The sequence below is a fragment of the Pan paniscus genome, chromosome 10, assembly GCF_029289425.2.
Source record: "Pan paniscus chromosome 10, NHGRI_mPanPan1-v2.0_pri, whole genome shotgun sequence".
Taxonomy (NCBI): domain Eukaryota; kingdom Metazoa; phylum Chordata; class Mammalia; order Primates; family Hominidae; genus Pan; species Pan paniscus.
Genome location: NC_073259.2, coordinates 35,226,657 through 35,468,716, shown reverse-complemented (window position 1 = coordinate 35,468,716; position 242,060 = coordinate 35,226,657). Strand labels below are relative to the sequence as shown.

At 37.5% G+C, this 242,060-nt stretch overlaps 1 protein-coding gene, 1 long non-coding RNA gene and 2 pseudogenes across 4 annotated transcripts; 2 read left to right on the top strand and 2 right to left on the bottom strand.

The window, feature by feature from the left end:
- Nucleotides 1-253: 253 nt before the first annotated feature.
- Nucleotides 254-48,771, bottom strand: LRIG3 (leucine rich repeats and immunoglobulin like domains 3). 3 transcript variants are annotated; one of them, XM_034935541.3, is made up of 19 exons: nt 48,088-48,771; nt 42,344-42,415; nt 42,059-42,133; nt 18,715-18,846; nt 18,047-18,190; nt 16,872-17,015; nt 16,382-16,525; nt 15,849-15,992; nt 14,871-14,951; nt 13,892-13,963; nt 11,603-11,674; nt 10,952-11,115; nt 8,660-8,980; nt 6,910-7,191; nt 5,493-5,945; nt 4,534-4,692; nt 2,516-2,659; nt 2,141-2,416; nt 254-915 (listed from the first exon to the last, which is right to left on the bottom strand). In XM_034935541.3, the coding sequence occupies exons 1-19, from the start codon at nt 48,321-48,323 to the stop codon at nt 671-673; spliced, it is 3,360 nt and encodes a 1,119-aa protein (XP_034791432.2). In that variant the 5' UTR covers nt 48,324-48,771; the 3' UTR covers nt 254-670. The 3 variants fall into 3 exon arrangements, with proteins under 3 accessions (XP_034791432.2, XP_063449103.1, XP_063449102.1); XM_063593033.1 differs by lacking the exon at nt 48,088-48,771 and adding an exon at nt 47,515-47,570; XM_063593032.1 differs by lacking the exon at nt 48,088-48,771 and adding an exon at nt 43,517-43,629.
- Nucleotides 47,669-191,544, top strand: LOC117975404 (uncharacterized). Its single transcript, XR_010108819.1, has 3 exons — nt 47,669-48,913; nt 49,487-49,560; nt 190,744-191,544. It is a non-coding gene; the product is annotated as an uncharacterized LOC117975404 (long non-coding RNA).
- On the top strand, nt 154,923-155,648 carry LOC100969454 (small ribosomal subunit protein eS6-like; annotated as a pseudogene).
- On the bottom strand, nt 187,715-188,922 carry LOC100969097 (12S rRNA N4-methylcytidine (m4C) methyltransferase-like; annotated as a pseudogene).
- Nucleotides 191,545-242,060: the final 50,516 nt, after the last annotated feature.

The window sequence follows — 242,060 nt, the reverse complement described above, 5'->3', positions numbered from 1 at the left end:
AGATTTAGAAATAAATTAATGTACCTTAAATCTCTGTAGCTCCTTCTCGTTTACAATTGTGCTTTCATATGCACAATCTGATTTCAATCTGTATTACAACAATCCTGGGAGGTAGAAAAAATGGTCATTTTTGTTCATACTTTAATGGGCTAAATATAATTCCCATCCGTTTGAGACATGATAATGTGAACTAATTAAGCCTAAATTGTGCTCAAAATAATAAAGATTGTTATTGTATAAATGGGGCTTGGCATCAAATTGACACATTTTATTAAATATAATGTGCAAAATATAATGAAGTAACTTCTATTTAAAAAATGGTACAAGGCAGGTATTATTTAAAATGCTTTAGTAACTCATTTTCCATAAAAAGAAATCTGGCATTATAAAAATACATAAAATAATCATGATTTATATCATTAATTTACGTAAGATACTTTTTTGCATAAAACAAAGTTAAAAAATAGTTTAAAAAGGTATTCTTATATGAGCATCATTCCCCGTATAAAAATTTTCATAACTTTTTGTAATTTTGGTTCATCTGTATAAATAAAGCATTTTTATCCTTTTAAAATTCATAACTCCATTTAAAAAACATAAGATTCTCTCTCTTTTAAATAAAAGTTCACTTGAGGTAGTATGTTAAGCTTTTCCTTTGGTCTCATTCAGTCTATGTGTCCAAGTCATAAGACTGAAAATTTGGAGTCCTGTAGTTTTCTAAAGTCTGTTTAAAGGTACAAATGTGATTTTCTTCCTGAAAATCTGTCCTTTCTTTCCCATCTTCCTCTGACCCAGAGTCCAAGTCTGGGGAAGAATGAGCTTTCAAATAAAAGGCTCTTGGCTGACAATCTGATGGCTGTCCAAAGCTTGAATAGGCATCTAGGTGAGGTCTCCTGAGAGCTTTTCCAAATGTACCTGAAAGAAAGAAACACCTTGAGCACATGGGTCCCTTTGCTAGCATGTGAATCAATAAAACCCATTGCAAATGAAGGAACATGAATATGAGTAAGTGTTTTCTACAAATCCACATTATGGCACTCACATACATGTACATCTGTGTTACAGCCAGATCACTTCTAGAATGGAGCAAAAGACATTTGCCTTCCCTCATATTTACATCCACTGAACAAATGCATCTATTCTTTATCATTTCTCATGACCCGTAGTAATGTTAATGGTCATGCAATAAAGTTCCCCAATATAAGTTTCCCCATATCCTAGCTGAGAGCCCAATTTTGGTGACGGGTGTGTTGGATGGTAACATCCAAGTTAACTGAGGCTAAATAAAGAAATTTTCTTTCAAAATAAACCTGCGTCCTGCCCTTTCTTCATTAATTGTAGCCAAATATTACTCAATTGAATCAAATTCTTGCCTCAGTTATACAAAGCATATTATTTTAATTTTTTCCAAAAAAGGAATATAAATAATTACACTGTGATAAAACATAACATTTCGTAGAAGTTGGGTAAAATATTTGAAAATTCTTTTTTAAATTTTATTGTCAACATGGCAAGTTGTGGCTGATTTTTCCATCTCTCTGTTCAGTGAAAAGATGACCTCAGCTCTTCCATCCTATTATCCCCATGCATCAGACGAAAAAATTCACTACCTAATCTCAGTGCCAGCCAGCATCTAACACCACCGACTTGGACCTTAAGGCTGGTTTTCTTGGCCAAAGGTAGTCCAGCTTGTCAGACTAGCAGTTGTTGCTAGGTAGGATGCTGTTTTCCACCCTTCGACTGCGGGTTCAGTTGGAAGCCACCAGACATACCAAACCACAATCATGCAGAGCACACAACTCCACCCCAAAGGCCGTGGGAGCCCAAAACCACTTTTTCCACATGGCTGACAAGCTGAGCTCCTAAGTCCTCCCCAAACCCTTGTCTTGGAGTAGATGCCACACACGGTGCTACCCAGAAAGCTCCTGAGGCTTAGTTATAGATTAAACACATCATCAAGTAAAATCCCACCTCTGACTTTGCTTTTGGAGGCATTTACACTAACTAGTCGGATGTCATGGCAGCCTCATTCAAGAAACCATTTTTTACCAGTTTGACATTCAAGGCTGTCATTGCTCTCTCACACACAACTTGGAGTATGGATCCTCAGACAAGGTACCTGATAACTTAATAAACTTACCCATGAAAGAATTACTTGAGGCAACCGATGCTGGCTCTGGATTTGCACTAAAATCTAAAGAGGACTTGTTTAGACACAGATTTTTCATTCCAGGTCCTTCATTTTGAGAGTAACTAGTGTTAAGTAGCTTCCTCACATGTGAAGGCCATGATATATTACTGAAGCTCCGTTCGCAGGATTCTTCTGAAGGATGAGAACATGGGTAGCACTCCTTTTTCTTTATGTAACTGGGCTCATAGTGGTCCATTAAAACTGTTCTTGGGTCAGGACTGCAACCTTTTTAATATGGGGGTAATAACAGAAGGAGATTACAGTTAGCACATCTAGAAGTCTCTCTAAGAAACAGAACTGTACTCAAGCAAGAAAACCACCTACCTGTATGATATGTTTCAAAAGGATCTGAGCCATACACATTTCCCTTCAAATACATAGGGCCTGTGGATCCCAAAAAGGGACAAAGGAACAGATCTGTGGCAGCTTCCACATCAGCTTCACTGCTGTTGTCAATATGGCAGGTCCCTTTGAAACAAAAATCTTAGTCAATGATCCAATTATTCAAGTGCCATTCAACATTCTCCCCAGTTTTGGCATCTTCCATATTTACAGATGAAAGTTTGACTAGAACATCATATAGACAAAAAAATTGCAAAAATTTACAGTAGGGTTTTAAGAAATTTATTAGAGGACTTAATTAGCCATTGTGCTAGGTGTGGTGGCCTTATTGCTCACTTGGTTTCTACGGGAAACTGATATGTGCAGATCCTGCAGCCAAAGCAGCCATGGTCTAAACCACATACCATCAGCACTGTCCCCTTCTTACAAAAGGTCCCAGATGACCAGAACCAGGATTGGCACTTGGCCAATGACCTCTTAATGCCCATCTCAAAGATAAGCTCAGCTAAACATATCATCTCATGAGTATCTGAACCAAACAACACAGAAATGATATGCCATTTACTGCTGGACACAGCAGGTGAAGAGTAAGTGATATCATCAGGGTTAGAGATGTCACGATGACGCATGTGTCTGGGAAGCAGAAACTGGGCAGTAAGAGGTGGTGGGTTGAGAGAAAAGCAAATATGCAGAACGTGACACAGTAATGCTGGTGGCCCAGAGCTACTCTGGGAGCAGCCTCATCTCCAGCCTCAGCATCTAGGCAGCCTGGCATTATTATGCCCCAGTTCTGTCCCTTTAGGTTTTCCTTAAGTGTCTTTTCAGTTAACCCCATTATGCTTTAATGAGCTTGGGTCTCCACTCTTTGCCTCTAAACGGGTCTAACCAGAATACTCACTTCTATGCTCAGATCCTGTAACTCTATGCTCTTTATTTCTGGCTTGCCAAGCACTTTTAGTTTATCCACCTCTGACGAAACTGTGAAACTGAAAACATATACTTCTCTCCCAACTACAATGTCTCGCACAGAGCGTATAATAAATACTTATGGGAAAAGTTGGTCACATATTTTAGAATAACATCGATGGCTTCCACTTGCTGAGCCCTTAATATGTGCCTAGCGCCATGTAGTTTTCCATCTTCATTTCATTTGCACAAGTACCTCACCAGAAAGTATTGTATGTGCCCCACAGTACATGCAGTAAGTAGTAGGTCTTGTACCAAACCTGTGCTCTTGTATTATGCTGTCTCCATTATTATTCTCAAAACTATGCAGCATTGAAAGCAAGGGTCAGAATTAGACTTCTCAAAGAGGCTGGGTGCGGTGGCTCACGCCTGTAATCCCAGCACTTTGGGAGGCTGAGGCAGGCAGATCACCTGAGGTCAGGAGTTCAAGACAAGCCTGGCCAACATGGCAAAACCCCGTCTCTACTAAAAATACAAAAACAAAAGAAAGCATTAGCCAGGCGTGGTGGCATGTGGCTGTAGTCCCAGTTACTTGGGAGGCTGAGGCAGGAGAATCGTTTGAACCCAGCAGGTGGAGGCTGCAGTGAGCTGAGACCACGCCACTACACTCCAGCCTGGGTGACAGAGCCAGACTTCGTCTCAAATAAATAAAAATAAATAAATAAAAAATAGACTTCTTAAAGAAAATAATGTAAACCATTAGACTTTTAAGCCCATTCATGTAACCAGTTAATATCATTTAAGGGCCAAAGAACATTTATAACGTAAAGGATACACAGATATCCTTTACACATGGAATAATTACATTTTTCTAAACCTACTAGTCTTTTTTTATTGTTAGAAACAAAGATTTATTTCTTTCCTAGTATTTAAGAGAAGGATATAGAACTATACAATTTCAACCTTGCTAGTGATCTTGGGCCAGGTCCTAAATGTCAGTGTTATCAATGTCTTGTGAAAATGAGTATCATATCTGAGCCTTCCACCATATGACTTCAAAACAATTACAGCCCACATTCATTTTAAACACTTACCACTACTGTCATGTTGTGGTAAGAAAAATCCAGCACCTGAAGATGTGACAAACTGGTGGTGGCTTCCACTTTCTGAAGACACGTACCCATCCTGCCTGTCAGCTAACGTTCCCTGAGATGACAAATAACTAGGAATATCTGCTGGCAAGTTGGTCTCATCTGTAATAAAACAGCAGCATTTTATTAACCAAGGATGATCGTTAATTGTCCCACAGGCATCCCGGGTGAATGGCATAGACTATTTTGGCTTCTGTATACATCAAATTAAGGGAGATCTACTCTGGCAAAACCATCTCGATTGTACAGTACTCTGGAACGGCAAATTAGGGCTTTGCTGCTCTGGGATGTATAAGCTGACTTTCTGTTTTATCACCCATTGGATGCACCTCCCAAATTTCAAAACAACAAATGTTTAAACAGATTTTTTAAAAGGCTGAAGGCCTAAGAATTTTCATGAGACAGTATCTAAGCTTTCGAATTATGCTTGATTATTGCCATATTCCCTGCTTAATATTACTAATCAATATCTGACTTTGCACATACTAATCAAGTCACAGCCGCTCTTCCACTAATAAAATCCAACCTAAGTACATGCACATACGCATACACAACAAGACATACAACCACTGCAGAGAGTAAACCTTATCATTAAAGGGCTGTTCCTGGTTCTCCATCACTATCTTATGAAGGAGTTAGAAATATTTTAGTCAGTGACTTGGATTTTATCTCACAGCCACAGGATACCCTGATGTCATTTTAACAAAAAGTATTAATCTTTAAACATCAGCTTTATTTGGGGCTGGAGTTTTTTAGTGAATCATATTTCTGCAGCTTGAAACAAATGAGTCACTCTTCTGAGATGAACTCAGACTCCAAGACACACGTTCTAGAAGTATTTGCAGAACCACAAAAACACATGACTCCCGTGACCTGTGTGTGCCAAGCTTCTGTTTACACACCTGTGTTGGTAATGCTGCAATCTTCATTCCTCCGCCTTGTGTGGTATATGATGACCACCCACACGAGTGACGTGCCCACCACACAGCAAACCACGGCTATGATCACAACACCCACAGTGGCCCATCCGTCATCGTCTAACGATGGGGCTGTCATCTGAGGGGAGTCGCAGGTCGGAGTGGGGATCACACTGAGGCGCACGTTTCCTCTCTCAGTGCCAAGGGTATTAGACATCTCACATGTGTATTTCCCAGCATCACTGACATCTGAGTCCACAATAATCAGAAGCTGATTGCCTGCTGCAAAAAAGTGCCTCTCGGTTACCACCAATGGGCTATCATCTTTGGTCCAGTTCAGTCTGGGGGGAGGGCTTCCTCCAGCAATGCACTGTAGGACGGCTGTTTCTCCCTTGGTTACAGTTCGGTCCAACAGTGGCCGCAAAAATGATGGTGTTTCTGAAATAACAAGTTATGCTTTTAATTTCCCAAATAAAATTTAGTTTCCATATCATAAAATGTAGCATTTAAACTTATTCAAATTGTAACCTAAAATTTTGTTCTCCCACAACTTACTGGACACACTTTTCTAAGAGCCTAAACATATACAACATTCAGTATTTCACTATTCTGCTGTCATTTACTCATAACACCAGTTAAGGATAATATCTACTATTTTAAAAATCTCAGCTTCCCTCACTTTTGCAAAAGTCGGGAAGCTGGTAGTAGGGGGGAGAGTGGGAAACAAAAGCTTTTTAAAAATAGAAAGTACAAAAATAATTTCAAGCACAAGGGTATGTTGATAAATAAAAAAAATCAGAATGCTTAAGTTTTTTAAGTGAAACTTTTTAGGGCTGGATGCCTGGGCCTATATTAAAACTCTGACAATAATTTACTTTTATTATTTAGTATCTTAATAGGTTACTTTAGCTCTTTCAAAGATACGTGAATAATAATTGTGTTTACATTTTTAAAAAGCATTTGTTTAGGTAAAAGATGAAAAAAAACCTCTGACTTCCGGAGAGGTATGGTAGGCTGAGAAAAGAGTAAGGCCTTCCCAATTTGTTCCTACATTTTTTTTTAATGTTCTTTATGGTGTTAAGACTACTGATATAGACAGCACAGTGGGGAAACTAGAGGAGGGTGATCCCCCATAAAAGGGAAAGCATCCCAACTTTTCCTCGGCCCCTCTCTTCAGGATGGAGGGGGCAGGGATTCACCTCAGTGGCCAGACTTGAGGATGTCATGCAATCCCTGACTTCAAAGTGTTCAAGAGGCCATTTGCATTAATACTTTCTAGGAAAAGGCAATGCCCCATACATCTTCATCTCTTACTCTCACAACTTCTGGTACTTAGGGACCTTGGATGAGCTAGTATCTTCAAGACTGATTTATACTACAGAATCTTAACAAATTCACCCACCTAGGACAGTCAGAGTTGCATTTGCTGAAATACTTCCTGCACTGTTCTGAGCTGTGCAGCTGTATACCCCAATGTCCTCTATCTTCACATCCACGATAAAGAACACGTCATCCTCGGGCATCACATGCATGCGTCTCTCCCGTGCAGCTGGGAAGTCTGTGCCCCCATCCTTCTGCCAGGCTATCTGGGGGGCTGGGTGCCCCACAGCAGCACACTCCAAGCGTGCCATGGCCCCAGCTCGGATGGTGAGGTCCATGGGGGTCTTGGTGAATGAGGGAAGCACTGAAATCAGATAAACAATATAGGCATTAGCACAGTGGAGTCTTACAGGTTCACTTGCATTCCTTTTTATTTTTTTGTTTGTTTGATACTTACAGATTGTCCCTGACATAGATTGGGCAGGGGTTAATTCCAATTTCAAGTCAAGGAAACTAAAGTTGAGATGGAAAGATTAAAAGGCTTGCTCAAGGTTACAGATACAGAAACAGTGAAGTCAGGATAAAACAGAGGTCATCTGATACTCAGAATGAAGGTCTTCCTGCTATTTTCTGCCACTTTTTAGTTTCCTCAACAATGAACTGTGAGATCTTGGGTGTATCAATTAATCTCTTTGTACCCTGACCACTCACTTCATCTATTTTTTTTTAAAGTCTCTCCTGGTAGCTCTAACATTCTGTGACTTTTAAGATACATGTTTTGCCCTACAATTTAAACTCAAAACTGTTCTATGTGCCAGGCCACAGCCATCATTTGCTGAGTGAATGCATTAATGAATCATATTCAAAATCTTCTACCATGGCAGATACAGATAGTTAAATGATAAAGTGGCAAGGATCCTACTGTAAAACTGTATACCTACCACATAAAGCAAACAAGAATAGACTTCTGTTAACAGTGGCTAACAGTGCATTTACTGAGCACTACCTTGTAGCCATTTTGCTACATCCTTTACACATATTATTTCACTAAATGAGCATAATGCCTCTAGGGGGCAGGTCCTATTATCCCTAATTGAAAGATGTGGAACTGGAGGCGGAGACGTGAAGCAACCTGCTGAAAATCACGGAGGAGTGGCAGGATTCACACACAGATCTCTGAATTAAAGGCAGTGTGCATCCAGCATGATGCTTTGCAGCCTTCCAGATCAGTATATTACACTGTAAACTCTCAAAGAGGAAAACATTGCTGGGCACGGTGGCTCACACCTGTAATCCCAGCCAGCACTTTGTGAGGCCAAGGTGGGCAGATCACAAGGTCAGGCGTTCGAGACCAGCCTGACCAATATAGTGAAACCCCGTCTCTATTAAAAATACAAAAAATTGGCCAGGCATGGTGGTGCACGCCTGTAATCCCAGCTACTCAGGAGGCTGAGGCAGGAGAATTGCTTGAATCTGGGAGGTGGAGGTTGCAGTGAGCCAAGATTGCAACCAGGATGTCATCCAGCCTGGGTGACAGTGCAAGATTCTGTCTCAAAAAAAAAAAAAGAAAAAGAAAAAAAAAGAGCAAAAACATGTCTGGTTCATCTCTGTGTTACTCACCACACTGAGTACGGTGTCGTCTTCAACATAATTGCAGGTTTAGATACAAATAACCAAGAATCTTAATTTTGTGGAATGAAAGGTAGGGAAAGGAAGAGTCAGGTGGGGAACTGTGAGAAGAAAAGACAGGGTTAAGATTAAGAGAGAAAAACAGGTGCCTTCTATTTCTAAAAGGTATCTTTAAATGCTAAAGGAAAAGTCAGATCACATACTATTTACTGTAAGCTTGGCTTTGACAGAGTAGGATGAACCAAAGTGATTGGAGATGACACACTGATATTTCCCCTCACTGGCAAATTCCACCTCGCGCAGCCGAAGGATGGTGGTATACTCCATCACCTCGCCACCTTGGGCCCGGAGGTGTGCATAATTTTCCATTTCGGCATCATGCAGTAGTTCATTGTCTTTTTTCCAAGCAAAAGTCATTGGGGAATCACTGCTGCTGGCAGCTGAGCAGATGAAACTCAAATTGGAACCTTTTATTGCCGACTGTGTTTCTGGCTGAACTGTGATCTGGGGTTTGGGAAAATCATCTGTTAAAAATGGAGAGGAGGAGACAAAACAATGTTAAGGCTCAAGAGTCCAAATACTACTCAAATTTGAACACCAAGAAATGCAAAAACAGTGGCTTAGGTTTTACCCTTTGTGTATGTTTTCCAGATGGACTAGCCGTCCCCGTGTTGAAATGATATACTGGGAGAGTATTTATAAAGTAACTCATTCATCTCGAATACAGATGCAGATCTATTTATCAATCACTATTACCTGAGAAAAGACTGTTATTTTGGAGCTATCAGAAAACCCACACTTTATTCCTGATCCGTTATGCTTTCTATAAGTAGAAGAAGAAAGCAGTTTAAAAACTTCCAGGCTCAGGGATCATTTTTGAATGCTACTACTATCAGAAACTGCAATTGTTCCCATGTTCTCCCCAGATAATGAGCAGCAAAATTAGGAAATCAAACATCAATCATGATTAATCAACAAAGACAGCCATTAACACTCCATTTACCAAAACAGAACCACTATTAAAAAACAGTAATTTAGGTAGAGGCAAAAAAAAAAAAAAAAAAAGCTGATAGCAAAAGAAAAAGCATCTGTAAAACAAACTGTAAGACACTGGCTTCGGCCTGGAGCTTCGAGCGGCCAATCATGCTGCTGTGCTACCCTGTCAAAGCTACATTATAATTAAAGCTAAGCAACTCTTTCATTCTAACAGTTATTTTTAGTTCTCTGTTACTTTTTGGAAAAGTTACCTTTTTGAACTTCAGTTTCTCAGCCATGATCTAAACCCAGAAGGAAACATCTGAGATCCACCAAAGCGTACCATTTGGGTGCTACTACTATTTGAAAAAACAACTTTTTATGTGTATTGAATGGGTTATGGGGGATGCTTTGATAACTCCAGTGCTGCTATTTTTCAATGTCTGCATATTGTAATCGAGGTGTTTTCTGTACTATTCTGAAATTCTCATCTAATAAATCGATGTTCAGATTCACAAGGAAGTGAAAAAAACTGGATACTATACATGTGTTTCAACGTAATAGGGGGATCAGATCTTGGGACTAAAAAACTATGAAATAAGGACCATGGGAAAGGAGCAGTTCAGGCCCTTACAGATGAATGCCAAAAGCTTATTCAGTTCCAAAAGCTACATCAGAGGTTTTATTTCCAGAAACTACTGGCACTGCTTAATGCTGCAACCTAAAAATATATATCGTGGACAAAGCAGTTTTAAGTAAATTTTTAAATGCCAATGCAAAAGAAGGTTCTTAATATTTTAACACCCATGCTTAAATAAAAGCAAATTCTGATTTATTGGTTTATAAAACATATTTATTTTTACAGAGGTCTCCATGGCAGCTAATAGTAAATAGCAGCATCATGTAATAGACAGAAAGTTGCACCAGAGATGAAAACTTTTCTTTTAAATCCAGATCTGCTACTAACTAGCTATGTAAAGTTCAGGTAACTAGATTTCTAATGCTGAGATTCTTGGATGCTAAAACAATGGACCTTAAAATTATTTATAATAAATTCACATTTCCTATTACTTGTAAATGTTTTACCTACCAATAGTTAATTTTTTAGCACCCCATAAATCATTAATAATTTTCTCTTTCATGTAAACCTCCCAACAAGCCTCAGAGTTGGGAAGAGAAGAAAGGAGAGTCCCCATTTCATGGATGCAGAGACTAACATTTAGGGAATTTAAGTTAAGTAGAAGGGCTGGGATTATCCTTCCATTCTCCCAAGATCCAATTTCATTCTCATTCCACCACACCATCCTGATGCCAAAACAAAGATGAAGCAATTTTAGAAAACTCTCTTTCCCATCTGTGAAATTAAAATAATCAGCAAACTATAGACCGATTTTCCTCTACCTCAGCAGAAATAAAAGCTTTATAAAGAGATCACAAATCTATTCAAAACCATTATTTGGATAAATGGGAGGGGGAAAAAAGAAGAATAAATAAAAGGCAAGGGCAATACTTATACTCACCACACACAAAGCCATCTGGGCTAACAGCAAAAATGCTTCTTCCTTTTAGCAGCTGAGGATGGGCACAACTGGCATTTACAAAGCTCTGAAAGTTGTTTTCCGCCACCCACTGTGGGAGCCATTTTAGTTGGCAATCGCACAAAAGGCTTGATGTATTTAAATGCCTGAGGAGAGTAATTACATTCAATTTGTTCTGTATGAAATGCAGATTTCTACAAGTAAACCAAACCCAAGTAAATATTAACAAAGCAATGAATTTGGAAACTGAATACACACATCCCATGGAATAAGTATCCTACAGTCCATTTTAAAATACAAGAAATGTATTTAGCATGATTTTCTGTTGTTCTTACTGTCCTACTGAGACAGAAGTGTTGATTTATCAAAAGTTCCTTACAACTGAAAAAATTACTACTATATTGGGTGACTGTACTATATTTGGTCCCACAAAGTTGCGAATTTAAAATAGAAAGAAAAACTCATTTCAACAAAAAGAACAAATAAACTCCTTTTCTGTTGCCTAGTATAAAAATTAAGTAATGTTAAGAATGTGCCAGGCACTTTTTATAGATACATAATCCAGGATGCCACACCATATGACAGTTTTCCCCTCTATACTTTCAGACTCCTAGAAGGAAAAGAAAAGCTTACAATTGTTGCAGTTTCTTCATTTGTGAAAATGCATTGCCTTGTAAAGACATGATTGCGTTGTCACTCAGGTCTCTGAAAAATCACCAAATCAAATGCATCAGAGCAAACTACCATCATTTCATGCTTTTGGACAAAGTTTGGGCCCACACTGCCCACCCCATTTGCCAAATAAATACTCCCTCTATGTGTTAAATACATGACTGGGGCAACCCCAGGAGAATCCACTGCAAAGCTTGTGCTGAAGACCCAGGGCATTTGTGTCACAGATAGGTTTTGTTTTAGAGAAAAAGATTCATTTCTGTCATCACTTAAAGATTATTTGACTCATTAGGGCCCATGTTGTTCTATTATTTCATTCTATTACTCTTTATTCAAATTAGCAACTATTGGAAACTTCTAAATATACAAATAAAATTTCTCATAATTACGCTTTTATAAAACATTTACACAGTATTTTTGAAGATATGCACTCAGTTAAGTGATTTACAAGTGTTACTGCATTTATTCCTACAACAACCCAAAATATGACGGTATTACTACTTAGCTCAGCACGAAAGGGGAAGGTAAGGGTTGAAACAATTATTTTCAATTCCAAAACCTGTGCTTTTAACCATTAACCTAATTCTGTCACCCACAGCTCACTAACATAAACGCAGTAAGATGTTCAGACAAGATATACTTGTTAAAACGAATACTTCAGGCAGGAAATTCATAAAATGAGCACATATTCTGGGTTAATTCTCTTTATACAGAGACTTACAGGCACTCTGCATTAAAGTATTCACCACAATGATTACCACTCTGTTTTTCTTTACAGGGGTCACTGTATACAAAGGGAATATTGAGTGAGACAAGTGGGAAGAGAAGACAAAGCAAGAAGGGACCAGACATGGCTAGACGAAGAGGCTGGGGCAATCAAGGAAGATTTAAGAAAACTGAAGCAGAGATTAATACTCCACTGATCCACTAATTCCACGTTCCCAGAAACGGAATGGGCCAAATGACAAACCCTTTTGGCTAGTTTTCTTTTCAAAATAATCGGTTTCAATAAATACTGCAATGTTGGTCTGCCCTTCCAAAACTCAGCTTTGCAGAATCATTCTACTATAATTTGAACTGCCGCACTCACTGTCAGGGTGGCTCACGATCCAAGTCTCCCTCAGACGAACTGGTGCAGTCAGAAGGTGACAACACAGTGGTTTACAGATAACAGCTAAATCTTCACTCTCAATACACAGCACACATAGGAGAACCCAATATGTATTTTAAATTGTAACTTCTTCTGTCCTGGTTAATACATATTAAAACTTCTGGATACAAGCATTCCTTAACAGTCAGAGTCGATATTATACATTACTTTGTACTTTTACTGTACAAGCGTAAAACATACAACCATGGTTATAAGCAGCTGGTTGGTTCCCTTAGTTAAAACATGCAAGTTTTGATTCCTATCAATGTTAGCTAGCTTTCCTCTCTTAGTGGCTGAAAATTCCTGAGCCCCTAAATGACATTTCAGAAATGTGTGCCAGGAGTTACTAGGAGCTACTGGGAGTAGCGGCAGAGATTGCACAGGCAAGAGCTAGTGTGATGCAGGGACACTGTGAAAGTCGGGGCAGCTCTGGGTTGCGTCCTGCTTCTGACAGCTACTAACTGGTGGGTCAAGACGAAACGAAAGAAAACAACAAAAAAGAGAACAATGGTAAGGGGGGGTTGTATGTTTCATAATTAAACAACAATAAGAGACCAACAATTCTCAAAGTAGTGCTAAAACTCTCCTATGTCACTCTTAAGGATTGTGGAACATTGTCTTTCTTCTTTAAAAGCCAAGTCATCTCCTTTAACTGTCCAGTGGAATCAATAAACTCTTAGAACCTCCGCTTAACAACAAAGATAATAATAGCTATTGAGTTGTATTCTAAGAATTAAATCAGAATATATGTGAATATGTGGTACAATGCCTGATATGTAGTGGATGAACTACACCTAGTAGTTTTTTTTTTTTAATTAAGTAATCACTGTTTGAGAAAAACAATTAAAAACCCATTAAGGAGATATAGCTTTTGTCCTTAAATACAAAGGAAAGCATATACCTGTATACTTCTATATAGGTAGGTAGGTAAGTAGGTAGACAGAGAAAGAAACAGAAAGATAGGCAGATGTTTAAATATATTTTATGGAACCGGAAGGATGCCAACAAAATTACATTCCAGTTTGTTTTATCTTTCATGACACATAAGTAAAAACCATCTTAGAGATTCTCTTTAGGGTAACTAAATTCTAGCTACTCACAGATGCTCCAATGCATCCAAACCAGTGAAGGCTTTTTTAGTAATAGATCGGATCCGATTTCCTTGGAGTATCCTGGGGAAAAAAATTACATTGGAACACTTAATTTAAAAAGCCATTTTGGGGTGGAACTCTCATAAACAGAACTGCTTTTTAAATTATGTGTGAGCAATTCCATTTTCTTCAATTAAACAATATATCCTGTAAAAATGTGTCCATGCCATCTATTTCAATAATGTAGTTGAACATGGTTTTTGAAGCATTCAACAAAGAGCCCAACAAAAATAGGTATTCAGTAAGTCACTCTGCTGATTAAGTTAAATCACTGTTTTTCAGAGTCCTTTTAGGAATAGGTAGAGACTTTATTTCAAGTAAACTGTCTCAGAACACTAACAAAGCAGATAATAGTGAACGTTTTCTCCTTCCTCTCCTTCTCTGTGGATACCTTCCATCCATAGGAGTTTGGTACTATAGGGAGCTGAATTTGAATACTGCTGGCTTAACACATGTAATTTGACCATCTGCAAGACCATTTTATGGCTAATTATAAGATGTTTTCATCCTGTTTTGCTTGTAACCTACCACAGCATTATCAGTGGCTACTAGATTACTTCATTAAAAAAATTCCTACGAGGACAGTACAACATTGAGGATTTCAAGATGTGGAAGTGCCTGCACTAACTTTTACGCAATGATAATTCCAAAAGTCTAAGCCCTCAACATAGATGAAAATTATTATGAGGATATTAAAGTAAATTACACATACTAAAATGTTGAATAAAACATTTTCACCTAAGGAAGAAAAAGTTAATAATATACATCTTGTGCAACAGCAGGCATTTGGGGAGAGGATCAAGGGTGGTAACCAGATTAAGCACTGATTTCTCATCTCTTCATGATGTCAACTTGTATAGCTGACTTCAGTGAAGACAAAATTTTTAAATCAAAGAGTGAGCTAAATTATGAGGCAATTCATACTCACAGTCGCCTCAGTTTGTCAAGCCCAGAGAAAGCACCATTCATGTCTTCAATAGTCCAGGAAATTTCATTGTTCTTCAGATCCCTAATTTTAAAAGAAGCATTCCCTTTAGAGTGATAAGCTCAGAAAGCCTAGTATCACCACCCAGGTGGCATATCATTTGTAAAAAATTTCTCATAATTCCCCACATTATCTCCACCTCTCTCAAAATAATAGAGAACTCTTTTTCTCCAACTTACTTCTTACACCCTGCCTGACTCCCTCAACAACATTTTAAGTTTTTCCCTAAAATCAGAAAAAGCTGACACTGGCCCTATTAATTCCTCTATCAAAATGACTACATTCTGAATGATCCGAACAGTCTGAAAAATACATTAAACTTTAAAACCACTCTTCCAACCACACATGCAGAAGTTCGCCAAAGCATACAGTATGTCTTTCAATTATGTAATGCTTCAAATAGCGAACAGAGCAAAAGTTTCTGACAGAGCAAAAATCAAAAGCCCATTGCACAACCTTAAATTACCATTTGAGAAATTTTTCAAAGGTCAATTAATTCAACTCCTTTTTCTTTCTCTTAGAAGAGAGATCAGGTTGAGGATATAACTGGCATGATAAACAGTATCTTCCTTGCCCTTTGTAGACCTTTTTGCTCTAAGTAATTTTTAATCTGTATTTTACAAAGAAAACTTAGTGGACTTAAAATTGTTTCCCTCTTAAGCAGTTACCAATTTCCTGGAGATCCTGAGAAGGTTCACTGTAATCACCAAAACAAACTGATCACTGTCCTTTTTAATCCCTTTACGAAACACATATGGATGAAATGGATCCATTTTAATCAAACTGATCTGGGAAAGATTAAGATACTACTTCTGAGGCTGTATGCATTTCCTTGACAACAAAGGAAATCTGCTAGGAGAAAAGTGCGCACATTTAGGAACCAATTACGTTCGTGTACTGACAGCAAAACGTGTAACTTACAAAGTCTTTAAACTGGAAAGCCCCCGGAAGGCACAATCAGCAATGTAGCTGACTCTGTTATTCCCAATGTGCAGTGTATTTAGTAAGCTTAGGCCAAGGAAGCTTGAATCATCTAACCTTGATAAGTGATTGAAAGTTAGGTCCCTGTAAAGAAAAAAGAGAAAAGCAATAGCTTTTATTTTTCAATTCAACACAATGATTTGTTTTCCAAAAGACAGGTACTATATGAGCTACACTAATCCTTATTTTTAAATTCTGCCTTAATAATACCCAAGTAAATATTTCTAATATCAGTAATTAAAAAAATACGTTCTCTTTACTTGAAAATAACCATCATTGCTTTTGCCAACGTGCCACAGAACTGCAACAGTAGAACTGGCTTCAACTTATCACAACAAAAATAAGACTAGGTTGCATGTGAAAAAAGCTGTCACCTTGGAAACTTTGCTATGAAAATTTCACAGATCAGTGGTAAGAAGCTCATGCCCTGGCATGATCCCTGCTCTCAAACCTGAGAATAAAAGGCAACTCACAGCTCACTGAGCTTCTGGCAGAACTCCCAGGCATCAGGGCTGATCCTGTTGATGGCATTTTGGCTGAGATGAAGTTCCTGCAGCATCAGCAAGCCGTAAAGCCAGCCTTTGGTAATCTCTGTTAGGTTGTTATGGTCCAGCTGCCTACATTTACAGTAAGAATCAAAAGCAGGATCAAAACTTCATTATCTAGTCTCTTCAAAGGGGACATATGATTACAACCTATTACAGATTCCTATTGTTATTAGATGTTTAGCTTTTGTTATATGACGACGTCAGCAAAAAAATACTATATAGTTTATACTATACTAAATTTAGGTACTTATAAATTATCGATCACATTACCTGAATCAAAACTGAATACTGACTTATAAATAAGATTGTGGATGATGAAATTTTAACATAGGATTTCACATAAGACCTGCTGAATGTACACTGAGCATTCTATGATCATACTACCTCAGTAGGAACTGTGATAACCCACACTTACAAAATTTCCATGTTGCTCAGCCCCCAGAAAGCTCCATCCATAAGTTTCGTTACTCCATTTCTTTGCATTTTCAGAGACTTCAGAGCACCAAGCCCTTGGAATGTCAGTCCATCTACATTTTTAATCTTGTTTCGGTTCAATTCGCTGCATTGAGTATTACAAGAGTTAGCTTATATGACAATTAAATTCTGGAGGTAGTAATAAAATGTGTCATTACTACAATATAGTTCAACCAGTCAGTGTTCAATTACATACAGTGTTTTCAGTTTCTCAACATTTTTACTGCAAAGAATTTCAATTTGTTAAGCAGGCAGTGAATTTCCTACTGAAATGTGTCATGTGTTTTTGGAATAATAAAATACTGAAACTAGACTGCACTTTAATTTCTAAAGTCTTGTCCACTCAGTATAGACACAAACAAATTAAGATTTGTTTTTAAACAATCCAGAATGAGATTATTAAATGTTACACTAAAACATGAGGTCTATCAAGGAGCTGGGCCTCAAGTTTATCCTGTACAATCTGTTTACAAGTTGGTTACTATCTTTCACCCTTCTTTTTAGGTTTAATGCTTTCTCTTTAAGGCAGTAGTTCTCAGCCTTGGTTGCACACTGGACGCAACCTGGGAGTTTTAAAAATTTCTGAAGCCTGGATCTTACCCTTAGAGGTCCTAAATAATTGGTGTAAGGTGTGGCCTGGGCAGTGAGATTTTTAAAAGCTCCCCAAGTGTTTGTAATGTGCAGCCAAAGTTGCCCTATTGCAGGAGTCTGTTCACAGATCGCTCTACCATTATTAACAAGACAGATCTTTACAGCCACTTAAGCTATCAGAGCCTCCTGGCGTTGCCGGTATTATTCTCATAAACCACAGCCGTTGAGACCTCGGATTTTTTCAGTGCCACAATGGCACTTTTGTACCAGCGTTGTTCAACGATTACACTGTTCACTCTTTCAGTAACAATCTAACGTGTCTTGTCAAGCAGCAGCTGGCACGAGGTGACGAGATGATGTTTAAGGCTCTTTCCAATTTGGAGATTCTACAGCTCCAACTCTCAAAGGAAAGGCAGCTACATCCTTGTTCCTAAACTCCTTTTTGCCACATTGTAGATTTTAAGGAAAAGACACCAAGGGTTTGGAGGAGGTGAGAAACAGTATCTAAGAGGACATTTTACTTACAGATGTTGCAGTTGGGGCAGTTTAAACATCTTGGGTGGGATAGCTGAGATTCGGTTCCTGTTCAGCTTTAACACAAGGAGTGTGTTGGCCAAATTGTCAAAATACCCAGGTTCCATTGATGTGACTCGGTTGCTGTTGAGATACCTGTTGAAAGTTTAAAGATGAGCTTCTCCTTCTGATTTATTTGCAAGTTAAAGTGCAGGCCATCTCTGTATTAGAAGGAGTCTCCAGAGAACTTAACCATCAATGGAAACTTAAAATAATTACTTTTTAGGTCCTCAAGGACAGATGTTAAGATTCACACATATTGCTGGGAAAAGAGTGATTAAAATATGTGACGGATGCAAAATTTTTTTATAAATATCCACTTTTTATGACATTCATTTATTAATAAAACATAGCAATGGTCTGATTTTGATTTTTTTTTAAAAATGAGCACTTTTCACACCATCTAGGTTTTCTAATAAAAAACATGTAATTTTTTGTAATCTAAAAGTGTAAGAATAAACTGAAGATTGTGGTCATTCGAGCTTACAGCAAATTTCAAGTCAATAAATTATACTTTCAATCCATCAGTAGTAAAGTAGACAAAGTTTGTTATATCTTATTTTTTCATTGTAATATTTTCATTACAGGTGAAAGTTTTTGCTAAAGAAAACTTCACTTACAGATATTTGAGCTTTAGGGCTGGAAATGCAGTTTGGAGCTCTGAAATATTGTTGCTGCTAAGGTCCAAAGTTTCAAGGGACTGAAACTCTTTCAGATGTTCAGGTAGTATTTCAACAATCCTGTTTCCAGCCCTAGAATTAAAAGAAACCACAGTTAACAAGGTTAACGGTACAACAATCTGAAAGAAGAAAAATATTTTCTATTCCTGACTGGTTCTTCAGAAATATGGAACTGACTAATCTGAACAGTACTTTTAAAAGTTAAAGAGCAATACCATGGCCATTTTAAGTTATTCATTAAATTATAAATCATAATATTCAAATATGTGGAAAACATTCCTATATAAATATGGGGTTCTGTTTAGCAGCTGTGGCTGTCTAAATGCTATGCACTTAAAGACAGCGGTTTGATTTTTCTTTATCCTATTTTTCTTTTTTTAAAAAAATTTTTATTTATTGTTATTTTTTAGAGACAGGGTCTCACTCTGTCACCCAGGCTACAGCGCAGTGGCACACTCATAACTCACTGCAGCTCAAACTCCTGGGCTCAAGGAATATTCCCATCTCAGCTTCCAAGTAGCTAGGGCTACAGGTAAGTGCCACCTCATCTCGCTAATTTTTTTGTACAGTCAGGGGGTCTCACTATGTTGTCTAGGCTGGTCTCAACTCCTGGCCTCAAGCAATCCTCCAGCCTCGGCCTCCCAAAGTGCTAGGATTACAGGTGTGAGCCACCACACTTGGCTATTTTTCTTAACAGCTCTGCTCCCTTCTCCTTATTAAATGGTATACGAAATGCCTAACACCAAGGTGGCATACCAGGCACTCATGAGTTAATTCCCTATTCCTTCTTCTTGATTCCTAATCTATTTCCAATTCTTCTCTTGAAAAGTGCCCATATTACAGGTGCCAATGAATTTAAAATACTTGTCAGATTGGGGATCTCTCTAGAACCATGCTAGAGAGATCCCCTTTTCTTTAAGAAATAGCAAGTTTCAAGGCACTGCCATAGTCTTCAATACCAATGAATATGCTCCAGCCCTTTCAACAGTACAAAAGTATTACATAAGAAGAGCACTCCAGTTTGAATAATCCCTTGGCATAATTAGATCCAAACATGTTTTACATTAAAAGTCTTAAACATCAGACCATGACGTCCAGTATGGCAGCCACTAGCCACATGAGGCTCTTTAAATTTAAATTAATTCAAATTAAATGCTAAAATTTCACTACTTAGTCACAGTAGCCACATTTCAAGTGCTCAATAGCCATCCACTCCTGGTAGCTATCAAATGGTACAGCACACATACAGAATGCTTCTACCATTGTGTAAAGTTCTACTGGTGACTGTTATACTGAACAAATGGAAAGAAACAAACAGAAAAAAAAAAAAAAGAGGCCATTTCAAAGTTCTTCAAAAGTCATCAATCAATATAGTAACTCCCAAGGGAAAATGCAGCATTAAATGACAATTTTGTTAGAAAATAGCAATCAAACGGATGTGCAAGCCATCATAATTGTCATATTAGATCAGGCAGTTTGGTCTTTTTTAGACCATCTTTTGGCAGGAGAAAATAACGTCAAGGTAGAAAGGATACCTACAAATCACAGAAAGGTCTCCTCTTTACAACGCAAGAAACAATGAAACAATCTGAATGCTCTAAACAGAATTCTGTGTCTTATATAAGTCACACACTTTGTACACGGTCTGCAGTTAATCTTCAATTAAAAAGAAAACTTACAAAATATATCTTGTGTATTTTTTGCACCCAAAACTGGATTTCTACAGTGTTCTGAGCTCTTCTGCATTATTATAACTCATCAGTCTCTCACTATCACAGTAGGTTCCCAAGTGAGGTGTACCTCTTACATATTTTCACAAAATCTTGTGCTGCAAGCTGACGTCGAACTTACACCACTGGTCTTCTCTGCCATACTGAGATATTCTTAGAAGCAGAATTCTCTCTATATATCACCCTTAGAATGTGTATAAAATCTAATAATATTGAAGATCGATTAAGTGCCAAGCCCTATGCTAAACACTTTTCATATATTATGCCCTTTAATCATAATAAAATTTCTCTGGTACAGACATTACAAAACATCTTAAAATTAGGGCTTTTCACCTAACAAGTTCAAGCATTCCCAAGCCAGCTCAAAGAATAAGTCTGATTGTTCCTAAAGCAATCCCTTAAGGCTTCTTTCACAGAATACAGAGTATGAAAGATATTCTGGCATTTAATTTCTTATGCAGATATGTACCTCCCTTGAAAAGGCTGCTACTTCCCACCTTGCAAAAATGCTGAACTTCTGGTTTTAAACCGATCTGGGAATCTACCCTGGCTCATTGAGCCATCATCATGCCAACATTAAGAATGCCCCAGAACAGAGGCCCTCCCAATCTGTGCTTGCCCACTTTGCAGGTGAGAGGAGGCCCCAGGGCTTGCATGTATTTACCATCTACCAGAGTCAGATGGCCGACTTTCTGTCAGGTGCCACCTTCTTCACAAGAGAATAATAAGGGGACAAAACGGGCATACATTTTAAAATTAAAGAACAAATTAAGAAAGCTTCTCGAAATAGTGTTAAAACTCTTCTGAACAGTATTTTTAAGGACTGTGGGTGGATTGTCTTTTTCCAACTTTAAAATCCAAGTCATCAGAAAATCTAATGTCAGGTAACTAGCATAGATAATGTATATCTTAAGAGCTGAACTTTATGATAATAGTAAAGTTTTAAAAAAGAGACGATTCAGCAGTCCCATGTACAAGTCACAAATGAATATCAAGCCCTTCAGATTCCCATAAAGTCTTAGAGGCTTTTGTTTAGAGTCAAGTCAGCCATGACCTCTGATTTTGACCATTTCCCACATCTGGATTTGCCTGTGTATAAAGTCCTTGATCTAGCTGTGAGGTATAGGGTAATGCAAGTGAGACAATTAGTCAATTCCTAGGTCCCGGAGATGGATTCCATCCAGGAGACAAGCCACAAGGCCTTAGGGTCAGGGTGTGTGGGTTAAATAAAACCACACTGCTCTAGGGGACAAAAGTTTTCTCTTAAATGCATAATCCAAATGTTTGCATTAGTGGGATGTCCTCCTACAAACACTGGAGTCACTCTGAAGTGCCCGAGTGCCCCTCTCTCTATCCCCTCCCCTATCCCTAGCCCTACCTCCCTTCAAACTTTGCATCTGGTTTTGGTCCCCAGGCTGTCTGAGGCAAGTATAGCTACACTTGTATTTAACAACAACAAAAACAAAACACTCAGCTATGGATGTGTGCAATAAATAAAGCAAATTAGTTGGGGGTGGGGAGGCAGGGAGGCCCACAGCTGTCTATCACGTTGGTCAAATAAGGCTACCAGTTAGATAACAGACCATACAATCTTTGGTTTATATATTCGTTTGTTTATAAGGTAATTATGAACAAGGTATTAAAACTGCCAATTACTTGAGTGACGAATAAAATTTTCCTTGCAGTAAAATTATGCTCCAGCCAAAGCCAGCAATTTCCTGAACTGCACACCTCCTAAATTGCAGTGTGAAAGTGCTCAGTTATAGATGGAGCGTGCACAGTGCTGTCTTTGTCAGCACTGCTTCCTAGCACAAAAATCCCTTACAACTGTGAGAATAATAGTCCTTGTATCACAAAAATTTAAATCTGTCCTAATGGAACTGAATTAAATCCAAATACTCGTTTCTTATTAGCTCTCAGACTAACTGGCAAGTAACCACCTGATATACACCATAACAGTTTAACACAAAACAAACAAACAAAAAACTTGCTTTGTATAATAAAGAGGGCTAAAAATGGGAGACAACTACCTTAAAAAAGCTAGATTAAAAAATCTTTTTTATCATCTAAAATCCTAAAAAAAAAACATATTTTATGGAGTTGGTCAAAAATACCCACTTCTAGAAGACAGAGATTCAACTCAACCCCAGCTTTAATTTTTCTCCAAATACGAGTAAATGCCAAACTTGATCAACACTTTAAAAAGCACTGTAGTTAATTAATATTTTTGGCAGGAAATGTGCAACGCTTGAACAAAAACAAAACTCTGAATACCTTTTTCCATTACTTAATGTGGAAATACCATCTTTCCATTGTTCAAAAATCACAAAATAAACTGTAAATACTGGAAGGTGTTTCAGTCTCGTACAAATCCATCTTAGAGACTAGGAATATTTTGGTCTTCTATGTTTGTTGATAGTACAGGGAGTTCCACGGTTAACTAATTTCTGAAGTGAAGTATAATTAGTCCCCTGTGGACACATAGACCTGGGGACTTGGGTTGGTCAGGAACGCCAGATGGTTCCCTCAGGCTTCTAAGAGGCCACTGGAAAAACAGGAGAACCAGGTATTTTGGCCTCAGCTTTTCGGGTCCAATGATAATGGTTTCATTTTGTTGCCTATTTCACTTTTCAGCCAACTTTGCCAAATACCTTTAAAATGCAGAGGCAAACATGGCTTACCATTTTCATCTGATGATATTTACTCTGAGAGCACTGGAGTTCTACATGAGCAAGATGGACATGCCCCTTGACCTTACAGAGCTTAAAGTCTAGTGGGGAGGATAGCAGGCAACAGGGAGCTGTCCAGTGTGGTAAGTGCAGCGACAGGAAAGGAAGAGTGGGCAGTGGAAGTACTGTGGACAGACTTCTAGAATGTTGGAGGTCAGCAAAACTTCCCAAAGGAAGGGAAGAAATGGCCACACTGAGATCTGTGGGATGAGTTAGCTCAGCAAGGGACAGTAGAGGCTAGCGCTCTAAGCCGAGGCAAAGATTTGGGCAAGTGAGAGCAGAGCAAAGCTTCCCTTAGAGGAAATGAAGGAACACCTGATGGCTAAGTACAGAGTGCACAGGTGGAGACTGGAGAAAGAAGAGGCTCAAGAGTGAGGCCACTGGGAGATGACAGCAGTCAAGTTGGGCCCTGGAAACCACATCAGACATTTGACCTTAATCTCAAGATCAACTGTGGGGAGGGGGCCAGAGGATGTCAAATGGTGGGGTGACAATATCACATGTACATTTTAGAATGGCTACTCTGATGGCTGTGGGTGGAAAGACTAGGAGGAGGAGGGCATGACCAGGTGCAAGGGCACCAATCGGAGGCTCCTAACTTCATGCAGGACAGATGACAGAAGGATGACGGGCGACCTTGATGCCCACTTGGGGGGCGAAGCACCACACTTCCTCTGGTTTCCAGGGCACACACTGTGCTTTTCTCCTTCCCTGACATACAGGATCAGCTCTTCCAGCTCTGCAGCCTCTGGCCACAGGGACCCAGTTTAGCTCTACTGGAGTTCTCATTCACTATCCATTACCATTGCATTTGGTGCTTCTGATATGGGAGGTTTTCTAAGACACAGAGTGCAGACTAGGGTCCCCCTGTGCTCAGGTGTGAGATGCTACTGCCCAGAACAGCCCAATACTGGCATTTTAATGCATCTGTAATCACTAAGAAAATGGATAAGTGCATTATTCTCACATATAAGAACTGTGCTAGTTTGTTCAGATACTCTTAACACCTGCCTTGAATCTAAATCTGGACCAAATTAACAACAGTAAAACATAACTTATGAGGTTAGTGATATGACCACTTAGTGTGATGATTGGTTCTACTTCTTGATTCACTGTAATCTCCAGAAAGCATAAGTGTCTCAAAAGAACCTTCATGCTCTCTTAAGTGGATATAAATGGTGTTAGTTTAATTCCAGGGTCTGAAAGGAGAACCACAGAGTGGACTATTCTTTGTTAGTGAGGAACCAGAATATCAGGTTTTCTCACGCTGGAATTTCTAAACCAACAAAAGTGTAGCTTCCTGTTGAATAAGGTATATCTGTCAATAGTTTTAGCTGTCTCCTACCTAGTACACGGATAACAGGCAGCTTAAGACCTTGCAGCTGTGATGTGTAAGGACATGCAATCTAGGCAATTTAGAGAAGGTATCTGCATGCAGCATTTGCCTTTTAGAGGATGTGTGCACTGAAATTTAATGTGAAGCCATTTTTTATGTTTGCAATACCGTCTTTCCTTAGAATGCATCACTCTAACCACATCCCCTAAGTCCAATTCAGTGATTGCAACTAACAAATTGCTGAATCTGTGGTCATTCCATACAAACAACCATCGAGCAAGCAGATTAAATGTATTGACTGGTACAGCCAAGCCTGGCCCCAAGGAAATACTAATTTCTATATATAACTTGCAAACAACCAGCTTAGCACCATTTATAAAGGAATTACAAACTGTTAAAGAAAACACTACATTCTGCAAACACATTAAAGGTCACTTATATTTCCAACAATAACCCCCACTCCCTCTGAAAAGCTTCCTTGAAAACTATCTTGACTGGAATAACTAACACCCCATAATATCAGGCAACTTTTAACAGAAATTTGGCAAGCAAAGAACTCCTCTCATATAGATAAAAAATAAAGTGCTCATCTCTTTTCTAAAAAGATAATTAAGAGGTTTCATTAAAAGAACACATGTTTAGACTGGTCCATTGGTACTGCCGCATCAAAGAATAAAGCCAACTGAGGAAACTTGTGTAAGGAGACAGATTCTTGATGAAGAATTAAGGACACTAACCAGCAAATGAGTGTTGGTGTAAGAAGCAAAGAATCAGTTCTTTCAGCAAAAAGTCAGGTCAACATAAAATATAATTATCCTTTGGATCACAAACATAATAAAGATGGCCACGTATTAATATTTTAATATAGAGGTCCTGCAATAATCAGTGTCTTATTCATGGACCAGTCATAACACATGTTAAAAATGAAAAAAGAAATATGAGCCAAGCTCCACGGTGCATGCAAGTAATTCCAGCTATTTGGAAGGCTGAGGTGGGAGGATTACTTAAGGCCAGGAGTTCAAATCCAGCCTGAGCAACATTGCAAGACCCTGTCTCTTAACACAACAACAACAAAAAATCAATAAAAGAAAAATAAGTCAAAAGCCCCATTCACACCACATACAAAACAGCCCTTCTTTGATCTCCAAGTATAAATTCAATCTAGTCCTTCATGTAAATGGAAATTTGAAAAGCAAATCCTAGAAGACAACAGGATAAAGAAAACATCGAAAAAATATTTAATCTGAAGTAATTTATGTACAATAAAAATGGACTCTACTTTGATTTAGTAAACTTAAAAATTTTTACTGTTTCTTTTTTGGGGCAGAGGCCTTCCACAGTCATTTTCACATATCGGACCATTGATCTGGTTTGAGTCTCCCCTACTAGGCTTGTGATTTACTTGTGAGTGGAGAGAACCTCTGATTTATCTTTGGTTCCCCAGAATTCGGGATAAAATGAATGGGTACAAGACCCCAGAGTGAACAAACTGGAGTGCAGACACTCAAGAGCAGCTGTAGATTGCACCATAAGGATTTAACTTAGCTATTGTTCAAAATGCATATAAACGTCAGAAAACAAAATGTCCATTACTGCTGCCAGCCAGAAAGCGTAAACATAAAACTGTGATACTCTATATTAATCAACCTGCTGATAAGATCTGACACAGTAACTCAAACTACAGCTCCCCAGAGAGGAGATTTAGATTCTATTCCTGGTTCTGTGTCTTTATCTACTACATTTTTGTGAACCTTAATTTTCTCACCTGTAAACAGAGGGAAATGAAATGAAATGATCTCTTCCAGCTCTAATGAGTTGTGACTCTAGATCTGGATGAGAAACACTGCAAATGACCAGATTTGCTGCAGAGAAGTCATACAACTGCATCATGTAAATACTGTAGCCTCTTGTAGAACCTACCCTCCCTCTTGGGGGTTTCTTTCACCTCTCTCCTCCTGGGAGTCCCATTACCTGGCTGTCTAGTCTTCCTCTTTCTTGGCTTGCTCCTTCATTTTCCTGGGGTCTATCTTTTGTTAGCTTTGCAAGAAACCATGTGTAAAAGCTGTCACTTCATGTTTGAAAATATCTTTACAGGACAATTTGGGTGTGTATAGTTTAGGTTATTAATCCTTTTCTCCCTTTTTTTTTTTTTTTTCTTGAGACGGAGTCTGGCTCTGTTGCCACGGTGGAGTGCAGTGGCACGATCTCGGCTCACTGCAACCTCCGACTCCCTGGTTCAAGCAATTCTCCAGCCTCAGCCTTCCGAGTAGCTGGGATTACAGGCACACGCCACCACGCCCAGCTAATTTTTGTATTTTTAGTAGAGATGGAGTTTCACCATGTTGGCCAGGATGGTCTCGATCTCCTGACCTCATGATCCGCCTGCCTCAGCCTCCCAAAGTGCTGGGATTACAGGTGGGAGCCACCACGCCCAGCCTCTCTTAGGATTTTGAAGACACTGCTCATGGATAATGCCAGCTTGGGGAGCCAGAGGCCATTCTGACTCTCTGCACCAGTGTTCTGTAAACTTTAGCACACATCAGGATTGGTGGGCAGGGGCTTCTGGAAGACCAGATTGTTAAGCCCACACCTTCAGGGCTTCTTTTTCTCTGGGTGTGGGTGGGGACCAAGGAAGTAGCATTTCTACCAAGTTCCCAGGTGATGGTGATGTGCTAGGAGCACAGTCCTCATAGGACCATCTTTGCCTTGTTTTCATTGAGACGTAACTCAGTAGGTCCTTTCAATCTAGAAATGTATATTCCTCACTTCCAGGAAATTCAAAATTTTGTATCTTTCATAGTTTTCTCCTTTCCATTTCCACTGACGTCTCTTTGTGAAATTCCAATTAGATAAGTGTTAGCCTTTTTAGTTCATCTTCCTATTTTCTTATTTTTTTCCTTCCATGACTTCCATACCTTTGTTTTTTGGTTCTTTTTTCTGAGTTTTTCAACTTTCTCCCAACATTTTTATTATGTTTTTGAAGTGTCTGGTACTGTATTTTTAACTTTTCTGAATATTCCTTTTACTGTTTTTTCATCATGTTTTTCTGATTTTGTGGACACAGTACCCTTTCTTTTCTCTCCAAAGATATTAAATTTGTTTTGATGTTCCTTTCTCCTTCCATTTATCTCTGATTCTCATTTCTCATTTGTTTCAAACTCTGACTTCATTGTTAGAAACGTCTTCAAAAGTCTGATGATCACTGGCTACTCATTCATACTTAATAAAAAGCAGTACTAAAAGCCTCCTGAGGGCTGTGTGTGGTATGGGCTTGTTGAATGGTGAGTGCCAGCACAGGTGAAGGAGGGACCTATTTTAGGACAAAATGGCCACATGTCAGTTTCTGTGAATCTTCTCTCAAATTCTCCAATCTCCAGTCTGGTGAGTAGAGCTTGGATGCTACCATCTGGGAAGGCTAACAGGAAATAAACTGAGGGCTGGGGGTGTTGCCTTCAGTATTCATATTTGACTTAATTTTCCTGATTTCAGAAGATGTTGCCCCCCCTCAATCATTACCCCTGCACAGCTGGGCCTCTGTCCTGAATCCCAGGTACTTTCTATTTAAGGTCTCCCAAAATTAAATTTCCAGACCTCTGTGTCATGGGAAAGGTAGTTACTGGGCTGAGTTTTGGAGGGGAAACCTGGAGGTCTGATTACTTCTTTCCTCCTATACAAAAGTTTTAACCAATCCTGTTTTCAGTCCTACTCTGCACTCCCATCTTTATAGGTTCTAAATTCCTAAGCCACTTTGAGGTTCTCAAGCACCTTTTTTTTTTTTTGATCAACTTCACTTTTTCTCTCTTTTAAGTCAGTTACAATTTATCCATTTGCTTGCAAAATTTGTATGGCATCTTTCATTTGAACTGTATCTTCTCTTCATGTTCTCTATTTTCTCTTTGCTCCCGTTGGTATGCACTTTTTTATTCTTTTACTTTTATTTTAAAGGGATTTTAGGAAGGAGCAGAGTGAAATAAATGCACTCAGTCCATCATGCTTAATAGCACGCCTTCAATAGAAATTCAACGAATGAAACCAGTTTTTCTCTAAACACTAAAATAAAACCATTAAGTTACTATAGTCTGTTTTACTGAAAAAAAATTCAGCTTAGATTTGTGTATTTTTTAAAATTAGCCTACATAAAGAATTTTCACTTCAGATGATAGTACAAACCAGAAAACACTGCATCAGTTATCATATAGACAGTTGATTCCATATAAACACATTCAGTTAAACTAATTTCATTTTATTTTCTGATATCGTACACAGACCAACGGACCAGAATGCAGACACAGAATAGCTTTATTTCACCCGAGTATTTATCTTGTCCTTGTGAATAAGGCATAGAAAATGTGGTGACAATTATCACATAGGCAGGTGAGTTCACATCCTTTGTCTTTATTCACAGACTGGCATTAACCTTTAGGGAAGCAGCTGGTGGCAGCTACTGTGGCCCCGTGCTGTCGACATTTGTATGAACATAGAGATGTGAATGACCAAGTGCAAATGCCACAAAACTAAAAGTGTAATTCACATATTTGATGAATCGTGATCCAAAACCTCTCAATGTACTAAAATATGCTCAAAAAGCAAGATGAGAATTGAGCTGGGATAAGGCAGTGTTTTGGAATTTTAATCAGGCATTTTTACAAGGCCCACATAAAAGCAATTCTTATGAAAAGTGACAACAAGCTTACTAATAACAGCTGACTACAAACTCAGTATGAGCCAATAATACAACATGGTACTTAAAATGCTAATATAATCTGAAACTTCATTAATGTCTGGTATTCTGGTTGAGAGATGACCCCACCATATTCTGTATAAGTCAGACCACATCTCAGTTACCTTGTTCTGGCCATTGTGTTTATACTGCCATGCCAGACAGGTGTGTGATGGAGCGGACTTTAAGGCTTTAGACTTGCATTTTCCAGTATAACAGCCACTAGTTATGAGTGGCTATTTAAATTTACACTGAAAATTCAATTCCTGGGTCACACTAGCCACATTTTAAGTGTTCAATATTCATGTGTCTAGTGGCTACCACCGGGTACAGCACAGATACAGAACATTTCCATCACTGCAGAAAGTGCCATTGGACAGCACTTGTCTATACCCCATGTCATACAAGAAATGGGAATGAGAATTTAACCCAGGAGAAGGGAATGCTTTAAGAAAATCTCATATTTTAAGACTCACAAGAATTATGCAGAAAAGAGAACTGCTCTCTCTAGCACACAGAACGACAACAGGTAGAAGCTGCTGAAGGGTAGACCTCTGCTTAACGTATAACAAGACCTAGCAATTAGAATTAGTCACTATGGAAAGGCTGCTCCCCAAGAATGAGCTTTCGTTCTTAGAAGTGATTAAGGAGAGGGCGGTCAGACAACCACCCTTCCAGGGATTTCTCTGCAGAGAAAAATGTCTCTTCTGATTCCAAGTTACTAGAACTATGCAACAACGCACTAAACTATCAACAAATGGGTTATAACCAGTTATATAATATAATATAGCAAGCTGTTCCTAACTCCTTTCACTTTTTCTTTGAAATTTACATGGCAACTGTACGGAGGAAATTAAGACAGGAAAGGCCAGAGGAGAATAAGAGAAAGAGAGATTTATACAATTAATTGACTACTTCCCTGAGTCTGTAAACATCCATTCATCTTTGAAGAGTACTGTCCTCTATCCTAGGTCGATACTTTGTGTGGGATCACAAAGCGATGTGACTCAATTCAAAAGCATCTTATTCTTAAAAAAAAATGTAAAAAAAATGCTCATTTTGATTCTATTTCATAATTTCTTATTTTAAAAATGGTTAAAATTGCTCATGCACACTAAAAATGACAGTCGAAGAATGTCTACTATGTTTATCCTACACTGTATGGTACCTGCAGCATGAATGTTATCTTAATATTTCATTTTGCCTTCCACCTCACTCTAGAGACTGCTCTATCTGCTCAATAAAGCTATATGAGAGACACGGAGACGGCAGGCAGGTGATTTTAAGTATTAGAAAGGAGGTGTTTATATTTATAATTGCCTTTTCTTTTTTTTTCTTTTTTTATTTTTTCATTATTATAATACTTTAAGTTTTAGGGTACATGTGCACAATGTGCAGGTTAGTTACATATGTATACATGTGCCATGCTGGTGTGCTGCACCCATTAACTCGTCATTTAGCATTAGTTATATGTCCTAATGCTATCCCTCCTCCCTCCCCCCACCCCACAACAGTCCCCAGAGTGTTCAACATGTTCCCCTTCCTGTGTCCATGTGTTCTCATTGTTCAATTCCCATCTATGAGTGAGAACATGCGGTGTTTGGTTTTTTGTCCTTGTGATAGTTTACTGAGAATGATGATTTCCAATTTCATCCATGTCCCTACAAAGGACATGAACTCATCCTATTTTATGGCTGCATAGTATTCCATGGTGTATACGTGCCACATTTTCTTAATCTAGTCTATCATTGTTGGACATTTGGGTTGGTTCCAAGTCTTTGCTATTGTGAATAGTGCCACAATAAACATATGTGTGCATGTGTCTTTATAGCAGCATGATTTATAGTCCTTTGGGTATATACCCAGTAATGGGATGGCTGGGTCAAATGGTATTTCTAGTTCTAGATCCCTGAGGAATGGCCACACTGACTTCCACAAAGGTTGAACTAGTTTACAGTCCCACCAACAGTGTAAAAGTGTTCCTATTTCTCCACATCCTCTCCAGCACCTGTTGTTTCCTGACTTTTTAATGATTGCCATTCTAACTGGTGTGAGATGGTATCTCATTGTGGTTTTGATTTGCATTTCTCTGATGGCCAGTGATGATGAGCATTTTTTCTTGTCTTTTGGCTGCATAAATGTCTTCTTTTGAGAAGCGTCTGTTCATATCCTTTGCCCACTTTTTGATGGGGTTGTTTGTTTTTTTCTTGTAAATTTGTTTGAGTTCATTGTGGATTCTGGATATTAGCCCTTTGTCAGATGAGTAGGTTGCAAAAATTTTCTCCCATTTTGCAGGTTGTCTGTTCACTCTGATGGTAGTTTCTTTTGCTGTGCAGAAGCTCTTTAGTTTAATTCGATCCCATTTGTCAATTTTGGCTTTTGTTGACATTGCTTTTGGTGTTTTAGACATGAAGTCCTTGCCCATGCCTATGTCCTGAATGGTAATGCCTAGGTTTTCTTCTAGGGTTTTTATGGTTTTAGGTCTAACGTTTAAGTCTTTAATCCATCTTGAATTAATTTTTGTATAAGGTGTAAGGAAGGGATCCAGTTTCAGCTTTCTACATATGGCTAGCCAGTTTTCCCAGCACCATTTATTAAATAGGGAATCCTTTCCCCATTGCTTGTTTTTCTCAGGTTTGTCAAAGATCAGATAGTTGTAGACATGCGGCGTTATTTCTGAGGGCTCTGTTCTGTTCCATTGATCTATATCTCTGTTTTGGTACCAGTACCATGCTGTTTTGGTGACTGTAGCCTTGTAGTATAGTTTGAAGTCAGGTAGCATGATGCCTCCAGCTTTGTTCTTTTGGCTTAGGATTGACTTGGCGATGCGGGCTCTTTTTTGGTTCCATATGAACTTTAAAGTAGTTTTTTCCAATTCTGTGAAGAATTGCCTTTTCTTTCATGTTTTAAATTTAGTACTTAAGCAACTTTCAGCCAAAGAGAGAGGAGGTGGTACTGCTAGAGCTCTGTTTCATTGCTTTGGTCTCTATCAAATGAGGACCCTGAACCTCTGCCCTATAGAAGACAACTGAGAAACCAAAATAAGGCAGAGAAGGGGGAAAAATAACTAGGCCAGGACAGAGACACATGTTGAATCTTGCCATCCCAATCATGAAAAGAAACTGGCTGTAGCTTTATTGTCTTGTCTCTCTTGGTAGAACAAGTCTCCTTTTGGCACAGAGAAGTCTCTTGGTAGAAGCTGTACCTGATACTTTAAAGCACCAACTGAAATGGCTATTACTAGAATGAAGGTGAGAGAGGGCATGAGGGAATAGTGTGGGTTCAGGATAAATATCGGTAATACAAGAGTTTTTGTGTCAAGCTATACTGAAAAGTCAAGTCATGCAGGTGGGAATGAATTTTACGGGCTTCAAGAAACACCACAGAAAGGTTGCCCAAAATGGGTCATTGTCAAATCTAAAACTGTCATTACCTTGGAAAAACCAAGTCTTATTAAGGAAAACAATGGAGACACAGGAACAGAAAAGTTACCCATATATATTAATCTGGACTAAGCCATCCATTCATTCATCCAACACACATGTACTGAGCATCCACCATGGGCCAGGCACTATGCTACATACCAGGGTTGCAATGGGGAAAATAACAGACATGATCTCAGCTGCTGTAAAATTTCATTTTGGTGGGGGAAACTTTTAAAAGAATAACAAATAGATGAGTAAAAAATACAATTACTTATATGATGATGAAGTAGACATTATAATAAAGAAGATATAAAAATGTATAAGGGGAAACCTAAGAGTCTTGATTTAAACAGTGCAGGCAGGGTGAGTATTCTAGGCAGTGGGAAATACGTATGCAAAAGAACACAGGGCTGGAACAACCTGGCACATCTGGAGAACTGAGGAGTGACTCCAGAGACTGCTCAATGGGCCAACAGGATGCAAATCATGCAGAGCATTGTATGTCTTGAGAAGGATTTTTTTCTTCACCTAAGAGCAATGGGAACTGTTGAAGGGTTTAAGGAATCATGCAGCAATTACAAATTTATGTGTCAAATACAGCCATTCTAAATTGAGAATTCAAAAACCTAGCAACCTTGAATTCTGGGGGCCAGTTTATATTTAAATGTGAAGATAAACTTACAGTGTTTGTCACAAATACAGCTCTGTGTATGGTAAACTCTCTTTTATGTGTAAGTCATCTATAAAACATTTAAAATCCAATAAAAGATTACAACTTATCATATTAAGACGTTTATGTGTTTATTTTGTAAGACTTGAGCTTCATAAGTTTATTTCCATTAAACGTAATATCTGGTTTGTATGTACTGGTGAAGGTTGCAGTCCCCTGCTGTGGTTTTAACATGTGTCCTCTCCAAAACTCATGTTGAAATGTAATGTTCAATGTGGTCGTACCGATAGGCCCTTTAAGAAGTGATTGCGTCATGAGGGCTCTACCCTCGTGAATGGATTAGTCTATTGATGAATTAATGGTTTAATAGATTAATGAGCTATCATGGGAGTGAGACTGGTAGCTTTATAAGAGGAAGAGACACCTGAGCTATCGTGTTCAGGCCCCCTTGACACAAGATGCCCTACACCGGCTTAGGGATTCTGCAGAGTCCCCACCAGCAAAAAGGTTCCCCAAATGAGGCCCATCAACCTTGGACTTCTCAGCCTCCACAATAAGAAATAAATTCCTTTTCTTCATAAATTAAAGACTCTATAGGTATTCTGTATAGCTTTCTGCATAGGTTTCAGGTATTCTGTTATAAGCACAGAAAATGAACTAGGACAACCTGTAATAAAATGATGTCCTTTACATGTGAAGCAAACAGCCCATTCATCTGCATCAGGACAGCACACGTCCTAGATAAATTTGGCAGTAAAGATGTCAAATTCCATGGGTTTCTCTATACTCAGATCAGAGTATAAGGATGGGATATGGTTTCTGTCCACTTAATAAAAACAAAACTCTCCAATTTCCCCAGAAACTTAAGTTCTGACTGTGGCTAAAGCTGCTCCTCAACTTCCATAATTAATATGAAAAACTGATGACCACTTTTCAAATACTGAGTTATAAAAGTTCCCTTTTTTTAAAAAGGCAGCAACTATTTGCGCTCTACTGCACGTGACTAAGAGATACCCTCACTTGAAAACACATTTAATGCTTGCTTTCCCTCTTTGCAACTTCACCTCTGAATTCAGAGCATATTAAAATGTCAATATTACTTTAAAGTTATATGTTGAGTTTGATGAATTAAATAAACTCTGTGCCATGTACTCAAGCAACAGTCTCTCAAATGTTTCCCAAAGTTGTTTTTTTCATGGTCTGATTTTTGGAATGTAATGAGAAATGCACGCTTATGAATGAAATTCTCACTTAATATGGTGCTGGGTTCAGTATATAAATAGCAGAATATTGCAGATCTGATTTGTGATCACTATGGCCAACTCTACCCTATTCATCATTCATAAGCCAACGCTCCTATGACTCCCACCTCGTGGCCAGTTTCCCTTTGTGAGAAAAAGAGATGTGGCCCTAACACATGGTAGGGCTCACAACACTGAACAGCTCCAGGGGTCAATGGAAAAGAGGCATTTGGCAAGTCAAAATTATTATCAAAGCCACATTTATTTGTTTTTATCCACTTGATTTTGAAAATTAAATGACTTTAATGAATGAAAATGAAATGACCTTTAGTACTATCAAACACAAGGAGAAAAGTAGATTCTTTGCTTAACTGTAGTCATTTTATTCCCCTGCTTTAAAAAAAAAAAAAAAAGTCTTCAATGAAGACTCCCCAAACATGCAAACCACCTAAGCATGGAAGAAGCTTCCTGAGCTGATCCCTGCAAACTCACACAAGTTTCCTTCCTTCTCCACCTCACTTCCCCTCATGCTCCACACATCCTGAAACCTATGTGCTGGTACATGCCCAGGCATCTTCCACTGTCCCAGGCACACTCCACGTGTGCTATGTCTTTACCGTCTGTCTTCTCTCTTGTTCAGAGCACCTTGAAAGTGGAGGCCAAATCCTATTTTTCCTTGTTCCCTAGCACTTAGCACACAGTAGGCATTGTTGCTGGGCATTCTGAAGAGCTTGAAATTCACCTTATAGATACAAAAGCCCTCAGGCTACAAATATTGTTGTTATTTATAATTGAGTACCCACCAAAATTATTAGGAACCATGAAGAGAGTTTTCCTGAAAATTCACCCCCAATGCAAAATGGTTTTTCCTTCCCTCATCTCTTGCTGCCAGGATAATGTTTCTAAATCCTGCATTCCTCCTGTGACCCTCCCATTCAAGAATCCACTTTGGCCCACTGCCTCCAGTCTCTGCTCCTCTGCCAAGCCCACCACAATGCAAAAGCAGCAGCTGCCGGCGCTCACACTTTCAGAACTCTTTCATGTACATTATGCCATTTGATCCTTTACCGGAACCCCAGGAGAGAGATGGGCAGACATCTTAGACTGTTTTCACAGATAAACAAAGAAAAGTTAATTAAGTCTGTCTAAGGTCAGACAGGTTAGTAGTGTGAGACGAGACGAAAACCTGTGCATCTGTGAGTCCAATTTCCAGCTCAGGGCTCTCTTCTAACGCACAAGGGCCCGTGATTTCTCTCGTCTACTCGATTCTTAGTGAGCACCTTCTGTGTGTCTGAGACTGTAGTGGGCTGAGGGGATTGAGAGCTCGCTAAGATAAAAGTTGGACCCTGGAAGGAGATGTGTGACCATGTCATTAGAGACTACACATGCTGTGCTTGTGAAACCTTCAAAACTGGAAAAGAAAAATCGCCATCCTTGGGATTCTACAATAACTATAGTTAATGACATACAAATTGCCAATACTCCCTACCACCCAGTATTGATCTCTGTAGCACAGCAATGGGCATGACTGTCCTAATTTCCTACACCCCCAAAGCATCTCCAATACAGAAGGATGCATGATATGATGGAACCACATCTCGCAGCATTAGGTTCCAAGCCAGCAGATGGCGGAAAACCATGTATCATCAACACACCCTTGAAGATCTCTTATGACACCAGCAAGGTACTTTATGTAGACAGTCTTTCCCTCTCAATGAATCTAACATGGGCAGTTTTCCTTCAGTGTGGGAAGAGATCAATGTGGAAAGAGGAGGGTTTTGTCACTGTTGTGCATTTTAAATTTTTAGTTCAGGGCCTGTTAAAGTAGTTCAGAAATGTGAAGGGCACGGGGGCTGTGAAAAAGCTGTATGCCTGAACACCAAAGTCACCCTCAGTGGGCTGAGATATTCATGCTTAGAAAGGCATATGGGAAAGAGGGCTTTTATTTCCCACCTCATACATACTCCAGGGCATGCACTCACCAGCTAGGGTGGTCAGCTGAATCCTTGTGTTAAGTGACTTCTCTTGTTCTTTTTTTCCTTTTAATTATTGCTGCTATTGTCAGAATTATTATTATTTTCTCAAGCATGCATAGTTGAACACAAGTTATGTAAAACATAGGTATGCTGTTGCCACTGTAAATCTTTAGCCACTGGTTTAATCTAAGTGTACAGAAGGAGATCTGTCTGAATTACGCTAAGTGCAGCAGCATGTGGTTATTCCATGAATATTCTTTAATTCATACATTCATAGATAATGTAATTCATACATTAATTAAGCACTAACTTATGCCATATACCTGCATTAAGTGCTGAGGAAAAGAAGAGTTAGCTACAGAGGCCTCAAAATACAGCAGAGGAGAAAAATATAAACAAAATTATTTAATTACTGTGTAAGTTGGATATACAAGGTAAGATGGGCCTGAATGTGGCAGGGCAGGCTCAGCAGAGATGACTCAATGTCCCCAGAAACACACACAACTCCCTCCCTCACTTTCAGTCCCCGATTCAAGTATCTTCCTCCTGGCAAGCCTTTCTCTACATCCCCATTTAAAACTAAAACCCCTCTTTGGCCACATGCTTCCGACACTTCTTCCCTGCTGCTTCTCTCCAGCACTTAATCCCCTTCTGATCACATCTCTTATTTATTTTTTGTGTTTCTCCTTCCATGAGCAGGTCAGCTATAGAGGGCAGGGATTCCTGTCTGCTTTCTGAATCCTAATCTTAAACAGTACCCAGAACATAGTAGGATTTGGTAAATATGTGCCTTTCCTGACTACATTAAAGAACAATTGCCAGAGCTCTCTAATCCCTTCATTCTCCTTTCTTTCCCTTCATAGCATTGATCATGAAGTGATGTTATCTTTTCTTTGCTTCATTTATTTTTCTCTCCTCACTAGAATGGAAGCCTCAGGCGTCAGGGTAAGAGGGAGTTTGTATGCTTTTTCACTGGGTGTCCTAGCACTTAAAAGAGGGCTTGGTACATAGTAGATACTCAAAACATTGTAGTTGAATGAATCGTCATCCTTATCACAGCTCACATTCACTGAGCACTCAGTACATGCAAGACAGCTTTACCTGTATTCCCTGTATCTTCACAATAATTCTATGAGATAGACATCAGCATTACTCTCATTTTAGAGATGACTGACACAGTCAGTCAGTAACTTGCCCAAGGTTACAAACCTGGCAAAGGGTGGAGCCAGAAGTTAATTCCAGGCCACCTGACTTGAGCTTTACTTTTAATCACTGTTCTACTGACGTGACTTCACTGGAGAACAGGCCACCATGGCTTCTCAACCGTCATGTGGTTTAATTATCTGCCCCTCTAAACCATCCTCCTGCCACCTCCAGGTCATTTGCCACACTAAAGACAGTATGACATTTTCAAATAGCAGATCTGATCATGTCATTCCGCTTTACATCTCTTCAATGGCTTTCCATTGGTAGAGTACATGTTTTGGTGTCCTACCAGCAAAGGTAATCAATATATATAACCTCTCTGGAATGATGACAATGTCACCTCTGGGAAGATGACAGGCTATAAAGACAATGATGGACTAAGAAATGCTTTACTTTTGAGATAAGAAATAAAGAGAAAAGGCTTAGTTGATTATGATATGACCTTTATCAGTAATTCTAGAAATATTTATGCAATATCTGATAAGAATATTGCATATGTTAAAATGGATACTCCTGGGCCCCACCCAAATCTACTAATTTAGAATCTCTAGGGATAGTGTCTGATAATCTAACCAGTACCCTGGCAGGGCGCGGTGGCTCACGCCTTTAATCCCAGCACTCTGGGAGGCTGAGGCAGGCGGATCATGAGGTCAGGAGATCGAGACCATCCTGGCTAACACGGTGAAACCCCATCTCTACTAAAAATACAAAAATTAACTGGGTGTGGCGGCATGCGCCTGTAGTCCCAGCTGCTGGGGAGGCTGAGGCAAGAGAATGGCGTGAACCCGGGCAGCGGAGCTTGCAGTGAGCTGAGATTGAGCCACTGCACTCCAGCCTGGGTGACACTGCGAGACTCCGTCTCAAAAAAAACAAAAACAAAAACAAAAAAAAACAAGTACCCTAGGTGCCTCTCTGACAGTCACTGACCTAACATTCTTCAACTTTAGGACACCAGGCAAGCATCTGCATGCTGGGTAACACTATATAAACCATTAGCATCAAGACTAAGACCCAACTAGCTCCATTTAATAACCAACAAGGCTCTTTTGTTCAACTACAATGCTGTAGAACTCACAGATTCAAACTTCCCTAACCCAAGGCACAGATTTCAATCATGTCCAATGCTCGAGCAGGTCATTCCACACCACGCAAAGCCAGAGTTCATACATTCAGAAAAATCAACTCCCTCATGTAAGCCAGGTCAATAGAGTTTTACTGTAAGATATGTTCATTCCAAAGACTATTCCACTTCTTTTAAAATATGTCATCCTGCAATAGCTAGGATATTGTGAGAGAAAAATTTAAAAAACATACAAATCATGCCTTGCACCTAGCACATTGGTTGACTTCTGAGCTAGTTCTGTGTGGGACTCAAAGGAAAGCATGTCTATTCAGGCCTTGTGCATGCTAAAAGATTCCTAAAAAGGTTAGAGATGAGCTTTGTTAGTGGGAAGATTATCGCAGATTCCTATCATCCCAGATTCCCTGATATTATGAGAATAGGTCCCTAACTGAATTTGTCTCTGGACATGCGGTACCCTTTGATCTAATTATCAGCTCCTGGCTCCTATAGCTAAGAGAAGACAAAAGTCTCACCAGGACAGTCTTCTCTGCATGCAGCCCCTCCAGCAGGGAGGGGTCTTCATGGCACAGAGTAGAAAGAGTATGGAGCAGTAATATTAAATCCTATGGTTAAGACTTCAACTAATTACTCATTTTCTTTACACACAAGCTTTCAAACTATTTAACCTGTGCAAATAACTCATAAAAATGTTTTCCTCTGCAAAATGTAAAAGATACAAACAAAAAACAACCACAAAAAACTCTTAATATGAAAGTCAAATCATTCTAAAAACTACTTTGAAAGATATGAGATTTAATTGTGATGCTACAGCAAGTTTTCAATCTGTGTCACGTTATATATATATGTCACTTAACAGATTTTTTTAAATCTCAGAAAAGCATTTCAGAACTCATTTTTAGCTTTATTTTCAAGTGTTTCTATATAAAAGAAAATGTTTTACTCTACACAACACAAATTAAAAGTACTTGAGAAACAATGATTGTATATTACAATATCCAATCAAGCCTGCAGGAGGAAACAAAACATTCGTAGATGAAAACAACCAGAGAGGTAAATTTTTCAAGATATTTCATAGGTATAAAAAGAAGTTTTTACTCTCCACATTGAATTATCAGGCCCATGATATAAATTACTCTTCGCAGAGTCTATGTAATCTAGGTAACACATTGGATGTATCATTATGTGAGACGAACAAAGCAATCACTGGCCAGAGGTATTGTAACACATTAAGGAGAAAGAAAGTGAAATTATTCAGGGTGATTTCACACCCAGCACTTGCTAAAGTGAAACACAAAAACAATATGGAGAAGAGGACAAATTTTAAAGGAGCACAAGTTTCTAACTTTTGAGAGATCATTGTAGCTTTCTAATTATAACGTTAAAGTGTAAAACACTAGCGGCTGGGCGCAGTGGCTCACACCTGTAATCCCAACACTTTGGGAGGCCGAGGCGGGAGGATTACGAGGTCAGGAGATCGAGACCATCCTGGCTAACACGGTGAAACCCCCTCTCTACTAAAAATACAAAAAACTAGCCGGGCGTAGTGGCGGATGCCTGTAGTCCCAGCTACTTGGGAGGCTGAGGCAGGAGAATGGTGTGAACCCAGGAGGCGGAGCTTACAGTGAGCCGAGATCGTGCCACTGCACTCCAGCCTGGGCAACACAGCAAGACTCTGTCTCAAAAAAAAAAAAAAAGTATAAAACACTAGGTTACTTATAATTTTCTAACTTCCTCACAAGTTCTTAATGCTCTCAACGCTATACCATGCCAAAGAGTAGACTGCTTTCCCCATGCCGCCCAGATTACAAAACTGCACTGCAGATCCTCTCAGCCATGAAGTATGCCATGACCCTCAAGCTCTCTTAAACATACTGACAGAACCTGCCAATATGCAGTGCGAGGACAGCAAGAGCAAAGTGGAATTTAAAAAGGCCACCTTGGTCAAACAAGAATAGCTGCAGATGTTTACGATACCAAAACCAGCACTCCATTTAGATTCTAAAATTTTAAGCAATTGTAAAAGACAAAGAAAAAAGGTATTTATGCTAGCATAAAAATGTTTTTTAAATACAGTGTTTATTTGTCAAATACCGACTGCTTTTTCTTTCATTCCTTTCTGTTTCTGATCTTTGGAAAAACCACATCAGTATCAAATGTCACTTAGCTCTTATTCAAACAGAGGAAAGCAGACACAGCGGCTGCACCCGTGACTTAGCTGACCTGGGCCCTCAGTAAAAACAAACCTCTATAAATCACCAGATGTAAGCAATTGGGTAGTGATCACTCTATTAATTGAACAGCTTTCCTGAAATTTACTGTATAATTTCAACCCTCCCAACACCTCTCTCAGAAGCAACTAACAATGGTGGTTTTTTCCTTAAGTTGCTTAAAGAAAAACATTTTTTAACATCAGTAGCTTAAATATATTTTTAAATTATTTAAGATTAAGGTGGTAAGCTAATTAGATTTTAGAAATTAAACCACAGGCATTCTAAATGCTACCTTTAAATGCTGAAAGTCAAAATTATTCCAAAACCTACGTCAGTGCATGTATATACAACGTTACCTACACTAAAAATACAGAAAACTTGGTACAACCTTAATTGTATTTGAAAACTCATATTTGCAAAACAACCTGCAAAGTTATTTCTGTCTTCAGTCACATATTTACTTTTTTTGAGTTGATGTCTCTGAACTCTGATTTCCACTGCAGGTACCACACTTAAAAGAGGATACTCCAATGGCTTATTCTCAACTCCGGTTTCTCCTCACAAAGCAACTCTGATCATTCTCCACTAGGAACTACGTAATACATAACCCACAGATCCCCATGCCAACCATTGAGCGATACCAGAATTAAAGTCCTAGTCTACAGAATACGATAAAATACACATTTCTATGGTGTAAAGCTGGCCTCTTTGAATCTCGAAGACCAGTTCGGCAACAACAGCAAAGTGTAAAGTGTGTTGTTATAAGAATACATGAAATTTAGCGGTGAGAGAGTTAGAGGCTAGAAAACAAGTTAACCAATTTAAAGCGCGTATCTTTACTATGCCCTGAAAAAAAAATTCCATTTTTTCTTCTAAGATCTCTATGCTAGTCCCTATGGAACTCCCACTCAAGGTTCCTGCAAACATACATGAGGAATTCTGCTGATATTCACTTACAAGGAGAGAAGTGTAATATTTGCCGAGACTGGTCCCAGATTTGGAATGGTCTCCAATTCATTGTTGTTCAGTTTCCTACAAATGCCAAAAAAAAAAAAAGAAAAAGAAAAGCTGATTAGGTAATCTGTAATTCACAGAGGTGAAAACTTTACATATTATTTCAAGATACCTCCCAAGTTAAAAGTTTTGAATAACTTACTATAATCCAAGAATTCCTTACGGTTAAATAGTATAAGGGGTAATGCATTTTACTCAAACCTTAAAAACAAAATAACGAAGACTCACACTTCTCGAAGGCTTTGAAGGTGGCTCATGGAACTTGCCTTGATGAAAGGTAATCTGTTGTGACTTAAGTCCCTATAAGAAAACAACAATAAAATTATAAGTCATTTCTAAACATCACTAATAGTGCTAACTGGGCTTATGAAGTATCTCTATGAACACTAGTGGGAGCAGGAGAAATAATTGGTCTATTCTGTCCACAAACTAGATGGCAACCAAAATGCCAAACTCAAAAATACAAGCTCCAAGGACAAAATTAGTTTAGGGAGACTGGCAGATTCAAATACTTCAAATACTTAATACACAAATGTTTTAAGAGGTGCTTTTTGGCACATGGTGAACAGATCTTTTGTGAACTGGCAGGTCTGCTTCCGCCTCCCATCTCCCCACTCCTAACCTGATATGATGACGTCATGGTTTAAGAAAAGGAGCTAATTAGGCAGGTTGCTCAAACTAAAGCCTCTATAGAAATCTTTTTATTGTCATACATTTAAGCATCAATGTCCTTATTGCAGTCAAGGAAAACAGAAATTGCTTTGCATACATATTTGTTTCTCTGCGTTAAAGCACCAAATCATTTAAAGCATTATTTTGTGTGTGAGTGTTGAGAGGGTAGAAAACAATCTGAACCCTCTGCCTTCTTAAATTCCCCAAATATCAATATCTGATAATATAAAATTTAAACCACATCGCCATCTAACAAAGTTCAGCAGATTGCACAAAAACTTATGAACAGATTTCAATCATTAAAATAAATGTGCTTCTTAATAACTCAATTTCACTTAGTAACAATTTCCATAGAACATCATTACTATGAAAAACAATAACAAACTCATACATATACAATACTCTAGGCTAGAAAGTCATCTAAGATTCAAAATATGGAACAAATTCCAGCAAATATTCTTGGTTATATTCCCCATATGTGTTAACACATTGACTATGTGCCTTCAAAATAGCGTAATAAAAATGAAATGGTTCCAGAGTGATGAAAAACTGGGATAACAAATAGTATGGCTTGAAGCTTCCCACTGAAAGGGTTATCCAACCCATACTAATTTTTTTGGTGTTTAAAAGGGAGTTTTTTAAATAACCAAAGTTGATTGGAGAAAAGCATGAATTATTTGTTATATGCATAAGTACACCCCTCCTAAAAAATAAATAAAGAGAAATCACCTCCAGAGAAGCACAGTGTTACTCAGTGTTTAGTTAACAATTAGAAATCAGAGTTCCTTTCAGTCTTTGAGTTTCTGTTTTGAGAATAAACCTGGATTCTCTTTTTCACCTAAAAAAAAAAAAAATCTGCAAGGTTTTATTTGAAGTATGTTTGCCCAAAGACCTACCAGACAGTGACAGACATGAGTAGATTTGTTCTGGTAGAGTTATAACATGAAAAAAATCTGGCACAGTCTTTAAACTATAAAAATCCTGCAATTACAACCACTGCTGTGCATGCTCACCACGCTGGCTGGAGCCAGACACTTTCCCTCGCAGCCCAGCTCAAGTCCATCTGGAGTTCATCAAGGAAACCGTGAGCCCAACAACTCACGTTAGGATTCAAACAAAACCTGTGTGCTTTTAGCACCCCAGACAGTCACAGATTTCCCACATGGTTTAAAAAACAACCAAGGAAAAGAGTCTTTCACCTGGGAGGTAGCCTGAGTCAACAGAAAGTCTCATTTGGACCCACTTAACTAAAGAGCATTGAGCCAGCGTAAAACTGCATCCCCTATTGTTTCAGGTCTTAAAAAGAAAGGGGAAGCAATCTGGCATTAATATTTAACACAGGTGATTCTCTTTTTAATTAAAAATAAAAAAACACTAAAACTGAGCACTAACTTCATTTTAAGGATTATTTCACAGGGCAATCCTGTGAGAGAAATGAGACGGAGTGCTTAACTTTTTTTCAACTAGTAATGGGATAAGATTCCTCCTACAAAAGCCCTGTAAAAAATAAGAAACTCCCTTCAGAGACCAGTGCACATGCTGGGGACCCCTCATTTCTGATCCAGAAGCAGGAGCTTGAAACTTTGAATATTTCAGTTATTGCAACACATTTCCCTTCCTGAGTTTTGTGTACTATTAAAACTACATTATATGTAGGACGAAAAAAAACGCCCCTTAAATGACATTTACTGCTAAATACTTACAGCTATGAAACTTTTAGTGTACCTAAATTTAGATTTAATATAGTTTACATTTGAGAAATGATTACTTTCCAGTTAAGGGATGTCACATTTTCCTAAATCTTCCTTACATTGTTTTTATGGCTAGACCATTAAAAACAGATTCAAGTTGTACAACGTCGATGTTTTCTTAAACCCAGATCATAAAACATTCAATAAGAAAGGCAGATTCTTCATGTTTAGAGTTCCATTAATAACATCTTCCCCACAAAACTTTTACAAAAACTTTTTGTAGTGGGGGTTAATGAATGGGAAAGGTAGTAAGGTACGGAAGTGTTAACTATGTACCCAGAGCTCAGCCGGCCAACACTTGAAAGTCAAACTCTTTCTATATTGTTAGACAGACTTCTCTCTTCCTGAATATTAGCAAATGAATAAATATATATGAAAATAATCAATTTGCAACATTTGGTTCAAGCTATCATTTTCTTCCTTTTAGCATTTGGAAATCTGACTTCCAAGTCAAATTTTAAATGCAAATCCAGCACAGCTTCTTAATCAATCCCACTGGGGCCTGCAGAGCTGCTAATTCAGCACAAATCTGGAAAGCTGAAAAACAAAAAGCCAGGCTATAGCTGTTTTAAGACACTGATCCAAAGTGACTCATAAATCAGCCTGCTATATTCAAGTTTTAGTCTGGAAAATATAGAAAAACAGCTGTGAAAACCATAAGGACTATTACCCCCACCCCACCCCCAACTGTGGTCGGGACCATAAGATTTATAACAGGTCAACACTAAAGAAGTCACACCAGCAGAAACTACCTTTGGGACTTTCGCCTGGGTCCTGTTGAGAACTCAAACATTTCTACATAAGACAAATAATTCTGAAATGCCAGTGAGAATTTAATAATACTGGAAGTTCTCATTGGCAATTTAGCAACTTTTCCGTCTCTGGGCTAAATAACATTCTAACAAGCATTCCTCTTTAGGTTGAGAACTGTTTAAGCGCAAACTCTTGACATAAACTCTAGCTTGCCTTTAATGGCAGTTGTGAGCAAGGCTTGGCGTAGTTACTGGGTTGTTTTTTTTTAGACAAAGTCTCGCTCACATAGTTACTCTTTAAGAGCCACTTTCATTAAAGCATTAGAGGTTATTTTCTAAAAGGAGTACTGATACAGTATTATTATTTTACAGCTCAAACTATTCGACTTTTCACACATGGGACTCCTATAGTAATAAATCACAACCAAATAAAGTGGAAAAAATACATACACACGTAATTTTTCTTAAACTTGCAAATTCAACAAATGAAACAAAAGATAGACACTGAACTTTTTCTGAAAAGTGCTTTCATAAGCCAGTCCAAAGACAAACTCCTACTATTTTGATTACCCAAGGAAAGGGAAGGTAAGATATGGGGAACAAAAACATGCATTTTTCTATTTATATCTGAACTCGGAAATCATCTCCTTAAGACGATTTTTCTAATTACGAAAAACTTTAGTAGCTTTTTAGACCACCTATTCTAAAATACCAAATAACAGAGAAAGTAAAACTCAATTCCACGTGTTTTTCTGCTCCTTTCAAAAGTGGAAAGAGGAGACCTCTAGAGCTTTAGGTACAAACAAAAGAAATATTTACAATAAAGAATCCAGACCACATGGTTTGGTGACACCTACAAAGATGGTTAAAAGTCACAGAAGTACAGGAATGACAGAGCTGTCCAATGAGTGATCACAGCAGGGTTCCTGACAACAGACTGAGTGCTTATTTATACAAGTGGAACTTATTTTCACATACATTTAAGGAATGTGGGCTAGTATTGAGACAATTTACTGCTGGCGGAAATGTAATTAAAGACTGTGCTAACCAAATAAACTCTAATTTGTTTTTAGTGTGCCACCAAATTATCTGCAAAACAAAATCCTAATTAGGTCAGCTACTTTTAAGACAATGTTTAAATAGGTATCGAACCCCTTTTGGTTCAACTCAACTTCTGATCAAGGGCAACACAGATTTTTTTTCTAAACATCTAAATCCAGGAAAAAAGAAAAAAAGTACTGCACACTAGCATGATCACAATAGACAACTTGACATTGAAAAACTATCGAATACAAGTTAGATGCCGTGAATAATCTAAGCATATCTAAATACACTCCAGGAAGCACTGTATTCATTTTCTCTTTCTCATCCCTCTATTATTCCTAAGTGTTCACCTCCAGTCATTTACATGTTCAGTTCCATATGTTGTCAATAGAGCCATTCACTCATGAATAAGGCAGTATGACCTCCACAAGAGGCAATTGAACAGAATTAGCCACAACTAATTGAAAGTCTCCCTGCTTTCGGTTAAAGACCTTATCTCCTCTTCCAATTGCAATAAAAACTACTAAATAAAACGTCCCAAGATAAGAAATTAAATATCAATCCAATACTAATTCTACTTTATTAAACTAAGGCTTATTAAAAACACAAGGAATATACTTTCTGATGGCCAACAATTCTACATTCACAAAAGTTATTTAGATTAGCACAATAATTTTAAAATATTAATTCTTAAACACCTGACCAATCCTCCTACCACATTAGGGCATTGGAATAGTTCACTAGAATTGTTTTAAAAACTTAAAATTTTCATTGCAATTCTGCTAAGTCAAAATATAAGATTACGTATGAAGTGCACTTTTATTTTAAACAGAACAACTACTTAAAAAAATACGAATTTTGATTGTTTACTTTTTACAGCACTCCAATTTTAAAACTGGGACTGAGGAAGAAAAGAGATGACATTTGGAAAAGATCAGCATTTCCAACTAAATTACATTTTCTTCCTTGTTCTTCACGCAGTTGGCAGTGATTTCAGGTTTTCAGACTTCGCAGCTAAAAATCCAAAAACTTGCAAAAGGGCTCCCTGCGCTCTCCCCTAAACCGTCTGGGCGTTCTGAGGAGCTACAGAAATCACGCCCTTGATTCTGGATAATCGAGTTCCTCCCTTTCCATAGCTACCGACCAGTCTTTACAATCTGGTTGAGGAGTGGGAACTTACGGTCTGCTAATGTGAAAAAGCAAGCAGAGGGAGAACAACAAAAGTACGTCCACCATAACTTGGAGAATGACCGAATTCTGTTGAGGGGGCTTCCCAAATGAAAAGCCTGACTTCAGTTACTGGGTGGGAACAGGAAAAGGAGTCTGACGCAGCTAGAAACTAAAACTGAACCAGACTCATAACTCAGCGAGAACTGCAAACTCCTGACGTGTGCAGGTTGCCACTTATCTCCCCTGGGCCTGGCAGGAGCAAGCATTTGAACCCCTTGGCTAGCTTAGGGCGCAGGACTTCATCCCCGACCTCTGGCGTCGTCACTGGCCCCCACCCCTGGTCTACCTGCAGCCAGTTAGGACGCGCCAAGAGCCCACCTGCGCCGCCCGCAAAGCACGTGGGAGGGAAACTGAGGCCCGGACAGTTCTTTTTCCACGCCCACGGAGCGCCGATCGCGGCCTGGGCCAGAAGGAGCTATACGGCAAAAAGGGGACTGCACGCCGAACCCCATTCCTCGCCGGCTCCTGTTTTCTCGAATCTCCAGCGGCCCGGGCCCCCTCCCCCCGCGGGAAGAATACTTACAGCCGAGCGACCCAGGACGGGAGTGGCTCGGGAAGACGCGCTAGCCGCTTACGACTGCAGTCCAGCAGGTCCCCGAGGCAGCGGCAGGGAGTGGGGCATGGGCGCTCAGCGGCTACCCCAGAGGGCTGCCCGAGTTCCCCGCGACCGCCGCTGTCGGACCGGCCAGCGCGCCCCAGCACCGCGCACAGCAGCAGCCCCAACCCCGCGGCGCGCGCACGGAGGCTCGGCGCGCTCATCGCGGTCCAGCGGCCTAGGTCTCTACCCGAAGCTCCCAGCCGGCGCGCGCTCGGGGCCCGGCACAAACTTCCAGCCGAGGGTGCACGCCCGCCCTCCCGGTCGCGTGCGCGCTCCTCCCTCGCGCTGCCCGGTCAATTCCTTCTTTTACTCCCGGCGGCGAAGCCCTTTCATGCCCCCAAACAGCAGGAGGGAAACCGAAAAGAACTGCCAACTGCAACAGAGTTGCAGCTTGAGCAGCGTCGGCTCGCCGAAGCCCCTTCTTGTCTGCAAAAGAAACTTTTTCGCCTCCACCCCGCGGCGCGGCGCCAAGTCCCCGCGCGGCGGAGTAGCAAGGCGGGCGGGTAGAGGCCGACGCGCGCCCATTGGCCGACCCGGCTGCGGGCGTCCCCGTGGCCACGTGACAATAACACCGCTCCAGCCGGGGGCCTACGCGCGGGAGAAAGTGGAGCTGAGATTGTAGGAAATTCAGAGTTATATTTTCCAGCCTCTCCAGCCAGAAGTCTCCACTACGTCGTGGGAAACATATATCAAATGGAGTTGAAAGGCAAAAGGAAGTGAGCAAATACTGGGCTAGTTCTCGGAGTTGGAGGTATTTAGGAGAACTTCAGGGAAGTAAAGTTTAATTAGCAGTGTTTTCAGGAAACTTTTCGATTCCAAATTAAAGACACTGATAAATTATCCTACCATCCACAGATGAAAGAGTGGTTTCAATGAAAACAGCTCTTTTAACGTTAATGCTGGTGGGTTTTCCCCCATACATCGGCTTCAAAAGTAAAAACAATAATAAAACGTAAAACTCGTGGTTTTGGAAAGTGTATATTGAATTACAAATAGCCAGCCTTCGTGCACTGGATAAAGCTGGGCGGGGTGGGGGATGGGAGATGACCTTCTAATAGACCTCGATGGCAATCATAGATTCCTGGTAATAGTAATAATAAAAGTAGTCACAGTGACATTTCAAAGTAAAATGAAAACTAAGACCTTGGAGGAAAAAATTAGTATATGCACCTTGGTCCACTTGCGCTTTCAGTAATGACACATGTTGATTGAGAATGCTACCAGGGTAAAAGTACCTCCCGGCCTCCTCAGCTGGGGGAGTGGATGTTTGGGGCTGGATTCAGGCTACAGGACTTCCCAGTGAAGTTTGTTCCTTAACTTACAGGTGATCAGCGCCACAAGATGTTGAAACTAATGGAGACCGCAGAGATCATGTGCTAAGGGGCCTTCCTCCTCTGGGTAAGGAAATAGACCTAGAGAACGTAACTAATGTGTTTGTTGCAAAAAAAAAAAAAAATAAAAGCAAGACAGAAAACATGAACAAACCAAAAAACAAACCCTGGAAGCTTAAAGTAAGTTTTCACTTCTATACATTGTTTATTGCATGCTGTCTGCCCAAGCTTGTCTGTCCTTGGAGTTGCGTAAACTGCTCATGATTGAGGAGTGGAGATAGCTTGTGGAGTTGAGACTTTAACCCTGACTCTAAGGCCCATAGATTTTTCACTGTAGCAAATCACTCCCACTTACGGGGGAAGGAAAAGACTCACTTTGAAGTTAACACACCCTATTTTAGATATGGTATCCCATTTTCTTATTTCCAGCTACCATTAACAACAACCCTACTACCTTTTTGGATGATGTATAATTATAATTAGAAAATATCTATAATGATGGCACCTTGGTTTTGAATTTATGATTTTGTCTGCTTGGGAGTAGACAAAACACACTACAGTCATGGTAAGGATTTTCCAGCTCAGTATCCCCCATCTATTTTTATTTATTTTATTTTTTTATTTTTGAGATGGAGACACTCCAGTCTGTCACCCAGGCTGGAGTGGGGTGCAGTGACGCGATGTCGGCTCGCTGCAACCTCTACCCCCTGGGTTCAAGCAATTATCCTGCTTCAGCCTCCCAAGTAGCTGGGATTACAGGTGCTCACCACCACACCCGGCTAATTTTTTTGTATTTTTAGTGGAGACAGGGTTTCACCATGTTGGCCAAGCTGGTTTCTAACTCCTGAGCTCAGGCTATCCACCCGCTTTGGCCTCCCAAAGTGTTGGGATTACAGGCGTGAGCCACCACACCCGGCCCCCCATCTATTTCATACAAGGAAAGTTAGGTATAATTCATTGAAGTTTTTAAAAAGAAGAAAGATTCCATTGTACACATGCCATTATGCATAAGCAAGGTAACATCAGTATGGAGGCTTGCTCTTGAGACATGAGACATATGACAGGGATATAAATGTGCTACCATTTTGGGGAATTTTGGCTCATTTCCTTTTCTCATTCTTTATTCTCCTTGTATAATTTCATCTTCTTCCATGAATTCCATTTACATTTACATGCTGACATATACAACATCCATATTTCAGCCCAGGTCTTTTTCCTAATCTTGAAATCCATATGTGCAATTACCCACAGGTCATTAAAAATTGGATGTTCAAATATAACATGTCTAGAATTAAATTTCACCACCCTTGAAACTGACTTGTTTCCTCCTGAATTCACTGTCTTAAAGAGTGGATACTTCCCTCCATCCAGATGAATGCCCCAGAAACCTGAAAGTCACCTTAACATTACTTCATTCTCACCACCACCACCACCACCACAGTCAATCAATTAGCAAGTCGTGTTAAAGCTAGCTCCTAAATGTATCTTCTCTCTGTAGAAATTATGCAAATCCAGACCACCAGCAGCTCTTGCCACCTATCAGGCATTCCACTGCTTTCTCCTCAGGGCAGTTAAGTGATATCTCTGAAGGTCAAATCTGAGCCTGTGACTCAACTGACCAGTTCTTTTCTTGGGTTCCTAGTGTCTTGAGAATAAAGTTCAAATTCTTTAGAGTGACTTATACGGTTTTGTTTGTTTGTTTTGGCATTGAGCCTCTACTTATCTCTTTAATTCATTGTCTTTCATCATTTTTCTCCTACTCTAGGAGCTACTTGCAATTCTCTTCCCAGCTGTACTCTTGCCTTCAGCCCTCTTGCAAATGGTTCTTCTGTCCAAATCATTCTCTGCTCCTTCTTCTGCCTGGTTGATGGCATTCCTTCTTTGGCAAACACTTCCCTGAGTCAGGTTTAACCATCTATACCTCCAGTATACTTCCAGCACATCAGTATTGACTGGAATGTAATAGACCATTTTCACTCTAACCCCCAGGTAATACTACAGAATTTTCCGATAACCATGTATTCCTTATCGCCTTTAAGGGTTTTACCAGCTATTGTGAAGTTAAATTACCTAAGTTTTCAGTACCCCAGTTTCTCAGTCTGTAAATTGGGAATACAATAAAAAACGATCTTATCTGGCTGGCTTCCATTTATCAGTTACTGGATTAGCAGTCACTCTGTTCTCTCTGTACAACCTGACTGATGCCTATGACCAGCTGAAATCTAGAAACTACCAGCTTCTCCCTAGAACAGCCTTTGCATATTTGCTCCTACCTGTCAGGTGCTGATCCACAGTAGTTACAGACTTGTTTATATATATTATTAATGTTACACAATATTGTGTAAACCAAATACAAGTGCAACAAGAAAATACCTTTATTTCTATGATAATGAATTTGAAGGTTGGGAAAGATTCTTTAAAGGTAATCGATAAAACAATGCTATCCAATTAGATGAAGATAAGACAGTTGTAAATATGAGAGGAGGAGATTACAAATATCTAGGAGATTTTTTTGGAAAGGTTACTTTGCAAGTAAGATCTTGTTCCACTTTAATTGTATTTGGGAATTAATCAACAGAGGACGTTTTATGGGTGTGGCTTAAGCTTACTCAGAACTTAATGTGATCGTTGAGAGAGTAAAAGAGGATGACATGGAAAGAATACAGCGCACATTAAAAATCACTGTTCTACATTTCGATATGTGCTTAACCATGTGGTCAATACAAAGGGGAACTAGTCCTACATGAAAACTTAATTTTTTTATTTTTATTTTTTTGAGACAGGGTCTCACTCTGTCACCTAGGCTGAAATGCAGTGGCGGGATATTGGCTCACTGCAGCCTCAACTTCCTGGGCTCAGGCGATCCTCCCACTTCAGCCTCCTGAATAGCTGGGACCACAGGCGCATGCCACCATACCAGTCTAATTTTTGTATTTTTTATATATGTATATATAGATATATATATAGGGAGAGAGAGAGATGGCGTTTAACCATGTTGTCCAGTCTGGTCTCGAACTCCTGGGCTCAAGAAATCCATCTACCCGTTTCGGCATCCCAAAGTGCTGGAATTACAGGCATGAGCCACCTGCCTGGCTGAAACTTTACATCAATGTAATATTTTCACAGGCTTCTCAAACCTTTCATGAACCACAGGGCAGAGAGAACTTCCACTGGGTATCCATCTGGGCAGATGAGAACTAATATCTTTTGAGGTCCCTTACAGCTCTGTTCTGATTCCTTTACAGTATATAGAAAATAGGCATGAAGGCAGAGTGACAGCAAAGATAGTTGTAATCGAGGAAGAAGAGGTACATAAAATTCTGTTTAATCTCCCAAAATGTATCAGGGAATAACAGTGACCTAGAAACAGGATTAATGTATCACTGAATTCTCTGATACTCTTATGATGTCATTTTCTTGTATACACACACACACACACACACACACACAGAGGACACAGTGCTATCAAATGTTGAATCTCAGTTTTTGTGGATAATGGCTTACAAATAAGAATTTAGTATGAGAAAGTCAAATTCATTTTGACCAGAGGTCTTTTAACATTTGAAATAAAATGAGATAAGATGTCGGATTTCTCTACTCCTTCAGAGGTTTACACTGGTTAACCAGGTAGTTGGAAGTTAGCTTTCCATTGGAAATTGCTGAGATCACACCAGACAGTTTCTCGTTTCCACCTGTGTCCCAGTGAATGGCAAGTTTCATCCATTTTCAAAAGGGTCTCCTACCACCCATTTTGTGGTGAGCATAACCCAATCCCAGTGCTCTTTTTAGTTTTCCTGGTCTTTTTTCTTTCTCTGGCAAGTGTGAGACTTTCTTATCTTGAGTGCTGGCAAGGCCAGTGACTCACCGATAAAAAGTAATAGAGGTGCTAAACTGTCAGTTTTAACATCCAAGGACAAGAATGAAAGCTAAACACTCAGTACTTGCTTTATCATTACAATGAATGACACAGTTTGTGTAAGTGGGAGCTGTGAAAAGGGAAAAGAGATAAGGCAAAGGAGGAAGAAAAGCACAAAAATCCCCAGATAATGATGCCAAAAGCAAATGTTGCTGTACTTTGTAACTTAACCATATCTTTTCCCATTCATTAAGGCATTTTAGAAGAAATAGATAACCTTCCTTTCTCTCTCTCTCTCTCACACACACATACAAACACACAAAATGCACAGCTTCACTTAGAGAGCAGATTACTTTACACAACCCCTGCTATGAACATGTCTTAACTTTCAGAAAATATTTAGAAAAATAAAGATAGCCACCCATCTGTTTTTCTCAAGTTGGCCAACTGTGTGATATTATTTGAATTGAAAACAGTGTTATCTCAACTGCAAATTAATATATGCTATTTTGTATTTTACTCATTTCCCATGTCACCGTCTGGGAATAATGTGAGCTCTGAGGAAAACTCATACTGTAGACAACACTGGATATCCTGGAAATCATTTTGGAGCTGCTGGGAGTCTGGAGATGGGGTAGGGAATGGGAAAAGGGGGAGGGCGCCTTCAGCTTCCACCAGACCCTCCTTAAGGCAGAGTGTCCTTCGCAGCAGTAGAGGCTTTGAGTGGTCTCCAGTTTTCCCATTCCTTTGAGAACCTCAGAACACTTTCTCTTCTTTTTCCAATCCCTGCTTCTTCTTCTTCTCTTTTTTTTTCTGTAGCCAGCTGCAATCCTAAAACTCCACTGAGAATCTCAACTCATGTAAAATAGCCTACCCTGTCAGGAATACAGAAATCTAAATGCTTGAAAAACTGTCAGAGAAGAAGGGGGGTGGTCAGAAGGTGAAATGCTGTAACTTTGGATTTCCTCACACTTCTATGCTCCATTTTTTTCACCTGTAAAATCCAGTGAAAAATGATACCTTGCTGTACCGTAGTACAATATTTTGTAACTATAATGTCCCATATAGATTCTAGTTCCTATTACTTCCAAATTGCTGTTTTCATTATTCAGGGAGACAAAGTGAGTGCGCTATGGAAACATCCCACTGCTGAGATTAATTTCCAATGGAATGTTGGGATTAAGTAAACCTTCAACTATTAATATAAAATAGAATGAGGAAAATAATATTTAATTTTAAAATGAAAACAAAACTTAAACCGCTTTTAACCTTAATACAAGGCTCTAAATCTGTCTGTTATGACAGCATACTGTACATATTCTGAGATTTTTTTTTTAGTAGGAATTTTATTATGCCATCTCAAGAAGTTACTGCATAACTCAATTTGTTATGATTTATGCCATGAGTTCAGAAAGAATCATTAGGCATATTTACTAAAAAGACTTATATATCCCTCCTGGGAACTTTTTTGCAGAATGTTTTTCTCCCACTTCTTGGATGAACAGTTGGCCTATGCACTATTCTAAGAATTAATTTGCATTTCAGAACCATGAGAGCACTTATACATGAGTTATTTATTGCTTTTATTTATAGTTTCATCCTCTTACACATATTACATTTACCCAGGCTTGACTATCAAATTATTAAGGTGACTTTGTCATAAACATTGTCAGAATCAAGTTCCCTGCACTAAAAGCTCTGCTTCTGTCCCTAAATATAAGGATCGCTATCGAGTTACAATATGATTCCACATATGTATTTTCAAATAGACAGTGAGGGATAATTTTGGTGGAATGGGGTCAGTTTCAGCAAGATGCTGTGCACCTGTCACAGTACGGACAGTACGGATACTTTCTTGCTAACATCTTAAAATTTAGCCCAAAGCTTTCCACACTTCTGCTATGTGTATACATCCATGCAGAAAGATTTCTGCTGAAATACTGACGTGGAGCATGAAGATGCTCTGCAAGAACACCTCACTCGTCTGCTTGCCCCAGGCACAACTGTGACTACAGCAGGAAACCTCTTCTGCTCCCACGGCAGTTATTTCAGACTTGAAAAACTGTTTTTTCAGTCAGAACATTCATCTTTACAGCCCACATAAATAAACTTCTGCTCTCTTGTCATTTTAGTATGTTTGATCTATTTTTTTCCTGGGCAAAATCGAAGCTGTCACCAGCAATATTCCTTAGCTATCTCTTTGCAAATTAAATAATTACAATTCTTTTTTTTTTTTTTTTTTTTTTTGAGATGGAGTCTCGCTCTGTCACCCAGACTGGAGTGCGGTGGCATGATCTCTGCTCACTGCAACCTCCGCCTCCCAGGTTCAAGTGATTCTCCTGCCTCAACCTCCTGAGTAGCAGGGATTACAGACACGCACCACCATGGCCAGCTAATTTTTTGTATTTTTAGTAGAGACGGGGTTTCACCATGATGGCCAAGCTGGTTTTGAACTCCTGACCTCAAGTGATCTGCTCGCCTTGGCCTCCCAAAGTGCTAGGATTACAGGCATAAGACACGGCACCCGGCCTAATAGTTACAATTATTTTAAACACTTTTGCATGAACACTACTATTCTTCTATCTCACACTCTCATGTGTATCAGGGATGTCTTTCTGCTTATGTGCCTTATAGAAATGAATATGGAGACATTGAGGTATGAGGCCCTTTCAGCTATACAAATGATATTTGACATTTATCAAGCTCTTATTACTCTTACTATTCTCTAGATATTTGATATTATTAACTAATTTATTTTTTATAATCACCTTCTAAGTTATTATCCCCATATTACCAGATAAGGAAACAGAGGGATGGAGATGCTAAGGAATTTACCTGTGATGGAGTTGGGATACAAACTCAGTCAACCTGACCTCACAGTGTACCCCTTGACCACTATGCTACCTGCTTTCCACTAGAGTCAGAAGAAGCAAGGATTTTCACTGTCTTCCTTAGTGCTAAAAAGGAGTTTCCAGTAGATTGAAATCAATAAGGAAAGTATGGACCTTGCCTGGTTTTTTGAAGGTGGTCAGTTGCAATCACTCCCCCTCCTTTTTTTTCTCCTTTCCTCATTGATCCAAAAAAGATTCATTTTATGCAGATGTATGAATCAATCACTAGGGTCCGATTTGTGAAGGTTGATGTCCTGCCCAGATATCAGAGTAGTGCTCGGAATCTAACCATTAGAGATGAACTATGGGGTTCAGACATTACTGTCTTTCTGAAGTCCTCTTTGGCGATATCAATACACCCTCACCTCCAGGAGTGTTACATAAGGTATCATTGACATTTTAGGGTCAGTGTTCTATAAAACTAAGTTTGGCTCACAGGAGAACCTAGGTGGTTGGTAATCAGAAGAGGAAAAGGATGCAGAAAGGGAAACAGGCTTTTTTCTTTCTTCACAGTTTTGTCTAGGGCTGCACCTAATTAGGGGAACCATGAATGGGGTGCATGTGGTCCCACAAGTCCAGGGAAATGAAATATTAATGCTAGAGATTGTTTTTACTGTTGAGATACTTCACATGTGGTAACAGAATTTTTCTTTTTGTTTATGGGCAAATGCTAATTTTTATGCTTTTCTAACTTCTGAACAGTATAAGGAAAAAATTTTAAACAAAAGTGTCCCAAATTGGCTGAGTTTAAATTCTAGTTTCCCATTCAGCTTTTTATGTTTTGAGGCTGAGCTTCAAGTCCACTGCCAAAGGAACATCTCAGAGGCTTCCGTTCTTGAGGAGACTACCTGAGTCATCTCAGTGAGGCTTGAGTTAGAATCTTCCCTCAAATTCAGACACAACACAAATTCTAAAAGTCATTATATTCATTTAAGTTATATTCTTTGTCTTAATTTATACTTAAGCCATTCAGTAACATGATAAATACTTTCTGCTATGAGTAACACAATACACATCATGAAAATGAACCTACTAGAATTCTGATAAAATCTATATTTTCTGATAAGAGAAAGTACTAGAGACATATACTCCTTGTGTTAAAAGCTGTGAATTCATTTTTGAATTTTTATTATCATCCAATATTGAGAGCTCTAATTATGATTTTATCAGTCTATGCACAAAAGTAATTCATATAAAAGTGTATCGAATTTTTCAGATATATAAAAAATATGTTCTTAAAAGTAAAGCTTATTTGGACAGTTAGTCCTAGAACATTAAATTATTTAATGTAATGGTAATTTTTTTAAAGCCAAGGCATCTTAACAATAGGAATTTGGATAAAACATTTATTTCACCTAATGAAAATACAATATGAGGAAGTTAACGGAAACATGAATAATTAATTGCATTAAATGTCAGTAGGTCTGTTCCAAAAGGATTCTATAGCATTAACAGTTGATGGACATTTTCTTGAAGTTTGTGATTATTCATTTAAATTGATAAGCTTGTGAAGTAAACAAGAAAATATACTATGTTTTTACCATAACTTTAGATCTTTTTCTATAGTGTTCATGACAAATGTCTCAAGGTGAGGATAGTATTCTCCATCATGTTCATAATTATACTTGAGTTCTGGTGATCTAAGACAAGAATGGTAGAAACAAAATTATGCATAATTTGAACATACTGATAGCAGCCACAAAAGCTCTTTCTAAAAGTTTTGCCCTAGGCAAGTTTTTAAAAATCATCTTTTATAAAATCACTCAAATGTAGTATTCTTGCCTCCATTAAAAATAGCTTCAATATCCTAAGGCAATCCATATTTGGTAACTATAGTTACATCTTTAAGTTGCATTTTATATGTGACTAGATCTGAGATTAAGAGCTGTCAGCTTCTTATAACTCTGATATTTAAAAGAAAAAAGTTTAGGTCAGAGAATCTTTAAAATATCTTTCATCTTTTATCCTCCTTAATTATGAAACTTTATCCTGAATATGATTCCTCTGTCTGCAGTTTAGAAGGCACAACACACTAAGATAAAACTGAACAATTTATAGATGATAGTGGTTCTCCAAGGATGATCAGTGTAAAACTAGCATCAGACATGGAGGAGGATTATTAAACACAAAAACTATTCAAGCCAGGTATGGTGGCTCATGCCTGTAATCCCAGCACTTTGCATTGCCGAGGTGGGAGGATCACTTGAGGCTAGGAATTCGAGGTTACGATGAGCCATGATCATGGCACTGCACTCCAGCCTGGGTGACAGTGACCCTGTCTCTAAAATAATAATAATAATAATAATAATAAACCAGAAAGACTATTTGGCTCTTTCCCAACTTACTGAATTAGATATTCTACAGATGGGTTCTGGGGATCTGCAGTTTAACACACCCTCCAAAATTTGAGAATCTGCAAGTTGCTACTCTGGAATTGTGAGGAACAAGTTCTATTACCATGTAGCTCTTCTTATGCTTTCTTTCCATGGGTGATGAAATGCTAAGCGTGCATAAACTCTTCTCTTTTTCCATCTTATTCCATCAAAGAATATAGATGAATCTTAAGGAATACAGAGAAAGACACTCTGATTCTATCATGAGTAATCATCATAGCCTGGACAAGTTTGGAAATTTGGAGAAAGGCGGAGGGATATTTACTGGACAAGAATACCTTCTGTGATGTGAAGGAATAGATACTTATATGGTAAATAACCATGAAGAATCTGCTGCTGTACAAACTAATTTGTACAGTCAGCCAGCACAGAAATATCAGATATCCACATAGCAGCAGGCCACATCATTCACTTGTCTGTTTATGCAACTGACAAAAGGAGAATCATTTAAATGAAAGTTATGAAAAATCTAGAGATAAGGAAATTCCTGTGTATATTTTTATTGTAACACTTGTTAGGGGTGTGTGTGTGTGTGTATGTGTGTGTGTGTGTTGGTTGGTTTATTTCCAGTGATGTGAACTCCTTGCATCTTGAGTCTAGGGCCTGTCTTAATGATCTGAATACCCATCTCAGCTAGTAGTATCACTTTTTATCCACTCACCCAAATTCTTAGGGATCTTCCTCACTCCTCTCTTTCTCTCACAGTTTACAACGCACCTCCCACCTCAGCAAGCTCTGTCAGCTCTACTTTCAAAATACATACTGATTCTGACCAGTGTCAACACCTCCACTCCCACCACCCTATTTCAGCCATCATCGTCTTTCACCAGAATTAATGGGAAAGCCCCTTACCCCATCTCTGATACTAGTCTCAAATCCTGTAATCATTTCTTCACAAAGCAACCCATGTCTCCTGGTTAAGCATGGACCAGATTCCGCTGCTCTCCCACTCTGAATCTTCCCATGGTTTCTCTTACACTTGGAATAAAATCCAGAGGTTTGCCTGAGGTCTACCAGGCCCCACAGGATCCATTTGCTTTCTCAACCTTATCGCCCCCTGGAAATACCACACTTGCTCCCCTTCCTTTTATTTCTGGCACATACCAAGGCTATTATCATCTGAGGCCAGTTGCCCTTGCTGTTCATTCCACCTGGAACGCCAGAGCCTCATGCCTCATTGTCGCCTCCTTAAGGCCTCTTTTCAAATTTCGCTTTCCAACGAAACTTTCCTAACCACATCTTCAAAATAGCTTTCTTCCTCTCCCTGCCTCCAGGCAATCTCTAGTCCTTCTGGGACTTATTTTTCTTCTTTGTATTACCACTATCTGAAATTATATCTGTATTTTGTATTGTTTATGCCCTCCACCAGAATATAAGCCCCGCAGGGTAGGAACTTGGTCCTGTTTACCACTGAAACTCCATGCCCAGAGCAATGCCAGCAATGCTGTAGTAATCAACAAAACCTTACAGAATGTGTAATCCCCAGCGCTGACACATAACCAGAGCTTCACATATCTATGCTGAGGGTCTAAATGAATGAATATTAGAAGCTTTGTTTTTCTGGTTGCAAATATTCCCCTTCAGCAGAATGTACTCCATACAGGTGGCCATTCTAGCCTAGTCCTGAATTCTATTTCCTTGACCATATTTCCCCATGGGAAGGTTTATTTTCTCTTGTTTGAATGAAGGAAGTCAAGGAGCAGTCTATTTCTTATTAATTAAAAAAAGATTTGGGATTTATTTCATCCTGTAAAGTAATCAGAAATTAATTTTGCCCAACAGAAGGATACAGGGTGACATTCAAGTTATCATTGAAGCAAGTCAATATGAGCGATAAAACAACAGAGAGTTAATAATGGGCAATTCTCTACTTGTTTCTATCTTACTCTTCTCCAGTGAGGACCTAAATATTCTAAAACAATCCAGTTGTGTCTCCTTGTAATTTCAGATTCCTCATGAGATGACCAGGGGACACTGAATTAGGTTTTAGACACAAGCTGTCTTACTGTCACATTTCTAAACAGAAAGTCTTTCTTTATGGAACAAAAATAGTAGAATGTGTAGCTGGAAAGCTAAATGGAGACGCTAAGACCAAGCAGCACTTTGGTCTCATGGAACAGTGTCTTTCTATTAGTACCTTAAAAAGTATCTTCAAAATATCATCTGCTTTCATAGGAAGAGAAGTATACCCTCTGATAATATTATCCAAAATGTTTTGGAAACTGACATTAATGATGAATGCAAAATAAAATCATACAATAGCTTTATGTTACAGTTTCTTCCCCGTCTTAGAATCAGTCTGTGGAGAATTTCAATTTGTAGACAACTGATTCCCACATGTGAATTATAGTTAAATTACACCAGTGATGTCACTGATGTGGAATAAAGAGTGCTGTGAATTTTAGTGATCGCTATTTCACCACAGCTGTGAGCAATGTGTTCCATAAAGACTGGTATAATTCTCCCAGGAGTCATGTTAAAAACTTCACTCTTGCAACTCGTAAGCAACTAATGCTTAAAAATGTATGCAAGAGACACTTACCCACAAGGTCAGTATTTTATGTATTTCCTAGCTAACAAGTTTTAAAAAGTGCTTGTATTATTATCTCCATTAAACATTAGGCTAAAGTCCAGCATATGCTATGTAAATAAGCAAGTCTGCAAATTAAAGTAAGAGAGTGATCAAATACAATAAAGGTGATTTTCTGGTTTGAAATAAAAGCATAAGCACGCGATGTCTTTCAGCTTTAAATATTGAAGAAAAATAGCCTGGGTCAAAGGTAGAACAAGATTTTTCGTAAAGAGCTTTAGGATTGCCTACTTTTATTTTGGTTGGATTAAAGCAAATCGTTTGCATTACTGTAACCTGGGTCAGAGCTGGCCTGCGGGGATGGCTATGTGCCCAGCAGACCCACTCCACCAGGGAACTGCCATGGTGGCCCTATCCACAGGTGTCCCATGGAGCACAGTCCTCTCCTTGGGGGGTCTCAATGAGTCACCATTGAATTTTCATTGAAGAGAGAAAGTTTCCCAAAAGAAAAACAACAACCAGCAACTAAAAATAAGCAGTTGTATTTAATGTGGAGAAAGTGAAATTATTTCTTATATCCAGAATCCTTTACCTTTTTGCCCAAATCTGATGTGGTATGACTCTTAACAGATTACAGTCTTTGTCTAAGACATCTGTCTGGGTCCTTCTTGGCCACATTTTGCAAAAGGAGTATTTATTCCAGTCATTGAAAAAAATAGAGACTCAGGCCCGGCGGGGTGGCTTACGCCTGTAATCCCAGCACTTTGGGAGGCCGAGGTGGGCGGATCACGAGGTCAGGAGATCGAGACCATCCTGGCTAACATGGTGAAACCCCATCTCTACTAAAAATACAAAAAAATTTAGCCAGGCTTGGTGGCAGGCGCCTGTAATCCCAGCTACTTGGGAGGCTGGGGGAGGAGAATGGCGTGAGCCCGGGAGGCGGAGCTTTCAGTGAGCCGAGATCGCGCCACTGCACTCCAGCCTGGGTGACAGAGCAAGACTCCGTCTCAAAAAAAAAAAAAAAAAAAAAATAGAGACTCTTGGGGTGAGATTATGTGGGGGAAAAAAAGGGTTATTTGGGACAACAGTTGATAAAAAGATTATCAAGAGTGAACGTGGATAATGTCTTTGCTATGTGTCCCTACTATTATGAGCACTGAGAATGCAGAAATTATTTCTAAGTTATTTATCACCATACTCCCTGAACCTAGCTAAGTGTCCAGGGCCTAGAACATTGTACATGCTCAAGAGGTGTGTGTGTGTGTGTATGTGTGTGTGTTGAAATGAATAAAGGGAGAAGGGAAAAACTTAAAGAGGGAAAATGACCACGATACTGAGTATCAGGTCTAGAAAGTGATATATGGCCATTTTCAGAAGAACATGTAGATCCCTGAGCCTGAAGAACTAGGCTGTTGAACAAAGGACAAATCAGTGTGGATGTTAAGAACTAAGATGGTGAACTCTGCCAGGACATTGGGTGCCTTTCTAAAAAGTCCCAATAGTGTGGAAACAAAGCTGCCCGACAGCTTATGGAAACTGTTTATGACAGCCACAAATCCCCAATGGACATATTTGCTCCTGTGGCAAGTCCCACTCAGCAACACCTGACTCACTGGCCAGTGCTCCCTTTCCTTGCAACACTCCCTCCTCCTGCTCTTCCCACTCGAGTGTACATGAATCTTAAGAGCACGTGGATCTGTCTCTAGGCCTGGAAGACATAGAAAGGTTTCCAAAGACACTTCATTTACAATCAGGAAGTCTCTCAGACATCAAGCTATTTTGGCTTAATTAAGAAAAAAGATCCTTGACAGCTACAAGTGGAAAGTTCTTGGGATGGGATAGCCTTTAATAGCCCCAGACTTGGCAACCTTCTAAGAAGAAATCCTGCCAGTTCTTAATTTTAAAACTAAGGCTATATTTATGCAACACTTAAACAACTGGTTAATTCAGTGAAACTATCGCCCCAATTTAATTTGACGACATGTAAATGAACAGACCTTTGATTAACTAATTCACCTTCCAACTACTTGTCAAGATCTTCCAAACGTGGGCTGATTTCTATTTCACACAGCTGAGATTTATGATATCATTAAAGAGCTAAGATTCAGTGACTTTAAACTATGCTTGAATTATAACTTAAAACAATGTCTTACCTTAATAATGGTAGGGATATGAAGATTTGCTTTCAAACTTAGTGCAACATTTCTGGCTTTTAAGTTTTAGTGACATATTTATCAAGGGCAACTAGGTGCTGAGTGCTCAAAAGCACCTGTAATCATGCTTTTATCTTATGTTCAGAAAACTATAGCAGCCTTATTTTTTTTCTACATTTTGTGACACTAATCTCTTTCCTCTAATCTGTTTTATACTACTAAAGAAATCTCCTTAAATATTATTTCATAGTTTTCCTCCTCAGAAAACTTCAACATTTTGTATGTATACATATCTCATTATACCCAATATAATTGAACCTATAAAAATAATAAAAATATAAATAGGTATACACCAGAGTGATGCATATGGAAGTGTTTTAAAGATTCTTGTTTATAATCTGTGTTTTATTATTTTCTGCAATGCGTCTTACCTATGTAAAATAAGTTCATTTGCTTTTTTTTTGAAGATTCAGTAACTCAATTTTCTTGATTTAAAAAAATGAAAACGGTGGAAAGCATATATGAGTGTAGAAATAATCAAAATATAATAGTAATCACTATTAATGTAAATAGATGAAACTTTCTCGTTAAAAACAGATGTCAAATTGGATTTACAAACAAATAAAATACAAAAATCAAGCTGCATTATGTTTACAGGATATACACTTAAAACTTCTGGATAAAGATTTAAAGCCAAAAGACAGACAAACTCTGTTTACCACTCATTGATAAACAAAAGAAAGTTAATGTAGTCATTTTATTATCAGAAAAAGTAAACTTTAAGAGGCATTCCTAGAGATAAAGAATTCAACCACTGCTAAGATATAATAGTGCTATTCTTATATGCACCTAATAATATAGTCTCTGGGTATAGCCAGAGATTTTATACTACATCTCTCAGTAACTGATAAATCAAGCAGAAAAAAATCAACAATTCCACAGAAGATTTGAACAGTACAATTAACAAATTTGATCTGTGTAACATTCAGAGAACATCATACTCCACAACTGGGGTATAAATATTCTTTTCAAATACAGGAAAAACTTTATGAAAGTTGACCGCGTTCTAGGGCATAAAGATATACTCAACAAATATTAAGCCATTGATAACCATATAGCTCACATTTCTTAAATACCACCCAAGGAAGTAAAAAATCAATCTAGGCATAATTCTAGGCAAAGTTGACTACGTTCTAGGGCATAAAGATATACTCAACAAATATTAAGCCATTGATAACCATATAGCTCACATTTCTTAAATACCACCCAAGGAAGTAAAAAATCAATCTAGGCATAATTCTAGGAAGAAAAAAACAAATATCTGAAAACTTAAAAATACATTTTCAAATAACTGATAGGTTTAAAGAAATAAATCATAATTGAAATGTTAAGTATTTAAAACTAAATAATAACAAAAATATATTACAAAACCTGTGGGTTGAAAGTAAAGTAAATTTTGGAATGAATTTCATAGCCTTAAATATTTTAATTATATAAGAATGCTCAGAATTAATGAGCCAGACTGTTTATCCTAGAAAACCAAGGTTAATTTGGTAGCAAATTAATTAATTTAATTTACTGCATTAATAGATTAAAGGAGAAGTGCTTAATTATATTAATAAATACAGAAAAAAAGTTTGGTAAATTCAATATTTATTAATGATAGAAAGATCTTAGCAAGCTAGGAATAAAAGGGAATTTCCCGAATCTGAAAAAGGTCATATCCAGAAGTATATTATAAATGTCATACTTGGAGTGAAATATAATCCAGAACAAGACAAATATGCTCATTATCATAATTTCTAACCAGTTTAAAAGAGTTTTGTAAATGTATTTGATAACAAAATCTATATACAAAATTCAATTGTATATCCACATGCCTGTAACAATCAGGAAATGTAATTAATGTAATTAAACAATCAGGAAATGTAATTAAAATAAAACAAACCAAAAAACTTTTTTTAATAGCTCTTAAATCAACAATAACAATAATAACCACCATGAACAACAAAAAAACTATTAAAATACACTAATGGCCTTTATTGAGAAAATTATAACATTTTATTGTAAGATATTAAGTAATACCTAAATAAGTAGAGACATATACAGGTTGAGCATCTCTAATTGAAAGTCCAAAATCTGAAGTGCTTCAGAATCCTAAACACTTTGACCACTGACATAATGCCACAGGTGGAGAAATTTTACACCTGATGTCATGTGACAGGTCGCCGTCAAAATGTAGTCAAAACTTTGTTTCATGCACAAAATGATTCAAAATATTGTATAAAATTACTTCAATCTATGTGTATAAGGTGTATATAAAATGTACATAAATTTCGTGTTTAGACTTGGTTTTCATCCCAAGATGTCTCATTATATATATTCAAATACCTCAAAATTCAAAACAATCCAAATGCTTCTGGTTCCAAACATTCTGGATAAGAGATGCACAACCTATATACCATGTTCTCAGGCATTATAAGGAAGTGAATTCTCTCAACTTTGGTCTAAAAATTCAAATTAATTTCAACCTGGTTTTTCATGGAATTGGACAAACTAATTCTACCGTTTGTATCGATGAACAGAGATGATACATGTGCCACTTGACCAATCAGATATTGTGACAGTGGACAGTGTGTTGTCACAGTACAAAAAAAATAGAACATTAGGACCAAATAAAGAACCTAGACAGAGATTCTTTCCTATTTGGTATTTGGCTTTTGGAAGAAGAGACATTGCAAATCAGTGGGAAAAGAAAAAAACAATGTAATTAATGACGCTGGAAAAAATGATGACCCCTGAGGATGAAAAGTGAAATTGAAGCCCTATCTCATCTCACACTCAAAAATCAATCCCAGTTGGATTAAAGACCTAAATGTGAAATGCAATATTTAAGAAATGTACTTTAAAAAGACAATATACCTCAGTATATCCTGTTGTTGGGATATAGAAGCATCTCTTAACATATTTAAATGCATTTAAATTAAGTATTTCTGGGCTGGGTGCGGTGGCTCATGTCTGTAATCCCAGCACATTGGGAGGCTGAGATGAGTGGATCACTTGAGCTCAGGAGTTTGGGACCAGCCTGGGCAACATAGCGAAACCTTGTCTCTCTCAAAAATACAATTAGCCAGGTGTGGTGGCAGGCACCTGTCGTCTCAGCTACCTCGGAGGCCGAGGTGGAAGGATCACCTGAGCCCAGGAGGCAGAGGTTGCAGTGACCTGAGATAGCACCACTCCACTCCAGCCTGGGCAACAGAGCAAGGCTGTCTCTAATTAATTAATTAATTATTTCTGTTCAGAAAAACACTGTTTCAGGACACACACACACACACACACACACACACACAGAGAGAGAGAGAGAGAGAGAGAGTAAAAGATAAGCCAGGGACTGGGAAAGAATATTTCCAACACATGTCACTGAAAAATGTTTGCTAACTAGTATATACAAAGTCCTCCTATGGTTTAAAAAGGGGAGAAAACCTAACAAAAGTGAATAGAGAAACTGGCAAAAGGCATGAATAAACATTTCACAGAAGAGGAAATCGGAAAAGTCCATAAGCATATGAAAAGATGATAAACATCATTAGTAATGAAGTAAAATATAATTTAATATGTTTACATGTTAAATCACAATGAGGTATTTTATTATGCACCAAATTGGCAAAGATTTTCAAAGTCAGAAAATATCAAGTGTTTACATGGATATAGGACAGAGACTGGCTAACTTTCCGTAAAGGGCCAGATAGTAATTATTTTAGGATTTGCATAAATTTTCTCATAACTACTTGACTGTGCTGTTGTATTACAAAAGCAGCTGCACACAATAACTCACCAAATGAACATAATTTTCTTCCAATAAACCTTTATTTACATAAACAGGCAGCAAACTTGATTGGGTTCATGGCTGAGATTTGCTGATCTCTGATGTGGAGGAAAACAGAAATCACGTGGGAGTATAAATTGGTATAAACCTTGGAAATAATCTTTGAAACTAGTTTGTGTACAGTGTATCCTGGCATGTACTATATAGGAACTCCAGCATATGTACACCAAAGGAATGTACAAGAATGTTCATGGCAGTTTGCTTATAATAACAAAATAACAGAACAACTTGTTTTAGCCTATTCAGGCTGCTATAATAATATATCATAAATTGGGTAGCTTGTGAGCAACAGGAAATTTATTTCTCACAGTTCTGGAGGCTGGGAAGTCAAAGATCAAGGTGCCAGCAGATTCAACATCTGATAAGGGCCTGTTCCCAGACAGCACTTTCTCACTGTGTCCTCACTTGGCAAAGGGTGGGAGTCCCTCTTGGATCTTCTTTATAAGGGCACTATCCCATTTATGAGGGCTCTTCCCAGGTGACCTACTACGCTCTCAAAGGCCTCACCTCCTTGTGTCACTACATTGGTTATACACATTCAGATTATATGCTATAGCATGATACGGTTAGGCTTTGTGTTCCCGCCCAAATTTTATCTTGAATTATAATTCCCATAATCCACACTTGTCGAGGGAGAGACCAGGTGGAGGTAATTAAATCATAGGAGAACTTTCCCCCATGCTGTTCTTGTGATAGTGAGTGAGTTCTCACGAGACCTGATGGTTTTATAAGGAGCTCTTCCCCTTCACTCAGTACTTCTCCTTCCTGCTGCTGTGTGAAGAAGGTGCCTTGTTTCTCTCTAGCCTTCCACCGTGATTGTAAGTTTACTGAGGCCTCCCCACCCATGCAGAACTGAGAGTCAATTAAACTTCTTTCCTTTATAAGTTACCCAGTCTCAGGTATGTCTTTATTGGCAGTGTGAGAATGGACTAATACACAGCATAACTCACATTATATCATCAGTAACATGGATAAATGTATTTTGTAATGTTGATACAAAGAAATGCTATGTAACAGAGCTAGACGCAGTAATTCCTGGATGCATCTGAAAAACACAGTATTGTAAAAAAGGAGTGATCACCAAGGAATATGTACAGTATGAGCCCATTTGAATAAAGTACAAATAAACAGACAACACTAAAATACATATATGTGTGTGTGTGTGTGTGTATATATATATAATTTGAATCACATGCTATGTGACCACACTAAATTGAGAAGCAAGACAATAATTAGTACAAACTTTAGGAATGTGTTCACCTCTTGGGGGAAGGACAGACTGAGATCTGGGAAGGCCAAACAAGGGCTTCTAAAATACTGGGAATGTTCTCTTTCTCAGTGAAGTTAGTAGACCTTTAGTTGTTGGTTTCATTTTATTCCTTAAATGCTAAGTATGTATTTTATATACTCTTGCATATGTGATATTTTGTAACAATATATCAATTCAACTGCAGTCTGAAATCAAATTAAATTACGTTTCAGGAAGATCACTCTGGCAGAGGTATTTGGTACGAACTAGAAGAGGAGGAAAGTAGTGTCAGGAAGACTAGGTTAGGAGAATATTATAGTATTCCCTGCATAAGGAGTGGTAGTCATGTAATTTGAGAAAAAGGAGTGCCTTTAATAAATGTTTTGAGGTAAGGATGTAAAGATATTAGGTAGAGGTGATGGGAAGGATAGATAAGCCTAGGAAATTATTGTTGTTGTTGTTGTTGTTGTTAACAATTTGGACCTTTTTAAAAATAGTTTTTGAGTATTTAATGAAAATATTTAAGAAAATGAGGGGAAAAAGCTATTGGAGAACTTTAGAGTGATCTAACCAAGTAATTATCCCTCCAGAGGAGCCTAAATGAAATGTTTACTTGAATGAACACAAAACAGAAGAAACAAAACAAAGTCTTGTAGCAATTCCCGAGGAAAGTTGAAGAGCATTTATTTTGATATAAAATAATGAAAGAATGGGTCACATTAATAATATCTAATGAATAAAGACCAAATACCTGGTACCATGCAATTAGTAGCTACTTAGAACATGAAAAGGTAGAGAGAAATGTTATCAACTTACATGGTGGCTAAGCCCTGGGTTCAAATCCTAAGTGATCTTTGGCAATGTTTTGAGAGTTTCTAAGGCTCGGTTTCCAATCTATAGAACAGGTATAATAGTATCTATTTCAGACAGTTTTTTGTGAGACTTAGTGTTTTTAATGTGCTCACTAGATTGCATAGCATACAATCAAAATATGATAAGTGACAAGAAAAATACAATGATGTTACATAATTAGCAACAATTGTGCTATTAAAAAATAACTGTTAGGTTTCTTTTTCTAATATCATTTTGGTTTGTTTCTAAAGTTTTTATAAGTGGAACTATCAGCCACTTGGGTTTTCTGCTTTGTTTTGCTGGAATTGCTCTCTTCCTCTGTCACTTTAACGAAACATTGGCTAAAATGTTGACTTTGTTTTATCTCATGCCTTGATACATTTCCTTATCTTTCAATTACTTTTGAAAGGGTATATTCACTTAGTAAGGCTAGTTATAATTTCTCAGAAAATGTCTTTCACTCCTATGACAGGGGTGTATTTTTAGGAAAAATAAAAAGTAAGTGTACATCTTACTTCTAGCCACCTGCAAGAGAAAAATGAGTAGAAACGGGGTGTACATGCATTTAAATTTTGCTACTCCAGCTTCCCTTTCCTGTAGGAAACTCAGTTATCGTTTAAAAAAAACAAAAGAATAGATGAAAAGAAGGAAATGGAAAGCCTTTGGGGGAAGGAAGAATGTCACTGTTTGGAGTGAATAACTTAAATCGGCTACTGATACAGCTTAAGTTGAAGTTGTCGTTGCATTTCCTGTTTTATTTTTTATAGGGTACATTCAACCTTTAATGGTTCAAAACTTATTTTTTCCACCTAATAGTAAAAACTATAAAGTCATGTCTTAACTGTATGAATGGGGATTACTTTAGGATTTTTTAAAGAGGCATTGCCTTGGGAGAAAAACACATATAGTCTTCAAGGTGAAACTTAAAATATTACCTTTAAATTCTTAATTATATTTTATGGAGATAATATTTCAATCTTACTTGACTTTTGAATTAGATTGTTTAACACTTGGGGGTATACACAGCTGCTATAAGAAATTAACTTTAGAAATATTTTAAAAGAAAATTGGAAAAAGAAAATGAAAATTTGTCTTCTCTATGAAAACCTAAATCTCTGTAGTCATTTTCTCAAACTGATCCAGCAGTAATATGTTGATTGCCATATTTGTAATATTTTGTTTTTTATTTTTATATTTAATATATATTTTTTAAGACAAGGTTTCACTGTGTCGCTGAGGTTAGTGTATAGTGGCAAGATCATAGCTCACTGGAAGCTCCAATCCCTGGGCTCAAGCGATCCTCCCTCCTCAGCTTCCTCAGTTGCATGTGACCACACCCAGCTAGTAATATTTTAATAGTAAGTTATGAATCACCAAACTAATATCTATATAGTGCTTTAGTTATAGGTAGTTTTGCTATGTTTTATAAAAGAAGACAAGTTAGGTTTTCCTAAAGATATAGCCAGTCTTTTTCCTTTTTGGGGGGTTAGTGGGGGTGAGCTAATCACTTCTATTTATAATTTGCTTTCATTCACTTGCACTTCTTATATAGGTTTTCAGATGTCAACCTAAGTAAATACTGAAAAAAAGAAAAATCAAATACATACACATGGAAAATCAGAATCATTCTTATGAAGAAACTCATTCATTAGAAAAATTTGAAAATGGTTTCCTACCACTTCCTTCAAAACTAGGAGAAAATAAATGGTGACCAAAACCATAAGACTAGAAGCATGGATAAATTCAATTAGCAATTAAAATTTTTTTTCATTTTGGTAAAATCCAGTCAAAGTAAGTTATAGACTCTTAAACTAAATTATTTTAATACGCATTTTGCTTTTTGCCTGTTACGTAGACAGGAGCCAACCTCAATGTCAGTTTGGTGGGATATGAATCAGGTAGTTACAGTGCCCACAGCTCTTTCTATTGGTGGCATGAGATGTAGTGAGCTGTGGACTGAGTTGTAATCCTGTTTACTCAGGCTATTTACTATCTCCCAATGATAAAGGATGCAGTAATACCCAAGACTGGCAGAAAAACACAGGAGTGTGAGTAAATAAAACCAAAAATGAGATGTAGGCCCAGGCTTATTAACCCCACAGCAATAAAAAGATGACAACAGAGTCTAGACTTTACTCTCCAAGCCTGATAAATGATTATAATGGCCAGTACTTTTCAGTGTTTGCCATACCCTAGACCTGGAGTCTGCTACCCCTGGGCCATGGACAGGTAGCAGTCCGAGGCCTGTTGGCAGCTGGGCCACACAGCAGGAGGTGAGCGGTGGCTGATGGAGCATTACCACCTGATCTTTACCTTCTGTCGGATCAACCTTGGCATTAGATTCTCATAGGAGTTTGAACCCTATTGTGAACTGTGCATGCAAGAGATCTAGGTTGCATGCCCCTTAGGAAAATCTAACTCATGCCTGATGATCTGAGGTGGAACAGTTTCATCCCCAAACCACCTCCTTGCTTCCTGTCCTTGTAAAAATTGTCTTTCATCAAACCAGTCCCTGGTGCCAAAATGGTTGGGACCACTGCCCTAGACACTTGACTAAGAACTTCTTCCTGTTTTTTTTTAGATGGAGTCTCGCTCTGTAGCCCAGGCTGGAGTGCAGTGGTGCGATCTCTGCTCACTGCAACCTCCACCTCCCAGGTTCAAGCAGTTTTCCTGCCTCAACCTCCCAAGTAGCTGGGATTACAGATGTGTGCCACCACACCCAGCTAATTTTTGTATTTTTAGTAGAGACAGGGTTTCACAATATTGGCCAGACTGTTCTCGAACTCCTGACCTTGTGATCCACCTGCCTCAGCCTCCCAAAGTGCTGGGATTACAAGGGTGAACTACCGTGCCCAGCCAAGAACTTCATATAACTTATATTGTGTCTTGTTCCTCCTGATAATATTGTATAGTAATTACTCTTATTATTATCATTCCATCAATGGGGAAACTGAGGCCGAGTGAAGCTAAATAAATTTGCTTAAAGTTACAAGCTAAGTAAATGAAGGAGCTAGCTTTTGAACTTAGAAGCAATACTTTCTTTATTTTTCCATGTTATTGGGGTATTTGGTTACATGAGTAAGTTCTGTAGTGGTGATTTGTGAGATTTTGGTGCACCCATCACCCAAGCAGTATACACTGCACCATATTTGTAGTCTTTTATCCCTGTCCCCCTCCTACTCTTCCCCCCATGTCCCCAAAGTCCATTTTATCATTCTTATGCCTTTGTGTCCTCATAGCTTAGCTCTCACATGTCAGTGAGAACATATGATGTACGGTTTTCCATTCCTGGGTTACTTCACTTAGAATAATAGTCTCCAGTCTCATCCAGGTCACTGCAAATGCTGTTAATTCATTGCTTTTTATGGCTGAGTAGTATTCCATCATTCATATATATATATATATATATATATATACACACACACACACACACACACATTTTATTACATTAAGGTATGTCCCTTGTATGCCGATTTTGCTGAGAGTTTTAATCATAAAGGGAAACTGGATTTTGTTGAATGCTTTTTCTGCATCTATTGAGATGATCATGTGATTTTTGTTTTTAATTCTGTTTATGTGGTGTATCACATTTACTGAATCGCATATGTCAAACCATCCCTGCATCCTTGGTATGAAACCCATTGATCATGGTGGATTATCTTTCTGTTATGTTATTGGATTTGCTTAGCTAGTATTTTGTTAAGGATTTTAGCATCAATGTTCATCAAGGATTTCAGTTGGTAGGTTTTTTTCTTTATACTTTAAGTTCTAGGGTACATGTGCACAACATGCAGGTTTGTTACATATGTATACATGTGCCATGTTGGTGTGCTGCACCCATTAACTCGTCATTTACATTAGGTATTTCTCCTAATGCTATCCCTACCTCCTCCTCCTACCCCACAACAGGCACCGGTGTGTGATGTTCCCCACCCTGCGTCCAAGTGTTCCCATTGTTCAATTCCCACCTATGAGTGAGAACATGCGATGTTTGGTTTTCTGTCCTTGTGATAGTTTGCTCACAATGATGATTTCCAGCTTCATCCATGTCCCTACAAAGGACATGAACTCATCCTTTTTTATGGCTGCATAGTATTCTGTAGTGTATATGTGCCACATTTTCTTAATCCAGTCTATCATTGATGGACTTTTGGGTTGGTTCCATGACTTTGCTATTGTGAATAGTGCTGCAGTAAACATATGTGTGCATGTGTCTTTACAGCAGAATGATTTATAATCCTTTGGGTATATACCCAGTAATGGGATGGCTGGGTCAAATGGTATTTCTAGTTCTAGATCCTTGAGGAATCACCACACTGTCTTCCACAATGGTTGGACTACTTTACAGTCCCAACAACAGTGTAAAAGTGTTCCTATTTCTCCACATCCTCTCCAGTACCTGTTGTTTCCTGACTTTTTAATGATCGCCATTCTAACTGGCGTGAGATGGCATCTCATTGTGGTTTTGATTTGCATTTCTCTGATGGCCAGTGATGATGAGCATTTTTTCATGTGTCTGTTGGCTGCATAAATGTCTTCTTTTGAGAAGTGTCTGTTCATATCCTTTGCCCACTTTTACTGTGCAGGAGTTCTTTAGTTTAATTAGATCCCATTTGTCAATTTTGGCTTTTGTTGCCATTGCTTTTGGTGTTTTAGTCATGAAGTCCTTGCCCATGCCTATGTCCTGAATGGTATTGCCTAGGTTTTCTTCTAGGGTGTTTATGGTTTTAGGTCTAACGTTTAAGTCTTTAATCCATCTTGAATTAATTTTTGTGTAAGGTGTAAGGAACGGATCCAGTTTCAGCTTTCTACATATGGCTAGCCAGTTTTCCCAGCACCATTTATTAAATAGGGAATCCTTTCCCCATTTCTTGTTTTTGTCAGGTTTGTCAAAGATCAGATGGTTGTAGATGTGTGGTATTATTTCTGAGGGCTCTGTCCTGTTCTGTTAGTCTATATCTCTGTTTGGTACCAGTACCATGCTGTTTTGGTTACTGTAGCCTTGTAGTATAGTTTGAAGTCAGGTAGCGTGATGCCTCCAGCTTTGTTCTTTTGGCTTACTGTAGCCTTGTAGTATAGTTTGAAGTCAGGTAGCGTGATGCCTCCAGCTTTGTTCTTTTGGCTTAGGATTGTCTTGGCAATGCGGGCTCTTTTTTGGTTCCATATGAACTTGAAAGTATTTTTTTTTTTTTTTGGTTATGTCCTTTCCTGGTTTTGGTATTAGGGTGATGCTGGCTTCATAAAATGAATTATGGAGGGTTCTTTCTTTCTCTATCTCATGGAATAGTGTCAAAAGGGTTGGTACCAATTCTTCTTTGAATGTCTAGTAGAATTCTGCTGTGAATCCATCTGGTCCTCGACTTTTTTTTTGTTGGTAATTTTTAAATTGCCATTTCAATCTCGTTGCTTGTTATTGCTTTGTTCAGGGTATCTAATTCTTCCTGATTTAAGGTAGGAGCATTGTATTTTTCCAGGATTTTATCCATCTCTTCTAGGTTTTCTAGTTTATGTGCATAAAGTTGTTCATAGTAGCCTTGAATTATCTTTTGTATTTCAGTGGTGTCAGTTGTAATTCCATCTCTGTTTCACTTCTTAGTAAGGTTATTTGGATTTTCTCTCTTCTTTTCTTAGCTAATCTTGCTAATGATCTATCAATTTTATTTATCTTTTCAAAGAACCAGCTTTTTTTGTTGTTGTTGTTCTGAGACACAGTCTTGCTCTTGTTGCCCAGGGTGGAGTGCAATGACACAATCTTGGCTCACTGCAACCTCCACCTCCTGGGTTCAAGCAAATCTCCTGGCTCAGCCCCCCGAGTAGCTGGAATTACAGGCATGTGCCATCACACCTGGCTAATTTTGTATTTTTAGTAGAGACAGGGTTTCTCCATGTTGGTGAGTGTGGTCTTGAACTCCCGACTTCAAGTGATCCACCCACCTCGGCCTCCCAAAGTGCTGGGATTATAGGCGTGAGCCACCGCGCCCAGCAGAACCAGCTTTTTGTTTCATTTATCTTTTGTATTTTTGTTGTTGTTGTTGTTGTTTCAATTTCATTTAGTTCTGCTCTGATCTTGGTAATTTCTTTGCTTCTGCTGGGTTTGGGTTTGGTTTGTTCTTATTTCTGTATTTCCTTGAGGTGTGACCTTAGAGTGTCAGTTTGTGCTCTTTCAGTCTTTTTGATGTAGGCACTTAGGGCTATGAACTTTCAACTTAGCACCGCCTTTGCTATATCCCAGAGGTTTTGATAAGTTGTATAATTATTGTCATTCAGCTCAAATAATTTTTTTTTTTTTGGGGGACAGAGTCTCTCTCTGTCACCCAGGCTGGAGTACAGTGGCACGATCTCAGCTCACCGCAACCCCCATTTCCCGGGCATCCCAAGTAGCTGGAATTACAGGCATGTGCCACCACATCCAGCTAATTTTTGTATTTTTAGTAGAGACAGGCAGGGTTTCAACATGTTGGCCAGGCTGGTTTCGAACTCCTGGCCTCAGGTGATCTGCCCGCCTTGGCCTCCCAAAGTGCTGGGATTACAGGTGTGAGCCACTGTGCCCAGCCCAAGTAATTTTTTAATCTCCATCTTGATTTCGTTTTTGACCCAGTGCTCATTCAGGAGTAGGTTATTTAATTTCCATGTATTTGCATGGTTCTGAAGGTTCGGAGTTGATTTCCAGTTTTATTCCACTGTGGTCTGAGAGAGTACTTGATATAATATCAATTTTCTTAAATTTATTGAGGCTTGTTTTATGGCCTATCATGTGGTCTATCTTGAAGAAATTTCCATGTGGTGTTGAATAGAATGTGTATTCTGTGGTTGTTGGATGAAATGTTCTGTATACATCTGTTAAGTCTATTTGTTCCAAAGTATGGTTTAAATCCATGTTTTTTTGTTGGCTTTCTGTCTTGATGACCTGTCTAGTGCGGTCAGTGGAGTATTGAAGTCCCCCACTATTATTGTGTTGCTGTCTATCTCATTGCTTAGGTCTATTAGTAATTGTTTTATAAATTTGGGAGCTCCAATATTAGGTGCACATTTGTTTGGGATTGTGATATTTTCCTGTTGGACAAGGTCTTTTACCATTATATAATGTCCCTCTTCGTCTCTTCTCTTTTAACTGCTGTTGCTTTAAAATTTGTTTTGTCTAATATAAGAATAGATACCCCTGCTCATTTTTGGTGTCCATTTGTATGAAATGCCTTTTCCCCCACCTTTACTTTAAGGTTATGTGAGTCCTTATATGTTAGTTGAGTCTCCTGAAGGCAGTAGATTGTTGATCGGTGATTTCTTATCCATTCTGCGATTCCCTATTTTTTTAAGTGGAGCATTTAGTGTGAGGTACCATTGCATTCATCGTGTTCCTTGCTGCCTGTGTACTTTTGTCTTTTTGCTTTCGCTTTTTAACTTGTATTTTTGTTTTATAGGTCCTGTGTGATTTATGCTTTAAAGAGGTTCTGTTTTGATGTGTTTTCGGGATTTGTTTCAAGATTTTAGAGCTCCTTTTAGCCGTTCTTGTAGTGATGGCTTGGTAATGGCGAATTCTCTCAGTGTTCGTTTGTCTGAAAATGACTGTGTCTTTCCTTCATATATGATACTTAGTTTTGCTGGATACAAAATTCTTGGCTGATAATTGTTTTGTTGGAGGAGGCTGAAGATAGGGCCCCAATCCCTTCTAGCTTGTAGGGGTTTCTGCTGAGAAATCTGATGTTAATCTGATAAGTTAATCTGCTATTTATGTTATAGGTTACCTGGTGCTTCTGTCTCACAGCTCTTAAGATTCTTTCCTTCATCTTAACTTTGGATAACCTGAAGACAATATGTCTAAGCAAAGATCTTTTTGCAATGAGTTTTCCAGTTGTTCTTTGTGCTTCTGGTATTTGGATGTCTAGGTCTCTAGCAAAGCTAGGGAAGCTTTCCTCGATTATTCCCCCCAATATGTTTTCCAAGCTTTTAATGTTCTCTTCTTCCTCAGGAACACTGATTATTCTTAGGTTTGGTCTTTTAACATAACCACAGACTTCTTGGAGGCTTTGCTCATATTTTCTTGTTATTTTTTCTTTGTCTTTGTTGAACTGGGTTAATTTGAAGACCTTGTCTTCGAGCTCTGAATTTATTTCTTCTACTTGTTCAGTTCTATCACTGAGACTTTCCAGAGCATTTTTCATTTTTAAAAGTATGTCCAGAGTTTTCTGAATTTTTGGTTGTTTTTTCTTTAGGCTCTCTATTTCCTGGAATATTTCTCTCTTCACTTCTTGTATCATTTTTTGGATTTCCTTGCATTGGGCTTTGCCTTTCTCTAGTCCCTCCCTGGTTAGTTTAATAACTAACCTCCTGAATTCTTTTTCAGGTAAATCAGGGATTTCCTCTTGGTTTAGATTCATTGCTGGTAAACTAGTGTGATCTTTGTGGGGTGTTGAAGAGCCTTGTTTTGTCATATTACCAGGGGAGGTTTTCTGGTTCCTTCTCATTTGGATAGGCTCTGTCAGAGGGAAGGTCTAAGGCTAAAGGCTGTTGTTGGCAGATGCTTTTGTCCCACAGGGTATTCCCTTGATGTAATACTCTCCCCCTTTTCCTATGGATGTGGCTTCCTGTGAGCCAAACTGCAGTGATTATTGTCTCTCTTCTGGGTGTAGCCACCCAGCAAGTCTACCCAGCTCTGGGCTTGTACTGGGGGTTGTCTGCGCAGAGTCCTGTGATGAGAACTGTTTATTGGTCTCTCAGCCGTGGATCCTGGCGCCTGTTCCAGTGCAGGTGCTGGCGGGTGGGGGGGAGGTGCAATGGACTTGGTGAGGGCACTCAGCTTTAGTAGTTTAATGCTCTATTTTTGTGCTGGTTGGTCTCCTGCCAGGAGGTGGCACTTTCCAGAAGGCATCAGCTATAGTAGTGTGGAGAGGGACCAGCGGTGGATGGGGCCCTAGAACTCCCAAGATTACATGCCCTTTGTCTTCAGCTACCAGGGTGGATAGGGAAGGCCATTAGGTGGGGGAGGGGCTAGGCGTGTCTGAGCTCAGACTCTCCTTGGGCAGGTCTTGCTACGGGTGCTGTGGGGGATGAGGGTGAGATTCCCAGGTCACTGGAGTTGTGTACCTAGGAGGATTATGGCTGCCTCTGCTGAGTCATGCAGGTTGTCAGGGAAGTGGGGGAAAGCCGGCAGTCACAGGTCTCACCCAGCTCCTATGCAAGCCAAAGGGCTGGTCTCACTCCCACTGTGCCCCCCGCCCCAACAGCCCGGAGGAGTCTGTTTCCAGTTGGTGGGCAAGAAGGGCTTGAAAACTTGCCCCAGGCTACCCGCCTCCCAGCTGTGAAAGAAAAGGGCTTGGTTCTTCCCCTACCTGTGGAGTCTGCACACGGGATTTCTGCCCTCCCCATAGTTCTGGCCCAGAGGTTTCTCACCTGGTTCAAATTATTACAAAGTTCAGCTAGAGATTTTCTTCTCCCTGTGGAGTTTTACCCCCTGCTCCTCTGGTCACCCTCCCGATGGATCCCTGTGGTGCCAGGCAGGAATGACCTGCTAGGGGATGCAGTGAGCTCCCAGGAAATTGCTGCTGCTTCCTCTACTATATTTTGCTAAGCTTTGAGCTGATACTTTAAACCTTTTACTGTTGTTCTGGAGTGAAGGAAGATTTTAACTGACTCCTAGTGTAGGAGATTCTATGGAGAGACCAGAATTAAGTGTTCATGTGTGTTAGTTAAGATACTAACATTCTTGTTCAGTTTGATTTGAGGATCTAGTAGCAATACCAATGCCCTGTGGGTGTCCAATGGTATTATGAAAAATCTGATGAGAAATATTGCTTGTTATAATTTAGATAAGCAGTTGAAAAACATTTTTAAAAAGTTATATCTGTAAATTAGACATTTTGTTTTGATTAACTGTCATATCTCCAATTGTGTATGGAGTTTCAGCAAGAATATCAGAATAAAGGTATCCCAAAATAATTCATTTTAGGGAAGCTATAATATATGTGTGGAACATGCACTAGGTTAATTATTGCAGTCATTTACAATGACATAAGGTTTATGTAGCATCATGAAGAAAAATAATGAAAATATTGGGATATGCAGAGAATATATTGCATGTATACTATAATTATGACTATATTCTGAGAGGCACTTTAAAATATTTAGAAAGAAATACAGCAAAATGCTAACAAATTGTTGGATCATGTGGATGGGATTTTTTTCTTTCTCTAATTATGAGTTTTAAATAATGTATTTAAATTACTTTCATAATGGAAAAGAATGAATAGAACACCAAAACAGAAAAGCAAGAATGTATTTGGAAGAGGCATTTCAGGCTTGTAATCAACAGAGTTTCTTGGCCTGTGCGTGTGGCTGATGATCAAGAAGGAGGAGCTGAAGATGATTCCAAGTTTTTCTGAAAAGTTAAATGGATTCTCCAAGATGGAAGGTGCAGGTTTTCAATGAAGGTGATTCAGTTCAGTTTAGACATTGTTGAGTATTGCAGTTAACCCAAATAGTGAATATAGGAGGTAGGGGAAGGGATTTTTGAAGAAGAAAATCTGTTAAGTTTTTGCTGTCAGGTTTGTTATATGCTGAACATCAACCAGACAACTGGTAATTTTATACTGATGTTTGGAACAGAAGTAAGTAGTGATTATCAGTAGGAGAGCTACCTGCTGATACATAATGACTGCAACTCTGAGTGTTTGTAAAATCACCCAGGAAAAGATCTCAGGGAGGAAAGCAGAGCCAGGGAAAAAACCTTGTGACACTCAGTTGGGAGGAATGGACTTGAGTGGGTGAGATGGGGATGCAGAGTCCACTTCAGAGGCTAGTGCTTCATTTCTTCTGTGAGTTATTGAGGATATTGGGAATAAGAGTTAGACACTGAAAGTAAAAGCTACTTAGGCATATAACTGAGTTTGAGAGGTGATGAAGAAAGGAAACGTGGATGACTCTCAGGTAAGTACTATTTGAGGGTATGAATGATAATGTTACCAAACTTATTAATGGAATAAAGAGGGCAAGCAGGTTTAGGGAAAAATCATGGATTTAAATTTTGAGTCTTAAGAGAGTTCATGGTACATCCAGGAAGAAATAATCAGTCGGCATGTAGATCGGAGTGGAGCTTATGAGAGAGGTCAGGGCCAGCAATAAAGATCAATGTGGAGATGACGGTAAAACTGTGGCACTGGGTTGACATCCCAGAAAGAGTAGGTCAAACAGTATCAAATACTGCATATAAGGCCAGGACAAAGACTGAGAGGTAGCTGCTGATTTGGCTGTTGGGAGGGTCATTGGTACTCTGGTCAGAGTATAGGACAAAAAGTCTGAATGCAGTGGGTGGGGTAGTGAGTGGGAAGTGAGAGATTGGCAACAGCAAATACAGGCCACTCTCAAGAACATTGGTAGATATAAGGTGCAGAGCCCCTTAGACTGGGGAAGAGATGCAGGTTATGGTTTTATAATGTAGAAAAGGAGCTAGGGAAGAAAGAGTGGTTGAAAAGACCTCCTTGGGAGATAATGGATCAAGTAGGCCCTAAAGAAGGTGGAGGGGAGTGGCGATACCTGTTGCTCTAAGGAGACCACCCTGAAACACCTTGTAAACACATATTCAACCAAGAGTTCTCTTCCTCTCTCTATATACATGCAAACTTAAATTTATGTTATAACTAGTCTGGGATTGTTCCAGAAAAATAATTAACAATCTTTAAATAAATATGTTCCTGCTGTTCTTCACCCTTGAGCTAGCTATTAGAATTACCCAAGTAAGGAACAGCTCCATTATCAATCAGCTCCTGAAATTTGGATTGCCTGCCCTTTGATTTTGAAATCAAAGCCTATTTCTCCTCAATTCTTTGACAGTGGAGACTTGCCTTACTTTCATCAATAGGCGCCCGAAGCGAATATTCCTTGGAGCTTATCTATTAAGTCCTATCACCCCAAAATATCCTCCAAGTTTGTCAAAAATTCACCTAGCTTTTTTTCTTACTTTATAAGGTAGTAATAGAGAAAAAGTCAATTTCATTTACCTATACATTAAGCATATAGTGCATATTTTGCATATATTGCCCCAAACCTTCATTTTTAGAGTAAAGAAAAAACAAAGATCTTAAGGGGTGACTAAGTTGTCTAGGGTCGTAGAGCTGGACAACAGCACAGCAGGAACCAGAAATGAGGCTCACTGGCCTGAGTATCTTATATTGTATGGCATGTGATTGCCAATTTATATCAAACATGTGAATGCTTTTTCTTTCTTTCACTTCTTTTTCTTTAAATGTGTATACTGTGTTTGTCGTACTTGGCTTCAAACAATAGGTTCATCTTCTTATTACTGTGGACGATCTGTTTGAAAGTTTTGCTACCTTCAGGTGTGAAAGGATCTGGCTGCCAAATAAATGAAATACTGTTTCTACTTGCCTCAACTGTGATCTTATAAAGCAGCTATAATTGGTTTATTCCCTTTGTCAAAAGAATGAGTTTGTAGGACTTCTTAAGCTTTAACATTTGCACGGTTGCATATACCACGTCTGGAGTGATGTATAAGTAATAAAAAATAAAATGAAACAAACCTATCTTAGAACCTGTATATTATTGATTTCAGAAGTTGGTTGGTTCTAGTTTTATAGATTTAAATATAAAACATATGAAAAGATTCTTTTGAAATTGAGCCTTTAAGGTTTTCTTAGAAGAGGAGATTTTGTATGTGTCAATTGAATTAAACACGACGGGGGATTCCCAGGGTGGAAATTTGAGCTCTTTAGAGAGTGTTAGGTGGTTGGAATGAAGGGACAAATAACGCAGAGACTTGGAAAGTTTATGTCTTATCAAATCTTATTTACCCTCTTGAGGGTGGCAGCTTGTAAATCAAATTAAGATGTGTCACTGTTGGTAACTAAATTCCATGATAATTTTTCAATTATTTTCTGTGGCCATAATCCTACATATTTAGTTTGGGTTGATTCCATTTCATTTTGGAACTGGAAGTTCATTTGTATATCATGGACCTTTTTTGTTTCATTTGAATGATATGTATTTTTTGATGACAGAGTACAACTAAACAAAACAAACCTATAGCCATTGCCGACTCTGTTATATTTAAGGGTATTTCTTCAAAATCAAGACATAAATAAAGTGTATCAACAAATAAGAATGGGTTGATCTGACTTTAACAATTATGTGGGCAGGAGTAGGCTTAAATTATAGCTCAGCAGTTGGGGAAACCCTTCTTATTCTAAGAAGCTGAAGTCAGTGACTTGGAAATAACATCAGTGTGTTAAGAGTTCAGTGTGTGACACGTGTTACTTATTTGCTGTGGACATCACTATAGTGCATACACTTTGGCATTTTGAGGATTGAAAATTGTCATAGTGATTGTTTTTCATGTTTGTATTAGGTAATTTTCTTTTTCATTGATTTTAAAAGCCTACTATGCATCTTGTTCTAAATTTATAAAAAACAGAAAAAACTTAAATAGAAACACTGCCATATTAAACTTACCATGTAGAGGCAACTACTGTAAACATTTGGGTCTTCTTCCCTTCTGGATTTTAAATATATTAATAATAATAGTAATACCAATAATAATAAAAACAAAACAATAACATAATTATAATACCAGCTAACATTTATTGAGAACTATGAACCAGACACTTCTCTATGTGATTTATATACATTTCTTCATTTGATTCTAACAAAATATTATGGGGTAGGTAATATTACCATTCCAATATTACAGGGGACTAAGACACAGAGAGGTTAAATAACTTGGCCAAAGGTACACAGAGTAAAGTGTGGAGTGTTTGAATGTAAATTCAAGCAGTCTGAACTGTTACTTTCTGCTGCCACAAATGTATGCTCATTTATATTTGATTTAAATTATACGCTAGAAACAATGTAATATTCTGCATTTTTAAAAACTTATTTTCATAAAGATTTCTCATATTAATAATTCTTTATAAATGTAAAGTCATCTAATTTTTCATTATATAGCTGTACCCTATTATATATAATTATTCCCTTTAAGTCAGGCATTTAGATTGTTTATAGGTATTTAATATAAATAATGCTATGATGAACTATTTTTATATAAATCATAGCTTATCTGATAATTTTCTTTCTTTCTTTCTTTCTTTTGTTTTTGAGACAGAGTCTTCCTCTATTATCAGGCTGGAGTGCAGTGGCATGATCTTGGCTGACTGTAACCTCTGCCTCCTGGGTTCAAGCCATTCTCCTGGCTCAGCCTCCCGAGTAGCTGGGATTACAGGCGCCCACCACCACACCCAGCTAATTTCTGTATTTTTAGTAGAGATGGGGTTTCACCATGTTGGTCAGGATGGTCTCTATCTCCTAACCTCGTGATCCGCCTGCCTCGGCCTCCCAAAGTGCTGGGATTACAGGCGTGAGCCACCGCGCCTGGCATCTGATAATTTTCTTAGGATAGATGTCTAGAAGTAGAATTATTGCCTGCTATGAAGACATTTTAATGTCACACTTTTCTAAATTATTATGACTACAAGGCCATTTGGAAAAAAATACCCCACATCTACACATAAACTTCAAATCTTCCTTAAAATTTAATTAATGGGACTACTTACATTTTAGAAGCTTTTATGATGTGATGAGACAAGGCAGCAGGCTAAGCAATGGGGAAACCATTCTCTAAGTCAAGCCTGACCTTTGCTCATTAACAGGCCACTGCCTTATCTTTGTATGAAACTCCTGGAGTTAATCCATACACAGAGTACCCATTGGTTTTGAATATGCTGTGTTCTCAGAGCAGCTTTTTAGGGGAACACAGCAAGAACAGAAATTAGGCCAAAGATTGCAGAGCATGTGCAGATGCTTAAAAGGCACAGCACAAAATGTTGTTTTTAATCACAATTCTTACAGACTTCTTTGTAACAAAAATAAAAGAGCATAAAATAAAATTCTGTCCCAAAGGAGCAGTTAGCATGAATATAGGAATTCCAAGGTACATTATGAAATAAAGACAGAACGAGGCCTTGGGAAACATCTTTATTCTTGAAGCGGAAGTACCAGTGATTTGAATACTTCTTCAATCAGTACCAGTGATTTGAGTGTCCCTAAAGTGCTGCTGGTGGTGGTAGAACTCAGTTCCCCAAAATATTCTTGCTTCTATTAGTAACCCACCTGCTTTTCTCTATTTTCTTGTTTAGTTCTTCACTTCTGTCTTTCATCCTGGCCTTATCAATCCCACCCCCCAGAAACCATTTATTTGGCTTTATCTTAGTTTACATATGTATATTTATATGCACACACACACACGTGCATGTATGTGTGCATGCATATGCATGTAAATATTTTTTAAAATATGTACAGTCTTCATTAGCCAATAGTCCTGGCCCTTAAGTGAAAATATAAATCATTATGCAATGTCCCCTCTTTATTCTTTGTCTTCACTTGGTGTTTTCACGCTGTCCCCTGTTCCAGGCAGATTTTTCCACCTGGGACCAAATTTGTCATGGCTATTTTCTGAAAAATGATGGCTAACTAATCGAGTGAGCAAACTCATGCTAAATGAAAGGGCATGTTCCTGGCTCTAGTAAACTGAAAAATGAAAGCAAGAGGCTTAAATACAAAGTGATTACAATGAGAATACATAAATATCTAATAGCATTTAGGATTGTCTAGGAGATTAAGTTTCTGCAGTTATACCTTTCCTTAAATAACATACAAATGCCCCTTTCTCAGTGCTCCCTCAGGGAAGGTAAAACTATGTATAATGTTACCTATTATATAGGATCTATTGGTTCTTTATTCAGAGGCTTAGGTTTAAATTCTTGACTTTCAAGGAACACTATAGAAAAAACTCCCCCTTGGTGACTCTCTAAATACCAAACAACTGTGGCTCCCAAATTTGGCTGCACATCTGAGTCCCCTGGAGAGATTTATAAAAATGCAATGAGGCCTGGGAATTTATATTTTTTCAAAAGCTCCCCAATTGATTTTGCTGCTGAGCCAGGTTTGGGGACTGCTGTTAAAGTGGCTGCTTGGACATTAGCTAAGTCATTTTCTGTGCCTTCAGTGGATGTTCAGTAGGTGGCTAACAGTTATTGAGCATGTACATTGTGCCAATCACCATGACATTTTACAGCCAAGGAAATTTGTTTAGGTTTGTGAGTGGCAGAAACGGCGTTGAAGTGTCCAACCCTCATTTTTATGCTGCTTCTCAACAAAACATTGATTTAGTTACCAAAAAAGGTAAGGGACAGGCTGAAGTTAAAAACTCACTCATTAACTCTCACATCTTAGTCAATCAGTTTCTTCATCATAAAATGGAAGTAATATCTTTTTAAGATACTTTTTTTTTTTTTTTGAGACAGAGTCTCGCTGTATCGCTCAGGCTGGAGTGCAGTGGTGTGATCTCGGATCGCTGCAACCTCCACCTCCCGGGTTCAAGTGATTCTCCTGCCTCAGCCTCCCTAGTAGCTGGGACTACAGGTGCATGCCACAATACCTGGCTAATTTTTGTATGTTTAGTAGAGATGGGGTTTTGCCATGTTGGCCAGGCTGGTCTTGAATTCCTGGCCTCATGTGATCCACCTGCCTTGGCCTCCCAAAGTGCAGGAATTACTGGAGTGAGCCACCGCATCTAGCCAAGATACTTTTTACTTTATTTTGAAATAATTTTATACTTAGAGAAGAGTTACAAAGCTAGTACAGAGAGTTTCTATATACGCTTCACCCAGCTTCCTCTAATGTTAATTTCTCATGTAATTTATATCTACTATAAACATTTTACATAACCATAGTATATTTATCAAAATAAGAAATTAACATTTGGGCTTCCCCAGTTTTTATACTGTCTGAGTTCATTCAGGTTGCTATAAAAAATACCTTACACCTGTTAATTTATAGATAACAGAAACTTATTGCTCACAGTTCTGAAGGCTGGGCAGTCCAAGATCAATCCAAGATCAAAACACTGGCAGCTCTTTTGTAGAGTATCCTTCATTTTGAGTTTGTCTGATATATTCTCATTATTACATTGATTTTATGAATTTTGAGATATACCCCAGAAGTGATATGTTTGTGTTGCATTGTACTGGGGCCTTTGTAAGATTTTTGACAAAAAATACATGTATTCTCTCATTAGATATATTTAAGTAACAGATAGATGACTATTTGCAATGCTGAATGAATCTCTATGCTGTGTGGGGCTGGATCTTCAAGACCCCTTTCAACTCTAAAAGTCTAAAACTAATAATTGAGCATTACAAATAAAAAGTCACATATGAAAGATGAATATGAAATTTGAGTAGAGCTCAAAGACTAGAGAATTGATTTTCCAAATAGTGATCCCTACTTTAAAGAGTATTAGGGTTTTCCTACCTGGGGGCTGAACTCAGAATGTGTTCTCTGCTTTGTACTGGGGGCTTTTCCCAATGTGGAATTGGGAATGTGGAATCCCAATGTGGAATTGACCTTCAGTCAATTTCTCCTTATTATAGCCCCTGAAGTGGCATCTGTAAATGCATGTTTGCTATGGGTAATTGAAGCTACTAGGTTTCTCTTGTGGTTTTCCTCTGTGTTACTAAAGATTAAATTGATGTGTAGTTGAGTAGAAAGCCATCTAATTTGAAAGATAGCAATGACCTGACTCTAACTATGACTGTAGTTTGGATATGTTAAGTAACCTTTTTGTCTTAATTTTTCCAGCTGTGAAGCATAATTCCTACTGAAATATATTGACTTCTACAAGTATTGGAGTAAAAACATATCTCCAGAAATATAACACCTACCCCTGGCAAAGTCTGATGTAACATGGTTAACCTAGAAGAGTTAATGCTGTGTGTCAACATATGCCTTGTAAAGGTGCTACATTATATAATTGTAAAAATGAAAACACTAAACAAAAGAGCTTATTTGAAATCTACTAAAGTCCCTCTGGTGAAAAGGAGGCACGATTTTAACACTGCAAATGCTATGTTTGCATGTCAGCTGTATATCTTGGAAAGACCACAGTGCTATGGAAAATGGTCTCAGAAATTAGAATGCCTGATTTAGCCAAAAGGCTTCAGCCACCTGCCAGATATATGGCCCCCTAACAAATCATCTAATTGCACCACTTGGCTTCTTCATCTGTTACAGTAGACAATCAGACATGATTTCTAAGATTCCACCTCCTAAAATCTATAATTCTTTGATTTTTTTCAAGACCTCAGCCTACATGTCCGTAAAGTCATTGATTCTGCATTGCTAATACTGTTCATAAATACATATTTCTGATATTCCTTTGACCATTCAGAAAATGCTTGGCTACCCATTTTTTCCAGCCTGAAAAAGCAACTTAAAAAATGGTTAATCATTTGTTTGAAAAAATTGATACTTTTTTGTTATATATAAAATGACCTCTTCAATCTCAACAGAGAATATGGGATCTGGTCATGTTTGAAATAGAAAATGATGTCATAAGTAAATACGTATAAAATTTAATGATTAAACTATCTGCTCTAGATGTTCCAAGTTATTTTATTGGCATGAAAACTGTAAAGTGTTTGGAAAACAGTTTCATTGTGACAGGTATAATCAACACATTTTCTATAGTTGCAGACCTGTTCACAAACAATGTTAAAAGAAAAATAAAGTGACATAATGTCTGGGAAAGAATTCCCTAATAGAAACAGACCCAAGTCCATGGTTTGTGGTTTTGCAAGTATACAATTCCTTCTGGGAGGCCTTCTGGACAGATTTGTATCTATCCTAAAAGGAGTATCTATGTTGAACTGCACAAAGGTGATATCTCTTCTGTGTGGTCTGGTCCCTTCTGTTATCCTTGCTGATCTAAGAGAAAGAAGCATGTTACCCTATCAAACTCCAAACTACACTTTGTGAACATCTACTTCCTTCTGTAACCTTTGCCAGCTCTAGCTAACCCTTAAAGGTTCAGGACAAAATACCTTTTGAGGGTCTTTAATGACAGCTTCAGTCAATTTCTCATCATGCTGAAAGGCAAATGGAGCTTTGTGATAGGCCAGATGTGTCATGAATAAGCAAACATACCAATTCATGTTGAATTCTAGTGTGGGATCATTCCCATTTAAGAGTTATTTGTTTTTAAAAATAGTGGGGAATCAAACTCTTCAATTATGATTTTTTGTAATAGTTTTAATGGTTTACAATAGACCACCTTCAAATAAACATATCGGCTGCTTTGGTGATCAGTTTCAAAATCAGAATATTCAAATTTACATAGAAAATGGCAAAATCAAACACACTCTTCAACAATGCCTATAAAACTTGTCATTACACTATAAATATGAATATCACACTCAATCTCAGTTGTGTAGTAAATGTTTAACAGCTAGCTCTCTGGGGGAAAACCTCTGATATTTGTAGTGTTTGCCCATGTTCATGGTGTAAATAATCTCATTATGGCCAATTTCAAGCAACCCAAGTTATTGAATATGGAATTGGGAAGAAATGTGTACAGTCAGCTCTAGTACACCACTGATCATACCCATTAGATGAATGAAGAAAGATGAAAACCATTTGGCAGAGTCATAGACAGCAAAAGGCCTGTTTCCCAGGTTCAGTCCTGCAAGCCCAGCAATTTCAGACGTACTTGCCTACTTCACAACATTAAGAATATGTTTCTGGTCAGGTGCAGTGGTTCGAGTCTATAATCCCAGCTACTCAGGAGGCTGGGGTGGGAGGAAGGCTTGAGATCAGTAGTTCGAGACCAGCCTGGGCAATGTGGTGAGACTTTCTGAAAAAATTAATTAATTAAAAAAATAGTAATTTTCTGTACAAAAGTAGATTGAAACCAAATGTAATTTCTTTTTGATAAGACTTTTTACCACTATTTAAAAAATGAATTCTTAAGAATTGTGTAATTTTCATTCAAAATTACATGTGTAAGAGATTCCTCTACATGAAATTAGAGAGTACTCTTAGGCTGTTCAGCCATGCAAAGCAGACAAATAAGTGAATAGTGAGTATCCTGTTGCTCAGCCACTGAATAAAGACAGCCCTGGAGATCTTAGCTGTCGCAGCTTCCTGTAACTTCGAAGAAAAGAAATTTGAGAGCTAGGACTTTGCTCCCATGGGCTGTGCAATGCGATTTGGTTGCACCCTTTTGCCATGTCATAGAAAAGTCAAATCCTCTTCCTTACTTTTGGGTCCTAATTAAGCCTTATTTTAAAAGAACAGCTAAAATTACAATTCTGACATTTGACAGGAAAGACTCTGAAGATAAACTTGGCAAATGGTGACTTAAAGTTCTTAGCTAATGAAAGTATTTATTTGTTTTATGGTGTTTGCTGTAATCAGAACACATATAAGTTCACACCTCTTTTGAATGCTTATATTCATTAAATGTCTGCTTAAAATACCTCTTCCTCAGGCTAAGGACTTCCCTCTGCCCCATTTCTGGAGGGAATGATCATTTAAATGTTACCTTCATAAATCTTTTAAAAATAAATATTTTACATATTTAAGGTACACAACATGACATTATCAGATACATATATAGTAAAATGATTACTACGGTGAAACCAATTAACATATTCATCATGCCATCTAGCTACTCACCCACCCCACATCCCCCCACCCTCGCCCCCATGACAAGAGCAGCTATAATCTCCTGAACACTTTTTCTGTTTCTCTTCTTTCTCTCCCTTTCTTCTTTCCTGCTGCCCTCTCTCCCCACTCCCCCCAGCAATTTTCATGAAGAATGTGAAGAAATAAACCCGGAAATTGAAACACAAATACAGGAAATTCCAGGGTAAGCTTCATACGGGAGAGTTAATATGGTCATCAGGATGTTGCATTTTAGACTCTTCTGATGTATTGACTATACTAGTATAAGGTAACCAGATGTCCTACGTTAGGCAAGACGGTATCAGAGATTTCAGCTTGTTTTCTCTTGACAATATTTCTCCTCAAATGCTGCTACTAAAGCCACCCTGTTTACTGGCTTATTTTGATTATAGAAATGCTGAAAGCCTCCCTGACAATCCTACTTGTCTTCTGGGGTCCTGGGAAGTGGGCATTTGACTGCATGTTCTCACTTATAGGTGGGAGCTAAACAATGACTACACGTGGTATTAAGGTGGAAAGAATAGACAGTGGGGATTCCAGAAGGTGAAAGTGAGGGAAGGAGGCCAGGCTAAAAACTATCTAGTGGGTACTATGTTCATTATTTGGGTTCACTAGAAGCCCAACCCCCAATATCATCCAACATACCCATGTAACGAACCTGCACATGTACCCTCTGAATCTTAAGAAAAAAAGAGAAAGAGAGAGGACACACAGATTTCCATTAAATATTTCAACTTTTCTGTGTGGCTGAAATTTTTCATTCAAATTAAAAAATAATAGGAAGAAAAAGAAAGTGGGCATTTGATCTGAGATGAGCTACGATAGTACTCAAAAGGCAGCAGCAGAGAACTCAATCATTCACTAGCTGGACCAGTCATTGCCATCTAGCAGAGAACAAGTCCATAGCCAAGGGCCTACCTTTCTAGTGGCAGAGGTAAAGAAAGGTGCTTTGCTTGAGCATCATGAGGATTCTTTGCTTTACCAAACTTTAGTCAGGTTCCTGGACCTTGTCCTAGGCCCATCTGTGCACCTCCTTGTAAAATCCAGTTTTAGAAAGTCCCTGCTAAGTTTATTTAGTCGGGATCCCCCATCCTCTGTATCAGATCATTCTTTATTTTTATTTTATTTTATTTTATTTTATTTTATTTTATTTTTTTTTTTTTTGAGATGGAGTCACCCAGGCTGGAGTGCAGTGGTGTGATCTCGGCTCACTGTGACCTCCACCTTCTGGGGGTCAGGCGATTCTCCTGCCTCAGCCTCCCGAGTAGCTGGGACTACAAGCACGCACAATTATGCCCAGCTATTTTTTTTTTCTTTTTTTTGAGACGGAGTCTGGCTCTGTCGCCCAGGCTGGAGTGCAGTGGCACAATCTCGGCTCACTGCAAGCTCCGCCTCCTGGGTTCACGCCATTCTCCTGCCTCAGCCTCCCGAGTAGCTGGGAGTACAGGTGCCCCCCACTACGCCTAGCTAATTTTTTGTATTTTTAGTAGAGACGGGGTTTCACCGTGTTAGCCAGGATGGTCTTGATCTCCTGACCTTGTGATCCACCCGCCTCGGCCTCGCAAAGTGCTGGGATTATAGGCGTGAGCCGCCGCGCCTGGCCTTTTTTTTTTTTTTTTAGTAGTGACGGGGTTTCACCATATTGGGCAGTCTGGTCTCAAACTCCTGACCTCAAGTGATCCGCCTGCCTCGGCCTCCCAAAGTATTGGGATTACAGGCATGGGCCACTACACCTCGCCAATATCAGATCATTCTTGATATCTTATCAGGTTCTTCCTTCTCCACCACTCCCCAAGTGATGTCTGATCTCCCTGGTCTTCAGCAAGAATCCACTTAGGATGGTTTAGTAAGAAACTCCAATACCCACAATGTTTCCTTTATCCACTGACCCTCACCCTGCTCCTTGGCTATAAAGTCCCACTTGCCCATGCTGTATTTGGAATTTAATCTAGTTTTGTACTGAGGTCTCTTTTCACCTATTACAATAGTCCTGCAAAAATTTGGTTTTACTGTTTTAACTGCTGTCCAGCTATAGTTTTTCTTTGAACCAGCATTGATGCAAGCAGCACCTGGAGACAGGAGAAGAGGGAGGCTAGTAAGAAGGAAGTAATTATCTTAAGGAGGAGTGAAGTAGTAAAAGCAGAAGGCTACCTGGACACACTTGACATTTCCCCTGCCCTATTGTTCTCAGAAAATTCTGTCGCTAGCTTCATTTCCTGGTCTTACTTTCACCCCCACTTTAAATTATATATATATATGTACATATATATGTACATATATATATATGTACATATATATGTACATATATATATGTACATATATATGTACATATATATATATGTACATATATATGTACATATATATATATGTGTGTGTGTGTGTGTGTATTTTGTTGCTTTTTTTTGAGATGAAGTCTTTCTCTGTTGCCCAGGCTGGAGTGCAGTGGCACAATCTCGGCTCACTGCAACCTCCGCCTCCCGGGTTCAAGCAATTCTCCTGCCTCAGCCTCCCGGGTAGCTGGGATTACAGGTGCCTGCCATCACACCTGGCTAATTTTTGTATTTTTAGTAGAGACAGGGTTTCACCATGTTGGCCAGGCTGGTCTCGAACTCCTGACCTCAGGTGTTCCACCCGCCTGGGCCTCCCAAAGTGCTGAGATTACGGGTGTGAGCCACCACACCTGGCCTGTATTTTTTTATTTTTATTTTTATTTTTTGAGATGAAATGTCTTCTGTGGCCCAGGCTGGAGTGCAGTGGCACTCCAGTAACATCAGTAGGGATAGCATCAGGTTCAGGAGGCTGAGAAAGAGACTCAGACCCAGCAAACAGGACATGGGGTCTTATTGAAGGAAACTTACACATAGGGCTGGTGCAGTGGCAGTGAGCTGTACAGGAGAACTGCAACCACTTGCAAGAAGCATGCGGTTTATATGACATTTCACTTAGCATCCTCTCCCTAACAACCTCCACCTGGCAGCCTTCATTTAACCCAAAACAAAGGGCTTGATTCCTTGAGTGGCCCGTGTTCCAAGGGAACAGGCCAGAAACTCAGGTGTTCTTCATAGATAAGGAATGAATCTTGGTGTTGGCTACTCCTAGGTTCCACAGTTTGGAATTCTGAACGTATATACATTCAGGTGCATCTACCAAACAGGGTCATTCTCAGGATTTGATTAAGATTTTGCTATTGGGTACGTCTACTATACATGATCATAGCTTACTGCAGCCTCTAACTCCTGGGGTCAACAGATCTTCCTGCCTCAGCCTCCCTAGTAGCTGAGACAACAGGCAGGTGCCACCACAGTCAGCTGATTAAAATTTTTTGTTGTTGTTTGTTTTGTTTTAGAAGTAGAGTCTCACTATGTTGCCCAAACTGGTCTTGAACTCATGGCATCGAGCAATCCTCCTGCTTCAGTCACCTAAGTAGCTAGGATTACAGTCTCCAACCACTGTACCAGGCATCCACGCACCTCTATAAAAATTCATTTACTTTTGTTGCTCAAGATAATACTTATTTGTGAATCCAGTGGGCATTTATTCCTCTAATTTCCACAACCAGGGGAAAAGCCTATCAACTTGACTTGATTGATTCTCTGTTATCTGACAATGCTCATTTCCTGATTTTACACATCAGATGGATTTCTTAACCCAGAGCATTATCAACCTATCAGTGAAGATGCATCCCACATCTGTGCTGAGTCTCTATATTTGAAATCACATCTGAAATATATGTTGATTTTCTGCTAGTGATGAAATCCTACATTTAAATTTGTGCCACCCCATAGTTATATAAGTAAATAGAGTCTGGTCAGAGTATGTGGAGTATCCAAGCCTTCCATGAGCTGATCCACTCATGTTTCTAGTCTGACCTTCTGTCATTCATTACCTGCCACACCCAAACCTGAGCTCCTAGCATGCGCACGGTTGAATCATCAGGCACACTTTGCAGCTTCCTATTTGTCTGTCTCCGTACAGGTTTTTCCTTCTGGCTGGAATGGACTCCTCTCGACTTCCCTTTTTCTCACCTCTGCTTGAAATATGTGTACCTTTTCATAATGGTAAGACAAAGTATGGTTTTTATTTTAGAACTAGATAGAATTATGCTAAATATTATGTAGTAAAATAAATAGGTAGGAGGTGCCAGAAAATTTTTGCAAAAGAATAGTAATACAGCAGTGGCAGGAGGTAGCCTAGTAGATATTAATAGTACTATCAGATATTCATAAAAATAAATCAATTAAATATTTTTTAGGTTTAGAAAAGTAAATGTGGATAAACAGAGACATATTGTAATCATGGATATAAAAAAAATCATAAAAATTGTGAATTCTTCCAAAATTAATCTGTAGGTTAAATACTACTTATACCATAATTTCAAGATTTTTTAATACAAACTGACAAGCCGAACCTGGTATGAAGGGAAAATATTAAAGAATCAATATTTTTTAAAAAAGAAGTAAACAAAGGGGGTGCTTGCCTTACAGTATTCCAAAACATATAAAGAGTTACTAGTTATTACAACAGTTTGGGGCTAGACAAATAGGATTGGCGGGATGCAACAGAATCCCAGAAATGGACCATGTGTAAATCAAAATTTGGTATATGATAAATGTAGTCTTTCAAATTCATAGGAAAAATTATGGAACAACTCTTTATTTTGAAAAAAATTTCTTTCTACTTCCCACCATTAAAGAATACAAGTCAAGTGTATTAAAAACCTGCCAGAAGAAAATGTAGAATAGTATCTTTCATGCCTTAAGATGAGGAAGTCTTTTATTAAAACATCAATTTAAATGCCATGCCAAAATAGACCATAAGCAAAATTTTAAAAACAAGTGAAAGACTGGAAAAGTACATGTACCACATATAACAAAAGATTAGTATCTATATTGGGTGTGTTAGAAGCCCCTAAAATTCAGTAAGAAAATGACTAATCAATAGAACAGCAGGAAGGTATATAAATAGTCAATGTATAGAAAAGAAAGTACAGATAGATAAAAATGTATATTAAAATGTAGTTCATTAATAGTAAAAAAAAAACAATAAAAATTAGGTGCTATTTTTAAACCACCAGATCAGCAAGCTTAAATATTTGCTAATAGCATATTTTGACCAGGTTGTGGGCAGATAGGCACTCACACAGACCTGAGAGAGCAATATGACCTCATCTATTAACATTTAAAATGCACATAACCTTTGAGCCACCAGCTTGGCTTCACAGTAGACATCAGAGAAATTTGCTCAAAGAAGCATTTGCAAAGATAGTCACTGAATGGTTGTGTGAAAGAAAAGAAATTCATTTTGTTTCATCAGTAGGGGATTTTAGAAATGTAAAGGAACTGTGGAATCCTGTTTAGCTGTTTGAAAGAATGTGGTCGCTGTATGTGTAAGACATACAAATACAGTTACGATATATCATTGAGTGAGAAGAGTACATTTAAGTAAGAATAAATAATATGATATAATATTTGCTTAAACTGAATATATATTTTCTATGGTTTTATATTTATATGCAAATGTTTAAGGAAAAGTTTGGAAGGATCTACACCAAACTGGTAACAGTGGCTCTGTCTTGGACCAGAAGTTAGGTGGTACGAGGGAGTTCAGCTTCATTAAAATCAGTCTTCTCTTCCTTTTTCCCCCTTCCCTCCCCTCCCCTCCCCTCCCGTTCCCTCCCTTCCCTTCCCCTTTCCTTCTTTGTTTTCATGTATTACTTAATTAAAAACTATAATAGGCCTGGTGTGGTGGCTTACGCCTGTAATCCCAGCACTTGGGGAGGCCCAGGCGGGCAGATTAATTAAGCCAGGAGTTCGAGATCCCTTGGCCAACATGGTGAAAACCCGTCTCTACTGACAAAAAAACAAACAAACAAACAAACAAAAAAAACAAAGCTGGGCATGGTGGCGGGTGCCTGTAATCCTGAGGCATGAGAATCATTTCAACCTGGGAGGCAGAGGCTGCAGTGAGCCGAATCTCACCACTGCATTCCAGCCTAGATGAAAGAGTGAGACTATGTCTCAGAAAAAAAAAAAAAATGTTAAAATTTAATTATTATATATTTTGTTGTAACAAATTCTTTTTGGAGTAATAAATGTTATGGAAATAATCAGAAGTATATGCATTTCTATGTAAGAATGTTTATCACAGCATTATTGATTAAAACACAAAGTTGGAAACAATCTAAGCGTTTAACAGTATGGATACCACCTGGTATGCATCTTCATATTCTCTTCTCAAATATCAAATAGAGGCCAGGCACAGTGGCTCACATGCCTGTAATCCCTGTAAGCACTTTGGGAGGCCGAGGTGGGCGGATCACTTGAGGTCAGGAGGTCGAGACCAGCGTGGCCAACATGGTGTACCCTGTCTCTACTAAAAATACAAAAATTCGCTGGGTGTGGTGGCGCATGTCTGTAATTCCAACTACTTGAGAGGCTGAGGTACGAGAATCCCCTGAACCCGAGAGGCGGAGGTTGCAGTGATCCGAGATTGCTACACTGTACTCCAGCCTGGGCAATAGAGTGAGACTCTCTCTCTCTCTCTCTCTCTCTCTCACACACACACACACACACACACACACACAATCAAATAGTTTCCTATTCAAATAGAGCTCTGTTTTTTTCCCTTTCAAGGAAACACTTTACTATCTGATTAAGAAGTCCAAGTTAAGAAACTACTAAATGACAATGGGAAGTGTGCTTTGATTTCCCTAGAGTATTTGTATTTTAACAGATATTTGGAGTGAAGTTCTCTCCAAAGAAGGAATATCTAACGGTCAGGATTTTAGAAATGGAAAATGTATTAAGGCGAGCCAGACTTTAGGAAATGCTTCACATACTACTTTGTAATCAATGTTCTACTTTTCAGATATGGCTGAAGGTCTCAATTCCTAATAAATTCCATTGTCAAAGACTAAGAATCTATGCCATAAGGGACTAGCTGAAGGCACAGGGTACGTCTAGTCTAGAAATGAGATGTTTGGAGTAGACTGGGTAGCTGTCTTTAAATGTTGTAGGGCTGACATGTAGAAGGTGGATGTATCCTGTGTTTGCTCCATGTAGTCAATACTGGGGGATCAGTGAGTAAAAATTAGAGGAGGCATTTTATAACTTTTATAGGCGAAATTTCCCGAATAGTGCTGATAATACAATGGATTCCCTGGAAAAGCAGTGTTACTCCTATTTTTTGAAGTACTAGTAGATTTTGGATGAAGATTCACTAGGGATGAAGTAAACTGGATTCCTGAATTGTGTGAGTAGTGGGAGTGGACATCTCTATTGTTGTTTTCGAATATTTGCATTATGAAAACATGCAGTGAGCACTTACTATGTGCTTAGCACTGTGCTCAGTACTAAGAAAATACACAGATAAAGCAAAACAAGGGGTGAGTGGAAGACACCTCTTGTTGGACGTGGCCATTAAAGAAAAGAAGAGCTGGATGGAGACTGGCTTTTTTTTTTTTTTTTTTTTTTTTGAGACAGAGTCTCACTCTGTTGCCCAGGCTGCATGATCACGGCTTACTGCAGACTTAAACTCCTGGACTCAAGCCGTCCTCCCACTTCAGCCTCCACAGTAGCTAGGACCACAGGCACACACCACTATGCCCAGCTAAGTTTTTCATTTATTTTTTATTTTTTGTAAAGATGGTGTCTCCATATGTTGCCCAGGCTTCCTTTCAGGACCTTGGTGGAGAAGCCAAATCACTCAATGGCCTTGATTTTTATCAAGGGAATGGGCTCTGACTGTAAGACTCAGGATCCTCAGTGAAGGGAACTGAGCTACCCATTGACCTTGATTTCATTAAGGTAGTGGGATTTGACCATAAGACTCTATTGAGTTTGCTTCTTGGTCATGGGTTTGAGCAGGGATTATTTCCTGCTCTGTTCTCATTGTGTGTCCCTGATTCTCATGTTTCTGCAGCACTGCCTCTGGCACTAGGCTATGATGCATTTGTGATGCTTTATCTTTACATGTTTTACTTATTCTTGCTGCTCAGTCCAAGGGGACAAAACTGTCTCTTTTGGCAAAGCTGTGTTTTATGTTTTCCTTGATATTAGTAGTCATATGTATTGGCACGTCAACTTGGTAGAAGCCCCAGAGATTTACAAAGTCCTTTCAGGATCTATTTGAACTGGGACTTCTCTATAGCCCTGCCCTGGCAGGAGACGCCAGTAAAGAACCTTATACAGTTTATCTATTAGGGAATCTTCCTGTGAGATTGTGGTGGCTGCCATGCCCCATGTCCTCACAGGAAGATTTTAATTTGAGAAAAACTAACACTAACTTGAAAATTAGATATTTTGGGGAAGCTTGGACATGAGATATTGCCACATGGTTAAGGTCATGCCACGTATTTTCTGTTAAGATTATTGTTACATCTCTGAGGGGAATTTATGCTTTCAAAAGTGAGTTTTTCGAAATGGAAATGTGGAAAATCCATTTTTTCCCTTCTTTTACCTTACAGTTCTTTGTGGCCAAATGAGTGCTTTTGGGAGCATTTGGTGTAGCTCATATAAACACACACACAGGTATAGACATACATATATATTTATGTATGTATATAAATTTATGTACATAAATATCACCGCAGAAAGGCCTGCAAAGAACAATCATTTATATATGTACATAAATGAATTATATACATATGTATATGTCTATATGTCTATGTATATGTCTATAATTTATGTATATATACACAAATTATACATTATATACATATATGTGTATAATTGAATTATACATATATTGAATTCATATATGTGTATATTAGATTTACATATGTATAATTTATGTATACATATAAATTATATATAACATATACATACATGTATATGTATATAATTCATTTATATATGTATATAAATTATTATACTTTGTAGACCTTTTTTGGGGTATAAATATTTAGAGCTTTAGTCTTAGGGAATTCAAAGAGCTATGGACTTGTGGTCTTAGAAGATTATTCTCAGGCTTCTTACATGTCCTGGTTTTTTGTTCTGTTCTTAAGTTAATCAGGTGATTGCAATTATTCAGAGAGTATGTGTAGATAGTTGTTCATTTGGAATAATTGTTGTTGACTGGGCAAGTGGCCATATAGGGATTTCTCCATTGAGAATCTATGTGAACCCTGAAGGCCTTGAGTGTCTGAGCTATGTAGGTAAACGATTGGGATGGGTTTGAACTTTGTCTCTATGATGTATTCTGCCCCAGGCTCTCGGTTCTTGTCATAGTTGAGCACCCTGAATTTTCCAGATAATTGCTTCAATTTCTAACGTTTCTGTTAGTTGATTTTTTGTAAGAAGTGTTAGGTCCTCTCCCGTTTATTCATGGACCTGATTTAAAATGTCAAAAAAGATGCTGTTTAACTTCTGGAGTTGTAAATGCACCCATGAGAGAGATGAGTTACATTGTATTCACTGGAATAGTTAGCATATTAGCACACAAAATAACATCACACGTACATCAATTATATCTAATTTGTATCAGGCTCAAGTTATATATTATATCAGAGATGCTTAACTATGGTGAAATTTCAAATGATTTAAATTATTAAAAATGGGCCAATGATTGACAACACAATTGTGAGGGGCCAGTTTCTGTTCAGTGTAAATCGGAAGGCCTGAGATGAGAATAGCTTCCTTCTTGTTTCTTTCTTGGAAGCTTCATGATTGATTTGGTAAAAGTTACAACTTAGGCATGAAAAGATTTTCTTGTGTTTTGGTTTATCATAAACACCCATTACTCTCTCATTTTTACATCAACTGCAGCTTGTTTCTGTTTTGTCATTGTTTCCTCCTATAATTTCATCTCACTTTGCTTGGACTTTTATAATATATAGTACCTATTGCTGGATGCTATGTGGAAAGAACATGGACTTTGGTATTGGGGAGATAGAACTTCAAAACCTAGCCCTGCCACTTAATAGCTGACTTGTTGTGTGACCTTTGACAAGTCTCTTAACCTCATTTAAAAATAGCATGTGTAGGCCGGGCGCACGCCTGTAATCCCAGCACTTTGGGAGGCCGAGGCGGGCGGATCACGAGGTCAGGAGATCAAGACCATCCTGGCTAACACGGTGAAACCCCATCTCTACTAAAAATACAAAAAATTAGCCAGCTGTGGTGACGGGCACCTGTAGTCCCAGCTACTTGGGAGGCCGAGGCAGGAGAATGGCGTGAACCCGGGAGGCGGAGCTTGCAGTGAGCCTAGATCGCGCCACTGCACTCCAGCCTGGGCGACAGAGCGAGACTCCGTCTCAAAAAAACAAACAGACAAATAAAAAGCATGTGTATTGCAAGAAGTTTATGATAATTACAGAAAATTTTATACATGCACTAGTGCACGCACATGTGCATGTGTGAATGTACTTGTGCTTACAGTACAATAGTGCTCTGTAAAAGATACATTTATTCAGTGTAGTGTATTAAATTTTTTAATGTGTTCTTTTGTCTTCACCATTGCACTGTAATCTTCAAATGGGCATTAACCATGTATTATTTATTTTGCATTCTCTCCACAGTATTCAAGGTAATTTGTGCAAATTAGGTACTCTTTAAATGTTTGTTTAATTGAAGTTTTGAGTCCTTTTTTTTATAAGAACAGGTTTTTTTGTTGTTATTGTTGTTTGGTTGGTTTTTCTTTAGACCTGAAGTCTAAGGTTTACACATGCTGATGCATGTGAACAAATTTTCAAAAAGAAAATACTTTGATGTAATAATATTTTTTCCTTTTCTAAAGGAGGAAAAAATCAATTTTTAACCCCAACATCTCCAGCTTCCTTTTGTGTCTTTTGAGCCAGATCATGGACTAGAAATCAAATGGGTGACAAGAAAATAAAATGTACAGAGCTACCTTGGGGGAAAATTCAACCATCTTAGTACCAGAATGTTTTCAGTTTTTTGGCCTTCCTTCATCTGTAAGTGATTTTATTTCGGAGACCAGGAAGAAAGAAGTTAAAGGTCAAGGGAATCCAGCTCACTGGGGTAGTTTGTACCAATCAGAAGAACACAGAAAGCTGAGGAAAGCTGAAGGTCTTCCTGTCCTGGCTAAGTGCACCATAAGGAAATCGATTTGTCCTACAAAAAAGGGGATTTAGGATGGGAGTGCATGGAAGATCCCAAGGAGAAATAAATTAAGTTTGAAGTTTTAACAAGGAAAAAGAAATCTGAAATGTAAAGGCCAATAATAATCTGCATCTGCCCCAACATGGTGTTTGGAACTTTTCAACCATGATAAAGAATGATCTAAGCAAGGGTGTTTTTACACCATTCTTCTAATGTTCTTTATTTCTTACTGGTGTCAAGACCTCACTGATGTGAACGTTTACCCACCAGGGGTAATTTCTGAAAGTCTCAGCGGCTTCATTTGCCTTAGCTGCTGAGATTTTCTGATACCATATTAAGGCTACAGCGCTGTGCCATGTTCATGAGACCACCATGACAATGACAATGATTCCATATATATGTACAAATAGCAAAATCTCAGCAGTCCTGAGCTTTTCTAACGTATGTATATGTTGACATATAATACAATATGTCATCTATGTTATATATAAATGTGAAAGAAAATTGTTTTAAAAATAGTTTTTTAATTTTCCAGGGCAAATACTCCTCTTCCAAAATATAACTTCTGTAAGACAGAAATGAACAATAGGAGCCAAGAGTAATATATTTCATTCATTTATTATTCATTCAAAAACTATTTTTGAGTGCCGGCTATCTGACAGACACTGTACTAAGGAAGTAGCATTGAACAAGCAGTGCCTTTATAGATCAATAGTTTTGTAGAGGAAAGTGGAAAATAATAAGCATGATAATAATACTTAACAATATAACAACAGCAATAAGATTACACTGTAATCAGTAGTATGATAAAGGAGTCAGAGTTATGCCCAGCATACGTAAGGCTATCTAACAGGGCAAAGATGGAGGCTTTGACTAGAAAAATAAAGTTTTTTTTTTTTTCTTTGAAAGCTTTCAAACAGCAGAACATGATCAAATTTGCATTTCGTAAGATCACCTTGAAGGGAATAAATTGGTTAGGCATGAAGTCACATACAATGAAAATAGAACTGTCCCCAGAAGTTTGGTAGGGGTCTTCTAGAAGTTCAAATACTTCTAAGCAGAGTGAAAGCATATCAGGTAACTCTGGCAATACATTTCAGGAGGGAATATGCACGTGCAGGTCCGTATTTGGAAGTAAAGGACGCAGGATGGCCTTGTCAAGGCCTTACTAAACCAAGGTCCTGGAGGGACATGTGTTCGTTGCTAGGCAGGTAGGATGGAGGAGGCTGACCTCACTGGGTGCAAAGTAGTCGGGTGTTAGGAGTTCCCGAGTGCTCTCCTCCCTGCCACCAGTGTGCCTCTCCTGCACTCCATGTTTTGATTTGTGATCATTTTAGACCATGACTCAGCACATATGACTCTCTTCTCTCATAGGAGACTTTGCCTTCTGTTTGCTGCTTGGCCTCACAACTTCCCATTCTCTGAGCAGATGTACAAGCCATTTGCCAGTCATAGAAATTTCCCTTTCTAAAATCAATACAACTTTCAAAATGAAGCTGTGGGTTTATTAAGATAATTGCAAATGGTAACATATCTGAGAGAAAATCTTAATAGAAAGTTATTTAGAATACAAGTCAGAAAAAATCAATGTGTTTATTGAGGTAGACGTTAGTCTAGACATTAAATACCATTAACAAAATAGTCTCACCTGTTATTTCCACCTAAACTCTATTTTCAAATTTAGGCATGCCTTTTAAACTCTTCCTTATGTTGTCATTGAACCTGGTTAGATGCTGTTATGGTTAGGCTTTGTGTCCCCACTCGAATCTCATCTTGAATTGTAATCCCCAGGTACTGAGGGAGAGACCAGGTGGGAGATGATTGATAATGGGGGCGGTTTCCCCTATGCTGTTCTTGTGATAGAGAGTGAATTCTCATGAGATCTGATGGTTTTATAAATGGTAGTTTTTTCTGTGCTGACACATGCTCTCCCTTGCCTGCCGCCATGTAAGACGCACCTCTTCCCCTTCCGTGCCTCTTCATACTTCATGCATGACCAGAAAGCTGTTGCATGACATCATGCCTCATCCTCTGTATACAGATAGTGGACAAATAATATAAAGGGAGCAAAAAGCCACTTCTTTCCAGGAATATTCTAGTCCTTCAAATTGAAAGTGATGATCAAATGAAATGAGTTACTTCTAGTCTTTAAATGGAACAGAATTTAGACATTATGAAATTTAACTCTAGATGTTAAGGCAGACTTTGGATTCATCATGGAGAATATACCAAATGCTTAAAAGATTCTTACTTTGCTTATAGCTTTGGATGATCTTTGATACTGAGAATCACAAAGAATTATACTCTAAGTAATCACAGATGTACTGTGAGAGAATGGTTTCTTATACACACTGATACAGTTAGATTTGACTTTTAATTTTTCTTTTGGTACAATATATACCATAGTAACGTAATCAGATTCTAAACTCTAATTTAACTTGCTAAGTTTCCATATTTATTTTGTTGATAACTGGTGCATGATTTATGAACATGTGTGCTTTTCTATTATGTGTTCATATTTCACTTCCTTAGAGTTTTACTGTTATTTCCTACAGTAAAGGAGCTACTTTTAAAAAAAAACTAAATTATATTTCATATATTTAGGATAGTTTATTTCCTTTGATACTCATTTATAATTAATGAAGCAAAGTTTAAAATTTTTAATGGGATAACGTTTGAAATTAATAGTGTTTTGAAAACTAGAGATGTAAAAATCCTTGGCAAGAGTTTTTATCTCATATAGACTGAATGAATTATTAAAAGCGAACTTCTACCTAAATCTAAACCTTATTTTCTTCATTATATTGATTTTCTTGTTCCATGAAAACCTATCAAGTTTTCTAGAAAGTTTATGGTAATATTTTTGTGTTCTTTAGTCATAACTTATTTTCATGTAATACATGTAATATATAGGTTTTTGGGGATAATTTTCAGTAGTCTTTCTAGATTACAAAATGGATACCTATGGAAACATAAATGTATATAATTTTGAATATAAAACCATTTGTAGAATGTAATAGGAACACATTCAAAGCAAACCTGCATCACAATCTTTTGCAAAGTAGAGAATATTCATACCATGAATACTGACCATCTATTATATCTCTCTGGATTCTGCTACTTTATGATTTTCATAAACACGACTATTTTCCTTCATGTGAAGACTAAAGATAAAATGCCTCTCTCCATGATCAAACTTCTTCACACTGTTCTCCAGTAGCATCTTTTCCCACTTCAACATCTGGTAAAGCAGCCTAAAGACAAGAAAGTATTTCCTGCAGGGAATGCAATTTTTGGCCTTCTTGGTAAAGAGGACTTCAAATGAAACCAGACCTGGCTATGAGCTACCCATCCATCTTAATATTGCCTGGACTGAATTCACTTGGGGTAATCCTTACTTTCATTTGCAAAGGAATTGTAATCTGCTGTACTTTATTTGTGGTTTTTGAGAATAGCTTTTCTGTCTTCTATACTCTTCCTTAATATTACTTCCTCTGAGCCAGCCTGTCTAGCCTGGTTCTGAGTATAAATAGCTCCAAGTGTGGAGCACTAATGCCCTGCTATTGCTGGGTTATGTGAAACCCTTTTTTTGTGTTGAACACAAGAAGCCCATGATTATTCCTACCACAGATTCTCACATTCTTAATCAGTTCCACCTGGCCAATAAACAGTAAAGCCAGGACAGCTTCTCTTCTGTGTGGGTTTTCTACTTTATGGGTAATAAAACTGTCCTTGGTGTTATTTAGGAATCCCTTTGATGCCTACTAGTTTACTGTATTGATATTTCAGGGGTATTGGCAGTCGCCGGTGAGCCTTCATTACTGGCATCCCTGAACTGTGGCAATGAAGTAGTTTGGGTAAATAATGGCGGGGTGGGGAACACAGCTGGTAAAGCTTTTTTTTTTTTTTTTTTGTACTTACATGTATCAAGGAAAAATTTAGAAGTGGCCTTATGGAAACAAGCAAGGCTAAGAAATGGTTAGATTTCTTTCAAACCTACAGGAAGGAAGGAAGGAAAGAAAGAAAGAGAGAAAAAGGAGAGAGAAGATGCAATGTAATTTTTTGAACTTGTAAACACCTCACATTGTTTATTTGCAATGGTATTTTGTTAAAATCATTACTAGATACCAAGCTCCTAGTCTGCAAGTTAAAAAGATGAAGCTGGGCTAATTCTCAGCTTCTTTGTATTGAATTAGCTAGTAAAAATGCTCTCTGCAGATGTTAGGGAAGAGAGGGTATTAAGGGCATTCTTTGTCATCACTTTTCTAGTTCCAAGTTTGAGTTCCATTTTCAGTACATGGTTTCAGTAATGTGTAAATGTTTCTTGAAAGGTGGCTTATATTTTTATTTTTATTATTAATGTTTTTTTAAACCAACCGGTGTAGGATATTTGAAATGGGAAAGACTACATGGTAATAGAAAATGAACTCATGTTAGATCAAAAGAAACAAATAACCGATGCAGCCAAGAAAAGTAAATGCTTTGTGAACTTGAAGAGCTCTTGTTGGATGGCACTATTTATTTTGAACAAATTATTTTAACCACATTAACTGTTAAAATGGGGACTCCTTTGGGCTTTGAAACAGCTTTTGATATAGTGCCTTTCTTTGTATTAGTATTACTTATTCTTACCTTAATTAATTATTGCGGTCACTTCTTGAATGGAATAAATGCCATCAGCCTTGTCATTACTATCACCATCATATTTTTATCATAAACAATATTAACTGGCTACAGTGTAAAGAGTTTCGAGTGTGTTTTATAATATACAAGAGAGACCTCTCCTGTCAGTGCCTAGTGCCCAAATGTTGTTTATCAAATGTATGATTACTGTTGGCATCATTATGTATACTTTTAAAGATTCAAGTTTTTCTTTGAAAGTACTTTTCCCCCTGCTTTTAAAAAATATTTCTATAGGTTTTTAAAATGTTAATCAGGAGAGATAAAGCCATTTTGCAGATGGTGAAATAAACTACTTGAGATAGCACAGTACATTAATATGAGCAGAATGTGTATGTGGGTGTTCATGTGTGTGCATGTGTTTAAGCTCATCCATTCAACGAATATGGACCCAGCATCGATTATACATGTGCTCGGTGCTGTAATAGTTGCTGGAATACAAAAATGAATAATACAGAGTTATCATCCTTGAGAATCATATAGTGTCATGGGGTGATAGATTTTCAAAACAAGTAATTACAATAAAAATGATAGTACTGTAATAGAGGCCAACTGTGCCTGGAGGAATTGAGAAAGACTCTCTGAAGAGGTAACTTTTGAATGGAGCTTTGAGTGGTGAACTAGGGTTTGGCAAGAGTAGAGCAGAGAAGAATGTTGCAGTTTAATGGAGAAGTTGAAGAGATTTTGAGGATTAAGAGCACATGATCTGTCTGGAAATAACTGGAGTGCAGATAATAAAAACAAGAAATAAGTTATTGTATGCTATTGCATAGCAGCATGACTATAGTTAACAATATTGTATTGTATATTTTAAAATAGCTGTAAGAGACAATTTTGCATATTCTCATTGCAAAGAAATGATAAGTGTCTGAGGTGATGGATATGCTACATACCCTGATTGGATTATTATACAATGTATACATGTTTCAAAACATCACACTTTGCCCCATACATGTGTACAAATATTAAGTATCAATTAAAAATATTTTAAAAGAAAAAAAGTAAATATGGCAAAATGTTAAAAAAAATTTCCCAACCCTACCTCCAGCAAATTTTCTGCAGTTATTATTCTGGTATTTATTTTTGGTTGATTTTCTCCTAAGACTAGTTCAGAGAGCTATAGAGTCTAACTAATTTTTAGTTCAATCTCTCTCTTTTTTACATATGAACACTAAGTTTCATCTGTTAGCAACTTTTTGAAGCTAAACACGTTGTATACTAAAATATATTTAGTGTGTTTTTCCACTTCTTGTTTCAAGATGAGAATATTATCAGCGTTCTTTAGGAAATTTCCCATACCACTTCACGGCTCTCCTTTAGACCTTAAAATACCTAGTATTATCAGTCCCTCCCACCTCCAATATTTCTGTTTTAGAATTTCGCTTGTACTTTATTTATACTGGTAGTGTTCAAAGGAAGTTTTTTTATGACATTCTCATATGAAACTCCAGTATAGAAATCAGATTAAAATTTTTTTATACAAAGATGTATATTTAGTTCAAATTCATATAATATGCTTATTATAAATCTGTTAATAAGAACAATGAAATTACTTTGATTAGCACAAAAATGTAAAAGGTATATTAGAGAAGATAGTTGTAACCTTATATCAACTGTAGCATCAAATTGATTTCTGTATTATTTGGCTTCACAATATTGAGAAAATCCTGATTCACACATTAAAGTGGTTACAAATGGTAGCAGTGTTTTTTGTTTCCTCATTTGTTTTTATTTTATTTTTAATTTTTGTCTGTACATAGTAGGTATATATACTTATTGGATACATGTGATGTTTTGATACAGGCATACAATGTACAATAGTCTTATCAGGGTGAATGGGGTACCCATCACCTCAAGCATTTATCATTTCTTTGTGTTAGAAATATTCCAATTCTATTTTCTTTTTTTAATGTACAATAAATTATTGCTGACTATAGTCCACCCTGATGTGCTATCAAATACTAGATCATATTCATTCTAACTATATTTTTGCACCCATTAACCATCTCCACAGCCCACCCCAACCCTTTTTAAAACAACTTGCCTTGAAGTTTCAAGATACTCTCCATCTAAAATGATCCAGAAACTCAGAAAAGTTGCTGGAATTTTTTGTCCAAGATGATGCAGCAAAATCTAATATGTGAACCTATTTTCATTGTTAAATATTCAGCTGAGAGGTGGTTAATATATTTCTTTTCTTTCTTTTTTTTTTTTGTTTGTTTTTTTGAGACAGAGTCTCACTCCATCACCCAGGCTGGAGTGCAGTGGGAGGATCTTGGCTCAATGCAACCTCCACCTCCCAGCTCAATTGATTCTCTTCCCTCAGCTTCCTGAGTAGCTGGGACTGCAGGTGTGTGCTACCTTGCCCTGCCTTTTTTTGTATTTTTAGTAGAGATGGGGTTTCACCATGTTGGCCAGGCTGGTCTCGAACTCCTTCACCTCAGGTGATCCACCCGCCTCTGCCTTCCAAAGTGCTGGTATTGCAGGTGTGAGCCACCGTGCCCAGCCTGGTTAATGTATTTCTTAGCCAGCCTAAATTGTCATTGTTGCCTGGAAAAATACTCTTTCAAATGAATTTCTTGTAATGGGAGGTTTGATAATAAAATAATATATATGAACTAAAAACAATGTAATTTCTTCTTCTCTCTAATTTTTACTTACTAGTGTCTGTGGTAAAAGGGTTTATGCGGGAGCAAGTTGGTTTCACTTATCATCAGTCTGCCACAGCTTGTAGACAATTGAAAGTATGTTAGAATAGAGGAGTGAAAAATGCAGCAATTCTAAACCAGAATGGCAGGGTCTCCATGGAGGGCCTCATGACCACATACCTCGTTCTTCCAGAGTTATTATATCTGCTCATATGAATTCTCTGTGCATCCTTGCATTTATTAATAATGTATACTTAGTCTTTTAAAAAAGTACTTGAAATCATAAAGATTTTGATAGCTTGATACTATTTGATCACAATGAACATAGGGAATTTCTTACAATTATATAAAGTCAACATTTCTAGCTGGTTTTAAATAAGAAAATAACCTAGGCATTGATAAAATTGACTTTCAGTAAATCTGAAGTGTGAGGGGGAAATATTTTATCATGGTGTTTGTCTCTATGAGTTAATATTTATAATACTTTTTCTCATGTATTTTTCAATGGAGATAAAATTTATGCAAACACTAATAAATCAGTGTCATCCTAATTGAAACTTGGCAAGTGAGAGACACTCGGTTACCTGTCCTACGTTATGCACGCCCACCCTTTCGTACTTGGGGCAGGTGAACAGGAGAAATGTCAGGGTATCACTTGAAAAATGCATTTTTAAAAGTTAAATTAACAAAAATAAGACTTACGATTTAGGAAGTGATGGGGGGTACCACTGATGAATACTTTGCTGCACTGTATTTCAGCAATGCAGTCCAGCGTTGAAGGTCTCTTGTATTCCATAAAGAAGTATACTTTTCTGTAGAAAATTTAAATATTTTAACCTGCAATACATTACAGGGAAAATTATTTATGAAACCACAAAAACAAAAGGTATTTATTCTACCATGGAAATATACATTTAAAAAAATGTCCCTCTATAGTTATTTCAGTCCTTCAGTGTAGTATGGACATATTTTTGAGGGTATGTCTGGGCACACAAACTTTTAATGTAACTCAGTTAAAAGTAAATTTATTAAAGATGTAATTTGTGGGATTATGTATGCTATGAAACCTGGTCTGCTTTAATTATGACAATTTCTTTATCCATTGATGGGCACTTGGGTTGATTCCATATTTTGGCTATTGTGAATAGTGCTGCAATAAACATGAGAGTGCAGACATCTCTTTGATGTATTGATTTCCTTTCTGCTGGATATATACCCAGTAGTGAAATTGCCAGATCGTAAGGAACTTCTTTTAGTTTTTTGAGGAGCCTCAATACTGTTCTCCAGAGACTATACTAATTTGCATTCCCACCAATGGTGTATGAGGCTTCCCCTTTTCACAGTGATTTCTAAGGACTTTACCTTTACATATGGGACCAGAGTATGAACATTTTGAACACCATATGAGGTGATATGGAGATTCAAGGCTCCAGTCCCTGAGTAGCACTCAGTTGTCCCTCAAAGCCACCAACACCAGAAAGAACTATTCCTGGAAGTGACTCCCTTAGTCAGTAGCTGCTAAATGATCTTGGGCAAGCCATTTCTCCTTTTTCACATATGTGATTTTTAATGTCCTTTTAAGCTAAAAAGCATTACCTCCATTCTAAGGAGGTAATGCTTGCTATGTTTTTGAAAGCGCAGTACTTTCAGAGGATAATCATTATAGATGTGGTGATTCTCATCTTAAACAGTACAACAAAGTGTATATTTCTTGAGCCCTCATTTATAGATAATAATGGTGTAAATGGTGTTTATTAAACTAATGGGTAAATGGTGTTTATTAAACTATGATGACATTTGTTAAACTCCCCATGTTAAGGATGAGAGAGCCTGGGAACCAATGAATAAGAATTCCAAAAAAATCACATCACATTATGCCATTTTCTCCGAATTTTCTCTTTTTCACAGAATCCTATTTGTTAAAACCCTAGCTTCATGCTATTCTTTCTCAGTTGTCCACCATTTCAGATTCATTGTATTCATTAGGCATGACAGGCATATAGCTTAGGTCCTAGTCGCTTTTTAAAGGTCCTTTGGAAATATTTGAGCCCTGAAAACAAATGATATCTTCCAAAGTCCAAAAATAAAACCATAAAACCAGCATTGATAAAAGTTTAATGAAATGCCTACAAAATATAATATTAAGTCAACTTCATTAATTGTTAAAATTAGTATTCATAAAATTTTCATAATATTTGGAAATAAACTGTAATTTAGACTTCTCTTTTTGTAAGAATTTCTGAGTATGCAAAATGATTATCATAAAATTATAACCAATTGTAAATCCAGTGAGATGCTTAGCCAAAGAACTTCAAGAGCAAAGTTACAGGAAATCCTTTCATAATTTTCTACTAAAAAATTGAATTTATATGTAATTTGTGAAAACTTTAATACATTGTTTATTAGGTATAAAAATCAAATAACAGTCACTAACATTTATCAGATGTTCAATATGTGCCAAATATTATTCTAAGATCTTGTTCATTATGAATGTGCTATTGATTTTTTTCTCTCTCCCTCTACTCCATGTCTAATCAATCTCCAGCCAGACATTTCACTTGTATTTTTTCCTTAAATCCATCCAATTACTTTTCTCTCCATTGACACCTGCCCGTCCTCCAACTCAGAATCCCAGTATCTTTTGACTAAACTACTTGAAAAGTCCTCCTGCATCCCCTCCTGTCTCCAGTGGTAGAGTAAACCTATAAAAGGGAAATTCTGCTTTAAGCCTTTTCATGGCTCCAATTACTATTATGATAAAGTATGAAATCCTAAACATGACCTCAAGTCTCACCCTTTTGCAACCAGTCTGTTTTCACGGGCCCCTCTTTATGCTATACCCAGAGAAATTGAACATCCTCCATAGCCTCCTGCCTCAGGGACAGGACAGGAGGCCTGAGGTCTGCGCAGGGCGGCTGTGTCTGATACAGAGAGGCACTGACAGTAGAGTAAGACCCATATGAATCTGAGGCTACTGTCAAAAGGAGGGCATGAATTCCCACTGGGAGGGAAAGGAAGGAACACTTATTGAGGCATGGCAACACTTGCAGGGCCTGGCTAGGTGTTGGACATGCACCGTCTCATTGAATACTCCTAACAGCCTGTGAGGTTGATCTTATGATTATGTGCACAGATGAGATGTGCAGGGCAGCACAGCTAGTGAAAATTAGACTTGGAATTTGAAACTTGACTCTCAAGCCAGTGTTTTTCCACTCACCATGCTGTTCTGCCTTGTTGTTTCATCACTGTTATAACCCCAGCCTACCACAGAGCCTCAAGACAAGGAGTATCTACCCAATAAATGTTGGGTGAATTTGGAATGTCAGAGTAAGTCACCTTTAGTCTAGGGGCTTTTCCTTTGAAGAAAAACACTGCTTTCATCCTGGGAGTTGAAACAGGTTTTGCAGAGGCTTTGCGACCTTATCCATCTATCTATGTATATATCTATCTATCTATCTATCTATCTATCTATCTATCTATCTATCTATCTATCGGTAACTATATTCTAGAGGTTTGAGACCATACTAGTAGGATACTGTTATGGATACAACACACACACACACACACATACACACATATGAGATATTAGAAATATATCATATTACATATATATCTGATACATGTATCATATATATCATCTTATATATGTATCTCAGATATATATCTGATATATATGTGATATCTGATATAAAATCATATACATCATATATGAAACATATGATAATGATATATATAATATAGATGTATATATTATATATGTATATGTATATATACATATATTATATATATTATGTATATATGTGTATATATTGTGTATATATATACTATATAGATGTATATTATATATAGATGTATCCATAACAGTATCCTACTAGAATGTATATATATAACATATCCTACTAATATATACACACATACACAGACACACACACACACACACACACACACACACACATATATATTTCCAGCATGTCTGTTATGAAGTGTTTACTCAGAAGTAAAATTTAGCAGTTTTTCAAATATGATGACATAGTATTGCAGTGGCTTTTAAAAAGTACCTGGGTACATTGTTTGGTTTAGTTTTTATTAGCATGTATATATAAATATTTTAAAATGTTCTCTCGAGCGGGCAGGTAAGCACTTGGAGGCTTGCCTGGCAGCAGCTTACCAGCAGCCAATGGATTTCTCATGCCAAAAGCTCCTTCTTTCAGCAAAGGAACAGATGAGCGTCCATATGATAGCCACATGTGTGAGAGGCGGATGTCAGCCTCCATCAAAGTTCCTCAGAAGCTCACCCATCATTGTAGCTTTCTTTGTTGCTTTCTGTATATGTGGTTTAAAAAATCTTTTTAAAGATGTAACAAAGACTTATGACACTTTTAGATCAGTTCTTTGACTACAATAGAAACCAGTGATGGCTTCAAACGGTCATCCCCAGCATTGTTTCCTGATTGTTAAAGTTAACAACTAGGAATATTTATTTGTATAAGTGAGTATTTTCTCCCCATAGAAAGTCTTCAATACAGACCTTTGATTATATTTTATTCCCAATAAATTATAATTTAGAACATAAAATATTTTAGATGAGACATGGGACAGGAGGAAGGGTGTGGCTACCCGGGAGGTGAGTATAGGCACTTACCTGGTCTAAAGAGAAGCCTTCGGGGATCTGCACTTTGATTCTGGTTCCTGGACTTTACCTATCCCACCTAAGTCAGGTTCTGCTAGAACCCCTAGCTCACTAGAGATGGTTGCTGCTAAAAACCGTACTACCCTGAGATGTGTGAGAATAGTCGAATGGAAACTGTGATGTTCTCTAAGTGAACGCAGTTTGTTGGAGGTAACACGGAGCAGGGAATGGGATTCCCAGGAATACAGACCTGGATGGAGACATCTTATTCTGCTGTTTTCTAGCATGTGACCTTGACCAAGTTTTCTGACCTCTTAGATCTTAGCTTTTTTTAAAAAAATCTGTCAGTGGAGATCATAATATTAATACTTTCCTTTGTGCTGCTGCAAGAAACAAATTAAATAAACCATGTGTATTAGACTCTCAGGGCTGCCATAACAAATTACCATAAGCGAAGTGGCGTAAGACAACAGAAGTGTATTTACTTTACTCTCAGAGTAAAGGCTACTCTGGAAGCTAGAAATCTGAAATTAAGGTGTTTGGCAGGGTCATGCTCTGAAGGAACCTTTCCTTGCCTCTTCTAGCTTCTGGTGGCTACTGGCAATCCTTGGTTTTCCTTGGCATTCCTTGGCTTGTGGCCACTTAGCAACAATTTCATCCTCCATCTTCATGTGGCCTTCTTTTCTGGGTATACATGTGTCTCATATCTCTCCTTTGTGTAAGGACATCAGTCATAGGATTTAGGGCCTATCCTAATTCAGTATGACCTCATGGTTTACCTTGATTATATCTATAAAGATTTTATCTCCAAATAAGATCTGGGGGTTAGGACTTCAACATATCATTCTGGAAACACAGTCCAATACACAACAGTATGTAAAAATGCTTAGTACAGTGACAGTATATATATATATATATATATATATATATATATATTTAACAGCCTATTGCATTTTCATTTTTAGATATGTGAAAAATTCATCTTGATAATGGAAAGCTTTCTTAGAAATCATTTTTGTGAGCTTCAGTTTATTCATGTTTTCCTTATATTTCATAGTTTTATAGAGTCATAGATTCCGACTTTTCAGACTTCAAAGGTCGCTCAGTACAGCTACCCATCCAGCTGGTTTGGAATATTCTCTACTACATCTTTAACAAGTTGTTCTTTAGCCCCTGCTTCCCTTTCTAGCTCCAGGATAAGGAACACAGAACCATTCAAAGAACCTATTTTACCTTCTAGTGTCAGTAAGTCTTCTGTCTCTGAAGTCCAAATCTATCTCCTTTAATTTTAGTCACTAGTTCCAGGTCTCCAGCTGGAAGTAACATAAGAGCCAATTCAATTCTTGTTCCCTATCTCCGCCTCTCACCTAGTTCAAGTCAGTTATCACGACCGTGATAACCATAACCCTCATGGTTCCCTCCTGATGAGCCCAGTTTCCCCAGCTGGGCTTTTTTTTTTTTTTTAAATATGGTCGCAAGTTCCTTCAACATTCTGGTTATGATTTTATTAATAGATTTTAATTTGTCTGTAACAAATAATATGATTTGCCTTGTCAGGTAAATCGCTGAGTGGAATCCTTTGGAGGCCTCAGTTCTGAAGCAGACTGAGGAAATGGGCGCTGGCAGTGGTTCAGCTGGACCTGAGAGTGGACCCCAGGCTGACCCAGTTGGATTGAGCAGTGGTCTGGGAAGGGGGCTCTGGGGCCCAGTGACTCCAGAAGAATTTGTGGTATTTTAAAAAATGCAAACAATCCTGGCTAACACAGTGAAACCCTGTCTCTACTAAAAATACAAAAAAATTAGCCGGGCATGGTGGCGGGTGCCTGTAGTCCTAGCTACTTGGGAGGCTGAGGCAGAAGAATGGCGTGAACCCAGGAGGCGGAGCTTGCAGTGAGCTGAGATCGTGCCACTGCACTCCAGCCTGGGCGACAGAGCGAGACTCTATCTCCAACAACAACAACAACAACAACAACAACAACAAAAGCAAACAAATGATACACAGGTACTTAATATAAAAAAACATTGATAGTTGTGGTGAACTTACTTTAACTCTTCCAAATGGATGATCATTAATAGACAAACCACTTAGATTTAGGAGGTCTACATTTCCTCAGCTGCTAAATAATAGTACAGGTAGAATCTGTGTTTTCCTATCTGAATTCCTTACCTCTAAATTTTTTGTTTGCTGATGTTTCCTAGTAAAGAATTATATTTCTGACCATTATCTTTTTATTCACTTATTTGCAAGTTCTTGCCAATGTCCAACAAATTGATGCATAAACCCAGTATCATTTTTGTCAATAGTCTACCATAACATTCTTTAAAAAATTTCTTTAAAGTGACACGTACTGTACATATTTATGGGGCACACAGTGATATTGTGATACATGTAATGTATAGGGTTCAGATCAGGGTAGTTACCATACCCATCTCAAACATTTACCATGTTCTTAATTAGAGACTACGGTATGCAAGGCATTGTGAAATTTACAATCTCAGGGTACAAGGCATGTGTGCAGGATTTTAACTCATTGACACACACGCATTCACTCATGAAACAAAAAATACAGCTTATGGGATATAGTGCATTAAAAAAGACAAAGATGGCTTGTATCTGTCCTACTTAAATATCTTGGTTAATTTGAAGATTAAATGATGTAATGTATGAAAACAACATTAACAAGTGTTAGCAGACACTGCAACTCACTGTGCGCCAGATTGTTCCACAAGCTTTACATGTGCTCACTTATTTAATCTTTCTAACAAGTCTATGTGGTACATGCTAATAATATAACCAGTTTTCAAAAGGGGGAACTGAAGCTTAGGATGGCTGAATGACTTACTCAATCGTATGACTAGTCACTGGAGGAGCTAGGATTCAAATACAGCCAGTCTGACTTGAGAATTTGTTCTCATAACCACTGTACTATATTACTACTCTTAAAAACATGTAAAGATATACATTAATCTATTCATACAGTATGTTACCGCATCATTACAAAATGATGTATCTTGCATGAAAATGGAATTGCTGGAATTAGGCAAGCTTTGTTCATTCTGGGGCTTTATATTTACTTGATTATTTTAGTCTAAAATCAGCAAATTAGGTATAAGATGGCCACATTAGGATAGTCAAATTATTTTAGTTACTAAAAAGTCCAGATTATATTCTGGGTGTTTTGTACAATATTAAGATAAGTTTTGTACTTGGCTTTAGAAAAATACTTGGGTGTAAAAAAAATGTTTTTCTCTTACTTTTTAGGTTACCATCTTGAAAGAAAAATAAGAAAGCATTGTTTTTTTTTTTTTAGAACATAGAAATTATATTCCTTGAGATCATGTCCTTTGCAGGGTCGTGGATGAAGGTGGAAGCCATCATCCTCAGCAAACTAACACAGGAACAGAAAACCAAACACTGCCTGTTTAAGTGGGAGTTGAGAACACATGGACATAGGGGACACAGGGAGGGGAACAACACACACCGGGGCCTATTGGGGGTGAGGGGCGAGGGGAGGGAACTTAGGGGATGGGTCAATAGGTGCAGCAAACCATCATGGCACACTGATACCTATGTAACAAACCTGCACGTTCTGCACATATGTCCTATTTTCTTTTCTTTTTTTTAAAAAGAACTGAAGAAAAACAAAAAATAAAAACAAGAAATTATATTCTTTTAATTTGAAAATTTTGTCCCATCCTTTGATTGTTAGAGGGTTTACTTCCCAAATAAAACCAAAATATACATCATTTGCCTTAAATTCCCTTCTTATTTCTGAAATTTCTTTACTCATAGTCAGAGGATACTCCTGCTGTGAATGAATAAGAATTTTTGCTACTTTGTTCCAATTTGAAAAGGAAAACGATTGGTAGAACTGGGCATCTCTCAAATTCTTCCGGTATTTATTCTCCTGACCTTGCTCTTTAAGGTCACCAATATTTTTGGTGACATTGATAGATGAAGTAGCAGGTGATTCCCAGGGATGGATATGTTGTTCCATATCTAATTGATTGTGGCACAAAAGCCTTTTATGTTTCTGTCCCATGACCAAGGAGAGGTAAAGAGATTATACTCCGTGCTCTCACAATATGTGGGAAATCAGTATTGGAGGAACTATCCACACTGGGGGTGGTTGGATAGATAGGGATTGAAAGTAGGATTGTTTATGTCTCCCTCTTAGCTTTCTTTACCAGAACATTAATTAGATGTGAAGCTAATAGAATACAGTATATGCTATAGGGAAAGAATATGACCTATCATGAACATGGGTTCTTGAATTAGATTCCTTGGATTCAAATAATCTTTTATTGCTTCATAGGTATGTGTCCATAAACAAGTTACTTAATTACTCTGGGCTTTGATTTCCTTATCTACCAAACAAGAATATCAAAAGTAGCCATTTCATGGCTTATCATTGGGATTATCAGCTAATTCTTATAAAATAGAATAGTAACTGACACATGGCAAGCTCTCAATGAATGTTAGTGATCACTATTGTTATCAACAAAGAATACTATTATTTTTGCTTCTTTTTATGTCTGGCAAACTACTACTCATCCTTGAATGTTCCATTGTCTCTTCTATGAAGTCTTCTCTGACAGTCATTTGCTCCTCTTTGTAACTTCCATACTAAATTGCCTGCAACAATTACGAAAATTCTTCCAACAAGAATAAAACTTCATGGTCCACAGCAAGAATAAAAATTCTTCCAAGAATATGCTTGTTGTATATTTTTCATCTTCACTACTTGCAAACTCTCAGATATCAGAAATTACTTAATTATGTAATTATTTTAGAAAGCAATGCTCAGCACAGCACTTACTATATTAGGCATCTGTGATTGGTAAATAAATAAAAAATGAGAGGATGCTGAACTATAACATGGTCTTTGCTATATCATTGTCTATTCTTGGTTCTAAGTATACTGCCAAATTAAAGTTCATTGCCAGAATCTATTATTGGCAAGAGCAAGGCAACTGAATTACCATAAAGAAGGTTATCAGAGTAAAACTGAGGATACGATTTTGGAATTATACTTACTTTTGGCAAAATGATACAAGACCATACAAATAATAAAATTTATAACTAGTTTTCCCATCTCTAATCTCAATGCTGTTGAATCATTTCTATTTTGTTCTAACAGATTATTCTTTCTAAAGTACTGCTTTCAAGATTTTTTTTCTGCTCCCAGACCTACAATGTTTTGTTATACCTAGTGAAAATTATACTAGCTAAAAATTTTGAGTGGTTATTTGGTACCAGGTACCCTGCTAGGCATTTCCATCTTTATCTTATATAATCAACCCAGGTATTCTCTTAGAAAGGAAACTCAGTGAGAATGGACCCTTATCTTTTTAAGTCAATACTCTTCCCAGATTAATGCCTGATTAATGCTCTTGATGGTACTGAATGAATAAGTTAGGCACTATTATTTTTATTTATGTATTTATTTATTTATTTTGAGACAGAATTTTGCTCTGTTGGACAGGCGGAGTGCAGTGACATGATCTCGGCTCACTGCAACCTCCGTCTCAGGGGCTGAAGCAATTCTCCTGGTTAGGCACTATTATTATTCCCTTTTTATAAATAAGAAATATAAGAAACAGCAATTGACCCAGAGAATAAAAGGCAGAGTTAGGATTTTAACATATGTGGTCTGTCTTCCTCTTCTACAGATAGATATTAATATCCTAAAGGTTATACTTCACCCTTTTCAGCCTAGCATTCGAGTAAGGAGCAGCAAACTCTGATCTGCAGGAAACTTCAGACAGGCTGCTGAAACTTTTGAACTTGCCAGGTTTATTTCCAGTGACAAGTGTTTGCCCTCCCTAGATCATCTTTGCATTTTTTCTAATTGTGTTCTATGTATTGACTTTGTCATTCCAAATAGATTGCAGCTCTTGGAAGGCAGTATGTTTTCCTAGTCTTTATTATTTTTCATTGGCCTAATTCAAGTGGCTAAGCTTTACATTTCTGAAACAAATAAGCATTCATTCATTCAGTGAGTATTTATTGAGCACACCAATTACGTGTGATTTTGGATCTGAAGTTGCAGCAATAATCATGAGAGGCAATGTTCTTATTTTCAAGATATTTATCTTTGAAGGCAGAAGATAAGTAATAAATATAATAAGGCAGTGATTAGTGCAATGGAGAATATAAAACTGAGGAAAGAACTGGCAAGTGATGGCAGGTGGCAATGTTAGTTTGGTAGTGGTGGGGGCGAGGGCAGCAAGGAAATGCATTTCTGAGAAGACAGCACTTGAAGTGGGTCGGTGAGACCTGAAAGAGGAAGGAGGCAGTCATGAGACAATACTCTGTCTCGGGGAAAAGGCAAGTCAAAAGATGGAAATAAACTCGGCATGTCTGAGGAAACAGAAGGATGGCCAGTGTGGGTGGGTCATTGGAATTGGGGGAACAGACATAGGCAGTAACCAGACTGTGTGGCACCTTCTTGGCCATGGACTACGGACCACGGACCATGGCTTTCAATTCATTAAAGTGCAATGAAATACCATAAGAAGATGTTAAGCAGCAGAGAAAAATATCTGCTTTATATTTTGAAGGATCATTCTATTAAAAGGTAATTTTAGTAGGATAAGAGTGGAAGAATAGACAACTTTTTTTTTCTTCTTTTTCTTTTTTTGAGATGGAGTCTCACTCTGTTGCACAGGTTGGAGTGCAGTGGCAGGATCTTGGCTCACTGCAACCTCTGCCTCCCAGTTTCAAGTGATCCTCCTCCCTCAGCCCTCCTAGTAGCTGGGATTACAGGCACATGCCACCGTGCCCAGCTAATTTTTGTACTTTTAGTAGAGATGGGGTTTTGCCATGTTGGCCAAGCTGGTCTTGAACTCCTGACCTCAGGTGATCCACCCGCCTCAGCCTCCCAAAGTGCTGGGATTACAGGTGTGAGCCACCATGCCTGGCTATAGACAACTGTTAGTAAGCAACTGTAGTAATCCAGAAGAGAGATGGTACAACGTATTTCAGGACAGAAGGGATAGAGATGGAGGGAAAAATCAAAAAACCTCCAAAAACAAACAGGATGTAATTGGAGGAAGAGCCAATAGAATTGACTAATGAGTTGTATGTGAAAGGTGACAAAAAGAGAATTATAGATGATTTCTAGGTTTTTGGCATGAAGTCTGAGTAGACAGTGTAGCTGTTCACTGAAGAGGGGATGCCTTGGGAATGGAGAGAGAATAAAAAAAATTAATAGGTGGATCAAGGTATTAAAGAGATAGATCATACATATCTATTTAGTTCCTTACTTATTTACCATCTTGGTCCACAAAGGATTTGAAACATTTTATAAAGGGAACACATGTTATAAATAATGATAAAATAGACCTACAGAGTAAGGAAGAAGGGAAATATAAGCAGAAGTAGAAAGTCACATACTGGGTAGAAAAAATATATGCAGGTGATTAGACTCTAAGTAGTTACCATTATTCAGACTTAGATTTGGCTCTGAGAAAAAAGTGAGTCTTGGTCAGTTACTTAGTTTTTATTATCAGATCAGAGGAAGCATAACTATCCTTCAGAAGAGGCAAACTTTTTCAGGACTTAGGTTTTAAAAGAAATTCTTCACAATGAGGCTCAGAGGAGGATGCACTAGAGAATGGAGTGAGAATTCTGATTCAGTTTCAGTGAAGAGCCTTCTTAGGAAAGGACTATGCTAAATAGACAAAAAATGCCTATAGAGTAATTCAAAGAATTAAAACTTTTCAATAGGACCTACACCTGATGATTTCTTTTCTAAGCTCAAATTCTTCTTAAGGACTTTCCTGGATGATACTGACAGTCTTCAGTGGACAGCCCAAGCTACCAGTCTTTTAGGTGGATTTAGCCACCATTATTAACATTAAGGCCAATGATCTACTCTAATTGCCTACTTAATGTATGGTAATAAAGGTCTTGGTTTTTTCTAAAAGCTCAGAATTGATTTTGGGTTCAAATTTCTAAACCAGACTACTTTGCTTTTTTCCTTTCTCCTCCTTCAATATTTCATTTCTTAAAAAATTCTTCCCATGTACCCCCAGAGACAAGTTCTTTGCAGGACCATGTGCTGTGGCATTTATGATGAAGAATATTCACTCCTACAATTCTATACAGACCAGGTTATCTTGAACTTTGGGCCATGTTTCAAGACACACATGTTTATTTAGACATCTGGCTTATCTAGTAATTTTTTGAAAATTGGAGAGCAGGTCTCTGTTTCTCTGAGATAGAGCTATAGAAGATTTTTTCTACAATCTGATTAAAGATGGAGTTAATAATTCGAACATGGAATCTTTTCTTAAAATATATAACAAATGTAGGAAGACAATTTTACAACGAAGAGCTCTGCTTAAAGTTCTAATGAAATTTCTTCTTATAAAAATATTCAGGATGGTATTAGGTATTATAAGTTTTCTCCTAGAGTTTTTATAGTTTTAGGTTTTACATTTAAGTCTTTAGTCCATCTTGAGTTGATTTTTTTGTATGTGGCGAAAGGAAGGGGTCCAGTTTTGATCATCTGCATATGTCTATGCAGTTATTCCAGCACCATTTGTTGAATAGGGAGTCCTTCCCCGTTTTGTTATTGTCAAAGATCAGATGGTTGTAGATGTACTACAGCTTTATTTCTGGGGTTCTCTAAGCTGTTCCATTGGTCTATGTGTCTATTTTTGCTCCAGCACTATGTTGTTTTCATTACTGTAGCCTAGAACTATAGTTTAAATCCAGGTGGTGTAATGTTTCTGGCTTTGTTCTTTTCACTTAGGATTGCTTTGGGTATTTGGGCTCTTTTTTGGTTCTATGTGAATTTTAGAATAGTTTTTTTTCTAATGCTGTGAAAAATGTTGTTGGTACTTTGATAGAAATAGCATTGAATCTGTAAGTTGGTATAGTCAGTATGGTCATTTCAACTTTAGAAGAAAACTTAAAAGAGATCATTCTGGATGGACACAGGCCCTGGCAAATATTTCATGATGGAAACTCTAAAAGCATTTCAACAAAAACAAAAATTAACAAATGAGACTGAGTTAAATTAAAGAGCTTCTGCACAGCAAAATAAATTAACAGAGTAAACAGATAACCTTTAGAATGGAGGAAAATATTTGTAAACTATGCATCTGACAAAGGTCTAATATCCAGAATCTATAAGGAACTTAAACAAATTAACAAGCAAAAACAAACAATCCCATTAAAACATGGGCAAAGGATATGAATACACACTTCTCAAAGGAAGACACACATGCAGCCTACAGGCATATAAAAAATGTTCAGCATCACTAATTATTAGAGAAATGCAAATCAAAACCACAATTGAGAAACCAGTCAGACTGGCTATTATTAAAAAGTCAAGAAAGAACAGATGCTGACGAGTTTGCAGAGAAAAGGGGATGCTTATACACTGCTGGTCGGAATGTAAATTAGTTTACCCACTATGGAAAGCAGTTTGGTGATTTCTCAAGGAATTTAAAACAGAACTACCATTTGACCAAGCAATCTCATTATTGGATATACACCCAAAGGAATATAAATTGTTCACTATAAAAACACATGCACACTTATATTCATTGAAGCACTATTCATAATATCAAAGACATGGAATCAAGTTAAATTCCCATCATTGGTGGATTGGATAAAGAAAACATATACACCATGGAATACTACACAGCCATCAAAAAGATTGAGATCATGCCCTTTGCAACAATATGGATAGAGCTGGAAGCCATTATCCTAAGTGAAGTAACAGGAACAAAAAACCAAATACTACATGTTCTCACTTACAAGTGGGAGCTAAACACTGAGTACACATGGACACAAAGAAGGGAACAATAGACACGATGGCCTACTTGAGAGTGGCAAGAGGACAATGAGATAGGAAGAGATTCATTTCTTTTATGAACTTAAGAAAACATCTTGTGAAGCTGAGATTTTGAGAAAAGAAATGAGGTAGTCTTTTGATAAATTGAGATAAAGAGGTTATTGGATATGTGTTTTAGCACACTTCCATTTCTGCTCATTACATACTCTTTTTCCTAATAAATTTCAAAGATTAGAAAGCAACAAGAAACATTACAGAGAAAGGTTTCCTGTTTTGACCGATTTTACATATTTCTTTATTTTTTTACCAGATTGCTTCATCATTATTTTCCCTGTCTGATATAGTTGGATGTGTCCCCAACCAAATCTCATCTTAAATTGTAACTTCCACAAATCCCACATGTCATGAGAAGAGCCCAGTGGGAAGTGATTGGATTATGGGGCAGATCTTTTCTGTGCTGTTCTTGTGATAGTGAATGAGTCTCATGAGATCTGATGGTTTTAAAAACAGGAGTTTCCCTGCACAAGCTCTCTCTTTGCCTGCAGCCATCCATGTAAAATGTGACTTGCTCCTCCTTGTCTTCCACCATGATTGTGAGGCCTTTCCAACGACATGGAACTGTAAGTCTATTAACCTCTTTCTTTGGTAAATTGCCCAGTCTCAGGTATGTCTTTATCAGCAGCGTGAAAACAGACTAATACAGTGTCTATCCAGTCAATAGGATGAAAAGTCCCTGTTCATAAAGTCACCTGTATTTGTCCTCTCTTCCTCTGGAAGATGTTAAGGAATATCAGAGAGTGAGGGTTTGGTGCCTGTTGTCAGAGGACCAATGTTTCAATTATTGCTTTGGGTAAGTTAGGGAACTTCTGAGTTTCCTTATTTCTAAAAACGGAAGAGGAGATGATCTCATCTTCCTCTTTGGGCTGTTTTCAGGCTTAAGTGAGTTAATATGAAGGAAGGGGCCCAGCCTTTACATAGATGTTTGGGAAAGAGTCACCAAGACAGAAGGGAGAAATTACAGCATTTGTATAGAAAACAATATGGCATATTCTAGTTTCAAGTATTGCTATTTTTGAAACCAGCAGAACCATTGTATATTATAGGTTCTCTTCACAGGTTTTAAGTTACACTCTTCTTAATAGTATAATTGCACCCATTCACTCATTAATTCATTTATTCACTCACTTAAATATTTATTGGTACCTAATTTGGGTCATGACACAGTTTTAGGTACTGGGTGTGAGAACATGAGCAATATGTAGAATGTTGAATTTTATATGCAGCTGAATTATCATATAAATGTGAAGGTTTGGTTATGTGTCTCAGAATATTTACTATACAGAGACCATCTCTGAAAGAATTCTTAGAGGATATAGACCAAGAAGATGAGAAATGAATTGAGGGGGAGAGATAAAATATATCAAGTTAGGTTATATTAAAATTCAGTAAAATGGCCAGGTGCAGTGCCTCACACCTGTAATCCCGGCACTTTGGGAGGCTGAGGCAGGAGCATTGCTTGAGCCCAGGAGTTCAAGACTAGCCTGGGCAACATAGTGAGACCCTGTCTCTACAAAAAATAAAAAGATTAGCTGACTATGGTGGCATGTGCTTGGATTCCTAGCTCTTTGGGAGGCTGAGCCAGGAGGGTTGCTTGAGCCCAAGAATTTGAGGCTATAATGAGCTATGATCATGCCACTGTGCTTCAGTCTGGGCAACAGAGCAAACTGTGTCTCTAGAATAAATAAATGAATATAATGTCTTTTTATATAAATGAGGAAAGATTAAAAGGGAAACCTGTATATCCACAAAAATCTGGCAGAACAATTTCAGATAAAACCCATATGGGCCTGAGAAGGATGGTTGTGGAACAGATGAAGTAAGAGCATATTGAGCTTCCCATTGTATTCAAGGGAACATATGGATATTGAAAACCTCAGACACTAATTGGAAAAAAATTAACATTAGTCTTGGCCTCAAAAAGAGAAGAATAAACATGGCTTTTATTACATTTAAACTAAAAAATGAAATATTCTATCTATATCCAATGGAGCCTAGAAAAACAAAAAAAAGGGGGGAAAAACACGGAGTGTTTCATAGATAATACAAAATATGCCAATAGAAATCAGTTTTAGTATAACTAAAGGAAATATGATCTATAAATTCAAAGATCAGAAGTCAATCTGGCTGGATCTAAATATAATATTCAGTAATATTTTGGATAATGAAGACATACTTAAAATGATGCAAAAATGTTGAAAATAATGGGATAGAAAAAGATTTTCCAGGCAACTAGGAACCATGTGCTTAAAGTAAAACAAAACAAAAAAGTTTCAAAAAAGAAAAAGAAGATCATTAGATCCAGAATTTACAGAGGCCAAGAATGCAATGATTTGGAAGGTAGACTAAAAGAAAAGAGCAAATAAATAAGAGCCAGTGATGCTCTTGTAGGAGGGAAAGGAATGGGATCGAGATTTGTATCTATTGGAAAAAATGGTATAAATCAGATGGATGTACATGAACTAATGGTGATACATGCCATGGCCAATTATGTCCACTGATGTTCAAAAGAAGCAAAATAAAGCAAGGTGATGGGAAGGGGGGATATGTACTTAGAAGGCTATGGGGCTAATTAGGAAGCCCTTGGATTGTTATGAAGCTTGCCGTATTATTTGTCTAACATACTGATGCAGAGATATCCTAATAACTACTTAAGGGAGTTATATAAATGAGTGAATAAGAGCAAGGACGTTGGTGTCAATGAGACATGGGTTGAAATTCTTAATATCTTGTGTTTGTGGTCTTGGGGGAACTGCTTAATTCAAGCTTTGGTTCTTCCTTTTTAAACATCACATTATAGGGATGATATGAGGATGAAATGAAATAATGCATGTAAACTGTTTAGCATAGTGCTTGCCACGTGATACTGTCAAGAAAAGAGCATGTTTGGAACATTTTCAGGTCTCTTTAATTTCTCTGACAATGCCTATTATCATTATATCCACTTTATTGCATATGTAATTCTGGGTCATAACTTTATTCCTCAAAACTGTCTTGCTGTTTTCCCATTGTCTTAGAAATTTACAGTCGCAGAAAAGGATGAAAGATGCCAGATTTATTTTTAGGACACCTGTTTCCTCAGTTTGGATTAAAATATATATTTTCTATGTCTTTGAATTCCAAAAATTTTGCTGAAGTTCATGTAAGTATGGGTGCTTTTATTAGTAGTTTAATCTCGAACATGTGTGACCTTTCAATCTACCTACGGAGTTCTTTCTTTAGCTCAGAAAAGTTTATTATATTTTTGTTCAGTGCTTTGTTTGGTTCCATTTTTATCCAGGTTTTCTAACGTAAATGTTTGTTTTTTACAAATATTTCGTGAGCAGTATAGAATACAGTTTCCTCTTTGTGTGTGCATGTATGTGTATGTGTATGAAATCAGCCTTTTTAATTACACTATCTTCTATGTTCATGTTTGTTTTTGACCATTTGATATTTGCCTTCCAAAATTTTAATTAGCTCTCTCTAAATTTGATAACTTGTTTCTTCACTAAGAAACAATTTTTCTACCTTTTTCCAATACTTGAATTATTAAGTAAATGTTGATGTCACTAAGACATATTGAAAGATAAATAAGCCAAATGCTTTTGAATTGTGATCTATTTAAGAATGTGTCAATATTAAGTTTTCTATACTATTGTGATTTTGCCTATTTCTCCTATTAACAATATTTAATGAAATATGATTTAGGGCATAAAAGTATATGCTATCTTAATGATTTATCCTTTATCATGTTAAAATGTCACTCTTTAAAAACTATTTGATATTTATTTTTAATGTTTCTGGTATTGAGTTTCGAATACCTAAACCTATTATGTTTGAATTTGTCTAAAATATGTTTGTCTGTCGTTTTTGGATTTTTGTGATGTTGTTTTAGCTTTGTTCTTTGTAATCAGCATACTCATGTAAACACCAAATTTTGTCTTTTGATTCAGTTTACAAGTCTTTTAACAAGGAATAATTATCCATTTTATACTTGAAAAGTTTTAAATAAATAGTGCACGTTCCTGTCATTTTGTCCTTTTTCTTTTTTGTTTCTCTATACTTGCCTCTATGTTGCCCCTTTAAAATTTTTATTTGTCTTGAAAAAAATTTTTTTTAAGTTACAGTATAGTACATGGTTTATTATCTTTTATGTCTTCCACTCTTTTGGAAAGTATAATTTTTGCAAAGTGGCTTCCTTTAAATTTTCAAAAGTTATGTTTAATCTCTATTCAGCTCATTTTCAAAGTTGAGTAAAATATTTGAGTGGCTCCCTTTGAGATATGGTGTTTAACATGCTATAATTTTCTTCTATCTCTTCCTTCTACCTCCTTTTCAATATAACATGGAATTTTAAATGCAGATAATTTGTATAATATTGCATAATTTTACACTATACTTTTTAAATAAATGGACTGATATTAATTCTTTAAGTCTTAGCTCAGGTGTTGCCTCCCCCACTTATGCCCCCTACTTCATAAAGTCTCTCATATTTCTTTTTTTTTAAATTTTATTATTATTACACTTTAAGTTTTAGGGTACATGTGCACAATGTGCAGGTTTGTTACATATGTATACATGTGCCATGTTGGTGTGCTGCACCCATTAACTCGTCATTTAACATTAGGTATGTCTCCTAATGCTATCCCTCCCCCTTCCCCCTACCCTACAACAGTCCCTGGAGTGTGATGTTCCCCTTCCTGTGTCCATGTGTTCTCATTGTTCAATTCCCACCTATCAGTGAGAACATGTGGTGTTTGGTTTTTTGTCCTTGTGATAGTTTGCTGAGAATGATGGTTTCCAGTTTCATCCATGTCCCTACAAAGGACATGAACTCATCCTTTTTTATGGCTGCATAGTATTCCATGGTGTATATGTGCCACATTTTCTTAATCCAGTCTATCATTGTTGGCCATATGGGTTGGTTCCAAGTCTTTGCTATTGTGAATAGTGCCACAGTAAACATACGTGTGCATGTGTCTTTATAGCAGCATGATTTATAATCCTTTGGGTATATACCCAGTAATGGGATGGCTGGGTCAAATGGTATTTCTAGTTCTAGATCCTTGAGGAATCGCCACACTGACTTCCACAATGGATGAACTAGTTTACAGTCCCACCAACAGTGTAAAAGTGTTCCTATTTCTCCACATCCTCTCCAGCACTTGTTGTTTCCTGACTTTTTAATGATCGCCATTCTAACTGGTGTGAGATGGTATCTCATTGTGGTTTTGATTTGCATTTCTCTGATGGCCAGTGATGATGAGCATTTTTTCATATGTTTTTTGGCTGCATAAATGTCTTCTTTTGAGAAGTGTCTGTTCATATCCTTCACCCACTTTTTGATGGGGTTGTTTGTTGTTTTCTTGTAAATTTGTTTGAGTTCATTGTAGATTCTGGATATTAGCCCTTTGTCAGATGAGTAGGTTGCAAAAATTTTCTCCCATTTTGTAGGTTGCCTGTTAACTCTGATGGTAGTTTCTTTTGTTTTGCAGAAGCTCTTTAGTTTGATTAGATCCCATTTGTCCATTTTGGCTTTTGTTGCCATTGCTTTTGGTGTTTTAGACATGAAGTCCTTGCCCATGCCTATGTCCTGAATGGTATTGCCTAGGTTTTCTTCTAGGGTTTTTATGGTTTCAGGTCTAACATATAAGTCTTTAATCCATCTCTAATTAATTTTCGTTCAAGGTGTAAGGAAGGGATCCAGTTTCAGCTTTCTACATATGGCTAGCCAGTTTTCCCAGCACCATTTATTAAATAGGGAATCCTTTCCCCATTGCTTGTTTTTGTCAGGTTTGTCAAAGATCAGATGGTTGTAGATATGCAGCATTATTTCTGAGGGCTCTGTTCTGTTCCATTGATCTATCTCTCTGTTTTGGTACCAATACCATGCTGTTTTGGTTACTGTAGCCTTCTGGTATAGTTTGAAGTCAGGTAGCATGATGCCTCCGGCTTTGTTCTTTTGGCTTAAGATTGACTTGGCGATGTGGGCTCTTTTTTGGTTCCATATGAACTTTAAAGTAGTTTTTTCCAATTCTGTGAAGAAAGTCATTGGTAGTTTGATGGGGATGGCATTGAATCTATAAATTACCTTGGGCAGTATGGCCATTTTCACAATATTGATTCTTCCTACCCATGAGCATGGAATGTTCTTCCATTTGTTTGTGTCCTCTTTTATTTCCTTGAGCAGTGGTTTGTAGTTCTCCTTGAAGAGGTCCTTCACATACCTTGTAAGTTGGATTCCTAGGTATTTTATTCTCTTTGAAGCAATTGTGAATGGGAGTTCACTCATGATTTGGCTCTCTGTTTATCTGTTATTGGTGTATAAGAAGGCTTGTGATTTTTGTACATTGATTTTGTATCCTGAGACTTTGCTGAAGTTGCTTATCAGCTTAAGGAGATTTTGGGCTGAGACAATGGGGTTTTCTAGATATACAATCATGTCATCTGCAAACAGGGACAATTTGACTTCCTCTTTTCCTAATTGAATATCCTTTATTTCCTTCTCCTGCCTGATTGCCCTGGCCAGAACTTCCAACACTATGTTGAATAGGAGTGGTGAGAGGGCATCCCTGTCTTGTGCCCGTTTTCAAAGGGAATGCTTCCAGTTTTTCCCCATTCAGTATGATATTCGCTGTGGGTTTGTCATAGATAGCTCTTATTATTTTGAGATACATCCCATCAATACCTAATTTATTGAGAGTTTTTAGCATGAAGAGTTGTTGAATTTTGTCAAAGGCCTTTTCTGCATTGATTGAGATAATCATGTGGTTTTTGTCTTTGGTTCTGTTTATATGCTGGATTACATTTATTGATTTGCGTATGTTGAGCCAGCCTTGCATCCCAGGGATGAAGCCCACTTGATCATGGTGGATAAGCTTTTTGATGTGCTGCTGGATTTGGTTTGCCAATATTTTATTGAGGATTTTTGCATCAATGTTCATCAAGGATATTTGTCTAAAATTCTCTTTTTTGGTTGTGTCTCTGCCAGGCTTTGGTATCAGGATGATGCTGGCCTCATCAGATGAGTTAGGGAGGATACCCTCTTTTTCTATTGATTGGAATAGTTTCAGAAGGAATGGTACCAGCTCCTCCTTGTACCTCTGGTAGAATTCAGCTGTGAATCCATCTGGTCCTGGACTTTTTTTGGTTGGTAAACTATTGATTATTGCCACAATTTCAGAGCCTGTTATTGGTCTATTCAGAGATTCAACTTCTTCCTGGTTTAGTCTTGGGAGGGTGTATGTGTCAAGGAATTTATCCATTTCTTCTATATTTTCTAGTTTATTTGCATAGTGGTGTTTGTAGTATTCTCTGATGGTAGTTTGTATTTCTGTGGGATCGGTGGTGATATCCCCTTTATCATTTTTTATTGCGTCTATTTGATTCTTCTCTCTTTTCTTCTTTATTAGTCTTGCTAGCGGTCTATCAATTTTGTTGATCTTTTCAAAAAACCAGCTCCTGGATTCATTAAGTCTCTCATATTTCTACGTGGACTTAATCATGTCTTCCTCTTTGAATATTTTACATGTGTTCTTTCCAGCATGTTCCCTATTGGCATCATAATTACTAGTGTAGACATATTGCTAGCATTGTAGAAGAGTCCTGTATATTTAAACTACCATCAGAAGTTTTATGTTGTTGAATAGAGGTCACATAACCCTGCTTTTTGGCTAATATTGATTTAACCTGGTAATTTAAATACATTCTTATTATGTGTTTATTCTAATTGAAACCTTTCCTTTCATCATAGATGGGAGGTGAGGTATGGATAGAAGGAATTTCAAATGATTTGGATTTGGGTTTGATGTGTTAAGCTCACTTTCTGATTTAGCTGCTCCACAAGTGAGATGTTTTCCAAGGAAATCAAGCATGACGCTTGTGTCTTTTGATACCCTGTGCTCCGATTTCAAACATGATGCAGCTGATGCTGATGCCCCCATCACTGAGAACAAGAATTCTCTCCCTGAGGTTGTTAGCATTACTGGTACCACTCATGACTTTAGGCAAAATGCTTATTGATAATGTCATATTTTTACTCTTAAGGAAACTAAACTCATTGATTTCTAGAATTTATCTAAATGATGCTACAAAGTTTCAAACCTATGTTTATCATAATTGGTAGGAACATTTCATAAGAACAATTTCATTTCAAGTGTAAATAATATATCTGAGCAATGCAACTCCAAGCATTAAATTCAAATATCAGCAAAAATGTATATGTGTATACACCATACATGTTTGTAGATAATAAAGAAAAATAGACTGTGTCCTGCCACATCATATTTATTATGCAAGTTACTTGTAATATATTTAATTACAAAAATGAAACTTTGAGATAAAAATTTAAATAAATAAATACAAGGAAAAGTAGTAGAAAGTGAGTTTTTCTCAGCCACACTTTCCCAATTCCCCATTAACTTCAGTGGTATCAGTTAACTCCTCTTTCTTTCCCCACTGCTCCCTACCAAACTTTAAGCCTTTGAAATTCTACTCTCCGCAAAGAAGGAGGCTATATCCTTTGCTTACCTGCTTCCCTTAGCTAGGTGAGACAGGTTTTTCTTTATATCTTTTGTTCACATACTAAATCTCAGCTATGCAGAGAGGCACTAGAGTTTTCACAGACATTTGCTTGCCTTAAAATTTTTGTAACTTTTGCCTTCTTTTGAAACTTTTCTTTTTTACAATAAAAGTGTATGAGACAACTTCAAGTCACATCAAATCACATGGCTAATGATATATTAAATGTGGAAAGTTTTTATACCTACTTTCTCTTCTCCCCAAGAGGACACTGTGGGGACTATAAGGAAATATTTTGTTGAAAGGAAATAGTTAAAATTTTGCTTTAACATATCCTTTGCAAGAGCAAGCCATTTATTCTCTTAAACTCAAAGGATAGTGTCCCTTGGGGACAGGGCCAGTCGGATTTGTTCTCCAATCCAATTCTTAGTGAAGGGCTTAGACTGAGAAGGCTGAGTAAATGTCGAAGGAATAATTTTTGCACAGCTTCACTGAAGAATGAAATGGTTGGGAGAAAGGATTAAATAATTTTATAATGGTTCATTACTCATTATTGCATCATGTCTTCCTATAAAAATATTTTCATACTTAAAGATAGTATACTTCTTTGTGGATAAAATATTTAAGTTCATAAATTCATGTATGTCATTTGAAAACCAAATTTGGAAGCACTGAAAAATTACATATAAATATTAAATTTCTGCTTTCAACCCAGATGGAGTAAGAGGGACTAGATTTACCCTCTCCCCACCCATGTGAACTAGAAAACAAGGTGAAATATATGAGAAACACTGAGGATCTGGCTCAGTGTTTGGCATTTATGGACAATTAACATTGAGAGATGAGAAACTCTCATCTCTCATGAGATGAGAGATGTGGCAATCATGGTGTGAGTCCTATGATTGCCTCAGGTTACTGCCTTGATGAGTTTCTAGGCCATGGTATAAGTAGAGAGAACCCAGGCAGAGCTTGGTGGACTGCCTGAGTTGGGGAGATGGAACTGGGAATATGGAGGGATAAAAATACCTGCAGTTCAGGGGACAGGATTCAAGAGGATAGCAGGTTGCATGGGGAGAAAAAAGTTTAAAGATCGTAGGAGTCCCATTTGAGTATTTGGCAGAGTATTGATAGGCATGTGTGTGAGAAAAATACCTGAGGCTGAAAAAGAGCCAATTGAGAGTATCGGTGGGTAGAATGCCTAGCACTCTCAAAGGATTGTGAATAATACCTACTGGTCAGACTCAAAAACCTTATAATTCACAGGGCATTGGGCAGAGAACTCAGAATGGTCTTGCCTCATTAGAAGGGACTAATTAAACTTAGGCTAAGTGCTGTTCTGATCTTACCTAGCACGTCTTAGAAGAAAGGCATGAAAGAATATTTTTAAGTAACTTAAGTGCATCCCAGAACAAAGTTTTAAAATATTTGTAGTAAAACGAAAATATCTAGTACCTGATATGATAAAATTTATAATGTTGGCATCAATCAAATATTACCAGGTATGCAAAGAAACAGAAATAATATGTTATATTACTGATTATCGTATTTCTCTTCATAATACATATTACCATATTTCTCTTCTTAATACTGAAGAGAAAAATCAATTAGTCAAAAGCAACCCAGAATTATCAGGCAATGACATTAAGACAGTTATTATCATTGTATTCCATATATTTAAAAAGTTTGGTAGAGACCAGAAAGATACAGAATCATCCAAATTGGACTCCAAGAGAGTAAAACTACAATTTCTAAGATCAAAAATACACTGTATAGAATTACCAATTAGACATTACAGAGGAAAGATTAGTGAACTTGAGGACATAGCAATAGAAACTATCCAAAATGAAATACAGGGATAAACTGTATGAAATAAATAAAGCATCATTAAACAATGAGACAATTTCAAGAGACTGATATATGAGTAATTGAAGTTACTGAAATGGGAGAAACAGAACAAATACTTGAAGATATATGGCTGAAAAGTTTCCAAATTGGATGAAAACTGTAACTATACACATCTACAAAACACAATGAATCCTAAGCACAGAAGTATAAAGAAAACTAAACCTGGACATATTATAATGAAATTGCTCAACATCAGTGATAAAGAGAAAATTCTAAAAGCAGCTGTAGGAAAAAAAGATGTTACATAGAAAGGAAAATTTTAAGAATGACAGCAGATTTCTCTGAAAACAGTGCAAGTCGGTGGATCAATTGAAAGAACTGCAAGGAAAAATACACAAATCCACAGTGATATATCAAGATTTCAATATACTGTCTCAATGTTTGATGCATAAGTCAGAAAAAATATGGAAGCCTTGAAAAATACTATCAACCAATTTGACCTGGTTGACATGTATGAAATACCCACTACTGAACAACAGATAAACATTTTTCCCAAGTGCACACCAAACATTTACCCAAATAGACCGTATTCTAGACCCCCAAATAAGTCTCAATAGATATATTGAGACTGCAAAACTCATGCCTGTAATCCTAGCACTTTGGGAGGCTGAGGTAGGCGGATCACCTGAGGTTAGGAGTGCGAGACCAGCCTGGCTAACATGGTGAAACCTGGTCTGTACAAAAAATACACAAATTAGCTGGGTGTGGTGGCGCATGCCTGTAATCCCAGCAACTCTGGAGGGTGAGGCAGGAAAATCACTTGAACTCGGGAGGCGGAGTTGCAGTGAGCTGAGATGGAGATCGCGCCAGTGCACTACAGCCTGGGCGACAGAGTGAGACTTTGTCTCAAAAAAAAAAAAAAAAGTTATATGTGAAATTCCCAGATATTTAGAAATCAAATAATGGACTTCTGAATAATTCAGAGGTCAAGGAAGAAATAAAAAGTGAAATTAGAAATTATTTGAATTGAATGAAAATGAAAATAGAACATATAACAATTAAATGCTACCACCTTAAGAAACTAGAAAAAAAAAAGAACTAATTAAACCCAAGGTAAGGAGAAGAAATAATATAATAAAAGTCACAGTGGGAATCAATCATTGAAATAGGAAACTTAAAAACAATAGAGAAAAAGTAAGTGAAAGCAAAAACTGGTTCTTTGAGAAGACAAAGAAAATTGATAAACCTTTGGTCCAAGTGATTAAGAAAAAGGGAAGAAGAGACAAATTACCTATATCAAGAATAAGAGCGATAACATGACTCCAGATTTTATAAATATTAAAAAGATAACTTTATAGGAATAAAGTCAACATCTTAGATAAAATGGACAAATTCCATGTAAACCACACATTGTTAAAGCTCTCTCAAAAATAATTAGATAACTTGAATAGTCATAGTAAAGAAATTGAAGTTGTAATTAAAAATCTCTCCACAAAGAAAACTCAGGTCAGACATCTTAACTAGTGAATTCTACCAAACATTTAAGAATGACATGAAAGAATTTTAAACAAGCTTTTCCAGAAAATTTAAGAGGAGAGAATACTTCCCAACTTATTCTATGACACTATTATTGTCCTGATTTCAAAATCAAACACATCACAAGGAAAGAAAACTGTGCATCATTATTTCTTGTGAGCACAGACTCAAATTTTTTTAAAAAGTTAAACAAATCAAATCTAACAATTTATAAAAAGAATAATACATTGTCACTAAGTAGAGTTTTCCAAGGAATGCCGTGTTGGTTTAACATCTCGAAATCAATCATTGTGATTTATTTTGACCTCCTAGTCTCATGGGTTTCTCCTGTATCAGCCTCCTGAGTGGCTGGGACTGCAGATGCATGTCACTACACCTGGCTAATTAAAACAATTTTTTTTGTAGAGATGGAGTCTTTCTATGTTGCCTAGGCTAATGTATTAATTAAAAACTATGCAAGTATCTCAATAGATACAGAAAAACTTTTAACAAAATTCAACATTGATTCCTGATAAAAACTGTTATCCAAGTAGGAATAGAAGGCAGTTCCTCAATCTTCTAAAAGTCATCTACAAGAAACCATCAGCTGTTGTCATAATTGTGAAAAGCTGAATTATTTCTTCTCTAAAACCAGAAACAGTACGAACGTTTCCACTCTCACTATTCCTATTCAGTACTGTCCTATAGGTTCTAGCCAATGTAATGAAAGAAGAAAAAGAAATAAAGATAGCTGGACTGTAAAGGAGGAGGTAAAACTGTCTTTAGTCACAATTGACATAATTGTCTATGTACAGATTTTGATGGGATCTACCAAAATAATTATTAGAACTAATATATGTTTAGCAAGTTTGTAGGACATAAGGTCAATACACAAGAATAATTGTATTTCAGTATACTATAAACTAATGAGTAAGTATTAAAATTAAGAAAACATTGCCATTTACAGTAGCATCAAAATATAAAATACTTAAACATAAATCTAACAATAATGTACAAAATTTGTACATCGAAAACGACATACTTACGATGAAATAAAGGAAAAAGATACCTAAATAAATGGTGAATTATACTATATTAAGGGGCTAGAAAACTCACTATTGTTAAGATGTCAATTCTCTTCTAATTGATTTGTAAATATAGTGTAATCCCAATCAAAATTTCAGTGTAGGCTATCTTTTTAGAAGTTGACAAACTGATTATAAAAGTGATTTGAAAATGGAGAAGACCTAGAATTGCTCAACACTATTAAAAAGAACACAATTGGTGGACTTAAATTCTTCCTGATTTCAAGACTTAATATAAAGCTACAGTAACCGAGACAGTGTGGTGAAAGTGTCAAGATAGACATAGATCAATGGAGAAGAATAGAGTCCAGAAATAAATCCGCATATATATGAAGAATTAATTTTCAATATAAATGCAAAGGCAATCCAGTGAAAAGGGATAATATTTTAAACAATGGTGCTGGAGCAATTGGATATACATCTACAAAAATGTAAAAAATAAAAAACAACAACAAAACAATTTTAATCCATACCACGCACCAAAAAAAAAAAAAGGATTATAATTTTAAATGGAAAACCTACAACTATAAACCTGCTAAAAGAAAGCATAGGAGAAAATTTTTGTAGCTTTTAATTGAGCAAACATTTATTAGGTAAAGCACTTAAAGCAAAATCTACACAAGAAAATGTTAAGAAATTGGACTTCATAAAAATTTAAAACTTCTGGTCTTTGACACAGTTAAAAAATGAATGAAAAGGCAAGCTACAGCCTGGCAGAACATGTTTACAAATCATATTTTTCATAAAGGACTTGTATTCAGAATATATTTTAAAACTCTCAAAATTTAATAACAAGAAAAAAATTCAACAAAAAGAGGAAATCATTTAAACAAACACTTCACTAAAGAAGATAATACAGATGGCAAATAAATGGATTCAAGGACTCTGGATATTATTAGTCCTTAGTGAAATATAAATAAAAATCACAATAAGATTACAGTATGAGCCTATTAGAATGGCTAAAGTTAAAAAGACGGAACTTACTAAGTATCAACCACGATGTAGTAAGAATTCACTTTGGAAAACAATTTGGCAGTTTCATAGAAATTTAAAGTATATAGCTACCATGAAATGCAGCCATTCCACTCCTAGGAATTTACCCCACAGAAAAGAAATCATGTGTCCAAATGTCTACATGAGGGTTTTTTTTTTTTTTTTTTTTTACCGGCTTTATCTGTAATAAGAACAAACTAGAAACAACCTGAATGTTCACCAATAGGTAAATGGATAAACAAATTTTAGTATATTTATATAATACTACTCAGCAATATAACAGTATGAACTATTGATGAATACAAGAACATTTATGAACATGGGTGATTCTGAGTTAATTGTGCTAAGGCAATAAAACCGGGCAAGGTAAAGTAGATACTATATATACTACAGTACTGTACCATATGACTTCATTTAGATAAATTTTTAGAATTAAAGTTAGCAAGTTAAATGTTGTTTTGATATAATATTAAATTTTTCAAATTTATAATGGATATGGAGAATCTCAGTAGCTCCTTTGTAAAGAAATGCATAATGCTTATCTGAATGCTTAATATTATAAGAATGAATTATTTGGGATTTTAGTTCATTTTTAAACTGGCTTGCGAGAGTATTAAGTCTTTTGGGAATCTTTGACTAAAAATTAAGGAATGTGAAGTTCAAGATAGATTTTTCTTTTTAGTTTTCTCACAAAGACAGTTTATTCCTCTGACTTAAATTGGATGTTTGGCATAAAAGTATCAAGTAAGCTTCATGCAAGAAATTTTATAGAATATTGTGACTTCAGAGAGCTACAGACATCAACGTTTATGATTTTTTCTTTCTGATTTTTTTTTTTTCCTGAAGGAAACACAATGAGGCAAATGTGATCTGCATAGCTCCACCCTTTGTGAACATCCTTGAGTTGGAAAAGTGCTGTGAGAGGCACGTGTCAATCTTCAGAAGCTAAAGTGACTTGTCTAGGTAGGGAGCATGTTCTGACAATGGAGAGCTCCCCTGGTGATGTTTGCAAAGTGAGAGTTCGTTTTCACTCAGCCTCTGTATAATTTCTAAAATATTTTAAACCAGTTTTTATGTCATTTTGATTTTCAAATGAAGAATAGATTCAAACGTTTATGAGGAGTGAACTCATTCCTGAATTTCCCAATATATCCCAATATGTGATTTCTTAGAGATCATCGAAGTGCCTCATACTTGAAACCTCCAAGAGGTCATCTTGGAATGCATTCTATACTAGCAGCTGTGTTTTCTGGTGAGGCCTTTGCACACATAGATTCTTCTTGAAGAAGTTTGAGATCAATAAGGCGGATTCACTATGATCCGTATCCTTTTACTCATCTTGTGAAATTTTCAAATTTTATTTATTTTACATTTTTTTAGAGACAATCTCACTATGTTGTCTAAGCTAGTCTAGAACTCCTGACCTCAAGCAATCCTCCTGCCTCAGCCTCCTGAGTAACTGGGATTACAAGTGCAAGCCACCACGACTAGCTTAATTTTTCAAATTTTTGAATTTGTCAATAAATTTTCCATTGGCATACCTTCACTTTATGTATGTATTTGTTTTAGACCTAAAATTGGTACAAAAAGCATCTGCGTAAGGAGTAAGCATGAAGAAAGATGTGTCAGAATTGGCAGTAAAGAAGAGCACAATGCAAAAATGTTTCTTTTTCCCCCCAAGGTTTATTTATTTATTTATTTATTTATTTTTATTTATTTATTTTTTGAGACGGAGTCTCGCTCTGTCACCCAGGCTGGAGGGCAGTGGCGCCATCTCAGCTCACTGCAACCTCTGCCTCCCAGATTCAAGAGATTCTCCTGCCTCAGCCTCGTGAGTAGCTGAGATTACAGGCACACGCCACCACTCCTGGCTAATTTTTGTATTTTTAGTAGAGACGGGATTTCACCATGTTGGTCAGGCTGGTCTCGAACTCCTGACCTCAAGTGATCCACTCAGCCTCAGCCTCCCAAAGTGCTGGGATTACAGGCATGAGCCACAGCACCCAGCTAAAAATGTTCTTTAAAAATATGTATACCTGTGTCTGTCCTCCTCACCTTCTGGAATAAAATTAAGGAGAAAAAATATCTATAATGTTGGGCTGCATTTAGGAAAAATGTATACAGCTAATAGAGATAGATGGTTTTTCCAAATACCAAATATACATGCTCCATCATTGGTATCTGACTTGTGGAGGCAGTAGCCAATTCAAAAGGGTGATCATTACAGTATTTAAATTCCAAACATAGTTCCAAATAAAAGGACAAATTTGGTAAGAGATAAGCTGGTGTTGGCCAAAAAGAAAAGACTCTCAATATGGCTTTGTGGATCGTGTTTTTAACAACACAAAGATTTCTTTAGCTCATGTTTAAGAAACAAATGATCAGCAGTTCTCTCTGGTGAGTTAGCAAAATGTCACATCTAAATTGATGCTGATAACTCCATACTTAATTGGATAGATTTGGTTAAATAATGTTCATAACAACAAGTTAGTCTTGAGCCAGCCATGGTAGTGGAAGTCACTCTCACTCACTAATTATTGTTGTTGCTATCAATGAGACCCTTTTTTCTAAAACTATTAAAGGGAAAGAAAGAAGATGGTTGATAGTCACAGAAAGAGTGTTTTCCTCCACTTCAGTTTTACCAGTTTCAGTTTTGTAGAATTAGAGCAGCATGTGTAATTGCGCTTTTTGCCATTCATCTGAGTAAACTTCCACAATTGTACAAATAGAGATCATAGAACACATCTTTAAAGCTAATTAAATCAACATGATGGGCTCCTACAGCTGCTTAGATTGTGTCTGTGGCTTTCCAGTACGTAAAACAAATGTGTGGCCATGGAATAATAAACTTCTTGCTTTTCTACCAAAGTAACTTCCCTCCTCTACAAATCTTTACTTACTGACCATCAAGCACATTTTCCTCTATTTTTGTTCTATATTATGGCCCACATTTTACACATTTTAAATAACAAGTTTTAGTAGGGCAACTTTTTTTTTTTTCCTGAATACTCTTTTATTTACTTTGATACAATAACAGCTTAATTATTACATAGTAAGTGGAATAAGTCTTTTCTGCTAAAACTATGAGCTGAAGAAAAAATATGATTTCTATAGCATTGTTAATATTTAAATTGTTTTCATATCAGCTATCAATAGCCAAAGCACCAAAGTTTATTTTATGTTTATTATTTTATTATCTCCACTATGATCCTATGAGGCATTATAACCCTCAGTTATCGAAAGATGAAGCTGAAGAAAAAAAGGTGGAGTGATTCAGGGAAGGGAGAACTGAGATTAATGTCCAGTTCTTTTAATTTCCACCTTAGCTTTCTTTGCATCCAAGTAGAATATTGGCTTTGGAAAATAATTGGGGCCTTTTAATTGAGGGAATGGACTACATTCTACTGGCTTTAAATAATTCCTTTTCATATTTATTGGCTAGATATCTGTGAGCAAATTGTGGTCATGTCCTTTTTTTCTTTTTTGCTGACAAGGAAATTTTCTTCCTTACTACTAAAGAAGGAAGTTTGGCTCATTTTGACTTATTTCTTTCAGAAATAAAAATATCTCTCAGTTAGGCACATGTAACACTTGATTTCTTCACTCCTCTCCCAGAAAGTAGGGCAGTGAGGACTCTTCATGTAACTAAAGGCAGGACAATTTTCATGTGCTAGATAAAAGATAAGTTGTAAACCACTTTTGGTAAACTCTTTTTGTCCTTTTTGGGATATTGTTCTGTAACCATGCATACATAACACATTACATATACACGTGTGCTCACAGACACTTGCCAGATAGAGCTGGGGTGGAGCACAAGCCTCAAGTTTCATGGGAGTGTTTTCTGTTTTGGAGCAGAGAAGTCGTGTTCTTCTAAGCCATCTGGCTCCTATTAGTGCAGGTTCTGCTGTCAGCATTTACTTAAATAGGGAGAGGCCCTGTCTATGTCACCCTCGGGAGGATCACTATTTCATGGCTAGATTGGTTTAAGTTTTTATTTATCTACCAGGACAAAATGGTAACACAAATAAATGCCTTATGAGATATTTTCAGAGTTTAGTCATAGTCTCTTAAATATAACTCCATTGTTCATTTCCACCATAGTCTTTATAAACTAAAGCAATCTTAGTAGACCTTCAAATAATATTTATTTGAAAAACATCTTCTCCAATTATATCTAGGAATATCTTTAGCCAAATCCCGATGCACATTTCCTACATAATGTATCTATACACAAAATATGTATAGATATATATAGCAACATGGGACAAGTCATGACGATCCACATGACCACTGGTGAATGTAACTCTTTAAAATATTCTGTTCCGATTTTCCATTTGTTTTGTTAGAACTAGTACATTTTGCAATTCTGTTACCATCATTATAAGAAATGATATGTGTGGTAATTAAGAACTTGGACTCAGGAAACAGACAGTCTGGGTTTGAATCCTAGCTGTACCACTTCCCTGCTGTGTGATCTTGAACATGTCACTGTACCTATCTGTGCCTTTATCTGTAAAATTGATATCCTAATAATAGCTACCTCATATGTACTTGTGAAGATTAAGCAAATTAATATACATTTACTGCTTAAATAGTGTCCGGTACATGAGTGCTCACTAATTGCAAACTGCTATTTTATTATAAGAGAAAATAAAAAATGATCTTAATGTGCTCTTTGTATTTAATACTATTTCACCAAAGGTAATTTTAACTTAATAATTGTTAGAGTTACAAAGTATTTTCCATCTATGTATTAAAAAAAAAAGACATGCAACTTCTTCTTAAGGCAACTCCAGTAATTGGATATTTCGAGACCAAGAAGGAAATAAGGTTACTTTATAACTAGACCCATTGGGGTTAGATGTAAATTCATTTCAAATTCTTTCAGAAAATTCTACTTTCTCTCTTTTAGTTATCCTTTTCATCCTTCTAAAACAATATTCCCTTAGGGGGTAGGGAGAATAACTTTAATCGCTATCTTCTCTGCTCTCTTACCCCAATTTTATTTGGCCAGCAAAAGTCTCCCAGGAATCTCAGTCAATACCAGTCTCTCTCCCTTTCTCTCTGTTTTTCATGCTTCTCATCTCTCTCTCTCTCTCTCTCTCTCTATCTATCTATCTCTGCCTCTCTGCCCCCAGCCCAGTTTTCACTTCCCATTAGAAAACCTTTCACTGATCTTCCAGAAAGTGATTTTTCCCTTCTTTGTGTCATTACCAGATTTTGCTCATTATGACTTATTATATTGCAATTACTATTTGATATGTTTGTTTACCATGCTTGATTGTGACTTTCTTGAGAATACCAATCATATTGACCTTTGTATTGTCAACATCTAGCATAGTGTCCACTACACATTTTTTTAAATTCGGTACATATTTTTTGTATAGATAAATTATGTAGGAAATGTGCATCGGGATTTGGCTAAAGATATTCCTAGATATAATTGGAGAAGACGTTTTTCAAATAAATATTATTTGAAGAATACCAAGGAACCCACTCCTCAAATTTGTCTTTTCATTGGCTTGCTGCAGTCACCTATAATCCCCTATTAGGGATCATTTAAAGGTCTTGGTACATGTTTATCTATTTAAGACATTATCTTGTCCAGGATTAGTAAAAACTAACAAGCCAATATGCCTACTAGCAAGGATTAGCTTATGTGAGACTGAAGAGATTGATAAACAAAAATGGTAAATTGTGATGTTAATAGGGTCTGGTGTATGGATTATTAGAGAGGGCATTGATCAGTAAGGGAGTGACTTAGAACCCTAAAAACTTTGTAACTAGGAGCTGGAGTTGAAGGGCATCCAAAGGTTGATAGATATCCTGAAGGTCAACTTGGCTTATGTTGCCATTAAGCTGAGATTTGGCTTCACTGAGTCACAGCAGTCAGAAAAGGGAGCTCCGGGTGAACATTTTGCTTGAGTCATGCAGCTCTCCTCTCTCCTACAAAGGTGGAAAACCAATGTCCACGTGCTAGAGCTCACTGGGCCCATTGCAGTTATACAGGACAGGCACTGCTTGCTCTTAGAAAAATAAATTAGATTCAATAGTGGGTTGAAAGTTTAAAAAAATGATCATAGTTTAATACAAGACAGATACTCTGCCTTGTTATTTCTTGATTCTCTACTCATTAGAGTTGCTCAGAAAGTTAATCTATCCACACACAATTCATCACATGTGTTTATATTTCAAAAAGATATTGAGATGGGAATTATTGGTTTTATAAGCCCTGTCTGTCTGACTATTAAATCATTTGCAGACTGTCAAACAACATTCACTTTGGAGGGGTTAGAAGGTCCTAGAACCGCACTGCCCCCATTTCCTTCACTGGGAAAAGCTGTTGATATATGAAAAATAGATGTTTAAATAAGCTACCTGCTTTTGTATAAATAACTCCAGGCATTTTAAGCCACATGTGCAGTTGGGTAGAGGACCTCACATATAACTTTTGGAGCCAGTTTTATACAGTGTTTAAAGTTTTCTCTGGCTAAAATTTAACCACATTTGGAAATTCTATGAACTTTTAAATGAGTGCTCTATCATTCTATTATTCTATGGCCAGTTTTTTATAGCAATAACTGCAGCATCTTCTGATTTGCCCCCTCCCTACCCATTTCCATATGTACAAATAACAGTGCCTAGCCTGTCTTTACCTTTCCATGATCAGATACATCACAGCAAGAATTGTCTTCGAGTGCAATTTTATAATATGCTGTTTCTTTTACTTTTATACACATGCAGTGGCTCTTCCCTCATATTAAGTCCCTACTTTAATTTTGTGGCTCAGGACCTTCTACTGTTTCTCAAAACTATAGACTGCCCTCTGGGCTACATTCTAGCTTATATCCTTTATTCTACCCAAAAGGCACCTACTTCCTACTCCGCTTACCTCACTATCCCTCCAGTTAGCTTATTTTTAAGCCATTGTATTCTGTTCTCCATGTCTAGAAATTCTTCCCTCTTCATCTTAGCCATTGTTTCTTTCTTTCATATAAGCCTTTCCACTGAGGCACTGATCAAAATAACCTGTGGCTTTTCAGTATTTAAATGTGTTTATGAAGATCTACAGTGTAATCAGTTATGTCAACCAATTGATCAAGTGTTTAATGATCACTATGTTCTTATAATGTGGTAAGCATTATAAAGATTAAAAAATAATTATCATAAAATATAGTTTTTTATATATTATAAAAATACATAAATTATTATAAAATGTAGTTTTTTGTCCTCAACTATGATATAATTATGACTTGAGTTCAGTATTAACATAATAAAATTCTAAATACTGTGATATAGATACAGTTAAATATGGTAGAACTCAGTGGGTTAAGAACACTGCTCTAAACCCTAAGGACATCCAGCATTCAGTCTCTTAAGCACCTTTTTTACATTCGATTATTGGTGTCCCTCCTTCAGGACTAACCCTACCAGGTTCTAGCTTTCTGAGCTGTCCAATATGTTAGCCATTTGTCACATGCGACATGTGGCTAAGGAACATAAAACATGTGACTAGTGTGACTGAGGAACAGAAATTTAATTTCATTTGATTCCATTAATTAAAAATCAATTTAAAAATGAAAATTCAATTCAATTATTAGAAAACTTTTACATACGTTTGGAGCAACTTAGGTTCATAAATCTACTTTTCCATCTGTAAATTTTATAAATCTAAATAAAGGCCAGTATCACCAGTGAAAATTCATCACCAGAATTGAGATGTACTATATGTGTCAACTGGATTGTGAAGACTTAGTAAAAAGAAAATAATGTAACATATCTCATTTTTAAAACATTGATTGCATGTTGAAATGATAGTATTTTGGATACATTGGGTTAAATGAAATACATTCCTAAATTTTATTTCACTTTTTTTTACTTTAAAAAATGTGACTACTAGAAAATTTGAAATTACGCATATGGATTACATTACATCTCAATTAGACAGCACTGTTCTAGATAAACCAGATCTGTCCTAGATTTGTACATGTCCCTGAACCCCAAGGCCAGCTATTTCCATGGTGTCTCTTGGTCACCCAGAGTTCTAGTGCATTTTGGCCTTCTGCTGATTCTACCATATTAATCTACAGGTAGGTTGTATTTAAAAACATAGTCCTGTATTATCATGTGCTACTGTAGTGAAATATAGTGAAATACAGACTTCTGCTCAGATGGCCCTTTTGCTGTTTGTCTATTGATCTAAATGTTTTTATTCCTTCTTGTTCACTCTTTTCTTTTGCTACAATGGCTTTGGTCTCTGTACTAGGCTTTCTTCTTCTTCCTCAATCTTGTGTGAGAAAATGAGTTGCTTTTGGCTTTAGCTTCTTGTCACAATCCTTCTATTTCTGGTACAAACTTGTTCTTGGCTTTGGGCCCTTCCTTTCTGCACCCCTCCCACTGTTGCAGGTCAACTAGAGGATAATGCGAACCTTCGGGGAAACTGCTCAGGTTCCATGTGCATAAATCTAAGCAACATAGGCAGCGTTGCACTCATGATATTTCCAGAGCATAAGGCTCTGGGGCCCTGTGCTTTTTAATTTTTATTTCCTTAAATCTACCGGACATGGTCTTTAAAATTCATGTTTGCCTCACCATCCCGTTATTTATCATTAATCAGATTTAGATCCAAACTGGCAATTTCCTTAGGCGATTCCTCTTTTCTTTGGAGATGAAGTCCAACATCCTTCTCATATCATTTAACATTCTACACCATTTGACCCCAACTGAGTTGTCCACTTTGACCTCCAGAACCTAACTGTAGCACATCATGGTCTCTTTCTTTCTTAGCTCTCCTACCATTAATTTTTTATACCACATTTATAATGTAGCTCTTTCTGATTTTCAGTTAAATAGAGAGAACCAAGTTAACTGAGTTATGAAACTGCAACAATAACAGTACAATAACAATAGTTGACATTCATATAGTGCTTAGTGTGTGCTAGGCACTGTTCTAAAGACTTTGTATACTTCTACTCATTTCATCTTCCTTCAGTAACCTGTAAGTGTTGTTATTATGTCATTTCACTGTGCGAAAGGTTGAAGTACAGCAGATCCTTGAATAACATAGTTTCTTTCAACATTATTTCATTTTAACACTGATGAGGAAAAAAAAAACTTCACTCTGGCAGGGGCCACTGTGTGTGTAGAGTTTGCACATTCTCTCTCTGTCTGCTTGAGTTACCTCCAGGCACTCTGGATTCCTTCCACATCCCAGAGGCATGCGCATTAGGTGAATTGCATCTGCATGGCCCCGGTGTGAGTGAGTGTGGGTGTGTGTGAGTGTGCCCTATGATGGAATGGTGTCCTGACCAGGGTGGTCCCAGACTTGCTCCCCTAGGTGCCAGGAGAGGCTCCAGCCATCCAAGGCCTGAACTGGAATAAGTGGGTAAACACTTATCATACTTGTTTTTGTTAATCTTTCTTAAATGTGTGTATTACTCACATTTATTTCAATGTTTAATACTAGAAGTGTTTGAGGTCTTTATTTAGAAGTTTAGTGATACTTTGTGACCAGAAATATAGGAACTTATCTCTTTCTTATGTCAATAACCTGTGATAAAATGTTTTGCTTAAAGTCAGTTTCTGAGAACCTATGGATGACGACATTAAGGGAGGATTTACTGTACAGGGAAATTAAATAACATGTACAAGACCACATAGCTAATAAAGGGTAGCGCTAGTATTTCAACATAGGCAATCTAGCTTTAGAGTCTATGCTTATGTATTTGAGCTAAATTGTTTTGGAAACTTTGTCTCAGGCACTTTACATAGATTTTCTCATTTAATCTTCACAACAACCTGTGAGGAAAGCTATTAGAAGGTAAAGTAACAAAAAGAATTTTGGAAGTAAAAGAGATTCCACTGGACTAGACATATGGCAGTTACTCCCAAAACATTAGTTTTGATAGTGCCCTACATCAGAAGTCAGAAAACTACCAGCGTGCAGGCCAATTCTGGTCCACTACCTGTTTATGTAGATGAAGTCTTATTGGATCACAGTCATGCTTCTTCATATATGTGACAACTATGGCTACTTTTGCATTACAATGGTGGGATTGAGTAGTTGAGGGTGAGACTCTATGGCCCAAAGCCTAAAATATTTTCTGACTCTTTATAGAAAGGTTTGCCAACCCTTGCTCTGCACCATACCTGAAGAGTAAATGAACGCTGCTATTAATGTTAAGATTATACAATAAAAGAAGTGCTTGTTTACTGCTTCCTGCCCAAACACCCTTTTATTCCTTTTTTTTTTTTTTTGAGATAGAGTCTTGCTCTGTTGCCCAGGCTGGAGTGCAGTGGTGTCAATTCAGCTCACTGCAACCTCCGTCTCCTGGGTTCAAGTGATTCTCCTGCCTCAGACTCCCAAGTAGCTGGGATTAGAGGTGCACACCACCACACCCAGCTAATTTTTGTATTTTAGTACAGACAGGGTTTCACCATGTTGGTCAGGCTGTTCTCGAACTGCTGACCTCAAGTGATCCACCCAACTCGGCCTTGCAAAGTGCTGGGATTACAGACGGGAGCCATGCCGCCTGGCCCCAAACCACTATTTGTTTAAAGACCTTCTTTATATTATCTGAGGGGACATTAGGTGCTTCACTGAGAACTAATGGTTTTATCACTTCCTGTGGCTCACGTCAGCAAAACAGCCCTTCGTCTCCCATATCATATTGATTCTTTCTATGGCAGGTGTCGTGCTATTTGATTAAATTGATATGTTCTCGAAAAGCTGATATAAATTAAAGTTTGGAACATTGAAACACATTTTCTGTTCATTTGTATTATAATTTATGTGATGTTTTATCTACTTGAAAGGACACATAACTCTTTATAAAATGTTATGTGGCTGCTCTTTCATGATGCCTTCTTTCCACTCCCCCCAAGTACTAGCACTGATGTTTCTGTCCACTTGTCATTGTTCTATAGAAAGAGTTGAATCCCATTGTGAAAGCTACTATTATAAAACAAAAAAACAGGTATAATGATTCATAAAATGAATAATCTTTTTCTGATGGAAATAATTGACCTATTGAATTTTAGTATTAACATTTTCTTAAACTGAGACACCCCTATTGTGAGCAACAATGAATGTTTATGAACTACCTCTTCTATTTAAAACATTGTATTAAGTAGTATTGATGATTTTTCATCATTATTATACTATACCAACCAATGGCAATGCTAAAATAATAAAAAACCATCTTTGTTATATTTATTAAAAAAAACCAATAAATTACAGGAGGACTAACCGTGTACTGGCATTCCGCTAAGTGCTTAACATGTATATGACTTAATTATCCCTTTAACTCTATGAATTCAGTTGTATTTTTGTCCTCATTTTGCAATGCATACTTTGCAATGTCTACTTCATAATGTATATTTGACATTAATAGAGGAAAAAGAATACAATTGTTTGAAATTAAGTATGTAAAAGAAGGTTAATTGATGGGTTTTGTTAATTTTCTAAGTGATGTATAATGCTGTATATCTAAGAGTATTATGATTTTTTAAAAAGCTTTAGTGATACAGCTAAAAAACAAAGATTTCCATGAATAAAGGATTACATTTGGGATACTAGAAGCTATCTTTTTAAGACCAGAAAAATTGAAAAATGTGAGATGAAATCTATATATTTGTGGGTCATTCATTCACTTTTTATTTAGCATTTATTTATTGAATATTTACTATAGTCCATTTTCTCATGAATCTTATATTTATAAACAGGGATGTATTCAACAAGCAAGTACACATATTAAATTGACGATTATGAAAAGGGCTTCAAACAACATGAACAGAGTGGTGATGTAAATAACAATAGAGATGATCATATAGGTTAGACATAGGAGACTCCTCTGAGAGGAAAAAGCTTAAGCTTGTAGCTTGAGAATGAAAAAGAGCCTGCCATGGAGAAGGTATGGGAGCGGGTGGCACATGTAGGTAGAAGGAATGGCATATTCTAAGAGTATCAGTTAGTCTTGGAGCTAACAAGGAAAGAGCTTGACTTTAAACTCATTGATCCATGAGTTTTTAAACTCATTTAAACTCATTGATCCATGGGCTTTTTCCCCTTCCAGGAGACACTTCTGTGGCCCATCCATCTTTGGGCTTCTACAAGGAAAATTACAAAAGTTTATTAAATGTTTCTATCATCAGAATAATTAGCAATTATTGTAACTGCATTTAAAAATAACTAAAATATTTATGTTAACTAACGTAGAAAATGTCTTTTTAAAAATGTCAAACTTTTATAATAATATGAATGCATTGTATACCCATCAGCAGACTCCTGGAGGGCCAAATGTAAGGTCACCATGGAGCAGTTATAATCCTTGTTCCTTAACTCAATTCCCAGCTCATCATTCTGTCAACTCTGTTTGTTTAGGCAATTTACATAACCTCTCTGGGTTTTAGTTTACTCTTTAGCAAAACAAGGATAACGATGTATATTTAAATATTACTATGAAAATTGTTTAAAATATTTTGAACGTAACTGACACACTGTGCTTGGCAAGAAGTAGGCATTCAAATATTAATTGTGATAGATCTTTTATGTATGTTAATAATAACAATGATTCATATTTATTGAGAACTTACTATGTACCAGGTGGTTTTCAAGAATTTTCAATGTTCTTAACTCATTTTATCCTCACAAAAATTCTATGAAATGATTCCACATGTTTTGCATGTTTTCTTATCTCACATCTAAGGAACCTAAAGCTGGAGATTATGCAACTTGCCCAAGATCACAGAGCCAGTAAATGGCAGAGCCAAGAATTCAACCCAGGTGGTCTGGCTTTGGAGCTTGTGCCCTTAATGACTACCTTTTAAGTATGTTTTCTCATATAAAAAGAAATTGTTGAAAACTGAATCTTGTCAGTTTCTCAGGTAAGCAGCACAAAGCAATGTAGTACTTTGGGGTGAAATCTGAAGCTAAGAGAATGTGCTTACTTCACACAACCAATGCAGGCAACGCATTCTGTTCATAAGTGACCTCTGCAGTACATTAAGACCAGTTTTCAAAAGAAAAAAAAAAGACAAATTGGCCATCAAGATATACAGCTTGTTATTATAAAGAGTCCTGAATGTGTATCACATAAGAGTTTCCAGAGCAATTTATTGTCAAACAGATAGCAGCATGTAAATTTCCAAGAATCAACCTGGCATCACTGGAAAAATCACACCCTTGAGGCCTGGGTATTGTAGACAGTTCCACAGCAGCTGAATCATAAAGACTTTTATAGATCAATAACCCTCAACCTTGCTGCATTACAAAGCATCTTCATCAACAAAGAGAGTTTCAGGGAGCCGCAAAAGCACAGTGGAATTATTGGAACAGGTGGGTTTTGTGTGTATGTATGTATTTTATTTTTCACAAGGTTATTGCTGGATAGATACATCATGACTTAATGTTGATATTCCAGAATAATGTAGAAAATGATACAATGTCTAAATATGTGTTACTGACTTTTTCCTCCTTTTCTGGGGCAATAGAATGCTTTTCATACACATCCTTAAATCTTAATAAAGGATAAGTTATTGGAATGCATTTAGTTTCAAACAACAATGTGTCCTAAGCTTTTATTCTGAAACTTTTTGTGTCCTTGAGCCTTTGTTGCTTCACCTGTAAACTTTAAAACAATAATAACAGCTTTGCAAAGTTCTTAACCCCAAAGACATATCTCATTGAGCTACTTATCTGAGAAAAATATGACTGAGATGATTTATTTCATGGTAATTTGTTCCAAGTAAAGTTTAGATTGCTGGTTATCTTTCTTTACCATATTGCCTAACATAAGAGAAACAAGTAAATTCTTACATCTGTCTAATGAAAAAGCAAAAAGAAATTGTACTTTTTGAATGACGATGGTCTATTATTGCTGATCGTATGAGACAGTGTTTGAAATATTATACAAAACATTTAAGAGACATGTGAACTGAGGGTGATTTTTTAGGTTGCTTCCATCTCATTGTTGGATATTGATTAAGGAGTTTTCAAAGAAGAAATTTTGAGTGCCTATCATATGGCAGATGTTTTATAATTCGTGTAAGAATTTATATGTTTCACAATAGTTACAATGGTATTTTTATCTCTGTGCTTCAGGTGTGGTTTTGAGACTCAGGCTCTTAGCTAACTAGTTGATGTTAACAAAGGCATTAAGTAGCAGAGTAGGAATTAGAACCTATATTTGTGTGAATTCCAAAGCTCTCCTTCCACTCCCTTACTGCCTCTCTGTTTTAATTGCTTTGGAGTAATCTCAGCATAATCTATTTGCTTTAATACTAATCATCTATTCTTATGATTACATAATGTGGCATCTACAAAAGTTGACTATGATGTGGTTGATTTGGCCCAGTGTGTATACACCCAGGTGCTTATATTTAAGATGAGGTCTGTAACCACAGATAGTTTAACTGATTTGACTGGTTAATATAGCAAAAACAAGCAAAAGAAAAAAGAATCCCTTTAACATTGTTTTTAACTGAATTTACCAGTTAACTTAATTAAAACATTAGACCTGGAAAATACATGTACGGCCAAACTAAATATTTACACTTACTTAATAATATAGAAATACTAAATTATATCTACCCTACTTAGTAAAATTTAACTGTTGAATTTAATAGTAAATATAATCAACTATGACATGAAGAAATTGTTTTATAATGGCAATGAAGATTGTATAAAATCGATTAGATATGAACATTGAAATATTTTTGGGTAAAATGACACGATGTCTGGAAGTTGCTATAAAATATTCCAGCAAAGAATAAAACAATAAAAGGAACAAGATTGGTGAAAAATTGATAAAGCTGAGTGACAAGTAGGTACATAGAGTTCATCTTTTTCACACATGTGAAACTTCCACCATAAAGAGCTTGGAAAAACAATCAACTAATTCTATATACACTAGGTTGAGGCAAAGAAACAAGATAACTTTGATTGCTTTGGTTGAATATGGGTTTAGAATTTTAGCAGTTTCATGTGTTGTTAAAAGGCATCCAGAATGCATATTCTCAGGACGCACTGATACTTTTCAATGTTTTAATAAGATATAATTTAATGATATAAAGGTATGAATTTCAGGAAAACATGATATTGTATATCCCTGACCAAAAGAGACCTGGCTTTGGGATCACATTTACATTCAAATTTTTATTCCCTTGAACATAGCACTATAATATGACTTTAGTACAAATATTGTGTGTTTCCATTTAATTTTAATTAAAACTAAGACTTTCTCTGGAATAATATTTATATCCTAAAGAATGATGGCATATTGCTTCACTGTATGTCATTAGCCCTTCATAATTTTTTTCTTTTGTTCATCATTTAAAATGTCATTAAAACAATTACAGCCTACACTCTGCTGAATCATATAATTGGAGATGTCTTATTAAGATGAGATTTACTGTATAACTTTATTTTTAATATACGAGAAACCAACATTTTTTAGTTTTATGCTTTTAAAATGTGCAAATGAATGAGTTCTCTCTCCTTTATTGCTAAAAGAATAGTTTCAATTACTTGTGTTTTTTTCACTCATTTTTTGAGAGCATTTTTTTTAATCACCAAATTAAATCACCAGATTTTCTATTAAGCCTCTTTCTTTGGCCTTAGGCAAATTGTGAGGTAAATTTGATTGTGGTTCCCTGCAAGCCTTCCTTCTGCAGTTTATCTCTTTCTTGTGGCATTCCTTTCCTCCCAGGAGCATCAGAGTATCATTAGAGTTGAAGCTTGCTTTCCTTCGCTGCTGGCTTCTCCTCCAGTCTCTGAATCTCTGTCTTCACTCAATCTTTCCAAAAAATGAGGAATCAATTGCAAGTAGCCAATGCATCTATTTGGCATCTTGCTAATGAATATTAGCAGTTTAAAGGTTAGCATGCCTTGGTAGGTCTTCAAGGGAGTGCAGGAGTTCCAAGCCACACTTTCTTCATCTGTCAGTTTTAACCCAGATAAGCAACTTAATTTTCATATTAAATCAAACAGATATATTGGGGAGCAGGAGGCACAATTTGCATTCATGTTAAAGCAATATTAGAAGACTTCAAAGAAATTTCAAATGGGAGATGGGTTGCTTTGGGAGATGCCCTCCGACTCCAGGGTGTATGTATTCACTCTTCAGTTTCGTCCTCACCAGTGATGCCTCTGTGGAAAAGTTTGAGAAGGGCCAGAATGTGACCTCTCTCATGTACATTTATGTTCTCTCTTGGTTTTAATAACGTGGCCTTTATGTCATTCTAAAAAACGGTGGAAATATAGATACTTTTGAAAAGGATGAGGATCTTACTGCTTTCAAATTGCTCGTTTATAGTTACTTTCACTTATAGAGATTCTGGGGCATTGATCACATATGTATTTTGCTATTAATCTGACTTATTCAGAACACTTATAGAGATCAGATATCTAGAGCACATGAACAAATCATTACTCTAGAGAGACATGGTCATTGCCTTTTAGCAATGTACACCCTATCAAGGAAAATTATAGAACAAAACCAAAAATCTATGTGTGCAATACTGTATAGGATCAAGAGCTAGTTGATATAGCTGACACCAACAATTCTCCAATATTTTATGGAAACTAGAGGAAAGGCATGCTTCAGAACAGGGATTTAAATAACACATTCTTCCTTTTTCATGTCCTATATGAAATATATTAAAAAGTGCACCTTGTTCTAAAGTTTACTTTTCTTTTAATTATTTTTAAAAAACAGCATCTGAAAGATAAAAAATGTATCAAAAATAGAACAATATTTTCTTGACTGAAATTCCATTGTACTCTAAATGATTTTCTCATTAATACTGAGAACCTTATTAATCCAAAAATTGGACTTGAAAATTAATACAAAAATAAATGGAAATGTAAAATAAAGTATGTTAAATGAACATTTCACTGGAATAGATGCCTGCCAGTGGTTAAAAACAAGAATCTCTGAGTCTGGATTTTCATTTAGTCTTTTGTATTATAGTTAATATGAAAATTAAAAAAAATAGAGGGAAACAGAAGGCTCTTTGCTGGAAAATTGAGTTCCTTGGGGAAAAGAAAACAACAGGAGAGAGACCAATTTAGTCAGGGCAAGTTATAATACACCAATCATGATGATTGATCCTGCGCAAGCAGAAAGCACATGGAAACAATTTAAATGTTGTCCATGAAACTACTGCTTTCAGACCTCATGGGATTTTATTTATCAGGATCACTGATTTCAGAGGCACCGTAGAGCCAGGAAAGAATAAGAGGTTTGGAACGTTGTTCCTTGGGATTCAAGGTGGAAAATGTACAAAAAGAAAGGAAGCAGTTGGTATCACTTCTTGTCTCTTTGTCTACTGCTTCTGTAACAGAATTTTCCTCTGAATCTTATATTCAATGCTTAATTTGAATAGTCCATGTAGTTGCATTTTGAGAATTTGGAAAAGGCATTTTAGTTAGCGCCCCATCCTGTCCCTGTATTCTTTTTCTTTAGCTAACTCCAATTCTGTCTGGCAGGTAGGAATTCATTTAGGTGGGCTGCTTTTTAAAAACTAAACAAAAAACAGTCATTACTACTATTGTGCAGGTTTTACATATAAATACTCTGTTTTGAAAAATGACTCTTTCTTGGAGTCACTTGAAGGTAAAACAGCCTATGTTTATACATGCACATTTTTCTCCCTTACACATATGGAAGAAAAGTAAAACCGTTGCAAAATTATGACACTTTCAAGCAAATTCTTTTTATGATTAATTTCTTGCTTTTATTTAAGATAGATTCTCCCCCAATGTTTATATTTTGATTTTGAGGGAAAATAACATTTTTGATGATGCCATTTATTAAAGGGATTATCTGATTCTCTAAGGTTCTTGGGGCCCATTGGGCTCAGGCAGGAATTTTTTGGTAGTATGCTAGACTGATTCTGATTGTGAAGATTGTCAGACACCTGTGATTGATTGAAAGGAAGAAAAGCATTCCTCTCAGCTGCTAGTAGAATAGGATGTTTATTTTTAGTTGACTTACTTTTTTTTTTTTACAAAAATGGCAAAATTGGTGATTTGACTAAATTGACTCATTCAGAACACTTATAGAGATCAGATATCCAGAGCACATGAACAAATCCTTTTCTTTAGTTTTGCATTGGTATCTGAATGCTGGCTTTCCTGTTTACTGGATTAACATCACTAAACTTTAGCTTTGCCATCTAAAATGAAGAATAATAATACTACTTGCCTCATAGAGTTTTTGTGTTATTTAAATGAGATAATTTGGGAGGCCACCATCAACAGCTTCAAGATGAAGCTGAACATCTTCTTCCCAGCCACTAGCTGCCAGAAACTCATTTAAGTGATTGATGAATGCAAAATTCTTACTTTTTATGAGAAGCGTATGGCCACAGAAGTAGCTGCTGACACTCCGGGTGAAGAATGGAAGGGCTACGTTGTTTGAATAAATGATGGGAACGACAAACAAAGTTTCCCTATGAAGCAGTGTGTCTTGACCCACGGCTGTGTCCACCTGCTACTGAGTAAGGGGCATTCCTGTTACAGACCAAGGAGAACTAGAGAAAGAAAGCGAAATCTGTTAGTGGTTACGTTGTAGATGCCAATCTGAGCGTTCTCAACTTGAGAGAAGGATATTCCTGGACTGATTGGTACTACGGTGCCTTGTTGCCTGGGGCCCAAAAGAGCTAGCAGAATCCACAAACTTTTCAATTTCCCTAAAGATGATGTCTGTGAGCATGTTGTAAGAAAGCCCTTCAACAAAGAAGGTAAGAAACCTAGGACCGAAGCACAGAAGATTCAGCGTCTTATTACTCCATGTGTCCTGCAGCACAAACAGTGGCGTATTGCTCTGAAGAAGCAGCGTACTAAAAAAATCAGGAAGAGGCTGCAGAATATGCTAAACTTTCGGCCAAGAGAATGAAAGAGGCTGAAGAGAAGCACCAGGAACAGAGTGCCAAGAGATGCAGACTCTCCTCTCAGCGAGCTTCTACTTCTGTCTGAATCCAGTCAAAAATAAGATTTTTTTGAGTAACAAGATCAGACTAAAACAAAAATAAATAAATGAGGTAATTTATGACTCTAATGCCTAGGTCGTAAACATTAGCTATTATCATTCAGATTCATAATTATATATCTAGATTTCTATTCACCTTGTAGGAACAGAGTGAAAATGCCAAATTGCTTACGGGGAGAAAGAGAGGAAGGCATTTCTTCTTTCATTATAGAGATTGAGAAGCTTGGACACAGGGCATTCGTGGACACGGTTATCTACTACGTGGCTTCTTTTTCCGTTTTGTTTCTACCATCCACATTTCTCCACCCCTAACCTTGCCAGGCTCTTCTCTTTTCCTGTGTCTGCTTTCTCCTTGCTTATACTCCTCTTCCTCCTTGTTACTTGAAATTCCATAAAATATTTTTTCTTCCCTGGGCCTTTGGACATGCTGTTCTCTCTGAGTGGGATGGTCTTTCCCTCCAATCCCTCTGTTCATTGAATTTGAAACTATTACTCAAAGCAACATGTCTTACTTCTATATTTTCTGATTCACTACTGGGTGTTCTTTGCCCTTCTGTGAGCACCGCTTGTATTCTGAACCTCTCTTCAAACCATTTCTTGAACTGCGATATTAGTTATTTATGTACTTGATTTTATATACAGACCAAATTGCATATTCTCTCTGGGTAATGGCATAGGAAAATGACATAGGTAGGCAGTATGAAGAGATCCCTTCAATAACCATTTCCAAATAACTATATGGAAATGCTAATAGATATGAAAGGAATGCTGCTGACTTACTTTGAGGAAACTACAAGTACATCAACGTGGTAATATCAAAGGGAATCTTAGAATGACAGGATTTTAGAGAGGATCTTAGGAGGATGATAACAGGAAAACATTTAACTTCTCAGGGATTAAATTTCTCACAGAACTGGATGTCCATGCGGATGCTCTATCACATCTTCCCTGGCCATGAGTTCTCTGCCTTCTCAACCCTTGACTTCCAGGGTCTTCCTCAATAATAAAGCCTAATGTGGATTCTTCCTGGGGATAATTATCCACCAAAGATGGGAAGGTACCACGGATAGCCTAGAAATTTATGAATCTCCAGTCCATTTTGTTGCCCACCTTGTGCTCCACTGAGTGACATCAGTGGCTGTGGGACATACTCTGCCATGAGGCAGACAGTAAATTGACACCACATCCACTTTCCAGAGTCCTGAATAAATAAGTGGGGGGCCAGGAGAGGAGCATATGCTCTTGATGTCTTAGTTAGCATTTAAGTTATTCTTAGATATAAAATAATATATATGGCAGGCTCTATCCCCCAGCTTATTTGGTGCACAACAGTCTTTCACTCAGCAACCAAGCTGGAAATTGTGCTCCTATTCTCACTCAGCTCCTCCCACTCCCTGGTGCTACTCAGTGGACCTCCTGGATATCTAATCTACCCTGTACACTTGTCAGCATCCCTGCCTACATCTATGCCTGCGCTAGCTTTGTAACTAAACTGAATGGTGCTTTCACTCTAATCTATTTTTTTCACTCAGACAGGAGTTCTTTTTCTAGGATCCAGTTGTTTTATGGCATTCCCCTAGTAAAAACTGCCAAGAGCTTCCACCTTCTTATAGGATTTTGTCATGTAACCCCCTTCCCAATCTGGCTAGTTTGTGTTTTCCTATTCCTAAGATCCTCTCTCAGATCCTGTCATTCTAAGATTCCCTTTGATTTTCCACATTGATGTACTTGTAGTTTTCTCAAAACAGCATGTCATTTCATATCTCTTAGCATTTCCGTGTCTTGTTACCTGCCAAGAATGCCTTACCCTGAACCCTACTCTCCTTTACCCAGCTAGTTCCTACTTATTGTTTAAGATCAGCTTCAAATGAAATATTCCCCTTTATATTTCTGTGTATCTACAACACTGGGTGTTAATACATTACAGTATTTCTCACATTAAATTCTAGCCATTTGCACAGTTCTCTCTCACTAGACTCTGAGCTATTCATTTTTATAATCACACCTTCCCACACATTTCAACCATCTTTTCTTCAATCCCTAGCAGTAGCTATTATATAGTAGATGCTCAATTTACTCAAAAATTAAATTGAACTGTTAAATAAGAATGACTACAATTTAAATAAAATATTTAAATATTTTAAATGAATAAATTAATTTTAGAATAAATATACTGAAAATTCTATTAATGTGAACCCTAATTGACCAGTTCATTTCATAGAAGAGTTCTCAGTTGTATTCCTCAAATAAATTTCCTAAATAAGAGCAGCTAAATTATATTTTCTTTTTAAGTTATAAACACTTGAAGTTCTCAAGTTGAAAAACTTGGATTATATTAATGATCATGTATAATGTATAAAATGATCACGTATAAAGTTAATTTTTAAAAGTTTGTAGATTAACAAAGCAGATCTACTGACTTTTGCTAATGTTCTAGCTAGTGAACTGGACTTTGTAATCCAATTAAAATGTTTGTTTTTTTTTAAAAACTCCAAACTTTCGGTGTCTCTGGAGTGCTCAGCTATAGTGTATGATTAGTTAAGAAAACATGCATATGATCACTTAGTTGGTTTGCCTTTAAGTCTCAGGTTTTCATTTTTGAAATTATCTTAAACAGTATTTAGACTTTGGAGTCCTGCTACTGTTTTTCAAGTGTTAATGGGGAAAAAAAAACAAAAACAAAAACAAAAAAAAACTTCAAAGACCTGGGCCCTTTAGTTAAGAAAATAATAATCTGAAAGTTCTCACAGTTATTGGAGATTTATCTGGTTTAGCAGAAATTGTTTGAGTTGTACGGTCATCTTATTGATTTTTTATTTTTTTTTCAAGAAGATTACTCATTGGAGACTAGGAGTCCTTGATATCCAATTTTAGTACCTCATCTTTCCTCTACCTGCAAAAAAGGATTTTTTAAAATGCTGTTTGAGCATTTTAAAATTTTTGGAAAATAGTTTTCTGAATATCCAGCATTAGTTTTTCACTTCTGTTTCTTTGGGCAGAAATGAAGAGTATGAAGAAAACTGCCAAAGAAGAGTTAAATAATCACCCTTTTCTGAGCCAAACCCAGGGCCTCTTGGTTTGGGTGAGATTAAGTATCAGCACAACATTTTTTAATTTGTGTCCTTTAAAAGGGTTCTTTTCAGGACACTGTGAGGAATGTGAGGTTTGGCTTCCTTTTTCACGTAGGAAGTGCTGAAAGGAACACTTTATGCCTTTTATGACTATATGTTTCATGAAGAATTTTTAACTTTGTCATGGTGTACAACTAGAATAGTATTTATTAACTTTTAGCTCGATAGAGCTGTGTGCATCTACAGCCAGGCCCAGCTACTCCTCCTCCATCAGGTGCTCCTACATCCATCTCCTTTATCCCCTCCATCTGACCAGTTGCCACTCCTATTGGTTTCATTTGAAACGCCTCTAAAACACACCCTTTCTCACCCAGGCCTTTCTATCTTTTCCTCCTCATTCCTTGTTCTCTCTGGTTTAAACCATTCTTCACACAGCTCTTACTCATCTTCACCCCTTTTCCAAAATGTCCCAATTTATCATACAAATTGAAACGGTTTTGCCTAGTTTACAAAATGCTCCTTAATCTGTTCCTATTGTCTATACCCTGTCTTGATTGTTACTGCTCTTTTGAACCTACTCGCAAATTTCCTGTTTCCCAAAGTAGTGAATTTTGGCACATACTTCAGAGTCAGAGCTGTTTGTTAAAAAATGTACATTGCTGACTTAAAATTTTGGGTTCCAGCTTGGGAATCTGCATTTAAGTGGATTCTTCCAAGTGATTCTTATGTGCATTAAAGTAGAAAGCCTCTGCCCACTTGCCTCTCCTGTCCTCACTGACTCTGCTTCTCTTTAAATTCTAGAAAACATGCCTCTTCTGCATAGGGTGAAGTCGCCAATACATGTTCACTTATGCTGCTTTCTGATGATTCGTGTTTCTGCAACTGGAGTGTAAGCTCCCTGAGGCAGGGGTCATGTTTGTATTGTATGATGAGGCAGAAAGATCACTGGGCTGGAAGTTGGACAAGTTGACCTTTATTGCAATTTCTACCTATGAGGACAAACATGGGATCTTACCATCTCAGTTTGCTCATAGGTGAGGGTGAGAACTGGCAGCAATGATGTCTAAGTTCCTCTGTGCTCTAAAAGCTGCAATGTCACAGTTGCAGAAAGGTCAAGAGCTTCAAATCTTAGCTCTGCCATTAGCTGTGTAATTTTAAGCAAGGAATAATTTCTTCAAGTCTTCAATGGGGGGATAACGTATACCTTCTGAGGTTGCTATGAAGGTAATACATGTAAAGTGCCTGGCACAATGCTTATATGTAATGATATTTGCATATTATTATTCCGTGTTCTCCCACACCTCTCCTGGTGCTGGATAAAGACAGGCTATGACTTATTGGAAGATCACACTCTTAAGACACTGTCCTCTTGCATAGCTTCTATCTGTAGACAGTTTAGTTCAATGATAAAACATGCAACTGATTAGGTGCACACTTGGCTCCACTGCTTAATAACTCAGTGACCCTTGTGCTTGTTATTTTAACTTTTTTGAAATGGAAACTCAAATACTGTCTTTACCATAAAGTTGTTGTGAGGTTTAAATGAAATAACACATTTAAATGCCCAGCCAGTGCTTAACCCAGAGCGAATGTTAGCGACTGTTAATACTTCTGCCTAGGGTTAGCCTGATTCAGATGAAAGCACACTGCTCTGAGACTCAAAAGACCTGCATTTGAGTCCTGAAATAGCCATTATCTCACATGATTTTCGACGGGTTATGGTATCTGCCTCAACTTTAGTTTCCTGCTCTGCAAAATAATGCTAATAGTAACCCATTCCGTAGGGCAGCAAAAGAATTAGATAAGGAAATGCATGGGAAAATATTTTCATAAGGTAAAGTGCTACACCAGGCATTACTTATATTTATTGTTATTATCTTCTCTGTATCCATAAAACGAAGGAATTAAATAAAATAATAGCCAATTACTTTATTGTTTATTTAAAATGTACCAGGTTACAAGCATTTAATCCTCTCACTTAATCCTCACAAAATCCATTGTATATATTATAATTCCTCTTTTACAGCTGTGGAAATTGAGGTTCAGAGAAGCCAAATAACTTGCTCAAGGACTCACACCCAGTTGCAAAATTGGAACTGAAACCAGGAAAATCGACACCAAAGAGCAAACCCTCAACCACTCTTAGATTTCTAAGATCCCTTCCAGCCAAGCAATCCTGTTCTCTTGGTCATGGCTCTTCACAGAGAGATTGGACCTGGTGGTTGGAAAAACATCTTGGGAGCTTTCCAATTGAGTGGAAGAACCCGTGGAGTTTTAGAACAAAACCAAGTAGCTGTTAGATGGCTACACTTTGCCTTCACTGCAGGCTCCTGATTCTTTATGGTTGGACATAGAAGCTCCCGGGACCCTGCAGCCCTGCCTGCATCTCCACGGACTGGAGAAAGCCCAACTGTTTAAGTTTCCTCACAGAGAAGACTCTGGCTTCTGCCTCTCCTTAATTTTGTCAATTGCATTTCTTTATTTCAATGCCAATCTAGTCAGAGGTTTCTTCTGCTTCAGCTTCCGTAAGCTTAACACCTTTCCACATCACGACTGTGACTGTTTTTCTTGTGATGACACATTTTAAATCTGGCATGTGTTTGTGTTTACCAAGTTACTAAAACCCCATTCAACGAAACGGACTCCCGAAATCTTATCTTTTTGTTTGTTTGTTTGAGATGAGGAGGCTCGCTCGGTCGCCCAGGCTCGAGTGCAGTGGTGCGATCTCGGCTCACTGCGACCTCTCCCTCCCGGGTTCACGCCATTCTCCTGCCTCAGCCTCCGGAGTAGCTGGGACTACAAGCGCCCGCCACCACACCCGACCATTTTTTTTTTTTTCTATTTTTAGTAGAGATGGGGTTTCACTGTGTTAGCCAGGATGGTCTCAATCTCCTGACCTCATGTGATCCTCCCGCCTCGGCCTCCTAGGGTGCTGGGATTACAGGTGTGGACCACCGCGCCTGGCCCTGAAATCTTATATATTTTTCAATGATTTTTCCATTAAGTTGATAATTAAGTCCCCACAGTACTCCTTTCCTTTACCTTGTCTCACGTACAGTGGTTTTTAAAAGTCCAAGTGTCTGATGATGTGCATCAGTGCTGAGACGTATTATCTCCGTCTGACTTTTGAACAACTATAGGTGGATTTATGTGGTTTTTCACACGTTTACTGTAAACTCGGTAGCTACTGAGAATTATGGTTGATTCTTATGTAGCACTTGTAAATTTGCCAAGTGCTTTTATATATATTTTAGATCTCAACAGTATTATCCCCATTCTGTAAATGAGGAAACTGAGGTTCAGAGTGGTGAAGGGCTCTGCTCTAGGTCACAAAATAGAGTTGTTGGGACTCGAATATGTTTATTGAGTCCAGGTCTCATATTCTTCGCATTACACCACTCTCCCTATATATTTTCTAATCCCTAACTGGTCTAACTTGCAAAATGAGATTATGTAATTATGGCAGAAATACCTTACATTGACATAGTGTTTTATAATGCACTCGTATCTCATTTGATCTTCACAGCAACCTTTGAGTGAGATTCTTTCTTACAGGTAAGGAAACTAAGGTTCAAGGGAGCTAGATGGCTTGCCCAAATTCACACAGCTAATCAGAAGCATAACCAGAATTATATTCTTCGTGGTTTTTATACTCTGCCAACCTGCTGATTGTGACTTGGATAATAAGATACTTTAATCCCCATTTGTTTTATTAAAAAAAGATAGGCAAACCAAAGATTAATACGAAGAAACCAGTCACCATCAAATCACATTCGCAATTATATATTTTCTTTTAAAGTTCTATAATTGAAAATATTCTTTTAAAGATCTGTTTTAAAATTTAAGAATAATGATAGGGATTTAAGTTAATGATTGAAAAAAGTCCCTCCTTTTTTCTTTTAAGAAATGATATAATTATTCTATTATCATATTCACAAGATAGCCCAAAATGGGCTTTTGATTAGGATTGCAATTAATGACTGAAGACATCTGAAATTTATATTCTTTCACTAATTAATTAATTTTTTCAATCATTATTCAACAACTGCATTGTAGCAAGTGCTATGCAACAATTGCTGCATTAATTATTACAAAAGAGAATTTGAGATACATTTATAAACAAACCAAAATCAAGGCAGAGTTAGGTAGTTTGGCCTCCAGTGCATATGGGATTAGACTTTATGTCATTCTTTATTATTTCCACGAAAATAACAATGTAGATTAGCATCACTCCAGCTTCATTTCATTTAAGCCAAAAGGGGAAAAAAGTTCAGTTTGTAGTTGGATAGTCTTTATTCCTCTATTTTGTAGCTATATAATTTCCTTTTCTTCCCCCCTTACCTTGCTATGTGTGAGTGGGTGCCTTATTTGGGGTTTATTTTTATGTTTAAAAATTCTGTATTGTATCTATAAGGAAAAAGATACACATTGAATAAAATTGCATTAAAAATTAACTTTACATTGTTGCTTTAGAGGTTTGGAATTTGTTTTTTTAAGAGAATTAGAATTTAATTAATTAAGGAAAACAGGAGAGAGTGTTTGGCTCATATGCCACATGCTAATCTATACATCCAGAAAAACATACCAATCTAAGTTAAGAAGAAAGACAGCCTGACAGTGAGTGGGATAGTTTTAAGAGTGAGTCTCATCCGAGGCCAGAAAGGCACACATCAGCCAGGGTCAGACTGATGGCTCTCAGCAGCTCTATGGGTCTCCTGTCATCTCATCAATTCTTCTCCTGACCCTACTTTTTAGGCTTCCATTCAATGCAAAAAATAAGTCTATAATTGCACAATCTGAATGAGAAACAAACAAGTCCTAAGCAAGTCCTTATTTGTTCAATTTAGAAACAGCATCTCTGGGTGACCCCAAGCGCAACATTGGCCAAAGGAGCTACTCTCCATTTTCACTTTATGTCGATCATTTTTTGCTGGTGTAAAAATTTTGATTTCCATATTTATATGTAGAAAGTAATAGAATTTTAATTGGCCTGACATGTTAAGAATTTCTGTAAACTAACATTGGGGTTTTCTTTGAATATCAAATGTTACCGGTGGAAATGGAATACTCTTAACTCTCACACAATGTAGTTAATTCATGGGCCTTTGACAAGACTGTAATGCTGGGAGACTCCTCATAGCAAGAAGTGATTTCTTTATTGAGAATCGAGAAAAACGTTCATGACCCCAGAACAACACTTTCTTTTTAATGAGAGAATATTTCTCCTTTGACTATAACTTTAATTAAACTCTATTAACTTTAATTTAATTTAAGCTATTAAATAGTTCAAATGCTATTAAACTCAAAGAACATATTTTTTTAAAAGGTATTTAGTTCCTGGGCATGTTTCCTTAATCTCACACAGCCTTAATTACTATGCACTTATTGTTAAGTATATCATAAAATAAAATATAATGTATAAATTGCATTAATCTCCATAAAAGTAAACTTGAGGCAGAGCCATAAACTAACCAAAATCAGAGGTACAATAAAAAGGCAAAGTACATAAAACATCTTCAAACACTTGGACCTCCATGGATGGTGAACAGATTTTATTGCATTCCTCTATTATTTCCCTAGAAATTAGAACAGACTTTTCATGTATGGTGCATTATTATGTAATATTCTCATTCTATTATCTTTTTATCCTGCCCTATTTTATATTCTTTATTCTTTTATTCTATATTCTTTTTATCCTGCCCTATTTTAATGTCTTTTCCCCAAAGTGAGCTTCTCTGAATCTATAATAATTTTCAGAAGTTTGCCAAGTCATATATTCTCCTTTCATAATTACTCATATAATTATGACACCCTGGCACATATTAGTAACCAGGGAAATGGGGTTATTTAATTATATGCTAATGAACATTTGCAATTATACAATTTTTTAAATCCATAGGAAATTAAGAAAATGCTTTTCATCAAGCAGAGTATTGTTTGAAATCTATTTTTTTCAATAATACAGCAGATTAAATCACTAAATAAAAATTTTCATTGTCATAGAAGCTATGAATGTTAACTCTCAGAATATGGAATCTTTGATTCTTGGATTGAAATCAATTTTGGATGTCCTCAAGTTCAATTTTTCTATGGCTTCAATAACAGATGTTTTATTAAACCTTTTCTAATTTGCAGCACACACTTGTTAATGAGACATTGCTTAAATACCTCCAGGGATGTAATGTTTACCATCAAAGAAGGCTGCCTGTTCTGATGCTGAACAGTGCTAATGATTAGCAGATATCTCTTGAGCACCTAATATGTGCAAGACATTCTTCTAGACATGATGTAGAATATAAATTTAAGTCAGAATTTACTTTTGTACATAAAGTGCTGACACTCAAGTAGAAGATATCAGAAGTCTACATTAAAAATGGCATGATTGGACCGCAATATACACACTGCTCACATGCCAGTTTAGATTTTATATGCTCTGACCTCCACTAAACAGTTGAGTCAATTGCTCGCTCATTAGGGCAGAGATAATTCCATGCCACTCATCATAGCCTTTACTTTCAACTTTATCTCCCCTAGGTCCCTCAAGCTGCATCTCTTTGAGTTTACACTTGAACCTTCTCTTCCTGCCCAGCAACTTTTAATTGACAGCATATTTGCACAGGTGTCTGGGAATTTGATTTGGCAATTCCCAGAGGCTCTTGTGCCTGACTGCCTTTCAGTTCTTTGTCACTTCCTTGACTGGGCAAACAGTCACCACCCACCTGTTCAATTCCAGAACATTCTGGCACAGGTGCCAGTCCAGCCTCAGTGCTCCAGCCCTGCTGCAGCCAGCGAAGCCAAGTACATATTTCATGGTGAATAGTCAGTCATAAACGCTGTGGAAAAGTGAATGAAAGTTCTCTTTTGAGAGGGTCCATTTTACTGTTGGAAAGCCCTTCTGGTAAAGGCAAGAACGACCAACCTTTTCAAATATGAAGATCACTTTTAACATCCAAACGCAAATGTCCAGTCACCTGTTAGCAGTTATACTGTGGCCTCTCTTGATAAACTAATAGTAACAATAACAATAATATAAGTTAAACATATTCAAAATACTATTATGGTATTTTCTATTTTATTGATTCTAATCTTTTTATTTTTTAAAACAGTGGCACTTATGCTAGTGAGATATATTATTCCTTCCAACTGTTGGCAGTGCTTTTTGTTAGTAGCTTTATTAAATGCTGGTAGTAATTCCATGTACTCCTGAGAATACTTATTTCATAGAATTTGAACCAGATGATGATAAAAATACAATATGGACACATGCTATGCAAGCTGATTATACACATTATCTCCTTTAGTCTTCAAAACCACTCTATGGGATTTGCACTATCACAATTTATTTTATGGGTGAGGAAACAGGTTTACAGAGAATGAACAACTGCCCTGGTCATAGAGTTTTAGGTGACAAAGCTGGGGTTTGGCTCCAGGCTGGTCTGTCTTAAGGGTCCCTACTCTGTGACTATGCAATGGTGTTGCTCCAGCACCAGGAAGGTGGTTGCAAACAAAGGTAAGAAAGTCTGAGGTGGCTGAGAGTAAGAACTGAATTGAGAGTTACCACCATCCCCAGCCCAGCTGCCTCTGTTGTGCTAGCTGATATGTCAACCACTCTTTAAACTAACAGGAACTGAAAGAAATTTATTTCAGTTTCCTAAAACAGCCACTGAGGCAACTTAAATTTTGAGTTTCAGGTGATTTTATTCATCCATACATGTTTGTTTACTTAGAGCTTTCAAGGTGTATGTCTATAGAATGATAAGCATCTAGGTTATCTGAACACATCCCTTGGTTTTATCTTCTAACCAAAACAAGATCATTATATAATTATTAACTTGGGTCTTCCAAGTGAAAACAAGGACAGTAAGAAGTTCCAATTATAACAAAGTATATGATGTTTCGTGGATCATAAACAGGAGAAGCAAATGAAATAGGAGTTAAAGAGGAAGGTGGTGTTATTTTGGCCTTACTATGTCAGATAATGCTTTATGTAAAAATAAGTTGGCATTTTTCCTGCACGTTGAATAATAGTTAAGCCTTGGGAATTTAGTGTTGATAAGGGGATGGGCCTCTAGATAGAAGGAACTTTCATTTATCATCAAAACCAGGACCTATTGCAGAGTAAATGGGGGCAGATTTAATAATTACAACAAAGCGATGAAAACACTGGGACTGTTCTGGGTAAACTGGCAGGTGGTCACTCAAACTATAGAGGAAAGGGTACAATAGCTAGCTCTATTGGCTACAACAAGGGAAGAGAATAGTAAAGAATAAAATGAGAAAAGTGCATTGGAATCATATTGTGAGGACCTTGAATGTCAGGCAGTATTTTATGGACAAAGTTTAGTCATTGAAAATTTGTGAATAGGTGGATGTGTGATATAAACTGAACTGTCTTCCAGAGAGATGAATTTGACAGTAGAGAGTAAGATGAATTGAAGAGGGCAGATAATGGAAATATTTACTTGATATGGCCATGATTTCTCTTCCATCTACAAGACTTCTTAGAGAATTTGCCTCATCCACAGTAAATAAGGATAGTGCCATGTATCTTTATTTTTCCTGATCACATCTGATAGAACCAGGGGTGGACACAGGGCTTTTGTTGGTCCAGTGAGATATTTTCCTCTCAGAAATTTGGAATTGGGACCAGAAACTGGGTTGTTAAACTGTGGAAATTCATCTTTTTGGAATTCTTGAGGTGGACCATGAGCAAAAGGATGAGTCTAGCAGGAGAGTAGTTGCGTGTGGAGAGAGACTAATGCTGCAAATGTGCAAAGTGAAGCACATATGTGAGAACAAGTGTGTGTGTGTGTGTTTGTGTGTGTGAGAGAGAGAGAGAGAGAGAGAGAAGGGAGGGTGGAAAAGATAGGAGAGGAGGGGAGGGGAGGAATGAGAGATGTTGCCTAATGGCTTTGAGGTCCTGGAATAACTCTTGTACATCATGCTCTATAACATTCCTCTGTGTTGTCATTGTTAACTATTTTTGTTTTAATATAATTTGATTCAGTTTATTTTCCATGAAAACAAATGAGCTCTAAGATAAAGTAGGAATAGTACCCCAGTAAGTCCCACACATTGATTCTAGAGCTGCATTTTTGAACACAAAACAAATCTCCTCCTTCCTATCTAGCCCTTCAAACATTTTAAGACAGCAATAATGCCTATTGCTGTTTCCTACAGTTTCCTCTTCTTCAGGCTAAATATTTCTCTCTTTAATAACATCTGTTTCATCATCTGTTTCTTTTTAAAGATGACACTCAAATTGAGCACCTTATTTCAGAAATCTTCTAACTAGTGCAAAAATAGTCAAGCTGTGGCCTCACAACCCTCTTTTCACTTTTCATCCCTTGACTTCAGAGGTAAAAAAATTAAAGCACTTCCTGTCCCTGAGTCTCTTCCAGCTATGGAAGTGGGGGTGCAGAGGACTTGTAGCATGTTTAGCTAATATGTAGGAAGAAGTCCCAATAATACTTCTTCCTGAATAAAAGGGCAAAAATTTACTAGGAGAAGAATCCTTTATTTTTCTCTTGTCTAGGGTAAGGACATAATGCTTAAAAGTTGATGTGGTTTGGCTGTGTTCCCACCCAAAATTCATCTTGAATTGTAGCTCCCATAATCCCTACATGCCATGGGAGGAACCCAGTGGGAGGTGGGTTCCCCATTGAATAATGGGGGTGGGGTTTTTTTATGCTGTTCTCATGATAGTGAATAAGTCTCACGTTATCTGATGGTTTTATAAATGGGAGTTCCCCTGCACATGCTCTCTCTCTTGCCTGCCACCATGTAAGATATGCCTTTGCTCCTCCCTCATCTTGCACCGTGATTGTGAGGCCTCCCCAGCTGGATTGGATTGTGAGTCCATTAAATCTCTTTTCTTTTATGAAATACCCAGCCTCAGGTATGTCTTTATTAGCAGCTTAAGAACGGATTAATACAAAAGTGTAGCTCCGCTCATGCAATTATGAGGATGTGTATGCTGATGCCAGAAAACAGAGGGAGCCTAGGCCCTGAATTCTGTCACTGAGCTGGCATAGCCTCTATGGACTGCCATCACCACACTACTTGTTGCAGGAAACAATAAGCACCTTTTTGTTTAAAGCAATGTAGTACATTTTTCTGTAACTTGCATACAAATCATAATTGATAAACTTCCTAAGGCCTGGATATGATACTTTTTGTAAATGTGATTTAAGATTATATGGGCTTTTAAATCATCCATATCATATAAACACTGTAATTCATTCAATCACAGTGAAATTTTTCCTAATTTTCAAATGTATCTTCTGTGATAAGTATTTATAATTTCAAATTGTAAAACACAGAAATAATTTTACTCCATTTCCTAAGACCTGCCTATTCTGTATACCTGCTTTTCTTTCCTATGCTATTAAAAAAAAGAAGAAAAATCAACATCTAATAAATCGATAGAGAAAAACATGGCAGAAAATTTGCAAAGCTCTAAAGCTAGATTGTAGAGTAGGATAAACAGAAGAATAAACCAGGATTTAAACACAGTTTTCTTCTAGTAAGGACAATAAAGCATATTCCCAAGTATAGATAAAGCAGGCTGAGTGAAACCATGCTCTGAAATAATAATTAGTACAATTTTAAGGTCTATAACTGTTTCCTACTCTTATCCAACAACGGCATAGAGTGACTCTAGTCAAGTAGAAATGATGGTGTGTGTGTATGTGTTCAGTTTAAAGAGTGTTCAAGATGAAGTCCTACCCAACTCTGGTTCCGTGTGGTGTATGTATGGCATGAATAGATGTAGAAATTCCCCTTCCCAGAAAGGAGAACCAAGGAGACCTGATGTCAGGGCAAGTAAAAGGCCAAATGGAAATCCTTGGGTCAGGAGTCATTGTGGACCCTGTGGGCATCAGCAGCAGGTGTAGGCAAGTGTATTAAGGCTCGGGGAGCACCAGTAGATGCAGACGGAAAAGAAACCTTCGCCTAAAGGTCAAGTGCAGCAACACAGCTCAGTGAGACCAGTGAGGAGCTGAGGACTGAAAATGTCTCAGGGACCTCTCACTCCTGCCACCATAATGATTTCTAGAAATCTCATTGCTTAGAAACTACTTGGGAAGAAAGGAGAAGGTGAAGGGATGGGAGATAACCAAGAAAGCATGTGCACTTAAATAGACCAAGTTAATCTGCAGAAGGCTAACTTGAAACAGAAGTAGAGTATGTTACTTAGAATGGGTCTTTTTTTCCATTACTGTTCAAAGAAATAGGGGCTTATAATTAGATTTCATTTCCTAATGTAATTACATCTTAAATTATATCTGATTTATAGTGTGTAAATTTTAAAGCCACTTTAAGTACAGATACTTGATTTAAGAAAGTGAGGTGTACAAAGTCAGATGAGAGTTTGAGAGGGGAGAGCTCACTTATAGTTGGGAGCTTAAAAGGTGACATTTGAACAAAGCCATAAAGGATGTGTATGATTTTTAACGGGAGAGAAAAGGAAGAGTGAAGAAGGGTATTTTAGAGGCATGATGCTGGAGTAGAGGAACAGGGCCAGCAAGGGAAAAGCAAGAAGCTTGTTGGTTGGAGGATATATATGTTGACAAAAGCATAAAGTTTCAAAATTGGAAGGGACTTTAGAAATGTAAATTTTTGAAATCTGGTCTTCTCATCTTACAAATGAGAGCTCCATAACGTCATGCTCACATTGATAGTGAGGTTTAGTCTTGGCTCTTGTCACCAAGCACAGGTGAGTTCTTGATTTTCTACAACACCCTGCCAGGATTTCAGAGAGGAATAATGAAGGCTGTTATTTCACTGGCTCTGCTAAGTCACTGAATGTTTATGAGAGGATTTTAATAAAATCAATCTGGTTGTAGAGTAAAAGGAAAGACTCAGGAAAGAAACAGATAGATTAAGGTCCAAGAGAAGTGCAGTTGTTTAGGGAAGAGGTAACAGAGCTAGGGTGGAGCAGTTGAAATAATTATAATTTTTGGATGATAACTATCATTTCTCACTAGGTTATTTCTTGAGGTTCTCTGGTTTTCTAGTGCCTAGAATAGTGTTCAGGAACCTTGAATGGACTATTTAATGAATGAGTAAACGCTGAAGTTAGTGGCCCTTCAGAAGGAAGTGTAAATGAAAAAAAATACTTTTGTGTCTCCTTTATAGAACTTTTGTGGCTCCTTCAAAGGAGAAATGTTGAGTTTGAAGGAGAAATGTTAAGTTAGTTTGGACCTACTGGGTTTGATATAGAGCAGTGTATTCTACGTGGATTTCTCAATCAGGCCATTGGAATGTGGACCTGGAGCTGTGAGAAAGGTTAGGACTACAGATTTATAGATCTTGAAAAAAAAAAATCAGAAATATGGTGCCAGTGATTTTAAAGCTCTACACAGGGCTCTTCACATAACTAGCAAAATGAAAGCTGGTCCTTCTCTCAGCAAAGTGGACTGTGCCCTCCACTGAATATTTAGAACTTTCCTGTCTTAGATGCTGATCTCTCTTTCTGTGTTTTTTGTTTTGTTTTTGGGTTTTTGTTGTAGTATTTTTCAGCACACATGTGAAAGTTCAGTAATCTTAACTCAGCGGTCATAGTCAGCTAAATCTGAAACTGAATAATGTATGGGTGTGGTGCTGTTTACTGGAACAAGTGGTTTATTTTATTGCCTAAATTTCAAATCCTTTAATATGTTTCCTAAGAAGTCATCTGATTTGGAAAATTATTGCAAAAATAAAACTGAAGAACAAGAACTAAACCTATGTCAGCCAGTTGAAGTGAATTATTGTGTATCCATTTTTCTAGAATACATTTACTAATAGGAAGTCAGTGTCTACCAATCTATACTAAATAAGTGTTGAACAAATATTTAAGTTATTAGTTTGAAGATGTGCTAGCATTGCAGCCTGCATGCCTGAGTCCTGCTCTTGATAGGGAGAAAAGAAAGAAAGAAAGAAGTGAATGAAATGAATAGTAGCCCACAAAGAAAGTTCAAGGAAAGGACTTTTTTTATGTTTTTTGAAGATGGGAGACCTCACATCAGCAAACAGCATTACAGCTATTGTCACATCCCAGATGTTTATTGTGTGGAATTAATGGCAGCAATGAGTGGAAGTGTTTTAGGCTGACTTTAACGTCACAACCCCCAGACTATGGATAAGCTGAGAGGCTTCACAGATCATCCTTTGAGAACCACCAGTCTGATGGCATCAACATTGACCTTGATGTCAAGGGACTCGCATTCTTGTTATGGTTCTGTCTGTGGCTAACCATATGTCCTGGGGAAAGTCATTTAGCGTCTGCTTTGGTTTCCTGTCTGAATACCTGACCCTTCCTGCTTTATGGGGATGTTGCAAAATGAGTAGAGAGAGGGTATGAGAGAATGCTTTGTATTCTTATAATAAAGGTGCTCTGTGATTCTAAAGGATTATTATTAATTCATCCAGAAAAAAGAGTATAAACTAAGCTGAACAATAAATAGACCTGATGAAAGTGCTCACAATTTCCTGCTTTGCATAACACAAATCTCTGCCTTGGCTGCTGTTAGCACCAAATGATTCCAGCTACTTGTTCCAAATGTTTAATCAGTGATTTTCTGTGATGGCACATTTGGTAATGTTTAAAAGAATGTGCATAAAGATGAAACAAATGTTATCTGGGACAAGTTGATCCCAGGATAGGAGTTTTATAATTAAGAACAGTATTTTACACACCACCACCACCACAAGCACCCAAACAGCTGATTAAACGATGGAACAGTAACCAAGTGCAACCTGATGTTGGATTAAGTTTAGCTCCATAAACAGCCAGCAGCAACATGTTAGCCTACAAAGGACTGAAGAATCTTGTGGCAAATCTTTAATTTGTGGCTAATGACTTAATCGATCTCATGCAATCTCAAAGTCAGAAAAATTTGACGAAACAAATATATGAGAGGTTGAAGACCCAAAAATACAAGCCTTGCAACTTAAACCCTCAGCAGTTAAATTTATATTTAACAGTGATTAAGTACTGGGATCATATAAGGGGCCATAATTTCATCAGGAGGCATGAAAATGGCTATGTTCACTTTTTTAACTGAACTAAGCAGATTTAATGTTTTCCTAAGAAAGGAAGCGAAATTCAAGTGTTAGCAAGTCACAGATGATTCTAGTTGGCTTATGGTGGACTAAATAGAAACTTATTTTTAAGGGAGTGAATAAAAACATTTTTATTGGATACTTTCTATACTATCCCTGAATCTAAAAGTTTGTGATTTATAGGTTAACTATCCAAATTATATAAATATGAAAATTTTCTCCCTAAACTAGTTCATTAAAGAGTTAAAATGAAATTAACAATCTGACTCCTGCTTTCAGTTTAGCTTCATCTCCAGCTGCTCCTAAGAAGCCCAGCCATCAAGCCAACTGTGACAAGGTTTCCGAAGCTGCCGTGATTTTATAGGGGGTTGCCTCTGCCTGGAATGCCCTTTTCTTCCCCTGTCTGGCTAACTCCTGCTCAGGCTTAGAGAATCAAATCATCATTGCTTCATCTGTGAAGACCTCCGCAAGCCCACTCTCACCATCTCTGCTGCATCACAAATGAGGTCTGTCCTCTTCCTTTATGCTCCCAGAGCTTTATACATTTGTCTTTATTTTACCCTGTGTTGACTTTTCTAAACTTGCCTAGCCTCCCAACCCTATAAAGCTAGAGATCAATAAGCTATATTTTCAGTTTTTGATCAACCTTCTTCTCTGTCTCTATCACACACAGTTTCCTTCTGCAATTTTCATCTCACTTTCTTCTAGATCTACCCAGTATTGCAGACTTTGGGCTTGTTTCTTCACCTTAGTGTTCAATTTAGCCTTTGAATCACTTGATGCATTTAACTCAATTTCACTCTGAAGTGGATCTTTCTGCTTCAATCCACCTTCATTGTAATTTCCTAGTCTAGCCTGAACTCTGACCTCTAGCACCTAAATCTACCTTGGATCTACTCGAATCCCAGTAGGATAGGGATGGAGGTGGAAAAGGCAGCTAAGGCATAGCTATAATAGCTAGTTACTTGTCTGTCTTCTCCAATTGACTACAAGTTCTTTGAGGGCAGGACTTTTGTTATTTTAATCTTGGCATCTAGAGGACCTGGCACAGTTCCTAGTACATCATAAATGCTTGATAAATATTTATAGAATATATACAATTTATGTATTTTTAAAATTACTAAAAGGGAAATAAAATTTATTTATTTGCCACTTATTAATTTTAAAATAAATACATAAGTATTATTGGTTTTATTAAATAAATAAATAAGCTTCATTTATTTGCCATTTATTAAATGACAAACTTGGAGCATGGTATTACTTTGATATTTTAATCACTCCATTAGGAAATGTATTCTTCAACCAGGACAAAGTACGTTTATTTACAAGGAAGCCAGATGAAAGTATATAGATATATTGGTCCAAATGAAGCCCTCCTCTTTCTTCTCTCTGTTCTTTGCCAATGCAGGGGCATTTGATAGCTCTGAGAAACCTACTTTGAAAGCCTACTAGTTATCTAGCAGACTGATTTTCCTGTTTTTTAGTTCTTTATTTGTAACCTGTCACCATCTAGAATGGGGAACTCCAACATGAAGGCTGGCCTCTGGTTTACTTGCTGAGGAGACTAGAATCTGGCCCACAAATTCAGATCCTTCGCTGGCTTACTATTCCCTGTGAACTAAGTTCCTAGATAGCAGTGTCCACCATGCTGATCACTTATATCCCCAGCATTAAGCACAATGTCTATAACACAGTAGATGCTCAATATATGTATTTGTTGAAAGAGTGAATGATAACCTCCAGGGCTCTTGTTTGCCAAACATCTCCTGCTCTGGGTCCTTTGTCATCGGCCATACCCAGCCACTGGGAGACCACTATTCCACTTGGCAAATATTGCATCCTGCACATGCATGCAGACCATCTCTGAACTTTGTATGCTGTATCTGGTGCATCTGGCTGTGCTTTCTGAGCCGATTTCTATAGTCAGTGCTCTCAGTACTGGTTCCCTCTAATGTTCTGGGTTCAAATCACAGGCTACCTATCTCTTTGTTCCCCAAGCCCAAAGTGGTTCATTAACATCTCTTGTCTGTGATACTCTTTTTGATACTGAACATCTCTTAGCACCCAACTGGCCCACCAATGCTGGCTGAATGGAATTAAATTTAAATTTGCATGGCTGCGTGCTCCTCTCCCTGTGTTCTCAGGGACGGTGCTCAGAGGGCCTCTGATGAGATGGGAGAAGAACCTGTCATGGGCTAGGTTCAGGCCTCTGCATGCTGCTTGTGCAATCTTACAGATTCTTCATAAGCTTTGGAATAGGCCAGTTCAACAGGAACCCATGTCCTTAATAGGAAGTTATGAATTTTAACTAAGGTTAAGATTAAATTAATAATACATTAAACCAGATCTGCTTCCTAATTATCATTCTAGGTTGAAGCAAGTTTTTAGAAGTGAAGCAGAGTCAATGATTTCATTCAGATTTTGGAGAGCCAGAATTCCAGGAGACCCAGACTCTTCCCTCCCACCTCCCTTCCAAGTCACTCCCTGCTGAAATAAGCCATGGCGGGAAAAGTTGTGTTGTCTGTTTTGATATAATTTTTAGATCTCTTCTTCCTAAGTTCATTAAAGCTTTTTTTCCCCCTCCTGTAACAGTACGTTGTTAGCCTTGGGGTTCTGGCCAAGTTCCAATTTGAGCAATTAATTACATTTCAGTGCTCAGCCCTCCCTGAAGTTTCAGACAGGAAAGGTGCGTTCTTTGTCTTCCTCAGCAAGTCACTCCTGATGGTGAAGCAGCTGTTGTTGCCTGCCCAGAGGAGAGAAGGTTGAGAATTGGTGAGAAAGCTTCCTGGCTCTTTGAGGGAGCTGCTTGCAGAGTGATCTGGGACAAAAGGCATCCTTGGGAATGTGAGGCTTTTTTCTTTTTTTTTTTTTTTAACTACAGCAGTCTCCAAACCATCCATCACTCCTCTTTTGAACCACTGGCTTAGCGCAGAACAAAATGGGAAGTGATTGTGTTTTCTTGAAGAGCTGTTTCTGAATGTGATGGCTTCCTTTGAAGCCCAGTCAAAGGGATGTTTTTATTTTGTTTTTGTTTTCCTGAAATCCCATCAGTTTCCCTCACCTCCTACAAGACCTCACACCACAGCCTGCCATCATGCCTGATACCTAAGTAGCTGCCTTCACAGCTAACAAAAGACAAAGAACACACAGATGCAGATTATTCTAAAGGAGTAAGTTAAAGAAATGAAAGGGGCTTCCTTTTTAAGTTCAAATAGCAAAAGCAACTAATATACTTTGGAAAGCACACGCGATAACATAACACCCAAATTCACTTGGAGAGGTTCCCTGTGACATGCTCTAACAAGTCAGAAATTCAGTAAGTGTAGTTATATCCTGCAAGTGATTTTGAAAAGGTGTAGAGAATAACCCTTTCTAGATGCATACTCTATGTTTTACTTGGCCCAGACAACAGTGTTTGATGGAATGATAATTGGATGTTGATGAAAAACATCAATCATCATTGCATTGTGACTTGAGTTATATTTGTTTAATGTTAAACTTTCAGTTGTGAAATAAACCATTCCGGCTGGGGAACAGATGATTTTGTTTCTAAAACTTCATTCTTTCACTTATTAGGCAAGAGTGAGTCATTCCTTATAACAACTGGGCTTATTGAAAATTCCAGAATTACTCACACAGGTTTGAAGCATTTTTCATGTAAAGAAAACATCCTTTTTTTTTTTGGTTGCTGACTGTAACTATCCTTTCTAAAGCTCATGGTTCTGGTACAGCCCTATTGCTAATACTCTTATTGTCCAGGCATGCTTTATGTATATTTGTATTCTTCCAAAACAGGTCATCTATACTGTTCTGGGATCAACTACCTTTGTATTCATTTCTTAGTGGCCAATGTCAGCCTCACAAACATACATCTCTACATGCAAACAACTGGTTGCACTCAGCTCCCTCCCAGGTTTAGCCACAATGTAGGAGAAGCACTATCTCCTCACCATTTCATTCTTTCCCTTCCTGAGTCATTCCCCGTGGGGAAGCACCAACAAATCCTCACTCTTGTTTTCACCAATTACAAGTCAGTTAACGTTTTATCCCATAGATCACTCTCACGTATAAACACTCTGCCTTTGTCAGTTGGTTCTGGATTCCCTACCATGTCCTTACTCCTTTTCCACCGTCCAGGGAAATCATTATCTCCATCATTCTATTCACTGCATCATCAGGGGTCTTATCTCAGCCTGAAAGTATAAATCTGTTCTTAAATATCTCCCTCACCAGACTGTAAGCAACAAGAGTGAAGTGTTCCCATCTTCATTTGCTCACTGCATAATTTTTTTTCCCTTTTTCCAGTGCCCAGTATAGTGCCTGGAAAATGATAATATTTATTAGATAAACAAACCACTAGAAAAGCTTCAGGTACTTTTAACTTTCGTTATGAAATATACCTTTCTTTCAAGCACCAATAATCAAGATGTTTAAGTTGCATGTAGGAACACAACTTTAATTCCTCATTTATTTAATTTTTTATTTCCTATGTTGCATTAATTAGACATGTGGCAACAATATGATTTCTTTTATTTTTTTTCATTGAGATAGACATATTTCTGTTACATAGTGTGACTGTCTTGGTTTTTGTGAACTACTTGGAATGTAACTACAGTCTCTAACATCATTTTGGTGTTGAAAGACTTATTGAGTCGGGCATCATGCTAAGTACTTTTGCACATTTTAATCTATTTCTTCCTCACAATAGCTATGTAAGGTTAATATTTTTTATAATCATTTTACAGAAAAAGAAATTGAGGATTGGAGCGGTCAAGTGGCTTGCCAAGGTCACACAGCTAGTTAATAAAGTTGTCAGGAAGATCTGCATGACTTTAAAGCCCATGCTTTCCCTGTTATATGACCTGAATTTTAAATACATGTTTTGAGAACAAGCAAAAAAGACATCCTAATTAAGTTCATTTTGGATTAGTGGGATCAACCTTCTAATGAAGCAAACAATAAAAGCTGCACAGCTCGGTCAACAGTTGAACTAAAACTTTTGTTCACCAGATTGACCATTAGTTTGCACCGACCAAATTAAATATAATGTAGTGTGGATATATTAATAGCTACAGCCATGTTTAACCAAAAATATGACAGTCTATTATAAGTTTGTCAATTGAAACCAAAAATTTAAACTTTATGATGTGGAAGGTCAAAGGCTGGGGCTGAGGGTGTCAGATATCTGAGAGAGTCTCTAGAACCACAGAGAACAGAGTCCCTGTTTAATATTAATATTATCCAATAATGACCCTAAGTATTAGACAATGGGAAATGTGTCGAAAAATATGGAAGTCACATGAAGGCAATTTAGCTACTCCAACTAAATTGAATCATTTCTGCAGAGTGGTAATTTTGATGGAATACCAATCATACAATGGCTCTCATCCCACAATACGTTAAAAGTGCTGCCTGACAGTTTTCAAATAGAAAGTTAAGTACCATTCTGCTCCTGAATGCAGTCTAAATTTTAATACCTTAAAAAGCAAAAAGCAAAAATACAGGTGTGGTAAGCAAGAATACTTTTTGTGGGGGTGGGACTGCATGACACAAGATGTTTAATAATTAAGTTGATTGGATTTTGCAACTTCCCATAAGGTATTTTGGCACTGTGCACTCATCATTACACACAGAATGTATTTGTTTAGAGAAAACAGCTCACAGATTCATTTCTTTATTTAGGTATGTACCGAGAAACATTTTGAATGGTCAAACTAAGACTTTATTTACATAGTTATATAATTTTCTTTCATCTTGGGATTTCAAAGAGCTTTGTGATGTTGCGTTTCGAGTTGATTAAGCCTCACAGCTTCACTAAACACTGTATTATAATATTACAGATGAACAGAAGAGGCAGAATTTCAGTTTCTTGGGTGGATTTTCTTCATGTTTGAAATTAGCTAATGAAGAATGCATGATGCTACATATAAAGATTTTCGTTTTTTTTTTCTAAGATACAGTTTTTGCTTTGGGATAATTTTAGATTTAGAAAATGTTGCAAAAGTAGTACATAGTTTTAATACATTTTACCCAGTTTCTCCTAATGTTAACACCTTATAGAATTGTGCATAATTCCTCATTTATTTAATTTTTTGGGTGCATTACTACTAAATGGGTACATTACTACTAAATATGCTACTGACTTTATTTGGATTTCACCAGTTTTTCCATTAATGTCTTTTTTGTGTTCTGGGATCCAACCCAGGATTTCACCTTGCATTTAGTCCTCACATCTTCTCAGTCACCTTGGGTCTGTGACAGTGTCTGAGACTTTCTTTATTTTCCTGATCTTGGTAGTTTTGAAGAATACTGGTCAGATATTTAGAAGAATGCCCCCCAATTTGGGTTTGTCTCATGTTTTTCTCATGGTCAGATTGGGGTCATGGAGTTTTATGAAGTACTGTGACCTACCACCACTGGCGACGTTAACCTTGATTGCTTGTTTCATGTAGTGTTTTTCAGGTCTTTTCACTGTAAAGTTTTTCTCCTTTCCCCACTGTATGCTTTGTAAGAGGGTCACTAAGTCCTAAATGCAGCCCAGACTCAAGACAGGAGAGATGATTAAACCGGCATAGGGAGTATCTACATATATTAATCGGAATCCTTTCATAAAAGACATTTGTCCCTTCCTTTTTTATTTTACTAATTTATATCAGGATAGACTCATTTATATTTATTTTATATTTTGGGTTATAATCTAACACCACATTTTTATTTTATTGCTCAAATTGTTGTATATTTGACTATTGGGAGCTCTTTCAAAATGGCTTCTATGTAAAAGCTTGTTTTTGAAGTATTTATTCTTTTAAAAAGTCTACTCCAGTTTATTGTTATGCACGCATACGTTCCACCAATATTTGGGGGAGGGGCAGGGTTTACAATGCCAAAAGTAATGTGCCAAGAAAATATCAACCTATATTTACTGAACTTGTATTATTTGCCAGGTGTTTATAGACATTATCTCAATTAATCTTTAAAGCAGTCCTAGAAGGTATAATACATTCCTTTAAGATATGAGATAACTGAGGTTTGGACATTCTAACCAGGCTCCCAAAATTAGTGAGTAGCAGAGAATTTTAAAGGTATTTTATCCTTTGTAGATAATAAACAGCATTTCTAATGGAAGGTGGCATATTTTAAAAGATTTAAGAATATGATAATTAAGAGGAAGTGTAGTGGGAAAGCATATCTTGGCATCAAACAAACCTAGGTCCTCTCAGTTAGAAATTTCCAGTTTCCCTCATCCCCGCCGTGATTCCTGGTATACTTTTCCAGCATCCAGTTATACTAACCACAAAAAATAGGTTACACATATCTATTTGGTTTACGGTTGTATAAATTCATTTTTGTCTTATGCCCCTATTTTTGTTTTATACCTGTATTTTAAAATATATATTTTAGCTACTGTTTTCAAATGTAGTTTACTACAGGGCATTGAAATTTGCCAGCATCTGCTTCTCTGTTCCTAAGAATGTCCTATGCCCGCATTAGCCATCGAATGGTCATGCATAACTCATGAGTTTCTTGAGAAGAGTTAGGATAATAATCAATTTGCCATCTCCATTTAGCACAGCCACCCTTACCACACAGTATACACACACATACACACAAACACAGGCTTGCAAACACAATTGCAAATGAAGCTCTATTTTGGCAAAAGCAGACAGCAGAGTTAGGGAGGGAAGGTCGAACTTTAGAAGTAAGAATTGATGGGCAAAAAGTATTATGCATAAATAAAGGATGCTTAATTAATATTTTCTTTGTTCCGGAGTATGAGAAAAACATGGCTTATATTAAAGCAAAAGGGATTTCAGTTGGATGTAAATAAATAAAGAAGAATCACTTACAAAACTGGGAAATTGGAATATAAAGCCCTCACAGTAAGAAAATAAACTAGCCTTGATGAGGTGTCATCAAGAACATCGTTGTTTTTCAAAGAATGGCCAAATTTAAATAATTAACTAAGTAAATAAATAAGACCACCTATTATGTGCCAGACCATTTCTGGAACTTTGGAGATAAGATGAAGAGTAGTGTTTGCGTTAAGGAGGCATGAAAGTATTTCCTGAAATCACAAGTGTCAATAGAAAATTGACACACACAAACAAAATTTTACCCTGAATTTGAATATATGTCTCAATCAGCATGTAGTAATATTCAGTAGTTGTTAAGGAAGGTAAGTCACGTGAGAAGAACACTTAACTATATTAATTTCCAAATGCAACTGCTTATCAACATTATATTACTGACATCTGTCACTGATGCAAAGGACTATGCCGACGCTGGGTTTTCTGTGTGATGTGGGCACCAAATGACAGAGAACTGACATCCAGCAACCAGCTCTCCACTTTCAAGTACATATCGTCACAGTGTGGCTGGCAGTGAATGTAATCATTGATACAAAGCATGGCACTAGGAACTGGCTTATGCATTAAAAAATTATGTTAAGGCTCATAGCTCTTCTCTGACATGTTTGTGGGTTTGCATGGGGTTTGTCACTAAAGTAGACATCTAGTTTCCCGAAAATGTGAAATTCGGCAGTGACTTTTGAAGACCCTTTTCATTCTCTGATTGTAAAATTTTAAATTCATTTAATTCTATTCTTATTCTATTTTTAAACTGTGTAACACAATATGATTGTGAATTAAAAAAAATAGAAAAAGCATTTCTGGCCTATAGAGATTTGCAATAAATAGGAAGGATAGACATATGCAATAATAAAATGTGGTGATGTGGAAGAAACAATGATTTTAAGAGCAATTATACATTTGGCAGAGGTATGGAAGAGAAAGACCCTAGGAAATGCCCTTACAGAAAAAAAAAAATATTTGGAATTCCATTGTGTGTAGACAAAATTTCCATGCTACCAGACAGTCAGTTTAATATCTCATATTTACATCCTAGGTAGAACCCATAAATATTTCAAGTATTTACTGATTATTTCAGATAGAACATTTCTTCATAACAGAAAACTGACAGAATTATCTGATTTAGTTTAGTCCTTCTGTAATCTCCTGGATTCTTTCCAGAAGTAGAGTTAGATGGCATACTTGCAGACATGCTTATTCTTGCTACCTTGTTTCCTATTTACCTTTTCCAAACTAAAAGCATGTTCAGCTAAGTTATGTTACACCATGGAATTATTGGCAGTTAGGTCTTGGATGGTGTGTAGTTTGTTTTAACAACCAGTATTTGAGGCCAAACCGTAATACCAGGCCAGCACAGACATGCTTCCAATTAGCCCATCTATTTTAAAGGGAAACACACTGTATGCTGAACTAACTGAATTTCCACTCACTGCAGTTTGCAGCAAAACCAGCCTGGAAATGGCCTCAAGGGGACCTCACTTCAGATTTTATTAAAGTCCATGAAGTACATATTATGCAGATACATAAAAATAGATTAACAATCATAAAAGAATGACTCATGTTTATTACCTTGAAGAATAATTGCATAAGACAAAAAAAATGAAGCATTGCTAAATCTTAATAAAGTTGAAGAGGACTACTTCCTCTGTCAAACACAGCAAAACTAGATTTTTGGGAGAATGCCACATTATATCTATTAGCTGAGCTATTATATAAAATTTTGTTAATGATTTTAAGGTAATGAGTCAAAATTAAATCCAGAAAAATGATCCTACTTACAAAGCCTTTGTCCTTTGTGGCTAAAATCCAGGTGACATATGTCAATTGTCTTGCAAAAAATATCCAAGCATTTATGGACAATAAAGTTCAATCCAATAGAAAGAAACCAAAGTGCAAACATGTTCATGTCTGTGTATGGGTATTATGGGCTGAATTTTAAAAATGCATATGATTTTTTAAAATTCCCATGACCTCAGAATGTATTTAGACACAGGGTCTTTAAAAGATAATTAAGTTAAAATTAGGTAATTAGGGTGGGCCCTAAAGGATATGATTGACCTTAATCCAGTAAGAAGAGGAAATTTAGACACAGACACATGCTGAGGGAACAAGATATGAAGACAGAGAAAAGATGGCCATCTACAAGCTCAGAAGAGAGGCCTGGAACAGATCCTTCCCTCACAGCCATCGGAGGGAACCAATCCGCTGACATCTTGATCTCAGACTTCCAGCCTCCAGAATTGTGAGATGATAAGTTTCTGTAGTGTAAGCCAGCAGTCTGTGCTACTTTGTTATGGCAGCCCTAGTAAACTAAATAGGGACACCTGAAAAGTAGCTGTCTATGTACCAATCACTTGCCGCCTATCTTCTGAGAACAGGTTCAGGCCCTGACTACTGCTAAAATTTGCATGGTCCAGGAAAAGAGAATAAATGGAGGCCACTTAAGAGAAATAAAATACTAATTAAAATTTATCAAGTTATTCTTTCATTTTGCATAAGATAGATTGTTCCTTAATGAAGTAGTGCTTCTTAGTCATTTAAGTATTTAACAATTATAAATCAAGCTAACAAATTATTATACACATGTTTTATCCTTTTGTGTTGCAATAGTTTTGTAATAATAATAGTTTAAAAATATTTTCAGTAATTGTTTTAATGATTGAAAATAAGCAAAATATCAGGGAAATGAATTTAATTATTATTGTGCACATATGAGTGTTTCACTGATGAGTTGGCAAAATTTGGAGTAGTGAAACAAAAATATACACAATATATCATATATTAATTTCATCAACTTTACTTTGTCTTCATTTAGTCACAACCACTAATTATATAACTATACTCAAGATTTTTTTCTGATTTTTGTTCTACTTAATTTTAAAGTATACACTATTTGAATATACCTTCAACATAGTATAAATTAAATAAAATGTAACTACTTTCAGTGTGTATGCAATTTGAATATATTACCATCAGAAGTATAAACTAACTGGAATGTAAAATATTAAAATTATTTTATAAAGTTTTTTCTAAAATATGCAATATCATCTGTTAAAATTAAAATATAGACTACAACTTACGATGAGTAAAAATAAAAACTGTAAATCTCAATTATTTAAAGCTAACACTTAAAAATTTAATTAACTAATTAAATATTTTTAAAATATTTAACTACTCCCAATTTTTGTAGTCAGTGTTTACCTAGTTGCCCAAATAAAGAGTATCACACTTAATATGTGTGTGATTTAGACATAGATAGATGTACATATATATTCAAGCTTAAGAGAAATATTAAAAGTTTAATATTGCAAATGTTCCCCAGCTGGCAAGTAAAACTGTGTGAATACCATGCTAATTCACACACATTTTGGATCACAAACCAAATCCACAAATTAGAATACCATGAAGAGTCTGGACGCAGTGGCTCACGCCTGTAATTCCAGTACTTTGGGAGGCCGAGGAGGGTGGATCACTGGAAGTCAGGAGTTTGGGACCAGCCTGACCAACATGGTGAAACCTCGTCTCTACTAAAAATACAAAAATTAGCCGGGGGTGGTAGTGCACGCCTGTAATCCTAGCTACTCAGGAGGTTGAGGCAGGAGAATTGCTTGAACCCAGGAGGCAGAGGCTGCAGTGAGCCCAGATTGTACCACCGCACTGTACCCCAGCCTGGGTGACAGAGTGAAACTCCATCTCAAAAAAAAAAAAAAAAAAAAAGAATACTGCGAAGAATAGCAACTAAATGGAGCCTCAGCACTACTGGAGAGTGACATTTTATTACGTAACAATCTATTTGAGAGGAAATAATTGACAAATGCATTTGTCTTCTCTTTTTTTTTTTGAGATTCAGAAATATTTTATTGGAAATGTGATGCAATTTCATTGTAACATCAGCTTTTATTTCTGTATACTGCGTGAACTTTTCAAAACCATTCTCCAAAGTTAACCATTTAAAACTCATTCAGGTATTTTATTATGCATCCTACAACAAAGACTAAGAAACAGGCAAGAATGACTATAAAACACGACTAATTACAGAAAAGTTAATCTATCTTTACATGAAAAAATTTTGAAACCAATTTTGTGTTTATTGAAGGATTTTTCTGATGCATATTATCCAAGATTTTTTTTCTGTCAGAGTATTAATTTCCTAGGATTGCTATAACAAATTACCACAAACTGGGTACCTTAAAACAGCAGAAATATATTCTCTCACTGTTCTGGAGGCCAGAAGTGCAAAATCATGTTAGCAGGGTAGCAACTACTGGAACTCTGAGGGAGAAACTATTCCATGCTTTTTTTCCTATCTTCTGATGGTTGCCACGATGTATCACTCCAATCTCTGCCTCCAGCTCCATGTGGCATTCTCCGTTGTGTCTCTATCTTCCCTCTCTCTCTTTTTTTTTTTTTTTTTTTTTTTTTGTCAGAGTCTCGTTCTGTCTCAAACTCAGGTTGCTCAGACTGGAGTGCAGGGTGCTATCTCGGCTCATTGCAACCTCTACCTCCTGGGTTCGAGTGATTCTTGTGCCTCAGCCTCCTGGTAGCTGAGATTACAGGCACTCACCACCACACCTGGCTAATTTCTGTATTTTTAGTAGAGACGAATTTTCGCCATGTTGGCCAGGCTGGTCTTGAACTCCTGGGCCTCAAGTGATTCACCCGGCTTGGCCTCCCAAAGTGTTGGGATTACAGGCGTGAGCCACCATGCCTGGCCTGTCTTCTCTTATAAGGAACACCAGTCATGTTGGATTAAGGGCCTGCTCTGTTCCAGTATGACGTCATCTTAGCTTACTTACAACCACAATCACAGTATTTCCAAATAAAGTCTCATTCTGAGGCTCTAGGAAGTACATTAATTTTCGGGGGACACTGTTCAACCCAGTACATTCAGTTTCTGTTTAACGTAAAAAATAATTCCCATACTATAAAGGACGAAAAAAGGACTTGTGAAATAGGTGAATGATTGTTGAATATACAAATGTGATCTTTTATTTTCTAACCACATACAGGGATAATAATTTTTTGGGAATATGTCTCATTCACAAATATGAGTTACATGCAAAGAGAAATTCATACATTGTTAAAGTAGGATTCAGGGAATTAACTTAGGTGCATTCTCTTGTTTCTATTTCAAGCATATTGTTCTCCAGATTTTTTTTCTAATCCTCATTTCCCTGTAGGATTGTTCAGATATAAATAAAGCCTGTAAAGCAGAAGTAGTAAACAAGCCTGGGTACTAAAGTTAAATATTACAGAGGTAGATAAAATAAGTCTGAGGTAAATTCATGTATTTAATTCTTATCTATTTTGCCCATAGAGTTATGCTGATATTTCATTCACTTGGATTCACCAACTTAAAATTTGTAACCATAATGGAGAATCTTTTTTCTGTATTTGAAAAAAGGTTACTAAGCACATTAATAGCATATAAATATGATTTCAAGGTTAACTATTTAAGAGGGTATTTATTTATATGTATCATTCATCAACATGCCTCCTTCCATACCCCATGTGCCATTTGACTAATTATCTCCAACTCATCCTTCAGGTCACAATTCAAGTATGATGTTCTCATACCTGGTTTCTGACAACAGATAAAATCCTTACTAGATGCTCTTACAGTACCATGCATGACCTATTTGTAGTATTTACCACTGTGTCCATTTTGTATTGATTTTTGTGATTATAACTAACATAATTTTCCTCTACTAACCTCTACAGGACATGTATTGTGGGCCATGTATATTGTACTTACCTTTGCTTTTCTAATGACAAGTTCAGTGCTCACTGAATAACTGAATAAATTAGAAGTACATATTACATATAAAAAGTTGACATGTGAATTATGAATCAATCTCATCAATTTGTTAAAGAATCTTCTACCAAGCACTCTTTTCCTGAATAAACTTTTACCCTTATTACAGTTACCATATCTTTGTAACAACATTAAGGGAGTGTTGATTTTACTATATTAAATAGATAGCTTTCTATTTCAAATAGATTTGGCTGAATTATTTTGATTAGCTCAATTAAAAATACAACATTCTAATAAGAGACTTTATTACTTACTAAAGGCATTGTGATCTATTATTAGATACAATTGACATGAAATATGAGTTTTGTGAAACAATTCTCTGTAAGGATTTTACATTTTTACTTTGAGATACATGAACAAAATGGCCATATCATACTGAAAAATCCGTTAAAAATAATAGACAATAATTTGAAAAATGAAATTTTATCAGTATAACACATATTTAAACAAATATTTTAAAATATAAAATTGGCAAAAAGCCTACATTTGAGAAAGCTATAGGAATTATTCACAAGTAGGGACATTAAAATTCATTCCATAATCATTATTACTTGAGCCAGAGAAAGACTGCAAATTAGAACATCTTTTTTTTTTTTTTTGAGACAGAGTCTTGCTCTGTCGCCCAGGCTGGAGTGCAGTGGCGTGATCTCGGCTCACTGCAACCTCCACCTCCCAGGTTCACGCCATTCTGCCTCAGCCTCCCGAGTAGCTGGGACTACAGGCGCCCACCACCACGCCCGGCTAACTTTTTGTATTTTTTAGTAGAGACAGGGTTTCACCGTGTTAGCCAGGATGGTCTTGATCTCCTGACCTCGTGATCCACCTGCCTCGTCCTCCCAAAGTGCTGGGAATACAGACGTGAGCCACCACACCCAGCGCAAATTAGAACATCTAAATTCAAAATGTAGGACATGCAGATATGATTATAATATCTTTCTCTTTGACAGCTTGAGTTTACGTATTTAGATAAACACAACATAGTATTATTAAAAAAAATTTCCTGGCCAGAGGAAGGATTGCATTTCAAGAGTCCAATGTGATGCAAAATTAATACATTTTTCCGGTCTTGAGATGCTGCTGCTCCCTGAGTGGAACTTTCTCTGTCATGCTAATATTTTCCACAGTTTCTTTTTGAGGAAAAAAAATGCTAAATGTTATCAATTTTTAGACTGTCCCACACTTAAACCTATATCAAGACATTCAGGAACATACCGTGAGTAAAGACTAGAGAAATTGCGGGAAAAATTTGAAGAATAAGATGATGGTAACTTATAATTTGATAGTGGCTCTAAGCTTGGCTGAGCGCCCTCTGGGGTTATCTTGTACATCCTGATCTTATGGACTAAGGACCTTCTTGTATATCAATTCCCACATTAAAGGAGCTCTTCTTATAGAGCCTTCTTCTGTGTTTTCGTGGTCTGAACTCAATTGCAATGTTTTCATCACTTGCTGTCTAACACTTAGGTTAAACCTTTCTGTCATGCTATTTCAAGCGAGTTCTTTTGACGATGCAGTCCTGTAGTGAATGGAAGGAGAGGGTAACAAGGTGACCACCAGGTCTCAGAAACTTCTGAGCTGTCTTCAGTCCTGTGTAGAGTTCATTGAGCTCATTGTTCACAAATATGCGAAGAGCCTGGAAAGTCTTGGTGGCAATATGGGTAGGTCGCTATAGCAAGTCTTTTCGTGCATAAATAGCAGAGAGAGGAAATGCACCTGCGACGATGTTGGCAAGCTGCTGAGGCAGATGCTGCGTGCCTGAACAATTGCTGAAGCGATTTTCTTGGCATGCTTCTCCTCCCCGTATGTTCTCAGGATAGATGCAAGTGCCTGTTGATCTAAAGCATTCACAACATCAGCAGCAGTGGGCATGTCAGGGTATCTGCTACCATCCATCCTCATGTCCAAGGGGCCGTCTTTCCAAAGGGAAAAATCTTTCAGGAGTATCGAGTTGCATGGAGGAACACCCAAGATCCATAAGAACTCCATCAAAAGTCCCTGGCTGCACTCCAGCTTTCATTAACAAGGCTTCTGCCTGGCTGAACTGGCCCAGCATAGCTCGGATTTGTTTAGGATACAACTCTGAAAGATGTTCAGCTAATGCATAAGCTGTCGGGTTTGTGTCCAAGGCATACAGAACAATATCTGACTCCTTCTGTAGAATGGCTTTTGTGTGCCCTCCCAAACCAAATGTCATATCTAGAAAAAATCTGTCCTTTTTGTGGTGACAAACAATGAACAACTTCATCCACCGTTACTGGAGTATGTAATTTAGCCATAGTTTCAAAATCTCTACCTTGAGATCTGCGTAACTCCTGGGCTTGAGTTTGGTCTATTTGCTTCTGGGCTTCATATTCTTCATATTTTTCTGCTGTAGTATGTATTCTTTTTGGCCAGATACCTAAATTAGGTATGCCAGATTCCAACCAACATGAAAGACATTCTTTATACATTCTACAAAAATAAGGATACTGAAGCATTCTGTAGGTCAGCAAATCTGAGGCACGAAGACTTCTCAGCTGGCCTCTAACTTGGGCAGGCGACTACCACTACAGTGCCAGAGAACCTGAATTTGCTGCACGCCCAGGTCTTACCCCTGAGGGAAACTCTGTCTTCTCTTTCTTAACTGTTTTTGCCACTTACACTCTTTTTGCAATCAGAACCACTCTCTGCCAACCCACATAATCATGGCATTTGTAGATAGATGCCTTCTGTCCTAGGAACATAGAGCAGTAGATTAGGAAAAACATTTCCTTGGGGCTTAATTTGTTTGAGTCACAGAAGAGATGTTTAGGCTCACAGGTTGTGCTGTGATGGTGCTGCGTGCCAGACCCTGAGATACAGAGGTGCTCATGCGTTCTTTAATACATACACATTTTTGTTTGTGCCCCCGGCATGTGTGGCCATATTTTTGTGTTTGTGATCTGTGAAGCTGTTTGAAGAGTGGGAGACAGAGTAAGGGCCTGCATCTCCTGCTTATGTCTGAGGGTGTGCAGGGGGTTGAATAGTGTCCCCCAAAATTTATGTTCACTCAGAACCTCAGAATGTGACTTTATTTGGAAGTGAGGTATTTACAGATGTAATTAGTTAAGGATTTCCAGATGAAATAATCCCAGATTTACGGTGGGCCTTAAATCCAGTGGCTCACGGTGTCCTTAGGGGAGAGAGCACAGACACATATGCACACGGACGAAGGCCACAGGAAGAAGGAGACAAAGGCTGGAGGTAGACTGCCAAAGGCAAGGAAAGACTGGACCATTAGAAGCTGGGAGAGGCAAGGAATCATCTCCTCTAAGCCTTCAGAGGGGAGCACGGCCCTGCTGGCAACTTGATTTTGGACTTTTAGGCTCCAGAGCTGTGAGAGAATAAATGTCTGTTGTTTCAAGGCTCCTTTTCGTGGTACTCTGCTGCAGCATCCCTAAGAAACTAATCCAGCGGGGTCCTGGTCACAGTGGATTTCCTCTGACATTGACTCTTGTCTTTAGTAACCAGGGAGAATAATCCAAGAAATATTTTTCTCTCCATGTACCCTAACAATTCTTGTGTCAACATGATGGAACCCCATTATAAGTGCATTTGATTTAATCAAATTCAATTTCTCAAAAAAAAAGGAAAAAAAAAGAAGAGAAAACTGATAATTTCAAGTGTTAGCAAATAATGTATTTACCATTTCAGTGAGCATGTATCCCATTCAGAATGAACCCTGGGTTTGAAACACAAATCTGTGCTCCTTTATCAGTCATGTTTCCTCATCCTCTCACACTGTAAGCATCTCTCTTTCTTTCTCTGTCTCTCTCTCTCTTTTATCACCTTTATATCTAATAAAACCTTGTTCCCAAATTCAAACACATTAATATACCTGTGCTTAACCAAAGAGAAAGTAATCTGTTCCAATCCTAAAGGAAATGACTCAGCTGCACTGAAATTAGTCACTGCTATGTAACCTAGGAACAAGATGTCATTACTATGTATGCAGTCTGGGAGCTGAATATCAAGCTCTAGACCTACCTGTGAACATTCAAACACTCATTTCCAAACTGAGTAAAATGGTATCTGCCTCTGATGTTGCTCAATTCGTTAACAGTTGTTGCCATATTCTCACTGTATTGTGATAATAAATAAAAAATATAGTTGTGATTCTCAAAAGTTTCTTGAAACTATTCTTAGGCCATAATGTTTACAGGGAAAAATTATGAGAAGAAATACACTCATAAATGTTTGAAAAATCTTGCACCATATAAAACTTTATAAATTTGTCTTGTAATACTTAGGCTATGTTTTAACTTCCTTATTTTTTCCAGGGTGGGAGAAGGAATGTTCTCTGGAGAAATCTGTATGATAGAATAGTGAAGGTAACTGGCCTGAACTACAGCTCTTGAGCCATCTCGTTTCACCTTCAGGGAGGTAAGTGCACTGAGAAGTACTAGCTAAGTGTGGGCACGGACATTGGAACCTCAAGATGCAAAAGAAGAGATATTTTCTTCACATTTGTAGGCAGACTCAACAGTATCTTTAACAGGTTCTTTGAAAAAATATTTCATTGAAAATAGCATGTTATCTGCTGGGTGTGGTGGCTCACGCCTGTAATCCCAGCACTTGGGGAGGCCAAGGCAGATGGATCACCTGAGGTCAGGAGTTTGAGATCAGCCTGGCCAACACGGTGAAACCTTGTCTTTACTAATAATACCACAATTAGCCAGATGTGGTGGCGCACACCTGTAATCCCAACTACTTGGGAGGCTGAGGCAGGAGAATCACTTGAACCTGGGAGGCAGAGGTTGCAGTGAGCCAAGATTGCACCATTGCACTCCAACCTGGATAACAAGAGTGAAACTCCATCTCAAAAAAACAAAAACAAAAACAAAAAAAGTGTGTGTTATCTTCTTAATCTCTGAGATATAAGTAATATTGAAATTTAATATCCCAAGATTTGAAATTCAAGCATCCTAAGCTTAAATATTCATAGCTTGCTGGATGCTTGATATTGGGGAATCTATTTAACATAGTAGGGTTATCAGTTTCATTGTTTATAAAATGGGCAAAATAGCAGTTGCTTATAGAATTCTTACAAGGATTAAGATAGCTCCTACAAAGTTTCTGGTGCAGTGCCTGATGTATAATAGGCATTGATAAAATGAAACCTACTATTCTTTATCCTACTGCACAGAAATTTGTATGTTATTTTAATTAAAAATTTGAAAAACAATTTTTCAAATGAGCACTGTTCATCAATAACAGATATATTTTGAAATGATTCGCCGCCAGAAATGATTTTGATTGGGGCTGGTGATTGCTGCTACTGTTTTCAAACAATTTTGTTATTTACAAAATTTGGGGGCCACAGGAAAATCTCCGCCAGGATTATTCACACCCTGTCACTTCCTTTCTTCTCTTTTGAATGCCTAACATGTAAGTGTATGGAAAGCGTTGCCCAAGAGGAGAGGCCCCAGAAGCTGCTATGCTTCTCCAGACTCTTCCTTTAAATCTGTAGATGTAAATTCATCCACAATGGAAAGTTTAATGTGTGCCATCTTAGAGTGGCAAAGTGCAGTGTATTTGCAGTAAGACTGCTTAGTATTGTAGGCTCTAATCTATTCATTGTTTATTTCTTGTTGATAATCATGACCACTTGCTGATTGCCCCTCTTACGTTGGCCAGGACAGGGTAATTTTACTGGCTGTATTCAGGGTGCAGACAGTCTCGTGGATGCTCTTCCTCCTGCAAGAAAAATCACTAGAGACACTCACAGTGTTTAGAAGGCTTACAACAAATTATTTTCCACTTGGTAGTCCTAATATTTCAGTTTCAGAAAACCAATTAATACAGTTTACTGGTAAAGAAAGGGAATTAGGTTGGATTAGGATACAAATTCACTGCAATTTTATCTCTTCTGCTGGTGGTAAAAAAGACAAAAAAAGACAAAACAAACTTAACCTGTGAGTACTGATGTACCCACAACCTGCTCACATATTGTATAGAGTTTCTGCCTGTCTGAGGCCTTAATTCTAATAAAAATCTGATGAATATTATGAGATGTTTAATATTATGTTGTCTTAACTTAGAACCCAAGTTAAAATCTGTTAATATTTTTAGGATTTATTTTTCTCTTTTTACTAAAGCGAGCCCTATTGGTCTTAGAATGTTTCTGAGCAGTACATCTTTTAAATGACTTTAAATGACCCCTTACCTCAATATCTTGTTTCTACAGATAAGAATGTTTCACAAAAAGTAGGAATTACAAAGAATATTTTAAAACCCAATCATTTTATCTTTATCGTTTTTAAAATCAAGTGACTCAAAAATATGCATAATTTTTCACCACACAATTTGAAGGTTGTGACACTGACTGGCCCCATTTTGTACATGGTGGACCTGAAATTCCAGCGGTTCATTCCCGTCTTCTGCTGTGTCTGAAAACACACATGCCAATATAATCACAGAGGGAGAACCATGAGCGGAGAACAGGGCAAAGAGGACACAGCCTTATTACATGTCAGATTACTGCTATCTCCGATAGCCTAGGTGCTCCTTCCTTCTTACAAAATAAACATCTTTGTTCCTTCAATAATATGACTTGGCATCTATACAGCATATAAAATATTGTTATAAAATATTGGAAATTTTCGATTCAGACCCCTTAAATGATTTACTCATTTAGTGCACCCAGAACAAAGAAACATACACTGTACGGCAACAGGTGCTTAAAAGAGCCTTGAGGGAAATACATTCATCAGAATGTCATTTTATGTTATATGCACATTACTTATTTATTTTCTCATATTGTCCTGAGGAAAAGTAAGCACCTGCAACCCACAGGTAAGGCTTTTATTTACAGGGTCCTTTTATACTCTGGGTAGTTTTTGCCAAAGCATCAAAGCATTGTAGCTGTTACCTTCTTTATATACTTTATGTATATAAGCAGACTCTTTAGCTAATATAAAAATAAAGAAATAGAGCTACAGAAACCCATTTTATTTATTGCCTCTCCCACATCTAAACATCCATTTTAAAATAATATCACTATGTACTGGAGTATCTCTGTCCTGCTTTGTGTTTTGCTAGTACCAGGTTGGACCTCCACTTACTACATACTTTCTCAGTGCATCATAACTACAGAAGGACCCATGCTATATAACTTTACGCAGGTTTTCCTCGTGATAAAAACACGATGGGTTAACAACCCTTAAAATTTCTTATTTTCTTTACCAAATATAATGGTTTTGTAATTTTACACCAGGATCTGCAGCATAAGGAAGGTAAGAGCATTCTGAGTGTGTTATAAAATAATTATCTCTGGTAAATAAAGATCCATATAATTCTTTCCTTACTTATATTAAGATTTCTCCCCCTGCACTTGAATCCTTAGAAAAAGATGCTTTAGTATAAACATGGTCTTTGGCTTTACTTCTAAGAGCTGACATGAACCATAAAGATTTTTTTTCAAGAAGCAAATGTGATAAAGGGAACAATGGAGCCAAATATTGCTGAGTGCTGGGGATATGGGCCACAGCTGTGAACTGGATGAGTAGATTTCCCTGTGCATTTCCACTTTATTCTTCTAAGTATGTACATCTACTTATTCTATTTTATTACTAGTTAGGAAATGCCAGTAAGCATGTGTTTGGCGGAGGTGAGTACATGTCCTTCCCAGTGTAGTTTGGCTCTAAATGATATTCTTATTAGATCCCTGGTGCACTGGGCCAATGGAATAGGCAGCTGAAAAGATGCAGAGGAAGGGGTCAGTCAGTAGTCTTAAGAAGCAGTCAGGAATCGTATCAATCAGGATTTTTTTTTTTTTCAGTTGCTGATGTCAAAGCCCAATTCCAGTTAGCATGAGCAAACAAAGGTGGTTTATTGGTACTTGTAACGCAACTGCAGGTCGTATAGGCGCAGAGCTGTCCTTAGGGATGATGGAGGCCTTGGAGGTCATCACCTTCGAGACTCTCTGCCTTTATGTGTGGGTTGGCTTTATTTTTTCACTGATGCAGATGGGTTTTCTCTGTGTGTGGTAGAACTCCAGACTCACGTTCCTCCAGTTTCATTGTTTGAAAAGAAAGTAGTTCTTTCTCTTCCAGTTCTAGTTAGCAAATCCTCTGGTGCTTTAAGCCAATTACTCACACCTCCTAACTTCTGGGTTCTACCTGAAAGAGAATAACTGGTAACAACTGTTAGAACAACTGGGATCAGTGCATAAAGTCAGCCACTGCAAAACAATGGACTGACTGTAGAATAGGTTTACTCCTTCCTCAAATTTAGTCTCAGAACCACCTATGCTTCTACATAATTAACTGTCTACCTATCTACCCAGCTTCACAGAGGATTGAGGGCCTGCTTCATGCACTTCTTCGCTAACAGAAATGAGAGAAAGAGAGAGACATTTTGGTCAGGCTTATCTCTCGAAATTAGATCTTATGTACCCTAACTTTGCATGGCAGCAAAGAAGAAAAAGAGACCATTGTGTTTCTTAGATATCTGGAAGACAGAAAACAGGATCCGGGGCAAGAGTCTATTACTTCTTTTTAAGAGTGGTAATCTGACTCCATGGCCCAATGAGCATGAAGCTCTGACCAGGTAGAGTGGTTATTTCTCCTGTAGTATGGAGGCATGGTAGCTGTGCTCCCTCCAACACTGCCTTCCCAGGCAGAGCAGTTGTTCTTCCTCCTTTAGACAGCTGAGGAGGAAGAGAAACATTTCTCCTTCCCCTTCAGCAAAAAAGAAAAAAAAAAAAAAAGCCCTGCTTCATGCTGGTCAGGTCACATGTTTATCCCTCAACCACTCACTAAGACCAGGGGAGTCAGACACCGTGATCGACCCCAACTGAGACCATGTCCACACTAGTGGATGGATGGGTGCTGTAGGAATTTTACCAGAAATAGAGTGGAGGGATATTATAGTTCAGACATGACCATCAACAATTGTTCTAAGCCAAACAGCCTCTGTGATAAACATAAGAGGGCAGGGTAGACTGTTGATTTGGAAATTTTGACAGAGAAGTCAGTGCATGGTAGATGGATATCAGATACTCAGTGAGTGACAGACCATATACAACATTGTCAAAGAAAACTCTCAAGAACTAGTTCCATAACTTCTTTTTTTTTTTTTTGAGACGGAGTCTTGCTCTGTTGTCGCCCAGGCTGGAGTATGATGGCGTGATCTCAGCTCGCTGCAACCTCCGCCTCCCGGGTTCAAGCGATTCTTCTGCCTCAGCCTCCCGAGTAGCTGGGATCACAGGCATGCGGCACCACACCTGGCTAATTTTTGTATTTTTAGTAGAGATGGGATTTCACCATATTGGCCCAGCTGGTCTCCAACTCCTGACCTCGTGATCCACCTGCCTCAGCCTCCCAAAGTGCTGGGATTACATGCGTGAGGCACCACAGCCTGCCAGGTTCCATAACTTCTAATCTCGTCAAATGCTTTAAGAATACAGAAGTCTAGAGAAAGTCAAGAAAAGAGAATTTCCAGGAAATCCCCAAGGAAATGTTACTGGAGAGAACTGTTGCCCTGAGAATCTGTACCTCCCACTCAAGGTGGGATAGATAAGAACTTTAGTATGTGACACCTGAAGTTGTGGGGGTATTTATTTCTGCTGCTGGCTGCCTGGTGAGCTCTCCTACCATCAGGACAGATTAAGAGAGAAAGTTGCTGCTATTTGGTGAATTAGTGGTAGTCCTCTAAGAGGGCTGGCCAAAAGTACGTGAAATCCAGGCCATAGGTATAGAGTCCATGATAGGAATTTTGGCCTAGAGTTGTTTCTGCCAGAGGATGAAATAACAGAGAAGTGAGAGTTTATGGAGGATGGGCATTGGGAAATCAGAATTGTAGAGAGGATCAAGATGTCTAACTGAAGAAAACATCCTGTACCATGGGAGCTGAAGCCAGACTGGTGGTAGTCTGCAATGCTATTTTCCTATATTCAGTGCCCTGCCTTTCAGGAGAATTATAAATATCTGCCCTGGTAAACTCAGCGTCGCTAATGAAAGGTGAGCAGAGGTGGTGTTCAGCTTTCATGTGAGAGCCAGCACATGCACGTTATTCTCTTTTCTCTGCCACTGTGATCTTAGAATCATGTCTTGTGAGGTGGAATCCTGATTAGCCTAAGTCTCCGAATGACTACAGTAAGCACAGCCTGCTTGCCACCCTGGAGGCACATGTTGAGTCAACAGAAAATAAACTTTGTTGTTTTCAGCCATTGATTCTTAGGGGTTATTGTTACCACAGCATACTTACCCTATCCCAATCAACACAAGGGACATTGCGTGAGAACCTCCAAAGGCTAGAAGCACTCCTCAGGCCTAACTTTACACATCTTCCATTCCCAGACAGTGGGGCCAGGTACTAGCCACGTAAGAATTCTCCTCTCTTTCTCCTTTATTACGCTAGCTCTGTCTCCATTCTAGAAAACCTTGGCTGGAAGGAGGGAGATGATGGACATCTACTGGTACTCATAATTCTGATTATTATCTGGAACTGGATAACCTAAAACTACTGCCTTGAGATTGTGTTGGCACTGTAATGTGATCATAGGGATGTTTATTGCCTGAAAGTGACCAGAAAAGACGGGAGCCTGCCAGACCCAGTGGCGAGGCAAACACTTTTCCCTATCTCTCCAACTATTAAAAAACGAAACAAAACTAAGCAAATTAAATCAAAATAGAACAACCCCAAACTTCCCTCCATGAAGTAGAATTATAAGAAAGTGGGAAACAATTTTAAAAATTAGAATCTTAAGTTTATCTTTTGCATTGTACTTAACAAACCAGCTACATGAATAAAGACAGCAGATTTTAAACTAAAATTTTAAGTTAACTTCAGAACTAAAGTTTATTTTTAAATGCAAATGAATGGATGACACTTAAATCTTACATTTATACATAAGAACAAAATTAAATATGAAATTTTAAACATTAGGGCAGTGGTTTGTTTCTTTGTTTCTGTTACTGGGTGTGTTGTGTGATAGGAGGAGGCTGAAATACAAAGATTTGTGGCGGGAAGCACTGACCCGGCTTTAAGTACAATCCTCAGAGTCTACATCCTTCTTCAATCTTGTCTTCTACTAAAAGGCCTCAAGATCTTAGGCAATTCCCCTGACTTTCTATATTCTACTTTCCTCATCTATTAGCTGAGGGTGACTAACTCTGACTCTTCAGGTTTATGTGAGGAGTATCTAATTAAAAGTCTTGAAAATGTGAAGTGCTCTCTATATATTAAATGGCAGTAGCTTTACATTTTCTCTGTGAGAATTAGAGGATTACTAAAATGGATAATTTTATACTTTCATTTCTCTAAAATGGATATACTCATGCTCTAAATAGGGAATGTCATTTATTATTCCAGAAATTTAAAAAATATACCTTAAGTGCTGAAAATTTAGTTTATGCTCACATTGATGATTTTTTAGAGAGTCAATTCAAAATAAAAACATGCTATGCATATTTTTAATAATAGTATACATTTCGAAGAGCTTGCATATTTATTACTTTAATTGAACCACAGAATTATAGGTTAGGAAGAAACTTTAGCCAACATCTAGTTTAGTGCCATTTTCCTCCTTTTTCCAAGTGTGTGATCAGAGGTCACAAGATGCTCAATAACTGTTTTAGCTCTTATACAGCTAATTCATCTGATACTTTAGTAAATCATCTGAGATAGGCAGGACATTTTTCTATTTTCATTTTCTAAATAATTAATTTGGTTCAAAATATTTTGAAGGTTTTAGACAAAAGTGTCAATTTTGGATTAAGAAGCAGAGATGGGGAGGTGAATTGGCTTGTATGCAGGATTATGGGCAGACTTGGCAGAGGAAGCCCAGGTTTTTTGACTCTTAATTCTGGTGTTCTTTCCATTCCACTTAGGTGCAATTAATTCTGCCTGTCATATTAGGCTCTTAAATTGAGGTCTAAGCTGTGTACCCTGCAGTTTAGGTTCATATCACATATCTTGGGGCTGGTAGAGTTTGACAGGAAAAATAAATGACTGGCTTTGTCTAGGTTGGCACAAGAAGAGTATGATCCTTCAGCTGTTGGGAAACAACTTTCATTCTAATCAGAGAGAGATTTGAGAAGCAGTTGCTTGAGTATTGAACATGAAGCTGAAGGACAATTGGGCACCTCAAGGCAGGGCTTAAAGTTTCTGGCTCTGTTCTCTTTAAACCTGTGTTGGAGACCTTTAGGGAAAAAAAAGGAGCTACGAGAAACCAACTATAGCAGCAACAATAAAGCTAGATCACAGTTTCTTGATGAAGATGAGAGGATGGTTGTGTGGAGCCTCAACATGGTGTGTAAAATATGCTTCTTTCTGCTCTCTTAGGTGCAGAGAGTGCTGGAATGGAGGGTTAATTGACCATGGTGGAAAAGAGGGAAACATTTTGAGGTTTGTGGATTACTCAGATGTAACAGTGACTTGCACATATTCCTCATGGTGTTGTATACAAATGGATCAGCAAGAATCAGATACTACACGTCACAGATAAAATCCATAGCAACCAGGAAGCAAGATGGTCACATGGGAAAATAGGGGATGGAATTTTATGGACATTATTCAGACCACCTGGCCTTCTTACTCCCATGTTGACACAAAGAAAGAGGACATGATGCTGAAGGACAATTGGGTGCCTCAAGGCACCTGTCTTGCAGGACTGTAGTCCTAATGATTCAGTTGGTGGAAGGGAACCATGGAATCACAGATTCTGTGTTTGCACAGCCATGCGGTACTGGAAGACCTTTGCACATCTAGGGATGCTGATGTGGGTGGTGTATTGATTCTGATAATGGTGATTAAATGATGACTATTCTCATTCATTAGCAGAAATTTTACCTAACCTAAAAATGTTTAAAAAAACCTAACCATTGTCTTATCTTTCATAGCATACTGTGAGATTGACTATAAAGATGAACATTAGGGAAATGAAGATGGATTAATGTTCTTGGCAGTCTCCACCAACCCCTGCCTTTCACAGGCAGTCTTACTTCTTGTTGATCTATCAGTTACTTTCTGGCTCTTAAGTCTTATGCTCCTCTGTGAGGCCTGTTAAGAGGGATGGTATATACTTGTAGGTAGAAGACTAGGGTGAGGAATGGAAGTTGGAGACTTCCATTCCATTAACATAGAAAGTAATCTAGGGATATAATAATGGACTGTTTAGGGCAATGGCCCATCCCTGAATAAAGAATATGCTATAGGTTTGCTAATTTTACTTGTTCAGGGTATTTCCAAATTATCGAATTTTTGTTTGTTCTTTTTCTATAAGTGAAAGTAGACATCAAAATGTTTCTGATGTTTGCAGGTGTGTTTCCTTACTACTGTCCTCCCTAACTCTGGCGACCTCTTTGAGCCAGCCATCATCCAAAAGCATGTTTAAGGCCATGATTAGGGTAATTAATGTTAAGAATAAATATTCTTTCATTAAGAAACATTATTTAACTCATTTTCCTTATGTGTCACTTAATGTTATTAAGTGACCAATTAGTTTTTAATTATTTCAAATAAAATCTAATTGTATTTTAATGTCATATAGGTAGATTTTTCAAATATGTATGTTCACATTTATATTTAGAAACATACAACTGGTCATCTAACTAGATATTAAAAACTTTGTATACACTTTTCAAGATCTTTACCTTTGTGTGGAAAGCCAAGCTGCCGAAACAAATATATTCTATAGAGTTCTATAACTGGTTAAAGCTCTACAGGACCATCAATAACCGAACATGTGCTACAGTTGCCTGGAGGCATCGTAAAGTGGTTATTTAAATTAAAGTTGTTTGTTAGTACTTGGGGGAAAAAACTAACACAAATCTAAATCAGATGAGTCATTGTGCATTTTAATGAAAAGTTTTTCCAATATGTAAATAAATCTAGCAAAATATCCTCAATAGTATATGATCAACCATGTATAGTGATCCTCAAAGGATCTGTTGTTCTGTACTGTGCCCACTGGCCAAAGAACAGGTACCTAATAATGTTCTCTAAGAGACTTTACAGATTATACGATGAGATATGGTTTGAACTCCTGTTTTGGCTGACTCCATGCAATCGCACAGTGCTTTAAAATTGTCTTCTATCCTGCATTTTTCTCAGTCGCAGATAATTCTGGCTCACCTGGATTCAAATACTTGTAGACTTGACGCAATCCAACTACCTAAGATCCAAGTGCCCAAGAAACAACTTTCCAGGCTCAAAAAGGTGTCACTTGCTGGCTGTCATAATACTTGAAATTTCTATCACTATATCACTATACTCATTCTATTAATATAAGCTGATGGCTTCTCTAAAGTGTGAGTATATTACCTACAAAGGGGAACAAATTAGCATATTAAATTTATTATCAACATGAGATTATACTATAGTATGGGCAGCACCCACTCATTTACCCCTAATTTTATGTGTCCCTGCCGAAGAAGCAATTCTGTTTCCAGTCTTGCTACCTTTGACTGCTCATTGGAGCAATGGTTTCCACTGTCACTCCTCATACCTGTTTCCACCTAGGATGAACTGGCCATACAAAGCGTATTAAATAGGGAGAGATGATGAAAACTGACCATTGACAGGAGAAAGGAGAGAGGATATAGGGAAGTTTTACGACACAGATACCTGCTTAGTGAGGGCAAGTCCAAGTTGGATACTTTAGAGTGAGACTCCCAACAGCCATGTGGACAGCATGAATATGCCAAGAGTTTGAAAAAGGAGCCCCAAATGGACTGGGGCCAGGAGAGTGAGATGACAAAGACAGACTGAATCTTTTACAGTTTTGAGCTTTCTTTGAGTACATACTAGAGATATAACAGAACCAAGTGGAGGAAGGAGGCAGGGAATCTAAAATATTTATGAGCTTGATAAGATTGGAAGAGTTTAAAGCAGGAGGTGGAGACAAATGAGGGTAGACTGGAGGGAGGGGTACCAGCAAGGGAGGGCATCTTAAGAGTGCTTCAGAAGAGGCAGTGATGTCAGTGGTGCAGGTGTGGATCCAACTTAGACACCCTGTTCTTGTGGGTAAATGCATATTTTCTTTTTACACAGCTGGGTTAAATTACTTCCCCTAGGTCATTCAATTAATCACTTGGAGAGCAAGGAATAGAATCCAGCTCTCAAGGTTCTCATTTCACATCTGGAGCAGGCAAACTAGGGTTCTCCTTTCTGAAACACCCTCTTTTTTTTTTTTTTAAGTCTTTTGCAAATCAGTGAAGTTTTGAGCTCCTTTATAAAGAATTTATGAAATCCTCTTACTCTTTGCGTGATTTAAAATTAAGGTGGTGTTAGTTCAAAAAAACACTATAAATTGCTTTTTGGTTTATCTTCCATTCAAAAATTTAAAATATCTGTCAAAATTTCTTTGATTTTTCCCTGCAGATTTCAAGTTATTGTTCTGGGGAGCTGGAAGAAAAATGAGTTACAGATCTGAAAAAGCAGTGTGTGTGGAGCTTAACTGCTGCATGACTGATTGTGTGATATATTGCTCTTTTCACTAATAACCACAAAGCAGGTAGAGGCATGGCAGACTAATTTGGTTTATATGTCCAGCTGTAAGGCTAGACACTGCATCATTCTTTTCAGAAACCAGTGACTTTAGCATGTGGAACTCGTAGTCATGACAACAATAAACCAGCTTTGAGTCTGTTTCAGCTCAGAAACTGCCTTGTCTCCATTACTTCCTGCTCATGACCTGACTTTTCTTACTCTCTGGGGCTGGGGGCTGGGGATTTATGAAAGATCTATTGAACAGAGCTCCAGTATATGTTTAATGCTTAAAATGTCTCGGTTGAAAGTTTTGCTTGCACAGATGGCTAAAGGCTGGAAGGAGGATAGATCAATCATTATTATAGCTAATGACACGGTTATAAGGGCATACACAAAGGTGAGCTGATTTGGAAAATGGGAAAAGGCAATGTGAAAAGAGGGAGTTGGAAGCATTGCTTTGAATAACATAAAAGTGGTTATCACAAATAAAATTTTATTTTAAATACATAAGGGAATTTATGATTCTGAGAGGACTTATCCAAAAGGTAAAATGAATAATCAAACAAAAATTAATACAAAAAATTAAGTGAGTGTGTGTGTGTGTATATTTATGCAGTTTTTAAACCTGAAGAAACAATTAGCAGAAGCTCATGGCAAAATCTACAAGTGTTCATTTTAGTGTCCCACTAGTTTAATGGTACTGATAGTGACTGCCTTCAGAGACAGCATAGCTCAGTGACCTCTGGGTTCAATGGTCTCCATTTAAATATCAGCTGTAATATTGGGAAGTTGTCTGTACAAAGTCTCTCAACATTCTGCTCTAAAGAGAAATGATATGATTTGCACTTCAAAGGGTTGATTGTTGGTGAAATGAGATAATGGAGGAGAAAGCTTAGCTCAGTGCCCTGGATAGAGTGAACCTTCAATAACAGGTAGCTGCCAATGTTGGTTCTATTGGTGTTGTTGCTAGTAGCGTTTGTCATTAATTGAAATCTGTCCTTCCTGTGATTATCATGGTTGAACTCTAGTATTAAAGAGGCCTGATCATAGCGATGGGAAGATTTATTTTTCTTTCTGGAGAGACGTTCTCTGGCTTTACTATTTTCTTTGTATAATCTAGATTGTAAGGAGGGTAGATAGTGGCTAGAGAAGGCATGAATGCCAGACTGAACTGCCAACATAAAAGATGGTGTGTCTGGAGACTTTTGTGCCTTTTAACTGCCCAGTTGTGTTTCTCCCATCACCCAACAAGAAGCGAGAAATTCTACCATCAATTTTGTTTCATTTTTCTTAGCACATTGGCCTAGTTCTATATGACTGCCTTTTTTAAAGCTCTTATTTTCCAGCAAGTTACCCCTACAAGCTAATAGACAGAGACATAAGACATGAATCAAACCCTAGATAGAAGCCAAATGCTTCCTTTCTTTTCTATGTACTGAGAAATTGAATGATTTACTTTCCCTGAGATCAGCTTCATGATTTCATGATCATGTGGTTAAACTTAGTAACCGACATGCTCCCTGGAGGCTAGCTTTCCCCCATCACCTTGTAGAGTTTGGCTCACCATGTAAAAATCTGATCGAGTAAATTCAATTATTAAATTATAATTGAGAAATCATGAACCATTAACCGATTATGTACTTTTTCTTATTATAAGAGTTTAACACTGTCATAAACAATTAGATTTCTCTTTACATTGTTCCCAGAGCAGCAGTTATAATTTATAGCAATATGATTGTTTTCCAAAATATATAATTAGATCACATTTTTCTATTAGAAGTATTATGAGAAAAGAAAATTTTCATATGCCCGTCATTGCATGAAAGAGTTAATATACCCCCAGAAAAGAAGATATATTATTTTTCAATAGTAATATTAATTTTAGAAATATTTAAATTGAGTAAAATAATGGGGTGATTAATATAAGGGAAATGTAAATACTATCACATTAGATATTTGAAAATATAAAATAAATATATATTATATAATTAATGTATGGCAGAAAAGATGTAATTGAGTGACTAACTTTTCTGGATATCCTAGGTGTTACCGAAAAGTGTAATTACATGCTTATGAATGACCATTAAAGTAGCATTATTACAAAAATATTTTTCATACAGAATGATTTTGTATTGATAGCTTTTTTAACATCTTTTAATAAAATTGAGTGAGATAAAAATACACCCAAAGTTTGGAAGATTTTCTGTTTTGTCTTAAGGTCTTGTAATTTCATTGATACTAGTCCTAATGTCTCTAAGCTTTAGAGATGTTTTAAAGCCCAGGTCATTTTTCCTAAGTTAGACTGTTTAGTCTATGCAAAAGATAAATCTTCTGAAGATTCAAAATCTTTAAACATGCCCAGAGGAAACAATTGTCTCTCTAGGAGTTCCTTCTTGGAATATTTCTGTCTCTTCAATATTGGTTTATTTTTGTTATTGCTCACAAATGTTGCTGATAAAGGTGTTTCGAGTAAGGAAATTGAAACAATGAAAAAATAAATCTATTTCCTAAAATGTAACAGAAGGCTGATTCATCAAATATGGCTTAATGTTTGTGATGTACTTAGCAGCAGAGAGCTCCAGAGTTTTTCCTGGTAGAAATATAGAAATATTTATAACAAAAGGCCAGATTCTTCCCCTTGGAATTCTCTATGGATCTCTCTCAACCACCAGGGAAAAAGCAGTATCCAGGAATACACAGTCAAAGTAAACTTCTACTCCACAACTTGGTTATATGATTTTATTTTATTTATTTTTAAAATACCTAAATTTTTTACTAATAAGTACAATAAATCAGTTAATTTGTAGAGAAAATTCGAGTTCTTCAATTTAGCAGCCAATTTTCCTAACATGGGATGGAACTAAAAAAACTATATCATCTAGTTTGCAACAAACTTTCTGCAGTTAAAGATGCTAATTGCAATGATTCATCATAATTCATTGTCAAGATTTGACATAAAATAGCTGGGATGATTTATTTTTAGTTTACATAGTTATATATTGTGATTTCAGTAAATGTTCACTCACATTTTACAAAGGCTCATTATTTCTCTACTATTATTATGCTCTGAAAATTTCAAATAATTTCCTGTTTATTTTTCATTGTTTACCTGTCTAGTATTGTCACTGGTAAATGTGAAATAGGGTGGGTTTTTGTTTTCTTTTCTTCTCACTGACCTTATCTTTTACATATTCTGATTATTCTTGAACCAGTAGCTTAAGTATAGATGCAAAAGTGATGAGAGTTTGACTTAGCTTTGGCTTTTATTATCAGATACCCACAAGGAAATAAAGCTTTGATCTATTTCCTTGGAAAGTTAATCCCAGTGATTATGTGGAGATGTGTGCAGTGTTAGCTACAGGGATATACATCTTTAATCTCTTGGCGTTGAATACTTAATCCAGTTCAGATTCTTGGCAAGGAGATTTAAAGAAAGAACAAAATAATTACACTCTTCATGGGCTTTGTTTTCTGGAATGAATATTTGGTAGCTCTGCCTGGTGTTTTACTGTTTAACTGGAGTGCTTAGGAAAATAGATATGTGTTTACTTGGAGTGGTGTAAAAGCTGATTTTTGTGGTCCTCGGTAGGTAAATTTAAAGTATGTCTATTAACTACGGGGCATTTTGGGGAGGGCTTTTACTCTTCAGCTTGTTTATTTTGGCAGAGTGAAGGCTGAATAGAGAATGCACTATTTCCTGTGGAATAATTTCACAGTTATTCTAAAACTGGAACTACTCATAAAAAGTGTTCATCTTTTCTTCATGTAAATAAAAACTTCATATGCTATTGTAGGCCATAAAAATGCCCACTAAATTTAAATGTAACACAGCTTCATTAGAAAAAGATTTTAAACTAATCATATTTATTTTTTAAAATGCTACTCCAACTTATTGAGAAAATGTGGATTAGGTTAAAATATATTTAAACAAATGTTATTAGGTAACCCATTAGTTCAAATAATATATGTTTTCTTTTGGTTTACATTACACATTATAATTCATAACTACATATCTAAAAAGGAAGATAGAAAACAATAGAAATCTCGTCAACCTTACATAAACATTAAAATATTCATGATGCTTTAATGCAGTAGATACAAAGTTAGTATCTTCCAATTAGTATTATAATTTTTTTCTGCATATTAATCCTTATCATGCATAAATATAATCTTATACCTGCATAATATGCCATCAAGTTTATTACCATAATTTACTTGACTACGCTTCTAGTTTTCTTTCTCTGTTTTGAATAATGCCAGAACTTATTTGTATTGAAAATATGAAATGCTAGCAAAGTGAAGAACATCATTTTATTATTTATGCTAAGTCTTTATTCCTGATTAAAAGAAGATATAAGCAGACCTGTTAGAAATTAATCCTGATATCAGAACAAGGATGAGTGAAATTTTGCACAGGTCTCACTCATTTTAAAATTAATAACCCATATTTGGGTGTTTTTATTGGGTATTTTATATTGACATATAAAACAAATATTTACATAATTTGACTTTTACTTAGAAGTAATTTTTGGCTACTAATATATTAGCAGTTTGCTGGTAATTCAAGTTCAGTCATTTATGTTAATGCATCACAAACAGAAGTAGCCTTTCTTCTTCCCCCTTTCCTTAAGTAGTGTAGCTCTTGTTTCTTCTGTGATTTAGGCTCCAAAGTTTTGTGTCCTTTTTAATTGTCTTCTAAAAGTGCATGTTCCCAATGAGGTAAAATTAAATCTTCAGAATTGTGTCTCAGTAATGAATAGAATCCCAACTGGGCAATAGTTGGGTAAAAGTTTCTGGGTCATTTGGGAGAAGACATGTTTGATTTTACATCTTATCAAAATATATTTTTTAAAGATTTCCTGAAATACTCCCTGGAAAATGTGTCATGGTTTAAGTGTCCCCAAAGTTTTCTTAGAATTTCAAAAGAGTTTTCAGTGTGGACACATATACATTAAGAATATACTTGAAGCTATGTTGTTTTTCTGGACCCCCTCTAAAGGAAGAATGTAAGAAGGTGTTTTAAGTTGTGTTAGTTTAGTTTTGTTTTTAAACTGAATTGATAGAATACTCTGGCATTAGGCAGACAAAGAATAAATTTTGCTTGTAATTAGCTCTAAGTATTCCTTCTTACATAGCTTTGCTTCCTGTGTTTTACCTACCCTGTTCAATGCCAATGTATAGAGGTGAGTGACCTGGCTACCTCTGTATTTTTTATTCAGGAACTTTCCCAAGAGTAGAGGGAATAAAATCTTCGAAAAGAATATTTCATTCAACATAAAACTTTGTTTTCCATTCCATTTTTGAAGCCAACCTTAACATTGTAGGGGATGCCTGGCTTAGGCAAAAGCATTCTGTCTCTCTCTCTTGATCCATGCCCATGGCTGTCTGTACATAACGTGTATAAGGTGTGTAGTGGTTTCAGGAGAGGAGGGGGAGCTGTAGGGAATAAAAAGTTCATGTTAAACAGGAGTAACACGTGCCGGGTAAAGGAAGATTACCCTCATTCTTAGAATATGTGTTTCTCCTCAACTCACAAAGAAAAATCATTTCATAGATAAGAAGAGTGTCAATCCTTGTCACGGAGCCTTTTGAAGTCATCATTTATAGTGCTTATTTGAGTATTGTTATCCTTTCTCTCTGGATACTGCAAAATCTTTAGTGTGCTTGGATTTCCATGGCCAACTCTACAAGAATTTAGATCAGTGTTGCTTAAAGTGGGGACCAAGGATCTATGTGGGTCCCAGAACTGTTTGTTAGTACCTGATGATGAGATAAAAAGTTGGGGTCAGAATTGCTAAGCACATTGTTTATTCATTTAATGTTTTTTATGTAGCTAGACTTTCTTGATTATTTCCTGGAGTGCTGGAAACAAACAAAGACAGGTTACCTTGAGTAGCAGTTATTTATCTTTCGGCCTCTGTACTAATGTTAAATATGAGAAAACATATAAGTACTTGTTGTGAAAAAATGAATGTTTGCTGATAAAACTGTACAGCAGCCTGGAGAGTCAGAGATCCTGGGCCTTAGTTTAGACCCTGGTGCCTCCAACTGTGTGACCTGAAGCAACCATCTCTGGATTTCTTCATTTGCAAAGTGAGCTGGAATTGTTGTGGATTAAACATTTTAATGACATGTAAGAAATTTAAAGGAACGAGTGCATCGAAGCATTACATTCTCACATCCAGACTCACGTTGTTAACATATTAAAATTGACCATTGATTGAATGAGAGGAGAGGGGCTAAATGTGTTAAGTTTAAAATTTAATTTAGATACTCCACAACTCTTATCCCTTGAATATTTCCCATCTTTAAACGCATACTTTGGTAGGCCAAAAAATCTTCTTGTGGTCATAGTGTGTCTTCATTGCTATAATAATGTTCCGGAAATATACTCTAGCCAAAAATCTCATTTATTTCCCTGCCACTGTTGTGAAGAACCATGACAACATCTATTTTCTCTTTTTTACAAATCCACAAGACCTAACAACCTTTAATCTGCAGAAGAATATATTAAAAGTTGACAATGTTTTTTCTGCACCACTATGTATGGTAAAACCTTACTCGTTTTCTCATTTTTTACTCATGACAATAACAATATAAGTAGGTGTTGCAGATATTTCAGTGATACTTCAAACAGGATCTTTTCCATGAGGCAAACAGAACCAAATGCAAAGTTGAAAACCATTAAGAAAAGGTATTTTGCTAGAAACAGAAATAGCATTTCAAGTGATTTGTTTTGGGAAAAGCTTGCAACGTTACCAAAAATTAACATAAGTAAATGTGTTCTTTTTATTAAACAGAAATGTCATTCAATAAGCTGGTCAACTAATGTCATTCGAATCTGGGTTGGGGGTGGTTTTCCAGGTTGTATTTTGGGGTGTGTGTGTGTGAGTTTGCATTATTGTCCTTTTCCTCCTTCCATCCCTCTCAGTAATCTGTCACCGTCCACTGGGTTGAATGCATTGAAACCTCTTTTTTTTTTTTTTTTTTTTGAGACGGTGTCTCGCTCTGTTGCCCAGGCTGGAGAGTGTAGTGGCACAATCTTGGCTCACTGCAACCTCCTCCTCCCAGGTTCAAGCAATTCTCCTGCCTCAGCCTTCCAAGTGGCTGGGACTACAGGCAAGCGCCACCATGCCTGGCTAATTTTTGTACTTGTGGTAGAGACGGGGTTTCACCATGTTGGCCAGGCTGGTCTTGAACTCCTGACCTCAGGCGATCCACCCACTTGGGTCTTCCAAAGTGCTGGGACTACAGGCGTGAGCCACCACGCCCGGCTGGAGCCTCTCTTTAGTGTTCCAGATGCCTCCATAATGTAGGAGTACCCAGTATTTTCCAATTCCTTTTCTCCCTAATTGTTTGCATACTGCATCCCACAAGTCCAAGTTGACTACTATTCCAGATCTCCTCTCCAACACCACATCCCTGTTCTTTTGGTATCTTTCCATCCAGAGCCTTTTGCTTAAATTGCTTACTTACTCATTTCCAACTCAAATTTGAAGTTAACAAGCTGTTATAGGTTTAGCCCACTGCTGTATTTTGACAAGGTAGGTGCTCACATGAATATTTGTTGAGTTAAATTATTTAAATACAACCTGCCAAAAGCTGGGTCAGTTTCTTCTTTCTTGGTATCAGATTCCTAACACTTCAGTTGGATGTGCTAGCTATCTCCTTTAGACATATACAGCATTTTCTTTGAACACATCTTGTGACATTTATACTAGTATCATGTTAAAAACACAGGATTTGTTGTCAGACAGAAGTTCAAACCTCGGCTGTCAAATCTTGAACATGTGATTAAATTTCTCAAGGATGCAGTATGTTCTGTCAGGTGAGGATGTTGATGCCTACCTCATAAACTTCCATGAAGATTACATGGCATAATATGTATGCAAAGTGCTTTGCTTCCTGTAAGCACTTCGTCATCATAATAGCAAACACTTGTACATACTAATGTGCCAGGCAGTGTTTTAAATTCTTTATGTTTGATAACTCATTTGTTCCTCACCACACAATGAAACAGACGCTATTCTCCCTGTTTCCCACCTGAAGAAACTAAATCACAGAAGGATAAATTATCTTTCCAAGCACATAGACCTGGCAGGCTGTAAGAGTCAGGATTAAAACCAGGATGTCTGGGCTGTGCATTTAGCCACTCTGGTATACAGCTGCTCAGGAGTTGTGTATTGTTCTCTCCTCCTTATCATAAGGAAGCGTGTAATGTAATGGAAAGTGTCATGAAACTTGAATTTTACTTCTAGATTATCAGCAGCTGTTTACTCTTAGGCAAGTCATTTATTCTCTTTAAGCCGTAGTTTGGTATTCTTATCTAGGAAAAAAAGGATTTGAGTAGCAAACACCTTCTTTTTGTCTTCCTGGCATTCTTTTTTGGGGGAATTGCCCCTCTTCCAATGTATTCCAGAAGGACTCTCAGTCACTGTCAGTGGCCATCAGCTCCGCTACTGCAGGGCTTCCTACTCCCAGACACAGAGATGGTCTGTGACTCCCCTGGGTTGAGCATATGAGCAATGCAGGATTAGAATAGTGTGTATTTGTGGCCGGGCGCGGTGGCTCACACCTGTAATCCCAGCACTTTGGGAGGCCGAGGTGGGCAGATCACGAGCTCAGGAGATAGAGACCATCCTGGCCAACATGGTGAAACCCCGTCTCTACTAAAAATACAAAAATTAGCTGGGCGTGGTGGCGCATGCCTGTAATCCCAGCTACTCAGGAGTCTGAGAAAGGAGAATCACTTGAACCCGGGAGGTGGAGGTTGCAGTGAGCTGAAGCCGAGATTGGCCGCTGCACTCCATCCTGGTGACAGAGCGAGACTCAGTCTCAAAAAAAAAAAAAAAAAAAAAGGAATAGTGTGTATTTGTAAACTGTATAGAACTGGGGGAAAGCAAGCCCTTTTGTATTTTTCAAAATACATAAGCTGAAATAATCATGAAGGCATGAAGCTGTCAGGGACCATCTCTGCCCCCAGATGGAGAGAATTTGCTTGAGACAGAATCCAAAATAAAGAAAGCAGAGATGTGAAATGCGGTTTGGGTGGAGAGAGACAGAGAGAAAGAGAGACAGAATGACCATTATGACAATGAGTTTGGTACCTGGATTCAGCTACATCTGAAGTCAGTCTACTGCTATACTTTTCAGTTTTGTGATCCAGCAAAACACTTGTCTCCCCTACAGACAAGTTTGAGTTGGCGTTCTTTCATTTGTAAGAGAAAAAGTTCTTATTCACACAGACTTAAGGAGATCATCTCCCTTTTAACTACAGTGTTTTGTAAACTTAAGTTTCATTATATCTTTGCAGTCATAAAGAAATATATTTTTGAGCAAACAGATATTCAATGAATTTTTAAAAAATAAATTGAATTGTTGAGCCTATGTAATTCAGGATAAAAATAGGTGTATCTGGGATCTTGAACATATATTTCAAATGACTTTTATAGTTTCTTGGTGATTGACTACTTTGATCATGATCTAAAATAATTTAAAGCCAATGTTTCATTGGCTTAGATATTTTTCTTAACCAGCTGACTTCTTCTAAACCTTGTTTGGAAAGTCAACACTCTAGAGCACTGATGCAAATTAAAGTGTTTTCCTGGGCACAGAGATAAGTGTCTTCCTGAAATCACAAGCAAAACACAAGATAGAATTGTTGAGGGTTGAGTAGGATGTAAAGGGAATTTCCAGTCATTGCCTCTGCAAAATAATATAGGGTCAGAAAGTTCAAAGGGGCTCTGGGAAGGAAAGAACAGAATGGCTCCCTCAATCAGAATTATATCCATTTTATGTTAAAACCACCGAACTACTTTCAATCTGGTACATATGTATTGTACATATACCTACTGCAGCTTACATGCAAATGTGTTCATATACTTAGAACCACATGCAATGATCCCCTCTGCAGTTATTCACAAATTAATCCTCCAAAAAGAAAGCAAGCTCTCTTAAATCTCTCCCATGTGCCAGGAAGTATGCTAAATGCTTTATACATTATCTCATAATTCTCTCAACAGAGATATGAGACAGATCTCTCCCATTTTATAGATGGTGAAATTGAGATTTAGAGTTTAAATAACTTGCTCAAAGTCTCACACCTACGAAGCAGTTTAAGTCATTCTGGCTTTAAATACTCAACTTTAATCACTGTGCTATGTTGCCCCTCCCAGGTCTAATCTGTTTTAAAGATAAAAATACAGAGATATTGCCTGCCCAACAAAAGAGGTTGTAAAGTTTAGTATTCTTGGAATGAGGCAGAAGGAGTGGGTATATGATACATGGGAAAAAAATCAAGTTATAACATTTAGGAGGCTAATACTGGGGGGAAAAAGACTAAGACACATATTCCCTTCCTAGAAGTGATAAATCCTATTTACTGAGACTTAGTTTATTTTATGTAAATTCTATGTTTAACATGAACTCATAGTTTCACAGCTCAAACCTGTTTGGCTGCTAACATCCTCCTTAGAGCTCTGCCAGCCAGAAAGTAAGCCAAACAGCAAAGCAATGCATGCTACAGCCTGCCAGATGCAGCTGCTGAAATCTAGCAGCAGATTTAGTGTTTCCTGTAGAGGCCTCCTAAAAACAAAAGTTCCCAGCTTGTTTGTATGTGACCAGCTTATGTTTCCATGATGCCTTGAACCATGGCTTTTTAGGGGTCATTTCATTTCATAAACCTTGTTCTGACTCTATAGGGAGTCCACTGCGTTCACACAGCCATGCTCATAGATATAATGAAATTTGATTTTTAAGTGGAAAATATATTGTTTATTATTAGCTTACAAACCAGACTTTTCCAAATCATGCAAAAGATTAGGGCAGTGTTTGATGCAACGTTCATCCATTTACTGAGGTGATGGAGACAAGGTAATGCTTGCTGATGAGATGAAACTTTAAATGCCTTGAAAATGTGGGAGGTCTTTGTGAGACTAAGCAAGGAATTCCATATAGCACAACACACACAGTGTTAGCTAGCTGCCCACATCTGTGTGTGGCTCAAGCAGAAATAGTGATGGAGTCTCTTAGAGCTAGGGATTGGTTCCCAACGGCCTCAACCCAAAGAGTTATACAAGCTTTGGGGAATAGTTTTAGTGTAATTGCACATGTGGTTCTTTTTTATGACGTCAATCTAAGAGCCAATTCAACATTACTGAACCTTAGATTTTTGTCTCAAACACTTCTTTAAAAGTTTAGAAGATGCAATATTTCCTTATATCTAGCTTAATGTATTTGTTACATAAGCTTCTATAGAATGAGGTTATGAGAAAACATACTTGATATTTTTACCTAGCAAGTGTTTTAATAATTTGAGGCATTATACTTTATTTTTGTTAACATTTACTGAAAGCTGTCTGTATATTAGACATATAATATATATTTAGTCTCCATGTAAGGTTTAGTGCATTTTATTCCTTTGCTCCCTTTGTTGCTGTCTCCCTTTACTAGAATGTAAGCACTACAAGGGGAAGTTGTTTTGTCTGTTTTATCCAGTGATAAATCCTAAGCACCTCCAATCATGATTGGCTCAGTTAGGTTTTTAATAAATACGTTTTGTACAAATGAACAGGGAGTATACTCAGGGTTTTATAGACATATCCCTTTGAATCTTCATATCAACCCATATAAGCATGTTATGTTTTCATTCCTATTCACTGATAAGGAAAATGAGGCTTTGAGAATTTAAATAACAATTTCTCAAGTCCATATAGCAGATAAATGATCAGCCTGAATTCAATTATTGAACTCCTTCTCCAAACTCCATGTTTCTGATTTCTGGTATACATTCTCCTCTTAAGCAATTCTGTGTAAAATCTGAGTTGTATGGCTAAAATGTCTGGCTCTCTTCTGGATAAAGAAAGTCCCAGAGGGGAGGAGAAGGGTTGTCATGGTCTCTAGAACCCCAGGGAGTTTCTGGGGTGCATCACTGTCTTTGCCACCTAGTCTGACTGTCAGAAGGCTGGGGAAGAGGTCATCATCTTGGGGTTCCTCTTTTACTTGTCTGACAGTGAAACAGCTATGGAGAAGAAAGAACCAGGCACCTAGTGAAGCATTAAGAAATCATTCCTAGCCCTGTCTCTCGATTTCTTCATCAGCTAGGGTGTGTCTGTGTTCTCGAAAATTCACAGGTTTGAACAGGGTATGTTTGTGGTTTGGATTTAAAGAGGAAGGAAAAAAGAGAAAAGGATTGAAGAAAAAGCAAGGCAAATAAAGGAAATGAGTGCTTCCGACACTGAGGAAAAATAAAGTTATAAAAACAAATACTAAGAACGGTATATTCATTAGAAGCTATTCTCCTCCTAGAACAGGAGAAAAATTCTCCATAACATTGGTACCAAAATATGCAGTCAAATCTTCCTAGAACCCTGGGGTCGTGAGTGTTTCACCAGCCACTTGCTGCTGTCGTTCTGATCTGCCTATTAGTCTTATTCGCTTGATCATTCTTCTCTACCTCTCCCTTGTTCTTTTGTTCATGGTTTTGCACCTCTTGAATGGGAAGTCTGAGTGATGACTCAGACATATTAAGACACATTTTATGCGTTAAGATTTTTTTAAAATGGCATGTAGACACTAACATCATGCTTTTCCTAAAGACAGAATTACGTTTGCCTGGAATTCTGTGTTGAAAAATCTGAAGGTGCACTAATAAATACTTGATGCCTAGTACCTTGACCTTCTCTTTGGGGACCAAGATCTAGCTTGAATATTATCTGTGACGTTTTAGGTTATTTAACTAAACTGAATAATTAAAAGTTTTTTATTGTTCAGTAACCTGAAAGTAGGGTGTGCATTTGAGAGGTGGGTGGAAAGCGAAAAGAATGGACATAAGAAGGTTATTATTTCCCCTTCAAATAACATTCCCAAAGACTCATAACACTTTGATTGCTAGCATGGTACACAACTGTGACTGTCAGCACTGGCTGCCATTACCTGGGGAGATTTTTAAAAAGTGCTTATACTTGGGTCTACCCCAAACAAATTAAATCAATCTCTAGCAGAGAGGCTTGGGCATTGAAATTTTGTGAAAGCTTCCCAGGTGATTATAATATGCAGCTAGGACTGAGAGCCTCCCTGGAGTAGAATAAGGATTTCATGCTTTAGAGTCTGATAAGCCTGTATTTCAATTCCAGATATGCCACTTTTTGTGCCAAGTGACATTGGGCACGTTTTTGAAACTTCCGCAACTTATGTTCTTACTCTATGTAAGGAGCCAGTGTGTCTTCATCAGAGGATCATTTTAAAGATAAGATGAGAAAACATATGTGATATAGCTAGTATAGTACCTAGCATGTAATTGGTGTTTAATAAATTAGGATTATCACCCCTATCATCATCATTAGGCTTGGAAGAGACCATTGTTTCTACAGGTAAACATTACATGGTAATAGAGAAGAGCAGACATGCACTGGAGACCACTCCAGCCGTCTGCTCTTTGTCCGATGGAATATATACTATGAGTATTTCTACTACTTTATCCAATCTATCTTTGAGCCACAGTACTGCAATGATCGAAGCTATTCTGACAAGTTTCTACCACCAATGGATAAAGAGTTCTAAATATTAAGACACTTCTTTCAACATTTAGTTTATTCAATTAATTCTGATTCTACTATGCTTTTGGAACCTTCCAATGTGCTAACAATTTTAAAGCACTTATCTTTTTTTTTTTTTAGATGGAGTCTCGCTCTGTCGCTCAGGCTGGAGTGCAGTGGCACGATCTCTGCTCACTGCAAGCTCCGCCTCGCAGTTCACGCCATTCTCCTGCCTCAGCCTCCTGAGTAGCTGGGACTACAGGTGCCTGCCACCGCGCCTGGCTAATTTTTTGTATTCTTAGTAGAGACGGGGTTTCACCGTGTTAGCCAGGATGGTCTCGATCTCCTGACCTTGTGATCTGCCTGCCTCGGCCTCCTAAAGTGCTGGGATTACAGGCGTGAGCCACCGCGCCCGGCCAAGCATTTATCTTATTATATTGTAGATTTCATCAGCCTTTGGCAATATTAAAAATCAATTTATTTAGTTATTTATTATTTATTTTTGAGGCGAAGTCTCGCTCTGTCACCCAGTACAGTGGGGAGATCTCAGCTCAGTGCAACCTCCACCTCCTGGTTTCAAGCGATTCTCATGCCTCAGCCTCCCAAGTAGCTGGGATTACAGACATCCGCCACCATGCCCAGCTAATTTTTGTATTTTTAGTAGAGACGGGGTTTCACCATGTTGGCCAGTTTGGTCTCGAACTCCTGACCTCAAGTGATCTGCCCGTCTCAGTCTTGGACATTACAGGCGTGAGCCACCGCATCCAGCCAAAAATCAATTTATCTCAGTAACATGTTCAAAATAGATAGGAAGCCATACCACGTTTTTGCTCCTTGAATCACAACTTGATCTTGAATCCATTGTCATGGATTCTACCTTCCTCTATGTAAACCAGGCATTTCATTAGCTATGGAGGTGCAGACTGGATTAAACCCATCTATAAAACTGGTAAAACCCAAAATACTGTTCACTATGAATGAGACTCACTTGAATTAGTAGTCTTGCACAAAATAAATACCCATGACTATTGAATTGAGAGGCACTACTCTACTGTTTAACAGAAACAAAGTAATTTTCCTAATACTGATTTGTGTACTTAAAAAAATCTACAAATGTGTCAAGGAGAAAGTTTAATCTCCATTTTCCGTATTCTAGGAAGGCAGATAGACTATGACTTTGATAAATGACACCAGTGTTCTCACAGGCACTGTTCCTTAAAATCATTTGTGACTTGTGACCAATAAACCAAATGGATCTACTACGTCTTAAACTTAGGATTTACTTTTGAAATCTCTCTCCAATGTTTTGCTTTTCTCAGTGACTCTAGCCTGGCGCTAATCTTCATGGTCTTTTGTCTCTTCATCTTAATCTCTGCACCTGCCAACACATTCATACAATTAATCCAGATATCTCTCCTGGTCCTTTTCTTTCCTTATTCATGAATCTTTAATAACTCCTTGTATTTGTAATAAAATCCAAATCATGTGAAAAAATGGAAAGAGTTTGACTTACTTGAGTTTGGAGATAAACAGATCTGGGTTTGGATCCTGGCTTTGTGGCTTTTAGCTGTGTGAATATGAGTATATTATTATTTTTCTCTAAGCCTGTTTTGTTGTTTGTAAAATAAAGATAAAAATAACTGTCTCGAGGTTGAAATAAGCAGTACATGAAATAACTTCTGCAAATCACTTAGTATAGTGTCTGGCCCCTAGTGAAAGCTCAATTAACATCAGTCACTTTTCTGACCCCCTGATTCTAGACCTGACCCACCTTTCCAGTTCTGTCTCTCACTGTCGTCTCCCTCTGTCTCTCACATATCCTTACTTCCCTTCCCTGCCTACTGTCACTGTATACAGGTATCTTCCATTCCACTGCTTCTATGGCTTTATTCATCTATATATTCATGGGGTTCTCTTTGTCACAAATGCATTTTTTTGAAATTTCTGATCAGTTCTTCTCTTACATTTTCTTGAGCTTTCTAGTCAAAATTGATCTCTAACTCCCTACTCATAATCCTTATCATACCTTCACTGATCTTTCTGTCTTCAGATCCATTTCATGACGTTGTTTGCACCCACCTCCTCCACCTGATTACGAGCCCCTTAAGGGCAGGGGCAGGGCCTTTCTCATCTTTGTCTGTACCTGCCCATCTCCCTCACCCCTTCCAGAGGGCTAGGAAAACTTCTTGAAAAGGAAACACTCAAGAATAATTTTGTGAATATATTAATTATTTAGCAAATTCATTGTACTGTTGAAATGATAAAACATTGACATGGGTAGGATGGTAATATGATTATTATTAATTATATAACTAGAAAAATTAATCAAGTCCACCCAGCTCAAGTAACTTCCTAGAGTAATATTATGAAAAAAAATTCTCATGACTTGAAAGCTGTTATAAAATCCCTTAACAGGCCATGGGGACTAAAGTACACCCAGTAAGCTCACAGCAATACAACACTAAGATTAAGGCAGTAGAAGAAAAATCAAAAGGCAAATTGTTGAGATGCAGGATAATGTGTGCATGACCCAAGAGTATAGGTAATTTAGTTATTCTTATTCTGGCCAGGGGAGCCTGGAGGATAATCATCTCTTCATTCTCACTGTTCGCATTGGCTAGTAGAGAAGTAGAATAAATAGAGGAGAGGACAGAATTCTGAGATTAGTATAAACCAGTACTCCATCTTCTTCGATGGTTTATATTAACCATGCCTTTGTCTTCCTCTTGTTTATATATTTCATGTGTAATAGATCTCTGTAAATAGTACATACTGATTAGGTTTCTCTGTCATATTTTAATTCACTTGATGATGACCTTTAGTTTTTCCATTTAAATGTAAAAATATTGAAAACATTATAATTATTTCATGTTTCCACAGTCAGTCACAGGTTTTTTTTTTTTTCCTGAATCTTTCATTTATGCTTAGTGGATAGGGTTACCAACCAGCCCAGCTGAGATGAAAGGGTTTTCTGGGACATGGGACTTTCAGTGACAAGACTGACACAACTTCTAAGGAACTAAAAAACTGTACCATGCTAAAGGATTTTTCAACTTTTCAGAAAGAACTCTGAGTATTGTTTCTTTTTACAAGGTGTTTGCAATGTAGTTGAGGGAATATGATGCATGAAGCCAAATACAGGACAATTCAAAAGAGAATGAAATCTAACGTAAATGGGAATGGTGCAGAATATAGGGATGCAATGTTTTAGAACTGGGAGTGGCAGGAGGATAACAAGGAGGAGGCTACTTTGCAAAAATCAGCCTAGAGTGGTAATGCTCAGAAGGCTAGAAGCTTAGAAACTCAAGAGGAAAGGGATGAGGGGTAAACAGAGAAGAGACATGGTATGAGTATGAAACAGTGAGGAATTTAGCAGCCTGACCTGTGGCTGGTGAGAGTGAGCTGAGGTGCTGCAGAAATAAATGGATTCAGTAAATACAAACTGAAATAAAGTCTGACAAGGATGCAGTAGGAGATAACTTTTGTCTGGCTTTCCGACATTAGCTGGAATAATTGGGTAGTGGCTGCAATTATGATTTACATTTGATTATTCAAATTTCACACAATGATAATATATGCTTCTCATGAAATAAACCACCTTATGTGTTACCAGTGCAAGTACATGTTTAAATGAATGGCCATTATGCAGTGAGCCAAAGAGAAAGACAACATCTCTCATGAAATGTTTTGTGTGGTGAAATACTCTATAGCAAAACCAAAGAAGTTTCAGCAAAGAAAATAAATAACTGCTCTTTTCAAATAGAGTTTTTGCCCTTTATCTGATATTGGCAGCCCCAGAGGTTTGGCTTATAGAAAGCACCTTTGCCATTTGTTTTATTGCTTCTCTGTAAGTTATTTGCCTCCAATTTTTAGCAGCTGCATTATTTTTCTAATCCTTCTCAATTAACATACCCTCTGCATCATCGAAGAACTCTGAAATAGAAGAGGAAGTTACATAGGAATGACATTCCATCTTTCCTGAAGAACAATCTTCCTGTTAGACGTTCAGAAGGAAGAATGTGAGTTTTTTTTTCTTCATTTGTTACCAGTCTCTGCTTAAAATTCAGATGAACTGCAGTTTCTGTGACTGGTTATGCTTTAATATGAACTCTGTAAAAAATTCCCCCCCTTTTTTTAACCACTCTTTTTCTCTCCTCAAAAGCAAGCTCTTGTCGAAGAGGAAAGGAGAACTCTGCTTCTCAAAGTAAACAGGCCTGCTGAGCAGAGCCCGTGGCCCACAGAAAGCCCACCCCTTCAGAAGGAAATCAGATCCTTGGGCGAAAGAGGTAAAGAAAAAAAGAGCAGCTGTTAAAACATTTAGTCTGTTTTTCTGCTCAGCTCCTGCTGGTCCCCTTGCTTCTCAGCTCCGTGTACTGTACTCGGTGTTGTGTGCTGGAAATGCAGGACCCTCACTGTGGGGCAAGCATATGAACAAGGACATTCCCTGGCCTCCGCATCCTCGCGGCCATCTTCGGCCTCTCCACCCTCCTCGCTACATTCCTGGAGGACAGTCGAAAGTTTGATTGGATGATTTTTTGGCAGCTATTTGCAGAGCCTGCAGCCACAGCTTGGTTTAATTAGGGAATCAGAGCGTTTCTTTTATGTAGGTCACATTAGGTTTTGATTCCAGATCTCATACAGCTAGAACCTTTCTAAAAAGTCAGAAATACATGTACAACTGGCAGGCTTTTCTTTCTCTCTCTCTCTTTTTTTTTTTTTTTTTTTTTTTTTAGAAAAAAAGGTTTTTAAAATAGTTCTCATCTGGGTCATGTATGCTAGTGTAGCCGTTTTCTGTGTCCTTTTGTCTAATTATCAGAATAAGAGTGATATTCTACTTTTCTTCCATGAAGCTCCTGTTGTCTGATGTACATATGCTGAACACATATTATAAAATTACTGGCAGGGATCTAGGGGTGGTGGGAGGGTTAATGGTTATTTGTTTGCTTCTTTGTGCTTTTGCACCCAAAAGGTTTAATGGGTTCCCTTTCTATGGAATCTAATCCTGAAGAATCCAGGGAGAATGTAAAAACAATTATCCAGTTAATCTTTGTGATGTAGTTAGGAATAAATACAAGGCAGTAAGAGAGATAGGAGACTGGGCATTATAATGACACTGCAGGAACTGAAACCCAAAATTAAATATTCTCGGATTATAGGCAGCCCTTAGGAAACCTTGTCTAAAGAGTTTATGATGCACAAAGAATACTTCTTGGTAGGTAGCCAAGTAAGAGCCGCTAATGATTACGGACGTCTGAATGATGAACATGGATTCTAGTATTGCCTTAGAAAAAAAACCTAAGCTAATACTATTTGCCTTTCAGAAATTTGTTACAATTAGGACATGATTCTGATTTAAATTGTGCTTCAGGTACCATGTTATATGTATACTTCTGCTTATAGGAAATTTGAAATTTTAGCAGTCAAATAAAACGTAAATGCTAAACATCTAAACATTAAAGAGCAAGACGGCCACCTTCACCACCTCCAAAAAATATATTTGCAGAGTATTTGCTGATATAGGCAATGCGTACTTAACTGACTAATGTGATTTTGTGTAGTCTACCACCCAGAGATGATTAATTAGGCTACTCAGTGAGGGTCATGCAAACAAGTTTTAACGTTACAGGCTCTCAGGAGTGTGAAGCAGTGTCCTGTTTACATTTCCTGGATGGTTAAATGAAGAGCGGTGTGAAACACTGAAATGAAATACGATGAAACATTTCAAGTTGTGTACCTCTCAAAATGTTAAGAGGGGCTATTATCCCTCAAAGCCTGCAGATTCAATCAATTTCAAATTGTTAAAAGCAGCTGGAAGGAGATGTCTGTCAATGGAGGAGGTGTCTTGTCTGTTGGAGAGACTCACAGACTCTTGGTCTCATTATTTTCAGAATGAAAAGGGAACCACAGCTGTCTGTTCTGGTACATCTGATTAAACTGCTACACCAAGGGTCAGAAAGAGATGGAGGAACTCTAAGTTGAGCTTTGGAAGCAATAGTTTCAGGGCATCTATTGACTTTCCAAACTTCTTATTGGGCGGGAAGTATCACAATAATAGGACTTGCCATCAGACATCTGGCATGATCATTGTTGGAACCACATCATTGAAACTGCCTGTCTAAGGATATTTTACTCTTGTTCTCCTCTCTTGCAACTCTCACCCCAATGAATAATATCCAAGAAGAACAAAATGAATTCATTATGGTTTCAAATTGCCCAAGGCAGAAATGTTGCCTTTACATTTCAGAAGAGGAGATAGCACTGGTACCAAATGTATAGAAAGGGTGGAGTTTATCTATTACCAAATCAAATTTAAGTTGCCAAAGGTCTCTTGACTATCATCTTACTTTTTTTTAGAAAAGTGTCTTAACTATAGCTCTTGTGTCTCTCTGCTGTCACTCAATTCATTCTGTAGAATATAGAGTTCCATATTTTTATTATGATTGGAGTTAAACCACAGACCCTCACAAATTTGTAGTTGGTGGTAGTTCAGTACACCTAAATTAAAAAAATAAAAATAAAAAAATCCACAGTGTATTTTATAGAGCTGCAATGCCCCCTTCTGTCTGCAGTGCCTGGGGTGGAAAAACTCACTTGGGTTTATGAGTTGATTGTGGCAAGTGAAAACAATGTTTATACTTTTCTTATAATGGTTCAACTACACACATGAGAGGGCTGTAAACCAGCAGTGACAGTGATCATTCAAATTCTATCCCTTCTATTCCATTTCCTCATTTGGCTTCCTATAATCTATAGGAAATTAATATAACACTGATGATTGCTGCCATTGGCCAGCAAACCCAATTATCTGTGTGGCTGTGAAGCTGGATTAGTAATGTCCTTTTTACTGTGATATGTAGGTAACCTAAGATGTACATTTAAAGAGCAACAAGTATGTTTCAGCCACTAGAATCTTGATGGGAATGATTAGTTAGACTTACATGTCTATTTGTCTATCTGCATAAACTTCATTGATTCCCTATAACACCATGCTATAATTTATAAAACATGTACAGTACAGATTACGTCTTAACTCCTAATAACTTCTCAAAAAGGAATTGATGATACCCTTAGCCAGAACTAATCAGAGAAAAAAATATCTTTGATTTGGTCTGCACTCTGTTTTTTCACCATCGGTTTGGCATGTTTTACTCTGCTTCTCTTACACCCCTTATCAATTATGCCCCACGTGGTTGGCATGCAGTAGTTGTTTCCCTGGGCAAGGCTTTTAATAAATATTGCAGAAGATTCTCGGGATTTCTCACTGCATGTGTTCAAAGTCAGATTTTCCATGGAGTCTTCATCAACCATATTTTCAAAGAAGGTTTACGTGTTTCTAATATATTCTGAAAACTAGCTCAAGTTCTTATTGCACAAATGGAGTATGAAAAATCATCTCTTAAGTGTTGCAGGTGTGTGTGTATGTGTGTGTGTGTTTGTGTTGTAAGTGGTATGTCTGTGTGTGAATGGGAATTGCATTTGAATGATGGAGACAGTACAACTGCTGGCTTTGCGTTAGGAGAGGAGAAGCATAATCTAAAATAGTTCTTTCCCATTACATACAAATAATGAATCCTGAGGCTTTCTATGTACCAATATTAATTTCTTGAATTTCAGATTTCTGTGCACCCTAATTGTGTTGATGACAACAATGATTAGATTGAACCACTTTTGACGTACAAAATGAACTAAAAGATTCATTTATACATTCTTTTAAAATGCAGTTAGGTTTAGAGTCTCCACATTATAGCTTTGGATTAGAGAAAAAACACCTTAAGTAAGATGCTTCTTTGGGCACAAAAACACGTGCTGTGTGTGGAGGTCAGAGCATGGGAGATTAGGCATGCTTCAGAGATTTTTTATCACACATTTTTGGGGCCTTCATAGTATTAAATATTAATGAATCTTAGTGTGTGTTAGAAGGTAGTAGAGGATCAAATTGAAAAGACTGTGAATAGAAAGAGATGATCTATTGATACCGTTTTTTCTTTAGTATCCCTCTTTATTTGATAATCCCTGAATTGATTATAACTCAGACATGAAGCAGTAAATTCTCTCCTTTGGGCCACTCTATATCCACAAAAAGCATTTGTTGAGTAAGGCCTTGTGAGGAGGTCTTGAAAACCTTGTGTTCTGATCCCAATGATGAGTCAGCGCTATCTCCAGCTGGCTATGGGAACGTTGGAAAAGGCACTAATTCCTGTCAAATTTTCCCTCTGGGTCTTCCAACTAGTACTCAATCACAAACAATGACCTATTTTTCTTTAGCGTCTGGTGGTAGAATTCTTTAAGATTCCTTCATAAATGAATCTTAGCCCAGAAAGTTAGGACTTTTCATGACTTACGATGAAGCTGAATGTGAAGTTGAAATTGTAAGTGTAAGTGAGAGAGCATGATAAATATTTAACACCTATCTGACTCCAGGAGAATGCTGTTTTTAGAAGAAAGAAACCTTTTGCTTGCTCCATTTTTATAGTGTTCTTAATGGCAAAAGTTAAACAAGTCCAGTTTCCCATACTGGATCTACTATTTGAGGGTAGTTCCCCGGCAATCAAATTTAAAATACTTTAGGTGCAAAGGAGCGAAGTGAGAAAAGCAACACTTTGAAATGAATAGAGTGTACCAGTGAATATACAGGCTGTCTATTCAAAGGTCTTACTCACTAGTGACCCAGTAGGAAAGTTCTGCACAAAGTAAGGGATAAAAAAGCTAAAGAGGAAAAACAATTAGGAAAGAAACAGTTCAAACACAAATTATGCCATTTATCCTCAGCATCAAAATAAGCTGTTTCTATAGGGGAAACAATGCAAAACAAAACAAAAAAACAAACAAATTACTTGCTTTTAAGATGCTTGTCATTCTTTAAAATATATTTTAATTTCTAATTAATTGTTTTTCTAAAAAACTGCATAGGCTTAAGATATCATCTCCTCTTGCTAGACCTTTTACATTTTAATTTTTGAAATATAAAAACCTATAAATATAGTATATGCAAAAAGGATCAAATTTATGTTTCACAGCAATTACTGGGTGCTAGACAGTATGTCAAGGGCTTTCCAAATGTTTACATATTCAATACTCACCGCTCTCCCAGGAGGTAGGTACTACTATTGTATTAGAGATGAGACACTGAGTGGCAAAGAGGAGGACCTTGGATTTGAACATGTGTGTCTAGTGGCAGAACGCAATGGTCTAACTCGTAGGCTTTGCTGCCCTAGAAATCATTTGGTAATAGGATGCATATGACTCAAATACAGTGGCTATTTCTAACTCTTATAAGGTCACCTTTGGGAGCACTAAAAAGAAAACATCTCAGATCATTATTTGTTCTGAAATTCTTTACTGAACAAACCAATAACTTCCAGTTGCTGTATTATGGATTCATTCATTCATTCAGTCAGCAATACTTGTTAAATATCCACTTTTTCCTTTCTTGAGTCTACGTTTTTCCCCCAGTCTTGGTGAAAAAGATCCGGAACTTTAGTGATTATAATCATTATAAAAACCTCATCATAACCATAATAAACTCAGGATGCCCACCTCTTAGGGCAACTCACAGAGGTGGAGCATAACTCCTGACTCCTTAATCTGGGCTGTGCATAGTGCATTTCTTCCAAAGACTGCAGTATGGAAAGAGGGGAAAATAGTAACTTCATAGTGCATAAACCCGACACCTCAGCCAGGTGATCAAGGTTAACATCAACAGTGACAAGTCATCTTGACAGTATTTGCCCTTGAGATGTTGTGATGAAAATGGTACTTTACTTGTGCAGTCTTCCTCTGCAAAACACATCGCCCTAGTCTAATCATGAGAAAAACCTCTGAAAAATCCCAACTGAGGGACTTAATATTAATACAAAATACCTGACTAGTATTCCTCAAAAGTCTCAAGGTCATCAAAAGCAAGGAAAGTCTGAAAAACTGTCATAGCTAGGAGGAACCTCAGGAGACATGATCACGAAACATAATGTTATCCTGGAGGGGATGCTGGGACAAAAAAAAGGACAGCAGATAAAAAATAAGAAAGCCTAAATAATGTAATGCACTTTAGTTAATGTATAATAATGTATCAATATTGGTTGCAACAAATGTACCATACTAATGTAAGAAGTTAACAATAGAGGAAACTGGATATGAGGTATATGGTAACTCTCTTTACTATCTTTGAAACTTTTTTGGTAAAAAACCTAAAGATGTTCTAAAATAAAAAGTTTACTTTCAATAAAAGTACTCTGTAAAATCGGTAACACACTGATTTAAACATCTATTGACTTTGATGTCTCTGTTGTCACATATTTCTTTTATTTCTTTCCCAAAGGTGATAACTTCATTAGAGAGTCTGAAGAGAAAAAATTACTTATTCATTCACTTATTCAACAAGCAAATACTGAATAATAATAACAGCTAATCTTGATTGTTTATTGCTTTCCAGACAACGTGCATGAAACTTGGCTTATGTAATCTCATTGAGTTCTTACAACAACATTATGAACTCACTGTTATTATTGTCCTTATTTTATAAATAAGGAAACTGAGGCATAGAGAAACTAAATATTTTGCCACAGGTTGTTTGGCTGATAATTTGTAAATCTGGGGTGTAACTATCAGCTTCCTCTCCATACTGTCTCTATCCTCCTAGATTCTTTATCAGGTAGGGTTGCATTAAACTGTATATAACAGAAACCCAACTAAAATGGTTTTGCTAATAGGGTTTTATTTTTCTCATATGAAAAAGAATGAGGCTTGTATGGCTGATTCAGGAAATAATCAAGGACTCAGATTCCTAGATATTTCCTCTTTTATCTTGATTGTATAGCTTTCCCCCTTATAATTCAGCCTCATGTATGTATGTATTCTAGGATAGAAGAAGGAAGTCATGAAGAAGAGAGCCATAGAGCCATACATTAATATATCAGGAAAGCAGAATTTCCCCCCAATCCCCCAGTAGCCTTCTGTTAATATATTATCACCAGAATGCTGTCATCTAGCGCAAGAGTGGCTGGGAGATTTAGTTCAGCATTTTTTTTTTTTTTTTCGAGATGGAGTCTCGCTCTGTGGCCCGGGCTGGAGTGCAGTGGCGCGATCTCCGCTCACTGCAAGCTCCGCCTACCAGGTTCACACCATTCTCCTGCCTCAGACTCCCGAGTAGCTGGGACTACAGGCGCCCGCCACCACGCCCGGCTAATTTTTTGTATTTTCAGTAGAGACGGGGTTTCACCGTGTTAGCCAGGATGGTCTCAATCTCCTGACCTCATGATCCGCCCGCCTCGGCCTCCCAAAGTGCTGGGATTACAGACGTGGGCCACCGCGCCCAGCCAGCATTTTTTATTAATTAAAAATAAAATCCTTTGGCCAGAAATTGCTGCTCAAAACAAAATAGAATTCAACGAGCAAAGAAGAAGAAGAGAGAATATGTAGTATATAGTGTGTGCTTAATAAATAATTGTTGCATGAATTAAAGACTGGATATTGGGTACCATTGAAATGTCTACTGTAGTTATTGAGCTCTGCTAGGCTACTTGAGTAGAAACCTATTCAAGGCACAGTTTTAAGAGCCCATTCAAGGCTCCTGAATCATTCATAGTTAACTGGAGGAGATGGTCTTATAGGCCATGTAAAATTGGAGAGATAGTCATGAGGGGAAAAGAATGGCCCTGAAATGCAGCCTAAGAAAAGTGGAAAGTCTTCCTACAGGAAAGGGCAACTGAGTGTAGACTAAGAGGATGAATGAAAGGTATGCAAAAGGAGGGGAACGTGTATTTCAGGCATTGAGGTGAAAACACACAATGTTAGGAACCAAAAGCAATGTGGCATTGAGGGCGCTCTGTACTAGTTCGCATGCTGCACAGGTCATTGTCTTCCTGTTTCCTACTTCTCATAGCTCCTTTGCAGCTGCTGGCTCTCAGTGCATATGCCTTTCCAGGGAGACTTCCCTGACCACCTCAACCAAAGAAACACTCCAGCCTTCCCTACCTGTCCGTGTCTAACTTGAGCTCTTGTTTATCTTTCTTAATCTTACTCTGTGCTCAGTATAAGCATTTGACAAATATTTGTAGAATGGCAGAAATGATAATCCTTTGTTTAATTTTAGAGGTATGAATCTTAAATTATTTCCTTCTGGGTATAATTCCAGGCATGTCCATCGGATATTTAATCTTTGATTATCCTTTAGCATTAATCTTATACGTTTTTTCTCTTTTTTCTCCTGAGAATTTCTTTTACAGTTTGATTAATCAGGAACTAATGGTCTTGAAGTAGGGATCATGTCAAATATGTTTCTAGATTTTTTAAAGTACTTCATATGCTAGCCCATAGTAGATGGACAACATTTATTGTTATTAGATGCACATGTAGCATAAAACCAGGGATTCATAAAAATGTATTAAATGTAATAATTTCTATTGTAAAGAAATTGGAAAGTTCATTTCTACCATTATTTAAGACTATTCTAGTGTGTCTTACTGGAAGATCAGTCGATGTTTTGGAATTTCAAACAAAATTTGTCTACTGTTGATTATTGTGACACAGAAGAGTAGAATGTATGCCATAGCTTTTTATGATTCACATTTCTACAGGATTGCAGAGACATGTTTATGTATACCATTCCTCTGCCTGCTGAGGACCCATCAACTGCAAAGAAATACCATAATAAGAAAAATAAATTCATTTTGTAGAAATTCTGAAACAACTAAATGCAGTCTGTAGAAGTGTATTCTCATTGGATACTCCTCATTTATACTGGAATGGCAAAGTTTCCAATAGTTTTGTTCTTTATTTATGAAGCATTTTCTGCTTTTGCTTCATGCTATGTCACAGCAAGTAATCTTGTTTTGCAATGCAATATGACAAGGAGCCAAGAGACCAGATCCCTAATGCAATGCTTTCCAGAGTGGAGTCCAGGAACACCTGTGGGGGCCCTTTGACTTCATGTAAATTTGTCAAAGCTGAAAATGTTATCTGGGGGAAAAAAGCTAAAGAGAGACTGGGGGGATAGTCCTGAAGGAACTGTGGGTAGTGGGGAAAGGGTAACAAGGCTGAAAGTTATTAGCCAAAAGGAAACATGGAAAGTTCCAAAGAAAGGCCAAAATATAAAAACCTTTGGCCATAAGAATAAGAAAAATAAAGACTAACTATGAAAACTGTAGCTTTATTCATTGGAAATCTTAGTATAAAAATCACAAAAGTATAGAATTTACCTCTCCAGACAAAAGTAGTTAGGTGTTCAGTGAGGAGAGCTGCAGATTCTGCCAATGGAAATTCAAGAGGAAACAAATCCAGGCCAGCCATGAACTGGGGCTGTTTCTCAGAGATGCTCCCTGATTCTGCTTAGCGTCTTTTCCTAAGGTTCTATAAGCGCAGACTGAACCTGATACCTCTGTCCAGGCCTATTACATAGAACAGCTGAAAGTCATGTGATCTTCCGTACCTTCTGCTTCAAGCATCATCCTGTCCTATCACTGCTTCCATTTCTTCTTCCTCGGTAGCATGCAGTTATAGGTTTGAGAAGAAATAATGAGTTACCACCTTCACATAAAGAGGCAACTTGAGAGCTTTGAATATGAAAGGAATCTCGGGGATCCAGAGCTTCTTATTCAGCCCAGGTTTGGACATCTTTTCTCCATGAAAACTCAGAAAGAATTAGCTTTCTTATTCCTAGTTTCTAATAAATATGCATTAAATAGGATTGCCACACAAATTTGAATACTCTTGAGCAGTATCCTCCAAAAATAGGAGACAATCTGTTAATCGTGGTTGGAAACTGGATTCCTTGGCCTTCCATGGAGATATTTTACTAAGAACATGGCAGAAGTTGATATAATAGTAGAAGTATGCCAGCTTTTATGGGTGTCAACCACTAGCAGAATTTAGTCTTGGCGGTGGGATGGGGAAAAGTTGAAGAATAAATCCATGATGATGATATTTTCGGAGCAATCGAGGTGCAGAGGGATTTTAGGGATCCTCACAACACAGGGTTTGCAGGTGTTGTTTCTGGGGAGGCAACACCTAAAGGAAAAAGTGATTAAATATGTCAACTGAAATCTGAAGAATAAATATGAATTAACCAGATGAAAGGGAAGGTGGGAAGTTCAGAGTAAGTGAAGAAGAATATTTCAGGCAGAGGCACGGGCGCCTTCACAGGCTGAGAAGTCTGTGGCACATCTGGCAGAACTGCAGGTTGTCCGTACGGCTGGGATATGTTATACAATTGAGGGGGCATATGGGGAAAAGGGTGAAATTGTAAATGACCTGTGAAGTCATATGAAGAGATTTAGAGTTCATTCTGACAGCAATGAGGAATCCTTGAGGTCTGTTAACCAAGGAAGTTATGTAATTAGAGATGCATCTTCAAAGATTCCTCTGCAGCGTAGAGAGTAATGTGGAAACCAACGGAGACAAAGCATAGGCAGAGGGATGAGGAAGATCTTACAGAAATCCAGGCCTGAAATTGATCAGTTTCTCGGTTGTCTATTATTGTATGACAATCCTTCTTCTCTCCAAAAAATGTAATAAGATAATGAATGGATAAAACAGCAACCATTCTATGGTAGTTATTGTGAGTGAGGAATTTGCACAGAGCATGGAAGTTGGGGAGGACGGATTGTCTCCGCTGTCTGAGGACTGGGCCTTCAGCTGGGGTGACTGGTACAGCAAGCTATGGCTCGATGGCCAACTGGGGACTCTGTCTGGGGCTTTGCTTTTTCTCCTCATGGCATCAGCTGAGGTAGAAGCCAGAATGGCTTCTTTTCTGCCTTCTTCACACTTACAGGCACAAGGAAGAATTAATACCTCCTCTAATCCTTGTTCCCATAAGAGTTTATATATTCTTTTTATTATAGTACTCATTGTATTGATTACATTTTATATATATAGTGATACATGCAAAGAAAGTACTAACATGCAATTTCCCTTTTTATCATTTTCAATCTAGAATCCAAAGCTATTCAATATATATTTTACCTCAATTGAATTTAATAATAACAAAATAAAGTGATTCAATGATTAAATTGGCATCAGTGTCTAATTTTAATTAGGATGCTGGTCTAGTAAACTACAGAGGTAAAAAGTTTTAATCTGTTCACATATAAAAACTAATGTTTTTTTGATAACTAGTTCTAAGAAAAGAAGATAGTCAAACATTATTGTGTAACTCTAGGGTAGTCCAATTTTGTGCTTAATCATCAAAGCAATGAAATCAGCCACCATTAATATTTGCTGCTATTTATTTTATAGCCTTGATTCTACCTTTTAATCTATTTTAGTGAAACTTTTGGTAAACATGCCCTAACTTACGTTTCTTTTAGAAAGAGGTGGATATAAGAAGCAATATATGAATAATCTCAGATGAATCATTATATCATCATCTAGACAGAAATTTATGTCTTTTAAAATTAAAACATTTCTTTTTTTTAGTTAATTAATACAATGCTATTTGCAGCTCCCTCCTACACTTTCTCCCACATATTTGCTTCTATTTAATGATCTGGAAAAAAAGACTGTAGCACAACAATGAAAATTTTAATGATATTAAATTTGGTGGCTTGGCAAGCAACTATAGAAATAGAGAAACTAATGAATGGGCCTAAAGACCTTAGAAATCTGAGCAAAAGATAAAACTAGATTCAAGCAGGAATTAAATGCAGATTAAGACATCTGGAGAAAGGTATTAAACACAGACATTCAGGAGGCAGGTAAAATCATAAAGGCTGTGAGACAGCAATGTGAGGTAATAGCACATCAGCTATTTCATTATGGAGAGGCAACATAATGACTAATTCACTTCTGTGTCTCCAATTTTGAATCCCTCTACAGAAAAGTGATAGATTATGTATCTCTTGAAAGAATGTTAGTATTCCAGAAGCTTCAATGGAAGTGCCATATAATTACCAGAATGAGGAAACTGCCTACTATTATGTTACAAGATCTCCACCTGCTTCTCTCATTTACTTCACACTAAAAAAGGAAGTATTCCAAGGTCCCTATCAAGGGAGCCACTAATGTGATGAATAAGAAAAACATCCATATAGAGAGTCACTGAAAACCTCAACATCCTTCGTTAACCTTGGGGTTCCCAGCCACTATTTGTTTTAAAATAGCCTTATGCGAACATCACATTGCAAGGCATATGTGCCACAGTTGACGGTAAAGGGAGCCTGTTCCTGTTCATTTTATAAAAGTTGTGACTGAGGAAAATTTCAAACATGTATAAAAGCATAGAGGATGAATTTGGAGCAGCAGCTTATCAACTCTTGTCCAATCTTGTTTCTTCTATACACTCTCATACGCACTTGGTCTCCTCACACCCTGGGTTATGCTGACGCAAATCCCAGACACTTTTATATCATCTTTTAGTATATATAGCTAAAAGATAAATATACATACACCTCTTTTATAGCATTACCACTATATCATTACCACTCCTAAACATTATTAATACTTCCTAAATAACATATTCATTTTTATATCCTCAGTGCCCAGTCTGGTCCCCACATAATAAACATCTCTATGAATGAATGAGTGAAATGTCTCCCCACTTACTCAATTTATTAATTTAAGAACAAATATTGCTACTTTTAGTCTATTGCTACTCTTCTTTATCTCTCAAAACCCATCCCAAGGGCTTCTCTTTTGTGAAAACTTTCACAATATTTCTAAATAGAGTTTGTTACTTGTATGTTTATTTCCCTGCTCAACATCTCTGTGCATTCTTTGTTTTTGAAGACTGACAATGTATTAGGCACTGTGCTAAGCCTGTTGCATGGAAAAATACTTCTATCTCTATTTTACTAAAGAAGAAATAGAATCACATTGGGGTTAACTAACTACTCTGGGACACGTGCCAGTGAATGACAGGGCTAAGATTTGAACTCAGGCAGTCTGATTCTAGAGTTCATGCTTTTCACCAGTTTTATCCATCTTTATACTCTACTTAGGAACAAAGTGGCTGATACATAGTAGAAAATCAAAAAATGTCTTGGAGAAAAGGATAAAAGGAGGAAGGGAGAAAGAGACAGAGGGAAAAAGAAGAGAGAGGAGGGAAGAAGAAAAGGAGAAAGGGAGAGAAGGAGGATGAAGGAAAAAAGGAAGAAAAGGAAGTAAGGAAGGAAAGAAAGAAGGAAGGAAGGGAAGGATAAGAGCATATGATTATTGAGACTACTTGAGAGGGAGAAAAGATAGGACAGTAAATTATATACCACCATACACTTTCAAAAATGTATTTTTATTAATTTTACTTGCTTTTTTCAATAAGTGTAAGGTAGATATTAATACCCATTTTGAATATTCGGGAAGTAGTTCTTAGAGACAAGGAGAGAATTGTTGAAACTGGTAGAACTGGCTCTGACTCCTCAATCTTGACTCCACATCCTATCCTTTTTAGTGACTAAAATGTCATTCATGTCTTTCTTTGGTTAAGACTGGCATCCCCATAGAAAGAGCTGAGTGGCCCTTGTCTAGAATACAGTGCCCTAGGTCAGAGGTCTGAAATGCTTTTTGAAGAGAAGCAGAATGGTTGGGGAACAGAGGTCTCAAAATTGCCCTGGCTGATGAACTGGCAGTGAAAAGGTGTTTACAGCCAGGGAAGGCCATCAGTATGTTGTGGGGGAAGGGGTCCCCAAGACAGCCACACTTCAAACCATGGCCCTGGAGCCAGTTATTCTTGACAGAAACACAACCACCCAAACATTGCCTCTTATAATGTGTTCTCAGTTGCACGATAAATATATGATGAAGAAGTGGATAAATGAATAAAACATCTGCCATGTTTTATAACTTTGAGAACATTGATACCATTTTCATGTAGGGTGAAAATGTTACTGTGCAAAAAGGATGTACTAAGAATTGTCAATTTGTAGTGAATCACTATTTGAATATTAATTTTTGTGTACTGTTTTATATTTTATTTTACAATTCAGATTTAAATTAATATTAGAGTAAATATTAAGAGGAAGAGGAATATAAAAGTCCAAGGGTTGACTGCACATGAGTGATGTTAGATACCTATTTAGTCAAAAAACCTTATGAAGAAATCTTAGAGTCTATATAATCCCATTCCTTTTTCCTCTGTCATTTTAAAGATTAAGCTAAAGGCTTTATGCAAGATCACAGTTAATTAATAGTGAAAATGGACCAGATTGAAAGATCTTCCTTTCAACTCAGTAGTTTCCCCTTAATTCATCCTATCTCACATTGTCACAAGCAATTCAGCTTTAAAATTTGTTGGGTTTTAGGGGCTGAAATCTGAAAATTTAACAATGTATTTTCAAGTATAAAATTTAACTTACTTTTGTAAGTGAGCATTTATACGAGTTCATACTGTTCAAAGAAGGTAAAATGTGAATATTTCTTCTAAGCATTAAACCCACCATTTGAAGTCATGGACAATAAACCATTTCTTCATGAATACAACCCTCTCGGTGTGCAATTTCTCACATATGTGATTTCATTTCAAAAACACAACTTGAACTATTTTCATGGTAATATAACATTACAATACTGCAAGTGATTCATAAACAAAGGAAAAAGTCCCATGTTGTACCATTTGAGGATTCACTCATAAATCTGAGTTGCAGATCTAATTTCTGAAATATTTCATTATTGTGTCAGACATTGCAAATTAACAAGAATTTTTCTATTAGGGAAATCTGAAAGCCATACCAGTTAGCACTAATGAGATGTGAACTCAGAATAAGCTTGACAATTAAATAATTCAAAAGTTATATAAAAAGCAAATCTATTTAAAAATTAATTTCCCCCAATAACGTACTACAATTTTCAATTTGTAAATCACTCTAGGAGTGATTTTGTGGGGCTTCACTTCTATGCCTTAATATTTTGAAAGAAAATATTGTGCCCAAGTGAGACATAAGAAAGGAATATGTCATTTAATCTAAGAACATAAAGTTAATGATTAAAATAAATAAATTTTGTCCCTTAGGAACGCATACAATAACTGTTTAAGTCTACTAGTGGATCAGTACTCCACATCATGGGGCTCAGTCAACATGGACTTGTCTAGCCATCTCTACTGAAGTTGGCATTTTTATTACAGTAACATTGATTAAGGGACATAAAGACTGGCTAACTGAAGCATATACTATCTGTTTCAACAGCTTTCATAATCTTAGCTGAATCTCTTGAAATGTGGGTAAAAAGTAGAAAAAAGGAAAAAGAAGAGAAGTCTTTATATCAAGTAGCATTCATAGAATGGGTGATCCCAGAGGTCTCTTCTTCCTGAATCTCCTTGACAAATTTTGTGACAAGGCAATTCACCTCCTCACAAAGCCTCTTCTTCCATTGTCAGGTAGCTTTCATTCATTAGGGAATTTGTTTTCCTATACTTTCCAAAAATCAGTGATGGTTCTGTCTTCTGGGACCCCATAGAACAAGTCCAGCTCCTTTTTGTATCTAACAGATATACAAAGACTACTAACATAGCTGTTGACATCTCTTTGCAGGTGATTGGAATTGCTATTATGGGTGAGGAGAAGGACAGGCGGAGTTGCCATCGGTTTGATGATGCTCCTGGTACCTGGCTGCTATCAAATTAAAGGCAGTGGGAAAAAAGACAGTGCAACCTGGCAGGGGATCTTGGATTATTGTCACTGATCTATACCCCTGCAACCATTTCTGTCTGCGTTCTCTTCCTTTACATTCATATGTGGAATGGGTGGATCTAAACCCGTGAGAAATAAAATAGGAAATGTGCCAAGAGCCCCAGAAATAGATTATGAAGGGCCAGAAAAAGAGAAAAGGGAGAATAATGAAGGAAAGAAATCAGAGAAGCTTAAGGGAGAGATTTCATTCTATAAGAAAATTAAATAAACACCTACTGAAATACATAGCCCACTATTGGCTAAAAAATTGGAATCTGGATTAATATAAGTGGTTTAGAAAGTAGCAGTATGCATACTTTCTACACCATTTCATGCAGATAGGTGAGGTGACAACATCAGGTTCAGTGTAGCAAGGAAGGAGAGTCGAGAATCTGAGCTCTGAAAGAGAATGGAAGGTGGCTGAGAGAAGCACCCTAAGGGGGACTCCAAGTGCTGTTGGGAGAGGGTGCAGCTACACGCACATGCAGTGCTGGTTTGGGCATGAATGCATGCTCTCCTGGGTGAGTCCCTGGCCTGTTGTGTGTGTGAGGGAGATTGCTGTGTGTTGTGTTTGGAGATTCTGATGGCTTATAATACATGAATATTTATACAAAACAACCTCATTAACTTCCTTACAAACTGTATGTTCTTGCTGATTTTACTATATCAAGTCATTCATTTGAGAAATATTTATACAACACTCAGAAGAAACATTTTGAATGGGAGGAGATATTTAAAAAAATAAGTACACTAACAACTCTGCTTTTGAGGCACTCACAGCTTTGAGCAAATGATATGAACAGATAAATTATGATATCATGGTGTAATAATATTTTGGAGCTATGGGTGCAGGGAGACCAGTGCAAGAGTCCTTTCAACAATACTAGAGAAGTCTCACTGATGACCTAATGTTTGAGCTGAGTATTGAGAGATAAATTGTAGCTTATAAAAAAAAAAAATGGAGTGAGCAGGAATGTTTTAGGAAATGGGAAGAATTTATGCATAGGCAGTATCATGAAAGGACCCGGTATGTCCACGACTTGAGAAACATTCAGTGAGGCAGTAGAGGGAGAGAGAAGAGATGATTTGAAAGACAGAGTGCATCGGATTGTGAAGAGCTTTGTTTGGCAAACCATAAAGCTTTATTCAATATCCAACAAGAAGCAAGAGGTTTTGTTTGCTGTTGTTGTTTTTTATTTTTGTTATTGTGTTTTACTTGAGGAGTGAAGCCTAAAAGATATTTTATTTTGCTTTTTTGGACCTTTAAATTTTATTGTAAATTGACAAGTTATAATTTTAGATATTTATACCATAACACAACAAAGTGATGTTATGATTAGGTATATGTCAGGCCTCTGAGCCTAAGCCAAGCCATCGCATCCCCTGTGACTTGCATGTATATGCCCAGATGGCCTGAAGTAACTGAAGAATCACAAAAGAAGTGAAAAGGCCCTGCCCCGCCTTAACTGATGACATTCCACCATTGTGATTTGTTCCTGCCCCACCTTAACTGAGTGATTAACCCTGTGAATTTCCTTCTCCTGGCTCAGAAGCTCCCCCACTGAGCACCTTGTGACCCCCGCCCCTGCCCACCAGAGAACAACCCCCTTTGACTGTAATTTTCCATTACCTTCCCAAATCCTATAAAACGGCCCCACCCCTATCTCCCTTCACTGACTCTCTTTTCGGACTCAGCCCACCTGCACCCAGGTGAAATAAACAGCTTTATTGTTCACACAAAGCCTGTTTGGTGGTCTCTTCATATGGACGCGCATGACATTTGGTGCCGTGACTCGGATCAGGTGACCTCCCTTGGGAGATCAATCCCCTGTCCTCCTGCTCTTTGCTCCGTTAGAAAGTTCCACCTATAACCTCAGGTCCTCAGACTGACAAGCCCAAGAAACATCTCACCAATTTCAAATCCGGTAAGCGGCCTCTTTTTACTCTCTTCTCCAACCTCCCTCACTATCCTTCAACCTCTTTCTCCTTTCATTCTTGGCACCACACTTCAATCTCTCCCTTCTCTTAATTTCAATTCCTTTCGTTTTCTGGTAGAGACAAAGGAGACACGTTTTATCCGTGGACCCGAAACTCTGGCGCCGGTCACGGACTGGGAAGGCAGTCTTCCCTTGGTGTTTAATCATTGCAGGGGCACCTCTCTGATTATTCACCCATGTTTCAAGGGTGTCAGACCACGCAGGGATGCCTGCCTTGGTCCTTCACCCTTAGCAGCAAGTCCCACTTTTCTGGGGAATGGGCAAGTACCCCAACCCCTTCTCTCCTTGTCTCTACCCCTTCTCTGCTTTTCTGGGGAAGGGGCAAGTACCCCAACCCCTTCTCTCCTTGTCTCTACCCCTTCTCTGCTTTTCTAGGGGAGGGGCAAGTACCCCTCAACCCCTTCTCCTTCACCCTTAGCAGCAAGTCCCGCTTTTCTAGGGAGTAAGAACCCCCAATCCCTTATTTCCACACCCCGACCTCTTATCTCTGTGCCCCAATCCCTTATTTCCACACCCTGACCTCTTATCTCTGTGCCCCAATCCCTTATTTCTGCACCCCAACCTCTTATCTCTGTGCCCCAATTCCTTATTTCCATGCCCCAACCCTTTCTCTGCTTTTCTGGAGGGCAAGAAACCCCTACCCCTTCTCCATGTCTCTACTCTTTTCTCTGGGCTTGCCTCCTTCACTATGGGCAAGCTTCCACCTTCCATTCCTCTTTCTTCTCCCTTAGCCTATATTCTTAAGAACTTAAGACCTCTTCAACTCTCACCTGACCTAAAATCTAAGCATCTCATTTTCATCTGCAATGCCGCTTGACCCCAATACAAACTCGACGGTAGTTCCAAATAGTCGGAAAATGGCACTTTCAATTTTTCCATCCTACAAGATCTAAATAATTCTTGTCGTAAAATGGGCAAATGGTCTGAGATGCCTGACATCCAGGCATTCTTTTACACATCAGTCCCTTCCTAGTCTCTGTGCCCAGTGCAACTCATCCCAAATCTTCCTTCTTTCCCTCCCACCTGTCCCCTCAGTCCCAACCCCAAGCGTCGCTGAGTCTTTCTAATCTTCCTTTTCTACAGACCCATCTGACCTCTCCCCTCCTCACCAGGCCAAGCTAGGTCCCAATTCTTCCTCAGCCTCCGCTCCTCCACCCTGTAATCTTTTTATCGCCTCCCCTCCTCACACCTGGTCCAGCTTACAGTTTCGTTCTGTGACTAGCCCTCCCCCACCTGCCCAGCAATTTACTCTTAAAAAGTGGCTGGAGCCAAAGGCATATTCAAGGTTAATGCTCCTTTTTCTTTATCCCAAATCAGAAGTGTTTAGGCTCTTTTTCATCAAATATAAAAACCCAGCCCAGTTCATGGCTCATTTGGCAGCAACCCTGAGATGCTTTACAGCCCTAGACCCTAAAAGGTCAAAAGGCCATCTTATTCTCAATATACATTTTATTACCCAATCTGCTCCCGACATTAAATAAAACTCCAAAAATTAGAATCTGGCCCTCAAACCCCACAACAGGACTTAAGTAACCTCACCTTCAAGGTGTACAATACTAAAAAAAAAGTTGCAATTGCTTGCCTCCACTGTAGACAAACCCCAGCCACATCTCCAGCACACAAGAACTTCCAAACGCCTGAACCGCAGCGGCCAGGCATTCCTCCAGAACCTCCTCCCCCAGGAGCTTGCCACAAGTGCCAGAAATCTGACCACCAGGCCAAGGAATGCCCGCAGCCCAGGATTCCTCCTAAGCCGTGTCCCGTCTGTGTGGGACACCACTGGAAATCGGACTGTTCAACTCACCTGGCAGCCACTCCCAGAGCCCCTGGAACTCTGGCCCAAGGCTCTCTGACTGACTCCTTCTTGTCTTAGCGGCTGAAGACTGATGCTGCCTGATCGCCTCAGAAGCCCTGTAGACCATCACGGACGCCGAGCTTTAGGTAACTCTCACAGTGGAGGTTAAGTCCGTCCCCTTCTTAATCAATACGGAGGCTACCCACCCCACATTACCTTCTTTTCAAGGGCCTGTTTCCCTTGCCTCCATAACTGTTGTGGGTATTGACAGCCAGGCTTCTAAACCTCTTAAAACCCCCCAACTCTGGTGCCAACTTAGACAATACTCTTTTATGCACTCTTTTTTAGTCATCCCCACCTGCCCAGTTCCCTTATTAGGCCGAGATATTTTAACCAAATTATCTGCTTCCGTGACTATTCCTGGACTATAGCCGCATCTCATTGCTGCCCTTCTTCCCAACCCAAAGCCTCCTTTGCGTCGTCTTCTTGTATTCCCCCACCTTAACCCACAAGTATAAGATACCTCTACTCCCTCGTTGGCGACCAATCATGCACCCATTACCATCTCATTAAAACCTAATCACCCTTACCCCACTCAATGCCAATATCCCATCCCACAGCATGCTTTGAAAGGATTAAAGCCTGTTATCACTCAGCTGCTACAGCATGGCCTTTTAAAGCCTATAAACTCTCTTACAATTCCCCCATTTTACCTGTCCTAAAACCAGACAAGCCTTACAAGTTAGTTCAGGATCTATGCCTTATCAACCAAATTGTTTTGCCTATCCACCCCATGGTGCCAAACCCATATACTCTCCTATCCTCAATACCTCCCTCCACAATCCATTATTCTGTTCTGGATCTCAAACATACTTTCTTTACTATTCCTTTGCACCCATCATCCCAGCCTCTCTTCACTTTCACTTGGACTGACCCTGACACCCATCAGGCTCAGCAAATTACCTGGGCTGTACTGCCGCAAAGCTTCACAGACAGACCCCATTACTTCAGTCAGGCCCAAATTTCTTCCTCATCTGTTACCTATCTCGGCATAATTCTCGTAAAAACACACGTGCTCTCCCTGCTGATCGTGTTTGATTAATCTCCCAAACCTCAATCCCTTACAAAACAACAACTCCTTTCCTTCCTAGGCATGGTTAGTGCAGTCAGAATTCTTACACAAGAGCCAGGACCGCACCTGTAGCCTTTCTGTCCAAACAACTTGACCTTACTGTTTTAGCCTAGCCCTCACGTCTGCGTGCAGCAGCTGCCGCTGCTTTAATACTTTTAGAGGCCCTCAAAATCACAAACTATGCTCAACTCACTCTCTACATTTCTCATAACTTCCAAAATCTATTTTCTTCCTCATACCTGATGCATATACTTTCTGCTCCCCGGCTCCTTCAACTGTACTCACTCTTTGTTAAGTCCCACAATTACCATTGTTCCTGGCCTGGACTTCAATCCAGCCTCCCACATTATTCCTCATACCACACCTGACCCTCATGACTGCATCTCTCTGATCCACCTGATGTTCATCCCGTTTCCCCACATTTCCTTCTTCCCTGTTTCTCACCCTGATCACTCTTGATTTATTGATGGCAGTTCCACCAGGCCTAATCACCACACACCAGCAAAGGCAGGCTATGCTACAGTACAAACCACTAGCCCGCCTCTTAGAACCTTTCGTTTCCTTTCCATCATAGAAATCTATCCTCAAGGAAATAACTTCTCAGTGTTCCATCTGCTATTCTATCTGCTATTCTACTACTCCTCAAGGATCATTCAGGCCCCCTCCCTTCCCTGCACATCAAGCTCAAGGATTTGCCCCCGTCCAGGACTGGCAAATTAGCTTTACTCAACATGGCCCAAGTCACAAAAACCAAAATACCTCTTAGTCTAAGTAGACACTTTCACTGGATAGGTAGAGGCCTTTCCTACAGGGTCTGAGAAGGCCACCGCAGTCATTTCTTCCCTTCTGTCAGACATAATTCCTCAGTTTAGCCTTCCCACCTCTATACAGTCTGATAACAGACCAGCCTTTATTAGTCAAATCAGCCAAGCAGTTTTTCAGGCTCTTAGTATTCAGTGACAGACTAATGGTCTATTAAAAACACACCTCGCCAAGCTCAGCCACCAACTTAAAAAGGACTGGACAATACTTTTACCACTTTCCCTTCTCAGAAGCCAGACCTGTCCTCAGAATGCTACAAGGTACAGCCCATTTGAGCTTCTGTATAGACGCTCCTTTTCATTAGGTCCCAGTCTCATTCCAGACACCAGACCAACTTGGACTGTGCCCCCAAATAACCTGTCATCCCTACTATCTTCTGTCCAGTCATACTCCTATTCACCGTTCTCAACTACTCATACATGCCCTGCTCTCGTTTACATTGCTGATTTACACTGTTTCTCCAAGCCATCACAGCTGATATCTCCTCATTCTATCCCCAAACTGCCACTCTTAATTCTTGAAGTAAATAAATAATCTTTGCTGGCAGGACTATGCCGAACCTCTGTAGGCACTCTCTAATTAGATGTCCTAGGTCCTCCCAATTCTTAGTCCTTTTATACCTGTCTTTCTCCTTCTCTTATTCCATTTAGTTTTTCAATTCATACAAAACCATATCCAGGCCATCACCAATCATTCTATACGACAAATGTTTCTTCTAACAACCTCACAATATCACCCCTTACCACAAGATCTTCCTTCAGCTTAATCTCTCCCACTCTAGGTTCCCACACCACCCCTAATCCCGCTCGAAGCAGCCCTGAGAAACATCGCCCATTCTCTCTCCATACCACCCCCAAAAATTTGTGCCACCCCAACACTTCAACACTATTTTGTTTTATTTTTCTTATTAATAGTATACGATGTGGAATGGGGTTAAATCAAGCTAATTAATATATCCATCACCACAAGTACTTATAATTGTTTTATGGTAAGAACATTTGAAATTTACCCTCTTAGCAATTTTAAAATCTATGATACACTTAATTATAGTTACCAAGCTGTATGACAGATCACAAAAGTCTTATCTCTCCTATCTAACTAGAGCTTTGACCAACAGTTCTCAAAAATATGTTAGAAGGAAGGTTTCTCTGGAGTCAATGTGAGATATATAGGTGAAAAAATATCAGGAGACCTTTTCAATAGTTCTGGGAAGATGATGCAGGTTTGAACTGAAAAGCAGTGGCAGCAAAGATAGAAAAAATACACTTTTAAGAGTGCTTTCTGAGACATAA

Coding starts and splice junctions, on each gene's coding strand:
- LRIG3 (XM_034935541.3), bottom strand. CDS start 48,323: ATGAGCGCGCCGAGCCTCCGTGCGCGCGCCGCGGGGTTGGGGCTGCTG. Junction 16,526..16,871: donor CTGAGCAACATGGAAATTTT/GTAAGTGTGGGT, acceptor CTGTAAATGTAG/GCAGCTGGACCATAACAACC. Junction 13,964..14,870: donor CTTGACAAACTGAGGCGACT/GTGAGTATGAAT, acceptor TTTTTTCCCCAG/GATACTCCAAGGAAATCGGA.